Consider the following 288,358-nt stretch of genomic DNA (forward strand, 5'->3'; position numbering starts at 1 on the left):
CCCCACCCTTTTTAGGGGAAGATAAATTGAGAAGGGGGGGTCTGATTCACAATCTGTAGTAATGATGAACTTATTGTCAGACAGACAGCATGGACTTACTGAAAATACACGAGCAAATACAGCACACAGACTGAGTGGTGCTTGAATAGTTGGAGTCGACAGTCAGTCATAATCACTGCTGTGAATCCACATCGATCAGAATGGTGGGTTGTATAAGAGCCATTAATTCCTTATGTCTTATCAGCTTTTCACTGTATTATCCAAATTAAGCATCGGCTATGTTGCTTGGTCTTTGTTTTTTGTTTTTTTCTTAGTTTTTTCATTTTAATTAAACTGCATGCATCAAAACTTTTAAGTTTTGCAGCTGATTATGAACTGGTTGATGATGTTGATGAATGAGGCTGATCACTTGAGTAGCCTGCCTACCTCCAGGGGCTCTAAAGGGATAATATCTAATTGCTGCACTTCAATCTGTAAAAGCAAACTAGGCCCTGCATGTATTCAGCGCCTTCAGTTTATCACAGTGTTGCCTTTTACTCTACCACTTTACATATTCTTCACATCATGATGCCTTCACAAACATTTTATTGCCATCTTTTCAATAACAGCAGTGAGTGCAGAACAGGTCGCTGTGTATGTGTTCCCTCTTTTGCCAGCAGGGGATACTGTTAGTACACTAATGAGTGGATCAAATCTTGTTGTGATGATAGCTCCACAGATTCTCAGATGCAGTAAGAAGAATATGGGGGGAAAAAAGGGCATGCAACAAAGGACAAAGAATGATGTTTACCAAGGTCACAAAGAAAAAGACTGCTGCTTGTTTGCATAATTATATCAAATATACCCCGTCTTTCAGGGATCTTGTTTGCTTCGAGCACCGATTTGGCTTATTCTTCTCTCGAGTGAGCAAGTCACAGTGTGTTTACAAAAAGTCATTGTGTAACAGGATGGCAAAACACCTGAGCCAGAGGCAGAGAAACAACACAGATATGCACTTACTGTTCTTTTCAGCACCAAATGCTGCCACTTGGAGCAGTCAACAAGTGCTCTGACATTCACACATATGCACATAATGGATGATATTTACAGGTTAGAGCCCCTTATGTCAAACATGACATCTTTCTGGAGGTTTTAAGAAAGTGTTAGGAGGAGAATAAGGAATGGGGACTTAATGCAATAGAGTGAAAAAAAAGGTCTGATGAGATTTAAGTGTTGACCATTTCTGAAGAGCTCCCATTTGTTGCAGAATTAATGCAGTAATAGACTCTCCACCACTTACAGAATCCATTTTCTGCCTCTTGATGACAGCATCAGCACTCCTGGAAGTAGCAAAGCATTCATTCTGGTGTCAAGATGAGAAATCATGGGTGATTTCTCTTTAAGTTATATTACAATAGTCACTTAAGGTAATGTACACCCCAGTGGACCCGTGATTAATTAATCTACTTTTGATTCGCTAATGACAGTTCAAGTCAAATACAAGGTTAGTGAAGGCTGAGTCAATCCTTTTAACTGCAGCAGGAGGGTGTACAGTAGTGAGTGTAGGAGATATCAATTTATTGGTATCATCCCTCATTATAACGGCTCCTATTAGCCCGCGGCACCTCACATGCTTTCTCTCAGGATATTAAATCTCGAGTACAGTATTCATAACCGAGACTGCGTTAAAAGTTTCCCATAAAAATTAGCATTATTTATGTTGTTATATAGCCAAAAGTGTTAAATTAATGTTTTGTTAGATGTCTAAACAACAAAAAGGACCGTTAATAGGGTGCTCTTAAGAGCTGCAGCACCTTTTGCTACACATGAAGTACAGTAGGAAGATAAGACCCATCCATCCATCTCCTCCTCTGCTCCTCTACTGTCAGAACCAGCACCCAGATGAAGATGAGTGTGAAAGAGATGGGCTTCTGAGCATCTTTCATCTCCATCCATCAATCTTAGTTGACTAGTCTAATAATCTTTACAGAAAAGTGATGACTGATGAAATAAAATAAAGGACGGCAGGGAGTGTAGGCCTCCATGTTTTCTCCGCCGGGCTTCGTCTTTTTCCCTCCCTCCCTGCTGTGTTTCTGAACAGGATGACTCTAATAAAAGACTGCTGACACATCAGCCCCCATGTTTAGAAGTGCTGTTAAGGCCATGGGCTTGTTTTTAATTTGAGCGTACGTTCAGGGTGAAGCCTAAGGGTGTTGGTGCTATAAGCTCTCGCCTTCCTTTTTGGATGTTATTACCACCGAAGCTCTGGAATCGCATCTAGGACGAAGAGGCCTGAGCTTTCGAGCACAATCACAGAGTTCACTCTGACACTGCCCAATCAACAGAAACATTTCCCAAGACTTCAATACAAACACAAAGAGTGAAAAGAAGATCGGGCAACAGAAGTTGTGGATCAAAAGCGAAAAGGAATTTAATTTAAGTAACAGAAATCCAATTAAATCTGTGTTAGTCAACCATTACATGATGTGGCTCAGTCACAAAGCCTAATGCTTTCTTTTTACTTGTAATACTTTTGTGCACCAGACCTAGAGCCTCTTCATGTGGGCACATTTGTACTGACCCCTCTGATCTTCTCAGCATGAAAATTAAGCATACAACAAGATACAAGCATGTATTTCTACTTACATTTTACTTTAGAAAAGCTTTGAATAGCAGTTCAGTTTTTTTCATCATGTATACTTTATACAGTCTAAGTTTGCTAGAGTTTTAAACTGCTTAAGATGTGTGTCTTCACCATTCACCATTAAGTGACACAGTGCAGGTTTGTGAGTGTGTGTGAGTACTTGCAGTTTCAGGAAGCTTGTTTGAAGTCTTTGGTACATGTGCGATTGTGAGGGCTGTCAGGTCATGTAAGACAACCTAGAAGGTCCAGACATAGAAGGATGTGTCATTAGACCCCTGCCTGTAGCCCCCTGGTCAGATCCTCCCAACATCCGTCTTCATTAAAAAGGTTGCTCTCTGAGCAGATGGTCATTAACAGCACCCCCCTCTTTAGTCTCGGCACCCACTATGCACTTGGACACTTCCTAGAGGGCACCCAGTGTCTCTTGGGAATTATGGGAAACTGCACTAAAATGGAAAAAAAGTGGTGCCAGTTGGTAATGACCACTCTGGGATCTTTATAAATCTCTTTTATTTTCCGAAATAACAGAATACCCATGGAGCTGTAATGTCGCTGAATGATCACTATGGCAAACTGAGGTGGAATGATCACACAAATACACAATGAAAGGTCACAAATCTGATTTTGAGGCTGTCAACACTGATTTGTGTTGTGTCTCTGGTCTTGATGCATTCTCAATCATCCAGGAAAGTAAATCTCCAAAAGTTGAATCTGTTCATCTGGACGTAGCGTTTTGTGGGAGAAACGTTTCGTCACTCATCCAAGTGACTTCTTCAGGAGGATTGCCAGGATTTATACATCGGGGAAACCAAACAACCTCTAGCGAAGCGGATGGGACAACACAGAAGAGCTACCTCGTCAGGCCAGGACTCTGCAGTTTATTTACACCTAAAGGCCAGTGGACACTCTTTCAACAATGAGGATGTACACATCCTGGACAGGGAGGAACGCTGGTTTGAGCGCGGAGTCAAGGAGGCCATTTATGTGAAGAGGGAAAGACCATCTCTGAATCGAAGAGGGGGCCTAAGGGTACATCTTTCACCATCTTACAATGCTGTGATTGCAGCCATTCCCCAACTCTCTGTGAATGGTACTCATGGCCATTGATCAGTGTTCTTTGATCAGTGGGTTTTGGTCAGTGATTGTTGATCAATGGTCATGGGAATTTGCATAATTATGATTAAGGAACTGACCTCACAGCCCATTGTTCCTTCAGTGGGCTGGTTTCAGTCATTATGCAAATGTACTGTTCATAAGGTTTGGGGAAACCTGCAGTCAGCTGAGACTGAAGAAGTCACTTGGATGAGTGACGAAACGTTTCTCCCACAAAACGCTACTTCCAGATGAACAGATTCAACTTTTGGAGGTTGTGTCTCTGGGTTTCTTAGATGAACTAGAAGCTGATACTCTGAGACAACAAAGAAAAAATGAAGCCAGTGATGCAGTGCATTAATTGCAGTTCCTCAAATCACTACCTGAGGCTAACCCCAAAAGTTAGCCAAAGCTGCAGTTTAAAAAAAAGAAGCTAATTTTAGCTGCTCCCTTATTCACAAGGCATATTTTAAAATATAAAATTCAATGCAGAAATAAACATACTTTGAGTCTAGCATATGCAACTCCTCCCTTCATTAAATTTGTTCAGAGGGTGATTTCTTTTTATAAGTCACCCATTTAAATTTGATCAGGAGTTAAAGTTTTGCATTATTACTAGCATTGCCACTGTAAGTGACAGGTGTGCCGTCAAAGGTGGCTGTAGCTGTTATATGTCTGCAAAGGCTCACCACAGTTAATTTGAGTCACAGAAAAGGGCCTGCCCATTAGATCTATACTAGTTTTTTAGAGTGTAATGCTGTAATTTACTCAAAGGTTACTTTGCACCAGTTAGTAGTGTGTAGCTTGCTAAACAGGCTTGCTAGCATTAGCTGACAACGCATCAGCTGATGATTTGAGCCTCAAAATGAGACTTCACAAACCCATAATTGATAAAATTGAGGCTATATCTGTTTATTGTATACAGTCTGTCTGACTAACACAACTAATACAAATGGCCAAAAAAGTATTTTGTTTATTTCCAGTCTGTTTTATATGACTAGCATATCAGTGTTGTTTTTAGCATGCACTTGTGTCCAGACAGGTGTGGCAGAGGATTCCTAGAGAAATCCCAGGTGAAGCATGTCAGAGTCAGTTAGGTTCTTTTGCTTCACTGAGCCCATCAATTCTGAAGCTTTTTGAACCTGAAGTGAACATATCTTAACCGAGTCCTCGAAAACTCACTCCAGGAAGAATTTCTTATACTACACATACAAATCCACAATGAAAGGTCACAAATCTGATTTTGAGGTTGTTAGCGCTGATTTGTGGTGTTGTGTCTCTGGGTTTTAATAATGTAAATGTTATCTACATTGCAGTTGAGACAGCCTCATCACAAGCATCTCCAGTGGCAGCCACCACGGATCCCAATTACTAGAGTAATCACTCCCTAGCTGAGAGCGTGGTTTCAGACAGGGTAAAGTATTATCCATCTTCATCATATTCATTATCAGGCAGCAGACGCAGGTGTCCTGGCCTCCCGCTGCTCCATGCCATTAGTGACTGATAGACAGAGATACTATAATGACTTCACAGAACACACCCACAATAAAATAATTTAAAAAACTCTTAATTTAAATAAATTGCTGAGATATGCACACAATTTTTTCTGATAATTTCAGATCTATTTTTCATTTTAGGCTGTAGCTATGCAGCGTCTGAGGACAGGCTAGCTTGTCTACAGTGCATGCACGGTCAAATGTCACGCAGCAGGGGATTTGCAGCACATCATTTGTCCTCTCCTGATTATCCTCTCCCGTCTCCCTAACAAAGAGGGTCGGTATGACAGACATATATGATCTGTGTTTGAGACGAGCACAGGACAAAAAGGTGACAGAGCTCACTTGGAGATAGTGGTGGTATGTTTGTCACATATCCATTCACCTTACACACACACACATATATAGATGGAGAGGGCAACCTGCTTCCTGCTGAAAGCACCTGTACACGTACACCCAGCAGAGACTGAGTCACTGATATGCGTCGTGCAGATTGTTGTAGGTGCTGCGTGGTAACAGAAATAAATCATCTAATCAGCCTACTCTCTAATGGGTTATTGTAGCACCAGGTTGACACCGTGTTCCAGTGGAAGCTCACGAGATTTCAAAATTCAGAAATGCTTTTGGGTGGGATCGTTTTCCTATCCTCTGGCACCTGGTCGAGGTCATTCTATTAGGAGGTTTGATTTACATATAAATTGAACACGCAGTATTACGCACCTCCTTAAACTCATCTGTTTCACCGCCGTATCCCATTATCTGTCTCACATACTTCAACAAGCATTTAATCTCATCTTTCATATTGTCTTATGTTTCATTATGTCTCGGGCGTTATTTATTAAAATTCATTTAGCTAATAACGCCCATGCGTGCAGCCCCTTCGTGTTGCACTGTACCTATTCTGATGCGTTTGGAGTCTGAGTATCCCGAGGTAAAATGGGAAATGTTGAAAATTCACTGGAATATGAAAAGCAATCACATTTTCTGTATCAGTAAGCAGGTCTGTCGTAGCTTGGGGTCATTCGTGCTCTCTGCTGTTGCTTGGGGAGGCATTTTGAATGATCCCCTAAGGCTCACCTAGTTAATTAAGTTTTTCTGATATTAGAACAATGTAACTTGTAATTTTACTGCTTCACAAAGCCACTTCTCTTCCGCCGCTGAGGTAAGACTTGATGGATGTTACGTCTTCTCTGCAACGATGCTTTAAGTGGAATATATCACCAGCAAAAACATTGTGTTGTGACGTGATACACGCCAATAACGTGCAGGATATAACTCTTACTTCGGTTGTATATTTCTTAAGTCAGAGATTTACATTCTTGCAAAAACAAAAGCAAAAGAAAAACTGAAGAAAGTGAAAGAAACTTCTCTGAGTACACTATGTGCACACAACTAGGTACACACAACTATGCAGTGGCGTTGTCTTGGTGATATGAAGTTTGAATGCTATGAAGAGGTGGAAAGGAAGCTCCAGATATAGAAACGTGTGGGTGTGTATGTGACTTTATCCACTGCCAAGAAATAAATTAAGCAATAACATTGGCTAGGTGAGGCACTTATGAAGAGTGAGAAAACAAATTGATTCAAACCTATGTGGAAAAAGTGCAGCTGAATGGTTTTCTGCTCCACCAGTGCTAATAGTGCACTATTTTCTGCACCCCTTGAGCAGACGGTAGGGAAGGGATTTTTTTTTTTTTTTTAAAAAAAGCTCAATATTTAGTCTTCAGAAGGTGAAAAGCATGGCCTTGCAAAATGTTTTCAAAGCATTAAGAACTCATTAAACCGCAGTGTTTTGTTGCTTTCTCAGATGAACTAAACTAATAAGATAAGGAAAAACACAAATTATATTCATTAAAATTTCATGAAAGGAGCCTTGCAAATTCAGATTTTTTTCTTGGCATTTTTTAAAGACATTCCAACATTTGATGTCCAGGTAAGACATACAAGAAGATGTATAATTATCACAAAGCTCTGAAGCCAGGAAGTATTTTAGCTTGTTTTTTCCCCTCACGAATAAATAGCTTTTACCGAATTTATCAACCTGTTTTTTGGGCTACAGAAATCAGGAATGTTCAGAATAAGACCTGAAAACCCCCTATGTGCTCCTCCACCAAATACCATCTTATTGTGGTGAAGGGTTTCTGTCTCCAAGTGATCTCAGGGACTGTGACGTTGGGGGCAGTTCACCCCTGGTAGGGTCTTCCAAGGCAAATTACTCCTAGGTGTGGGGCCACGAGACCCCTATAAAGAGAAAATTAACAGAGCACATCACCTTGCCCATGAGAGGGTGAGTGGGGCCCCACTCTAGAGCAAAGCCTGGAGGGGCTCATGGTTGATTACTTGGTGGTCTTATCCCCTAAGGAAAGCACTACACAGCTCCGTGTTCAACCTATAGGAAGGGCCCTAGGGCTTGGGTGTGATGTGGTCTGAAAAATCTTCAACTGCTATCATTTCAACAGCATTTTGAGTGACATTTGGGTCGTTGAGTTTTGCAGATGTATTGCTGGGGTTGCTGCACAGATCTGCAGATGGTCAGCACACCCTGAACCACAGAGTGGACACCAGAGGTGAAGGGAGCCTGAGGTCGAATAATAAATCCAAACTTGGTTAGCTTGTGAGACTGTGGAGACAGCTGACAGAGTCGGGCCAAGCGGAGTGTGGCTTTGGCAATGGCTGATGCAAAAACACTAGACCATGGAGAAAGACTTTCTACTGGCATTGAAATGACTCTGGCAAAGTGTCTGATGACTCAGGAGGGGGAAGCGGTGTTCTGCCGAATAGTATATGCAGTGACAATGAAGTGTTGCTGACCTCAGCTGGGGACATAGTCAGGGGTTGGAAGGAATACTTTTATGATCTCCACAATGCTGCCATCACACCTTCCATAGCGGAAACAGAGTCTGGGGAGGAGGGGGATGACTCGCCCATTACCAGGAAAGAGGACACCGAGAAAGTAACAAAAACCCCAAAACAACTGATACAGTGTATGAGTACCTACTCCAGGTGGGTGGAGGACTTTAAATATCTTGAGGCCTTGTTCACGTGTGGGGGGGAGAGTGGAGCAAAAGATTGACAGACAAGTTGGTGCAGGATGTGCAGTGATATGGATGCTGGGCCATCTGCTGTGCCGGAGAAGAAGCAGAGTGTGAAGGCGAAAGCAGTGATTTATTTATGTTCCCACCCTTACCTATGGCCAGGAACTGTGGCTAATGACTAAAAGAACAACATTATAGATACAAGTGACAGAAATGAACTTCTTCCAAAAGGTGTCTGAGCTCAGACTTAGAAATAGGGTGAGGAGGAGAAGGGTGGAGAGTCACAGCTCCTCTCCATCAAAAGGAGCCATTTGATGTACTTAGGGCATTTGACTAGGACGCCTCCGGAAAACCTCCTTGGTGAGATTTCTAGGGCATGTCCTACTGAGATGAGACCCCGGGGTAGACGCAGGATGAGAGATTGTGTCTCTCAGCTCTAAATTGTCCCTCCTGAAGAACTGATGGAGGTGAAAATATAACCCAGGTATTTACTAGACAAAGCTATTTATAAGACTTTGATATTTTAGGACTGTGTAGCTGTTAGTTACAAATGGATTACTTTGTCTCAGTTGCCCTAGTTATTGCAGCAACTAGAGCAACGGGGCACAACATTAATACCACTGGTGAAATGAGTCATGAGACCATGTCATTACACTACAATGTTCAGCTAGAAAACTCAGGGTCCCGGCAATCAAATGGATGTTGCTGTGCTTAACTATATTGCAGGCAGAGGTGGGGAGGCACAGGGATCCTTTTGGCCTGAGACATAATCCTGTCTGCTGTGCAGTGTGTAATGGAATAAGACAAAGCTGGCCATCATAAAGAAAGAAATAATTTAGCCACATTCTTGGGGCATTTTTTAAATAAAGACATTAGATTGGTTCACAAATAATGGAGAAAGGTGTGATAGACTATCTGTGCTACGGACCACCAGACAAAATGCATTTTTGTCCCAAAACAAAATTTTCTTCAGCGCTGTTTGATGCGGATATGACTTCAGGCTTCTGAGTCTAAAATGTGGCAGCAGCAATTTCAGATAGAAATATGTAATGAAAACATTATGTGACTGGCATGTTGTAATTAACCAATAACATATGCAAATGAGTGCACATGATCTGAATTTGAATTCAGGCTGTGTTTATTATAAATTATCTCGGAGAGGTGGTTTGTTCGTGCCTATGCTGTATACATTTTTAATGTGAAATGGATTTTCACAGTTACAAACCACGTAACAAGAATTTCTGACTTACCTGGAATATCACTGATGAGATGCTTGCCGAGAAGACTAGGGTCAGTGTCTCCTAACCCCCACGGATAACAACCATTTTTTGTCACCGTGCTGCAACACACTTAATGATGTTGATTTGAATATGAGAACATTTCCTTTTACATATAACCACCAATTACTGGAAAAAAAAACACATCTCAGAATGCCAAACATTTGATGGTTACAAATGATATTGTGAATTGCAATGTTAATACAGTTTTGCAAATGACGCTGCGAGCAAACAAAACACAAAACAAGGAGCTAGAAATTATAATCAGTGATTTTATAAAATGGTTTTGTTTTGTTGCCTGGAAAATCTCTAACAGCAAGTCTGCATTGTAGTGACTTCATATTATTCCTTGTAATTTTCTATCATCACAGCGTGGTTTGTCCCATTGTGAATCACTTTGCTTCTCTAGTTCGAGTCCTCGTTTTTTTGAATTTGGCACAAGCATAGTGCAATTTTTCTTCCTTGCTGTTTAGTGTAACAGTAGGCAGGGGGAAAAATAATCCCACAATGCATGAATTGTGGAAATGGGACATGACACATGTTGTATTTATTAGAAAATCAGCCTTAGAACAATGATGATTATGTCATTCTAAAAAGATTTAGAGCGCATTTGCATTGTAATAAAAAAGTAAAGTCAGGCAGCAGGCATCTAACATTCTCTCAAGTATATTATTAATGATTCACACATGGTTTCTGACCTATAATAAATACTGTAGAGATCCTAGAGAGAAACCTCAAACGTTAGACGCGTACGATGCCTTTTGTTATATAATATTGCCTTTTTGATCTCCGTGGTGCAGTGCACATCACACAATGGTAACTGTGAATGTTAATGTAGACTGTGTTTTATGTCAAAGGTGCTGACATACTCCTCCACAGGAGGGCATCTGTCATCTTTCCATCTATCTCTCCTCAACAGAGCAAAGCTCTGCTGGCAGAATAATGAGGAGCCACAACTACAAGGTAGTTTTCTTCCCCTGCAGCAAAGCAGATTTAACACCTCTGCAACCCTCTCTCTCATGTTCAGCTCAAACAGAAGATGCAAGCTGAGGCTGACAAGTGTCTGAAAACAAATATGATGATAGACAGACTATCATGTTTTTCCAGCAAGAGCCAATAAAGTTGAATGTTATCAGGCCTCTGCTCGGCTTCACAAGAAGAAAACTCTCTTGCCTCTTATATCTGCAAAAATAGACGGCAAAACCACCTTGCTTTTGTTTAAGCATCAGAATTATTAAGGGAAAAAAAAATCCCCTGCATGTCTTGGGAAAAATGCACAAACACATAGATCTTTTTTACATTAGTTGCCAGTTAATCTACCCAACTGATAGGTAGAAAAATTTGCCTGCAGAAAATAATATATGGGTACAAGTATACGACCCAGCTACAAGATTACAGGAAGCTCGTCATCTTGGTTGTCCTGAAACAGGATAAATAAGAAGAATTGTCTCAATAAGGGTATCTGGAATAAAATATTTACCAAATCAAACATGTGGATCAGGATAATCCATACAAGGCCCGTATGGAGCTAGACAGTCTACTGTGGCGACCCCTAAAGGAAGCAGCCAAAGGAAGAAGAGGGAGAAGCAGACAAAGCTGCAGGTACAACTGTACACACGTTTATAGTGTTAGAGAAGTGGCAGGTAGAGCTGTTGATCAGGTCCATGGATGAGAGTAATAGATCCGTTTAGCGTTAATCAATGTCGCTCACAGGCTCATTGAGCAGTGCACTCAGCATCCCGCTTTTGTGTCAGAGAGCCTTTTAATCTAATTGGACATTAAACTCCTGTCATTATTCCTCATGCTCTGAGACTTATTTATGGCTCTCCTGCTTGCTTGTCTTTACCTTTTCATTACAGCATGCCAGTCTACATCAGCAAACTCATTAAAGGAAATGAATCAAAGGAGAAAGCTGATGTGTGGCTGAAAAGTGTAATTTAATAAATGTGTGTTAGGCTGCAGTGCTCAGCACATCATTCATGTTGTTTACGGGCTGTAATGTGTTAGCAGGTGAGGGCACTTTAATAATAAAGGCCTTTCCACAAAGGCAAACATCAGCGGTGCATTTTAATACACGGACCTGCAGGGAGTGCCAGGATTATCAATGCTGAATGCAGCCAGCAGGAATGCTGGTGTGTATGTGCTTCAGGATTAAGCAACTTTCACGTTGTTCACTCTCATTAGGTTTACAAATAAATAATGTACGATAATGTGGCACGCTAATGTAAATTTGGTTATTTTGGGGGTTTTTTCCCCTCAACTTTTATTGAGTTTGAAATATTTTTTACTGCAAATGGAAAGTTTATCTAGGCAATAAAGCAGATCCTTGCTGTGTACAGTAAAAAAAAAAAAAAAAAAATCTAAAATAAAGCAATTCATGGTTTTTAATTTTTGCTAATTTTTCCTATATAATTTTCCTATAAACCTCTCGAAAAAGAAAGGATAATGCACCAGAAGAAAATTCACAAGGCATTTTCTGCTTTTTTATGCAGGTTTTTTTTTTCACAAGATCTGGTGTGACCACTAATAGCAGCTAATGTTGGTGTCACCTTTCCTCAGGCCACCTGCTCTGCTTTTGTTGCTGTGACAAGTCAATATGTATGATGTGTTAATGTGACAACCTATCCTGCAGGTGGAGATGGATAGCATTAATAAGAAAAACTGGCAAAGCTAAATTTGCTTAGAAATCAGGTGGCTGAGGCGGATTCACATTTCCTGTAGCCGTCACCTGAGAAGATGTCAGCTGGTTTTCCCAGTGCATTAACTCTCTCGCTTTAAATCTGCACCAATCAGTGTTTCCTTTCTGTTACAAGCGGGTCAAACGAGCAGTGCCCCTTTCAGGTGGACTCAGTGAGCTAAAACCATACCTAGGTGGGAGATCTGTTTGGGTCAGCATGTGTCAGCTGTTCCTCGGGTTTGGTCACCCATTGCAATCAAAAATCAAAACCTACACCAACCTCTGCCTGAACTGAGATGCACGATGGCAGTAGTGTCCCTCAAAACACTTTGTACTACAAGCCATGTGGGTCCTTTCTATGTAGAGCCACATCATACTATGTTAATGTCTGAGTTATGTTATGTGTAATGTATCTAATTAGGAAATAGCACCTAACTCTGCATTTTACCTCTGTTTTAGTATCGTTCGCCTCATTGTTTTGGTTTAATGGTCTGCAAGTTTCCTGTTTGTGTTCAGGCTCACATTCTTCATCAGCATCACTTTCACACCCAGACGGCTGTTTGTGGAACAAAAGCTCTGATCTGCTTCACACAATCTTTACAACAACAAATAGCAAACAAAGTCAGCAAATGGCTAGTCGGCATACTGTAGTGGAGTAAATATAAAAGGTGCAATCGTTAAGTTCCTCATCTTCTCCATTAAAAAAATCAAAAAAACATACCTGATTTGAATTTTGCTGATGCCCACATCAGGGTAATGCTCCTGTGAAATCCTGGAACTCTTCCATCTTAAAAGCTCAGTGTCCTTTAGTTTTCAGCCTTGCATGATGCACAGCCAGCAGGCCTTGATCACATGACCTCAGGGTCCTGCTCAGGCTGTATGGATGTAAAAGTTCACTGATGTATGCTGGTGCTTGTCCATGCAGAGCTCTCAAAGTCAAAACCAGAATCTTAAAGTGAACTTGATGGTGAGCCGGTGAAACTGGATTAGCTATTCGCTGAATTATTAAAGTTCTGAACAACCTGCAGACGTTCCAGTGGGGTTTTGTTAAGACAAGTGAACAATGAATTACAGTAATCCAGACATGATGAGGCATGAATAACAATCTCCAAGTCAGTGTGTGACACAGAGGAACTCAACTTGGCAATATTTCTTTTGTGATAAAAGCAAGAGTAAACCAGTTTTAATGTGAGCTTCTAAAGTGAGAGCAGCATCAAAAGTCACTCCAAGGTTGTTGATGGAAGATTTACCAAAACATGACAAGGGGACCTTGTTTTTCTATGATCTTGGGCAGAAATCTTTTGGAGACACAAACAAGGACTTTTCTTTTCATTAAGCTGGAGAATATTATCAGCCATCCACTTTTTAACTGAGTCTAAGCACCTACAGTATGCACGGATGTGTAATTTAGAAACCTCTTGGGACTTAAAAGAGATAAACAACTGAATGTCATCTGCGTAACAGTGATAAGAAATGCCTTTAAAATGCTCAAAATGTGCTGAAGAGGGAGCAGATACAACAGAAACAATAAAGACTCAGCCTATCAGGCATATTGCGATGGCCAGCAGGGTCACTGAAACTCCTTTTCTGACCATTTGCATGGACCTCAAACCTCCTCAGAGAATAAGTAAAGCAAGCAAATATAAAACTCACCCAACTTTCATTAGGGGAACATAACTGTAGCTTCAACCCATGGATCAAACAGCAGTGTTAAAATGCACTGGATCATTAGTGTGAGCACTTGAATGCCTGTGACAGTGTGGTTTGCACAAAACCTCCCCCATGAGGCTTCTGACGAAGTACATTTAGAGTAAAAAAAGCTGACGCTGAAAAGCCGCACAAATACAATCTTTGCTCACCCCAGCTCTTAGATTTGAAGGGTAGCATTGTCTGTTCGTCACGGCAGAGGGGGTCCATAATGGATCATGGACTCCCAAATGCAAGTGGTCAGAACTGGACTTTCATGACTCAAAAAATAACAATGACTGGAAACGTTGCAGTGCTGGTAAAGAAGACCACCTTAAAGGGGAGCTCAGTAAAATGAGGATTTTATTCCATTTGCCTTTAAGGGCATGATGGAGAACTAAACCAAGATAATGAAAAGGGAATTTTGGACTTACATTTGCACAGACACATTACACTGTTTAAAGCAGAGCCAGACGAAGCAAGGTACTGAGGAAGAACATGGCCATTACAAGGCTTGAGGGTCTTAGGAGACCTCCAGCTATTACTGTGTGCGGCGCGCCCGTAGAGCACCTCTTCATGGGTGTTTAAGCAAGCACTTTAAATGGAAATGTACTTGACACGTTAAGAGACGTAATCATTGGGTATTTGAATTGAACTCACTTTGCCCACAAACGTCTCGGTTTAACTGGCTCTCTCCCAGTCTCGTCATTCTTTGATGCTTTCTCACCTTTTGTGTTTCTCGTTTTGTTCTTGCTCTTGCTCTCTTCCTCCCACTCATTCTGGTTCTAAATTATTTGTGTTCCTCACGGCATCCTTGCATTTTATGATTTGTTAGTGTTTGTTGGTAGTCTATGTTCATTCCCGAACTGTGAAATTGTCAGAGAGCGTGTGGGCAGCACCTTTTATAGTTGCAAGGTTTGAGGTTATTTGGTGGAAATTACTAGGCTGTAGCTTCAAGTCGCTAAATACGACTGTGCGACCATACGACTTTTTCTGTTTCGCGAGCAGAAATGTCTTGTTTTTTGCCTCAAAAGCCATATTTTTCGTTCTTTAATAAAATACTCAGGACGTGTTTAGTGAAAGCCATTGAATGACAAAATTATAAAGAAGTGCATCAGTTTTTTGTGGGAATTTGGAAAATCCAATTATCAGATGTTCCCATATCGAATAATCACCTCTGGCTAATTTGAGTAATGTTCACGTCTGATCATTGATTGAAGTACAAAATTGTTCTCCAAAGGACATTTTGTACTATTTTTCTCAGCTACTGAACCTATTTTCTTTTGTGGAAATATAAAGTTCCAACTTTTCTAATTTCTTAAATTATACCTTCTCTAGTTTCTGCTCTGCAGCCCTTAATTGCGGCCCTATGTTTCTCACCCTTCGTCGCAGTCTGCCCTCTCATTACACCAATTACAGCCTGTGAACATTTCATTAGCCTAATATGCCTAGGCCGGGACATACAGCATTATTGTGCTGAGCCCACTGTTTCCATTACACTCTCATTGCACTGACCCCTCCCCTTGTGCCAGCCTCAACCCTCGCTGTCAACTGTAAAGCAGGAAAATTAATTGTGCGCTTGTCCACTGTTTTCCTAACAAATCAATGCATGAAAATCATCATGTTATATTATGATATTTAGAAGCACTCATCTTATTTGCGGTTTAATTAGCAAACAGGGAGGAGATGCCTTAAGGACAAGAGGTTTGCAATCAGAGTGTGGGCGGCGAACAAAGGTATCCAGAAAATCTTCCAAACAGATTCCAAACATGACTATTCCCACGTGAACACAGAGCTCCTCCTTTGTTCTTTTTGCTGTGATGGCCTGTCATTTGGACTTGTCTTGCCAGGAACAGTCTGTTCCACATTAACTGCTTGAAAAGTCAAACCAGCTTGATCATTAGCCTTCACACGAGGCTCGGTCTCCCGCCCACATCTGCTACATTTATTTTAAAGTGCTCCTCATAACTTCGTGCCTTTCTTCTAGTTTCTTCATGTTCTCTTTTTAGCTTGTTTTTCATTTTCTTTCCTCACGCAATTGATGTTTGTTGTATGGATTGAGAGAGAGGAAAAAAAAGCATAAAACCGCCCAAAACAAAAACAAAAAAACCTCCAAAACAGCAGCAGTCACACACTGCTGCCTTTGCTATAATAGCTGTTTATGCTGCTGGAATAAAAAATAAAGTCAAATTGTATTAGACGTATGTCCTCATGGCAGTATTATATAGCAAAGAATTAAATATGATCATCATAAATTTAATCCTAAATAATGTGGTTATCATTTCTTCTATCGTAAATTCATAAATCTAGCAATATGGTACAGTCTGCCTTTTTCTCCTTGAAATGGAGCCGGCTCTCTCAGCTCCTTGTGCATGGCCAATCACATACACATTGCACGGGAAATTAATTCCATTATTAAACATGCCGCACTTCAGAAATTTCAATTACCGATGGCAGCGTGAGGAGGAGAAAGAAAGTAATGCAAGCCCTCTCTAATGCATGAATATTGTATTAGGCCAAGAGAGTAATCATGGCTGATAGCTACAGAAGTCAAGTGTCTCCAGGTCCATTTATATACATGACTTTTGGCCAGATGGCCACCATAGACAACAAGTTCATTTCTGAAGGCTACTTATGCGGCCATCAAGAATTGAAATGTATGAAAGTGGTCAAGAGTGTGACAACCATGGGCTCCAAAACAAAATGGCCACTCTGCTTAATGGGTTTAAGTGGTATAATAGCAAATGCTACATAAGTGGGCAGCTCTGCTGCAAATGAATGAACACTGCTGACCTGTCTGCTTGGCAACAGCAAGAGTTTGAAATAGAGAGGAACATTTTGTTGTCCATGATCATGCAGTCTGTATACTAATTTAATTTTCTTTCAGAACACAGTGTTGAAATCAACGCGTAAGCTTTTTCAGATGTCTTCTTGAAAAATTGGCAAAGCATAAACACGAGGGAACAAAGTGGTGCGTTTTGACCCCGTAGAGGACAAACACTTACCACTGTTAATTTCCTCGCTTGCCATTTCCTCATGTTTTGCAGACTTGAGCACTCTTTCCAGTTGGGTAAAATGTCCCTTGTTGCCATCGAGCCATGAGTCTGAGAGGAAAAAAAGGTCAAAGCAATTTATATGTGACACATAGAGTTTGATCGCTTTGTCATCGCCTCGGGGGCCAAACCTGCTGCTCTTATAAGTACACCCCATGCACACACACGCACACTCACTCGTTATGAGTGTTGTGCCTGGGCGCGCACAGGGACACACACACATGCACAAGCAGATGTGTGCACAAGTGTATGCACAACGCACACACGCACGTAACCGCTATCTGCATAAGAATGTGAGAAAACAATTTTGGTTCAGCCTGGTTTCATGCCTTTGGCGTGTCTTTGTCCTCTATGTGAAACACAGCAAAAGCATCACAGTGAAGAGGTTAAATAAAGGACTGATTTAAGATTCAACCTTATTAATAGATAATCTAGAAAGCGATTCTTTACAATGAGCAGCTCATTTAGTGAAATGCATTAATGTTTTAGATCATCCTTGAGACTGGAATCGTGATTTTTTATTTTTTTCGGCCTGCTGCTCAGTGAAGTGTAAGTCCTAACATCAGCACTCGCTGTCAAAATGCGTCATATCCCCTGGTTCGCACGAAAAAAGGTGCACAAAAATGTCTCACCACTGGTTTCCAATAAACTGCAGTGACAGATGTCACATTTGGCATGACAACTTGTGGAGAAGCATATTAATTTTAGCAAGCATCTGACATCAGTTGTTAACGAAATACTTTGACATTTGGGAAATATGCTTAACTGCTCTCTGGCTGTTAAAAAACAGAGCTGCAGCAAGCAGCCAGTTAGTTTAGCTTAGTTTCAAAATTCTGGTTAGTAGGACCTCCAATGCTCAGTGTGCAACTTTTTCTTGGCCGGCATCAGTAACCTCCTAGAGTCTCTGCTGGTTGCCTGGCAACTGCTTGCAGCCAAGAAATAGAAGGAAAGGCATATGTGTGCTATATACATACAATAAATTGCTATCAAGTGATGTCTAAAATACATTTTAGGTATATTAACTTTTCTCTGCAATATTTATAAACAGTCAAATGTTTTGCAATTGATTCTAAACAAGCATGAATCAGAAGTGAATGTGGGAATAATCATCAAATGAACAATTATTATTATCTACAATGTCAAAAGCCAAGTAAAGAACTAAAGAACTTATCACTGTAGCCAGCATAAAGGTAGGTTCCCATAACTCACTGCACTGAAATGTCAAAATACTGGAAGGCAGAAAAAAATGAAGTCGTCTCACAGGATAGTGACCATGGATTGTCTGCTCCAACTGTACTGTAACAGATGAAATTGCCCAGATGTGTCATTATTTATCGTACACATCTGCTTGGGTTACTGGCGACAAGGAGAAGATGGAAGGGTGGAAAGACTGGGAGGCAGTAGCTGCCTCCGCGAATACCCATCATGCCAATTCCACTGTGATTTATTGAGAGTCTTGCCAACGCAGGGGACAAATGACCTTCACACATAGTTATCAGTGGAAGATATCATTGGACAGAGATTTCTTTATCACATCCCTCGTTGCCCCAGGACCCAGTCTAGACTCCGCATGCATGTCTGTGTGCAGGTGTGCAAGTGTGTGTTGTTGTGTAAAACTGACATTGAGCTGGGCCTCGGGGCAGAGGAACACTTCTTTTCAGTTGCTGGTTCCACTTGTGGGTCTGTCTTGCTTGTAATACCATGTCTTCACGTTGGGACAATAATGGCCAGTACCTTTTATTTCCACTTTCTTTTACTACCAATAAATGAATGAATGAATGAATGAATGGATGAAACTAACTTTATCCAGTCTGTCCTGCCATATTGAAAGTTTGGACACTTTTGCTGCTGCTACAGCACCACAATAGTTCCAATAGGCTTATTTAATTTCAGCTGAAGGGTGAGGGAAGGTTTATATAGTTTACAAATTTTTATAGACATTTTTATATACAGCTTATGGAGATTTACAGGTTTTTGGGGAAAAAAGGGTCTATACACTGAATACACTTTCATATGTGGTGCACGAAGAGTAGAAATATCATATGGTACTTTGTAACAATCTCAAGACATCCCCTATTTCCAATCAGATGTTTCCCATATGGTATTGCATGGTGGACCATTGCACAGAGGTTACTTTTCTGGCTTCATGATTCTACCAGTTTAAATAAGATCCTCATCCTATTGAAGTTTAGAGCCAGTTTAGAGCAAAACCCTGACAGTGCTTCACAGTGTTGCATATGTATTGATGATGATTTTGATGATTAAGAATTTCACATGTGATTCATCGCTCCACCTGTTGCCACTGGTTTTCAGTCCAGTTCTTGTGTACTTTGGCATAACCCAGCCTTTTCTCTCTTCCCTACACGTGGCTTCTTGACAGACACCCCTCCACTGAGACCATTTCTTATTATGCTTTGCTGAACAGTAGATACGTGAAGGGTCAGAGGCTTCTCTCAGGTCCTGTGTCAGGTCTCCCGTGTTGGATTTTTTCCCTATTTTTTTATGAACATGACTTTCAGATACTGTTCATCTGCTGTAGATAGGTTTTAGGTCTGACATTTCTTGTTTTTCCTTCAGTTGTCTACTTTCGTCAAATTTTTTAAGGATGTGCTCCATACCATGCAAGATATGCCAGGTTTTTATTTTTATGCTGTATTATGCCTGTCAAACTAGGCTTTTTCTTTGTTCATAGATTAAAAAAAAAAAAAAGTAACAAATTATAGGTCAGATTTAAAAAAACACCAAGTGTCGAAAGACAAACTTTTAAAGTCTGGAGTGACACAAAATGACACAAAAGTCTGGCTCTTGGAAGAAAAAATATAAAGAAATGAGACGTGGCTCAAGACTTTTGCAAAGCCTTTTGTCTATATTTAATTCCTAAATTTAAGTAAAACAACAACACTGGCCTTTCTTAACTACAGTAGTTTCACAACTTTCCTCAACATCTGATTGAAATTCTCATCTGTGTGATCCTGTGTCTGTCAGTCAGTCCCACTGTGGCCGTGCTGATTCTGGATGTAGGAGTACAAGCTGTTTTCCGCAACCCCAGATGGTGTGTGTCATTATGTCCCTGACTTAGCTCCTGCTTGCTATTCTGGGTCTCGCCACACTGACTTTTCAGAAATGTTTTCATTCTTCTTTCATAAAAAACACACAAAGAATAAGCTTTTCTAAAATGATGCACTTTTTCAGACTATGACTGTACTGACGTCTTGTAAAAATAATCTACCACATTTTATGAAGCTAATCTACAGGATTACAGGTTCTTTGTTTGAACTGCTTTGAATTCTGATAATCACTTAGAGCAATCACTAGACTTAAAGGCAAAGGTGCATTGTGCAATCTTTCTTCATAAAGCTTTGTAAAATCTTTACAAAAACATTATTTTACATGCAGTGTTTGCTTCCATATTTATGTACTAGACTTTGCAGTCCTCCTTTTTATTGCCTTTGCTCACTCCTTGCTACATTTCTTGCTACATTACCTTCACTTGTAGATCAAAGGAATAGTCTGAAGCCTTCACACCATCGGCACAGTTGAATGGCTAAATATAAATCTTTGTAAAACTTTGGTTCACATCTCTACTAGAGGCCAGAAACTTCACAGAGTACCTTAAAATTATGTCTAGAACTCATACTGAGTATCAGCTTTGCTCAAGATGTAATGTAAGAAGTCAATAACGTAATCAACTGTGCTTCAAAATACAAGGATGGAGTGCAGGGAACTCTATTGTGGTACCTTGCTCACAGCTAAATAGAAAAGATCCAGAAGAATGACTGTACCATACTTGCTTGCAGAACTCTTAATTGCATTTCTGGTCTCTCGCTGACATCATTATCTACAACATACAGTGATGTTGCAGATAATGAGAACACAAACACTTTTATTACCGCTAGTTAAGTTTGTTAGACTAATTCAGGATCTTTTTCCAGGTCCACTGTTCTTTATTACAAATCAAAGTATTTCCTATAAGGCCTGCCCGGTTTTCCCCATCCAGGTGATACAAAGCCTTTCTCTTTCTGCAGACATCTCCAATATTTTCCCAGTCTTTATAACGACACTAAACGGTGCTAGAAATCGGTATGTCTCATTTGTCAGCCCTTTTTACTGGAGGCTCCTGACACTGTAGTCCACAGATCACGAACCCAATTAAAGCAAGCAATTTGTGTTAAATTTATTACGCCGAGAACTGCACTGCCATTGGCTCACAGCTCGTCAGGCCTCACCTTTATCACATTTAGCAGTTCAGCCTGGTCCCTGAGAGGTCTGTGGTCATTTTTGTTATTGTTCCTTTGATTTATCTTCCTCATAGCAGAGAAACTGGCCAGATACTGCCCTCACTGCCCACTGAGAGTAAAATAAACTACTGCTTCATTATGAACTCTCTTATACTTGACTGTACTCATATACTGGCAGCAGTATGTAGAGGGAATCGATGCTGAGTCGTTCAAATGTCTTTGCTCATCACATTTTATCCACTATTGACTATGACATCACGTTAAATAATATTGCATTTTTTAAACTCAGTTACAGTCATGGTAAAAAGAAAGTACACTCTCAGGTTTTACATATCCGGAAAAACTAAAAAAAAAAACTCTAGTCCTTACCAGGTTTTAAAATTAGGTAAACAGGACCTGAGACAAACTACACATGACAAAAAAGGCCAAAGAACTGTGAAACGTACGTACACCCCATGATTCGAAATCTTGCAGAGCCACTTTTAGCAGTAGCAGTGAATTTGAAGTAACTATTTTCTGAATGACTTTTTCCCTCTCACATTGTTGTGGTCCGCTCACGCTTCTTTACAACATTGCATTAGTTCACTGTGGTTTGTAAATTTATGCACATCTCCTGCACAGCATTTCAATCAGTTTGGGGTCTGAACTTTGGCTGGGCCATTGCAACACATTCATTCTTTTCCTGTTAAATCATTCTGTTGCAGGCTTGTTGGTGTACTTGGGATCGTAGTCTTATTTCATGACCCAATTTTGGCCAAGGTTTAGTTGTCAGATGTCAAATGGCCTCACATTTGTATAGGAATTTCTTTTACTTATGTATTAATCACATTATTTTATTGTATAATGCCTTGGTGCCACTGGATTTTAACATGTCTCACACTCGTGAGACAATGGTGGGGGTCTAGTAAGGAAGTTGGGGGGAAGCAGACAACTCCACAGGAAGAATCTTTTGTCTCTTCGAGGACTCTGGGAGGTAGCAAGGGAGTGTGAACCTTAAGGTGTGAAACAGCTGTGTACTGCCTTTTGTTCCTGAAGAAGGTATTTAACTGAGAGCCATGTTAGGCTCGAGAGACTCTGCTGACCGTCTGCCCTGCGGTCATGCAGGCTCTCCACCAACTTGGTTGTCTGTTCTTTGTGTTTTGATTAAAGAATGTTAGCTACCGCTCACCGCTCGTCTGCAGGCTTTATTTAAATGGAAAACTTCCACAACACATTCAACTAGAATACTTTAATACTTTGGTATCCAGAGGAATTGACTGCAAGGTGACCAGTTTGCTGTGGCTGCAAAACAAACCCAAACCCCTCTTTCCCCGCCCCGGACTTGCCCCTGGAATCCCTGGCACCTCCTCTCCCTTCATCACTGTATGTATTGGTTTGTAAATAAACAGTTTGACTACACAGTACAGAGTCCTGCCTATTGAGTCCAGCATCAGTAACCATGACAGGCCTCATCTGTCCAAAGGATATTGTTCCAGAAGTCTTGTTGTTTGTTCAGATGTAATGCAGCAAAGCTAAGCTGTCCTGAAACATCCTTTCAAACAAGCCATACTTCTTTGGTCTTTTTTTTAATTGTTCTGCCCAAAACTTTTAACTTTTAACTTTTAACATGCTAACTGACGCCTGTAGAGTGTGAGATGTAACATCTGGGTTTTTTGCAGTTCCTCTGAGCAAGTGTGATCTTAGCATGCACTAGCTGGGATGTCCACTCCTGGGAAAACTGGCATTCTGTTAACGAATAGCTGGTGTTTGCTGGTCCCTGAATACTTGAGACAAGAAAACTGCCAAAACTCCTGTTATTACAGAAGTGCACATACTTGCTGATAGTTAATTAATCAAGTACATTTGATTAGCAACACCTCGCTGCTACCTACCCTTTTATTTCCTATGGAAGCAGTAAGGGTGTAGTTCATTTTTCACACATCTCCATTTTTGCTTAATTGTAGCTTAGTAAATAACAACACAGTATAATATTTCAAGGGTTTTAGCCCACCTGAGGTTGTATTTATCTCATATTAAGAGCTGCTAAGGACAAATAACTTTTATGATGTCTTCATTAGTAAAACCCTAGAATTTAAAGAAGATGTACTTTATTTTTTACCATGACTTCAGGTATAATGAGTCATTATATTACAATATCTCAAACATTAAATATTTGTTTTGCTATAAGTTAAAGATACATTAGCATAAAGGACACATCACTGTTTATGCATTTATTCTACTCGGAACCTCGATTGTAATGAGCGAGCGCTGTGGTCTGAAACGAACAGATTAACAGTCATTTTTAACATTCCCCTGATTGCCACAGTATAGGTTTGGAGCGAGTACTTGGAAGCAGCCTCATGAATGCAAGAGTTATTTAACAAATACTAAAACAGTCTGCAGCCCAGGAGGGGTGGAGACAACGGTATTGTTCCATTTCAAGGTTGTCAGTCTGACTGATGACTTCTAGGCCTTACATCATTCCTCTCTTTCTTTTCATTGTATTTATGATTTGAAGCAGAGGAATTACAACACAGGAGGCCTGCAGAGTCCCTACATTCATTTTAAATCTTCATCTGACTGTCAACTGCAGCTGTAGCTACTTTTTCCTCTAAAGGACATACACATTTAAACAATATGAAAACATGTACAAGATCTATAGAAGTAACCTGTTTTGTGCAGGCTTAATGCAATTTTCAACCATTTTTCAAAGCACACAGTGTTTTAAATTTGGTCCCTGCCCTCCAGACAGGTATTCATGCTTTTCATGCAAAGATGCTGTATGAAAATCAAAAGACTTGAAACTTGCTTGAGATAGCTCAATCCATTCCAATGAACTGCGCCTAGTTTTTCCTTTTTTCTTCCACTTTTTTCACCCTTTTTTTTTTCAAAAGTCCATTATCTCGGTGTGGCTATGCATTGATTATAAAAGTTTGCAGTGAAGTGGATTCACTTTTGGAAGCTCTGAAGTCTTAGATTTGTCTATTAAAGAGTATTTTTTAAAGCTATGGCGACCTAGATTAAAAAAAAAATACATTTAGTGTTTTTAAAGAGGAAAAAGAAAACCTTGGGAATATGTTTCAAATTGCTTACACAATGCATTGAAAGTCTTGAAACCAGTCTTCACTTGATTATAAGAGAAACAGAACTTTGACAGGTGTAATATATATAGTGTCTACTACGATAAATGACAAAACTCAAATGAGTTTCACCAAGTTTTCTGACCGTACAGAAATGAACTGATGCTTGTTGTTGAAAGGCTGAAAAGAGTGCATTAATCAAAAATATTGTGCAATGTTGTTAGAAATTCTAGACTGGTCAAAAAAATCTATGAGGACACTCGATCATCAAAGTGTAACAAAAAGTCAGTTAAACTTCAGGGATACCATTCTGTCCAGTTAGCAAGCACACGTGAAGCTGTTTCACCTGCTTTGGTGTGAATGAAAGTGAGAACAGGTAAACTGGAGAGGCAACAGCAGAATAAACCACGAAAAAGAATGCTTTTACAGGTGGTGGCTTCAGACCACTGGTTACTCCTTATTACTTGCTTACTGAGTTTTCTCCAGTTTTGCTTTTTGCTAGCATTGTTGTTGCTGCTGGTTCCAAAAAACGTGCCTGCAGCCCATTCAGATTGCACAGACAGCCCAGGTTGGCACCCATATGTGCTAACACCAATCCTCGGGGTAATAAGTTCCAAAGTAACTGACAACTGTAATTGAATTACATTGCTAACACAACTTTGCTACCATTTGTACAGACAGCATGCTAATACATGAGCGAAGAGCCCAGAAGCCCAGCAGTTACAACCTGAGAGCAGTGATGAGCAGTCAGGCTTGAAGCACTGTAGCCTCAATTTCTACCTGTAAATGTTACTACAGTAGGACATGGTCTTCATGGTAACAACATCTCTTTGGTTTTCAACATTTCTTTGTGTTTTTTTGTCTTCAAATTTAAACACTGAGAGAAAGATTTTGTGTGTCTTTGTTAGGATACAGTAGTGTTGGCGTATGGGATGTAGCCTTGTTAATTGGTAATATGCGACAATAAATTTTAGGTCTCTAATTACTCTAATTAATTAAAATATATATACTGCATTACATTCCAGAAAAGGAATACCTAATTTGTAAAGCATTACTTTTTTTGAGTAATGGCCCTAACACTGACCATCACAGAGTTTGATGCGTCTCCCTGAAGGATGTCAGGCCCTCACAGAGTCTGATTTTGACAGTTTAGCTGTAGGGCTCTGGTGGTGCTCCTCCTGTTTCTCCCGGCACAGAGGACCAGATATTGGTCCTGCTTTGAAGTTGACATCCTTCTGCACCTCTGTCTCCTTGCGTCTCCTCCACAGTCGTGACACTGCTGGGAGATACATCATGTGCAATGACTTCACAGTAAAAACAATACTTCCTAAGTGGACAAATTGGTATCCTTGAATTGAACTAATTTGGTGTTAAACCGAGATGATCAAACCTCCCCTTGAATGTTTTTTTGAGCATATATATAGCCAAAATGAGCCAAAGTTGTTTTAAGGAGATACAGTGCCTTTTATCAACACTTATCATTTCCTAAAACGTGGGACATAATGGTTTGCTCTTTGCTATCTCTGCATTAATGCAGTATGATGATCAGTCAGGTTCTTTTCCTTATAATTGTCACCTCATTGGTCCTTCCATCTTCATAAAAGACTGTCTTTCATTTAGTTTTCTGAGGGAAGCCTAGAGGAATCCACTGAGGGGGTGATTAACTGTGCTGATAAAAAAGAACTTTACACTATTCATCTGCTGTATATTAAAAAAGGAGCCATCAAGCAGCACAAAAATCACAGAATGTTTTGATTTTATAATTTTTGTCTCAAGCAAGAGCAGACAGAAAGCACCGAATTTAATCAGGGAGCAAATCAGAGCAATCTTCAAAGTCACAGGGGAAGCATGTATTCTATACAGAGCTGTCAAGGAAATGATCACACATGAGCACACACATTTCCTTTTTATTGGCAAAATAAATAGAATTTGTTAAACAATTTTTTCCCTAAGCAAACACACGTGCATATACGTGCATTTGCACCAACATGTGTGTGCACTCACCCATACGCACACACCGAAACCGAGGCATTGCATTAAAGGAGAGTCCCATCTGGTAGCTTGTGCGAGTGTAGCACTCAGCGGACCCTGATTTCATTATCTCAGCGTGTTCTCTGTGACCCGGAGAAAAGTGACATCTGATTTACCTCAAGATCAATTTGTATGTAAATCAGTAAGAAACTGCGGGGCAATAGAGGGGTGGGATAACAAAAGCTGTTTTTCAGTCTGTGAGCAGGTTTGCGAGTTTGGTGGATGCAGCAGTCCCCACAGAGACACTAATAGCGCTCATTTAAGTAATAGGACCCCTTGGTCTGTAAAGATAACCCCGCGCAAACCATGCTGTCACATCGCGTCCACGAGCAGCGAGTTGGTGTGAAATATATGTAATTTTCCGTTTAATGCTCACATAGCTGATCATTTATAGACTCTGTTTACATGCTAGAAAGCGGCTTAACTTTCCAAGGTCTCTGCAAGTTGAAAAGCCGGCATTGCCCTTTTCATAAGGTACTGATTATATATAGATGCGTGGAATTATAGAGAGGTCACATGCTAATCACTCCAGTGACCTGCAGCCATGGTACGTTGAACAAGACACTGATAATACTGAAATAATTATGTCTTAGATGGTGAAAACATTTTTTTTAATTCGCTGATGTTTTGATCAGTTTCTTCCTTATTCACTTGCAGCCACTTCATTAGGTACACCCCAAATATCTGATCAGCTATTCACATGGTAGCAGCTCAGCACACTTAGACATGGTGATGTGGTTGAGACAACCTGCTGCAGTTCAAACTGGGTATCGGAACTGGAGAAAAAGGTGATTTTAGGTGACTTTGAATGTGGTTGTTGGTGTCAGAAGGTGTGGTCTGAATATTTCAGAAACTGCCGATCTACTGGGATTTTCCCACAAAACCACCTCCAGGGTTTAAGAGAACGGTCCAGAAACAACAGCCACAATTCTCTGAATGATCCCAGAGGTCAGAGGAGAAAGAACAAACTGATTTGAACTGATAGGAAGACAACATTAACTCAAAAAAAAAAAAAGTGAAAGTACAACACTTAAAACCTCCTCCTGTCAGCTAAGAACAAGAAACTGAGGCCACAAGCGCTCACCAAACTTGGCTGATAAACTTGGATTCTCAAAATCTGCTGCAAAAATCAGATCATAAGGTCAGAATTTAGCATAAACAACATGAAAGCCTGGGTTCATGCTGCTTTGTAACAGCTCAGGCTGATAGAGGTGTAAGGGTGTGGCGCACTTTAGGTCTCTTATTACCAGTTACTGCTGACCATGTACTGCCTTTTTGACCATATTCTGATAACTGCTTCCAACAGGATAACACAACATGTCACAGAGCTCAAAATATCTCAGAAGTGGTGCCCTGAACACAACAATGACTTCACTGTACTCAAATGGTCTCCACAATCACCAGATCTCATTCCAATAGAGCACTTTTGGGAAGTGGTAGAAAGGGAGAATCACTTCATGGAAATCGGCAAATCTGCAGGAAATGTGTGATGCTATCATGTCAATAAGGGATAAAATAACTGAGGAATATTTCCAGCACATTGTCGAATCTGTTCCATGCAGAACTGAGCTAACACTGGGTTCAACCCAATGTTAGCAAGGTTTACCTAACAAAGTGGCTGTTATTGCTACAAGTGGGAAGCTCTCATACGGTAAAATGTTGTACTAAAAGCCACAAGAAAAGAGGAAAATCCATTTTTAATTTGTTAAACAATGTCTGTTTTTGGTATGTAATCTTATTAGTGTCAGTTGTCAGTAAATTAAACAACCCGAGGCAGCTCAGCATGGGGATGCAGTTTTTGTTGTGTGACAATATTGTAACTTTATCAGCTTGAAACAGTTTGTTTGAAGTCAGCAGACTTTCAGGAACTGTACAAATTACAGCTGGCTTCAAATGTAATGTCTGTATTTATTATGCTTTTACATGTGCACACATGCGCGCACACACACCCACATCAAACTGTCATATCAAATATGAGCTTTTGGACTGTCCAACAAAATTGCATCAATAAATTATTTTGAAGATAGTTTCATTTTATCTGCAAGGCGAAATGGCCAATCAAAGTGGGCCAATCCCAGGGACACGGTCATATAAAGGCTCTTTCTATTATTAAATGAGTAAATCTTTTCAGGTTGACACTGACAGTTCAGATGACAATGGCTGCATTAACAACAAAACACCTTTAACTTCTACATGAAGAAGAGTTGACTTACTGCTTGGTGATGTTTCCAAAAGAACAACCTGATTTGTTTACGTAATCAAGTTGTCTGTTGACTTTGCTAACAGCAATGCTTATAATTTATTATTAGGCATTATAATCACACATTATAATTAGTGATATTTTATGTTGTGGTATGGAGCCAACGTTCAACTGCAGACTTTTGGGACAAAGAAGCCAAGTTTCAGTTTGGCTGATTCTTTCCCCCAAACATCTTACTTTGATCATTACAGAGGTTTATGATGTACAACTGTTTTTCATTTTAATATATACTGTATGTACACTACTGTACATCTCAGGTTTCAGTGAATGACTACAGGTTCTCTTCACACTTTTCCAGCTCCTAAATGAAGCGCACCCCGTCCTCTGTTAATGCATTAGTCTATTCTATAGAGCTTTACAGAATATAGGCATGGTGGACGCTGTCGTCCTCGGGCCATTTCCTCCTCAGGTATCACTCACTCTCCTCAGCCCAGGGGGTGTTCCTAGCACTCCATGGCTCTCCTGGGCTAAAATGAGCACGGACCACTCACAAAAAGGGCTAAAAGTTTATGACGACCTGTTTTGGCTTCTCCCATTCCATAAGTTACTTCATTAATGTCTGCATAACAGCACCAATAAAGGCACAGCACTCAACATCTGCTTCTTAGGACTTGCAGAGAGCACGAGTTTTGGCTCATCAAGTATTACTCAGAGTAGGACCCAAAGGCACATGAAATACTCAATGAAAAGCAGCCAAGGTGAGCTTTCTTCTTCAAATTAAAGCTGATTTACCACAGCCTGACAAAATGACATTAAAAATGCAAAAACTAAACATAAACACAGGGGACAGAGTGAGAAGCACAGGAACGCAGCTGATGGACATCAAAGGAAAAGCAACTGATCAATGTCAAAAGGGAAAAATAAAAAACAAGACTAAATATGCACAGAGGGATTAGGAAATGAGACACTGGTGGAAATGCAGTACAGGCAGAAACAATTTAAAGCTGGACAGACAATCAGGAACAAGGAGGGCAAAAAGCCCCAACTAACCTCCAAAGTAAAACAGGAAGTACTACAAGACAAATAAGACTGAGGCAGGGGAGCACAGGGGGAAAAGAGGAAATTGGAGACATGAAGAGGACCATGACACGTCACACAAAAAAGCCTATAACAACAGTAGGAAGTTGTAAGGTGTTAGTTAGGTAACAGTATTGCACTCAGCGACAGGATCGAGATAAAACAGGTAATTGTGACTGTACGTAGTTAAGTATTCATATAAAACAGAAAGAGTTCAGAGTGGACCTTTTATGCGTTTCCATAGTTTTAGTCTGCTGTGTTTCCAGCTCTATTCACAACAGCTGGCAGAGTTTTCCTTAAATCTTAGTCACAAACAGCAGTCTGCTTTTAAGTACTGTATGGATATCAATCAACTTTTCAGGAATTGCAAATATTTTGACTCTGCTTAGGACTGTGTTCAAGTTTTAATGCTGTTTAAAATGCTTTATTGGTTGTAAAAAAGAAATGGAATATAATTTTAACTTAATAATAATACAGTCTATTTTTTGGAACCAAACACAGCCAAAAGCCAGTATGTTTCTTTTTGCTTAGAGTGATGCTAAAAGATTATCATGCTAAATGGGCTCTCCACTTCACTGTTCATTATCAGCTGTAGCAGCTCTCGAGTGCAGACCTCACAACCCTGACACCTACACTGAAAAAAAGGCCATGTTGGATTTACTTGATTCAGTAGTGGACATCGGTTGCACACAAATGTTTTGCTTTGGCAGAAACTTAAACAATTGAGTTCAATCAACACAACTTTTTCATATTCAATAAACCTGTGCATTTTGAGTTCATAAAACGTGATTGAAACATGTTTAGATGAAGTAAGTTGAGCTCTTGGAATATTTTAATCCTTCACAATTTTGTCATTTTATTTCAACATTATTCAATAACTTTTACCCCAATACTACTTGGTCACTTAAATACTACATGTTGTCTTCATATTACATAATGTTCAACAAAGTCTAGAGTCTGGTTAACATAAAAATTAAATGGATCTACAACAATTACCATCCTCCAGTCTTTATCCTGGTTGTAGGGGGGCTGGGAAATAACCCTGAAGTGATAGGTTATGAAGCAGGGTACACCCTGGACAACTCACAAGTCTATCACAAACAACCATTTGCACTTACATTGACAGGTAATTTAGAATCACCAATTAACCTAACTCTAACAACTGCATGACTTTTAACTGTGGGAAGAAACCAGAATACCCAGAGAGAAACCAGTGCAAACTAGCCAGACTGTGGATTTGAACCCAGGTTCTTCTTACTGTGGAGCAACAGCACTAACCACCATGCCACCAATCCAGACTTAACGAAAGTAGGAAAGTTATGATTTCAAGGCTTGAGGCAGAATTTTTTTGTACGTTTTTGTCCTTGACAGGTTAATCCACAATAAATAACAATAGCATACACGTGGTGTGTGTGTAGTTGTCTGCCTCTTATAACTCCAGTGATTTTCCTGCAGTTTGACATCTCGTGCGATCTTGTGAATTTCATGAGTTCAGCAACTAACCACTCTTACTAGATTGTATCATGTCATCTCAACAAGGACAAATTAAGTTGTTGAATTTCGTACAGATCCTTCATGATTTAATTACGTTCATAGAAACATGAAATTATTGTGTTTAAATTACAAGTTAGACTTTTTTTTAATGTAACAACCACCCAATTTACTTTTTTCAGTATACCAAAAAAAGTAGAGGCGGCTGTTCGACTTGACTGAGATGGATGCCTTCCTGAAACCACAATCCAAAGCATGCAAGACTGAAAGTTATTAACTTACTTCACTCGAACATGATATGAACAATTTAATCTAGCATCTCTGCATATCATGTAGTTTCTACACTATATAGTTACACTTAACGTTAAAGCATGAGGCACTTATGTTAAATACACGCAAGATGCTTACGTAAATCCAAGAGTTGGCCAATCCCTTTTTTTCAGTGTAGACCTAGATCCCCCCCCCCAACAATGTTGACTTAATGGCTAAAGTGTAAAAGCGGTCAACAGTAACAGCAGGCTAATGAGGCTATATTAGCATACTTAAAAGGGTTTTAGCTAATGTCTAACAAGCTATTTTTTCCCTACGGACAGCCCCACCATCCCCTCACCCCAAGACAGTGGGGTAATGTTAATTTTAAGAAGAGGGAAGCTTTCTCTCATTCCAATCAATTTTATAATGCATATTTTTTCTTTGCTTCCGCTCTCTATGGTTTTAAACCACCAATCATTTATGACATGTTATTTGTGTGATACATGAGTCAGTAAGCAGTTTATTGTTATGGTTCAATTACTGTCATGTATTTCTTTTCTTCAACAGTTTACTTTTAGTTTTAAACTTGTTATGATAGTGTTTTACTGTGTCTTTCATAGTGGTTGTTTGTGACACTGGATGATGAAAAACTTAAAACATCGCCCCAAATTTGGACTCTTCCTGTTTAGGTACCAAGAACATCTAGGTTTAGATGTTTCACTCCCCAGCTGGTCATATATCAAATAACCATATGCCCAGCCTGTACTGGTCGATAAATATACTGGGCACACATGATTTCAAATATTCTTATTAGAATATAAAATAAGAAAGTCATTATTTTTTAGATTCTTCATTTGGATGGAAAAAGGGATTGGGCTGAGTGCACTGTGCACATCAAAGTATACATTTTGTTTTGAAAATAAGAAATGATGTTTTTTAATAGGTTTCAAATCTGTTTTCAGAACCACTGCAATGCCAAGCCAAGAAGGAGGCGCTGACAAGCACCAAATTCTGTTTGCAGAAGCCGCAGACATCTCACGAGAGATTATGAGCGATTATGATAAAATTGAACTTTAGCAGTTACTTACTGGAGCTGCTTTAGTGGAGTGACAGAATAAAAATCTGGAGCTGGAGATAAGCATATTAGGTCCCCTTTAAAAATCTAATTATGGGATTTGTTAAACACACACAAAGATCTATCCGTCCATTAGCTATACCTGCTTTATCCTGTAGAAGGTCTGGGTAGGGTGCTGGAGTCTTTCCCAGCTGGCAATGATTGAGAAAAAAAATATAAACCGACTCCAAGAAATCATTTTAAATGAATCACAGAGGGGGGAAAAAAATGAGCATTTCTAGAGCCCTCCCTCTGCTGTGTCTTTGATCAACATAAATCCTAAAAATGGAATCCAGTCTTAATTATTATTCACCATTTTGTCAATCATTACCATAAAATATTTGTTATGCAGGCCCTACATTGATTGTTGAATGCAATTCACTTTCATTTTCTAAAAATATGGGTCAGTGATCCTGTAAAAACTTTATATCGTGTGATATTTTTCATTTGATTGTATAACTTTAGAACAAAGAACAAAGGACAAAAAAGGAGCCTGCCTATACATTTTTCTCCTCAACACTCCAAAGAATTAATCTCTCAAGCAGTTTTGACAAGTGACCCTGTGGGGGGTTGCTAATGTTATGGCAAGGGACCCTATTTAAGTAGTCCATGTCTTGCTTTTCTTTTTTTTCTCTCTCTCCAAACTGAGTGATCTAATTATTGCATGTTAAATAGGCATCTGGTAAATGGTGCATATAATGATGCGCTTCCACAGAATTAAGTGCCTGCCTCTCCTGCTGCTGGGCTAACGCACAAATTGGCCTTCCTCTGTTCTCTCCTCCTTTTCCCTCCTGCAATCCCTCATTTGAGTTCTGGGGTTAACCTCTTGCAGAGACATGCCTCAGGTTCTCCCCGGATTAATGACACTAGACTGAGATGAATTTTGGTCTACAAGCCATGTCACTTAGACGGGACAAAATCTCACCAAATGCAACAGATACGTGAACCGAATCCTCAAAATGTTGTATTTGTCCGATTTAGCAAAGCTGTTGTGTTTATTTACATGCCGTACGGAAAGAAATACCCACCTTGACTGACATTTGAGGGGATCATTCTGCCTCTTCTTTAAATCAGCTCCAGGGCTGGACAAGAATTACTGTGAGAACCAAACCAAATCTCCCCCAATTCTTCACTAGACTGGGCTTTGTAAATATCAGCAGCCAGCATCATATCTGCTCCATTTCAGTATAAAGCCTCACCAATGTTGCTGACATTTATCTCTATCTGCTGCCAGAGAATAACCTTTCTGAGTTATGAGAAGCTGCTCAGACCTGCCTGTTTAAATGTCGTAACACATGAGTTCATTATCAGAACTCTGGGGACGAGGCTTAAATGCCCTTCTGTGTTACAAATGTAAATAAAAGGGGAGCCCTCCCCTCCTCCCCCGACTACCAACCCTCAAAACACTGGATTAAAATCTATTTTTCGCTACCAAAAGAGTGATAACAACAAGATTATTATGGCTATTGTCATTAAGCACCAAATAAATCAATACACAGCTGTTTGAGCTCATCATACTCAGTAGGTGGGTGTGCAGGGGCTTTTGTGTGGAGACACGCTTTGTCTTTTTCATGCAGATTCATAATTCATCCCCGTGCCTTCAGGGGGTGCTATTTTAGCCACCATCACTCTGTAATCCTAAATTGTGCCCCTCCACACCCTCCTGCATATGGTGTAGAGATCTTGTAAACTATTTATCTAAATGAATTGTATAAATGTTAGAAAAGTCAGTGTGTTTAACGCACCAGCGCTGCAATAGGAAACTCACTCCAAACCAGCACAGATGGGACTCTGGATCCAAACCTGGCAGTCTCACGAGTGAGAGCTGTTCGCTTTGTGTCCGAAATCCACCCTAATCTAGTACCGCAGACTCCAGTGCAGTTCATAAATGTGCGCTTCATTCATTAGAAAAAAATGCATGCAACCATGAAATTTTAATATAATCCATCTATTTGTACTGCAGATAGGCCTAGTTGGAAAAAAAACATTGGTATTGTTAGCGTGGATTTAAAAACTGCCTTACTTTTGGATTACTAAACAACACTGACAGAAATCAACATGGTGCACTGATCTGTATTTGTGGAGGTCTGAGCATCTGACCATGTGCTCTGTGTGGACCTTTTTTGTCAGTATAAAACCAAATCACATGACCTTGGCCTGAGTGATTGATGACAGATACTGAAGTATGCTGCATAAGCGTATTGTCTCATATCTCATTAACTGACATGCCTATTAGTCATGAGCAACATGTTCATAGACACCATTACCCATGACAAGATTAGAAGATAAAGAGGTTTTTGTAACAGTATATAAGAGAATTTATTAGGCAGACTTATGCGTGCTTTTATAAGCCTGTTTGAAAGGGATATAAAATAATCATGGGTAAAATATAGATTAAAGCTAAAAGCGCATTAATGCTTCTGATCTCTGTGGTGATTAAAATTAAGCAGGTATTCAAATATATAAACTGAGCAATTAATTATTTTTCTATAGGAATTTCAGAAATACTGTATGAGTAAATTCAATCACTTGCAGCTGTGCCCAAGGCAGATGGGCAATAAAACTTCCCATAAAAATCTAAGCGTACTATAAATGTTTCGCACTTGTGTTTCTTGAACCCCTGCACTGTATGTAGCTCAAAACTTGGTGGTCTCATTTTTACATCAACTCTCAAACTAATGAATAAATTGAGTAAACTGCATTTTGACCATAAAAAGCCAAACTTATTTTATTATTTTAAAGCTTTGCGAAACCTTTGCATAGAAATTAAATACCCTTATGTGAAAAAAGATAAGAACATTTCCAGGAAAATAGCTTAATTTTTGAGCAAAAACTATAACAGGATTAGTTTTTGAACAAAAGCAAGAGTTGGGTGACCAAGCCTGAGTCGTGTGGCGTTTGTATTCTGCCTGTGCCATGTCTGGCCTGGTTGGCGGGCCCAGGAGCGACTGGGAAACAAGTGAGGCCGAGGAGCAGCAGACTGGAGCTGTACACTCCAGTGCCTCTGCATGCTGAGGACAGCTGACACACGCTGGTATTAAGACAGACACATCTACAGTCCAAAGTTACAGAGAGGCGAGGCTGTTCCAAAAACCTGCCTGTTCCCCCTACATCTCTCACCTGTCCATGTATTCAGCCAAGTCCCCCTGGAAACATGCTCCATGTGAACATGCATACGTGCACAAAGACAAAAGGACATACGGCCTTAAACGTACACATGAAGGCGTATAGCTGCTGACATGAAGGCAGGGGAGGGAGGGAAAGAACACAAAGCCAAAAAATGACACACACACACACATATGCGCGCACATAACAAATACCCTATTACTGAGTCTCACATGGTCCAATACAACTGTTGTCCTGACCACATGTTCTGACCACATGTATTGACCATATCTGTTGACCTGAAGTGCTGCTTGCATGGGGAGGGGGGTCACTGGCTGTGCTGCCACACTGGAATGGATTAGCAGACAGCAGGCCTAACAGCTTGGTTTGGTGCTATCCTGCATTGCTGCCATCCTGCCTTGAGCACTGCAGATGCCGCCTCACTAGTGGGTAATGCGAATGTGCAGCGAAGGTGATACTTTACTCGTAGCAGACCCCGGCTTTCGAATACATTTTTTAACACTTCACAATACTCTTTTACAGCAGTCGTAAAGTTTTATCATATTATTCTGAGCAATGCTGTACAGTTAAAGCTGAAAAGGAGCGGAAATCATTCATATTGGACAATGCAAAGATTTAGTGATACAGGTTTTTATTAAGTCACAGCTCAGTGCAAAAGGCTAGTGGACTATGGTTTTATTGGTCTAATAGCTATTACGCAGGCATCATAGTCCACCAGGGAATGTCTTATAGAGGAATTCACAGCTCAAGGTCGTTCAGGTTTACAGCATGCCCACAATAAACAAACAAGCCTCACATGCGCCAATCCACTCCTCTGATACTTCCCTATGGGAGTCTGCATGTCTGCACACACGACTAGTAAAGTTGCCTTAGCTGTGAAGGTCACCTTGAGTGGCTTCCCCAGGATTTTACCTGCACTCCACTAGTGAACATGAAATCCATCACCTGGCACCACCATGGTAATAGACTCATTTTTTTCTGGCGGCTGGTTGTCGGGGAGATTCACGAGGGACACAGGTGTATTTCCCGAGCAGTGAATAATTGACCCTGTGCCAGGGGGAACGTGGAGGTCATCGCTGCCAATGACAAAAAGGACGCCGCGGAGCCCGTGTTTTCTTTCTCTCTTTTTTTTGAATGGGGAGGTAGACACGAGAGAGGGCGTGGGGCAATGAAACCAAAGGAGAAAGTACGAGCAATAAAATTAGTGATGAGGAAGCAACGGCGGTGGAAGAGTTAACAGAAACAAGGAAAATAGTGGACTAACTCCCTTAAACAGGATGAGTAGCAGAGGGGAGAAAAGAAGCAGAAATATTTTGGCTAGTTATTATGGCCACCGTAATTTCTTTTTATTTGATTGTTATGGCCATCAGCTAACTGCAGAGTGTCAAATATGTGAAATTTGTGTTTATTTAGGGTAATTAAATTTGTGATGTTTGCATTTTAAAAGGCGGAAAGCTGACTCACTGGCCAAGAAGCATTACTTCAAAACTGCAACCAGTCAAAAAACCCCCAAACAAACTCCCATAGATCATTTATTTCATTTTGCTCACCACAGAGTAGATGAAGAAAAAAAAATCTTCTCAGATCAGCCATTCCCTTTCTTTTTGTGCTGACGTGTTTGCTAAACAAGCATGTAACAGTTATTGCCCCTTTATACCACGCTGCAAACCTAAATTCATACGTTAGGGAAGAGCGAGTGAAAGAAAAAAAAGAGGCAAAAGTTCACAGCCAGTTCAAAAACGGAGAGTCAACAGTACTATTTTCCCAGTGGACCAGAGAGCGGATATTACTCGATGTGTTGTGGATATTAACGTGCAGTCTGGTCTTGCGATGTATTTACCCAAAGGGCATGGGGTCCTTGCGTCTACACATGTGATGTGTGAGGGCTGTGGCAAGAAATCTGTGCCTGGCTGCAGAGCTGGCACGCTATCCGAAAATGATGTCAGAACCGCTCCCCTTCTGTTCACATATACCGTACACACAGCCATAACGTCTTCTTCTTCTTCTCCTTTTTTGAAACACTCGTATTCCCTTTATTCTGTCTTTTTGTTGTAATATTAAAGCCCTTCTTTCTTTGACGTGGCTTTAAATAAATAATTTCTAAATCGCTTCTGTGCAGATAAAACTGGCAACAGTAGATAAAAGACTAATTGCAAGAGCAGAGAGATGTTTATGTAGTAGTGTGATAGAATAATAAATGCCAGAGATGCCAGTTTGATGCTGTGCTTTTTCTTCCTTTACTGCATAACACTTACTCAGACACAGAGAGTGTACATACTCCCCTGGAATAAATACATTTCAACAGATGAAGGCTTTATGAAGCAAATTACTTTTCAAGTGAGCTCAACCTGGAGTATGTCTTCACAGATCCATAGTAGTAACAGTCAGCGTAATAGCTGACCTTTACTTATTAAGATGTTTTTATATCACTGTTATTGTTTAGTAGCCCTTATGCCATTGTCTCTGATAAATGATAAATAGCCTAACCTTAAACCATAATTAAATTGAGTTATCTACCTTTTAGATTAATCCTTCTTCTCCAGTCTGGATCCTGTTGACCTCTCTGCTGCCACAAATAACTGTTTTTTACTTTATGTTTATTGCTTTTACTGCGTTTAAAGTTTTTTCCTCCCACCGCTTTCTTTACATTTTCTCTTCTTGTTCTGAACCACAACAGTCAAAATTTAAAAAAAAGAAAAAAGAACATGCTAAAAAGCAGAAAATACATTTTTACATGTTCGTCAACAATGTGTGAAAAGTGTGAACTTTGTGCTATTGAAAAAATCGCTTTTAAAAATGTAAGCTGCACCTGTTTTGCTTTCCACTTACCCCAACGCATGGCAGATGGCTTCCCTCCGTGAGCCTGCTTTTGGCAAGGTCTCACAGGTGATTTTCAGATTGTTGAGCTGCTATCTATAATTTTGTAGGGTCTTCACCTTACAACATAGCTGATACATACAGTACTGTTCCAGTCTTTAGTCACTCCTCATCTCTTTGCATTTTATACTCCCTCTTTACATTCAAAGTCCATTTTGACCACCTTCCTTCTTAAACACAGCCTGAACTCTCTTACACGAGCTTTCTTGTCATTTCCTTAAGCAGTTTTCAGGAATACTTTTTTATGACTCAAACTTTATTAGATTTTAATATTTAAAAAAAAAAAAAAAGATAACAGAATGGACATTCCCAGGCACAACAACAAAATAAATTGAGAATCATTACATATTCTCATCACAAAACAAAATCCAAAATAACGTAAATACACAATGATGCCAATATTTCACATAGACCCAATTACAGCTATCATAATTAGTCCGACCTTAACTACTTTAGCCGGATGCGTCACTGACCTGTATATGAAAGGTAGTTGGCCCACTTATCATTATAGTCATCCAGTCTATTTAGCAGCCTATATGACAATCTTTCGTAAGCTGCCACTTGTCCCAAAGAAATATACCATTGAGAGAAGGTAGGAGTCGATGAGGCCTTCCACTCTTTCACCAACAGCTTCCTCCCCAGCATAATAGCCGTTTGTACCCAATGAGCAAGTGGAGTGGGTAAGTGACCCAAACCTGAAGGGTCTCCTAGTACATAAAGACTGTTCATAAATGGGACCCCTTGGCCTACAACCTTCTCTACTACAGTGTGAATATGAGTCCAATAATCTTGGACTTTGGAGCATCCCCAAAGTAAATGTAAAAGTGTGCCACTATCCTGCTGGCACTTCCAGCATGCATCGTCAGTCGCTAGACCCACCCTGTGCAACCGTGAGGGTGTCCAGTAAACTCTATTTAAAATCTTAAATTAATCTTGAACGCAGTTCAGGTGACATTTTTTTCAGATTCCTAAGAATGCCATTCCATTTTTCAGGAATACTTCTCCAGGCTTCCTTATGGATATTCAAAGGTCTTGTTTTGGTGTTGGATGCTTTTTATTCATTCTCTGTCAAGATGATCTCACATTGCTTCAATAATGTTGACGTCCAGACTCTGGGGAGGCCAATCCATGCCTGATAGTGTTCCCCAGTGTGTTTTGTCTGTCCAAGTATGCTTTTACTGCGTTGGGAGTGTGTTTTGGATCATTATTGTGAACCAAAAACCTCAAGTTTGGATTCATTTTCAGTATAACTTTTGATGGCTTCTTGACAGCTACCTTAAGACCTTAAGAAATCTTGGAGAACTATTGCTCAGTACCACTTTAAAAGAAGTCTGGAAGTCTGGAAGCAAAATATGAAGAAATGAAGGGTGACTGACTTTTAGACAGTAGTGTACAACACTGATATTTCTTCTGTCGTGAGTTTTGTGAGTATAAACTAAAACTGAGCTGAACCTGTTTTCTAAATTATATAACATAAAAATTTATATCACCTAATATGACAGTTGTGGATATAATGTGATAGATTTCCAAAGGTATGAGCTGATGTTTTTTAGGGTAGCCTAAAAGTAACAGTGAAGGTTAGGTATTTAGGTCAGCAGCTGCCAGCCATTCGGTTTGCCCACCTCACTTCTGTGGATCAGGTGACCGTTGACTGTGTTTAGTCCACTGCTGTTATGAACTTTGACATAATGTCCAGATTATCCACCTATGGGCACAAAACACTTCATGATTTGACTTTGCAGAAATCAAGGGTATTTTAAAACCGGCTGTAATAATAATCCATCCATCTTACTAAAAGCCTATCCACCATAAGGCTGTGGGGGGCTGGAGCCTATCCCAGTTTTCATAGCGGGACAAACAGAATAAATCAGAGAGCTTCTCGCTGTGAGGTGACAGTGCTGACCGCTTACTTTGCCACCCTATGATAATACAACTACACAATAATACAATAATATTAAGTATATTTCTATGCATTTTACACTGACTGGAGACACAAGTTTATTGTCTTTGAACAAGCTGAGTCACAGCATCTTCTGATCCCAGTCAGAGCAGCCGCTCTCTGCCCTTTTCCTTGATCTAACACCAGAAATGCTTCAGTGCGCACTCCAGCTGCTATAAGTAGATAACTGCTCTCTAGGAAAGGGCTTTGGGGAAAGTAGGACCTGTTCAAAAATAATGATAGCAATATTCTAAAAATTACTTGAGTCCAGAATTGCCCCTCTTGATTTAAGACCTACAATGAAACTTGTGATTAATCGCACTGCAAACCTGTCCAGAGTTGAAGTATTCAGCTACTATTAATCAGTCTAAGAACCAGAAAAAGTGTTTCTCCCTCTTTTTTCTGTTGATGTGCACCTTGTGCTGCTGATCCCAGAGGTGTAACAAACTCATTTGTTGTAATCTGGATTTAAATTTCCCTCTGTTTATGTTTTGCAAATGTTTTTTTTTTAAGCCAGAAGTTCTCTCTTGATTAAAACACGAGGTGTCCCCGCACAGGCTGAAATTTCTCCCCTGTATTACATAAGGATACAAAATGAGCCTGAAACATTTCTGGTATCTTTGATAAGGGGCACGTCTGGTCCTAAAGTATAAAAGGAAGTCAGGTGTTGGGCTTGATAATGAGCCTCAGAGGGAGAACATATTACTAATCGAGATGTTGAGGAAAAGCTGCACCAGAGCTGCTTTAAACCAAAGTGAAAGTCAATACTTAAAGTCTTTCAGGTCTGAGGTTGATTTCAATAATGAATACTGCATGGTATTCAGACACAGTCTTTTCAAAGCCGTGCTAACTGTATCTGTACATAGCTGAGATAGCTGAATGTGGAATGTTAATGATCAAATATTAAAAGTTTGTGGTCATGCAAGGGCTGTGTATTTAATAGACTTTTTGTTGCCATTGTACAAAGTCAAATTCTAAAAAAAATTACAAAAATAAAAACTTGAAAGGCTTCAGAGTTGTCTTTGCTTTCATGGTCAAAGTCGTGTAAAATCTCAGGTTACACAGGAGCTGGAGCATTTCAGTCAGATCCAGATTTGGCTCAGTACACCTGCAAGCTGCAAAAATGAATGTTTGCAGCTGTACATCTGAAAAAAAGAGAAAGACGGAAAGAAGGAAAGAAAAGCACAGTTTGATCATTATTCTAATGAGTTTGTTTTTTCAGGTGTCTATCGAAAGCCATCATGTACAATAGTAGCATGTTGAAACTGAAGCCGTTACAGAGAATGGAAGTCAGCCTGTTTTTTTCATTTTACATTCAAAACTTTGCTTTCCCTACCGTGACACGTCAGAATTTCCTCCTTAATAAAAACATATGGCCTGAATGAAAGAGACCATTTCTATCGTTTTTTTTCAGCAGTGCTTGAGAGGTTCCTGAGAAGACTTCCTGTCAGATTTCCTGTCACTCAATTTGCATTTTCAACATTTTTGTTGTAAGTTAATGCCACAGTGTCCTGGCCCTCGGGGGGAAAAAAATAAAAAAAGTAACATGAAAGTGATCATAACGCTAACAAAAATAACTCAAGCCTTAATATCACGACTTATATGTTTCACTCGTGTCTCATTTCTTCAAAATTTATATACACCATTTCTTTTCCCATCCTCAGTTGTCTGTATGATAACAAACCCCCGTTTGCACAGATGTGCTGCAATAGCTGCCTTTTCTTGTGTGCGGAGCTGCTGGAAGGACCCCACACTGAGAAGCTCCATCTTAGCTCTCCGCTTCCACTGAGCCACCAGCTGCAGAAACGAGCAAAGCGGGCTCTTCACAACAGGGTTATTCCACAAGAGTCTGCCAATCCAGCCCTGATAATAATGAAATCTTTTTTTTTTTTTTTTTTAAAGAGGAAGATGCTGAGCTGCTGCTCTGTGGATATGCAGCTCACACAGGACAGGCAGAAACTGGCGCACTGCAAATTGTCCTGATCCTGGCTGCAGCTTTATCACGTTTGACCACGAAAGCCGATTAGTGGATTTCACCCCAGTCTGGTAGAGCTGCCTCGCTCCCAGAAGAACTTTCTTGAGGAATCCAAAACCCGAGCACTCAGTGTGGGAATGTGTGGATTCTGAGAGGGAACCATTAGTGAGGAAAATTAATCAACCCAACTAAATACATAAAAGTACATGTCAGTCATTCACTGAACTGCCACAACTGGTTCACAGTTCATCACTGTGAACATCATTACCTTCACTGTTGCAAGTGAAATTACTGCCGTGTAGTTGTGTGGTGTAGATTTTTCAAATGTTAATCAACAGCTGATCACAATTACCACAGATAAATACTTTTATAATAAACACTAATATTTTGCGTAGGTTTTAAAAAGAAATTTATCACTTGTGATGTTCAACTTCTCATGCGTATGGTGGAAATGAATGTAAGCTATTGCACTTTGTAGTAAATGGTACGGTCCTTTATGATGCTCAGCTATTTCCTCATGATTAGCAAGCTGAACAAACACTCACTCTCTCTCTTTAAATGTGATTTCCGTTCGTCTCCATTTTAACTGAGTTGCATTTGTTCATTTTAGTAATGCAAAAAGAAAAAGAAGGAAAAAAGATGGGGTGAGTCGAAAGTCAGTAAATGACTGTAATAGAACATCCTTATCTTGTCTGTGACTCAGACTAGAAAGGAGTGTCTGTCTGAATGACCGTGACAGAGAAAACAACACAAAAGACGAGTGCAGTCAGTACAGTTCAAAATGTGTATCCGAGGGGAGCAGCTGGGATCGGCACTGATAGGCCCAGTTTTAGTTGCTCTTATGTCTTGTGTGCATCACGAGGTCTGTGTCTTAGTTATGCAGGCAGTAATGCTCTAGCTTGGACTTTTTGGGGCAAATGTACAAGTGTACAAAATGCTGTTAATGTCTTGTTGTTACCTTTCATACTTATTTCATATTATTGAGCCACATGAACGTTACATTTTATTGTAACCAGTCACAAAAAAGAAGAAAAAATCACTTTCATCATCTTGTTTCTTTTGTATAAGTTTAATTTTACTCATCGGATCTGACTGGCACCCCGACTCATTAATTAAAATGTCATTGTCACGGGCCATGATGTTTTTTTGGGTGTAACTTAAAAGCAGACATGTTCGTTATTTCCTACACTTTAGAGAATGTCATTGCTGCCTTTTGTATGTCACCCATGCTGAGAGATCTTTATAGCCCACCTGTACACTGTCTGTGCACTGCCTCGCTGCCATTGACTGATCTTTCAGAGAATTTTGCCAGCATCTATTAATGTTTTACTTCACTCACCCGCATGCTGTATATCACATGTCTGTGTGCTGTTTGGATGTGTTTGGGTGCAAAGGGGCAAATATATTTTAAACCTAAAAAATTTGCATTTTATTATGGATTCGTTCTCTGCCACTTTACTTGTACAGGCTTATAAGCTTTTATCCGCTAATCAGTTATATTCTCCAGTAAATAAAAAGAGCTATGAACAATATTCAGTGTGTGTGTGTGTGCTGTCAGGTGCTTGCTAATTTCTATTTGTTTAGTATTGATTTTTTCCTACTTTTTCATTTATTAAAGAGATTTACTGAGCAGTAAATGCATTTTAGAGCTGTGCGGCAGAACATTAAATGCATTGTATGATGGCACTTCTGTATTTTCTTATCACTTGGAAATAAAAAGTTACAGTGTTTGAATTTATATAAAGTGGTTAAGTGACTTATACTTGGGACTAATAGAGAGAAAATCATTGAGGCGATTGAGTGCTTTAGTAGCGCCACGTGGAAGGTATACATTTCATTGCCACAAATAAGCCTGTTAAGGGTGCCTTAGTTCATCTATGGCCTTGTTTTGATTGGATAGATTCTTATAGTAGAACTCACTTTCATTTAAATGAGTGTGGGAAGTGATTGCTAACCTCCTTTGTACAACTCAAATAGGTTTTGAAGGCTTGTGTACCATCTCAGCGCCGTCTTTGTCATGAAATAAATTGTTTGTCTGCAAGTCAGAGAGTGTTTTATATTTGATTTGGTTTTTTTTTATTTACCCACTGAATGCATTTTCTCTTATTGTAACATAAATGAATTGTTCTTACAGCATCTATTTAATTCAGCAGAATGAGAAAAGTTTCCTAAAACTGTTATTTTGCTATGCTGGTAAGTTTTTTAACAAAAAATGTATAAATTGGTATGTATTAAGTTGTCTTCACGTATCTTGTTCTACATTGTGGTGTTACATTGATTATTAAATTCTTTTTACTTTATGTTAACTCTCTTTTTCTTCTGCATGTATATATTATATACAAGTAGAACTGGAGTGCTATTACCATTCTGTTCATCCCCTTGTGCACCCTGGATTCCTTTCAGGACTTTTTTCCCTTGATAACTCTATAAAAGAACACTCGTATATACACATCTTTGTTTTTACCATATATCTCAAACTTTTTGGTCAAACTGACCAACCTTTCAGTTTAGGATAGCCACTGGTGGTGAAACCTGGGTCTCACTGGCTATGATCCACAGATCAGCAGCCTCCAGCAGAATAGTCCTGAGTGTCCAAACCCAAAGGCGGTGCATTAGGTCAAAAGCACAAACAGGAGCACTTTTATCACTGAAAAAAAAAACATTAACAGGGTTGTGCACCAAGAATTCACTCCCCAAAACTGTCAGCAAGGATCTCTACCGTCATGCCCCTGAAGTGTCTGAGGGAATATACGCAACAAACAAGTGCATGTGTGTTTGCGCACTCTCACAGCTCATTTGAACATCATATGTTTTTTTAGTCACACAAACACATTATTCAATAACAATGTGGCCGCTTGCCAGATTTGGCTCTCTGCAACTCTGAATCATTCCCAAAATGAAATTCAAGCTAAAAGCACTAACTGCACACGTCCAAAACTATTGTGTTTTCAGTCCCATTGACACGGGTGTACAAAACCAAACACCTAGTCGTGCAGTCTAACTTTACGGTACAAACTTTGCAAAAGAATGGGTTGGGCTAAAACAGGGGTGTCAAACATTAGGCCTGGGGGCCAGAATCAGCCTGACAAAAACCCCAATCTGAACCACTCAGCAGCATTAGAAAATGTGAAAGTTTTAACTCTAGTTAAATATATTTTACAGCTTTTCCTATTGATAAAGACCCCCACCCGTCACTGCCATCCATCCATCCATCCATCCATCCATCCATCCATCCATCCAGCCATCCAGCCAGCCATCAAGTCCAAGGACATTCTCTGTGAACTAGGAAAACTTTTAAAACTGTATGTGACCCACAATGTAAAGTTCAGTAGCATCATACAACCTCTGTTGGATGTAGGATGCCACAGTTGTTGTAACAAGTCAGCTTGTTAAATTTCTACCCACCTAAATATTCCACTAGTAACTGCAAGTGGTATTATCACAAAGTGGAAGTGTTTAGGAACCACAGCAACTCAGCCATGAAGTAGCAAACCACATAAAGTTTCAGAGCAGAGTCACTGAATGCTGAGGTGTATAGTGCATACTAACTGTCAACTCTCTGCTGATTTAGTTACTGCAGAGCTCCAAACCTTCTCTGGCATTAACATCAGCACAAAACCTGTGAACCGGGAGCTTCATGGCATGTATTTTGTCATGTGTAGGTAGCTTAGCACTTTTTGTCTATATAGTATGGCAAGAGGGTGTGACGTGATCCAGTGGTGCACAAGGTCCAAAATAGTCGGAGTTGCTTTCTGTTGACTTTTTGTTTGCATTTTGTGTGGCACCATTGCATCAATGAATGTACACATTTGTAAATTTAAAAAAAGGAAAGAAAAAAGAAATAGGTAACTGTACACTTAAAGTATTTTAATTCTGGTTAAACACTGTAACTTCATCCTTCATGCCTTTCTAGTCTAATGCCAGACTGCCCTGATTTTGTCAATAAGCTTTTCAGGTTTATGCTGTTACTCGATGTACCTTAAAAAAGTGTGTGCGTGTGTGTCAGTGCATGCGAGTCTGCTGTGTGTGCACTTCTAAAAGAATCTCGAGACTGATTGGAGGAGAGATAAAGATACATTTGATTGTCATTATTTTTGCTTAACTGACAATTTCCAGAGAATATTCCAGTCCTTGCTCTCCAAACCTACTCCATCCCTGCTGTCATTCCAGTGCATGGGCCTCTAATTGATTCTCTCTTCCATGCTGCCTTCCATATCAGGCTGACTGTCAGAAGATGGGAAGCACTGAGAGGTACACTGCTGTTTCAGCAGATCCGATGGATAGCACAAACTGTGTGGACTTCTGCCTTGCAGACATGCAGAAGAGGAGAGCATCTTAGTCAGTGTGCTGTTTCCTAAACTGCTCAGTTCTGTGTAACCTGCAGAATGGCTTATTAGATTTAGTATTTCAGTCTACGTTGTCTTGTGTTCATTCTGTCCTGTTTTGCTGACACATGTTGTTAGAAAAGAAACATTTGGTAATATTATTTTAATTGCTAGAAATGAAGTGAGGAGACTTTGCCGACCTTATTATTAACAAGGCAATAAAAGAAAACATTGCTTTTAATTTTGACTGAATCTTAGTTGTAAAAAGTGTGCTGCCTTTTGTTTTATTTATTAATGTTTTCACTGGACATGTGAATAGGATCACCACATTATGTGAAGGTGCTGCAGTGATGCTCTTGGACTGCACTTGAACTGATCCTGCTGCACTGACACCTCATTCATAATCCATGAGTGCAAATATAGTAGTGCAATAAGACTATAGTTATGCAATATCTTTAGTCATGTGAGCATTGTAGATTGCCATATTTAAAATATACAATATATTTTTAATGCTGTTCTTGTTTTTCTTGTTCAATACTTATTTTTTGCTATCTATCTATCTATCTATCTATCTATCTATCTATCTATCTATCTATCTATCTATCTATCTATCTATCTATCTATCTATCTATCTATCTATCTATCTTCTTAAGTGGTTGAAATCCATCATGTACTCTAGAATAGGCAGTTTTGTTTTGTTTGCTTGTTTTTCATCGTGGACTGCTACATTCATAAACTTTTGAGGATTTGTATTTATTATGTTGAGGCAGATGATTTAAGTCCATTAAAATATTTCAACATTGAAAAAAAAAAACGCCATAAAACTGACATTGCACATTATTTCACTCCCAGCTAGTGTAACACTGGAGTTACAAGGATTTGGGAGTTAAATGAATGGCTCTGACAGTTAATTTTCTTTTTAAAAGGCACACTCCATTATTTAATGTAGTTTGTTAAATGGTACTGAAATAAATGAGGGAATGAGCAGTAATACTGTGAATAAACAGAAATGCTACAGTGATTAATGAGCTGGAAGATAGGTTGCTGCAGAACAGTAACAGAAAGACAGCTTGGTGCCTCTTTCTTCATTCTGAAGTTATTGTGGACAGGATAATCTCCTCTTTGTCCCGTGCTCTCAGAAGTTGGGTGCACTGAAGACTTTACGAAAGTCTGTGAATATATATATGGCACCACTACAGCAAAGTTTCTGCAGTGAGCCAAATGTATTATCATCCAGCCTGTGAAGCACATCTCTATAAGCATCTTCAGAAGGCTTTACTGTACAGCCCCGGTAGCAGTACATAAATTAATAGGAGAGCACAGTGTTCGCTTTAGAAAATTATGCAGAGAAGGCGTCATGGGCTGTCTCTTGCGCCACTGCAGCAACATTACTGTGATTAATGCTGCGTTTCACCCATCCCAGAGAAGAAAAGTCCTAAAACTGCCTCTTGTCCTTCTGCTAATGCACCAGCCAGTTTGACCTAATTGTAGCTCATATCAAGCTTGAAAGTTGTTCACTCAGAGAGTTATTAACTATCCCATTTCCCTGTCATGAAATCGCAATTGCATCAGAGCATTTAATGTTTAATACTTCTATAAATTTGCCAGCATGTGTCCTGCAGTTGGAAGCTGAATTGTCGATGCACTTCCACTGTCTCTGACTGTGACATACAGCCGGGGCGCTCTCCAGTTCTCCTATTTCTTTGTCTGGCACAGAATGAGGGTGCAGTACGTCTACTGTGTAGTGCATGGTGATGTTGGGTGTTCTTGGTCTTGAGTCCTAATAAGGAAAGTCACCAATTTGCTAAAGTTGAGGAGAAAACACTTTCCAAAGAATTTCCCAATGAAAGGTTTCACTCATTTATCCCACTTTTAATCCACTAACCACTGTCAGTCCTTTCTAGTGCAATATAGAAATCACAAATACATTTTAAAACCTGTTTAAAATAAGAATATTTATTTCATTTGTCTGAAATACAGTTAACAGTCTGTGCTTTTTCCACTCTTCAATCAGACATGACAAACTAAATATGAGTACATTTGTAAACCTCAAGGTGGCACCCCAGCCACTGCCTTACTTCCCACTGAGAGCATCTCATAAACAGCCATGTCGTCATCAGCCAACACACACTGCATCACTGATATTAACCAGGGCTTTTGGGGTATATATAATTATGTCATGACCAAATCTCTTCTTCTTTCTGATTTTGAAAGATATATTATCCTCAAGCATAAGCTAGATGACTTATTATTTAATACAATATAGCATCCCTTGCTTTGTAATGAGAGTCAGTGATCCAGTTAAGTGGCAAGGACGTTATTTTTGGAAACTTCCTTTTCTACATCCGAGTTCACCTCATCACCGCGCTCCCAGCCAAACACATGGTCGGTCCCAATCTGTGCCCAAATGCAGTCCAGCTGCCTGTTGTCTCCTGCACTGTTGTAAGAGGTTAATGAAAGAGTCCAGGTCCCCTGATGAAAAGACCTGTGCCGAGGCCTTTTCAAGTTAGCTTTTGCAAAACCTTAGGCAGGCCTGCAAGCCAGATATGTTTCTCTGTTTAATGAGGAATGCATATGAGAAGGAAGTCGAAACTATCCCCTTAAACACAATGTTCAGTAATAGCAAGTGTTTGATTGATGTGAATAAAGAACACTGACTCTTTTTAGACCTGTAGCTTACAAAAATCATTAAATCGTGCCCTTGTAGCCGTTCAACAGCCTATTTTAATCGTAAGGATTTCATATTTGCTTCATTACATTTTTTTTTCCCTGACAGTTTTTAAGACCGCTCCTCCGATCCAATGCAGAAGGTGACAGATCAATACACTGACTCCAAGAAATTTCACACTTTTTTCCTGAAAACCCAAGCTGGTGTCTCATCTCAATATTCAGTAGGGTCAGACTGCCAAGAAACAAGAACACACAATGTGCCATCTGGTAAATCGTAGTCCTCTCATCAACCCTGTCCAATCTGGAGTCTCCTTCCCTCTCAAAAGAAGGAAAACAAAAAAAAGACATCAATACACTAGCTTGACCAGACCAGAGGGTAGGAACATTTTTATATAGAAAATTAACAGCATCCTTAAAAAATATCTAATTCCTTTTTTTTGTTTTTGCCATTCTTTGTGAATAAACAAAGAGGGGACTCCATTAAATACATGCTCACTCTTAATAAACAACTGATATTTAAGGCTCCTGAACATGAGACCAGTACTCATCCAAGATAAATGGTGTTTGTTGATGTGTGAAAAGGGGTGATCACAGCCATGCCTGGCTTCACTTCAATGCTCAGATATACAAATATTGTTTGTGTTTGTGTATGCGTGCTTATGTCTATCTGTTTGCATTTACCCCCCATCCTGGCATCCTCTATTCTTACTTTGGGGTTAGAGGACCTGTAATTGATTGCCAAGGCCCAGGAACCCTGTTTTTTCTTGAGCCAGTCCCTGATGACTGAGCAGGAGGGCTGGACAAATGAGAGGAGGGGGCCTCTTCAGTTCACCACGATCCACAGACTGGAAAAGTGGGAGTATGGTGCATGCAGCTGATTTACATTTAGAGCTCTTAATTGCCTTCTTCTGAGTCCTTTTACTGGAGTTTCATACCTGTTTATGTTGCCAGCCCCTTATGTTCCTCTAGGATTTGAAATTCATGTACTGTCTCAATCGTCAATCTTACTGACAGCTCGAAAGAGCGCTCCAGCTGCCACAGAGACCAAAGGCTTAATAGTTTGCCTATAACACTAAACAGTGCTTCAATTAGAATAAGTGGCATTCCTATAAAGCTGGATCTATGACTAAAATGACTAACTTGTATTTTATAATGATATATTTTTTAATTTGAATATACAGTATCTTCAGTTTTTAGTGAAGAAAAAATTTCCTAAAGTAGAGAAAACGCAGACATGTATGCATATATGTAACATTCCTGGTGGCAGCTCCTCACTTTTTGTACTTTTGATGTTCCCATATTAACCTTAAAACACTGATCTCAATATGCTGTGTCATGACAGGTCTAGTATCCAGAGCTTATAATAAAAGCCGCAGTACTGTGCTTTCCACGGTCGTCTCCAACATGAAAGAACAGCAGCTCATCTAGTGTCCCCATCCTAATCACCAGAGTGCAAAAAGCTGAAATGCTGTATTAAAATACCCTCTTTGCAGAAAAGTTCCTCAGAAGGTTGCAGATGTAATACCGCGTATGCATATCAAGAGCTGATATGCGGTAGCTTCACAAAACCATAAATCCTGCAGTGTCAAAACACATTATTTGAAGTACATTTGCTTAAACAGATACCCTTTGGTTTGGTCATCAAGGCGAAGTAAGACAAGGAAACGCTGTTGAATGCAAAGGCCAAGTTGATAATTAAGTTTGTTGGGGAAATTACTTTAGTATGAGAAGAATATATTGTATCACTCGTATATAGTTTTTTTTTTTTTAAAAGATCCAAATGAATTGAGTTTTGGTTATGTAATGGAATTGCTATCATTAGAGTCATACAGAAATGCCTGAGTAACTTCACTGCAAAAACTCAAAATCTTACCAAGAGTATTTGTCTTATTTCTAGTCAAAATTATCTCATTACACTTAAAATAAGACAGAATCAGCTAAAGGGCAACATTTCAGTAAGCTAAAGGAACTTGTTTCAAGAGAGTAAATCTTAAAACTAGGAAAAAGACAATTTTCACTTGTTTCATTGGCAGATTTTTTTTTTACTTAATACAAGATATTTTAGCTTGAAATAAGTGAAAAAAATCTGCCAATGAAACAAGTGAAAATTGTCTAGTTTTTTTCTAGTTTTAAGATTTACTGTCTTGAAACAGTCTTGAAAGTTCCTTTAGCTTACTGAAATGTTGCCCTTTAGCTGATTCTGTCTTATTTTAAGTGTAATGAGATGATTTTGACTAGAAATAAGACAAATACTCTTGGTAAGATTTTGAGTTTTTGCAGTGTTGGAAATTCATGGGCAACCAGTAGGTAGGTGCCCCTAAGCTAAATGTGGTTAGACCTTGCATTAAAAGTGTAGCCACTGATTTTACATCAAAATCTGTTTACAAGTCTTAAGGAGGAGTATTAATTTATGGGTCAACAGTTTGAAGTGAGGTCTGATTGCTACTGACGTAATATGATCCAGTCACGGGCTGCTGATGGGCTAACTATATGATGGTCACAGTAACATTTTGAGGTTTTGGTAAGAATAATGTGTGTGATAAAAGTGTTTTATTCTGCTTCAGTGTTATTCTGGTCATTTATAACAAATTTCATTACACTTGAACTCAATAAGCCTTACATACGCTCATTACCTACATTCTTAAGTTAAACCTGTTCAACTTCATGTTAATACAGATATCTAAACAGTCAATCACATTGCTGGAACTACGTACATTTAGGCATGTAGACACGGTCATGATAACCTGCTGAATTTCAAGCTGAGCAGGAAAGAAAGGTGATTTAAGTGACTTTGAATGAGGCACGGTTGTTGAGAGAGTGAAAAAGAGAAAATATCCAGTGAGCGGCAGTTCTCCGGGCAAAAATGCCTTTTTTGATGTTAGAGGTCAGATGAGACTGGCCAGACTGCTTCAGGCTGTTTGGATGGCAACAGTAACTCAAATAACTAGTCATTACAACCAAAGTATGCAGAAGATGATCTCTAATCGGACAACATATTAAACCTTTCTCAAGCACTTGAAGCAGGTGGGTTTCAGCGCTAAAAGGCCACAACAGGTGCCGCTCCTGCTACAATTTGCAAAGACTTAGATTTCTGGTGCAACATATGAATCACAGGGTGTTAGGGTTCCTGGGTCCAGTGTTTTCAGTTGGATTTTGTCACTGTATAGTTTTCCATTCCTGTTTCTCGTCTTATTGCGTTAGTCATCTGTCTGTGTGCATTATGTTCAGTTCTACTTCCTATATGTCACTAGTTAGATTAAGTTCAGCTGTGTACTCACCTGTTTCTTGTTATTGTCATTATCCTGTGTATTTAAGCCCTCAGTTTCCCTCGGTTCCCGGCCGCGTTATCGTCTATTCTGCGTGTGTGTTTCCAGTTCTGGTCAGTCCAGTTGTTCATGTTCAGTTCTGTTAATAAACACTGTGCTCATCTTCAACCAGCCTGCGAGTACTGCGTTTGGGTCCTCTCTTCCCTTTCTCCACATGGTAACTGTGACACAGGGTCAGAATGCTGTGTTAACAACATGAAACCATGGATCATTCCTGCCTTGTATCAAAGGTTCAGGCTTGTGATGGTGGTGTAAGGGTGTGGGTGATATTTTCTGGGAACACTCTGGGTCTCTTAGTACCAGCTGAGTGTTGTTGCTGACCATGTTCATCCTTTTATGGCCACAGTGTATCAACCCTCTGATGGCTGCTTCCAGCAGAATAATGTCACAAAGCTCACTGGTTTCCTGAACCTGACAATGATTTCACTGTACTCAAATGCAGTGAAATATGAAATTTGCATCACCAACTTTGTGATCCTATCATGTCAATATTGTCCAAAAATCTTAGCAGCACCTTGTTGAATCTATGCCATGAAGAATTTAAGGCAGTTCTGGAGGCAAGGGGGTCCAACCTGGTTGTTGCAAAACAACCAGGTTGGACCTGTGTGTGGGTAGTGGGAAAAAAGTGCTTTACATAACATGGATGTCTTGAACTCTGTAAGTTTCTTGCCATGTGTTGGCAGTACTGAGTGCTGCACCACCAAGCTGCCTGAACTACACCCATAAATACACCCAGTGTCCATCAAACACTCCTCACAGCAACTAATTAATGCTGTGTTATAAGCTTTGGTTATTTTATAATAGATCATTTCTGCGTTGTGTATTAAGTGCTACAGATCTATCAACAGGCCATAATTTATTGTTTGTTCTTCCTTAAACCTCCCTATTATTTTTAATGAAAACAGTTCAGGCAGAATAAAAAAGTTTCCCCCCAAGTTTAGGTCAAACGTAATGGCTTACAACACGACTGATGTCTCTAAAAGTAGGTAGCTAACAGCATGAAGGGCTTGGTGACTTTGGAGGTGGTGTACACGTTGAATGACACACAGTAGATGAAGGGAAAATGTGAGTGAACAGCATTTCCCCCAGGACTTAACATCAAAGCCTCACCAACAGGAAACACAGTTAATCTCCCTCTTCTTCCTCCCCAGTGGGGTACTGGGAGCACAATGAAGAAAAATATGGGCCAAGTGCAAGGCCTATAGAAAGATAAACACATATGTGCACAAACAAATGTGCATGTATGTGCTTTAGTCGCATTCAAACATGCGGCATAGTCATAAATAAGTCCATTGTGTTTACAGTGACTACAAGCAAGCCTTTCATATTGCTGCTGGTTTTTTTCTTCCTTTTTGAAAGATCTACTTCAAAATGTTTGTCTCAGTCCTATGAGATTATAGATCTCGAGTGGAGTGTTTACTGGCACAGCAAAAGAGGAAGAATACATTTTACCTTTCCACATATCAGAGCTGTATCCAGCCATGACACAGTGCTCCACACTATACGCTGAGAGGAAATAGAGTTAAGGACCAAGCCCAGCTTAATGGCCTACGCTCCCTGAAAGGAAGCTATAATTAAAGTTAAGTGAGCAGATGCTGAAAGAAAAAGCATTTTTTTGCCATAATAAATGTGGTTTTGAATTTAACACCTCGGGTAGAGGAACCCTATCTAAATGACCCTCCAGCTCCCACCACTTCTACAGTATGCTATAATGGTGTAAAGTGCGGTGACAACACCCTCCTCCACTTGTACTCGGCTCTCTCCTCCCCTCCCAGCCCGCTGGCTAAGGTTGAAACCCTTCTGTTTCAGAGGGGATTAGGTTACTGCACTTAAGTGTAGCAACAATGTTGATGAAATTGAGACCAGCAGTGTTTGTGTTGTACCTACAAGGTAGCTAACCCCAAGAGCAGGAAAAGGTGTGGGAGACAAAAGCAAAGTTTAAAACTGTTTTTTTGTTGTTGTTCTTGTTGCTCATTTTACTCCAGACTGTCAAGAAATGAAAGTTAATGACATGCAAACTTGCAAGCAAGGATACATTTGCATTTATTTATTTTCATCTACAGTTTCAGAATATGTGATTTTTCAAGAAGATGTTGCTCTATTTGCAATTGAAAATTGGCTGTGGCTGTTTTCACAGTAAGACAGACAACAGAAAATGTTTTTTCGAAAAGAAAGTAAGTAATTTTATGTGTTTTGTCTTTGATAAATATCATACGTCAGAAATAGAAATAGATTAAATTCTCCTATCAGTTAATATTGAATTTAGGTATAGTCTAAATTTTCTTTCTTTCTTTCTTTCTTTCTTTCTTTCTTTCTTTCTTTCTTTCTTTCTTTCTTTCTTTCTTTCTTTCTTTCTTTCTTTCATCTCCATTGTCCTTCTAAAGGCTGATTAAAGGGGTGAATGGTTCCGTTTGATTTCAACCTCTTTTTAATTGAGGTTCAACCAGAGGGTAAGGACACCCTTTAGGGACTTAAAGATGAAGAACCCCCCTACTATCGCCAGTGTAACCCGGAGCAGAAACAGAACAGGGGTCCTGGAAGATCATCCGCCCCCTGCCCAGGAGGAACCCCACCAGCTCACGACTCCCCTGTTTCTGAGCCTGAAGTGAAGCCTGACTGAAAGCCCCAGCTATTCTGCCACAGCCCGTCTCAGCAGGGGAGTGGAGGAAAGCTCTCCGGGCTTCAATCTGGTGCAGTGGAGCAACAAAACTGGAATTAAGGCCTTCTTTTGTTTTCTCATCAGCACCTCCCTCAAACGTCTGGTTTCTGCTCCTAGGGCAGTGGGATCAATAACATTATTGTCTGTATTAGCTTTTTATTTTAATTGATGTGCTTTTTACTTGTTCTTCTGAACATTACCCCAGCTACTAAGTGTACTGTTTACTGGGCATTAAAGGTACTAAAGCAGATGTTTAGAATGATATATTATAAGGTGCGAAAGTAAATGCCAGCCTAATATACAATATATTTTATATTAATGGCTAATAGTTTTACATGAATGGACTGGCATAAAGGGCTTATACAATATGATTAAATGAGCCCTTGTTTCTTTGGAAGCAACTGTTTATTTACAAATTAAAATCCTTACCTTTCAGGACTTCAAGTGCTTTTCGAGCAGCATGATTTAATGCACCATAACTCTGAGTGTTTATAATGAATCAGACAATATATATTCATTTTACATTTTTCCCCCTCTCGGTTTGCATATTGCTCCCCTCTGGCGACAACCTAATAATGAGACAAGCAGGTGATTCTTTGAAAAAGATGCTTACATGTACTACAACTACTCATGAAAAAAAAGCACGGTTTTTGCCCTCTATTGTTCAGTGGACACACACACACACACATATATACAACGTGCAGAAATACACTTCAACTATTCCACCGTTCTTTTAGCTTGTTCATGGCTCGAGAAGGGCCTGCCAGCTGGTCTTCGATTGATCTGACCCCGCACTCACAGCTTGCTTGTAAGCCTACGCTGCAGCAGCGCGGCGCACTAATAGCTTGTACTTTATGCAACAAGGATGTAAATCCCAGCTCTCCACATCCAGCTCCTTCTCCCCGTTCCTCCCTTTGTGTTTACACGTCCCCCTTTCCTCTGCAGCTGTGCAGATCTGATGGCTGATGCATTAATGGGACCTGTGTTGACTAATGGGGCAGGATTGGAGTTTGACACACTGACCCCACCCATCAGTGCTGGTTGCCACCAAGACCCCCACAGGACGTTCTCTGGAAAATGTCTCCACTGCTTATTGGAATTTCTTTGATGAGCCCGAGTTTCAGGTTACAGTAGTGCTCTCCACAGGACTGGAGAAGACTCATGTCATGTTTGTCTAAGTATCATAAGAGTGTGGATGACAGATTGGAAAGTTTATTGTGGCAACATTTTCTTTGTCACTGAGATCTTTCTTCTGGAGGATTTCCTTCTCAGTTCACTTATGCAGTCAGGAAGTAATACGTCGGCAGAGCAATTTCTCTAAGATGTTTAGATGAAGTACTTTGGCCGTTCATTGCCCTGGAACGAGACTGTTTTTCATGCGAGATCATAAGAGTGGAATGTGAAAGGGTGTAATGGATTCCTGTGTGAGCTTTCATTACATGTCATACACTGTGTTTACAGTAGCTTTCTCAGTCTGACTGCATTACCGCAACCCGCCGCTGCTCCCTACCCCCCTCCAGCGTTCATAAATCATTGTTAACAGACAGACCTGACACCCGGCTCATACATCACCACGCAAGCCTTTACTCCTCAGTAATTCAAACACTGGATGTACAAACACCCCTCGCTGTGTCATGTCAGCTCATAACGCAGACGAAACTCACACCCGAACAAAGAACAACGGGCCTCACTTTCAGACGGGCGAGATGAAAGCATCTTCGAGAAAGTGGAGAGCTCTTACGCCTCGGAACATTATGCCAACCTTTTTTCTCTCATCTAACAGGAATTTGAATTTTTGTGTGTGATCCTGGCAAACTGAGACAGCTAAATGAGACTGATTCAGACTATTGCGAAACTATTAATTAGATGCTGGTGAACGGGCAAAGGCAGCTGGAAAGTAAATATGGTAAAAAACTTTTGCTTTTTAAAACATATTTACCGTAGTTCATAATGAATATTGCAACTACATGCAGTCATGTGACTATTTCGGGTCAGAGAACATGCCGTAGAGTCTTTAAAAGTCCTAAAGCATAGATTATTGAAAATGTGACAGCTTTATGAAGTTTTAGGTTATATGAAAGAAATGAAAGATAAACTTTAAGTGTGGAAACGGCATTTTCCCCTCCTTCTCAATTACATCCAAACATTGCTTGGCAGCCATCTGGCAATCAGAGAGCTGCTCCTGCTTTGCCAAGACTCCAGTTGTTGTCCAACTGTCACTCCACATAAAGCAAAGGACCTTTAATGCCGCTTACTCCAACTGCAATTTAAAAAAAAAAGTGTGATATGTGATCTAATGACATATACATATTTATAACCAAAATTACAGCAAAGCTAGTGCATTAGAAACACCATTAGGACTGGGTCAATTGAATATGTGCAGCAACTGTTTTATTGAGGGTAATCTGACACAGTTTTTTAAGCATTTCCTTTGGTCTGGTTGGGCATTGTTCATGATACGGCCATCACAATGAAACAGACAGAGAAGTCTCCTCACTGATCACTTACTAGCTGCTTTTAAACCATCAATACCTTTTAAAGCACCACTTAGGACGAGGAACATATGTCTCCCTGCTGTCTCCCAGAGCGGCTGTAACAAGCTGGAGACCGGCACGAGCCATATAATGGCTTTAAGACATGCAAGAGTCTGATTCGCATCCAAAAAGGGAAACTTGACAAACCACACGTGCAATGTAAATAACACAAAATGTACAAATGAGGGTGTTGCCGGTGGCTGCAATTACACCTCCTGTCTGCAGTGGCCAAGGAGAGATTGCTTAAAAAAAATGCTATTTGGATAGAGGTGATAGAGTTGAAGTGAAAGCCTCGTGGCACAAAACTCTATTTTTTTGCTCCTGTATTGCAAGGAATCACAAATGAGTAATTCATTAATAACACGACTACAGTTTCACAAGATATTCCCCTGATTTTCCTACCCGCGCATTAACCTCAGCAGGATTTTAGAATAACATATTTCTTTCCCCGTCGCTTCTCATCACTAAAATACATCCCAGCAGATCTTTGATGGACTGCTGGGGTGTATTGGGGTAGGTAAAATCAGGAGTCAAGCATTGCAATGTTTCATTACTTTTAAATAACGGAGTTGGGAACCTGGAATAGAGGCATTGCAATGTGTAAAGCCTGAATCCATCAGTTGTTGATGGGTCACCTGTTATTGTTATTATTATTATTTTTTATTACTGCTGTTATTATTAACGCTATACCAATTAACACATTTCACTCCTGTCAGTACATGCATGAAAGGATAATGTTAATGGCTGTTATTTTTGCACTGGGACTGTAATTGTGTTCAAAGCACATTGGGGGAAATAAATAATATTTTGCTTAAAAAGTGTTGGTAATTGCCTCGAGTGGGGAAAAAAAGTGACATTTTTGGTAAAAAACTGCCTCATTTGTGAGTGCAAATTAATCGGCCATCTCTAGAGTTAGCTGTCACAATAAGTTACCTAAAAGTTATCTATTCACACATTCACCAAGAGACTTTCAATGGTGCTCACGGACATATTCAACTAATATTTGTGTCTTTATTAGGCGATATTTGTCAGAAATCCCATGTCAAGTCCAAGTCAAGTGTCTTTTATGTTGAGCTGCATGTGAGATTTAAGTAGACAGCAGCAGCTTTTCACTCATTGCATATTCATTACTGTGCAGTGTATTGTATAACTGCGTGTTTGACTAAAGTGCAAGCAGCTTTTATCACAGTCTGCTTTCATGCACTCAGACCTAGACCTTTTGTTGCTCCCCCTGTTGTCAATAATATGGCTACTGCCTTTATTATCCACGTTTATCAAGGCATCTTTAATGTCAGGGTATGAGTCCTTCATCTGTGACTCAGCACAATCTACATTAAAAAGCAGGATAATCATCCTAAATATCAAAGTCAATCTGATGCTGAAGGGCTTCAGACAAGGAAGAAAACTTTTTGGAAGAAAAATGTAAAGATCGGGTCGGATTTTATGACCATTGTATGCAGAAAAGCAGAAGCAGGTGCTGCAGAGAGCATCACATAGCCCTCTATTTTTCACACTGTACATACTGTAGAACCAGATTGCAAAACTTACCTTTCTAACCACCTTATCAGCCCCACCTTACTACTTTTTAAGCAGACCACCCAAAAGCTGTTCAGTCTTTCTCATTCATTTTTCATCTTCTGGCAGCTCTGGATGCCTAACTTAGACCGAGAGACACTGCCATCCATGAGGCTCCATTGCCGCTCCCATGATGTGCACACACTTTGGTCAACTCCCTTTGTTTTATAAATGTGCCACATAAATTTAGGGGACTTTTATTAAAAACATTACGGCAGTAAAAACACACCAACAAAAAGGAAAACATTTGTTTTCCTTCAAGTTCCCCTAAAATGGTCTTTAAATATTGGTTAACCATATATTTATGAGGCTATAAGAGGATTAAATAAGTTGTTGAATTAGCAAATGAGAATGTTTTTGGAAGAGCTGCTCAGAACTAATAAGCAGATGCATGCAGTCATCTTGCCATCAATGGAAACTGAAAAAAAAGAGAAAAGTATTGCTGCGGTATTTCTGGATCCTGCTTCAGAAGGTAGATAAATTATTAACCAATATCATTTCCGATTCTTGTGGTGCCTATGGTATCCATGGTCGCTGGTGCTATTTTCATCTTGTACCTTCTGTGCTCCCCAGTCTCTGCCTTTATGGTTAGTCAGTCTTTATGCTTCAGAGTTAGTTAGTTAACAGTTATGCAGTAGTGGGTAGTGGGCCCTGTGTTAGTCCACCTCTTGTCTTAATTCTCCTCGTACATTACTGCTTTTGAATATGTGCCTTTGAGTTACTGTATCCATTGGACTCCTGTGTTTCTTTGAGTTTTCTTTTGTCCTCTGCCTCTGTGTTCTGTATTCAGACTTGACATTAATCATCTTTTATTTGGATTGTCTTTGGATTAAGATCAACTTTTTAGCTGACAAAATATATTCTTGTCCACAACATATACCCTTCTATAACTTCAGGAATTCAATCACTGTTAGTGGACAGGATAATAATGTCTTGCAAACTGTACATGTTTGTTAGCAATTAGATTCTATTACAATGGCAGTTGATCAGTGGTCTGCAGTCACTCAGTGGCATTTTAATGCAAAAATGGATCATAGTAAACATGTCATGAGCATTACTAATGTTTTTGTTTGTTTGTTTGTTTATCATGGAAAACTGTAAAAATGTTTATTTAAAAAGCAATACAAGGGTTAAGGGCAGGGGAGCAGTATACTTGTACTTGCCCCAAACATATGTGAGGTATTTTTTTGTTATTTTAGTACAAAAGTCTGAAACAAAATCTAGATTACCGTAGATATTTGAATACAAAGGCTTATTTGTAAAGCTTTTTGTTAAAAAAAATGATTCATAATGCCCCATAAAAAGTCAATTTGATGTGGTCACTCAAGAAGAACTAGTAATTATGACTAAAATGACTATTTTATTTCTTACATGGTTCATGAATTGTGTTAGATTGTGTTATTTCGCTATTGTGGAACTAATGAAGAAACAGACCAAAGAATACAAAGAGATTATCTTGAATCTCTAAATAAATATTCTACAACAAGTAAGCTGTGTGCTAAAAATCAGAGAAAGACTACAAAATACCAAAATAACACCTCACACACACACACACACACACACACACACACACACACACACACACACACACCTTAATTTTATATACAGATGTCAGGACAGACTAGATTTTGTTTTTTATTTTTGACATTTAACATTGAAAATGTGGCTTATTTTTGTTACTTTGTCACATTCACAACACATAACTCTTTTGTACTTGTTCAGGCGTAAACTCCTCACTTGTTTCTAAAAAGGAGGTGGAGGGGAAAAACGAGAGGAAACAAAGAATTTCTCTTAGCCCACCGCTCCAGTTTGCAACAGCATTTTTCAACCATTGCCAAAGTCTCACCTCCTCCTCTCACTGTCCTTGACACACTTACCCAAGGTGGACACGCTGACCCCATCAGCTGGTGCTGTACACATCCCATAGGGAGCCATAACACCCACCACCCCTCCAGCATCTATCTCACAGTCCCATGTGACTTTGTGTGGCCCCTTTCAAATGCCTTGGGCTGTCCCTCAGACAATTCCCTCTCAAGAAGTGATTAATGCCTGTTTACTTCAGAAAGGCCAAACCATTTCCCTGCATGGGAGGTGGGGACTGTAGGAAAAGAAAAAAGAATGGAAGAGGAAACGAAGAGGGGCCGAAACAGATTCAGATCGTGAGATGCCACAGTGCAGAACATGCCATGTGTGCCTGGCCTTTAAGCCGAGGTAGCGAGGGATAATAGGGGTCTATTATATAGTTAGCCAAAGAAATGCAGGAACCTCTGCAGATCTGAATCATAGCATGTAGTGAAAAGAGGCTCCTTTTTTTTCCAGTGATGTTTTTTTTTATTACACAATGAATCACAGACATTCTGTCTCTGCCTTGGGGATATTGCAGTAATGCTCTTCTGTTGAAATGCCACCAGTCCAGGCTGCAATTAAGATGATGTGGTTTTGAAGGACAACAGTCTAAAGAGTCTTAATGAGCTTAGGTCTCCAGTAAAAAACATCAGTGGGACAAAGAATACTAAACATAGAAGAAGAAAAAAATGCATGCATCCCACTGTGTGTTAACATGTGGCGGCATTGTGAGTATTTCCTAGAACTTTCCACAAGCATTATTGCATGGCACACAGGATGCTGTTCTAAAATCAGCTAATTGGCTGTGTATATTTATGAGCTGTTGGCTTGTGTGTGACCTGCTAATGTTTGCCACTGTGTCTTGCATTGCTTTTGATGTTTCGGTAATAATTAATGAAGCGCCACTATTCCCCCTCCATCTAGCCTTACTGCTACTATTACTGTACATAAGTAGCCATGAATCTTTTTTTTGGTCATTTTTTTTCTGATCAGATTGTGACCTGCTTAGATGGATCTGATCTTGGGAAGTTTGGACTGGTGCTGGGTGCTTTGATCAAACCGGGACAGTGGAGACGATATAAGATGTGTCGAGGTAGGGGGATATCTGGTGGCACAGCAGGGCGTTCACCTTCCCCCAGGCTTGAGTGTTCAAATGAGAAGTCTGAACTATCAGTACCTGGTACTGATAGCACAGGCTCAAGGCCTGGCTTGCATCAGCAGTCACACTGAAGCCACCTGGGTGGTCTAAGGAGCTACAGGAAGCCAATATTATCAGCACCAGCACTTTGAGTATGCTATACATGATAAATAGGTAAACAGAGCTACTGAGTGTTTTTCTAGCTTATCTACGTGAAACTCGGCAGACATTTACTCATAAATAAAAATGCTCAACAATCAGATGTTTTGGTCGCTCAACGTGTCCGATGCCCCACTGTCAACATTATATTTAATTCAAATACTAAAAAATTGCAACAACAGAGAACCAGCAAATTATCAAATAAATAAGATCAGAATCAACATGCAATGATTATTTTTTATTTTTATATTTTTTTATCAAAATGTGCTGCAAATGTGATCAGCTTCACATCTCACTTGTACTGCATTACATAATTTAAGGGGGGGAAGCTGTGTGCACTGATTGTGTAACTGTCATGTTTAAACACTCCTGGTGGCAGCAGTGTCTTCGGCTTGGTGTGTTTTACAGGATGACTCACAGTCTGATGGACAGGCAAATCGATATTTTGACTTTGTCCACTAGATTTTCTCTTACAGGAGGAGAGATGGTAATGGAAGAGGACTGTAAATAAGTGGAAGGTTCTTGACAAATGAATCCATTAACATTTGCCTGTGTCGCCTGGCGAGCAGATTTGCTGTTTTATGGAGCAAGAAAAAAGAGCTAGTAAATCTGAGGACGCTGTAAGGGTGAGGAGCTGAGAGCAAGCTGGGGAACACATCTCCCATGATGCAGCACTTTATCTCCCTCCCAAATGGCATCTTTATCTGCCTAAATTAAGTTTTGATTCCTTGCCACATACGGAGCAGCAAATCACTTTTAATACTGATATCAAGAGCAGCAGTAAAGTGTGCCCAAAGCGATGGAAAGCAGCTTTACTGTGTGGCACATGACTGCCGTCGCCGCCATTCACTGTCTCACCGCGGCTCACTGTTGTAAAGTTAAAAAAAAATCAGCCGCAAACCATTGCTTTGTCTGCAAATCATATTGTGCCATTTGTCATGATTCAAAATCCTCAGTATTCTGGAGCTTGGCACACAGGCTGACTTTACCTAGCTACCTTTAACTCTGTTAACGAGGAAAAAGGATACCCCTAAAGGTGACTTAATTTATAGCTGTGATTAATTTCCAATTCCATTTTCACTCAGTGATGTTTATCTTTAAAATTAGAACGAAGCCAGGGTCTATTTGTGAGTATGTGTGTTGCAGTGGGAAAGGGGGATGGGCTTTCCACATAGAAATTGCATTACATTGCCTCTGCATTATCATCAGTCTGCCTGCATATCTCTGTTTGTTTGTCTGCCTATCAATCTGTCTGTCACTGTCGGTCTAATTGATCCACAGGCTGATGGGAGAGACAGAGGTTTTGTGAGTGCTCAGCAGGAGTATGCGATGTCTGACATGAACAGCCCAGAGAGCCATGTCTCTCTAAAAAAACATGAAGGGTGTGTGAAACTAGGCTAAGAATCTGCAACCATGCTGATAGCTCTGTAAGGCAAAGTTGGGCATGATGCTTTAACTGGATGCCAACATTGTCAAGCTAAATATAATTTTTTATTCAAAAGATGGATATAGACAAGGTGACATCTCTTATAAATTTGTAGGCCTCAGTTCTATTGTAGTGGCCATTTCCATATTTTAAATAACAATAGTGAGCTTGCTTAGCAAGGGGGAGTACATTAGTTAAGGTCAAAGTTCATGATTCAACAACAAGAAAGAGACTGGGCAAAAATGACATCCATTGGACAGCTCCGAGGAGAAAAAACCACTGCTGACCAAAAAGAACACAAAGGCTCATTTCACATTTGCCAAAAAACATCTTAACAATCCCCAAGACTGTTGGGAAAATGGGATTGATGAGTTAAGTGTTCAACTTCTTGGAAGGTCCGATTCTCATTATCTCTGGTAACAAAAAAGAAACAAGAAAGATGAAAGAATTGGTCATTCTAAAGCGATCGCTGAATTTGAATGCAACACTGTAACTGGATGCCACCATTGCAACACGTCAATTCATGATATTTCTTCCTTCCTTGTTATTTCAAAAACTGGAAGTGGAATTATTCCAAAGTGGAAGCACTTAGCAACTCATCCATGAAGTGAAGTTACCTGTTATTTCAAAAAAATGTTGTTATAATGTTCAATGGCCACCATTTTCATGGCATTACAAGAAAAGGTCAAGGAATCAAAGCTATTGGGATTCAACATCAGGGGACCATGGCCATGGTAAGTCTTCTAGAATACAAATAAAAACATTCATTAAGTAGTATTCCAGATGTTTTACAGGACAGCACTGACCCCCTTGTGCCTACAGATTAGAAGCAGGAGGATCGTCAAAGACCGCCATATTGATCCTCTGGGGAACGTGAATGTTTATACGTAATGTAACGGCAATTCACGCATGAAGGTCTGACACAATACTCTCTGGAATTATTTTGAGGAGTGTCAACTAACAAAGTCTAATAAGTGTTTGTACCATGTGTGTTCTCCCACGCTCAGAGGTAATTTGCTTCCTTGTAATCTCTGCAAGGATCATACACAACTTCCCACTCCTTCCCATACAAACTAACCACTAAAAACACAAGTTTCTGTATCAGGTTCCCAGATATATTTTTCTGTGTATTCTCATTATGTATTCTCATTATGTAATGCCATTTACATGAAGTAAACATGTAGTTTCAATTTCCTTTTAGATATAGCTATCTTTGGACATGCTTTCCAGTGTAAGCAGTTACTTAGTTGGTCCCATGACAATAAAGGCACGGTTAAGGCATTAGAGACAGAATGTTTCCTACAATGTTGAAACATCCGTTTAGCAACAGTTCTGTGCACTTATTTCTGGCAAAGGCATGCAAGTGAAAAGAGTTATTTGCTGAGAGGAATTTGTGGGTCAATATTTCTGTGATACTCTGGCTTTTCACTCCTGACACACGGCACACTTCTCAAAAGCTCCAAAGGTCTGTGGCAAATGTTAAAAGACACTTTGCATGAATGTGTCCCTTAATATTTATCTTATTCATTATGCACAAAGAACAACTTCCATCACTTCTTTACACTATACAGTAATTGCCAAATAGAAGGCCACTCAGCTGCACTGAGAGGCAGTTAATAATTTTCTGATTTACTAAACAGCTACGGAAAATCTTGGAAGGCCTGCTATAATTCAAGCCGACTGACTCACACAAGGTGCCGCTTGCTGCTTTCAGGATACGCACCTCAGAGGCTCGCGAGAGACGTCAGAGGAGAAAGTCAAAATTTGTTCAAGTTAACAGGCCACAAATAAATGACAGCTCAGTACAGCAGCGGTGTGCAGAAGGACGTTTCAGAAAGCACACATCATTTAACCTTGAATTGCACTGGCTGCAGCAGCGGAGAGCTATGCCACTTTCCACTCCAGTCAGCAAAGAACAGGAAAATGAAGCTATGTGAACCATGACCAGGACTGGATGACTGAGGAGCAAAAAATAAATAAATAAATAAAGTGCTATCTAAAATAAAATAAAATAAAAAAGCTCGATTGTACTGTAACACACTGATGAGTGGTTTGGGATATGGCCTTCATGGTCACGGTGCACCGCCCCCCCCAAATGGACACACATGGCAAGATAACACGCCATTCTTGTGCACACGTTGAATCAAGATTATTTAAAGAATGTGGCCGTGGCCTCAGTTTTCTTCACATTACTCGCTCACTCTTCATATCTCAAGCATACAGACCACCTTTGAGACAATGTGAAAGGTGTTGATAACAACATGAATATATTACTGAGAAGTCAGCGTGGACCAACCCCCACATGAGAAATCACCTTGTTGAATCTAAGCTGTTGTGAAATGCTTAATGCCATTCATTTATTTTATAGTGCTCATTCAGAGTTATTTTGTAGCAGCATTGGACTTAGGTCCCTCTCCAAATGTTTTTTTCAGCTCCTGTTGGGGGTTCATGAGATATACATGACCAGATGAGACACATAATCTCTCCAGCATGTTCTAGGTCTTCCCCTGTGCCTACTACCAGTTGGATGTGCCTGGAAAGCTTCCAGCGGATCCTGATTAGATACCAACTGGACGCCACCTCGACTGTCTGAGCAGCACCCTTCCATATATCGGAGGATGACAACACCTAAAGTAACATCATCTGCTTATATGTGCAATTTCATTCTTTTGCTCACTATCAATATTTCATCTCCATAGGTGGAACCAGAACAAACGGGTACGTTCACAGCTTTCTTACCACCACAGGGTTCACCCTGCATTTGACCCTAACTCACAACCAAAAACAAAACAATGGGCACAAACTTGGAGGTGCTGGTTGTTTTACATTTTATTCAAAACTCGTTCCAGTGTGTGATAAAGCCAACATATTCCAAAATCATTCCTCCCCAGCTGCACCTTTAAAGCTTGTCCATGAAAATCACAAACAGAATCTGTGATAAAGGAGGACGCCAGTGGAGGCTGACACCAACTAGGAGTGCCACTTCCTGCCAAGAATACAGATACAGCTGCAGCTTCCTAGTAGCCCCCTACAAAACTTCTTGAGGTCATAAGACATTTCTACAAAACACACGCAGAGTGCTTGGACTTGGTTTAGCTGGTCCTCTTTTGACAGGTGAAAAAAGAAACTGCCCTGTCCTTCCTGAATTTCAGGTTGAAAAGTGAGGAAGTGAGTTTTGTCTATTCCTAGGTCTCATCTTGCTCATAATCTATTTCGTTAACCACAGTCAAAATTTAGAACAATCTGCCATTTCATAAGTTCATATTGCGCAAAGTGTAACACTTATACTTGTTTTGGTGAGTATGTGATAATGTTCAGGCTAAAAGTGGGCAACACCTAGCCTTAATGTAACCATGCTATTGACAAAAGGTAGTTGGAAAGAGTCCACTGGTAGACATGAGCTTGAAGGATAGACCGCTCGCAAGGGCGAGAGGGGAATTTTTATACACACACACACAGATATATATATATGTAGCTACTTATAGACATCACCATACAGTCCTGTGAAAAAGTATGTGGCACCTTCCTGATTTCTTATTTTTTGCATATTAGTCAAACTTACATGTATCAGATCATCAAATGCATTTTATTATGAAACAAACATAACCTGAATAACCTTTAAAAAGGCATTTTTTATATGATGATGATTTAAATGAAGACGAGCCCCAATCTTCTTTGCATAGTTGTTTAATTCAGCCACACAGAGACATGTTGAGCATGAAAGGCCTGCTTAAGATCCTTTTTGGTCAGCAGAGGTTTTCACCTTGAAACTCTCCCATGGATTTTGCTCAGTCTCCTTCTCATTGTTGAATCATGAACTCTGACCTTAACTGAGGAAAGTGAGGCCTGTTGCTCTGGGTTCTATTGTGACCTCCTAGATGAGTTGTTGATGTGCTCTTGGAGTAGTTTTATGAGGCTGGCCACTCCCGGGAAGGTTCGCCACTGTTCCAAGTTTTCTCCATCTGTGGATAATGTCTCTATCTGTGGTTCACTTGAGTCCCAAAGCCTTAGAAATAGCGTTGTAACCCTTTTTAGACTGATGGATGTCAATGACTTTGTTTCTCATCTGTTTTTGAGTTTCTTTAAATTGTAACGTGTGTTGCTTTTTGAGATCTTTTAGCCTACTTTACTTTTTCAGAGAGATTCTACTTAAGTGATTTCTTGATTCAGCAGCTCTGGCAGTAATCAGGCCTGGGTGTGGCCAGTGAAGTTCACCCTCACCTTTCCAAAAAGTGTGCTCAATTACAATTCATTTTTGATATAACAAGGGGGGCAGTTACTTAGCCAGGTAGGGTTGGATAGCTTTTTCCCTTAATACATGAAATCATCATTTAAAAGCTGCATTTTGTATTTACTTGGGTTATCCTGATCTAATATTACAATTTGTTTGATGATGTGAAACATTTAAGTCTGACAAATGTGCAAAAACTTAAGAATTCAGGATGTGGGCAGATACCTTTTTCACAGCACTGTGCATAAAAAGGATGACAGAGAAGGGGAGAATACTGTTTCTTGAATTAGATTCATATTTGAAAAGTTTAATTTTGGTACAGAGATAGTGTCAAGTTCACACGCCACATTAATCACAGTGCCAGGAGCATTGCCTAGGCATCTCTGATGCATATGTAATTACTTATCAGCTTTTATTGAAATCACTGAAACAAATTTCCCCCTGCAAAGCAAAAGTCATGTATATGTCTGTCTGTCTCTGTGTGTGGGTTTGAAAGTCTGCGAGGGTGAGCTCATCGTCGATCAGGTTTTGTGACATGCTATTATTACTTCAAAATAGAGCAGAAAATGGAAGCACCTATTTGCACTATACTGGTAGGGAATATAAGAAACATTTTGTGCTCTACTGTACAGGAAAAAATTATTTGATTTATTCTGCTACTTTATATTGTAGCTGTGTAAACAAGGAAATGTGCAGTTATAGGTGATGGATGCTTGTGACTAAAAAGTGGCCGTATCTATGTGGTGATCATTTTCATGTTTTAGATGTCTGAGTTGTTGTCTCCTTTTAATCAACAAAAACCCTCAAACCTTTTACCAACTTCGGCGATACTTTAAATTCTCAAGTGGTTATCCTCATTCCCTGCTGAAAACCAAACAAAATTTAGATGTATCAAAAAATTATTTTGTTTTTTCTTCTTTCCTCTCCAGTTAATCATCTCACAGACACTTGTACTTATTTTGTGACCCTTTGCCAGAGAGCAGTGGGTATTCAGGTTTTTCTTAATGTGCGGTGGAAGACCAGGGGAAATATTTTGTTTTTAAGGAGCCAGAAGTTCTTGTATTTATTTTAATAGTCTTGAATAATAGCAGTAGTCTTTCTTTGGTCATTGGCTGCTTTTTCACATATTTTCAGTCCAGTCCTTGTACCATACTATTTTCAGAGCAATGTGTTTGTTTGTTTGTTTGTTAAGCTACTTAAAACTGACCTATAAGGTTACCTGTGAATTAGCATATCTCAGCATGGTGTGTTTTTTTTCTTACAAAACCCCCTGAGGAAATTGAAATAGGAAAAAATCCAGATCACAGAGCTGTCACGGGACCTGAGAGATGTGGTCTTACAGGATAAGTAGCTGTCAAGAAGCCATTTTTAAGAAAGGGAAACAGGGAGAAAAAGCTGAGGTATTCCAAATTACACAAAAACTGGTGTGAAAATCAGTGGCGATATGTCTGATGGAATGATGAATCGACATTTGAAGTATATGGTCAGTATGAAGTTTATCATCAGTTTGAATGGAAGAGAGGTACAACGGTGAGTGTCTACAGGCATCTGTAAAACACAGTGGAGGCTCTGTCCTGGTTTGGGGCTGCGTTTCACCCAGTGGTGTTGGAGATCTTGTTAATATTGATGGAATTATGAATGCAGAAATGTACAGTGAGATTTTGAGCCACCTTATAGTGTCTGATTGGCCAGTGCTGTATTTGATCCCAAATGCACTGGCAACGCAGTAAAAGCATACCTGTTTAGAAAAACACACAATGGAACACTATCACTCATGGATTGTCCTCCCCAGAGCCCGGACCTCAACATTACTGAAGCTGTTTGGCATCAACATATTGACATATTGACTTTTAAGCTTATATACTGTATTTCCACATATGTTTGCACGTTTCAGTAAACTTTCCAATTTTCCTTGCAAAGTATAAAGACATGAAGCGTGACTAAATATTTTTGCAAAGTACTCTTAAATTAACGACTTATATCATATATGTGGGGGGGATTGTTGATGTTATGGTGCTGATCTGTATTTCTAAAGTTCAAATGGAGGTAAAAACATTTTCACATCTCTAAGCCTTACTACACATAAATTAGTATTTAAAATAGTTTTTTTTTTAAAAAGCATATTGAAATGGGCTTAAACAGATTAAAGGGATTTTCCCTAATGATACTTTAGTTTTGGATGCAGGAATTTACGCGCAAGTACAAGCGTTACATAACGGATTTATTCCGCCACTGCATACACTCATATTTCTGTTAATCTAATTTCTGTCTCGTAGTCTAACCTGGATGAATGCATGATTAAAATTCTCAGCTGAAAAAAAAAAAGATCAGCATCCATTCCTCGCTGCTGTCCGGGCCAGGTTTTGATGCAGCGCCGCCACTTGCCGGAGCACTTGGATTGGCTGAAGGAGCAAGGTAGCCCGCAGAGACGGCTCCTTGCCCTGGTTCGTTCAGTGCCGCCAGTGGAGCGCTGGAGACGCGGTGCACGCACACACACTGCTCTCGCACTGCACGAGTGAAAAAGGGTTCTGCACAGACTCGGACTCTGCTGGACGGACTTTGCTTTCATGTGGGAGCATGAATTTGCCGTCAGAACATCGATCCACACCTCTAGCAAGTGAACCTTTAGAGGGAAAAGCAAGCGGATACAGATTTTAATGCAACATCCTCTGTGACGGAGGGCGATGCACCCACCTCTTGTTTCATAAAGTGTCACATGTTTGCAAAAACACTGCGCTGGATATATTTTCTCGAAAGCCATTTTTTCTTTCTTTTACGCCCGGGTTGTGAGGGTTTGTGGAGTGCTGCGCAGCGTAACGAGGGACACCAGTGCGCGTTTCATATCAATTTCTCAGTGACTGGGACTTGCCTTAGAGCGTAGTTTGACTCCTCATCATGGGGTACTCTGCGCGGACTGACAGAGAAGGAGGAAGATCGCCGAGATCCTCTCCTGAGATGCCGACCGTATCCTGGCTTTTGCTTTTCCTCCTGGTTGACATCGGTGTGGCTCAAGGTAAACTTTAAAGTGTATTCTTCACCAGTGAACCTTTCTGCTTTGCTCTCAGGAAAACTTTTATGAACTCTCGTGGCGCTGTTGTAGTGGGCAAAACAAAACTGAATCATAATTAGTCACACTCCTAATAGAAGAATACAGTGTGCCACCTCATGCCCCCGAAGTTCGGCTGTACTAGAAATAATAGGCTGTAGCCTTCATTAAAGCAGGCTGCCTACTGCTAAGCAGCTTTATGTGAGGTAAATATGAAGATACTACGTCTAAAGAAGCCTTCACTGGGGAAAAAAAAGTTTTCATTCAATAATTTATATTAACTACGCTTTGCACTTGGAAACCAAAGCATCACAGCCCTGCATCTGTTTCTCCGAGGAAAGAAATGGAGAAGTGTTCCTCTGAAGCTCAAGAGATGCCCTTAATATTGTGGCTGTTGCTTTACATCTTCCTAACCCGTTACAGATTTTAGTGTAGGCACACAAAAAATAGCATTACACATAAAAAAAAACCCTATTAGAAAAGTGTAATTAGCCACAAAACCCTGAATCACAGTAAGTTATTACAGGTAAAATATAACATGTAGACCATTACCTGCAGTCATATTAAAATATCCCTGTTCGGGCTGCTATTAATCAAATCAAGAAAGCTGAACTTCCATTCATTCTCATATTATTCAATCTTACTCAGTGTTGATTGATGACTGCTGTAATCCCAAAATTAGAGGTCCACTATTTGAAAACAATCAGATCATCTAAGAATGAAGAATGATCTCAAAGCCCAGTGAAGCTAGTAATGCTTAAATGATCTTGACTTTTTCCTCAGGAGAATGTCTAATTAAATAAGGAAGTTTCAGTCGTGAAGTTTGCCAAGAAAATCTTCAACAAAAAACCCCCCACACACATCTCGGCAGCGAGCTTTAATTTCTCATTATGCTCGGTTTCAATCAGTAAGCAGATTTACAAAACCTCTCCTTCAAAGAATTGCCTGGTGAAAGATGTTTCTGTAAACTGCAAAGTGGCTGTCAGTCACAGAAATCTTGGAGATAATGCCACAACACCTGAAGCCATTTACTTAATCTTCTTTCTCCCGTGCAAGATTGTCAAACAAAGGGAGCTGAGAAAAAGCCATCTGTGTTAGGATTTAGTGTTCAGTATGTGTTTGTGCATGTGTATCAGACACCAAGAGTGTATGTCTGTGGAATTAAGGTAGGTGGTCTGTCTTGTCTGGAATCAACTGTTGTCTGAATAACATGATGAGATGGAGGGGATGGGAGGGGAGGTTTGACCGTTTCAGATATACTCCCTTCTGCGGTGACATCATGAACAGTTAGGGGTTTTTTTTGTGAGGCTTCAGTGCTCATGCAAAAGTGTTACAAGCTCAAATTGAAGTCTAAGCACATATCCCAGACAGGGGAAGAGGGTCTGTGAGCAACCTTATCTTGCTGCTCCAGACCTTCATCTCACTCCTACATAGTTAATGAGCAAGAGGAGGAAGAGGAGGAAAGAGAGAGGAAAAAAACCCCCAGCACAGGTCCAGTTTCTGAAGGGCATGGTGAGATGACATAATACCCATTCCAAAACCCCAGAGAGCCCTATGCCATTGACTGGATGGGAATACGAACAAGGTTCTTATCTGTCCATTAAGAAGTCGATACACTAGGAGAACATTGTTTGAGCCTAATTAATGGGCCTCGCTATTTTGGGGCACTGATGAGCTCTACACATTTTCTAATCGGTGGAGAGTCACTTCTTCAGTGTAAAACTACTGGTGATCAAAGTGGCTCACTTACCCGGGCGCTCCCTGTAACGCCGCGCTTCTGCTCGCAGCTCTTCAGACCTACTTTCTGTGGCTGTAAATATGTGTTTACAGTTTTTATTTATGTTTTGAGAGTGCTTTCTAATCCCATCTAGACAGAGGCGAGCACCGGGAAGTGATCCTTCTCATTAACCTGCTGAACTCTTCAGAAAGGAGACAAGTTGAGACAGATATAGGCAATGAGCTGCCAGGAAGGTAGCTGAGGGCTCTGACAGCAGCTTGATTTGAAACCCTTGGTGCAAGAAAAGATACAATTCAGTTTTTTCCATGGAGGTGTCAGAGCTCCACCGTACTGGTGTTTGTGTTAAAAGCTGATGGAGGATGTCAAGTTCTTACAGGGAACATATGGAATAGCTTCTCTGATAAAAGATTTATTTGGCAGGCGTGCAATCAGGTTGTATTTTTAATTATTATTATTATTATTTTTTTAAATCTTCGAAAAAACCCCCCAAGATATCTGAGATTAAACAGTTATTATGCCGCATTCAATTTAGCAGTGGATCCGCTCTTTTCTGTCACATTCTGCCCCTCCCTAAAAGTCCAAACTCACTCACCATTGGGCATTTTAGTCCAGTTCACATTTATTTATCCAAGTTTATTAAAAAAAACAAAACAATAAATGCATATTAACCATATATGCTGCTCAATACTCTTTAGTGAGTAACATACATGTGTTGTGCTACATGCATGATAAGGGAGGGAAAATCACTTTTTAAAGGTGTTTTCTTTTTCTCGATTTCCTTTCACTTCCATGGCTGACCTTAATGCTGGCATTTATATAGTGTATCTCTTGTGTTAGGCAGTGGATACATGGGCGCTGGCATTCCTGGGATTAGTTCAGTTTTTCCACAGCGCTGTTCTCGCGCTGCCTCTCACACCATGTTTCTGTTTCTCCTGCCTCTCCACTTTCTGATGATGTGTCCTCTGAGGATTGTTTATGGAGAGAAAAAGTTAAAGGACAGCTATGGTTTCACATATACTGTAACTCATACACAGTGAGGCTTCTTTGTTTTCCTTGTGCGACACACTCGTTCAGCTTTTAGTCTACTTCTGTGTGCTTCATAAAGAATGCAGGTAAATGCGAATGTTTTTTTGTTTTTTTTTCTTCCTATTATTATTCTAAGAGGCTTCCCCTGGGGCTGCTAACATTACAACCATAGAGGTCATTATATAAACTGGGTCTACATGCACAATGAGAGCATTGTGCGAAGAAGCAGTACATATAAATGACCTCCTGTGATAGCCTTTGCCATCGATGCGAGCTCGCAGTACGTGATATTTAAAGCAAATTTATGTAATTGAAGGATTTTGTGTAAGTGAAGGAAAATAAGATTGAGCTGTGATATGCACAGGTGAACGAAGAGAGCAAAGTAAAAAAAAAAAAAAAAAAAGTGTGTACACTGTATGGCTGTGTGAGGTCACAGTTGCATGCTGGTTGCGATTTAAGCCAGACGGAGCCTGGTAGCGAGTGATAATTACTGTGAAAAGTAGCTGCTGAGTTTGCTTCCTTGCTCTACTTGATGTCATATGCTATTGTTATGAAAGCAAAAAATATACTCTGTTGCTATTTTGGGGCCGGGAACAGCCGTGCCGGCGGACACGAATACTGTCTGTCATTGCACTCAGGCCTGTCGTGAAGATTTTTTTAATTTACTTTGGTTGTGTGTTCACATTCCCCTTTAGTTCAAGTCGTCTATCTAAGAATTTTTTGGCCAGTTCATCAGAAGGCCTTGGTTTGATTATTTTGTGCCTTTTCTTTTCTTTTCCAATCTTACTACAGCACTAGAACTTTTACTTTTACCTCAGTTTGATGATGCAAATATGGCAGAGTACCAAATGATGTCTAAATCAGTCACATTTTTATAGATGGTTTGCAAAGTGGGGTCTCGGGACCCCCGGGGAACGTGACCCATATCCAAGGATAATTTTCTATAAATAACTGAAGTGTTCTATATCATTAAAAACTGCATGTGTACAGCCGGTGACCATTTATGTCAACGAAAAATATCATGCCAACAAAAAATATTGTATCCATTACTCCCTCCCCCATTATCAAAAGAAAGGCAAAAGAAACTCTGACATTGTGATACATCATGTCAGTTTCTCCTGAAACCACTCACATCTCTTAGGGTGTGGGGAACCATTCCTGCTGCTATATACTCATTAGCCAGCTTGCTAGCCTTCCATCATGGTGAAAGAGTCAAGCCAGTCGACATTTTGAGTAACGCTAAGCCTAAAATGCCTAAACTCAAGGGGGCCACTGGGATTTTTCTTTCTCTCCCTCCTAATGGGCCTAAAAACATTAAACTGGCTAATGTTTCAAATAATGTGTATATATAATGGCTCACTGGGATTACTTCTCTAAACTGTACAAGTACAACACTGTACACAGTAATCCCAGTTAGTAGATATTTAGTTCTGCCGCAGCCAGCTTCTATTCAAACCTTCTGTTTGTTAGAGACAGCCAATCTGAAGAAGGTGAGAGGAGTTAATACGGCTTTGTTTCTGACGGTGGATAAACCGAGGCACGCTATAAGATTAATAAGTAATATTTGAATCATGCAAAGCTGTTTCAGTAGAATCCTTGGATAAACTGTGGACCTGGAAATGAGCATATTAAGACCACTTTAGGATCCCATAATCTGCCCCTCAAAACCACTAGAATGTAAATTCCTTATCAGAGAGTTAAAAACTTAAAATTTCCTATAAATTCTGCCTTGTTTTTCTCAAGTTATGTTAAAATGTAATCCCTGATCAGCCTAATAGAAAGTCGAAGCTCCTTGTAAACTAAACCTAAACATTTTCTTCTTCCTACTGAGTTTTGTGTTAATGCTTCCATGCAGTTTTGATGGGTTGTGCATGCCTTTAAAGCTATTAAAAATTTAGCATTGCGAGTATACTTGATTTGCGGGGTGGATAATAATGCTTTCAGTTTGCTGTGTGCTAAAATCTTGAAGTAAATGAAAAGAGATTGGGGGGGGTGAAGGAGGACACAAGGACTTCAGAGAGGGACAGAAAGATTAGAGGTGAGGAGGAGGAGAGGGACCTCGAGGCAGGAGAGGGTGGGTGAGAGAAAAGGGTGAAAGCAAGATATGGAGCGAGGACAGGGACAGGCTTGGAAGGAGAAGAGAGTGTGTCATTAATCACCCTGTGTGACACTCTCAACTACAGGGGAGCTTCACAGTGCAACATTCACTCCTATTAGCAGTCCATTAGCAGAGCTCGGCACAAGTAGCAGCACTTGACAAGCAGGCCTTTGCCAGGGAGGGTGACTTGTGTCTCCCTTCAATGCATACTGCACCACCTAGATTGCGGGCGCGTGTCTGTCTGTGCATTTGATATGATTTTTCTTTTTAGGGTACAGTAAGTTGGAGTGCACCACAGGGCAGAAATTACTCGCATATTGTAGGCTACGGACAGCAAATGAAAATAATTGTATAAAAGGTCCCACTTTCAATTACGCTGCTGGATGAGATCGGAGATAATGATTGTGAAGACGATGATAGTGGTGACCTGATTTCCTACCTGCTGTACACCCTTTGCCAGAAAACGGCTCTCCAAAGTTGAGATGGCTGATGCATTAGAGGTACAGTCATTTCTCATTCAAAGGCTTGTTGGCCTCTTACTAGCCAAGAGCCCTGTGATTACAGGAGCCTCGGCAAGGGGGGGAAGGGGGTGTGGACCACTGTCCCTGCTCTTGATCTACAGTTCATTTATGATTAAAGATCAGAGCCGGCAGTCAGAAAATCAGGGGTTGAGGTGGGGTACAGAGGAGGACAGAGCCAAAGGGAGAGAGAGAAGTGATTATGAGTTAAGTGGCCCTTCTCATGCCATTATAAGCAGCAGGGCTGACAGAGCACATCATGAGTGAGTATAAGTACACACTCCACTCCTGCCCTTTAATTTGGCATCATGGCCTCCCCCCTGATGTTCAACCACAAATGTCCTCGTGCATTTTTGTGTTCCTAACAGGATATCAGCCAAGGACAGGCAGGTAAATGAGGGGAAAAATATGTAGAAGGAACTCGAAGGAAGTCTCACTGTATTTGTGCGTCATGTTTTTTAAAATGGAAGGAACGGCCTGGCATTTACGTAGGGCTTTTCTAGTCTTACACTGCACCTTTTCAAACACATCCATAGAGCACTTGTGTTTTATGGACTTAAGCACTTTATCTATCTTGCATCCACACCTGTGGCCAATTTAGAATAACCAATTAACCCGACGTGCACGTCTTTGGACTTTAGGAGGAAGCCAGGCATGCAGGCACAGGGAGAAAATGCAAAGTCCACACAGAAAGGCCTGAAGACCAATTAATTAATCAATACGTGTTTCTTAAAGATCTATTAAAGATGCACAATATTCAATATACAAAATATATTTGTTTTACAGTAAGCTGACTCTTATCCCCTATTTCTGATGTTGTTTTTTTTAAATACAATTGTTTAATAACCATTTGCATTTTACTATAATTGAGCTGTTGCTGTTTCCAGACATGCTATTTACTCTTGTAAAGTTGATTAGGATACAAAATAAACAGAATTAGGGGGGATTTGAGAAGCTCCTAGAATGTGGCTAATCTTATGTAGTCGCACAGACACTATAAAAAGCAAAATGTGCTGGCTGACAGAATGCAGTTATTTCCCTGATGTCCTTTAACGTTGTTCCCTGTAGTCTTAGTTTCCTGGCCCAGCATGGAGTATGAACAGCCTCGCTAACTGCTACAGAGCAAGCATTGGTCTTATGTGGCATAGCTCAATAATCTAGGCCAAAGATGGGTGGTAGGGAGTTTGAAGGTAAGATAATCCATCGTCAATCCATATTCTATTTTCTCATGCCTATCCAATTTAGGGTACACCCTGGACAGGACACCATGCTGTTGCAGGGATAACATAAAGAGGCACTTGACAAAGTAACCGGAGCATGCTGTTTCTGACCAGAGTTTTGCATTTGGACAATTGTATTCATCTTCAAAACATCGAGAATAGACAGCTTTGCATCATTTTTCTCAACAAGCAACAGAAGTGGTGGCAAGGTTGGATTTGTGGTGTTGGGGGCACTGCACATGCACAGCTCTGCTAAAATACTGATGATCACCAGTTGTTGGAAATTGTTGACAACCAACTTTTGAACCCTAACACTATCATTAGTGTGCCTGTATCTCCTACATACATGCATACTAAATATTCCTGGTTAGACGTAACAAATTCCCCAAAAACAAACTTATTGTAGCTGATTAATAAATAATTGGGGCTCTACAAATAGTCTTGAACGTAAATATCATCATTTCATAGTACTATTTCAGTGCTCTACTCTGTTACCATCACGCTACCATCGTTTCTGCTAAAACCAGACTAAATGTTTAGTTCTGATGAGGAAATCGGTAATGAGCGAGATGATGTCAGTAGTGACTCATAACACCTGACCTGAGTCACAAATGTAGCACAGAATCCTTCAGATTTTGGTGTTTCTATAAAAATTCAGTCTCCTCCTCTCAGAATGGAGATGCAGCTGCTATCTCTCCCTCAGTTCTGACTCTGATTGACAAAGCTAAACCCTTAATCCCGGCTTTGCCCCGTCTTGTGCTCAGAGGCAGAGCCTCACTCGTGGAATGAGACAAAAGCAAATATATACAAAGAAAAGGAACAACACTCATCTGTAATAAATGATTTGAGAAGCCAGTTTATATTGAGTTAAACCATCAAGTGGAAACAGCCGCACATTTTATATACCTGCAGACTTCAACGTTTTCCTCATTTTGTTGTCTCATCTCTGCATTTGTTAGAGGGGTGGTGGTTTCCAGTTACTGCGCTAATGTCTGGTTGGGGAGGGCTGTGGTCCACGTATGTCAGCAGAGCAGAGAGGAAGGGGGGTGGAGGTTATAGGACCCCTTGTCCCGTGTGAAACATGAGAGTAGGAGACCCACGCTTCCCATTTCCTGTCTTTACTTTATCAGCATCCTGCTCTCTTGTTATTCCTGCGCTCTTAAAGCATCTGATGAAAGCCCGACCACAGATAAATGTTTGTGCCGTCTTGTTTTTTTTATGGGGCTCAAATGAGGTACTTTACCCACCCGTCCCCCTCCTTCAGTCTCTCTCTCTTTTTTTGCCTCATTCCTGTCTGCTTTTGAGATGCCACAAGAGAAGTTATAGTCTCTGGTTTATATTATGGTTCCTTAAAGATAGGCTTGGGACATCTAAAAGGACAATGGGAGCTCTTGTTCTTCAAAAAGAGTAAATTTTTACTAGACATTGGGGAAAAGACTTAGGAAAAGTTGTATTTTTTTTCTGGAAAGCCACATTTGTGCTGACTGTGTTAAATATATCTGTTTCTACCTACAGATTATTTGGCATCCTTTAGATCTGGAGAGTGAAAATTAATAATATTTTGAAAATCCTAACTCCTAGCTATGTCCTTTGCGATCCACTCTTTTACCATTTTAGATATTTTCATGTGCTGTACACTCATAATTCAACGTGCTTCTGTTTTCTTAGCCTTCTTGCATGACTACGGTGTTTTGTGTGCCGTGCGTCTCTTTGTGCGTGCACGTTCTTGTTTGCCTGCATATGGCGACAGAGTGTGTGTGCATGCGCGTGTGTATGTTTATTCAATAATAACAGAGTCCGAGAAAGTCTGTTTCAGATAAATCTGTGTGAATACCAGACCATTCATCCCTAGGAAATCAATCTTTCTCATAATTCCCCTCATTTTTCTTCCATCTGTTATCTACAGAGCTGCCAAACAGACTTTTAAACAGAGCAGACCATTACCAGGGGGCAGAATTAAATGTGTGTCAGAATGCCAGCCTGTAAAGTTGTTGTTTTTACTGAGTTAAATGAGGTGCTAAATTAAAGCTTCACAATTGTTATGTACTGCTGGATGATTGATCCCCCCGCCCAACCTTCCATACACTCCTGTTGAGTCAAAATGCGAGAGAGGGATATTTTAAAAAAACACACGTCTCTTGAAATCACGCTCGTCTTGTCTTTTTTTTCTGTAATTACACTGTGCGTGTCTCAGCAAACACTGTGGAATTCATCAGGTTTTAATGTAAAAAAAGAAGACGACTTTAAAAGCAGCGTTAACTACACAACTCCACCATCATCACGTCTACCACCGCAGGCTCAAACACCCTTGTGCCTGACCCGGTTTCAGCATTTCAGGCTTTATTGCTGCAAGTCCAGTAATAGTTGAGGTTGCACTTGGGTGTCAGCACTTTCCTGTGTGTTTGTGTGTGTGTGTGTGTGTGCCATATCTCCATGATCAGACCCTGGTGTTTTAAGTACTGGCAGACAGTGTTTAACTGGGGCAGGCTCAATGGGTCTCATTTAAAGGGGGCCCAGACAGAAGCCCCACGGTGAAAGGTTATTTTATGACTCCTAACATGTAAAGCACACCGTTGAAGCTGCTGCAATTTGTGGGCTTGCCAGAGCAGGCAAAATGTACTGTATTGTTGTTCTTCTGGAATCTGTCAGGAAACCAAAAGGCGCTGCTAATAAGTTGCTCTGTTGTCTTTTGATTTGTATGCATTCCTGTTTTAATGAATGCTATGGAGATGAGGTTGCTAATAACAGAAGGCAAATGAGCAAATCTGAAAGTTCACTTCTGTTGCTAAATGTCAGAATTACATTATGTTCCAAGACAAAAGGATTGGAAAAAGCCAAGTATAGCTGCCCTCTAGCAGCACAATATTTTCCTGCACGGCAGTGCATTCATATATTCATTGGTTTAAATGCGCTTACTTTAATACATTATAAAAGTTGTACGGTGCAATAATGAATTGGCGGTAGAGGAGAGCTTGCAGCTTTGCCTTTGCCCCTTTCAAGGACTTAACCAAAGAGTAGGCAGAAATTGAATAATGGATGTTGTTGTGATGATTTCTCAGAAATACGAGGGGGGTTGGCAGCCCCCTCCCCCCCAAACCAGGTCAAATGTCTGAAATGGATATATTTTGTATACAGGATGAGCTTTACTGCAGTCAACACAACTCTTGTTTGATGTGTAACCTTCACAAGCTCCTAGTCCATCCAGGCTTGGAACACAAAATAGACGTTTATTGTGTTTTATATGCTGCTGTCACATTTTACAGATTTAGGGATACATGCATATTGGTGCGCCAGTACTGTTCAATTTTGAAAGGATAATTTTCTGCAGTTTAGAAATAAGCATGAATAGCTCAAATTTAAACTTGGTGGTTCTGAAGCTGTCAGTTGGGTGATTGCTGTGTGGTCTTTGACACCCTGTTTTTAAAATGTGTTTACTGTGTTTCCAGAAGGATAGATGGAGTTTTCCTCTACCACCAGTATAAAGTTATTTGCTAGAACTTGTTTTACATCATGGCGTTTGACTGCCTATTTCCAAAGCTAGCTGCTCTGCAATCAGTCATCTGTACTTTCAATTCAGTGCAGTTCAATTCAGTTCAGCTTCATCTATATAGCACCAAATCAGAACAGTTGACCCAAGATGCTTCATATTGTAAGGTCAAGGCCCTACAATAATACACAGACAAAGTTTACCATTGGCCAAACCAATATCTTGTGTGTATTTTAGGAGCTATATCAAAATTTCTTCTCAAGTCAAATGATGTTTTAGTTAGCATGTTGAAACATTTGGCCGTGTATAACCTTACAAGCACGCACAGTGTCAGATTAGTTTGTTTGTTTTGCTAACCTCAGTAGTGCTAGTAACAGTAGCCTCGGTCTCTTTCATGCTAGCTGCTATAGCCCAGTGCAGATAACGGTTAAACCCTTGCTCTGTTATAGTCCATTTTTTGAACACCATCTCTGATCTGGTAACTGTCAGTTTATAAGTAAAATAAAATGAGAATACATTTAACTGACTAGTATTTATAGCTGACTAGGAAGGTTAGCAACATTTATACTTCTAGTCACACACAAGCATATAGGAAATGAGAGGGGGAGAGAGAGACGTGGACCAAAGCTCTCCCTCTGGCCTGGAGTGGATGATGTGGTTTATGGTCAGCATTTTAACCACCAAGGCACAGGAGTGCCCCTCTGGTATCAGGGGTTTGCCAACCTACCCATCACTTTTTAAAGATAATTGCTCATAACACACTTGAAGGGTTTGTAGAGCTGCTCTCCCTTGAGTTAAATCGATGGAGACGCGCAATCTCGGTTAGGGGGAAAAAAAATGGCAGAGCTTAGTAAGATAACAGGCTTGTTTCTCTAATTCCAGACATCCATAAACTATGACTCCATACAGTACACCAGCTGCACTGGAGTCAGCACACTAACTGTAAACTGATACACCATAATGGCTTGCTGTAGATATGCAGGAGCATGTGCAGCGGAAACCGATAATTCAGTGGTGACACACCACGCATAGGGGTTCCCATGGTTTTTAGGCTGACGTGAGGTAAGCTGCTCTTTCAGGTAAAAGCAGAAAGAGTTACACTGGGGAGATGTGGTGGGGGCGAGCGGGGTAACCTCTGCTGTGTAAAAGAAGGAGCATTACCGTAGTAAATTATCCCTGCTGATGAGTTTCCCTCGATAGCTGTTGACCGCGTTCGTTACTTCTTGCATTTAGAAAGCTGCACATTACTAAATCGCAGTATTTTTGTCTACAAAAGCCTAACTTGCTTTCTGGTAGCCACATATATTTTATTATCACTTCTTTTCTCTACCAGATATTTTATTTAGCAGCTCATTACGACACCCAGCCAACAATATGTGGCCAGAGGAAGAGTAGAGAAAAAGAAAAAAAGCGAGGTGGATACAAGGATCTCAGAGCCAGGAATAGAAGAGCCACTCGTAAGCTGCATGGCTTTTACCCACAGGATGAACAGCCTGAGAGCATCCAGGATTCAGGCACATTAACCCTCAGCTATTCTGGGCTGTTTTGTGTGGCTTTTTGTTCGTGGAAAAGAAGCAAAAATCTAGCAAACAAATACAACAGTGTCGAACAAACCAATGTTTTGTAAGGATTGGGGAGCTCTGAGCGTTACCAGCTCACTTGCATATTTCCATTCCCCTGCAGTTTCTTGGGAAATTTGGCTGAGTAATCTGAACCTTATTGTGTTTCTTCTCTGTGGAACACCAGATACCAGCGCAACCTGTTTTTGGTTTTGACTGCCATTTTTCTAGTTGGCAGTTGCTCACACAGAGATTGAATTTAGGGGGCAAGGGCATGCAAACTCACGCTGGAATATTTACACAGTAGCTTCCATTCTCTCTGTTACTGTAGTTTGCTTTAATAAGAGCTTGACAGAATGCAGTACACTGTTGAAGGAATTTAAACCAGGCATGTCGAATCCAAGGAGTGTCAGCGGTCACTCCTTTAACACTCTGTTTTGTCTGAAGTCGCGGAGTCAAATTGGATTGGTCAAAGCAGCTCTGACACACAAGGGTTGGACATGTGGGAGGACAAAAGTGATCAGCTCTTTGATGGATGTGTCACAATGAGGGGATGTAGCTGTCTAACATCTATCAGTGGATAAAGGTTTTCTCTGCTCAGCCTGTCACATCCAACTTTACTCATTTCATTTCTTTTCTTTTTTCCCTTTGGCTCTCTTCTCCCGCTCTGTTAGAAGAAGCTTCGTGTCAAGACGGGGGAAAAAAATACTGTCAGTGCCTACAAAGAGAGTTTTTGTGAAGGCTTACAGGATTATTTGTTACTGCGTGGCCCCACTTACATGCAGACAATCTCTGTCCTTTGAATTGGGGTGGTCTCTTGGGAGTGAAGCAGACATTTAAATTCAATCAGTTGCAATGCTCCCCCCTCCCTCCGCCCCCCTCGCGAAACTCACTCATCTCACTTCGCTGATACAATTACGAGCTGTTCTGCGTTGGCCATCTTGTTGTGATTATATATGTTTACATGGGAGGGAGGTGTTTACTGCGGAAACTTCGCCCACCCACCCCCCCAACGCTCATATAGCTACTGGAGAGAAAAAAAAAGAGCTTCTGTGAGATTTAATGATATTTATCATCACTTGAAGAGAGTTATGATTTCCTGACAAACATTGTGATTGCATATTCCTGAGTAGCATTCCCTTGAGATGAGCCGCTCCAGCTTTACTGTTTAAAAAAAAAAAAAAGAGTAAGAAATAGTGTATGCATGTACATTTAATTCCTCTAATTAGACAGAAGGCCCCTCAAAAAACATATGTTTGTGCGTGGGGATCTATAGCATCAGCTCATGCAGCCTGTGCCCACATTTGCTTGTTTCTTGTTGCTTTATAGTATAATGGATATACAAGCCATATGTGGCTCTGTAGGCATATGCAGATTAAAATATCAGTTATGAGATGTTTTATTCTCAAAAATGTTTTTTTTTTTTAAAATCTATTTTTTTATTATATAAAGTTAAAAAGAAATTATGACAAAATAATATGAAACCAAAGAGAATAAATAATTGGATTTTATTTTTTTTTTCATATTTTTGGCCTTCCACAAGAGGGTAAGTAGTTTTTTAAGTGATTGCGTCTACAATCAGTCTCTTAAATTGCAGGAGACTTTTGAAAAGAGCGAATTAAATAATTTGTTTTCCATTTCATATTTTTAAGTACCCATCCACCCCTGGCCTTGCATTGTCCCATTACTGCCACGTCCTAGTGATAACATTGCCTCACTAATCTTACTGATGGTCACATTGCCTGCTCGGGCCCCCAGCACTCTGTTTTATTGGCGGAGCATTATGCGCAGTGTTTTGACCGTTGTTTACTCCACAACATGCCACTTGTTATCTTCTGCAGCAAATGGCCATGTCTTGACCAATCTTGTCTGGCTTTTGTCTACTTTCCACTGGATGAGCAGCCATTTAGTGCAAGGGTCAGGGTTGTAATTGACAGCCACCACTAAACAAATCTGCTCGGCCCGGCGGTAGACCAACCCCAGCTCCCGTCCCCTCCCGCTACTCTAATCTAACTAATGCACCCATGTGTGTGCTGGAAAGTGAATTAAGCATAGAAAACTCAATACCTGATCCATCTGACGGAGCTGCCTGCGTGCACATTAGCAGTTTCTCTGCAGCCTCTGTAATTGTATTACACAAGTTGGCCGCTCTAACGATCGGGCCTTACACACACTTACACACTCATACACACTCTCGCTGTTGTCGTTAATCGCTGCCTTCGCTGGCCCTGGAGGCGTGCAGCAGGCCAAGAACAGAGCGATCGGGAAGGGGGATGATGATGAGGCGAGGAGTTCAGCTCTCCCTCAAGGCTGACATGAAATGAAATCATGAAATCAGAGTGTTTGTGTGTGTGTGTGTGTGTGTGTGTGAGCGGGTTTGTGTGCATTTGTGCTCTGAAGCTGGTATATTGCACTGCATGTTCTTTTGTTTTTATTGCTCTTTTGTCATACTCTTTGCATCTGCTTCTCTGCCTTCTAATCACTGTCTTTTTGGGCACTCCTGCTGTGTGGCCCTGTTTCTGTTTCTGGCATTCCTATATCCCTAAAGCCTGATATCTGTATACTGTCAGCAGTCCTACCCCTTGCCAGAGAATACAGCATGATAAGATGAGTTTAAACTCTCCTCCCTACTAATCCCCCTTGACCTATGCGGACCTATGCAAGGTTAGAAAAATATATCTCCTGAAGTATTTTCATATTATGCAGCAGATAAGGGGTAAGAACTAAGGAGATGCAGATGTAATGAACCATATATTTGATCTCAGTGGTACAGTGAATGCATACCTGTGATGATTATCCTCCTCAGAGAGGTCGCTAGACTTTATCGCTGGGAGCCCAGAGAGCAGAATAAGATAGGGAGCAGAACAAAAGGACTCAGAGGGTGATTAAAGGGGTTGTTGTGTTGATTTGCTACGTGTTGTCATGCAAGCAACCATTTGCTCTGGTCTCACTAATGGAGAGTTCAGCTCGAATCCAGGGAGCAGCTCTTTAAAATTTTATTCCTTCTAACAGGCTGATTTATAATGATGAGTCCCAGACTCTTTCCACCACAGCAGGACATCACAAAGAATCCTGGGAAGCATTGGGACTATATATAGAGCTACCACGAAGGGACTACAGGCACAAGAGAATTCAGCAGACAGATAGTGAAAGATGAGCCACACAGCCCAAGTCGAGGCTGACAGAGTATAGATGCCCGTTGTTGTCCGTGAGACTTCTGTGACCTGCACAGCTCCCAGGGCCTAGTGATACCCTAGTTGCCAGATGACATCCCATGATCTTGTGTCTGGGAAGAGGTCTAGCTGTTGTATGTGTGTGTGTGTGTGTGTCCATGTGTGTGCCTGTGGAAAAATCCCTTAGGGAGGACTTTTCATCTACTTAGAGCGTAGGTCATCAGATATGCCTGTGTGTGTTCACCTCTGCGTCTGTGCACGTTCACATTTCTTTGTGCACACACACACACAGGGGAGGAAGAGGTAAGAGCTGGGATGGGCAGCTTTATCATGCTTATCTGAAAGGTCACTCTGTCATTGTCAGAGCGCGCTTCACAAAACCTTCTCGTGGTCACCGCAAGGCAAACTGATCTGGGAGAGACAGAAGAAGACTGAAAGACGCAGCCTGTTCCTTGAAATGTTGCACCACTTTGAAAGAATGTGCATTCCCATCACTTATGTTCAGGACAACAAGATCATAGTCCTGTTACATTGCTGGTATGTAGTGATGATGAATGGTAATAGCAGCTCCTTCTCATCTAAAATTAAACAGATTAAAAAACAAAAATAAGCAAAAAGGAGTTCCCACAACATTGTCGGATGTCCTAAAAATAATTTTTCCCCTCTTTCATTCCTCTACTTTTACTTCTCCTTTCATATTTTTCTCACACAGTATAAAGTTTTATTGATCCATATTTAATCTTACAGTCACGTCTTAAGAGGAAAAATACAAAAGGTGCCCCTTTCACGAGTAAATCGTATGAGGCATGCAAAACAGATAAAACATAGAAATTCACTTGAAGTTTTTGTATTTCTTTTTCACATGGGAACAGGTGTCTCTTCATCTTATTTATTGTATCTATTTTTTTGTGTAAATACTTTATAGACAGCATTAACTGGAACAGTTAGGTCATGAAATGTGTGATATCTTTGTATAGGCTCAATCACTCTTTAAATCCTCTCACAGTCTTTTTAAAATGAGTGCCTCTGCCCTACTCCTCCGCTCCTTTGCAACGCACGAATAAAAAGCAACAATATTATGACCTTGTTTTTTAAAAATCATTATTTCTTTTGAAGTATGTATAATAATTACATATTTTTACTACTTCTCATCACGGAGTACTCAAGAAATTCTGCGAGCACAACAAAGTCGATCTGTTTTGCGAAAATTGTGACAAAGAATGGAAAATACTGAGAATGAATGGTGAAATAAATAAATTTGAGTCTATAGGCGGAGAAAGCTAATCATCCTCCTGTGCCTACTGTGCAGAAGCTAAATCTCTGAGCAACACTAATCCCGCTCGTTCTTCTGGTTATCTCTTCTCCTTGGTCTCCCCTGCATCCCTCAGCAGGTATTTCTCCACTGCCAAAGTCCCTCGCTGACATCCATCCCATGTTTATTGCCATTCAGGTCACCTGCCACCCCTCCCAAACTGACACCCCCACTGGGCTCTGTTTGTTTCCACTGTTGTGTCCCAGTGACATTATCCACAGTAATCCAATTGAAAGCTCCTCAGACCCTGAGCTGGGTTCTGTGGGGTTGAGACGTTTCCATGGGGATCGCATGGATTCCTAATTAAGCTCATTAAAGCTTGTTATTAAAGCTCGTTAAATCTCATCCTGACATGGTAGCGCTGCTACTGGTGCCTAACTTTACAAATTCATACAGAAACATGCCCTCCACCCCTACCCGTTACAAACACACACACACACTAAGAAACAGTTACAGATTTGCACACTTGCACACACCGGTCTAATGCACTTTGTTCAGTGTAATTAAAGCTCTCAGTAAGCCCTGTGGCTTTCCCAGCTGCTTAGTTTGAACAGAAACAGAGAAGTGACACAACACAGGATCGGTGAAAAATAAAATCATTTATATAATCCAAACTCAACCACCTTACTATTTCTTCTATTTATTGTTATTAATACTACCCTGCGTGGTGCACTTTGTGGAACATTTGCCTTGGACATTATGGTCCAAGCCCTGAAACAGTGAGCAGGTAGGCATCCAATTGAAAGATGCGCTTGAGCCTTGGAAGGTATTTTGGTCAAGTGGAAGGATGGGGAATAAGGAGAGCTCCACTTTATTTTTCACTCAGGCACGTTACTCCCTCCCGTCGCCCTCACTCTAAATTTATATGTCAACTCCAAATATTGTTCTTTGACTGCGAGCAGGAACAGTAAACTATGATGTTTCTTTTGGGGTCTTCAGGGGTCTGAGTGGAACAGCATGTGAGAGTATGTGTGCGTGTAGAGAGGAGGAGAAAGAGAGCAAGAGAGACTCCTCTCGCAACCTGAATCAGCCCTTTGATGCTGACTGGCCTTGACATCAACAATGTGGCCTTTCACAGCCCCCCACCCACCTCTGAGGAGCTTACCAAGAACACACACGTACAGAGTCTTTCTTTCTGTGTCACTCTCCCATTTAGGGTTTTTTTTTGGTTGTTTATTTTTTTTTGTAGTTCACAAGGGAATGGCGTTATAGCTAGAAAGAAAATATTCCAAGGAAGGGGGTGGAAGTATTTACATGAGCCCTGTAAATAATAGAGAGCATTGGACTCAGTGAGAAATGGTCATTCTGCGAATTTCCCAGCAGAACCAATGAGGCTCAGAGATCTTGTTAAGTCCTCTGCAGAAATTACATGGTAAACACCAGAGAAATGAAAGGATATTGAGGAAGAGTGAACAGTGGAATTGGTCAGGGCCAGAGGGACACATTATATCACTGTGGATTTCTTAAGTGCCCCCTCAGTGTTTTGTTTTTTCCCCTTCCTCCTCGTCTCTTTAAAACAGTTCCGTCTTCTCCTTTACCAGTCGTGTCATTCCTTTGACATTAAAGGGATTTCAGTGCTGTCTCACAATGACTGTGGTTAAAGAGTTTGTTCCAGATAAATGTTGAAACACTCAGAGTCCTCTGAAGAGAGGTTCTGAAGTTCACTCTGCCGGGGGACATCCATCATTGACATCACTGCTAATTTCGGTGACACGTTCGGCAAAACATGCCCAGCTGTGTGTAAAAGAAACACATGAACTCAGTGTTTCCATGTGATTTTATTACTCCATACTTTTCAGCAGCTTACAAAGGCAGACAGTTATATCAAACATGTGTTTCTTTAATGCTCAATGTGTGAAAAGAATTGACTGTGATTGCCCCAGCAGATGATGTTTTCAGATGTGTGTTGGGCTAGAGGAGCATAAATTCTCTAAACTTAATCTGTGTTTACTCTGGGCAGGCTGTGATGGACTTGTTAGCATTAATTAGCATTAATTCTGTAGTAACACTGCCAAAGTGTGCAGCTGTGGGCAAAAAGAAATTTATGGAGGTTGACAAAACTTGACAGAGGTGAAGATCAGCCCTTTGGGCTGTGGCCTTTGCGCACCATAATAAGATGAGAGTAATGAGAGAAATAATGACTAGTGTATGATTTAGTTCACTGAGTCTAGATACTCATCAAGAAGTTGTTGCATACCCCAAATCCAAAAAGGAAGAAGCACTTTCCTAGTTTTATGTTACTGCAGAAAGCAACAACAGGCCAGTGGTTAGGACATTAGCTCTCTCTCTCTCTCCTCTGACTGTCTCAAGTTAAACACATCTCACAGAGCATGCTATTTCCTGAAGATGAATGCTACTCTGTGATGAGCCGGGCTAAATGCATCCAGTCATTTCCCCTGGAGCACGAGCCTGTGTTTAGGTGACGGGACGTCCTGAGGATGTGGGTAGTCACAGTATGGCTGCTTCGGTGCCTTACTGCCTGCCGGTCTGCCACGTGGACATTGGCCATTAAATCTGTTGTTTTCGTCTTTTTTATTTCTTTACTGAAAGCTCAGCCACATGCCTAACCTGAAAATGTGTTTGGAGGCATATGAAGATTTCAGAGGAATCATGTGAATTTTTACATCTTCTTGGTTCAGTTTTAGCCACCCATACAAAACAAAATTGTAGCTAAAGCTTGTAGAGCTCAGAAAAAGAAACCGACCAGTTTAATGTGTCCGGGTGATTATTAAGTTAGTTAGAGCCACTTGTGATTTAGACTGCAGTAATCACCATAATGGCTACAGTAGATGTGCAATCCTGCTGCCCACCGATGGTTTAGGGAATCTTGTTTTTTCAGCCTGTATAGCGCCAGGTCAAACCAGCTGCTGTCAAGGAGCCTTTGAGCTTTACCCCGCTGTTGCCTCTGCGCCTGCATCCACAGCTTCAGTGGTCAGAGGCTCATATTCAAGTCTTTCTGACAGGGGTGGTTTGCTTTGATAGTCAGGCCTGTTTACCGCTCCATGTCCTGGGGGCTAACCGAGCTCAGATCACCCTCAAATGAACTGAAGAGTGAGGGAAATATTCAACACAGCTGTGCTTACTCTGGGGGCAGGGGCCAGGAGAGACGTGCTGCTATGCTTTCAGGTACTGGGCAGGTCTCGCCTCTGAAGCTGTCTTTAGAGAGCCTGTTTGCATTCATAAAAATGTTTGCTTGGATATGAAAATAAAGATTTCCCCAGTGGCAAGGGATGGGAACGTAAAGAGAGAAAGCGAGCTGGATGGAGATAAAAGATTTTTTTTTAACAGGTAGCAAATCAGCTAACCCAGCGGCTGCTAGGGAATATACTAGCAACTCCTCAGCAAATCAAAGGTAGGCTGAGGGTTCAAGCTGGCAATTTCTCCCTGAGTAAATCTAACCAGTCTCTCCCTAGAAGGTTAGATTAAGAAAAATGCTTGTGTGAATGTCATTTACTGGATGGTTTTTGGGTTTTTTTGGAGTCTGCCTTATGTCTTATGCAGGGTTAATGTACATTCCTCCACTGAATATGACTCCGTCATCATGGGCATTTTTTTTTTCTGTTTCATCCGGAGATTCATGATTTGTGTTGGGTAAACATTTGGCCTCTCCTCTTTATTCACTGAGTCAAAATTTCTCTTAGCCAGTTTTGTTACTTTGACCAATTTACCATCTCTATGTGTCTGCACAACAAACCCAAGGCTGGCAGCATCAGTGTGAGTGGAAAAGAGAGAAACTGTGGTGTAATGAATAGAGGGCATGGCTATTTGGCAGTGCGAGTGGATGGGAGGGGGTCACATAAGCTGTTAAAGTGGGCAGAGTCAAGAAATATGGCAGGTAGTATGGAAACAGCTTTGGCTTGCCAATAACTGACGTTCATCATGTTTAATGAACAATTCTGGTTTGGAATTAAACAGCCAGCTGCGGAGCAGTTGTCACTAATATGTGTTTATGCTCTCTGACCATGCTTAGCCTTCTCTAATTATTGACCTATTTTTCATTCATGAGAAAGTGTCCTTGGAGATTTATTCACATGCAAGCATGTCCAGTTTCCCCAAATTAGGATCCATACAGTGCCGTTTACCCATGCCCCATTTTCCCTGTTGCTGTCTTACACAAGCCTACATGCAGGCACACCTTAAACGTGTTATTTTAAATGCAAAAAATATATACTAAACATTCTGTAATTTATGCTTCTAGCAGGTTTTGGTATACGCTGTGACCCCGAGCTGTAACCACGATCAGTTAAAAGATTTACATTTTGTCTAATTAATGGAAAAATCACTGGACAAATGCAAATGTGTCTTTTTCAGACGTTGCCAAGTCAATGTAATGCCTAGTAAAATATGGAACAACTGTTGTCAAGAGAAGTGGAAAGTCATGAGCAAGCTGTGAGCAAAACCATGTTGTGAGTGTATCCATTCTGCCCACTGCGTTGCTGGCGTCCAGGCTGGCCCCCTGTTTGCGTGTGCATCCTGTACCCCTCTGCTTCACAGCCCTCCCTACGCTTCTCCATATTTCCACTAGTTCTTTCTGTCCAAGCTTTGCCTTGTGTGAGTTCTGGCATGCTGGCCCTGCCCTGGCCTCCTCTTCTACTCTGCGCCACTTCCTCCCCCTGGCTCGGTGGCCTGGCTGCCCGGCGGGGGCAGCCTGCTCACCTCCGGGGCAGCTGGCATGCCTGATGGACCCATTCATCAGACCTGCGGGTGAGGGGTGGGGGTCCCACATACAAAAGGGGTGGGGGTTTATCGTTGACTTTATTGGGATAGTTATTAAATAAGCCATGATGACAGGGGAGGCAGAGGAATGCTTTCAACTTCCTCTGCAGGAGATGTCTTACACAAACCCTAAGACTAGATGGATGACGGAAGGAGGGAGGGACAAAGGCAAACAGTAATTTTGTCATCCAAAATGGGGGAAGGAAAAATGGTCACGGAGATGTATTTATGAAGTGAGTACCTTTCTGAAAACAAATAGGGGTTTTTTGAAGAGAAAAGCAATGGGGAAAATAAGGATAGTTTAAAGTGTGAATGGGAAAGACTCTAGTTTGTTGTCTTTTAAAGATAGATGACTTGCCTGGCGGCCTGCAATGTGAAGGCTGGTGGCTGAATGGCTTATGACTGAATAACAGAACCCCCTCCTGAGATTGGCCAGTAACACACACAACACACACACACAGAGTCCATTGAGTGTCCCAGCAGGAGAGAAGACACAGCCTCTGGGCCAGGGGCCAGTGCAGGGATCCAGAGGGCAGTGAAAGTCTCCCCACAGTTTCCAATACAGCCAACAGTTAACTATTGGCATGGGAAAACCCAGCCCAGTGCCTCCACACCCTCAGCTGCATTCAAGCCTAACAGTAGCACATCCTTGTGTGGATGAGATTCCCTCGACCCTAACCCTGCTCCACAGCTGCTGAACAAGAGAAAAAAGAAAGCTGCAGCACCAGAAACAGAGGGACACAGAGAGAATGGACACCAGAGGTGAGAAACCATAGTCCCCAGGGCAAAATGAATGACTCACTGACATCCGCTTGGCTTGCCTTCGATGTCGAGTCCTTCTGAACAATGCCAGAAAAAGAAAAAGTTAAAATCCACGACATTTATTGCCACATTCATCATTCAGTTATTTGTGTTAAACTAACTCTCAGAGGGCTTCCTTCTATATTACCTGGGCTACAGTAATAGCTCACCGACTGCAGCTGCAACAAAAATGATGTTACAATTTGTGAAATAAGCTTTCGCAAGGCGTGGCTGAAGAGTGTTGCCATGGAATAGTAATTACTGAGGTTCAATCTTTTGACACATGTATATTATTTAAGGCCTACTTTGAGAGGACTGAGCCAATGATTGAGCCCATGGTTGCCATTTGTTTTCCCTTAAAGAGCTTAATAGCTTTGTTGCTTCTATATGCAGCCAAAACTGAGCAAAGCATTAGTTCAATCAGGCTACAATGGTAGACCTGCAACAGACTGGAGATCTGTCCAGGGTGTACCTGGCCTCTTGTGGTCCTGAATTGGATATGGATGGATATAAACTTAGGGTTAGCCTTAAATGTTGGTGGATCAGCATTTGCAAGCCGCTTTGCAACCAACCTTTTTTTTCTGCTATTCCTTTCATGCTATCTTGTACTCAATCAATGTCATCTCTGTTATCACTGAATGCTCTGTTCTTAGGGGTTGTGCTGCTGCTCTCAATGCCTCAGGCTTTCATGTGCATGTGGAAGCTCAAACAGGTCTCAGAAGAGACTCATAGCGCCAAATCTGAACTGCTTGGATGGAAATAACAATCATCTTTTGACTACACTGGTCTTGACTGACTGAACTTCTGTTAACAAAGCAAAAAAAATAAGTTCTAAGTAGCCCTTTCCGAAAATAATCACTATATTGCATCTAGAACAATTGTTTTTTCATTCCAGTGCATTGAACACTATCCATAAAATAGAAGAACTTGAGATTTTTAAGTAAGCAGTCTCACTTTTCTGCTTGGTTTCTGGTCTTGTTGTCATATTATGTTTGTACAGTGGGTTTTTTTTTTGGTTTTTTTAAGTTTTTTTTTTTAACAATTTGGCTAGCGAGGCTACTGTGTGAAAGACTGCCGGAATGTTTTTGAGTTTTTGAGGGGAAAATAACAAGAGTAGCTTTACTGCAGCCAAGTTTCCCATGAAAAAAAAAATAGCAATGTACTTGCTCATTACAAATAAACAAATACAGCTGCCAGCATAATGAATTGTACTTCAAAACATGTGCACATGTTCAAGAGCCCATCTATGCTTCAGTCTTAAAAATGCACTTACGGGCATGCTTGCACCACTGTCAGTTTTCATCCTTCGCCTCAGTCTCGTAATTATCTTGTCAATTAACCTGGAGCTGGAAGGATAAATGACACACTTGTCTCCTTCACCGTTTCACCATGGCTCCTGTTTTCCTCCGCTTCCAAATGAATGCAAAGCCGAGCGAGGAGAGAGGGAGAGACTGATGTATGTTTTTGAAAATCAGGAGGTATTTAAATTTGACTTTGCTGATAATTTCAAGGTTGCTCTTCCCCGCTGAACTGTCTGCTTTTCTTTGATTCCTTCATGATGTGCAAAGTGGCAAAACCTCAGATTTTTGTAATCATAGCGAGCTGTATTTTACTTAAAGCCCTGATCTTTTTTTTGTTAAGTCATTGCGTTGATGCAAAATACAGTAAAACGTATATGAAGTATAACTCCTTTAAAACCAAACAAAAAAAGCCAAACAGTTTTTTGTTGTTTTACACGATTGAGCGTACCGCCATTGATAATACCTGTATTATCTAAAAATGAAAACGGATGTGGGTGATTAAACTAAATTTTCTGTTTTTGGCTCCCAGCCATAATAGAAACGAGGCTTTCTCTCTCCCTTTTTTGTTTGTTGTTATTATAAATCCAGTGCAGCCCTTTCCTTTTACAGTAGTTTGATTTTGCATCTCACTAAAAAGTCCAAGTAAAATCACAAGGTTTCTGTAGGTGAACGAGTGGAAGGAATATTAACATGTGCCTGTTGGTTTTCCATTTTCTGTCACACGTCCTGTGCCTGCTGTGAACATCTCCCAAAGCACATAAGTCCGCTGCTGCCTGGGCCTCTCTCTGCCCCCCTCTGCCCCCGCAGAATGGAGGCAGACTGGCAGGGAGCATGGTCCCTGCCAGTCTGCCTCCCTGCCAGCCTGTCAGTGCTCTTGTGAGAACAGGCTTTACTGTCAAAGCCGCAGCCAACTCCCTGTCGGATGATCCCGCGTGCCCACCACGCTCACCTCTTTTCTTTAGTATTATATGAACAGTATTTAAAGTTCAAGAAAATCCCCTGTTTTAAGAAAAATAAAGACATGATTTCATTAAATTCAATAAATGTTTGTCAAGTTAATGAATGACTGTGTTCAGTTCTGTTAGATTATCGACCAACTTAATCTTTATTATGATTTTTGGTGTCTTTAAACAGGCGCTGTTATATTTTAACACAAACATGATAAAATCACAAACAGTCAAGCACCTGTGCAGGTGTGCTTATGGACTGACTTTCCACCTTGTGACTGGCTAAAGTACGCTGACCACCTCCAAGAGGATCCTCTTTTCTGTAGCTGCAGTTACTTTCTCTCACTTCACCACGGCAAATGTGCCAAGTTATGCCGAGTCGCTTGCACAGGTGTAGCAAGGCTGTTGTTACCTTGTTGAGTGAAGTAGTGGAGACAGGTGAACTGATGAGGACTCAATTCTTCATTTCATTACCGACCTGTTGTCTGCTCATCTGTTCCTGTCTGCTTTTCGAGTGCTCTCAGCTGCAGTTTGTTGCTGGTCTAATTGAGTTACTGCAGGTTTGTGCTCTGTAATACTTTCTTACTGTTTTTTTGTTTTGGGTCTTTTTTTTTTTTTTATAATACTACTTGCCTTTCTGAATTAAACACTGGTAACAGTTTTCACCAGCCACATTTGCATGCAAGACTACAATTAATACATTTGAAGAGGAATTTAACTGATAGCAGTGGGGTTTTTTTTTTTTTAACACATTGTGATATTATCATTATCATGAATCATTTTACCACTCTAACTGTGTCATGAAAATCTAACACCGTGACCCTAATACAATAAAGTCTTAATAAAAATAGGTTTCTCCCTCTGAAATATCTTTCTATTTCCTTGTCTGGACTGTTTTCCTCTCATATTTTGCACCTTGATGAAAGCAGACATGAAAATGCTTGCTTCATCCAGTTCAGTGAATCAAACAAATGAATATAGGCTTTTCGCCCTCATTTGCTCTGTGTTAGGTATGCTTTGTGCCGCATCTGTAGCAGTGCATGTCAAATCTTCATCTGTTCATCAGCGTAGATGCGCCTGTCTGCGAATGTGTTATGCGTTCGGAAAAAGGGACAGTGCGCAGTCACATCTGGCCGCGCAAACTGCAGTGCTCGCTGAACCCGCGCGGGATTCGGCTCTCACTGCAGAATTCCAAACCTCAGCAACGACGACAAGCGCTTTATTGAAAATCTAAAAATAGTGTGACAAGAGATGAATATCTGTAGCATCTAATTCATTTTAACAAGACTCGTGAAACCAAATGAAGTGGCATACGGTTTGGGAGAAGAGAAGGGAGAAGCGTGGTTTTAGTTTTGAGTGATGAATGCCACTTTTTATCCTCCTGTGCTCAACATGTCTAGAAAAAGCTGGATTTTGAACATTTTCAGTGTGTGCCCCCAAGGACATTCTGAATGCACCATACCTAGAACTTAAAAATAAAGCTTTCTTGTGGTGGGGATGATGCATTTTTCATTTTCTTTAGAAGTCTCAGACAAATTCGTTCTGAGTTTCTATAGAGCAAATTTTATGTTAACTAATTGTTTCTAAGTGCAGTCTAGAGATGGACAAAAGTGCTTCTATTGTCAGTGCAAGCAGACAGTCAATAACGCAGGCTCGGCAGTTTGGGTTTTTCCTCCTAACTGACTAACTGACTCATTATTCTGTATCAACTCATTGAATCTCTGCTGTCAAAACATGTTTGTGTACAGACGAGCCACTGCTGACAGATGTGAAAGGCATTTAATAAGCAATATAGCAGTCACAATTTTCCATCGAGGATAAAGCAAGAAACATGGGAAGTGGTTAATGTAACTTTAACATACCAGATTAACAATGAGCCATTACAGGTAAAGGGAGGATTTAGGTTTTAAATCTTGTTTTAAGCGATTTTCTCCTAAGTGGAAGAGAAGGACTGTAATGTGCTATCTATAATGTGTTATCTGCTGGTATTGGCAGTAAGATTTATCAGAGATTACTTATTTCTTTATTTTTTATTTTATGGAATAGATATCCGTGCCACTACTTCTTTTCTCCGACACCTAACCTTCGGGCGTGACTCTGCAGCGATGCGGACTAAGACCTTCAGATATTGGCATTCTAACACTTAGTAATTGGCATTATAACACCTCAGAGATGAAGTACCAGCGCCTTGCCCCATGTGACCGTGCATAGCAACGCTTATACATCACACTTCACTAAGCGCATCCACTGCTTAATGTGTGTGTGTGTGTGTGTGTGTGTGTGGGGACAAAGACAGGAAGAAAGAAAGAAAAACAGAGAGGAGATACGATCTGTCCGTCAGCTCCTTTATCAGTGCATCTGTCCTGTAGGTGCGTATCTGAGGCTGCTCACTCCACTGAGCACTCAATCACTGGGGCTGGTCTGCGTGAATTTTGTGCCAGAGGAATGAATGTGTGTCAATACATGTGTTGCAAGGTTACCCATGTGGAAGCAGATCAACACGCTGAATGAATTAACACACGTGTTTGAGGTGGTTGGGATGGTGGGGGGGTCTCTGCATGCCCGTCTCTCACTGTAGTCTTTTCACAACTCCTCCAGGTCATGCCACTTGCGCTCAGAGCAAAGCTTTTGTGAGCTCAGGCTTTTAATTTTTCAGAAGCTCATGCTTGTTAACTTAACCTTAGAGTGACCTCGCTGATGTCAGTCTCCTTGGGTTGCCATGCCTCGCCCCTTTCTTTTTATTTTTTTTCCTCTTCTTCTTTAAAACCAACCCGCAAAATGTCTCAGAGATTAATTCAATGGTAGGATTGGGACTTAATTACAGAACCAACATAAAAGACTTTGGTGGTTGCATAGCACCGTAGTCCCAGCAGGGCTGATGGGGATGGTTTAGATAATGTATTAAACTGTGCGTACTATACTGGGCTGTAGGGTCACCTTTTAAGATGTTAACAAGCTGGTAAATGGATTTTCTTAATTAGACAATATAACATCTATAATAAACAGTGATTAAGGTGGATTTGAAATTGCAATTGTTACCTTTGAAAGTGTGCGTCACATCCCATTAATATTGTCGCTTTTTTCTTGGCTGTTTCAATGGATTTTTCAAATGCATAGGGAGCTTAAGAGCAACAACGAGGGAAAGCCCTAGAACAGCGGGCGGTGCAAATGTAAATGTAGATGAAAAGGATAATATATTTCCCTAAACAGAGAACACATGCTGGTGCTGTGGCCTCTGGAGCATCTCTCTGCGGAGAACCAGCTACAGCATCCCCCTGCACTCCTCATGTCATACCAGATAAGAGCGAAAAGAAGTGGAAAGAGGAAGGAACCTAGGCGGAGTGGTGGGACTGCATTTGACATTCAGCCCCCCTCTTTCCCGCCAGTCATCCATTTAACCCTGCCACCATGACTGGTGCAATATTAATGCCCTTAAACGCAGATGAGGTGAAAATGTGTCTGAAGGAGCGGATCCCTGTGGGGAGAGCAGCTGCATACATGCATGGAGTTATGAACACACACATGCATACACAAACACACGTGCATGCATGCACTTGCGCACACGGGCACGCAAATAGTGCACAAAAAGAGACTTGGATGTTTCTTTAAAAAAGGCACTGTCCATTTACATTCAGTTGGTCTTTTGAGCCAGATGTAGTCTTTTTACTGTACATGATCATTTCAGCAGCCTGCCTGCCTAAGTGTCTGAACAGGCTCCTTTCCTGCTGTTTGAAACTGAAACAGGCTTAGCAGAGATTTAGGGATCAAGGTGTGTTTATGTGAAACCCTAAACCAGCTCAAATGCAGGCTATTCTGCCAAATACCCCCGAATGCTCACTCGTGTGGCTGGGCCCTTTGCACTCAGCGTGGAATGTTGATCTAAGAGGAAGAGGAGGCAGGTGAGAGGCGAGATGTGAGGGCAGGAAATCGATTTGGTCCCGTGTTACCTGAATAATGAATAAGGTGCTGTGTCCCTGGGTTAAAGGGCTATAAGTGGACAGAAGAAGAAGAGATGGAAATTTGTTTGGGCCTGAACTGCTTACTTTTGTGTTTATAATAAGATTCTAGAGAATGTGACCATAAGCACCACTTTGTTAAAGATAAAATCGGGTCTATATTCTTAATCTTGGATACAAATTAAGAGCCTGTCCACCTATTTGTCTTGCTATTAATCTCATCGTACTGAGCTTGGCTGTTTTTCAAGTAGTGCTCTTGTGAGATAGTCCTAAATAAATAGGCAATAAATGGCTCTAAATGGCAAAAGAAAAGTTATTACACTTACTTTTAGACAAAAGGCCAACTTTTATTTTAGCTTTGACAAATATGGTATCGATTATATGTTATGGTAATATTATATGAATAGAACAAATGTCCCTTTTGTTTTTCTTATAGAGAACTGCCCATAAAACATTAGCGCTAATGTACGCTGATTGATCCGTTAAGGATTTACAAGAAGACCCACTCCCTTGATTGCACCGGTTTTATAACCATAAATACAGCCAATGTTAGGAATATTAATAAATCAAGACAGAAGCTATTTGTGTGTATGAGAGGAAGCGGATGGATTCGGTGGTGACTGCTATCGGCTGGAAATTTTCTGCTGCTCCTCGTTTGATTTTGTGTGAAATCAAAATGGCAAATGCCATAAAGTGGCTCATGTGGCTGAGAGCCTGATTCATTCTGGCCTAGCTCGCAAATATCCCTTAGTCAAAGTGGAAGTTTTGAGAGTGGAAGTTGTCCCGTGTTTAGTGATTCTCTGCCTTGATTCTAAAAATTAGCTCAAAGTAACATAAATGCAGCTGATTATGGTTTGTTTTGAAAGAATTTTAGCATTACCAATAATCATCCAGAATTCATTTCATCCAGTATGTGTCAGCACATATCTGTAGCATGGATTAAAAAAAAGATATTTGCTTTAAATAGGCCAACACTGCTTCATGCCTTCGTAGCTGTAATCGGGATGATGTGACCTCCCTAGCACAGTACTTCAGGGAGTAGCATATTGCAGCACTTCAGTTATTGTGGTCCACACCTCTTAGCCCCATGCCAAACCCCCAACCTTTAGTTAATGCTACCCTGCACTGAGCGAATCCCACATTGCTGTTTCACTTTCTACATTATCTAACCCCGCTTTAGCTGCTCCAGTAACAGCTAGTGCTCCCAGTAATTTTATATTCTGTTTTATTCTGTGAAAAGTGTGTTCGAGGGGTCTCGGGGGTTGATGGAAGCAGTTGTGTTGGCGAGGGGAGAAGGGGAAGTGCTAAACAAGAGAACCGAGGTCCTCGGGGAGAGTGAGCTCAAAACAACTTTGCAGCGCTCTGTAACCTTAACTGTTGCTGCTGAAAGACCAAGAAGTTATTTTGCAGCCCCAAAATACTTGCCATTAAGTGACTCTGAACCTCTGAGAGCGTTTTTCTGTCACCACTGCCCTTGGCTGGCTTTTAGGGGATGTTTTGCTTGGATCCTTTATTGACATGTGGGTTAAAAAATGAAAAAATGTTGCATGTTGAGTCATGCAAGGGAAATTTAACAGATTTGAACTTCTGACACTCTGGCGAGGGAGGGGAGAAAGTATATGTGAAAACTTTTACATCAGTAGGATCATGTCGCTGTACTGGATGAAGTCAGCTCCTTAAGCGGTGTGTTAGCCACTACAAATATGCATTTAAAAAATCTCTCAACCCCAAAAATGTGGGAGTAGCTTTTTTTATTTCTTTCTGTTTTTTTGTTTTGTTAAAGCAACGCCCTATGGATGACCTCTCCTTTTTCACAGCTGCTGCTCTCACAAATGCTTCTGTGCCGATTACTTTTGCTTCATAACACAAGAAAAAACACACAGACACAGAAGCACACACACAGGCTCTCACAAGGGTGTTTCCTGCCCTGGTAATGGCAATAGGATGACAAAGATAGGGTTAAAATTTGGCTTTTAATATTTGAGATACTCAGAGGAGCTCGGCATGTGTTTAAATCGCTGTTTCGTTTAGTCTGCCTCTCTCATGGTGTCTCAGGTAAGCGATTGTAAAGAGACATTAGAATGCTTAAGGAAACAGATGGTGCTATGTAACCTACTTATATCATTGATTTATCTTTTTATCAAATTGTGTTTCCTTTTGTAACCTTACTCTGGGCTATATCTCTTCATAGTATGAAGCTGCACCCGCTTAAATGTTTATCGACAGTCCCTGCATATTCAATAAGCAGTCAGTAGGTTCTGTAGCGTGGGTATCACAATAAATTTCATCGCTTGCTGTGTTTGAATTTGCTGCTGGGGCTTCCTCTTTTCATGGAAAGTTGTTAGAAAAAAAAAAAAAATATCTTTGGATTTTTAACTTTCAAAGATCCCAGAAGACGCAGTATTTGATGTCATTGTTTGTTGCAGGAAGGAGAGCGGTGTGCGCTGTAGCCCAAATAATTGGCGGAGGATTCTCAGCAGGGGAAGGTAAACTGAAAGTGACACCAGGGTGGAAAGCTCGGCATGATGCCGTCTTCCTTTCAGCGCTTCAGCTCAAACTACAGACCCTCTGCCGTTCCACCATAACACAAGAGAGAGCTCCCTGTCTGGATGAGCAGAGAGCATTTGGCAGCCCCAAACGCTGATTTCCCCCCTGCTCTCTTCCTATTAATCTTTTATATCCAAGGCTAAATATGAGCCGAGTTGATGTGACGCTGCGTCTGTGTCAGGGGCCGTCTAAGTAGGAGGGGAGGGCCTGTTGAGGTTAAGTGCTCTGGTGTCTGTGACTCGGGGGACATGAAGAGAAGAAAGAGGGAGGGGTGTAGTTTGAGGGAAACTGAAGGTGAGAGAAAAGGGGTGCGGAGAACAACGGGAACATCGTCCCATGAGGGGAGACCTCAAAGTTAGGGTGAGATTTTATGAGTTCAGACTCAAAGCGTGTGCGTTCTTACACAGACATATACAGACGAGCAGACGTACAGCTGGTGAGCCTGACACAAACGATCACCTAATCCAGGCCGCTCTCAGGTTTCAAGCCCTGCCCCCAAAATTCTGTGAGTCCATTCATATTTAATGTTCACTATAACAATTCAAATATTCATTCATTTTTTTTAAAGTCTGGCTAAAATAAGACATGTTACACAGGTCAACAAATACTTGTTTATATAGTTAAATCAAGCTTCTCCAGTGTATTTTTAATCAGTTTAAACAATGTGATTTCATGGCTTTATTTTTTATGTCTGTACATTTGGACTTTCTTTAAAGCCATTTAAAAGTATGCTAGAGAAGCTGGATTTCATTGACAACTAACACAGTAAGATGCCAGTTATTTTGTAGCAGGTGAATTTAACTGATGTCTTACTATTTCAAGTTGTTGTTGTTGTTATGATACCAGAGGCCGTACATAAAAATCTGACACAACCAAGGTGACATCACAAATGGATTTTTTGGTGTTTCGAATTTTTTTTCCACTATAAACATATTTTGTTGATGGAGCTCAAGAGTCATAAACTAATGCTAGCATTAGTTAGCTCGGTTCGCAAGGTGCATGAGTGAATCTCGTTACAATCGAAGTCGTACTGTTACTGTACTAAATAGGTGAAGTCGTGTCTTAAAAAAAAAAAAAGAAAAAAGAAATCACCCCAGTACAGATGTAAATGGACTGGTTGGTATATAGTGCTCTTCTTGAATCCTCAAAGCGCTTTATACAGCTTACCTCATTCGCCCAAGCACTTTTTTCTAAGTGCTTTCTATCTAGCTTTCACACTCCAATGAATGCATTGGAGAGCAATTTGTGGTGCAGTACCTGCTCTACCTTCTGAGCTACAGCCAACCTATGAAATTGGTGGAGACCGAAAACATGTTTATTTCTCCTCTAAAGTTGAGTCATTTTTAACCTCAAGTGGCCATTTTGTGAACTGCAGTTTTTGGCTTTATTCCTGGAAGTTTCACCTTGAATATCATGCTAGTTCAAAAACAAGTTCAAAATGCTGTTGTATCTTATTATCACGTGGGTTTTAAGCTAATAACCTTTAATATTTGAATCAACTCAATGATGGCATGTGGTCATTTCCTTTATTTCTTTACTTCCAGGCAACTGGAAATAAATAAGTATGGAGTGATGAATGCTATTTTTTTAATTGTTGGTTCAAATCATTGTTAATATGCAAAGTTTAGGAGAGAGGTACAACAGTGAATTCCTACAACCATCCGTATAACTCTGTTAAGGTCTGTCATGCCAGTGGTGGTGGAGATCTTGTCAAAACTGATGGAATTATAAATGCAGAAAAGTGCCATCAGATTTTGATACACCATGCAGTACCATCTGGAAAGCGTCTGATTGACAACTGCATCTTTTTTCAGCATGATAATGATCCCAAACACACTGCCAATGTAGTGAAAGCATACCTGCATAATAAAACACACAGTGGAACACTATCTGTCATGGATCGGCCTCCCCAGAGCTCAGATCTCAACATTACTGAGGCAGCGTGGTATCGTGTTGATAGTGAACAGAACAAAGGGCAGCCAACATCCAAAGTAGAGCTTTGAATGTCCTTCAGGAAGCCTGGAGAACTATTCCCGAAGACTACTTAAAGAACTGACAAGATAGCTTGTCAAAGAGTGTTCAGGCTGTGTTGAAGAATAAACACGGCACTGTAGTGCTCATTTGAATCATATCTATCTAATAGACTCTAATTTCTTCATGTAAATGGAGAGTCCTCTTCACACACTGAGGTTAATTATGGAGTTCCACAGGGTTCTGTCCTAGAACCTTTTCTTTCTCACTGTCACCAAAGCACTTGCTCATTGGGGGTCATATGATTGCTGGTGTTTTCTCTGTATTCCTGTAGGGGTTTTTACATTACAATATAAAGCACCTTAAAACAAATGTTGTTGTGATTTGGCACTATATAAATAAAACTGAATTGAATAAAGGCAGTCACACCAAATATTGATTTTCAAGCTCGTTAGAATTATGAAAACTCATTTTTTGCCTTAGAAAAAACACAGAAATATAGTATCTGAGTTTTCCTAGCAAAATATAAAGAAATAAATAGAATAGTACATCACCCACTGCTCACCAACACAGATGTTTCTTTCAAGAGGAGATCGGGTCAGTAACAAGAGTAACGTTCAACTTTTGATTTCAAGTTCTCTCGCCGGTTGTCACAAAATAAATGCTCAACTCAAAGAATCAGGGCTGAATCTTTCTCTAATGATTTGAAACATTTGCTTTCAGTAGGCAGCTGGACGTGTTTCTTTCTGTAAAAATCCTCTTATTCCCCTCCGAAGAGGATAGAGGCATAATATTCCAGTTACTGTCAATGAAGTTTTTAGGGTTTTTTTATTTAGAAAATTCGCACAGCAGTGGTTTTGATATCTGGGCTAATGCAGATCTTCATGGGGTATTACTACAGAACTGGATTTTTTTCAAAGTGCCGTATGACTCTATTGTTACTGAAATTTGAAGGGAGTGCTGGGGATGCAGTAGAGCACACAGTAGCTCTTGCTGCCTCTTGCTTTGTCTCTTGCTGTGCACTTCAGCACACACACACACAGGCGCACACATACATAACACACAGCAAGTCCCTGCTGTGATGTGAGATTGTATGCTACAAGATGCTGATTGAAACCTATGTCTGTGTCTCCTCGCGTATATGAGTTTGTGCGCATGAAGCAGAATACGGCACAGCAGAATGCACCCTGATCATCATATCAAAACAATAATGAGGAGAAAAGTCAACATTGTTCTCTGCCACGCTCCATTAACAACAGCAGAATCCATAATCGTATTCATTTTCAAGCAGCTTTATTTAATAAAGTGGAATAGGCCTGGTACCTCCATTACCATAATGCTACTTAACATTAATCTTGGTCATTAAAGAAGACTCATACACAATCCCCAGGCATCTGAGTCATAGGAATTAGGGATGAACTGCGGGAAAAGAAGTGCTTATAACTGTAATGATGTGTTTGCCCCTGTTTTTCAAATAGGGAGTCGCTGCAAAAATCCAAAGATTCTTAATGTATCTGGATGTATTGAGCTGCCAACCATGACTTGGAGGTGAGGTTTTGATCTTCTGCTTCTGGATGTAAACAACTCATTAGGCAGAGAGCAGAATGCCTGCTGACTGGCAGGGACAGCAGGGGTGCTGGGGATAGCTGGGAACATGTTAACTATCTCGGTATTACTATCTCTCTTGGTTGCTCTTCTACTCCACTTTCATCCGCTCATCAGCCACCAGAGGCTTACTTGGGAGATGTGAGGGTATAATTGTGTCTTACTCACAATACCCACTTCTTCTCTCTCTCTGTCCTCTTTACCTGGTGATTGAGTCTGAACCTGCTTTAAACTCCCCTTGTTTCCCCTTCCTCTTACTATTTTAGATATCCTTTTATTCCACCTTCTCATCCCTACCTTTTTCTTCCCCCCTCCCTCCTCTCACGCATTCGTGGTCTCTTAATCAATAACCCCCCTAGCTGCTTCTCAGCATTCTGCATTTCCTCCGGCTCCCTGTGTCTCACTTCTACTTTGAAGAGGATGTCAGACAGCCTTTCCTCATATGGAGCCATTTTCATTCAGCTCCATCACTCCAGAGACGTGACCTCTCGGCGTACTTCTTTCTTTGCCCTCCCTACCTACGGTGTCTCTTCATTGCTCTTGTACCTGCAATTCTCAGCTGAGTCACTTAGGAGCTCATTAACAAAGAAATTCTGTGGTCATGTGAACCTCTCGCCTCTTGCAAGAAACGGTAAACGTCTATTGTTTGACTACTTTGATTAGTGAGACGCCCTTAACAGGGAAGGCTATGAATTTTACATTGTGGCTGAGTGCGGCGCACATGGCACACAACACCCAAGCAGCCCTCCAGCAAATGAATTTAACCTTAAAAGCTTGAGGAACGTTCCGTGTTTCCTTGATCATTTATTCCTGCAGATCCCACCGCTTGGCCCACTCAAAACCTCAGTCTGCAGTAGCGCTGTTCTTTAGCAAAGAAGCAGACTTACAAATCCATATTTACTGCTGCTGTGATCAATGACTAGTGCTCTCACCAAGCGAAGATAGTTTCCATTGGTGATGCATTGATTTGAGGTAGTAGTTCATGCATGCTAATGAGTCTTCTGATCCATAAAAGAAGAGCTTTAAAGTCAGAGTTTTACAATAAAGATCTCAGTATTGATCCGGTATCGAGCAGCCTGATTAAGACATGAGGCACAGCTCAAAAGCAGATTTTAAGGTTGTTTTTCCATGTTTGTCAGGCAGACTGTATCATAACTTTTCTTTATTAGTTATCAAAGTTAGCCCAGCAGTGCTAATTGGACTATCCAAACGAGTTGTTGACTTTTATTGCCCAGCCCTTTTCAACTTTGATTTGTACTTTTCAGCCATCTAGTTCCACTTTTAGTTTGAAAGTATGCTTCGTCAAGTTGTCTGCTGCCCCACTTACCTCCAGCCAGCGAGTTGAGAAAGGATTAGTGTCCCTTTGTCCCACTGACTGGAACCTCAGACTCTGTGACAGATCTGAGAGGCACCGGAGTCCCATCAGATCAACTGCACTAATTAACTTGTTTAAACAAACTGGGAGGGGGGAGTCAGGAGAAAAGCTTTCAGTCTTCAAAAAGGCCATTAAAGTGGAGCAGGGAGGGGGGGATAAGTGACACAAAGAGGTGCTGTGCAGTTTATTGACGGCCTGGAACCTGAGTCTTTTCTCTCTGTATGCGTTTATGTGATGGGAGACAAGATTATGGAACGCCGCGTTTACAGCGCAGGTTAGTCAGGAATGAGAAGCTTCTGAGAAATCCCAGATGTGAGCAACTTAACTGTTGACCCCTGTGTATGGAGTCTAATTAGAAGTCGCAAGCATGAGTTCTTAAAAGAAAGGATGGAGAGAATTTAGAAGGGTCAAATGGATAACTAAACATACCTAAGGGAGGGCTCAGGGCACAGCTTTATTATTAACTCCATTTAGCTTGATGATTCAGCTTCACTCATACCCAGTTCATCAGGCAGTTTGTCTCTGCTCCCAAGTCACTGGATGGTGTATTTCTTGATACTGTGCACACACTAATCTGCCTACTAATTTTCATTTACCATGCTATTTTTGATGCAGTCACAGAATTTGCAACAGCGATTATACAGCAAAGCTTAACAAGGTCCATACACATAGACCTTCACCGAATTGTATATGTGGTGCATATCACCTTGTTCTTCCTCCTCCTTTATGCTGTGGCTGTCTGTCTGTCTTCATGATTGCTCGTATTGTAATTAGATGGAGGGCTATTATCCTGCGAAGACGTTTTTTTTCCCCCCTCACAGACCAGCAGAACACTCGCCTTGGGGATTTTGCAGCACCAAGAGTTAATAATAGACACGTTCAGGCTGAGTAAAAGCAGCATTTCCACAGGGGCTTTGTTTAGAAATAAAAAGCCCCCCTACCCGTCAGCATGCAGTGGACACTCATGCCCACATGGTCTTAAAATGGCACAGTCATATCTTGGGCTTTGATGTATACCTAAAATCAACTCTTGCTTAGAAAACGATTGATTTTAAACAACATCTTGCACTACAAATGTCCAAATGGTATCATTACAGCGTGGAATATACACAAACAGATGCATAGACAGAGAGAGAAGGAGCCATGTTAGAGTTGCAGGAATGCCTCAGTGTGATGTATGATCTTCATTTCCCCCCCCATGGGCCATCTCCAGCTCAGCACCAGCCATAAGACAGACAGAGGAAATGAACGCTGGGGAATTTATCTCCCGTCCTGGCATTGTTTCTGCCTGGTGAGCTCTGAATTAACACATTTATTAAAGTGCTGGGTTGAGACCTCCACTTATTACGGGGCAGAACTGCTGAGCAGGGATTGTGTGTTATGTGTTTTTGTAAAAGCACAAATTGAAATGAATGCTGAATTAAAAGGATGGAAAATTAAAAGGTGGCACCATCACTCCTATCATCTGTGTATTTATACCAAGGGCCAGAGAGATAATTGGAATGAGCACAGCAACAGGAACTGTGTTTGTATTTTCATAGTTATACATTTGCAATGAGCTCATTTTAATTCAGTTTGCCTCATATAGTATTTTCATCTAGCGTAATAACATATTGTGTTTTTACACGACTGGTGTGGTCCAAGACCTGACTGGCTGATGCAATCTCATTGTGAGATAATGTCTAATAACCTTTGACCATTTCTCTTTATGTAGTTTATTGCTAGATTTCTGCAGTCACACAGGAAGCGTGTGTGATTTGTCACTTCAGAGAAAATTGGAAAAAGACACACGTTAGAGCATGGGTGTCAAATATAAGGCTCAGGGAGTCAATCCAGGCCACTGGAAGGTTTTGGAAAATGTTAGGGAGTACAAAGATTTTAAGCTTTAAAATTTATGAAAATAAAGTTAAAGCTTTTCATACACATAAATAATTAAGTAAAGTAATAGATGTACAATTACATGATAGCAATAAAAAATGGAACTTTTCTATCTATAATAGATAGATATTAGGGAGGAAAAAACTTTATGTGAAGTACAAACTTTATATTTTATAATTTTTATAAAAGGTAAAATTTGATTTTTTTTGTAATTACACGACACTTCTGCTTTTTTCTGTAATTTCACACGTTTATCAGGTGAGATAAGACTAACACTTAAGATCAAAGTGGGCTGTTTGTGGCCCACGATGTAAAATGAGTTTAACATCCCGGTGTTTGAGGGTACAGCAGAGGTTTCATCTTAAAATTGTGTGTATGCTTCAAGCGTCTTTTGCTGTTTTGTGCTGTCCCTAGCTACTTGACGGTTGAGTCAAGGTATATTTGAAACTGGCACGTCCTTGCAAATTTTAGCAGATTTTGGAACGCAGATAACAAATCCATCATGCTTGAGCATGTTGAATGTGCATGTTAGACAGCCTTTTGACAGCTTGGGGGGCATTTGTTAAAGTGAAGTAAATGGATGTAGCTATTCCACAGAAACTGCCTGCATAAAAGAAGGGTGAACAAGCTCAAACGCCGTGGGCAGGTTTAAATCCTTGGGCACCCTGGCCGCTAATTAATAACGTCCTTGACAGAGCATTAAATAAGTGGCAACAACCAACATTATAAGCATTCCTTCATTGGAGATTGGTGCATCACTCAGTAGCTCCCCACCAAAATGCATCAGTGTCAAAGTTTAGAGAGGCAGCAGAGCAGGAAATGCTCCTGATTAATGAAATCCGAATACAGATTTGCCAGAATTTGAACAGCGACTACACTGATTCTTTTGATGAGACTCGGATGTGCAGCCTTTGAAACTGTGTAGGCCCGGCGATATATAAAACCGCTTCTTCATCTCGTCTCCTTTCCTGTGCTAGTTCCTGCTCTTTTCCTACAATGACTGTACTGCCTCTGTCTTGGGGCTGGAAGGTAAAGCAGTAGCTTTGATTTGATGCCTGAGCAGCGGTCTTTAACTTTGCCCTCCAGTTCTTTTCCTTTCTCCACCCTGGACTGATGTCTCAGGGGCACCTCATCTCCTGTCTCTCCCTCACTCCTTCATCCACTGTACCTCCACCTCAACCCCTACGGCTGCTACAGTCAGCCGGGCTAATAGAGCCACTTACTGCCCCTTTAAATCTTTACGGTGCTGGTTAACCCTTTATTGATGTTCCCAGACCCCTCGGCTGCCTGCAGGCTGGCCAGCCTGTAAATCTACAGCCTGGGCTTGATCACCTGCTCGTGGGGAGGCTTTGAGTAAATGCAGGTTTGGTCATTAGACAAAAAGGGAGAAAAAAAAATAAGTACGGCCATTCGTCAAAAACTGAACAGTGATGTGTGTGTTTCCTCTGCGAGCCTTTTGTTCTGCTTTAAGGCTGTTGCCTTCTGGTGTCTGCTGCCACTTGAGATGGGACATGCTGAACATTTTGTGGGTTGCCAATTTACGCAGTGACACGGCGGTTAAAACAAAGAAAGTTCTCAACTCAGCTGGTGCACTCCTATATCTGACTCTAATTTATTTTAGCTCGAGGCTTCTTTTTACTTGTTTTTTGTACGGGCGTGCGCACAACGACAAGCTGGCAGTGATAAGTTATCGGTGACTTCAGCTCTTGTAAGTAAGATGCGTCTCTACATCAAATGGATCAGCCTCAGTGGCAATGGGTAATCTGATCACAAAGCTAGATGTATACACATTAGCTGTAATCTTACGAGGCCCATTTCCAGCAATATAAGTGAAAGTTAAATGGGGAAAAAAAATGAGAAGAGAGAGGAAAGTGTGTAAGAGTGCCGGTTGTAAGTGAACAATGACAGGCATCTAGATCATACGTCTCGGATCATTTCACCTTCCATATTGGAGTTTATGGTTTGTAGATTCTACTGCAGTAAAGAACGTATTTTCTGAGGCAGATGTTAGCTTTTGATTGATTTCCTTCTTGCCACAGAGCTCCTCACAGATGCTCACTTTGTGTTCCTTGACTATTTGTAATACAGAGACACACTAAAGCCTTTAAAACCATCAGCAGATCTCCCTCGAGACTCCAGAGCTTTATGCAGTCTGGAGGGCTTGTCCAAATATATAATAATCCATATATGGTCTTTAAAATATATCCCCATCCTCATCCTATACGTTTCTGTTTTCATCTGAAAGCCCTGGCGGAGGGAAATGTGGCTCCTGACATGCAAAATCACAGTTGTGGCATCTCCGCTGGTATGCAAGCATCTCCACACGAAAGGTGGCCTCAGTTGTGGCCCAATAAACTCCACAAGCCTGTTTAGCTTCCTTTTTTTCTTTCTGCCCCTCCTTTCCGAAGGCCAGCCGTATCCTTTTACCTCAGGCGGGGTTGGTCCGATGATCTGGGACATGTTAGCCAGCTGCCAAATGAAAGGGGATAAATCACGCAAATGAAAACAAATAGAGCCAGGTCGGCCTAACTCTAATTAAAGCCGGTTCCCCTACTCTCTAAACTCTGCTGTGTTCTACATACTTGACAGTGCTCCCGGAAACATGTGTTCCTCCCGAATTCCTCCATCTCTGAAACAGAGCCATGTGTGGCTGCACAGGGGGCAGGGTATGGCTGCACTGTGGCTTCTTTACATTTCCACCAATTTGCATATAACCGAGATACCAGCGAGTGAAAAGCGATTGTGTAATGCTTTAATAATGTTTTAATGCACTGCAGTGTATGTCTATGCCCCTTGAAAAAAGTATTCCTGCACTCATGTGTTTCTCTCTTTTTTTTCCCACTCCCACTCTCCGCTCCACGTTTTCCCGTGCCTGCTGATTCTGCTGCACATAGGTAAGGAAAAGAAAAATCCACCACATTATTACCTTTTCCTGTTAATACTTTGAATCATTCGTAGCAATTCATAAAGTTTGCTTGTAGGAATTATACAAGCACGGGCTAAGAATGCTTTTGCATGCTTATCGTATGAACTTACATAACTGTAATTCCAGACTAATCAGGACTGGCTGGCTACTAAGTTAATGGGCCAAAGGGATCAGCCACATGAACCTGCCCCTGCACGGCATGTGTCACTCTGCATTACTGCACTTTTTCATTTATATTACTAAGTCAGTTCCATTCACAGTGCTTCTATAAAGAGGAATAGCTGTGTTGTCTGCGACTTGTTTACATGTGTGCTTAACTACAAATCAAATACCACATTTGAAGGTGAAACGGATCAGCTTTCCTTTTTGTACAGTTTCCTTATTCGCCCAGGCTGAATGAGACATAAATGATCCTATGTAGGTCTTGTGATATGACAACGAGACAGCAGATTAGAGTGCCTCAGAAACACCTCAGGTGGACGTCTGTCTTTTCACCAGCTCGTTCTTATCCACCGCTGAAAGAAAATATCAAGTTGCTACTCTCCATAATCCTCCCCATCGCAGGGCTCAGTGGCTCCTCTCTAGCTGACCGTAAAGCGCAGAGAGTGTCTCAGTTGTCATACAGCGGGAGGCAGAAGTGCCCTCCAGAAACAACCGTTTCTGCTTTGCCTGAGTGTGTCCGCACACTGGCGCACAGGGAAAACAGGAAGGCTCACTGACCCATGGATCAGTTCAATTAGCATTTGCCAACGACACCTGCTTGCAACCAGCCACTCTAGTGTGAGCGCGTGTGTGTATGTGTGTGTGTTTGTGCTAGTATTACTGCACAACCCCATTAAAAATTAAAACATAAGGCTGGGAGTGCACTGGGGTAGACCTTCTGTTCCCCTTTCTCATCAAAAATAAAAGGACAGCAAAGTATTTTAAAAAATGGAAAAAGAAGTGGGGGAGATGAGAGGATTTTACAGCAGCTAGGGGTGTTTGTGTGTGTGTGTAGCAGGGTCGAGTGCATGAGCGAAAAACAAGCAAATTAATTGTCAAAATAAAAGATGAAGGCAATTATGAAACTAAAAGCCTTGTTAACATATTATGAAAGTAAGGTTTGGTAGTGAAGACAAAGGTATGCGTTTCAGCAGATTTTGTAACACCTGTTTTCATGCTGGGTCAGTTTTAACCTGAAGCACTGAGCTGAATAGACAGGGTGTTGTGAAAAGAGGGTCAAAGGTCAAAAAGTGTAGCCACCCAGCTCGTAATGACTTTAACCTGTGACCCTGGGCCGTGTCATGAGTTGTCTCTTAATGTAGCATGAGTGATACCTTGGCAGCCTTTTCACATTCTTACATCTGTGTCTCAGCAGAGAGAAGAAAAGCTCAGATTGCTGAAAAATAAAGAAAATAAAAACCCAAAGTTGCAATGGCTAGGTTGTAAATAGCTGCTAAATTCTACCTGTTTGTTGTTTCGTAGTCTAATGATTTCACATGCGTTGACACCATGATGCAAAATGCTGAAAGTTTATCTCCAGGAAGCCCCCTACTGTAGGATGGCATTTGTGCTTCCTTGCAGCCAGCAGTCCCGGCTTTGTGTCTAATGGAACAGAGGACTTCAAACGTGACTAATTGTTATCTATTTGTTTGTTAATGTGCCTCTTGTTTGGTGCTGTTGGGAACAGATGTGCCTGATGAGCTTTGTGAAGTGGCAGAGATATGCAGTGGGATGAGCCTAATCAGTAGCACAATTATAAGTTGTGGAGTACATCATCTGCGCGAGCTGAGGAGGAAAATTGTTGTTTTTCATTTGGTGTACATGCAGCATCTTGAGCATGTCCCTTTCACAGTTAGAGAGCTGCCAAGTTTTTCAAGAAGAAGGGGGGGAAAAAAGGAAAGAGGAGCTCTACACTGTGTGCTTGGTTCAGCACGGGAAGCATAAAGAGTTACTGATATGGGTGTGTTCCAGCCTGTATAAAAAATACATGGAAAGGTTAAGAAGAAGATGATGTTTTTAGTGAGAAATTGGGATGGATCTGTTGTTGCTAGAGGAAGAGTGGTGACATGCTTGCTGACCTTCTACGTGACCCTCTGTGGTGATGCCTGAGGGCTTCGGTGAAGGCAGCGACCTCAGAGCTCAGTGCAATAAGCCTTGAGCTTCACCAGGATGGCCTGTAAACACATGCTGGGTCAGGTGCTGTTAAAGAGTTTCTAATCAGAGGGCATAGCTTTTTTTAGTCAGGTTATTGCTCTAACTATAAACAAATTCAGACTTCATGTTGCCTTTTATTCAAATTCGAACATAAATACCCTTCCACCAGCAATTCATACCTTAACCATCAGAATATCTTTACATTCACAGCTTAATTTTGTTTCCTGGGTTACTTGACAGTGTTGTAATGCTAATACATCAACGTGCGAGATATTTTTATTATTATTTAGTATTAATGTAGTGAAAATAACAACGCCTCCCTTAGACCAGATGTTTTTTGCATTTGCGGTAGATGTGATTGAGCACTGAGGACTTGATTCGTGTGTGTGTGTGTGTGTGTGTGTGTGTGTTTAGACTTGTCCAGTAGATCACACTTTTTTCTTTTCTATTTTCTATGTGTGCAGCTTTTAGCACATGCCTTCTAGCGTCAGACCCTGGGAGGCCACTGAAATGTGCTGGGTGTTGAGGTTGTGTTTGAGCAGGTCACAGCTCAGCAGATGACATGGCCTCCTTTGTCACTGTGGAGCACAGAAATAATTCAACTTTAAGGTTTTCGGAACAAAAAGACATGTCGTGTCCAAGTATAATATTTATCCACAGTGATGTCTTTGCCTTTAAATGTTCAGATGGAGTCACATTATTACAATGTTACTTTGCATGATCTTCAGTATATTGTTATAATATGGATGATTTCTTTCCTTGTTTTTTTTTGTATCATCATTTTTATAATATTTTTTGTATATACTTTATAAATATTTTCCATCTTTCTCTTTTCACTTCTTCCTACCACGCTGTATTATAGAGTGAACATCAAATGACCTTAGTGTTATTAACTAGTGCTTTTCTCAAGAAATGAAAGCTCAGTTTCACTTTCATTCAGTCACTTCACTATTTAGTAAAAGTGAATTATGGCACCAAATGGACAATTATAAATAAATTAATAAATAAAAACAGAATTCAGAATCATGGCTTTCACATGTGCATGTTCGTTGTCTTCCTTCTGTGTGAGGAATGAAAACTCCAAACTGAACCTCATCAGGGATCAAACTCAGATTCCTCCAAAGAGGCAGAAATCTCTGCAGGCTGTCTGGAAAGGCTGCACATTCAAATTGCATTTTTACTGCACAACACATTGCAGCTGAACACACTTCACACCACTTTTGTGCTCTGAATGCTGAGAGGACTGTCTGCCGTATGGAATGAGATTTTGTTGTTGTTGTGTGTGTGCGTGCCATACACTATTCTCTGTGCATACGTATCTGTGCGAATTCATACCTCTTTAGATGATGTATTGTGTGTTTTTGCTTGCATGTCTGCAAAGTGTAAAAATCTCAGTCTGTGAAGTGTGTTATCCTAGTGTGTCACCAGCACCGGGAGATAATGGTACTAGACAGAGGCTAATGTACAGTCCTATAAACCGTAATGGATCCAGTGGGAATACACAGCTGATATGAAACTTGTAGGCCACTCTTGTGCTATATTGCCTTTAATATTGTGTGGTTGACTCTGTGTATGGTGCATGATGGGCAAGAATGTTTAGAGGAACAGCAGGATTATGACATGGCTATATTAAAAAGACATTAAAATAATATGACCCACTCACGGGGATGGGTGGATTGCTGAGCCAGGTTCTCCTTTGTCAGTAGATGGAAGATCATTTTTGGGGGGTGATTTTAATGGTTTGAAATTATTGAGCTGTTTTGGAGATAGGATGTGAAATGATGCTGATTTTATCAGTCTCCTCCACTGAACTGTGCCATTAATCTGAGTGCGCATTGTTTATTCCACCTATTATTAACACAACGGCAGACAAATGGATTAAATAAAAGTCTCTGGTAAGGACGTCCCTTTCGCTGTTTTATGGAGAACCCTGGGATCTAACGTAGTCTCTGTGATTAAAGAAAAGAAAAAAAAGTTATGATAATGTTTAGTGTAGTCGGGGACAGGGGTGCTCGCATGACCAGATACGCCATTAATCATTCTGTCGAGGAGGGAGGGAGGCAGGGCCACGGGGCGAGGGGTTGGGGTGGTTTGTAAGGGTGGGGTGTGAGGGGCAGTGACAGTTTGGCAAGGTGATGTGAGCCGAGCTACTAGCCTGTGGAGAAGTCCCCCTCCCTTCAATCTCCCCCGATATCACACCATCTCTCCCTCAGTAGCTTCCGCTCTCTTTTTCTCTGTCACCTTCTTCTATCTTACCAGCCACATTTTCATTCCCTCTATTAAGGCACTGTGTTTACCCCCCGGTGTGTATCTCCTGGGCCCGACTGTCACTCACGCGCTGTGAGTGCTAGGCCCCACATATCACATGGTGATAGGATATATTGAGTTCACGGGGTGTGAGTTCATAAATGTGGGTGTGTAACACTTTAAACGTGGGAGCAGTATTACTAACACAGTGTATTCTGTATGTGTAAAATGCAGCGATCCAAAATGATCAAACTGGTGCTGATAGAAATCTCGCTCTGAGGCTGGCACTGGATACAAATCCAAGCTCTTCAGTTTTACCCAACAAATGATATATTTTGACCTGTGAGTTACAACATTTAAGTTGGGGAATCATTGGAGTCGTCAGGTTCATTAGCTCTGGGGACCACTGATGTTTATTCAAATGCCAGAAAATTCAGTTTAACAGTTGGCATTTTGACCCTGGAAAACCAAAACACTCATTATTGTTATCATATCTAGTATTCAGTAGATAAAAAGGATTTCAAAATTAAGTGTGAGGTCTTTACCTTTGAAAAGAGTGTTGTTGTGACTTGGCACTGTTTAAATAAAATTGAACAGAACTGAATAGATGCCTGTTTTTGTTGTGTTTTGTTTTTTGCTTATATCATCCAGACTTGCATGTCTCAGTATGTTTGTAGGTACGTGGGCTGATATAAACTAATACGCACACACCAAAAATTTATATATTTACTTTTTAAACATGCAACCTCTCTATGTGGATCCTGCACAGTCACTTTTCGTGGCTCCTTGTGGCATGTCGGTTGCCAGATGAATAAGGGTAACGTGAAGAACTTTACAGAGAGACGGCAGATGAACGATGGACTTGGGGCAAAATTTTAGGGGTGCTTTTTCCTATTCGCTAACAGATATGTGTTCAGTGTTGCATTTAGAGTTACAATGACCATCAAATCATAATAACCTTTAAAGAAAGTAATGTGTCTTTCCAATGTTGGTATGCTGTGAAGACAGTTGCATTAAGTTCACCCTGTAGTCAGACGTGGAGCTTTTTTTTGTGATTACTGACTAATATGATTTGAGAGTAAATGTCGTTGTAGCTCCTCTTCATCACAGCCGAGCCTTTGATGTTTTAAATTCAGTCCAAGGATTGCATGCTTCTTAATAGGATGACAAATTTGTAGAGGCCCATGATTCACGAAACCATTTCAAAACCAATTAGATAAAACCCCCCAAAACCCATGGTCATCAAGCTAAAAACAAGACTGTAAATTACAGCTCGTGTCAGTCACGACCGGTTGTCACATAAACGCTTACGCCTTCTGACAACTGAAAACATCAAATAAACACTTTTTTGAAACGTTGTCATTCTGAGTTGGTTTTAAATGTCAAGTGCACTGCGTGTAGCTCACGTAGGCCTGGAATTAAAAAAAAAAAAAAAGAGAGCCTCTGATCTGCAAAGTCCTGATATGAACTGGAAGCAGCAGTGGTCATTCCTTTAACACAACCGCGGGGATAATTGGTTTCTTTAACGAAAACATTCTGTGGTAGACTTTCAAACATTCTTAAAGGTTCATCCCTGTATGTCTACTCTTTGATCTGTCAGCACGATTTCCCCGAGAGGTTTCTCCCTTTATGTTGTGTGTCTCCATTGAATGCATGCTCCTTGTTGGACATGCATTTGCGGTATGCCAGTTAGTATTTTTTTTGACTGAAGGCCGTGTGTGTACGAGTTTTTAGCAGTGACATCAAGGACGTGCCGTGGACAGAAACCCCGGGGAGTTGAATCAGCACGACAGCCAGGCTCACAGCTATCTAAAGCGTGTCATCTAATTTAACCTCTGAGCTTAGTCTGAGTCACATAATCAAAGACCGTAAATGTCCGTAAATGTGTACTGCTTGTTTGTCACATTTTAAAAAAATCTAACTTTTAGCTCTTTCTTCATTACTCTTTGTTTCTCCCTCCATTTTATTTTATGTCCTGGTTCGCGAGCGAGGCTTCTGTGTCTGACGTGCATTAAACACCTGCTTTGAAAACAGAGATCAGTCGCGTGGAAAAGCCCAACAGAAGCCTTCAAGGGCTGTGGATCACAGGCAAAGTCAAATATTTGGCTATGGAGTGTCTGGGAGGTGCATAGAAGAAATCTTTTCATCCCTTCCCCCCAGATGAGGATTTCTGCAGCTGTCAGAATGCATCTGAGGGTTTTAGGGAATGAGTCCTGGCAGGTGACAGGGTGAGCTGATTAGTGATTGCAGTATGGCTGTGTTATGACAAGTGGCTCACCATTATTGTTGCAATTCCCCCCCAAAATTGCTAAACTTATGGTATGGTATACTTTCAGTATATCCCACCGTTGGTCTGTGTCAACAAAGATTTACCGCTCTTCCTTCTGTTGGTACCAGAGAGGTCATGATTGGCTACTGCAGACAATAATGCTAGACCGAGAAATACTCACTAGACAGAGTAAAATGGGAAAAAATACTGGCAGAACACCTATGGTGGGTAGAAACCAGGTGTTTATTTTGACAATGGTATTATTTAATGACACCTTTAATAATATCTATTATCTGATTTTTTTTACTTATTATTTTTACTATTGTTACTTTTAGCGATACACAATCTATTGTTGCTGGAGCACCAGTTTCTTGATGAAAGTGAATATGAGAGTTCTGTAAGATCCACCCGAGGGCATAGTAGCTGATTTTTTTTTTTTTGATTTTTTTTTTGTCTCTAAAACGTTGAGAGGGGAGAGCAAAAGCACTTACATTTTCACCACGAGACTGCGGTGCAATTTCCTTTAGTGTAGACAATTTAAAAGCAGTGAAACATACGATACCTACGAACTGAATACCACACTGTAAAGGAATAACAGTATCATCGCTGTAAGGCACCACTTTTAACTGTTAGTGTCTGAAGTGGCAAGTTCAGGAATCTTGATGTCTTATTCATCGGAGACGGGGAGGAACCCGGGATTAGTGTACTCACAGCAGCCATAAGAGAAGATTATCACAGTGAAGGAACTACAAATGATGTGGAGTTCACTGTAGCATCTGAAAAAAGTCCTGATTTGTTTACTGGATTCACGAAGGAGATGTTGCATATGAATATTTTAATGTTAATGTCCATGCTTTATGAGGGAATTTGTGACCAATTAAATCACATTAGAGGAAACAAGAGAAATGATCACTGGTACCACTTCCAAATGTACAGCCAGCTGAATGGGCTGCATCTTGTTCTACGTAATCAATTTACCTCTTTCTGTTTTGTTTTTTTTAGGCCACCGTTAACTTGACAAGACTCAGCTTTTGCCAAAAAAGCACTTTAGGGATCTTTTAGCAAAAAGCTGCAGGGAGTTGTTTGAGAAACGGAACATGAGGCCAGACTGAAAAAAGGGCATCTTCATATATTTTAGCTCTCATTGTTTATTACATCGTGTTTCTTAAGTTCCGACAAATAAAGTTAAAGAAATGCAACACTCTGCATCACTGCCCTGTGGAGGAACCTCAGCTGCTTGTGTCTGCAGTGAGGTTCAGTCTGAAACCAGGATAATTGGCTGTTTCTTTATGTCTGCTGTGTACTGTCATTTCTTGCCTTTAGTATTTTAGATATCTGCCATTGGGGAGTGTCAAAGAGATGTATGCAGGAGAGATGAGAAGAGGCAGCCCCTACTTTTTAGACCGCTGTGCTGTTGCTATCTGTGGCTATTTATCTGCATATTCCTGCGGGTGACAGGGAACGTGGCTGAGCTCGGCTCTGGCTGAGCTCCGTCCTTGGAAGTGGGGTGAGCAGCGGACAGGCTGGGAGTCAGACAGATGCCCTCAGCTTACCACAGATCATTAATGCATGAGGGCGATGGAGATGGGCAGTATCTTGTTCCACTGGAGAAAAGGTCACAGCCAATGGAGACTGCAGAGGAAAGACAACATGAGTTGAGGGTGCAGGGAGATGCAAAGTAAGAAGGGAGGTAGAGAAGGGGGAGAAGAGAAGGAGGCTAGAAAACTAGAGTATGCAGAAGAATTCTAAGTGTGGCAGTGTTATGTTTGACTCTATATATGTATGAATGTATGTGTACTTGTCCAGGTTTGTCCATACACTGTACTGCCTGTGCATGCATGCATGTTTTATGATAAGCGATACCAGCTTATCTGATTTACCCTTTGAATCAATAGCTATATTTTATATGTACAGCAGATTGGAAATTATTGAATTTAGTCTAAACATGGCAGTTTTTAATAAATCTCCATTCTTGGGTTGTCAATATGAAGGCTATGATTACTTATCAGAGATTTTTCCCACCACTCCAGTATTCAGCTGCAAACACTTTAAATCCTCACATTTAATAAGATTTTGCTCAAAAAACACAATGTTTTAAGCAGTTCCTTTTATGTCTACATTAGAGTGGATTCTAATGGTGAAGCATGCAAAAACGTTCCCAAAGGGGGGAAAACATAAACACTGAGGAAGTTTGTACTTGAGAGTAGTCTTTAATGGCATAACAATGGAAAGCACACATTGACATGTTTTCCCCGAAGAGATATTTGGCATGCATTATCAGGCTGGAATAGCACACACCACGTCTCAGTTTGACACAAGTGTATACTGTACTAGTACGTGTCTGTTTTTAATACATTCAATAATGCATTAAAAATGGGACTCTCCAACTTCTCTTTTAAATGCCATTTCACTAACAGCAGTGCAAAGTCACTGCATGGCCTGCTCCTGTAGGGCCATGCATTGTCCTCAGGTTCTCACTCACATCCAGTTGCTAACTCATCACGTTCAGCTTTAAAAAGCCAAGGTGACAAGTGTCAGGATAGATATTTAAGCTTTTATTACCTACAAAATACCAAGTCTGCCAAAGCTTATCTTTACATTTTTACTTGCTTTAGTATCCTTTTAAAAAAAAAAAAAGAATTTTTCAGCGATACATCGATGCAACCTTTGTATCCCAAATTTTAGTCATGTACATCTGTAATACATCCATAGTAACTCAATAAATTGCTGAAAAGTGCAAAAAGCCTCAAAGAAATTGAAAAATTCCTTTTGCACAAATCTTCTAGATACAGAAATGTCAAAACTGTATCCCTCAAAATTGTAAATGGACATGGCACAAAATCCTTTCAAAGCACAGAAATTGTATTTTGAGTATGTGCATAGCTTCATTTTTGACATACTCTCCTTTTTATAAATGGCAAGAAGAATGCATATTGTGTACAATTTTTGATAGTGTCCCAGGAACTGTATTTACTGGAAGGTATAAAGTGAAGTATTACTTTCCTGGGAAAATGACCTCACTTTTCTGTTGTTACAGTTAGTTGTGCACACAAAAACACGTGATAATCTATCCTGACAACCTGATGATGTATAATTTAACTGCTGTGAACAGCTGATCAGATCAATAAAGCACCTATAATTGGATTATGAAGTTTTTGTTGTTGCTCTCACTTTTTACTTGAGTTCTGCAAAATGTCTGTGTTAGTAGAAGAACACAACAGTCTGGGACACATTGAATGTGTGATATACTCATCCACTTTTGCATGGTAAAAAGGATTATTGCTCTAACTTATTTGGTTTCAATTTGACCAGCATTTTAAAATAGATCTGCAAATGAGAGTTTGGTAATAAAGAATTAAAAGACTGATGTAGCTTCCTGATCTGAAAAGCAAAGCCAGTACAGAGGTGCCTTAGAGATGCATTCTTTGACCAGTTTTAGTCCACATGCTTTGGGCAGACGCTTCAAAATGCTCAGCTTAAAGACTTCAAGATCCAGTCAGTGACTTCAGAGTGGCTACATCCATCTTTTATCTACAGTCTATGAATTCAATACATAATTCAACTCATATGTTGAATGACATTATCTGTAAATTTCCAGGCTGTGATACCTGGATGCTTCCACTTGATTTATTTTCTCAGACTTGGCTAAAATCTCCCCAGAGCCACAGAAGACATTATTCAAGTTTTCTTTTTCACAAGCTCCCCATGACCATTAAATTCACTGCCAACTTAATGTTGAAATAATGCAGTCCCTGTAAAGACATTTTTCCGTCTCGTGCTTCCTTGGAGAGTGACAGTGATGAAACGTCTTGTGATTGCAAACATTTCCACACAATACACACAATATCCATTATTAGATTTTTTCCCATTTCCCCTCCCCGTTCTCATTTAATTTTGCAGATATGAACTTTTTAAGCCAATGCTACAGATTTGTCTTGTGAATGTGCGTATTCCACATGAGATGCCGGGAATCTGGTCTGCTCAAGCGTGGCTGTGTAAACAAGTGTTGTGGCTGCGAGGTCGGCATGTTGTGGCTGTCTTTGGCTTTCTCTCCCCAGCCGGTTTCTGCTTGTCCGTGGGGTGCCGTGGCTTGCTTTTCTATTGCGGGCATGGCAGAAGCAACGGGTGGGGTAGTGTAAAGGGGCATGGGGAGAGGGAGGCTTGGGGGAGTGCATACTTACTCCTCATTGCCCCTCCATTATATGTGGTTGACCTATTTCAGCAGTGAGCAGCAGAGAGCTGGGAGGGGTACAGGGCAAAATCACAGGCTGACAGTAGTCCCCTGGTGAGTGGAGCAGGGTGTGTGATTGCCTAATGGAGTCACCCCCCCCACCTCCATCACCGCCACCCATCACGCACACACACATACACGTACGCAAACACACGCACTCACACAAAACAAACACGCACCAAATATCTGCCCGCCCTCCTATCAACTGTCTTTTCCTCTTAACACATCCATTAACAGGTGTGATGTCTGTGTGTTTGTGTGTTTGTGTGTGTGTGTGTGTGTGTGTGTGTGTGTGTGTGTGTGTGTGTGTGTGTGTGTGTGTGTGTGTGTGTGTGTGTGTGTGTGTGTGTGTGTGTGTAACACAGGTTGCTGGGCAGTGTCGTATTTCTGTTACGTGTTCTTGTTTATGTACAGTGTTTCAGTGGAATAGATCATTTCTTATTCTGCTGCCAGCAGAACACTTTCAGTCTTTGGAGCTCTAGTGAAGTGCTGTTTGGTGTTTAGATGGCGGCGGAGGACGAAGCTAACAAGCCAGTCCAAAATTCCCCATAGATGTTCAACTGGGTTGAGAACCAAAGGCAATAGCAAATGCCTCATAATATTTTCATGTATCGAATACCTGTGAGCCCCTGGCCGTTATTCTTGTTTTACTTACACGTGTCTCCGTGCTTGTGTGTTTGTGTCTGTAGCTCGAGTCAAAAGGGGACGACTCTAAACACAAGCATACTTGTCAAGATATACGACATATAGTCTCATATAGTTGAAGGTGCATGGGACCTCCATATGGAGAAGGGTCTCATCTCTGTGAGATGTCTTGTCACATTTGTGTGACTAGACATAGTTCCCAAGCAGAGAGACTAAAGTCTTAGCTTTTAGTTTGCTTTTTTTCATTCTCTCTTTTCACATCTTGATTTGAAATCTCATATTTCTCCCTCAAACTTTCCCTTCTGGCTTTATGGAAACTTGTCTGGGTTGGTTTGAATCAGTGTGCAGTTTCTCTTCCCACAGTGAAATAAATAAATAAATTAAAATCAAAATTGACCAGGGCAGCAGAATCTGATCTGAAGTAGTCAGTCAAGATATATTTCAGATGCACTCTGTTTCCAGATGTGAACTGCAATCTATCTCAGCCGGATATGGAAGCAGTCAGGATATGATGCTCTGATACCAGGTTTGGTCAGGGTCATAGCAGCATAGTGGCATGGTTTATGAGTGTGCAGCACTGGCATCATATGTCCACTTTTGTCTGTGTCTCTTATACAATGAAGTAGCGCCATAATTACTGCAGATTCCTCGCTGTCACTCCATCTTTAAGCCTGCTCTACCACCTATAGAAGCATTCATTGGATCATAAGGCAGGGATTGTATAGAAATGATTCATTACTTGATATTTGAGTAAGCAAGGATACAGAGGATCATTCAAACTGTTATTGCAAGAGAATGGAACAGTATGAAATGGGCTGATTCATGGTCATGATGATCATGGGCTGTTTAAACCAATTTTGCCAGGGCTTTGCATGTAAGGGAGTCCCCCAAATGGACCCAAGTGCATATGAGCTAATGGGTGTTGGCACACCCAAAAACTACACAGCCACCATCCTACAGTAATTACACATGTATGTAATGTAGTCTGTGTGCAGAAACCAGTGTGTTGCAATTACCCTCGAATGCTTACGAAGCCCTTTTCTTTTCAGGCGTAAGCCCAGCAAGCATCCTGGCTACCCTTAAATAAGCATGCAGGAGGACACACTAGCAGTACGGAAATACAATGGAAAAATTCTGCACCGCAGAACTATTTGTAAAGCAGCCAAACAAGCTGCAATTCTGACTGTGTTGCTGTGCAGCTCCTCTTGTTCGAATGGATTCAGCATTTTTAAAATAACACATTTAATCTACGTGGAAGAGCAAATAGGCTGCAGGCCTGCTGAGATGTTTTTGACTGTAAATTCAAGCTGAATATGAATTGTTGTCAGAAATGCAGAAGAAAAGTAGAAATGTGTTAATTATTGCTTAAATTCAGAGGGGGATTGTGTTTGTAGCTAAACCAGCCTACTGTATGTGTGCATAATATAGATCATTTATGACCTATTTCTATAGGAATAAAAGTTGAAAGATAGAAAAATCAGCGTTTGTATTATAAGCGAATTACATTTATTATCTTTGGATCAGGCAGTCATGTGTCTGGAAGCACAAGATGCATTTGTAGTAGCAAATCCTACTACTATTTTACAGCATAAAAGCAAGTGAGTCGATGGTGACAGCTGTCAGATTTTGTTGAGCAGACTGTTGAGACACACTCTGATAACTGATCAGCTGGTCAGTCTTCTTTTGCGGCTGAGGCTTTTTAGAACTTATAGTAACACTAGCTGGCTTCATCTGTGTTTTTGATACAGTGAGTGGTTGCAGTTTTCTCGACAGAAGCACTGTTGCAATTTTTTTTTTTTTTTTACTGTCGCAATTTTTTTTACTGCCATCTAATGCTCTCTGCACTGTAAATAAAGAATTAGCATGTTGTACAACAGCGAGCTTGTGTAACAGTATTAAGATTTTAACAGTATTACAGCCATATCTAACACTTGAGCTGTTAGGCCCAAAGCGGCATAATAAATTGCTGGAAAAGCGGATAGAGTTTGTGTTTTGTGCTCTCGGTGTGTATCTGGTGTCACTTGCATGTGTGTGTGCATGTCATCGCCCTTAGGCCTAGATACGGAGTCATGTCTATTAGCTGGCTATTGCGGTCGGGGTCTTGTTTTTATTATCAGCATAATAACGGCGGCATTTGTGTGTGCGTGTGGGTGTGTGCGCGTTTCTGCCCTTTAATATATCACCTCCTGCTCTCCCTCTACTGATCCCGGGGCTAAGATTTATGATTCTGCATTACATCTGCCTTGTCACATTAATTCAGCCATCACACAAAGACACATGTACACACATGCAAACGCATACTTCACCCCTCCACACACAAACACACCCACATACACACCCATGGTTAGACTATCAAAGCCCGCATTAGAGCGTACACCCATGTTTGGTGTATTACGGCGCACAACAAATCCTGATCTTCTCATTTCCCATCATATCTGAGGTCTTTAGTAGATGGCTGCAGGTCAAAATACACAAATCCTCAGCTCAGCGGTAGGCCTGGGAACACAGTAGAAGGCACAATTGTGGAGAGAACATTAAAAAAAAGAGAGAGAGAACTTTTCAAGGCACCGTATGTCTCTTTATGGTTTCTCACTTTGCAGTTTGATTGACGAGATGGCGAGAACAAGATTTAGGTTGATGTGGGCACGAGGGCTCTATGTGCCCGTGCATCTCAGAGGAATAAGCAGGCAGCCAGATTCTGTGACAGACGTGCAGAATAGACTATGCTCTGGGGATGGTGTCTCACACTTTCTGACACACTTCCAGTCTGTAATGTCCTTCAGATAAAGTGCTGCTAGGGATTTTTGTGAGGTTGGACATTTGAGTGCTTTAGAATATATGTGTGAGGTAGGCATATAAAATGAGAACACATCACGGAGAAATGATGAGATGGTTGCCTTGTCTTGATTCTATGTAGTTATGCAGTTACGATCGTCATCGCTACACCTGTACGTCGCTGTTATGTCTTCTCTAACCTTGCTGTCTTGTATCAGCGGTTATTGCTTTGTGAATCCATAGAAAAATGCACAAAAATTCAATTTGAGTCTTAATGTCTATATAATATAATACAAATCATTTACATTTAGAAGTCCTCCATTCAGAACTTTTGAATGTATTTGCCGTGTCACTTGTCATCTTCGGCTGATAGCTGCACAGTAGAGGAGCGGTGTAATTCAAAGCAGAAAGACATGGTATGGTAAACATTCTGCTTTCAAAGATCTGCTGAAATCACACTCTAATCTCTTTGTATGCATTTGTCCAAATTACCAATGGCTTTACACTAAGGCAAGGCTAGACAAGACACAGAAACATTAACATAAACATGTTGAAGGGGTTTGAAGAATGGAAAATTCTTGAGCTTTACATGCAAGTAACAAAAGGCCATAAGAGTAATTAATAAATGTCTAGCAGATAAAATGTGTTTTGATATACATAGGACAAATATTGAAGTATAGCGCATGAGCAGATTGGCAGCTTCTTCTTGTCTTTTCAGGAGTCTAATTTAGTGCTGAAAATGAGTTTGTTACTGTTAAGTTTCTTTGATAAGCAGCTCTTCTGCAGTGTGAAGACAGTCTACACTGGTGGTGAAAGGCGTAAGATTTCTCTCACTGTCTTTTTGAAGAGACGGGTACATTGGTAAACCATTTCTAAAGCTGATGTGAGAAATCCTCTGAACCTTTTTATGGCTACGTTTAAAACAAATGCCCAAATGTCAAATGCAAAAACAAATGTAAATGAGATTATTTTGCTGACACTTTCTTGCATGCACAATTAATTTTCCAGAGTTTATGTTGTTGATAAGTTATGTAGCTTTTTCTGATCATAGGGGTTTTTTTTGTTTTTTTTTAATGAGATGATCCTGTGCATCTGTTGTCATCTTTTGTTTGTATGTCTGGCCTTTTGGCCTTTCGCTAGTGGCAGAAACAGGCTGCCTACTGCTATGGGCCAATTAGCCAAGTAGAGGCATCGCATCAAGGCGTTGGGCACAGTGAGGGGTCAGAGAGTGCAGCGCGTCTCCTTCTGACAAGCACAGCTCCACTCCATGGCCCGCTGGTCAGTATGGGGTAGGGCGATGGCCCTGTCTGGTTTCGGGCACCCAGGGGTGTGACATGTGACAAGTGAATAGGCTTGCCATTTTTGCACTAAAAGGACCGGTCGTTATGTCTGCAAGTGAAGCCAAGCAATGGGGCTTATGTATGCAATGGCCGCTTTAAAACATCATTTAAGTGTTTGTGCATCAGTGAATGCAAGTGCTCGGATTGTGGGTGGGCAGGGAGGCGCGGGAGCATGACACATATTCATATTGACACCTGTCATTGAGGACTTGAAGCATAAAGATGGCAAATACCCATCCTGTGTGAAGTTAATTGGGGTTTGTGTTGTACTGTCTGTGTTTGAACCCCTGCTGTACCTCTTTGGAATGGGTTAGGTTGAACAGCCCACTTGTTCCTTACACCTTTTTCCTCTCTTTTTCTCTCCCGTGGACTCAGAAAGCAATGTATGTGTCGTGCCTTGCTGCACCATAAATTAGTCCTGGGTGGCGGCATGGTGCTTGCTGGGTAATTTGGACAATGGGGCGTTTGACAGCTCACCCATCACAGCTACAACGCCCCAGGGAGCCACTTCTCCTCCAGAGCTTTTCTCTGTCTCCTTGCGCTCTCCTCCCTCAGTGCTGATGGACTGACTCTCTAAGTAGCAGCATCATTCTCCAATCAAGCACCGAAATGACTTTTCATCCATGAGCACATGCGGGAGGAAAAGGGGGGTGGATGGGGAGTATATTGTATCCAATGAGAAGGTAATCATAACTGCAGGAGACTGAGGAGAAAAAAACATTTAGAAAAAGCAATAGAAAAACAGAGAATGTGACACATAAGGAAAGGGGAGCTAAAATAACATCCCAAAATGAAATTAAATATGTAAAATGTTGGTCATGCATTAAGTTAATGGCAACTTTAAGGTTGTAAGACAACAAGTGTGAATGCAAACACATTCTCAAACATTATAAAAGAATAAAGAGGAGAAACATAAATCATCTAAATGGGCTTTAATTGCCAATATTCGTACTCGTTTATGCATCAAAGCAATTCAACCACTTGCTCACTGAATTGAAAACCCTACTATCGGTCTTTACACATAAATTTTAAATGTCTTGTTTTTTCCCTTGTTTTTTCCTAGTTACTTTTCAGTGTTCATGTTCCCACTTGTAAAGGGAAAAATCTCATAAGCAGACGTTTGATGAACACTGAATAAAATCCTGTTTTCTTTAGTTTAAAAAGGTCGCTCACCTATCTCGTTTGTCGAGGTCTCTGGCTTCTCTCGTGCTTCTTCTCACCTCTTTAGTGTCTCCTATCACATAACTGAATAATTATTAATTAATAGAATTAAATTTGGTTTGAGAAACATAGAGCAGATTTCTAGTTTTCAATCCATTGTTTAATTTCTATTACCAGCTAAAAAGTCAGACCAGATTAACTGCTTGACTGGCACACAGAGAGTTTTCAACCACAGGCAGTAACATTTAAAAAAATGTGTTGATCTAAAATTTTCCATTTAGTCTTCTATTACATCAAAATATAGTTTTTGGGGCAGTGAAAATTTGTTAAAAAAAATGAAATGGTGAACCTTGATAATTATGATACTTTGACCTAGTCTTTTCTGGCACCATCATGCAACTGGACAGGCAGTGACCAAGGCCTAGCATGACCCTGGCAACCGCCAGCTGCCTCCTGCCAGAGTGCAGCCAGAGAGAACCAAGTGAAGGTCGGGGATAATGATCAGAGAGAACATGTAAACGCTGACAGTGAGAAAGACATGATTGCATGTGCAAAGTCACAAAGACAGAAGTGGGTCTGTCCTCCCAAAAAACTAAAACAAAAACAAAAAAATCAATCAGCTTTTGCTGATTTTTTAATATTGTTTTTTTATTCTCCACTTATATGGCCACTTATAAGTCACAGAGGAAGATGTGGAAAAGTTTAGGCAGCTGATTATCGTGTAAACTTTACATGTGCATCTCTTTTTCTCCCTTCCTTTAGTATCCAAGTATTTCTCAGCTGCGTGTTTGTACTTTACCACAGTGGCCGAACTCAGTTTGCGCATTAATTTTTCCAATTACATCACATGCGCCGGTAAAGATAAAACCCATGAATTGGGGCTTGCTATACTGAGCACATTTAATTATTCATTCTGTTTATTTGGTGTACGTGAACTCTGCCTCCAGGTCGCTGTGATTTCAGCCTGCAATGACATGACTATGTGCAGTGAACTGATTGAGCTTAATGCTGACTTTTAGGGAATGCCTTGTTGTTGTTGTTGTTTTTCTTTTTTTCTTTTAAATTTCTCCTCCCCTGCTAGGTTGTGTGATGGTAGGATTCCCTAGAGATGATATATGAGTGTGCTTTGCATGCCTCAGCAGAGAGGCTCAGATAGGACGGGGCGAGGGAGAGGTCACTGGCCCTTAACAGTAATCAATAAATACCTGCCGCAGCCAAGTGTGAGACGGGACCCTGCAGACAATGTGTGTAGACACACGAGTGTATATAAAGCACTCAGCTGGAAAGAGACATCAGAGTGGAAGGAAGCCTGTACTTATTCTGCCCATTTCTCATGGAGCTTCTAAAGGATTTTGCTTTTAAACCAACAGCCATACATATCGATTTTGAGCCAGTGGGATGTATGGGTCTTTACTTAATCCAATACTAACAAGTATTGACTGGGGAAAGTCATTACCATAGATTTATGTTCACTCAATATAATGGGTAGGTGTGCTTAAAGTACATTTATTGGGAGATCTGATTGACAGTCTACTTATCCTGCTTCACTTGACTTGACAGCTGGATGGTTTATTATTCTGCTTGACCACCCAGATGCAAAGCACCTCTTGTCCTTCCCCATAGCGGAGTAGCAAAACACCGCCGAGTAAAACTCCCCCTTGTCCAGCGATCGAGCCAACCAGTCTTTTTCTATGTCCGGACGAGGAATGTATACGTGAATGATGAGAGGGCTGAGTGAAAAGAAGGTGAAAGGAAGAAGGCAAGAGGGAATGAGAGGAGAGCAAAGTGGACAAATCAGAATAAAACGGGGATGAACAGAGAGGAGGTTTATGTTGGTGTTCATTCTTTTTCATGCTTGACTCACCGCTGATGGAAGGGAAACATTGGTCCCACTGATACAGTGCTTTCTTTGGGACAATAAATCTGCTTGAGTACAGATAAAGCGGAGACAGCTTATCTTGCACGGTGATGTCACAGCCCAGCATTGAAATGTTGTTATCAGAAGCACTCACATACAATATATGATATAAGATATACGGTCTTACAAATATTCACACCAGGCATGCGGTGCAGGAAAACGGTTCATTCTATAGTATGTGCAGCAGACATAGTGTACATAATACAGGCTATTTTCTAGATGTATAACGAGAATTTATTTTATGTAAAAATCAAAAGTATCACCTGTATCAGTAAACCATACCTTACAATGTATTTTCAGCATTTCAGAAATGGCTTTTGAAAACTGAAGCCCTATCATCTAGTCTAAAAATGTTGTAGTAATATTGTGTTTCAATGTTTTACTTTGAAATCCCATTTATTTCTACTCACTGTAGAAAATCCACACAAATCTCTCTGGTTCTGGATTTGGTAATATCCAGAGTGTCTGTTGTGAAGAACTGACTTTGGCTACAGCTGGCACCTAGAACCAAAATGTAAAAGAACAAGAGCTTTTACACGTTTTTGTGACTTCATTGGCTCAAGAGAGAGAGAGAGAGCAGGTCATCCACTGTCAGGTCGGTGGTTCGATCCATGGCTAACTGCCCTTGCCCAAGATATTGAACCCCAACTCGTTTCCAGTGCATCCATCAACGTTTGATAGATGCATTGCAATATAACTGTCAATCCATGACATGCCTTCAGTGTGTGTGTTTCTGTGTGCGTGTGTGTCAAAGAGCCAATGGATGAGCAACTGAAGTCCAGAATACCCCAGATATGCTATGGTCGTTTTTTGTTGTTGACTTGAACTGCGTTGTTCGGACGACTTTTGATGAAGTCAACCAGTTTTGACTTATAAATACTCCCATAAACTATCCATTATTACTTTATTCCATATCTAAGATGCAGTAACATGATTTTAAGCCAACAAATGTTAAAGAAAATATTGGCAATATCAGTATCAACTCGCCAAAATAATAACCAGCACAGAAAACACTGAGTAATTAAACTAGTCATTCTTGGTTTTGCTGGTTTTGCAATCTGTTTAGCATTTACTGTATAGAAGTTTCTCCTGTTATGTTGTGCTTGTATTACATTAAAATCGTTTGCCATATTGGACCTAATAAGGTTCTAAGAATACACATTTTTTCAGCGGTTGCCAGATAGTTGTAAACTGCTTTCTAGGCTCGTGTGACTGAAGCATTCACTTGATCCTACATTGTCATTGTAATTGTCACACATCCAAAACAGTCAACTTCACGTGGTTAGTGCTCACATGTTTGCAAAATCTCAGTGTTGACCACATTGAAATTGTGAAATATGATCTCATATTTATTATGAATTTCTTTCTTTCTTCTCTGATGTGGGTTTCCCACTTTTCTATGCAACTGTGATTTATTTATACAACACTTCTTTTTTTAGTGTACCTCTTATCTCATGGACTCTGCCTTAATATATGTTGTTGTGCCAGTGTTATGAGCCTGTTTTGACTATGATTTGTTCATGTCCAAAATGTAAACATCCCTTAATATTGCTGCACTCCCACAGTTATTGGAGTGAACTCAAGCCAAAACAGAGAGTCACTGCCAAGACCTTCACTTATCTTGCTTCACTCCCACTCACTAATCTCGGATTAATTCGATTAATTCTGATCTGTCTTTCCATTTTCCAGACCAGCGTGCCTTCTACCTAATAAATTCATTGACGATGCAAAATGGCAGTATCCATTCATCCAGTAAACTTATTTTTAAGGGTTTTCTTTTTCTTTAGCAGCTCATTTGTCTTCAAAATTCTTTTTGTACTTGTGTTGTAAAATTGATCTAAAATTCAAGTAATATTCAATTTGAGTCTTAAAATATTCACTAATAAGACTTACAGTATGCATTAGGAAAACTTACTCCAATTACAGAGCAAAATACAATTTGAATAAAAGTGCTGCAAGGACATATTTCATTAAATTTTAAACACTCAATATGAAAGCAATTTAGATTTTTTCTGATTAAAGTCAAGTTACAGAATCGCAGCTGCTTGGAAAAGTCCATATTGCATATCAAACACTGGAGGCATGCCATATTAATGTTCTTGTTAAAAGGACCGTGACACTAAAAATGTATTTCATAATGCATGTTTGGTCTTTAGAAGCATTGCAATATGCCATTACACACCATGTGTATTGTCACGAACACTCATTATTTTGAATATGCCAGTGCCTAAATATCTAAGCTATTTTATCACCAACTGAAAAAGAAAAAGTCTGAGCTTTTGTTGCACTCGGCATTGTTTCGGTGAGGGAGCAAGGTGGAACGTAGTGAGATGTTAAGCAGTGATTGACAAAATGCGATACTCAGGGATCAGTAATTGGCTATATCATGAAACAGTCGTGATTCTTAAAAGTGCATTTAAAGAGATTACGGACAATTTTCATCAACACACAAGCATGTTAGAAGAACAGGTTTGAGGTGTTAATAAACTTGGCTTATTAGCTGGCTAACTTCCAAGTACAGTCCATCGATCCATTTTTTTGCACTTCTTCAATTCAGGGTTGCAGTGGGTAGATGCTCATCCCAGCTGTTATAGGCAGGTGCATCCTGGACAGGTCACCAATTGGTTTGGACTAACACAGAAAGAAAAACAGCCAATGTAAAATGACCAATTAACCTACCGTCACGAATGTCTTTGGACTTGGGGAAGAAGCCCACATAGAAATGCCCCAGACTGGATTTGAACCCAGGATCTTCTTGCTGCGAGGTGACCAGTGCTAATCACCGCACCACTATGCAAGCATGAAGAAAATTTAGCATCAGTCCACACTGTCAAGTCACACTAATCCCAAACCAACTAAATTCCCCCACATTTATGAAAGGGAGAATGGGGTCACTTATATATAATTTCAGATTGCCCCAAACAGAGGTTTTGTTTTTGTTTTTTTTCAGCAAACCTTTCACATCAGAGAAAGCAAGTTTTCCTGATTAATGTTCCTGCAGTTCAGTCTGTTTATTTTCTACTTTTGTGATCTGGCTCTGTTGAGGTGCAGAGTTTGTTTATGCATTCGGTCGACGCTGGATGGGTCCTTTTAATTTCCCTGGTTGCTCATTGTAGACCTGTACATTCGGTCTATGTTAGTTTCCAGCCACTCGTGCCTTACAGCACGGTGCCTCACATTATTTTCCAGCTTTCGCTGGCTGTAGGTGACAAGGAAGAAGCTTTCCAGTCACATTTCAAAGAACAAAAATAACAAATCTGTCCAGGGAAGTGAATGTGAGTATATGTTTCTTATACGGGAAACGTACGCCACAAACATAAAACTGCTAATGCAGGGTGTTGAGGGGGAGCAGAATGATTGGTAAGAGTCAGGGTCTTTCATTTTGTCATGTTTCTTTTTTCCCATTTCTGGGCTGATTTTTCACTGCAGGGCTAGTTCCATTCACTTGAATTTATTATTTCTTGCACTGAGGAAGCTGATGAAGTCGAATGTCTGTAAGCGAGTTTGTGCGTGCCTCCGCGCACATTAACGCTTGTGCTGGGTGTATGTGTGCGAGGAGATGAGACACGCGTCTCTTTATGTGTAAGGGAGCCACGCTTTCATGGCTGTTTCAGATCTCCCTGCCTCAGAGTTCGACAGAGCGACGGAGCCAGAAGCGAGAGGGAGAGATGGAGAGATAATAGGAATGGAGGGTGAAAGAAGGCTAACACAGTCTTTAATGAGTTTCCTTGGCTCTCTTTGCCTGTTTCTGGGTCAGGGTCCCCTGGCTGAGGATGTGGGTGGACTGAGGACGATAGAGCAGAAAAGAACAGTGTAAGCCAAGGTCTGCTGAAATAGACTTGTACATTATAGAGTCGTCACCTACAGTACATAAAAATGCACGGGAGGAAAGGCCACACAATGTTTAGCTTATTTCTTGATTTGACAGCGAATGTTGGAAGTTAATCAAAACAACTAATGGTCTTGTTGTGGCTCTTTATTGCACGTACACAAACACAAACCCTAAAGGTCAAAGGTCACTTATAGCTTAAATTCAATTAGCAGCAGGTTAGAAGCCCATAAAAATATACCCAAGCTTACTCTTTTTTTTGATGAAATGCAATCACACACGTATAAAACAGGATGCTAAAGCAAATGGTAAGACCTCACCTGCATCATAACAGGACACAGACAGACCCCTCCTCCGCCTTGCTGAAGGTGGCTTTGGCCATTTTCTGATTGACTCCTCCTGCCCTTTCATTTCCTAGCAATCAGCTTCAATCTGTGGCAGGTATGGAGGGAGAGATAACATTAGGGAGACATCATGGGGAGATATCTGCTCAGCCAAGACATTATTTAGTGCTCTCAAAGCATCCAGGAGGCAACCTCTGTCAGACAACAAGGCTCCAGCATGTCCACACAGGACAGAGAAGTAGGTAGATAGAAGGACATGGAAGAATTACTGATGGGCTGATAAAGTATTTTGTTATCTGAACAGTCTGCCTTCCTGTTTCTGTCCTCCTGTGCTATGTTACTGTCTGTCTGCTGCAACTCCCTTTCAATGACTCAATCCATGTCTGTCTGGCTGAGTTACTTTGAGTGTCTCCCAGTGTTCCTCCTTCCTCCCTCTCTCACCTTATGTTTCCCACTGTAGCTCTGGCTCTATTACTTTGCCTTCTTTCTTTCGCGCTTGTGAATAATTAATGTCTACCGGTTCGATGGTAATAATAGAACAGATCTGGAGGTGACAAATGGGATGGCCAATAGGCTTCATCCTTCCTTCTTCAAAGAGTTACAAAGTTAGCCGTGCTCATTTGGTGGGCGTGTACACCCATATATTTGTGCCACTTTTTTTTCTTCCCTCCATGTTTGTGTGTGCATGCACATGCAGTTGTGTGTATGTGATTTAAGACAGGGAGATGAAAGGGACTTGTAATTACAGGGAAACATATCTGTCTACTGCAGAAGTATCCGAGGAATGGCATAAAATGGGCCAGAAGCCTGAGGTCATTAGATCTGGAGCATGTGTGCGTGCTCGCATGCCCGTGTACGAGAAAGTGACAAAAGCAAAGAGCACGGGCACGAGAGAAAATGGGAGACACGGATAGATCAGCTTATAACTTCAGTTCCTCGGAGTCGACCTCTGAACTCTGCTTCTCATTATTGGCTCTGCCGTGCTCGCTTCTCAGCAGTAGCTGATTGTGGTTAGACCGAGGAGGCAGTCTTATTGCCGGAGAGGAATCACAGAATTTCCTGCACTCTAAAATACACTTGTGTAAACATTCCAAAATATCAAATGATAGGGATTTCACTGTGTGCTGTGCACATGGATAATCCCATGCAAAGGCTGTGGTTATAATACTGTCCCACTGTCTCTTGTCTGCTTTCCGCTCTTCCATTCCGTCCTCCCACTTTCTGTCTTGGGATTTTGGCTTCTGTTCTCCACTTCGTCCTCTCTTTCCTTCTAACCATTCTTCCTCTGTTTCTCTCTTCACAGTTGAGGATGACTTCATTGGTCTCGGTGAGCTGCCAGAAACTTTTCCCTCAGACCCCCCAGAGCCGCTGCCTGTGTTTTTAATGGAACCAGAGGAGGCCTACATAGTCAAGAACAAGCCTGTTAACCTGTACTGCAAGGCCACACCTGCCACCCAAATCTACTTCAAGTGCAACAGCGAGTGGGTGCACCAGAAGGAGCACACTGTGGAGGAGAGGGTTGACGAGAACTCTGGTCAGTAGAAACATCGGCTACGTGCTGACTAGCAGCTCTGTTTTAGAAGACATCATGCTGCACAGACCATTAATAAAATTTGTTTTCTTCACAGAAATGCATCTTGGCAGCTAAAACATGACTCAGTTTTATGTTATTGTTTAAGAAAATCAAAGCAGTTGGTTAAGGTTCGCAGAAGATTGTTGTTCTGATAAAAAGCTGAAAACATAACCTTGAATCACAATATAATGTTTTCATATTTTCCCAAAAGCAAGTCTATGAGTTCTGACAAAAGTGTCTTTACAAACATACGCACAATGCCAGTCTCTGCTTATAAATCTTATTGTCCAGCATATTTAACTGCTGACATTACCTCACCTATGGGGTCTGAGTGACATCTTTCGTTTGGGACCATCATTTCCATCACCATCATGCGTGTATGCATTTGAGTGTGTATGTTTTGTTTCGGTGCCTGCTCAATAATCCAGATAAGGAAATTCCAGAAAGTTTTTCAAACAGTGTTTGTGGAGTGGAGAAAGAGTTTGCCACTCATTCAAGTGACCTCTTCAGTTTCTGCAGGTTTCCTCAACTTCATAAACAACACAGATGCAATAATGACCGAAACGAGCGCCATTGCCTAACAAAGACCCACATGCTCAGTTTCATGATTGTTAATATGCAAATTGTCTTCACCACTGATCATTCACAGAGAGTTGGGGAATGGCTGCACAGCACTGTAACATGGTGAAAGATGTACTCGTAGGCCCCCTCGTCAGTTCAAGATGGTTGTTCCCTTTTCAAATGGGATAACTGCTGCTTAAACGATCACCACTGGAGATCACCATTAGTGATCTTTTATGTGTCAGGAGTTTGAGCAACAGCGGAGATGCATTTTTTCTCAAGAACACAATGTTTCTCTGGCTTTCAAACCTGAAAACACCCTACAGTACACCAAAAATTGTTCTGCCCCGAGGATCGGGTCCTCTGGCACAAGAGCAAAACAGTGTACGCGATTAAGTGCTGAGAAGATTGCCGTAATTTGGTGATACCAAACAACTTTTGGCACAACACAGAAGAGCTGCCTTGTCGGGCCTGAACCCCTGCGGACCAGATGTCACTCCTTTAGCGATGATGTTGTCACATCCTTGTCTGGGGAGTAAAGGTGGTTTGAGCGGGGAAGTCAAGGAAGCCGCGTATGTGAAAAGAGAACGGCCATCTCTGAACTAAGAAAGGAGTACATCTTTCAGTGCTGTGATTGCAGTCATTTCCCAATTTTCTGTGAATAGTACTCATGACGGTTGATCAGTGTTCTTGTCAATTTACATTTTAAACTGAGCTTGTGCCTCGCTGTTAGTCGGTGGTTCCAGTTTCAGTCATTATGCAGCTGAGACTAAAGAATTCATTTGGGTGAGTGATGAAACGTTTCTTCCACTGAAAACGCTGCGCATAGATGAACAGAATCAACTTTTTGGGATATGTCTGTTTACGTACCTGTTTTGTTGGGCATCAAGAGGAAGTGATGGTAGTGAAGCTCCGGTACGGTTGTTTTTGACGAATTCAGTCCCCAAAGGCACCAGAGCCATTACACACAACAGCCCAGCACTGATTGGCTGCATTCAGCTGCTGTATTGGAAATTGAGTTCTTTCTGTCGCCCACAGGTACCAATCACATCGCATTTACCCTTTTCATTCCACTGTTTTGCCGCACACACACAGGCACACACACACACACACACACACACACACACACACACACACACACACACACTGATAGTTTCTCCTTTACTTAAACGTGAATTCGCACACATATGCATACACTTTGAACATCGGAAAGCGTGTTTTAACTTTGGCATTTAATAAAAACTACCTCTGAAGTTCCATTTTACTGAAATATACAGTATGGGCAAAAAAAAAAAAGGTAGTAGTGTTAAAGACGACAGCCAGAGCATATACAAAAGAAGTGTTACAGCAGTGGTACAAGATACAAAAGCAGATACACAGACAAAAGGATTCTTGCAGTGAGCACAAACATGAAAGGAGTATTGGGGAAAAAAACCAAAAAAAACAACACGCTTCTCAACCTGAAATACTTTTATTTTGTGACCTACTGTACTTTAGGTAGAATACACCGATCTGAGCTTGTGTTTCGTAGTTATGATTATGACAAAGAAGAGGGTGAGGTATCAGTGGCTCTTAGCCTTTATGTCAGAAGGTTTTTAGCTAAAAGCATCAACATGGAAAACAACCCACACATCATACACGCACCCACTCTACATAGCCATATCCACAGGCTATTTACTGCAAAGATATTCATTCATTTATGCTCTTGCACCCAGCACAAACACACACAACACCACAAGAGCTCAGTGGATGTGTGTAGCCCTTCTCATCCCACTCCACTGCTCTCTGATTTCCCCAGATTGACAAAAAAGAAGCACCAATAGAAACTGGCCAGCATGGTCAATACCACTGACAGTGTAGCCCAAAGAAATCCGATCTCTTCCTCTGTACGAGTAAACCTTGAGCCCATTTTCTCTTAGTCTCTCGTCTTACCTCTGTTAAGGACTTCTGATCATAAAATAAGAGATTGCGAGATTGAAAATGTTTATGAGACAAAGGATAGAAATTACAGGTGTTCCTGGATTCCATTTAACTTTTCTTTTAAATACAATCAGTTTAATTCATTGTTAGATGCCTCACTTGATTTGTTTTTCTTTCTTCACAAGAAAGAGGACAGTGTGCTGCTGCAGCTTTAAATCTGTGTAATTCTGGCCCGTGATTGTGTTTCTGTATCCGTAATCAACACAAAACACAAGTCTGAAATTATATCACATGACTTTTGAGGATATTTTGCACGTCGTATCAAATTAAATCCCATTTAAGCTCTATGAAGAGATCACCCTGTTCTGCCAACACAGACGTTATGTAGACGGCGGTGGCTTAGGAGGCAAATGCTTCTGAATCCCAAGATCAGGAGTTTGACTCACTGTCGCAGCCTCTGCAGGTAGTGACTTTGAATTTTGAAATAAATCTGGCCCCAGTGGACATAATCATAACGATCTATCCTTAGATAGTCCTACAGCAGAGCCACGGGGATTAGCTACATCAAGCAAAGAAGACAGAGAGAAGTGTGGCAAGTCTGACTGAAGACAGAACAAAGCAAAGACCACACCTAACAAGCTGAAAACTATGCACATGGAGAAATAGTGCTGTTTTTTATAAGGCAGAATATGGTCACACTGAATACGGATTTTTTTTTTTTTTAATTTCTCACCAAAGTTTGAATTAATTGTTAAAACTTTAAAAATTCTTCTTTTCATCCTTGCACTTTTGCACAGTGCTGTACATGCAGGGGAACACTGTACACATACTTGACTTTTATCCCAAATATATTAAATATACACTAACAAAGGAAAGAGACATAGTGCAAAGGTTTTAAAGGGCACATAGTTAAAAAGATAACACTAGGTTCTAAAACTATACAATAAAAACACAGGGACATCCCAGAAAAAAAACTTTGGAAAAATGTGATTGATGAGCACATGTCAGGGAAAAGATACAATTTTCCTGTCACTGAACATGCTTTGGAGTACAGGAACATCAGCCTCTAAGAAATGGAAAGAGAATCACACAGCTGTAATTCTGCCAACTAAAAGCTTTCCTCAAAAACACTCTCTTTCTTTCTCTCGCTCTCTCTATTTTTTACTTACAAAAAGGACTTTTTCTCTGTTAAAAAGGCTACAAATCAGCTTTGACTCAATCCTGTGAGGCAGTAAAACATATAAGCGTAAATGTCGTGAATACTTTTTAAAGGCACTGAATGACGCAAATGACATTAATTTTAAAATTTAAGATGTTTGCGTCATGAAATCCTACCGTCTGAAAGCACAATGTGTGCGTCATCAGTAGCTGGAATGCAATCAGCAATACAGGACTTGATTCACTGTACAATGTTAACCACAGCATGAACCAACTTACCTGCTGCCCTTCATTATTGGTGCTGAAGAGGCTTCGCACAGGTATATGTATCTTCTAAAGGTTTTTTTATTCCAATGAATCTAAGGCGCTGTAAGCCACAAGTAGCACATGAGCATTAAAGAAAATAATACACTGCATAAAAATGATTAACACCTTGACAAGTGGCATGATTGTACATTATCTTTTTGTATGGAGCAGGTGATTACATGCAGAATAAAGGGACCATTTGAAGAGTTTCTTTTGATCAGCAGCCAGTTATAAAAGTAAAACAGCATGTGCATTTGCCTGTGCAAAAGGAAAAATAGTCCAAAAGAAAAAGGGAAGTTATATTTACACAGTTGCCAGAAGGAAGCGTCATTCTGACATGTGGCCATGAACCATTTCAAATTGGTTGGTGCTAGATTGGATCAGCAGGAGGGCTGCTTTTCTGTGATTGGTTATTCAGTTGTCTGCCGTATGTGACGACAGACTCTCCTGACCATCTGGTAGATAAAGGTGCATTAGAAGAAGAGAATTAAAAAGTACTGTCTGAAATGTTTTTATCACTGTGAGCTTCACTTTATGTGCAGACATTTCACAAAGAAAGGCAGATCATTTAAAACCAAAGCCACTGAGAAAACATTCATAATTTTAAAGGTAAGAACAAGGCATTAGCTACCTAGCTTACATTACTAAAATATCATTGCACATTATGGCTTAAATAAATATATCTGAGTGATGTTCTATTGATTATGTTACACCTTTCCTGTGCTATTGTGTAAAACTATTAAACGAGGGATGTCAACTAGGAAATGGTTGAATGAATGCTATACTAGATTGTAATCTACCCACCCTGAATATGAGGTCAAAGGAAATTGGCTCCTGTGCGCATCTACAATCATGTGAAAAGAACATTTTTACAGGACAGAACATTTTGTGCAGTCCTGTGACAAAGTAAGTGCACCTTTACTGCTTCTATAGGACTTAATTTTGTTTGTTGGGTGTAAAAAGAACTAGAAAGGACATGCAAGTAAGCCTGGACAGATACAACACTCAAGTAAAATAACTGGGTATTGAATGCAAAACCTTTTTGAACTGTTTTGAAGATTTTGTAGGCGCTTAACGTGGCCCAAAACATTGTAGCATTTTTAAAGGCACTTCATAGTCTCTGTGAGTAGAGAGTGCATTGATCTGTGCAAATGAGTAGCAAATTAATTATAAGTAGGTGCAGGTAGTGTAATGTACACCGGAGACAGCTTGTCACTTTCTCTGAGATATAAGTTAAAAGATCTAACAGATGCACTCTTCATCTCACAAGAATATCAGGGCACTCATGCCTCCCACCTCCTCCATCTCTCCTTCAGTGACCAATGCCGCCTTTTTTGCTTGGCTGGTTTGATCAATAATGTTCGCTGGTGCTAACAATAGGCTGCTAGGCTAGCTCATGTTAAAAACCACATAAATAATGAATCCTCTCAAAATGAAGCCCCTAATTTAGCCAGTTATTAATGGCTTAGGAAGATAGTAGCCCTGCCTCACTGGCCCTGACACAGTTTACACACCTTGATTGTAAATTGAATGGCTGGTTTTATTTTGTTATCATTGTATTGATGTAAAGCACACTTAGAAATTCTAGCTGAGCACATATGAAGTCACTGGATGAGGTCAGTGGGCTCGTTTCAGAGCTCTGATTTTTCCATCAGGGTGATTCTTCTGATGTGTTTGAAGTGCAACACAGGAAAGGAAGAGTTTAATCCAGGTTTAGTAATCCCCGTGAAGTCATGAATGACTCTTAAAGGAGACTGATAACCACTGCAGGCACCGTCATCATTTTCGATTCTCTAATGGTATAGAGTATGCTAACAACATCAGGCGGATAATTGATCACTGTAGAGCCCTTTATGTCTGCAGCGCTGACAGAAAAAAAACAAATGACTGATTCTTCCGCACGTTTTAGACCTTCTGAGAATTATGAGAATCTACTTACTGTTTCCACTATTGATTTTCCCTCTGCTAGACTGGATGTGATGCTCCCACAAAAGCACATCCATCATCACATTCTCAAACTAACAAAACATCCTCTCAGGCGAGCATACTGGCATAAAGTAGCGACGACCAGAGGCGCACTCTTTGGCACTCGCACATACGTGTTGAAACCCATACACGCCGAAGCAAACGGTGACACAATAGACGTGGCTGTACCTCTGCCTGCTGGCACACTGCGTAAATTTTACATGAGAGGTAAGCTAGTGTGTGGGATGTCACTATGCCTGCTCTGTGCCAGAACAAGGAGGCTGTGTGAATTCACTGAACCTGAAATAAAATGGCATGTTCGTTTTTTAACCATCCATTTTCTTTGCATTTTCCATTCAACTAGAATGTCACACAGCTACCATATAAACCAATCAGAGCTGTGCTCTAATAATCTAAGGAAAAAGGTTCAGGATTTACACAGAGATAATGGTTTTTAGCGTGCATACCAGCAGAGCAGGATTAGTATTCACTCCTGAGATACTGTCTCAGGCAGTTATCAGGCAATAATCTCTCACATAATTATTAGTGATAGAAAGTCTGCTGTTACATTAACATGAGTGGCAGAGATGACTACACATATGTAAAACTAAAGTAACACTGAGCCGAGTTGTTTCAGCACAACGTTTGATTTGAGTCAGGAGCCTTGATTCAGATTACTTCTGTTTCTTTTCTTCTCCGGTTTTCACATCACAAACTAAGTTCACAAATTGTTGCAAATTAGCTTATCATCTGAATCAGTTGGCAGTGATTCACGCTGCAAAGAGCTGGATGTCAGTCAGAGATTAGATCACTGATTAAATGCACATTGCGGCACAGATGAGTCAATGATCTATGACACAGTTTCGAGACTGTACATAATAGCGATGCCACATTGACAGCACATGGTGTCTCTTAGGTAAGCTTAGTTAAAAAGATATTTTTAGCATAATGGCTAAGTTAGATACACTCAGATATACAGTTTAGAGCTCTGGCAGATGTTGGATTTAGATGTCACAGAGCTGTTTTTGGAGATCTGTCAACATAACACAGTTGCATCTAATACAAAGCAATAATGGTTTGACAGAATAGTCAGTACTACTGTCAGCGGTTGCTATAAGGCACACATACAGTAAGACCTACATAATGATATTTTCTGCTTTATTGGCTTAGCCCAAACACTGTAAGCTTTGTTGCTTTGTGATTTTTTATTTTTTATTTTTTTTTGTTGTGGAAATTTCCAAACTTGATTATCTAGAGCAGGGGTGTCGAACATAATGCCCATGGGCCACAATCGGCCCAGTCAGACTGTGGAAAAAGTGAAGGAGGGCATACATTTTTTACTTTTAACCGTGTTTTCGTAAGACCTCCCCCACTGGCCATTCGCACTACACCAAAGTAATAGAGATAAACAGTGACATGACAGGAACATTTTTTTTCACCATCTGCTGTAGAAATACTTATTTATTTTTTGTATGGGTCTTTGGTTTTAAAAAAAAAAAAGAAAAGTCTTTTTTTTATGATTGCAAGACACTCTGAGCCATGAGATAGCAGAAAATATTCAGTAATTTTATACGTTAATTCTCACAATTTAAGTCCAAAGAGTCGTGCTGACAGATTTTTCATTTACTTGAGCAGCATTTCTTCATCTTGTATAAAAACTGAGACGTACTGTTGAAATTGCTCTTCTTTATCTTATATTAAGATATCTCAGAGATTCATTCGGGATGTTGTTAAACTTCTTTACATTAAAAGAAAGGCCAGCTTCATTGATCCGACCCAAGATGTAAAATGATTTTGACAGCTATGACTTGGAGAATGGCACAGTAACAAAACAAAAAGTACAAATTTCAAAATTAATACCTATCAATACCTACCCTGAAAGTTGCAAATAGGTAATTTTTTCATTTAATACAGTATCTCTAACTTTAAACCCCCTCCCTTACAGACTAACAGTTGTAGTCTTTTGTCAACACAGGCATTAATCATTAATTCCACCACAGCCCACTGTTTAAATCAGCATGCACTCTGTACAGCCCTTTTAATTTGTGCCCTGTCAAGAGACACCAGCCACACTATTCTTTTTGAATTAACAGACAATGATAGGGTGTTGTTGCAGACAACCTAATGTTCAACAATAGGATTAAAATGAACCAAAGATTTGAACTTTTTTTTGCAGAAAAAAATAGAAAAAAAGCAAAAGTTTGCACAACTCTTTAAGCGCCAAGTTAAAATAGATTTGTTACCAATTCAACAAACAGTTAGTCATCGTCTCAGCTAACAACAAACCTTTCTACAGGGCAAGGCACTAAAACTCGATGACTAATGACTGGAGGGGAAACAAATGACAGCCAGTGTTTTGGAACTGATGTCAGGGCCTGAATTTGGTATACAAACAACATGGTGTTGATGGCACAGGCAGCTGCTGATGGTGTAATGGTGCGGGGAATGCATACAAAAAGGCGATTCAAGAACAACTGGCAGCGATTTGATAGTCCCACTTTCACATCATTGCTGACCAGGTACACGAGCATGAGAGTTCCAGGAAAATGACATCAGCTTAACTTCTTTCCAGTAGGATACACAAACCCCATATCTAAGCCTAATGGGGCAGCACTGTTGGGATGAGGTGGCATGGGATATTCACAGCGTGAAAGTTCTTTTTAAAAAATCTGCACAAATGTTGCAGGACTGCTGAATGTGGATCCATGCAAAATGCGAGATGTTCCGGTGCCCAGCAGCATCCAAATGCAGTTATAGGGACCATCTCCATACATATGGAATACTTTACTTCTATTAGTTACAAGCGTGCTCTCGTTTAGTTCGGATACTTGTTGAGATTCTCATGATGTCTGCAAAACGCAGTCTGTTGCAAGTGCATTTTTTTTCTCAGCCTAGCCTTTTTGAATGCATCATTGTCCTCTTAAATGCCCCATCCTGTCAGAAAAAATATTATGGACTGAGAGATGAAATAAGCACTGTATTGCATGGGAAAGCCCCTGTATCTTTAATGAACGCCGGTGTGCCTCATAATACACGCATAGACTGTTCCTAGGTTGCATGTACATAACTCAAATGCTCCAACAAATAGGCATTTACAGACATGCAGAGATGTGCACACGCTATGGCAGCAGCATAATCTGCTCTAGAGGGGCAGCTGTGGGTAGAGGCATTTGTTTTGGGGATGATTTGTTTGTTTGGGCCCTGGCACCCAGATGAGCAGTAATCAGAGGAGTTAGCAAACAGGATTGTGTTAGCCATGACGCCGAGAATCCTCCCCCACAAGGCCCAGACCCAAGCAGCTCAGTGCTCTGGCTCTAGAATCAGGACAGACTGACACAAATATGTATTGTTTGAGTTTGGTGTGTATGATGTCACATTATTTTAACCATTTCAGCTGTCCATCTGTTTATATTTTCTGGTGTTCAAATTAATGTCATTTTCCTGCACCGTCAATTCTTAGTTTTTTATTCTGTTTACTGTTTCACGTCTCCACGATTTAAAAAAAAATCCTTTATGTTCTTTTTCCCAGGTTTGGTCGTGAGGGAGGCCAGCATAGAGATCACTCGGCAGCAAGTGGAGGAATTGTTTGGGCCAGAGGACTTCTGGTGTCAGTGTGTGGCCTGGAGCTCCGCTGGGACCACCAAGAGCCGCAAAGCTCATGTCCGCATCGCCTGTGAGTATACTCCCCCTCCTTTCATCCCTCTCTTCAGGCCATTATTCACTTATCTTCTCTCTCATCTTTGTATTTCTCTCCAAACAAAACCTCTCGGTTGCCAAGAAAGCGCATCTCAGCGACGGACTTGTGTATCTTCACAGATTCTGGAGATAGTAGCAGTGAAAAGGAGGTTTTGCTAACATGAGATTCAAGTGTCCCTTTGAACTTGAGTTGGTAAAAAGCCAGTACAATCAAAATTGGTTTCTTTGCGGGCAGCACAGACCTGAAGAAGAAGCACAGAGGGGGGAAAAAAAAGAGCTGAAGTGGCGTCTGTGCACTAGGAGAGCTGTGGTGCATGTTTATGACTTCATTTCTGTATGGTCCTCCTTTGTTCTCGGTTTGTCGTCCTGCTGAAAAAGCACCACGCAATTGTTTCTAAATAATGAGAAACATTCTGTACTGGATCTAAAGTTTGGGCTCATTTTTTTAACAGTTTTCCCCAAAGGATGTGCCAAAGAAAATCAGAAAAAAAGAGTAATGAAACCCCAGAAGACATGATGCAGAAAGCAAGAGCTGCTTAAGTCTGACTGTGACATCAAGGCAACATTTTTGCAACACAGCTATTACGTGACACAACTACTTACACGTTTTTGTCAAAATTCCACCTGAAGGGAATCCTATTATAGTATCGGCTAGATCATTGCACTTCCACCTCCTGTCAAGTAGTTTCAAGGCACCGTGACTGACGCATCTTTCCCATCTTCACTGTTTCTCTTTAGACTTGTGGCAAACTGGGAAAAAAAACCCTGCAACACACACTTGGAGAGTGTATTGTAGTTTATGTCAAATATATTGTCAACACTGCTGGATAGGGATATGACTTGAGCTGTTGATGTTTGGTGGGGAACTGTCAGAATGATTTCATCTTTGCTATACAGTGCGTCAGAAAGCACCTCGCAAAGTCAATATCCAGGATTTCACCTGAACCGCTCAATTAAAAGCAACTTAGCAGTGATGGAGCTGTCTCTCCCTATTTTTATTCGATCTCTCTCTTCTGCATCTCCACTTCTTTGTATTACTAACTCCGTCTTGCTGTTTTCTCCATATTCTGCACAGTTTGTCTCTGAATTTAGTGCATTCCCCTTCATTTCCAACACCAGTATCTCTTCTTATTACTGCTTCTATTATACTAGCCTGGTGAATCCGAATCACGCCTCTCAGTCTCCCACCGAGCCCACTCCCGCTGCTCCACCTCCTATAATCACCCGTGATGAGCAGCCTGCCAGCACTAACCTATCCCTCAAATCACAATGGACCCCTCTTCCCCTCCCATTAGCTTCTGCTGAATGGATTAGCTCCTCTACTGGGCTTTCTCTCCAGGCAGGCTTCTTGTCAGAGCCAGACTCTATCCCGTTAGGCTAATGGAAACTGGGGTTGTTTTCCTCTCCTCTCCCATCATCTAAACATATACAGTTTAATCAGACGGTGAGTCACATCTAGCGCAGATGAGTTAAGAGGCTGCCGTGTTGAAGAAGGAGCTTTCAGACTTGCTGGAAGTCTGGCTGAAATTATTGTGAGAGCCTGTCAGAGGAAGAGAGAACGTGTGCATTTCTTGTGTGTCCTTCCCTTCATGTGACCTCTACAGAGCCGTTTTAATTGGCCTCTATTTTTGGGGTGCAGTGATTGCTTGCCACCGAGGGGTAATAAAAGTATTTTCACAGGAGCAAATTAAATAAATTAATCAAATCAGCAGAAATGACTTTCAGGACTGGCGGAGGGGAATCGTACACAGAGAGAGCTGGAAATTGATTTTCCTGTCTGTTTGTGGACTTTTGCAGCAGGTAAAACCGAAGCAGCATTGCATGTGACTTTCCTCGGGATTAAAACTCTCAGAGTAGGCCTCCTGATATCGGATTGCACCAGTAGCTAATGATTTACTAAGCAAGAAAAGTAATAATTTCTGAAGTGTGCAGTGCTGGTGTAATTTCGCCTGACAAGTAGCCACTTAAGGTAATGGTTGTCATATGTGTATCTTTCTGTGGGCCTGCGAGGCTGGAAGTGTTTGCTTGCTGAGGGGAGAATGGTGTGTCTCCCGCAGGAATGTCTACTCAGCTGCTCCCACACCCTCTATGCCGCAGTACCGCTCAGGGTTACGAGAAGTGAGGAAAGAAGAGACTCCAGCGGGGAGGTGTAATTTAAACCGACATCCAATAAAAATCTATATTGAAAAATAATCGCTCGTATGCTACTTACTGTTTCATCACAGGTACATTTTGATTAGTGAACTACAAAAGCACCAGGTGTTCAATTTTTAGTTGAATAAGAAGGCTGAGGACTGAAAGTGTGAATATTCCACATAAACACACAAACACTGGCCTTTGCCACTAGTAGTAACAGTGTTGCCTGTTAAGCAAATTTATGCTCTGAATAGTAATGCGTAATTTAACTAAGAAGATATATGAAATAAAAGGAAGAAAAAGAATTGGGTTTTGTTCCAAAACCAAAACAGAATAAAATATGTAATAGGAACCCACCGGCCACTTCATTAGGAACAATTTGCTAATAGCGGGTTGGACCTTTTTTTGCATTCAGAACTGCCTTCAGTTCTTCATGGCACAGATTCAACAAGGTGCTGGAAACACTCCTCAGAGATTTTGGTCCATATTGACACATTTGTAGCCGATTCATTGCCTGCATGTACATGATGTGAGATGAGATGTCGTAGCCATGGGAGTTATTTGAATACAGTGAACTTACTGTCATATCCATGAAACCAACTGGAGATGATTTGAGTTTTGTTTATGCAAAATTCTGATCCTACCATCTGAATGTCACGGCAGAAATTGAGACTTGTCAGACCAGGCAACGTTTTTCCAATCTTCTGAGCCCATGCGAGCTTTAGCCGCAGTTTCCTATTCTTAGCTGACAGGAGTGGCGCCTCGCGTGGCTGCTTTAGCCCATCTGCTTTAAGGTTTGACATGTCGAACGGTTATTTGAGTTACTTTTGCTTTCCTATCAACATGAAGCAGTCTAGCCATTCTCCTCTGACACCTGGCATCAGCAAGTCTGGTATTTCAGAAGCTGTTGCTCAATAGATATTTCCTCTTTTTTGGATGTTTTCACTTTTTTCAGGATCAGGGGTGGGGGTGCCAAAACACCTCGGACAGGTTGGCCGTCTAATGCAGAGCTTAGACAGAAACCATTCATGCTCACATTCACACCTATGGCCAACTGTTACCAGTTAAGCTGACCCATGCATGTTTTTGGACTGTGGGGGAAGTCAGAGTACCTGGACAGATAATTTAATTTGTTTGATTTGACTGTAGTGCAAATTTTATAAATCATAAAGTTATCAGCGTGTACCTGTCATAGCGTGACTTCTAATGATTTTATCGTTAAGGTAGCATCCATCGCTATAGAATAGTTCTGATGTATCTCCTTTCCTTTCCTCCTCCCCACTCTATCTTAAGGAAACCAAACAGCTTGTGTGTCCTTGGATTGAATTCGAAAAACCTCTGTCAAAGAATATACCCCTGCAGTCATTCTTTCTTTTAATTTCATACCAGACTTTTACGGAAATTACTTTCAATTCAGCAGTCACCCTTTCAGCCATTACAATACATTGAAATGTGCTGAATTATAACATATTCCCCTGAAGACACACGTACTCTCGGGTTGAACTGGAACAAGGATACCTCATGAATTTGTTATTTTAAGGATCATTTTTCCAAATAAAAAATGAACCGTAAAATGACTATAGGTATTCTTTAGTGTTTCCAGGTGCTGCATCATCACGTATTCTGTAATAGGAACATGATCTGTCTTCTTCCCTTCGGGGGATGCAGACCAGTTCATTCTAAACAGTGAAACGTGTCTATTTTAAAATAATGTCTGTAAACCTAATAGCTATTGAATGAAATGAAAGCAAATGAAGAAACTAAAAAAAAAAAAAAAACCTGTTGTGATCAGTCTTTGGAGATCTCTCGTTTTATTACAGGTGGTAATGCTCTTTTCATTCTGTATCCATTCATACACCATCTCCCCAGACACTGAAAAGCATTTCTTTACTATGATAGATAAGGAAAGTGTATCCTGTTACACACTGTGCCTAAGAGTCTTGAGAGTCTTTAGAGATTTGCACGCAGTTTGCTTTGACTTTTCAAGTGCAAATCCTGCCATACAATCTGTGTCACTTCAGACAGTATGCCCACATCTAAAGTCTATGTGCTATTGTAGGACTATAAAATATAATAAATCTGTGCCTATGTTGGTACACAATGTCAGTAGCTGTACAATACTGTATTAGCAGCGTTCTCTGAAGAAGAACAGCTATATCCTTTTAAAAGATCGAGTCCCTGAATGAAGGTCACTGCAGGATTTGTTTTCATGGACACAGTTAGGTGTGGGTAGAAGAAGAAACTAATATATCCTGCTTGCTGTGGACTTTGCATGTGGTCCCTCTGCCTTTTAGGGTTCTTCCAGGTACTTCGGCTTCCACAGTCCAATGACGTGCAGGTTAGGTTAGCTGGACTTTCTTAATTGGCCAGGATGTCATCATGTAAGTCTCTGTGTTTGTTAGCTGTGTGATGGACAGGCAACCTCTTCTGTCGCTGCCCCTCTTCTCTGTCCTCAGTGTCAGTTTGTACAGGCTGCAACCTCGCCACGACTCTGGTTGTTTAAGCATTTAAAAAATAGATCAAGGGATGGGTGAACCTTTTTTTATGTTAATTAAGGGGTTGGCTTATCAAAGATAGGATCTTCAGGTCAGCCTTCATTCTATAGCTTGTTGTGTTGTGTCGCTCAGTGCTGCCAACATTGAAAGCTACCGGAAATTGGTTTAATGCAAAATACAGTTTTATAACTGGGTTTTTTGTTTTTTGAAGAGTAATGTAAAACTAATGAAATGTAGTAAGTAACATGTGGCATGTGGTTGTTTTTCTAGAGAAAAGAGTTCTAATGGGTGCAATCATGTCCAAGTCTCTCCTCTGAGCATCTCATCTCAGTTAGACTTCCTGGTAAAATAAAATACAGTAGATGACATCATTTTTCATTATTTTGATGAAAAATTAACATACATTACAATACATTACATTACATTACAAAACATTTCTGGTTAAATAATCAGTGACATCTGTTAGATTATTAAGCTTGCATTCTCGATATTGGTAGGTTGTCATATTTCTGATTGACTGACAGATGTATAAATATCTACCAACTACTCAAGGCCACCTTTGTGGTACTGCTTGCTGCAGTTTGCTGTGATGACACACACACACACACACACACACACACACACACACACACACACACACACACACACACACACACACACACACACACAAAGAAAGAGACAGCTGGTGATAGAGCATTTTGGTTTGTTTTACCCTTCAGTCATTCTTGCCTGTGCGCGTTTCCCCATCCACATACAGTATAGGTGCCACATATTGCACATTTGTCTCCTCAGGAAAGGGAACAAAGTTATGTAGAATTGTTGTCTGGAATAAAATATGTTTTTGTGCTTCGCTGAATGAAGTTATTCACCCCCAAACCGAATGTGTCAATAAAAGTGTGTATGACGAGAATTTTGCAATGCTTGTGGAAATGGTATCACTGGGGTTTGGAGGATTGATTGTAGACATGATGCTTCAGTGCCTCTAACGTTGCTAAGTACTACTGTACCTCCTCTCCTCACCTCGCCTCTCCTCTCCTCGCCTCTCCTCTCCTCGCCTCTCCTCTCCTCGCCCCTTCTCGCCAGTTGATGCCCACTGCTACTGTCTCAGTCTGTGCAGCATGATATATGTCTAATGGGCTTCAGGTTCCAGTGTAGCATGACACCTTCAGTAATCCTAGCCTGTCAGCTCCACTATACCTTCCCTGCACTAATCCATAAGGGCTCTCACGCCAAGAAAATGTTGGGTTTTTTTGATGGAGCGCAAGTGAGCCCCTTCTCCCTATTTTCCATCCATCTATTTCAAGCTGTGTGTGTGTGTGTGTGTGTGTGTGTGTGTGTGTGTGTGTGTGTGTGTGTGTGTGTGTGTGTGTGTGTGTGTGTGTGTGTGTGTGTGTGTGTTGAAGATGAGCTTGGAGACATAACACTCACCTATAGACTGTTTTATATATACTGCTTTTGCACAGAGGCAGGTCTTATTGACAACTTAACCTTTCTTTTCTTGTAATTGTTTTTATTGTTTGTGACGTTAACACTGGTTGGCTTTGTGTTTAATCTTAAACATATCTCAGGATATACTGTCATATCGATCTTCCAGTATGAAACGCTTTCGTTTAGCACTAATACACAATGTCTTTTATCTGTTTTTTCAGACTTGAGAAAGACGTTTGACCAGGAACCTCTTGGAAAAGAAGTGTCACTTGAACAGGAAGTGTTACTTCAATGTCGCCCACCCGAAGGCATCCCAGCTGCTGAGGTAAGGTCCAAAGAGGTGTTTCATCGAGCCAGTGCACGTTTGTTGTTAGGATAATTGGTTTGAACAGGTAAATACTTTTCAGGGAAATGCAGGCAAAAATGCTCTCACCTCAAATCCACCCAACTGACGTCTTTAAAAAGAGGTAATTTTCACTGACTTTTGGGATGGGTTTTTTGAGATATGCCATCATTATTCTTGGCATTATTTTTTGTTAAGTATATAAATTGTTAAAATATCACCTACAATATTATACTGGATAGTGAGCTCATGCATCTTTTAGCATATATTATAATTTCGGTAGTGCCAGTCACTGGTTCTGTTCTTCTATTCTCTAAATAATTCAGGTAGAAACTGTGTGTTGATTACACAATTTGCCTCAGTTTTAAACTTGCCTATTTCAGAGGTTTCAAATAAAATAACACTGAATAAATCTGACACGCCACACTGCGCAGATAAGGACATTTTTCACCACTGCCCGGGTTATTAAAGTTCTTTGGGTATTTCCTGAACATCGGCCTGTCACTGCAATTTGGAGGAGAGAAAATTGTAATTATCTGCCAAGGAATAAAAAAATAATAAATTCAGTTGTGTGACTTTGCTACCTTAGCTTGGCCAGTATCTCCTCCCTGCCCTTCTTCCTCCCTGCCCGACAGCAGAACCCTATTAGGACTGTATTTGAAAAGGCTCAGTTGAGATTGCAGGACCATAGATACAGGATGAAAGTGTGGTTTGATGGTTTGGTCAGGAGGTGTTTTTTTTTTTTTTTTTTTCAGTTGTTAGTTGTAGGGACTGAACTCTGTAAAAGCTTATGAATGACCCGGAAAAGCTGAGTTAAGTGAGTGGAACTGCACTGCATTTATCCCTGCTGAAAGTGCTGACAAGCTCAATGGACGAAAGTTTAGGAGTGGCACTCCGCAGACTCTCCTCTTACAGTCCAGGCTTCAGTCTGATAGTTTTCCTGTAACAGCTGTATAGTAATGGTGATTTCTACAGCCTGTCTGAGGTCGCCGTAAGCCCTGGATTAGCTCAGTGTAGCGATCAAAGACCTGGCTTGATTACAATCATACCACATCCTTCTGAATTGCTGTGGCAATCCGGATGTACAGTGAAGAGTAAACAGGAGATTCTGTTCGCCTGGAGTAAAGGAGCCGCTGTTGTTTTAGTGTAGATACCCAAGGCGGCCATCAATTGAGAAAACAGAGTACTCATACGATGTTTAGCTATTGTAGTAATTGACCTCTTTTAAAAACATTATAGTCTTTTCAGATTTCCCTTCACTTGTATTCAGGCTAAAGTCAGTAATTGCTTTCTATTTACTTTTCTTTCCATGATCCACCTGACTTTTCAGTGTGTGTACAGAGGCACTCTTCCAGCTCTTTTAACTAGTCCCTCTTACCTCATGGCTGCTAAAAAGACAACAGTCCCATTTCACTAGATAGTCCCCCCACCCTTTTCTTCTGAACTCAAACTCAGCTGCCTCGGAGGGAAAAAGGACAAAACCGAATGCTGCTTTTTCATCTGTGTTTGTCAGGCCTCTTCTCACATAAGCACGCCAGAGAAAAAACCTTGGAAAAAGCAGATGGGCTAAGTCTGTGGTTACATATGAATCTGGAGAAATATGTAGCAGCCGCTGTTGAGGGAAAGATCTGTCATATTTCACCCGCTCAAGACACAAAAAAATCTAGAGAGGATGAGAGAGGATGAAGGCAGAAGGAGAAGAGCTGTTAAGGTTTGTCGGGGATTGGATCCACCGAGTTGTTGTCAGGCCTCCAATGAGCTGTCAGCTCACTCTGTGGTTCCTTTGCAGGCCTTTGCCCAGAGAGCAAGAGGCTGGCAGGATGGCAGAGCTGTGGCGGAGCCATAAAAACCCCATACTCTCACAGCACTTTTTTTTTTTTTAATCATGTGCCGTGTGGCTTCTCTGTCATAAAAAAGTACAAGTAAGGCATGCACATCTGCTGACTGTCCATGTACTGCATTGTCACACGTTTTAACTTCCACTGACATGTTCCCATGACAGTGTACCAGCAAGGACATTAATTTGCCTGCATACAGAGAACTTGCTGCCAAAAACTCGACTAAACACAGAAAGACTGTTCGTCCGTTCCATGTAATTACCGGTGTGATTCCTGGCTCACCAGCCAAAATTGATTCACATGGACTGCAAAATGGATTCGCCACTAATAAATGACAAGGAAGAATCTGAATTCTGTGCTTCCTCTTTTCAATTCAGAATATATATATATATTTTTAAAGAAAATCTAGCATTTCATTCATCATGTATTACAACATTTTGTACCCATTATCTTCTGTTACCAGAGTTATTATTGCCTTGATTTTAATTAGTTTTTAATCTACTTTCAGTTTCTTCTGTATACATGGCTCTGCATATTTGTTTTACTTATTTTGGCAGTTTTTCTTTTACAGTTTGGTTTCATTTTAAATATTTGCACGTTTCAGTTTTGACTGCTCAAAAGTGTTTGGCTTTAGTTTATCTACTTATTTTTTTCAGTGTTAGTTTCTACTAGTTTCTCTCATCCAATGACTACTGGGATAAGCCACAGCCTCCAAAAGTAGTCGAGAAAGTGCATAGATGGATGTATTTAGGAGGGAGATTTAATACATACACAGGAGGTATTACAGTATAAACACTTGCATCACACTCACGTAGACACCCCAGTTTCAAGTAACATTAAGTAAAGTCACCCCAAGCTGGTTGTGTTAACAGATTTCTCCAAATTGGCAGACTAAAACTAACAAAGTGTGACATTTCCTACACATACTTATACACAATATGCAAACAAGCATTGGTCTACAGATTGGGGTGTTTTCAGTCCCATTACCACAGGTGCGTAAAATCAAGCAACTAGCTAAGCAGTCTTCCTTTTAAGAAATAATGGGTCATTCTAAAGGGATCACTAAAGATGGTGCTGTCATAGGATGCTACCATTGCAACAGGTCAGGTTTGGAAATTTCTTACCTGCTAGATATTCTACAAGTGGCAAAGTGTGAAGTGGAAGCATTTAGGAACCATGGAAGACCATTTAAAGTTACAGAGCAGGGTTGCCGGACGCTCTGCTGACTCAATAACTGCAGAGCTCCAAACCTCCTCTTGCATTAACATCAGCACAAAAACTGTTCACCAGGAGATTCGTAACATGGGTTTTTATGACCCTGGAGCTTCTCTATGTTTAATCTATAGATAAAACAGTAACTTTGTCAATGTAGTTTATTTTTATTTTAAGTGCATAATATTGTTTTTGCTAGTTTTCTTTACTTAACTGTAATAACCTTGTCTCTTGTTACTGTTGATCGGTGTCTAAAAACATTGTTCCACAGGTAGTAACATATTGCTCTGTTGTTTCGCTTTAGAAAAGATTCTGAGCTGTCATTAGAACTGAAAGCACTGATAGTTTATGTTATTTCAAGGTGAATAGTTTTACTTAAGCTTTCAAAAAGGCATTCTGTCGAGATCAGCTATAATGCCAAAAGTGTTTCAGCATTTCGCAGAATCAAAGTAAGTCAATCCTAATTAGTTTTGATCTCAGATTACAAAGAACTGCACTGTTTGATGTGAGCTATTATCTATCTCCTGGTTCGTCTTTGTCTTCCCACTTTTTCAGATGATTTACATTATAAGCTGTCATGATGGTTTACCATAGTAATGACATCCTGTGATTCTTTTTAAGTGGTTTTGAGTTTTTCTTGGCTTTCTGCGTGGGCTGTTGCCCTGAAAACTAAACATTATGCTGAATAGCTTGGATTGCTTCTGTGATGATGCAGCAAGTTTTCATAACAAAACACATGAAACATCCCAGAGGTTTTGGTACTTGAAGTTCAATCTGAGCCGTTTTCATCTTTACTTAACTTATTTTTACTGAAGCACAGTTAGTTGCTGAATTGTGGAATCCACACACACACACGCACACACACACACACATGCACACACAAAGAAAACAAGCAGCAGGCATTTATCTTGGCTCTCCCTGTGACCATTACCAATGGAACTTTGGCCTTTGAGAGCTGAAATACAGCGAGTTGGGTTTCTGGAATAGCACAGGGATTAAGTCATCTGAATGTCTTGTATGGTCTGAATAAATTAGACACTCAACAGGCTCCCTTAAAGTCATTGTTACACGTTTCCATAGCCATGAATATTTGATATGTACTTAATGAAGAGCAGAAGGAAAATCTAACTGTTGAGGCTATTCTAGGAACAGGAGAATCGGAGTGATTTGGCACAAAGGCTCTGTGCACTGTTTCACTGTTATATCGGCTTAGTGGCTGAGTGCTATCCATAGTTATAGTAATAAAGGTAAAGATGGGAACTGAGAGCTTCTCATCAGCTCAATGCAGATCCTTCCCTTTGAAAACCCTCAGGAAGCTCTTTCATCCACATCTAAAGGAGCTCTAGACAAGCAGCAGCGGCCTCTTTTTATACTTAATATGTGGCAGCCTTATAAACTCGACAGCAAAAAGAATTGTTTCTTTTCTTCGCCCATTCCCTCCGTCTCCATTTCGGACAGATGTCACAGTCCTGAGACAAAGACAAGAGTTCAGAGGTTACACAGGACCGGGAGGCACTGTGCCTATTTCCATGGAAGCAGGATTTTAATTCAGGCATCTCCTCAGTCGGTCGGGGTCCTGCCGTGTTATCACGGGTAACGAGTCATTGATGCTCTGCAGGGTACGGGCCCTGCTGCCATGATTAAGTCCATAGGCTTACTAAGAAGAAAGATGGGAAACACAAAGATCTTTACTTCACACTTTCTCATCCAGAAAGGGGAGAAAACTAATGCAGATGAATTAAAACAGCTGAGACACAAAATTCAATCCATTTCAGTTCATGAATGATGTTATTACTAATTTAAAAATATGTTCAAAATGCTTCATAATTATATAAAATCCAGTATAGTTCTTATATCTGGTATGTGGCACTTATCAAGCTCCATCATCCACCCCATTTCACGCATAGAGCATGTAAGTGATTAGTGTTTTTTAGCCCACTTTTATTTAATTAGTGATATGAAGGCATGCTGCGACCGGTTGCCCATATGTTCACCTTGTCAGAAAATAGCTGAGTGCTTTTTACTGCTGTAAAAATGCTGCATAGTTACGTTATGAGAGTGCCAAGAATGTCAAGAGAAAAACACTTTAGTGCCCAGTGGAACAGGGAGGGCATTTTCATTAAGGTAACCCATGGGAAGAAAGAGTCAGAAGGCCAGTCTAAATCCCTGTGGCAACCAACTAAAGATTGCCCTTCAGGCACTCACCTGTCAATCATTGCAGGTTTCCCGTGAAAAGACTGCGATTAATCCTAGTAGCCCCGCATTTGTGAGGTCTGCTGCCCTCACAGCCCTTTCTACTGTTGGGTGGGTAAGGTTTATTTGTCAAATGTATTTCATTCTGAAGATGATTTTCCCTGCATATATTAAGTCAGACTTCTGCTGAGAAAGGAGAGAAACTGTTGTAGAAAAAACTTCCCGAATCCCTGCTCCCTATAGTAACGGTGTGTGTTGGCTGTGTTACAGTGAGGGAAGTCTTTTGGGTCTCTGATCAATATAAAGGTGTCGTGAGTGACTTTATTCTACCATATAATATTTCTATGTCTCTTTTTGTGGTATTATAAGGAGTCACCAAGTAAGTTAATACTGAAAATGACGTGGATCATAAGGTACAGTTTCATAACAAGCAACAGCATATGGAATCTGTCCATATAGTAAAGACAGAAGAACTTGTAGAATCACTGACCCCATAGACTTCCATAATTAAATGAACAGCATCCATCCAATCCATCCATGAATTTATTCTACAACTCACCCACTTATATTAAAGATTAGTTATACATTATTATAGTTGTGGCTGCTTTTAGTGACAGGTGGATGCTGACACAGCAGCTGTAGCCAGTAGTTGCTCATTTGAATCACTAAGTGGATTGCTTAATTGTATTAACAGCTCATCCAAAGGGCCTGTGCTCCAGTTTTTGTGGGGGAAGTCTATTTGGATATTACTTTCTTGAAATAATTAGCAGGTGCCCATGTGTCTCTCTGGTGCACTTTTAAAGTCTATAAGTGCTCTTTGGTAACCAACCGTGCTTGTGTCAGCTGATATCTTAGCAGTCCTGCATCTTGTCTAAACATGTTTGATGGCCACAGGAAGCAATTTGCAGCAACTTTCCTACCAGAGATCATAGAAAGTGACATTTGGCAACATTATGATGACAGGTGAAATAACCACTGGCAACGTGAAGTGGGTGAGTCCTGAGTTAAACTCTTCTCGACTTGCGAGCAACTGAAGCAGCTACCGGTAAGAATATGGGCTATAACTGGTATGACTGGATGGTAAATAGATCAGAGGATTGCTATGGCAATGTCCACGAGCGACTGACCATAAACAAACAAACAAACAAAAAAAGCAAAACATGACAAGTGAATCGAATCGCTTCCTGTGTGAACGCCCCTTGAGACATTGTTTACTTTAATCTGGATGCAAGAAACTGATTCTGGATGACAAAACCAAAGCAACATTATGTATTAAAGTCCCACTCACCATTTGTAAGATTTTGAAACTTTGGCTATCTGGCAGCATATTTTCTACAAGCACTTTTTTAGCAAAAAAATAACATTTGTTACAGATCATATAGTAAAAGGATAACAAAAAACCCACATTTTCCCAAGCAAAGAATACAATATAGTGTGACTTCTTATTTGGTGGGAAAATTATTTCTTTATCACCTAAAAAAAAATCACCTTACCACCTTTAAGCTGTTTGCACTGGGCGTGTGCTGTTTCAGTTTATTCGTACTGCTGAAGGTTGCATTCTGTATACCAAGTGAGATCTGACCTCTTGAGCAGCACAGAAACCCTCTCCCTTGATGGAGTTATCATCTAAGCTTTGTTAAAAGTCAGGGCAGTCTCAGGGAAACCAAGGACTGAATGCAGAGAGTGTATTAAACAGTTCTCTGACTGGTAAAGCTAGAGCCTTAGTAATGGTTTGTGCTAGGTTGTTATTTAATAATTCAAATGAAATAACATGTGTGCCATGCCTCTCAATAGCTAACTTGCACTTATCCACCCACATGTGGTGAATTTTTTTTTTTTTTAAGTATTGGCAGAAATCCCATAATCACATCATCACTGTCAGAATTTAATCATCCATTTAGTGACAGAAGGAGGATTTATAGAGAAATTTTTAAACTATGGATTCTTAAGGTAGTTTCCCAACAAAAAGACATTGGTAAAAGTATCGTTTTGCCACACATATGAGGTAAACGTACCGGGAAAGGGGAAAACAGAATAAGCAGTGCCTCGCTATCCTTGGAGCCAGTTTAAGAAACGCCTGTGTTCCCTCAGCAAACTGTGTAGAGGAGAGCTAAAGGTGGAAATGAACTGGGAGAGGTCATTATTCCTGGCTCGAGTCTTAGCGATCCATCTCCTCTATGGACACCTACAGTAGTAACCGCTCCAACTCCACTACTGTTATCTAAATTTGCCCTCTCTCCTCCTCCTCCCTAACCTGTCCCATTCCAGCTCCTCCACAAACACCCTCACAGACAAATATACTGGTTCGGCTACAACAAGTAATACCGGCATTAACGCTCACACTAACATTTTTCCCATCACATCTCAAGATATCACACGTTTGAGCATTTCGGCTTGTTAATATTTATACAGCTCACATTTCCATACTTGTCATGCAGGCAGATGCGGAGCATATGGCTTGTTGTCTGGAAGTGAATGATTGAATAATCAGTTTATAACCTTTAGTGGCTCATTCTCCAGGTGTGTCATTCAAGCCTGGAGCGGATATATACTGTGAAAAAAGGGAAATGAATAAATTACATCTGATAGATAGTTATAGTGCATGTGGAAAAGCAGAAGAGTCTTGCACATTGCTGTGGAATATTTTTCTCTCTCTCCCCGTTCTTTCTTTTCACACCCCTTTCCACCCCCACACTCTTCTGTACACTCTATTTCTGACACAACAGCGATGAGTAATGAATGGTTTTGCTTTGCAGTGGTTCTTAACAAGTGAGAGGATTGTATACAGTGTGTTCTGTCGATTGGGCTAATTAGTGTTTTGCTGGCACACCCAGGCAGAAACATCCCACTCAGTGGCTACTCCTACATTGCTGCTGCAACCAGGTCTTCAGCCAGTAATGTTTGCTAGTGGGAGAAGAAGTGACAGTGGAAGCGCACCGAAGCTGCACTCTTATTTGAGAGCTGGGCGGTTTAAAGGACGTAGGCCACCTGGGTAGTCATTCAAAATAGAGCCATGCCTCACTGAGAGCAAAACTAATGGTGCACCGAAAGGGGCTACAGCTCCATTTATCAAGTCAAAATTGTAGATGGTTATCATAAAGCAGTTGTCCTGAGTTTAGTTAGGGTTTTGATTTTAGACATTCAGGCTAAGGTCATGGAATTGCATGTAAAATAACATAACACAACATAGCAAAGCATTTAGCAGCTAGTGCTGACTATGAAACACTGTAAATGTTTACCTTATTAACTCCATGAGATCTCAATATGCCAGTCTTGTTTAGCGCTCATTTCTGCTGACCCCAAGTGGTCGTGCTAAAAAACAAATTATGTTGGATGTATGGATGAGTGGATGGATGGATAGATGTTTCAATGATGGATGGATAAGTGGATGGATGGATGTACAAAAGCAGAAATTAAACATCAGGTATGTTCCTTCCTGGACAACTGCATCTTTAGTAGAGACTTCACGTGTTGAGTAAATTCTCACCAATCCTGTGAAGAGTACTGCTGTCTGTTTTATTACATCAAATTCCACTCATTATTCTTAAACTGCTTATCCAACTCTATCAAAATTAGGGGCTGTAGCCTATCTAAGGGGAGTACACCGTTCATCCCTGCTTGTGATGAGCTTCCATCTTCAAAGCTCAAAGCTGGACAGATTACACTATGAACCTTTCCAATAAAAAACAAGGTGTAACTTTTCTTGACTTTATTAAAGCTTTTCATGAGTAAAACTGCAGAAAAGCATAAACCGTACTAACATTACTGTGACTCCACTTGGTGTAAAGCCCTAATACTTTGACAGGAATGCAAAAGGATATAGAGTCACTCCATACCAAAATCAGTTATATGGCTTCAGTTAAATTTGACCAAACTTAAAATGTCACTCTGACAACATTTAAAACGCAACAACTGAGAATACTCGCAGACAGTTTCCAAGGCAACAACATAAAAGAATAAGCCGTGGCAGAACAAGCTAGTCACACCATGTGCTCTGCCATGCCTGACTACCACTGACTGCCCTTTCTTAATGCCATGAGGTGGCACTGTGGCTCACGAAACTTCTCAAACATTTGCATGCCCCGATACCGAGAGCAGCTCAGCATGAGCTCGCCCTCCAGTGTTTACCAGTGCAACAAACTTTTGGTTCTCATTGTCTAATACTCCGCCCCAATCAACTTGTTGCGTAAAAAACCTTCCATGGACTCAGTGTAACTTTTATTTTTCAGTAATGATTGGAACGAACGTTAGAATACAAACCGAGCTTTTTATGTTCGCATCTTCATGTGACATTATCACGGTGTGGTTTATAAATATGTTTTCTGTGATTTTCATTTAAAAATGAAATAAAGGGTTCTGGTATAATTCATCTGATTGAACAGGCAACACATGTACTTTAAGGTAGTTGCGGAGGCCTTCGTTCAAATCTTCCCCAAAGCCATTTACTGCATGCCTTTGGCCTGCTTTACTGTCTTCTCTCCTCTATCTGTCTTAAGTAAAGGCTGAAAAATGCATTAAATTAATCAAAAACTGACCAATTCAACATTTCATTTGTTTTCCATGCAAATTTCTATAAGCTGCATTTCTTGAACAAATTTGTCTTTCCAATGGAATAACCCAGCATTTTATATTTGCACGAGATATGCAAACTTCAGATGATCCCACCTCTGAAATAATTTAGTCTCGTCCATGCACAAGAAGTCAGTGGACTTCTATTGGCTTCCAGGTCTTTAATTTTCTTAATCGGTCCATATTATTTGTGTAAATACAATTCAGTATGTTGATCTGTGAATATCGATGTGATTTTGCTTTGTTAACCTCATGCTTTAGACTTTCTCCCTACTCATTCATCTTAAATCTTCCTTTCTTCAAGCCAAAGTCACTTGTTTGTAACATTTTTCCCCTCAATCGTCCATCTTTCTTCTTTCTTGTCCGTCCTTGCCTCTCAGTGATGATGTATTAGATATATTTTGGAACACTAGTGATGCCCTCCTGGATGTGCACCTGCTCTCCTTCTCACTCATCTGTCTTCTCCTCTCTCTTACCGTCTCTCATTTACCTGTCCCCCTCCATTCCTAGTTCTACGTGCCCCCCACCCCACACTCACTTTCCCTCTCTCGCTCACTCTCTCACTGTGTGTCACTTGGCTGTCTTCAGCCAGACAGGCTTTTTCTTTATGGCAGCTGACATGTGGCAATTTCCTTTCGTTAATGACAAGAAATGTGCCAATTACCTCTCCGGATGTTTTACTGCCAATCAGACGCTAACGAGCTGTGAGCGTGAGCGTTCGGATGTGTGTGCACAACTTTGTGTATCTGTGTTTGTCTTTTGAGTCTGTTGGCATGAAAGAAACCTGAACAAGTGCAATGTGACATGAAGTTTTCTGCACATATGTACTTAGTATACAGACTGTGTAGCTTAGTTCCTTTAAAGGCTGGTGCTAGATTAGATCATACAGAAGGATGCCGTGCTGTGATTCTGATTCTGTTCAGTTCAGGTTTATCTATATAACGCCAATTCACAACAGTAGTTGCCTCAAGGCACTGTATTATTGTAAGATAAAGAACCTACAATGATACAGATAAAACGCCAACCAGATGACACCCTATGATCAAGCACTTGTCACCAGTGGGAAGGAAAAGCTCCCTTTTAACAGGAAGAAACCTCCAGCAGCCATCTGCTCTGACTGGTTGGGAGTTAGGAGAGGGACACAGGACAAAAGATGCACTGTTGAGCAGAGCCAGAGATTAATAATAACTAATGATATACATATAAACAAACACATAGTAAGTGAAAAAAGGTGAGTGAAGGAGAAACACTCAGTGCATCATGGGAAGCCCCCAGCAGCCTACGCCTATTGTAGCATAACTAAGGAAGGATTGAGCGTCACCTGCTCTGCCAAACTTGTTACACCACATATGGATAAACAGACAGTCTGCAAAGAAGAGTCTCTAATAAACTGCCACCTGAAAAAGCACAGGTCATATTAAAAGTATTATTTCATGACATATGCAACTTATACACAATATTACAGTTTTTGATGCTTTAGAGAAACATGTTGCACTTTGTATCTTAAAAAATGTATATATATGTTTGTGTGTGTGTGTGTGTGTATATGAATTTCAGTGGCCCTCTTCTTTTTCTGTAACATGTAGCTTTACTTGTTCAAAGTACGTTTCAAATTAACAGAGCATATGTGATATTGTATAAAGAAATCCTATCACATGAAGGAACATGCCAGAAAATAGAGTGGTTTCATCTTTTTTAAATGTGCAAATTTGCTGCTTTTACTTTTAAGATGTTTGATAATAAAACTTGTTTAAGCTACCTGTCAGCAGCAAACCTCTATTTAAAAAACAAACATTAAACATGCATTTTAGCCAAGTCTAAAACTGACGCATTTAGCTGTTTTGTGATCTTTTCGAATGTCCGGAGCATTATCAGTTGCCTGACAAAGAAACCATCAGTCACAGCCCTGTAGCCAAACAACCTTTTATAAATGAGTCCTAAATATAGTCAGTACAAAATAATCGGTGAACCATTGCTCAGTTTGGCTCTCTCACACGTTTCCCCCTTTTGACATGAGTTTCTACCACTTTATATTTCTTGTCACTCTGTCTCCCTCCCACCCCTCCATCTGCACTGAAAAGTGCTTTTGTTCAATTTTTAATTACCTTCTCATATAAAAGTGCTCTTGACATCTGAACGCAGCACATTTGAAGAGGCAGCCTCTGTGATTGGTGCAAAATTGGATAACCACCTCTTTGTATCAACTGTCAATCTCTATTCTAAGAAGAGACCTTTCACTTTTTAATTCCCTGTGCCCAACACACACTGATGCAGGCACCAAAAGAGAAAATATTTATCATGTCAAAAACGACAACAAAAAAAAAAACAGCCATTGTTTCTCCTGTTTGCATCATTAGATTGTTTGCTTTTGGTATTGCTTGTGTTCCCTTACGCTGTAGCATGGGAACAAAAGGCAAAAAATGGCAATCAGATCACTGTCAAATCTTTGTTCTCTGAACATAGGGGTCCTTCTTTCTGGTAGTGCTTGAAATGTTTCAGTTTTATTCATTATTAAAGACTGATGGTGACACATACATGCACAGAAAATGTATGGGACCCGTACTCAGTGACTCTCCTGATGCCTGCACTTAAATTAGTCAGACCTTCTTGTTATATTTTTACAGTTACAGTTTGTTATTGCCTTCTTTGTAGTGAGATCGTGGTGATTTACACAGCATATGTGACTTATTTGTGTCGATATATATTAAGAGAAACTTTGTAGAAGATGTTTTCCATTTTGAAGACAGTCTTGACAGATGTCTGACTGCCACCTGAACTGCTGTCAAAATAATTTAAAGGAGACAGCTCAATAGCAGCAAACAACTAACTATAAACACTCACCAGCCACTTCATTAGGTACGCCTTGCTAGTACCAGATTGGACCCCTTTTTACCCTCAATCTGTCCTAATTCTTCCTCAGTTCCTGCAGATTCAGCAGCTGTACATCCATGATGTAAATCTGCTGTTCTACCACATTGCAAAGGTGATCTATTGGATTGAGATCTGGTGACTGTAGAGGACATTTGAATAGAGTGAACACATGAATGGAGCTTTATGATATGATGTGTTACCCTGCTGGTAAAGGGGCCCAAAGTGTATCCCTGCACTATTCCACTAATACCAGCATCCTGTATGGATCCAGGCTTTCATGTTGTTTATAACAAATTTTGTATCCATCATCTGATTTCCACAGCAGAAATTAATACTCATCAGACCAGGCAACATTTTTCCAAGTGTCCAATTTTGTAAGTCACTTGTAGCCTAACTTTTTTGAGTTGCTTTAATACAGAACTACTTTATTTCTGCCTAAAATGCTAAAATTCCTCTACAGCTATTTCCTGTGTATGTGTGCGTATATATATGTACATGTATATATTGCAGTTGTCATCCAGTTGTATCAGTAAAATTCTGCTTTTATTAATGATCTAGACAGAAGTCTAATGAACTAGGTTAACATAAAACATTTCTTTTTGCATGAGTTCCTTGCTGAAATTATTATTTTTTAAATAATGATGTATCTCCTATATATTGCGATATACAGTCTGTCATGCTGCACTTTGTTCTCAAGGGAGAGAAATGTTTAGTTTTATTTAATAGACGGCAAGTGATGAAACTGCATCCCTCGTGGCTCTGTGAGATTGATTCGACTGATACGTGTTTATAGAGGAAAAAACTCATAAGCACCAAATCAACAGTGAATATACATTAAGCTTACAGAGGTTCACTGAAAAGCTCTGCTGATATTGTGGTTTAAACCCCGTGTTTGTTCCAATGTAAGTGTGTGATGGGGATAAGTGCCAGTCGATGTGTTGTATGCAACAATTTGGGACGTGTTTACTGAGAATTAACTGTGTAAGGAAGTATTTAAAGTCTCTATTTTAAAGCTTCTTCGCTGTTTTAAGACAAGATAAGATAACCTTTATTAGTACATAGCAAAAACTAGAAAAAGAAAGAGCAGGTAGTCTTGCAGAGGTGCGATGCCGGTGATGCTGATATCCCAGTGCATGTCATAGTCGGTCTGTATTCTCTTTTGAGAAACTCCTAACATTGCCGGTCTTATAACAATGGCCAGTGTATTGTACGTTTTCACAGGACAAAATGCTGTTTCTGTGTTGTTGCCTAAGAAATTCAAAAACAACAGTGACTGTTTTGTCTTGGCCAGTCTCATATCAGGTTATTGCCCTACTTTTTGCGATATTCTATCTCTCATGAGAAAGCCCCTTTATAAACATCCTGCTTATCTTTCTCTGTAGTCCTCCTTGGTGTCTTATCTCTTATCAGGCCCTGTTACTCATGGGCTATCACAATGCACAGGAAGTTAGCTGTTTGCCAGGCCTCTTCATCACTGGACAGTTTCTTTGAAGAAAACCAGAGAACCAGGAAATATTTTGAATCAAACTGGCTGCGGACTGTGAGGCGGCACATGTTTTTCTTTTCTCTCTTCTTGAAGAGAGAAAAGGGATCTCGGTGAATTACAGCAAATAAAGGCTCCAAATGATCTTCTGTTCCGCGATAGTGCCTGGAGTGCAATATCAGTTTCATTTGGAAAAATGAAACTCAAAAGAAAAGGTCAGAGAGCTTCTCAGCCTGAGGAATTCTGGAGAGTTTTCTTGTCTCTGTTGTCTGACAGCGCTGCTGTTACTGCAGCGCTTTGTTCTAGGGGGAGAATAAAAAGAGCATGATAGCTATTGACTTTTTGTAGCAGGACCTCAGAGACGTAAACATAGTAATCCTGGCACTCACAGTTATTTGAGAGGTTAGACAGAAACTACACAAAAACGATCACTGTTTAAACACTTCACTTTGATTTTTGGTACAATTTAATGAGGTCAGACTGTCTTATATCTCCTTTCACATCCTCCTATTTTAAAAAAAAATGCATTTCTGTTGCCTCCAAGCTCGCTGTTTTTTTCTCTCTTTCACATTCCTATTTGCTTTGTTTTCATGTAGGTGGAGTGGCTTAAGAACGAGGAGGTTATCGACCCTGCAGACGACAGAAACTTCTACATCACCATCGACCACAACCTCATTATTAAACAGGCTCGCCTCTCTGACACGGCCAACTACACCTGTGTGGCAAAGAACATTGTGGCAAAAAGACGCAGCACAACTGCCACAGTTATCGTCTATGGTAACCTACAGTCTTACCTTTCTACACGTTAAAACAATTCAAAGTTGTTTACATGTGTCTGACCAGCTCATTGTTCTTACTAACCACACGGCTGATTAGTAAAGTGAGACACTAGTGTTGAGGAAACTTCCTTTAAGAAGTTCAGCTCGGCTCAAAGTAAAAGCAAATTTCAAAGTCACTCTGCATACATCAAATCTCCCTCTCCCTCTCTCTCCTGCAGCGTGTAACATTCACTCATTTTGTTCCTGCCAGAAGGTGTGCAAGGAATGGAAGATTTGTGATTTTTTCTTTTTCTCTTTTTTGATCTGCAGAGGTGCTGATGTGGCTGAGCTGTGCTTAAAGAGACCCCCGCTGTGGTTTCACGCAGTCTCGCGCACTGTCTCTCTAACATCAGCTAACATGACTGTTATTGCACAGCACGGTTCTGACGTTAAACTTCAACAGCTGCTGGAGGCTACTTAAGACAGAACAAATGACACGTGAAGCAAATGTTCCTTTGAACCTCAGACATTGTTTTGTTTTTTTTCTGTAGAAATGACTACTGGCTTGATAGCTCATTTAACTGAGGCCAGCAGAGTTCATCCTGTGCTTGATAGAACTTTTCATGGCTTTGCCAATTTAACTCTAAGAACTGAATAATAAAACAACTGCCCTCTTTCAGGTGCAGAAGTGCTTACAGACTTTATTCACTTTGCACAAACAGTGTAATGCATATTTCTAAATAAAGGCGGCGTATAAATGCAGATGTGCATATAGTGCACATAACACAAAGGTGACCAGATGTCTGATACCATTATCAGACTTTAGTTTCAGAGCCAGAATTTTGTCATCATGTTCCCTTATCTCTTCCCTGGACTTACTGCATGGTTAGTAATATAATAGGAAGTCAGCAAGACAAGCGTCTCCTCAAGAATTTCATGTTACTAGCAGAGTATATTAGAGCCAAGTGTCAAAGAAGCACTTTGATGTCAGCCTGTCCTTTTCCTTTCCAAAGAGGACTACACAAGCATTCATGTATAACCTGATTTCCTAAAAAGGCTGGGACTCTGTCTTAAGTGTGAAAGAGATTGCACTGATCTATAAATCAGTTAAACACTGTATTCATCTAAAAAAAAAAAAAAAAAAGCTAAACATGTCAAAATATTGGATAGGCCAACAAAAAAACAGTTTGGGGATCATATCATTTACAGTATATAGTGTAATATCATTAAAGGATTCAGAGAATCTGGATAAATCTCAGCACACCAGGGTAAAGGCTGCAAATTGTTATCGAATGGCTGTGCCCTTTGGCTGCTCATGTGGCACCAGATATGATTCTGTGGTGGAAAAGTGGAAAACACAGCTTGAGTTCAGAAACACTTCTGAAAACCTCTGCAAATAAAAACAAATGGTATAAAAATAAGATCCAGAAACGCTGCAGCTTTCTCTCTGCCTCATCCTGTGGGCGATGAGCTGAAGGTGAGAAGGATGGTGGTCTTGTGGCCGGTGCACAGCTTAAAAGTATCAGTATCAGAAATGGTATGGGTGGAACATTAGTGCACATGGTATAGGTGACCAGCATTTTTGATGCTAAACAGTATGTACATGTTTTGGATATGGGTCTGTAGTAAGTCTGTAGTCCATGTGCTAAACTGCCCTGCCTTTGGTTCAGACCTGTTGGAAACATTTGTTTCAATGTGAAACAAAAATAGTTTTGCAAATCTTTTGCATTTTACACAGTCGTTCAGCTGTTTTGGAAATAAGACTCTTTTGGAAAGGGGAAACATGAGTTGACAGTACTGTTGTACAATATTACTGTACATGAAAGAATACACATTTCCCTGCAAAGAAGTGTGAGAAAACCTAGAGAATAAGGGCTATGCCTAATACTAGTGATATATAAATTAGAAGGAAAGGGAGCGTGTTTATATCCCAGAGGTTTCCAGCAAAATCCCAGACAAAGATACTAGAAACAGTAAGTTGATAAGAAGAAAATGGCAGGGAGAGAGAAAGAGAAAAAGAGGAGTGAAAGACAGAAGATAGAGCCTTTATTCATGGAGGAGAGAAAGCAGACAGTAAATAAATGTGGGTCTTCCTCTAGAGTCCAATATTTTGGGCTTCACTCATAAGCATGTCACATTTGAAGGTCTGAGACTCCAAGGGGCCCGGTTCCACCATCTGAAATGCCACAGACTTGTTCTCAGCCACAAGCCCTGGTGTCACTCCGCACTGGATTTAGTCGTTGACAGAGATGGATGAGAGAGGGAAGAGAGGCATTAGAGGGAATCAGTGAATGGAAAATGCAGCAGTCTGACCAGAATTTACTGTCTGTCTGCAGTGCAAAGTAATTGCCCGATAGTTTAAGGTCAAAATGCAAAACAAAATGAACAATATTTGTACATTTTATAGTAGGCAAATGACTTGAACCTCTGAGCTGGGCTTTCTTAGACAGTCAAATTAATGAGCTGGTCACTGAAAACAAACAGGCAGAGTTTTTAATTTCATGGGTTTAGTTCTTTCACTCTAATTCACGCAAATTTGTGCTTTATATTATTATTCAATTTAACTGTTTCACAGACCGTGATCAATCAGAGTTCTATTTAACATGTTTTATCACCGTGTTTTCCAGTTAACGGTGGATGGTCGACATGGACAGAGTGGTCAGTGTGTAACAGTCGCTGTGGCCGTGGTTACCAGAAACGCACACGCAGCTGTACTAACCCAGCGCCACTCAATGGCGGTGCCATCTGTGAAGGGCAAGGCATCCAGAAGCTACCGTGTAATCCTCTCTGCCCAGGTATTAAAATGATGGGCGTGTTGAGTTCAGGTGCACATAAACGAAATGCATTCAATTTGATGCGACTCTGTACGTTTGCACAAATTCCGCCCCGTTTGTGCCTCCACCGCACCCACTCCCCCTGCTCACGCGCTAAATTCATCTTCATCTTCTCATTTGCCATCTCGTTCACTCGACCCTCATCTGTCCTGTCTGTTATGTGATAGTGGATGGCCTGTGGACAGAGTGGAGTAAGTGGTCCACCTGTGGGACAGAGTGCACCCACTGGAGGAGGAGAGAATGCAGCGACCCAGCACCCAAAAACGGGGGAAAGGACTGTGAGGGCATGGTGCTCCAGTCTAAGAACTGCACCGATGGGCTGTGCATGCAGAGTGAGTACCCGATTAATCCTCTGCGACTGTCTGACCTGCCAACAAAAGAAATCTCTTCACCCTTTGACCGGGACTTTCACTGTGCTCTTTCATCACTGCGCGCTGTGTTTCACATCCTCACATAACACGCTCACCCTGTCTTCACCCAGTCTGTTTCACTTCGCTCATACATAAACAATAAGACAAGCCGAAACGCCTCTCTGTCCTCTGCACTTGATCTGTTTCTCTTTATTTTTATGTACACAACAGACAAAAGCGTTTTTGATCAAAGCAACATAAAATCAAAAACCACCACACATCTTCCTGTGTCAGTTCTATTGCAAGCATAAGTACATGTTTAAAGAAAAAAAAAAAGTACTTGGCCGCAAGGGGAAGCAATCTAACTAATTTTCCTTGTCACAAGCTAAGAATTTGGGAGGTATATTTGAAAATAATAAGTCATTATGCAGTAATTACACAAAGGGGAGGGGGCACAACAACTAAACTGCTTTGATTACTACCTTTACTTAAAAACTCTGGATTCCTGCGTCCAACTACAGGAAACGCAAGGCCACAAAGTAGCACGTGTGTGGACTCGCCCTCTTTTCCGAGCTGGCCTTTACGTTCACTGTAAAGTGAACAAATACATATCATTTGGTATTACAATAACTTAAAAAAACCGCAAAAGACATCCAGATGCACCAGCATTTTTCTTTCTTTGCTTTTACTTTGTCTTTCAAGTAGCAAACTAAAGCCAGTTTGTGGTGCAGCCAGATATTTTTCTGCAGGCAGAGAATTGTTTTCTTCTCCTCTTTGTTCCAGTGAAGTTAAAAACAGCCACGCACTCCAGTGAAGCCAACAATCCTGCTTCCTCTGCCTTATAACACATTCACAGATTAGAATCGAGCCGCAGTTGCTTTGATGCACGTTTGTGTGTGCGTGTGTGTTTTTGCATGCGCGCCGCAGTATTATGTTGTTACAGGGTGAAACACCTAACATCCTAAAACATCAAAACTAAACCAAAAGTGCTAGTAGTGGTTCTGTGCCTTTAATAAAAAGAGAGCGACTGTGAAAGGGAGAGAGCATCGCAGAGTAAGTGAATTAAACTCTGTGTCTAGTTGAATAAAATTCCTATTTAATAAACATCTCTGTAGGTGTTGGACCCAATCACTGTCAAAAATGCCTCTGTCGTGTGTATAACCTATTACAGATGGTGATGTGACACTAATAATATAACAGCGGCTCAACTGCTAGATGTATAAAATTTGATACAGCTAGCGACTGCTGTGTGCAGCAGATCTGAGTTTTTGCTGCACCATAAGGTTGTAAACTGCTACCTGTCGATGTGATGTAGCGTAGGTTACATCGATGATCAATATGCATCTTCAGATGCAGATGGCTGGTTGATCTGTACGCTTCTGAAGTAAATGCCTTCTTTCACACGCATGTTCTATATGTGCTAAGGATGGTGTTCAGGAAACGTTTTAACATCAGAGAGAGGTTGCATTAGCTCATTACGAGAGGGAGCACGTATGTAAACGGCATATAGAAGCACGAGAGAGAGAGAGAGAGAAAAATCAATAAGAAGGCCGTGACAGATGTGCTGTTATTTGTCTCTCTTCGTCTTGTTTTATTTCCCTCTGCAACACAACATATGTTCACCCCACACTTTCCTGCCCTTCTGTACGCCCTTTGCAACTCAGCCTGCACCAAAAGCATTAGTTCTTGGTAGATTGATGGCTAGTTTTCAGAGAATATAAAGCCATAATGATATAGATTTAGGATCATTTCAGAGATTGATTTTCTTTCTTTTCTTTTTTTTGGGGAAGCTAAAAGGGTGAAGCCACTTATGTCAATGCTAATGACCATTTCCACAAGCATTTAGGAGAACGGCCCATTATCTGAAAGCTCATGTTATGGCAAATATGATTGGGAATGGAAGTTGTGTGCAATCTGAACTCACCTTGGACCGCTGGTCTGCTCCCTCTAGTGCAGGGCCGGGATCTGAGCAAACACGTGTCTGTGGATTCCATTGCAGCTTGATCTTATTTTCTGTTGTTTGAATTTATTTAAATCACTTCAATTGCAGTCCATCACCGAAATCCACCGAAGGAATTTGATAGACCAGACCTTGAAATAGAACGTGGTGCTCAGCTCCATCACTGCCTCCTGCAGAAACACAACTGACTCGCGTAAAAAGAGTTGTTATAATTAACTTTGCAGCTTGTTTATCACATTTAGACTGTCAGGGAGTTTTGGGGGGGAAGGGTTGGATTTAACAAGGTTACGTGTCTTTAAATTGATCTGGAAAGGTTGCACTCTGCGTGTTCAGAGAGAAGTTCCCAACTCTTACACATGTAGAGTTTTCACTGTTCACTTAGCCTGACCTGTCTAAATCTCTATTTTGCGCTCCCCCTGTGGTCTGCAGCCCTTGATACTGATGTTGTTTTTCAAGCCTTTGGTAACCCTGCTCTCTGACACGACATTTTCTCTGACATATTGATCTAGAGAGAGGGGAACACCGACTCCAGCAAGGGGACACGCTTCATCGCTATCGAACACCAGAGGCAGGACAGCCGTGACTCCTAAGCCTCAGTTCAGACTCTTAAGTTTCAGTTCAGCCTCCAAACGCCATAAAGTTATATCCTCTATGTTTTATATGCAGTTTCAAAGATTAGTTAAAATGTCAATACATATTATTTGTCATGTAATTAGCAATTTCATTAAACACAGAAGAGTAAGGAGCCTTTAAATGACGTGACAAATGACTTTCTCTTCCCCAAATGACAGTGTATTTCCCAGAGATTGGAAATCTGTCACATTCAAAGGAGTAATTGTTAAAATACAGACAATGATTTCCTGTACTGTGCTTCCCTCTTCCTCTCCGAGCTCTGTGTTGCCAATAAAGAATAAACTTCGGGGCTCTGACGTTTCCTTCGGAGCCCACCCACTGAAGCATGCCTTTATGTCGGCTGTGCTGTAGACTCGGTTGGGCTGAATAGAAACTCCACAGGATGGGTTCAAATGGGCCATCAGTTAGACTGAACGCAACAGCCAACCTCCCTCTGCTCCATCCCGGCATCCCGGTTGCCTGATTACATGTACACACCAATCCCATCTATCAGGCCATTGATTTTCCTGTCAGTCCACTTGTCTGCCTGTGGCTCTCTCCCTTTTCCAATAAGGACTTCATTGTTTGTATAGTTGTTTATGGATGTCCCAGGGAGACTGAATATTATGTGTGCTTGCGCACTATTCCTGGCTCTGTCTTTCTAGCCTGCTTTGCACTTCATTTCAGTGCACAACCTGGCCACAACAAAAACCAACCAAGACCCCAGCTTTGGCCAAAAAAACACACACACACATTTTTGAAAAAAAAAAACCAACCTATCTTAGCTGAAGATTTTTCTAATCTCTCAATCGCATGTCTTCAACTTTCCACATCACTGTCCTTCAGCCCTTTTCCACTTCCTGCTTCCCTAACATAATCATTCCTTTTATCTCGCGCACTGCCCTCTCCATCCACCTTCCAGTGACAGATGAAAGGCTGTAGGTTCTACCGACTCGGCTGGAGCCCACACTTTATCAGCCCCTCCATCCCCCTCACCTGCCAGCATCAGTCCTGCTGCTGCTAAGGCACTAAGCCCAGTTGATGGATCGCGCCACTCTTACAGAACCTCCATGTTTCCCCTGCTCTCCTCATCCATCTCCATACACAGATATAGAGAGGAGGGGCCAAATCAAGAAAGATCGCTTCCCCGTGCCATCACTCCTACTCATGAGTTTGTTGCTGTCTCATTTGTTGAGTTTGTTTTTCTGTTGGAAATTTGATTTTCATCATCCCTCTCCTCCTCCCCCCACCCCCATCTTTCTCTCTTCCCTCCCCTTCTCCATACCTCTCTCTCTGCTATCCATATCCGCTTCTCTCTTCAAGGTTCCTTATATCAGAAGTCCTCTGAGGCAAAAGACGAGAATGATATTGGAAATTCATGTGAGTTATTGTTTTGTTTTGTTCCCCCCCCCCATTTCGTTCTTTTTTTCATTATTTCTGCATTCTTCTCACGTCTGCCTTTGTTTTTTGGTTTTTTTAAAGGTAACTTTAATGCTTTAATGTGTACGACCTGAATTTGCAGTCTTACATACAGATCCTCCTTTTTAGCAAACAGCAACATTTCAGAAATAGCCGTTTTGCACTAAAAGCATAAAACAAAACACAACAACGTGTCCATAAGAAAATGAAAACCCATGTTTGCGAATGTTCTTCTGTGTCCACCTGCGAGTTATTGCGGCTCTTCTGTTTTTTACTTCATACCCACCTCAGGATATGATCTGTTTTGATTGCCCTAACCCTTTCCTCGTAATGTGTCTGTGCTAGCAGGCTGCTTGTTTACAGCCACGCTACTATTCTCGAAGTAAGAGCTGACCCTGCTCTTTACCCTGGCGAACTTTGCCTCACCAGCGGCTCATGCATCGTGTCAAGCACACATTTTAACCTACCAGATAGTAAAGCTTTCGGAAATGAACATTGTTTACTGATCAGTTACCAGGCAAGAGCATAAACTCAAAATAATATTTGCTGTTACCTCCATTTGCTTTAAAATATCACCAGTTCTCATAGAAATATTCTCAGTATGTGTGTGTGCATATATATATGTGTGTATATATATATATATATATATATATATATATACACATATATATATGTTTTAATTTCAAAATTCTCAGCTAGGAGAATTTCGGTAGGTTGTTCTTGCACAGTTCTTCTGTGGATTTCAGCTGCTTTAAGATTTTTGTCTCTTCATGTATAATTTAGGGCTGACTCAATGTTCTGGTAGGAGTGAGGGGCGAGCCTCTGTAAGACTGTTGCTTCTTGGTGCTAAAGGTCTTTATGAATCTGGCTGTTTTGGGGTTGTTGTTTAAATGTGTCCTTTTTAAAGAGCCCATTTGTTGGTATGTCCTATGGTTAAGAATCAAAGGTTGTTTATTTTTTTTGTTTTGCACATCTATGCTGATTTTTTTTTTTTTTTTTGGCCATTATTTTCCATCTGTCACCCATCCCTTTGTAAATTTTTGCAACCTCGTTGAGAATGAAGTGTTCAATAATCCCTTTCATTTTCATTTCTTGTACTTTCCAACAATGGCTCACGTTCAAAGGGATGTATTAATCTAAGTGATACATTTTAATGCGTACACTTAGCAGGTTGCTGCCTTTATCATCAAAGCATGAATAGAAGATTGTTCGACTGAGGGGATATATGTTAAATAACTGCGGGGAAGCTTGGCAGAGGGAACGTGGTGAAATTACATTTTCAAACTTTCATCACTGGCTCCCTGCTCTGTTTTCTGTTTGTGTCTGCGCTAGAGGAAGGATTAGAGGATGTATCTTTAATGCGATGTCTCACTCCAGGCTGAAGAGTCATGGCTGGGACATGCATGTCCTTCCTCACAGAAAACATCTATGGGAGCACTACAATATTAATACCCTTTTTTCCTACTTAAATTGTAGTCTTTCAATAAAAATTACAGAAATGAACTTTAATTGAAATGGAGGTCACTCTGAATCCCCATTGAATAATATTCATCAAGAAATTAAATGTAATATGATTTAAATTAATTGTTGAATAGTGGACTTATTTAATTACATTGAAATCCTTTTTATGGAATAAACATCAAGCCATAAGTTACTGAAAAAGAAGACAGAAAGGAAGTATGTGATTAAAATGACACAACTCGTGACTTTCACTTGTCACGAAAGCACTCTGCTCTTGGTTTCCTTTCGCTCCGCTCCTTCATCCTCCTTTGTGCAAGAGAACACAAGAGACACAGACTGAGTGCCATCTGTATCCCTGAGACACACGAATGCTCGGCCATCACGCACGTCTTCAAAGCGCCCTGTATGGATTTATGGGTGACACTGCCATCTACTGGTGCAGATATTGTGCAATTTAAACACACATATCATGTCAAAAATTGTTGTGTCTGCCCGATCACAACACCTTTTTGTTCTCCTGTTGATAAGAGTGTGTTTGTAAGCATTTGCTTTGGACAATGACTTCACTTGTGCAATGTCCATGCATGTGTTGAACAATACGTGCATACATGCTCATACATGCCTTTTGACATTTCGTGTCCTTCACATAAGGGCTTCACCCCCATTTGTCAACTTGGTGACAGTGAAGGACATTCCTTATCAAACACCAAAGAGAGTTCAGACTGTCAGTAGGCATCCATTAAAAGGTTTGATCTTTAATGAGAGCCTGTCTGAGTCTGTATTTCTAAAAGGCAGATATATCCATGCCAGGCCTACTAATCACAGAGGCTTCTCCAGCTGGATAGTGGACAGAAAGTCTCTGGGAGGGAGACGGAGATGAAAGACAATTTGAGAAATGTGAGCCATGTCTAGATCTTATCTGCAGTGTGTAAGAACAAAAACAGAGACGGACTCTGAACTTCAGCACAGAGCATGGTAATTTGAAGATGAAAACATCGACATCTCCGTCTTCGGAACTTTTGATCTTGGTTTTGAGCAGAAATCTTTGTGTCACTGGACCGTGGTGGAACAGCCTTCTTTATTAATTGTGCTGTTTAAATGAATTTTTGTCATCATTTACTTTATTATATTGCATTGTTGTTTTGTCAAGGTCTTGCACATGACACAGTGCAGTATGTCTTATTTCAAGAATTCTGAGGCCATTTTTAACATTCGCATTCAAGATAGCGAACAGATGTTGGCGTGCCTTTTAGCGTGTCACACATGTCCAAAGCAAACAGTGAAAAAAGGCCTGATGATCTGTGTCAAACTAAGTTGCTTGCATCATTATCTCGCCTCAGTTTTAACAATCAAGAGAGCCTCGTGTTTCTTTCATGAACTGTGTTTGCCACAGCAGGTCAGCATTAATCAAAAAAGACTGGAGCTATACTTCGTGCATTTATTTCTCAGTAGATAGTTATTAATATCCGGCTCAATCGTAAACCAGGATATTACCCTGCTGATAATGGCTTCATCACAAGTCCTGCATACTGAGAGAAAAAGGCTTTATGTCATAAATGGAAGCATTACGAGATCTTAAAAGACTGTTTTTTTCTATTTCTGTTTTTGTCTTTCTTCCCCAAACCCCTTCTCCAGTGGCCCCCACTACTGATGATGTAGCTCTTTATGTGGGTATTGTGATAGCAGTGATCATGTGCCTGGTTATCTCCGTCGTCGTGGCGCTCTTCATCTACAGGAAGAACCACCGGGACTTCAGCTCTGACATCATTGATTCCTCTGCCCTCAACGGAGGGTTCCAGCCGGTCAGCATTAAGACCGCTCGCAAAGGTGAGTTACACGTGAGCGTTTGTGCGTTGGTTTTTCTATACATGAAAATGTAACTGCATCTGAAATCGGTACATAAATAGTTTAAACTTTCTTCTGTGTGAAAGGTAAGTGCACCTTTGGTGTCCTAGAGTTGCCCCCTTTAATCCAAGGAACTTTTAGATCCGTAACTGTCGCTGTCTTAAACATTTTACCATTTTTCCAAGTAAAAATCCCTTCAGTTGCAAGATATTTGAAGAAAAGGCCATTTGAATGGGATTCTATAGCCCTCCATTTGTTCTTTTTGAGCTCATTATTAGTGGATTTCCTTTTGTCATTAGTATAATTATCCTGTTAAAATGTCCATTGATGGTTTAGTTTCAGCTTTTGGGCAAATGGTCTCACAATATCTGCATTTGTTCTTTGATATCATGAAGAATTCATTGTTAAATCAATCACTGCAAGCTGCCCGGTCCCAGATGCAGCTCACCCTAATCCATTACATTTGGTGAGCTGTTTTTGGTCTGCGCCAAACATTTTTATGTACTCTGACCAAACAGTTCTGCCCTCGATTCGCCTGTCTACTTCACATTATTCCAAGACGTCTGTTTTGTACCTGTATGTTCACTGGCCAGCTGTAATTTTGCTCTAATGTTCTTTTTGGACAACTTTTCAACTTTTTCCTGGAGCGCCTCTCACGCACGTCAGATTTTAAGATTTTTTGGTTGCATATTCAAGCACTTGCATCCCAACAGTTGCAAAATAAACCCGCAAATCATGGGATCAAGTTTTCAAGCATTCCTTGATGACTTCTTTTTTGCATCAGACAGTCTGCTTTTGCTGTGGCAGCTGTTCCCACACATGGAAATAGCTATTATTTTACCAAGAAGTTTCATAAATTTAACAAATGAGGCAAAACTTAAATGAACAAAGTTTTGAAAGAACCTAAAGTGCCAAATGTTTTCTCAAAACCTGCCCAAAAACCATGTTAAAAACGGAATGTTTTGTTTCCGTAAAATTAAGATAAAGTGGCTCAATATATTATTGAAGCTTAAGCACAATTCAGTCCTCTTTTGGTAAAGGTGTTGCTACTTAATGGTACAGACTCAGTTCAGCAGATTAAAAAAAATGTAAGACTCGACCTTAGACACACCTGTGTTGTCAGGCATATGGAATGACTTTCATTAGTACTGGCATTAATAATAGCTTCATTATCTTCAAAACATTACCTTAACCCACTGAGACACGTCTGACTCAGGCAGCACGTGCGTCAGCCGTGGTGAAACTATTAAAATGCTTGCTGTTGTGATGGGAGGCCACATTATGCCCAGTCATTAAAGCACAATAAGGCCAGTCTCTGCGTAATTACATTTGGACTGTTGATGCAGGACTTAAAGTAAGTTGCATGCATGAGGACAGGTCACTGTGAACTGGCCAAAAAGACAGCAGGGAGAGAGACAGAAATATGTAACTGTGCTGTAAATGATTATTAAATGTGAGCTTTTGGAAAGAGGAAAATAAATAAATAAATAAAAGCAGAAGAGAGAAAAATACAATGAAGAGACTAGAAAGGAAGCTTTTTAATGTGGGACAGTTCAAAAAGATAAACACCATCGAACAACAACCCTTGTTAAAGGTGTTGCTTCTGTCACCGCTCTTATAAAGTAAAGGATAATTTGAAGCCAAGCCCATTTAAGACAGCTCCTGAGCAGCAAGCACTTAGGTTAAAGAATCTACCAATATTCAAGCTTTTTCATTTATTTATTTATTTATTATTTCTAAAAGAAATCCATACTCTGAAACTGTATAATGAAGCTGAATTTATATGCATAACATTATATTTAAATCATTTTGCTTTCTGTTGATTATATATCCTTAGTCTTAAATACAACATTATCCTTCACCTTTACAGATATAGTTAATATATTGAGTATTATAATATAGATTGATGTTACTGTGGGGTTTTTCATATTTCATATGTCTGAACCACCTGATCATGACAGAAACAATTGGTGGTGATTTAAAAAACAGTGGTGTTGGAGGAATCATATAAGTTGATCCACTTTACTTCCACCTTATCTCTATCTTTCCTAAAGTAGCCTATTAAAAGCTGTAATTTATGTCCTATATACTGTATTTGTGCAGGTTTGAAGCATGCATAAAGCACATCACACAGAATTTGCTGTGAAGAAGATAATTCATGGGTGGAAATGACACATCCTCCACACAGTACTCAGTGCAAACAAGGGTTAAATTGGAATTTGTGATGTTGGGGAGGGGGGTCCCTTATTTCAGGGTTGCCATGGGTGCGCGTGCTGTGTGCAAGAGCAACAGTGACAGGGGAAATATTCCTACATGCAAAGAAAAATTAACAGAGCAAGCCTATGATTGATCTAATTTGACAGAGTATGTGAACTATAACAAGGTCTGATCTCTGCTGACAGCTCTCTGCTCTGAAATGTGGCAGTGTGTAACAAATTCTCATGTCTCTGTGTCAGATATACAGTAGGAATGGTGGTGTAGGAACTGGTGTTTGAATAGAAGCAGACCAGTTAAGGGAATCATTGAGATTTTGCGTTTTACGGTGTTAGACACGGGCATTAATGATGTGCTGGCACATGATTGTGTTAGCTTTAATTACCAAGAAGTGGAGCAATTTGAGTTTCTGTGATATTTTGCTCAAATCTTGTTTGCTGGTCATGACATTTTGACTTGAGCTTGAGCCTGCAAGCCACGTTAACGCGACACTTAGCTGAGATTATCCCTTGTTAAGTAGGTCTCAGTTTCATCCTGCAGTCCGTGGCACCTGTGCAATCTAATTAACAAAAGAGGGGGGAGGGGGGTTTATCTGAAACGTGGTTTTGGGGAAAACCTGACGAAAACTTACAGTTTTATATGATGAGAGCAGAAGCATATTTTGTTTAATTTCCTAATACAGATTGTGAAAATATGGGCCATACATTCTTGGAGATGGATGTTGCAAAACGTGCCACACTAGTACTTGCACTACTTCTAATTTATTACTAGAACAACTTTTCTGACTCTCATTAACATCTGCATCATTTAGAAACTTGTGAGGGGGTGGAGACGGTGGAGAAGCTGGAGGACAGAGAGGCCCCCACTGACCCTCGCTCCACCCACTCAGTCCAGCTATTGAGCATTTATCCTACTGGGTAAACCGAACGTTCACGATGCCATCTGTTACTCATAAATCACAGCTGCACCTATAACTTCTCTGACTGAGTAATGTTTCTTGGTGGTGAAGTGGACCTCCCTAATGAGTAAAAAAAACCAAACAAACAAATGAGCAAAGCCGTGCTGAAGTCTCACTGATTGCTGCCAGGAGTTCATTTCCTCATGGATATTTAGGTTTAGAGTTAGTTTCTTCCCGATTCCTTTCCCAGTACATGTGTTAAGACATTTATTCTTCTTTACCCATGTCTTTTTCTTTCCTCTTCAGCTGATCTCCTATCAGCACCCCCTGACCTGACCTCGGCAGCTGCCATGTACCGCGGCCCAGTTTACGCTCTCCATGACGTGGGTGACAAAATACCCATGACCAATTCTCCTCTCCTCGACCCGCTCCCTAACTTGAAGATTAAGGTGTACAATTCTTCAGGCTTAGTGACTCCACAGGATGACCTAGGTGGGGAATTTTCCTCTAAACTGTCCCCTAAGCTGCCGCACTGCCTACTGGACAACGGTGACAACACAATGGGCCGGCGCACACAGACCCAGACGTTGCTCCGCACTAGGGATCCATCATGCACTGCTCTGGGCTCGTTCAGCTCCCAGGGAGGACAGCTTATTGTGCCCAACTCAGGTACTATACCAGCCAAAGATAGGTAGTGATTTTGCATATTTATATATTTTTATTTTATAGGTGATTCAGTTGGATTTCAAGAAAGAAGTGTTGCATATTTTAAAGTATGCAGGAATGTAAAAAAAAATTGTTTAAGAAATGAATAAACGAGCTTACGTTCATGAAAAGCAGCATCTGCTACTTCCAGCAGATTCTATCAGTGTTCGTCTTAAAACTCATTAGCTGTCTTTTGTGAGTTATGATTGGAGCCACATTTTTCATTCACTCAGTGGCACATCAGCATTTAGTAATAGTACCTCCACTTGTGTGTATGTGCATGTGTGTGAATGTCTATATGTGTGCACATACTGAAAGGAAACTCATTGTATAGCCTGATAGGAGATGAAATATACCATCAGCTTTTCTCACCGTGTCCTTAAATGGCTACTCTTGTTTCACTTAATAATGTACTGGTGATGATGATCTCGGCCCATGTTTCCCTTAAAGATCCCATTTTAAAAAAACATTAAAAGAAACTTCAAACACAAAACTTGCTGGTGTCTCCACTGGATTTCTGCCAGTCTCATAGTGATGACAAGACTCCGGGAAGTCACTATGTCTGACCAGGAAATGGTCTGGCACATAATACCCTCCTCATAAAAGTGCAAGTTTACATTATTTATTTTGATTAGTGAACATTAGAGGTTGTGGTAGAGCCAGGCTGGCCGTCTCCTCCTGTCTTTATGCTGAGAAAAGTTTACTGGCTGCAGATTTTCTTTGATTTAGATTTAGTTAACACGTTTGACAGTGATATCAATCTTGCCATCAACTCTCTGCAAGAAAATACATTTCAGAAAGTTGCTATCTCCACCAAGGAGGCTATGTTTTTGGTAGGGTTTGCATGCATGCGTGTCATTCTGTCTGAATTCTGATAAAACTTTGCAGGGGTGTAAAGTGGGGTCAACAACTCCATTCAAATTTGGCTTACGTGCACCAAGGTCTTCAAACTTCAAACTTCAACTTCATGATTTATTGGTTCAAAATTGACAGAAAGCCTTATAACTATAAACTGTGATTCTTACAAGTGGGGTGTGTACTGTCAACATCTAGAAAGATTTCAAATATTATGGCACATTTGACCTCTGACCTCTCCTTCAAGGTCAATAGACTGATCTGAAGGTCAAAGGGATAATAACGCTACATAGAGCTATTTAAAACTATTTTCCTTACTGCCATGGTTGGTATTGATATCATATTGGCATATAGCGAGTGATATATGGGGATTCTAAATATATATAGTTTGCATCCAAATTTCATGTGACATGTGACCTCTGCCCTCACTTTTACTTTTCACGTCTGCCTTTCTTTCAAGTTGACCCCAAAATGTGTGACATCTTTAAAGAAAGCATTGTCAAAGAGAATGAGCTGCCTAGTTATTTAGAAATATACTGTTGTATAGTATTATATAATAAGCTCAAGCTATTTACAAATCATTACCTATTATCCATCACCTACTCCTACACACGCCTACATGTTTCTGTAGTCAAAGTAAACGTGGAATTCTACCTTTAACTGCCTTTTACAGCACTACAAACTTCTTAAAGTACATTTAAACAGAACAAAGAAAACAAAGTGAATATATACAAATTACAGTGCTTTTCCCTTAAAAGTAAATACTGGCCAGAGAGCGAGCTGCCTCGGTGAAGGTTTATGCTCCCTGAGTGCTTCCTGTTTAGAGATTGCTTTTACTCAAAGCTTAGCTTCATTTCAGTTGTTAATAGAAGCTCGTTTTCTCCCCTGGAAAAAAGACTTGCCATCCATAAGTCAAAGTTTCAGTTTATTATCTCTAGATTTCAATTTGGGTATCTCAAAATTGCGACTTACTGACTTAAGCAAGAAGCAAGAGAAAAAAACCCTCAAAATTGGATTTTAATGGCAATTTTTTTTTTTTCTGGGGCTCAAACAAGCTTCCAAACTTGTTACACTTGCTCTCACTGTCAGTGTAATATGAAGATTTGGGTATGTGAGAGCCTAAATATAAAGAGCTCTTCAGTAAATTGAAAAATACAAAACCATCGCAGCTCTCAGTAGACACAGCAGTTCAACTCAACCATAAATGTTAACTTAAGAGTTGTTGATCTTTGCAAGCCCCAAGCAAACCTCTCAGTAAAAATAAAAGAATTCTTTTTAAAGCGTGTGCAGTAAAAATGTTCCACATGATCTGGACTATCATTCAATACTTTGCCGTCTGTAGCGTTATATCCCTGATGATCTGCGACTTTGAAATAAGCTAAGCCATGTGCAGCCCATCAGCATATTGACTGCACGTAGTATGACAAGAGTTGATGGATACCCAAGGTGTGTGCACCAGAAGTGCTGGAGGTGTCCCGTTTCAGGCAGCTTACATTAGCCATGCTGTCCTCACTTCAAACACATGCAGACTGTTTGTAACGCGCCGCAGATGCATGCTGACAGGCAGAGGCAAACTAGCAGTGACTTTAAAGGATACGCAGACTTCTCACATTTCTTAAAGTTTTTCTTTTTTTTTTTTCATTTTGATAACTGTAAAATGTTCTCAGCTGTTGGCTGCGCTCAGCCACCTCATCATGTTACATAGGAATAGGGAGAGGAAAGAGCACATTTGATATTTGATCTGTTTGTGAGTCTGGGTAATGAAATATTTTGTGGTGCTGTCACTGTGGCTGTTTGGTATTTTGCATCTTAAAATGCATTTCTCATCTCTTTGAAGCTTTGCTGTGAGGCAGAGTAGCAGCGCGCGAGACGTTCCCTTGGCAGAGTTGTGATTGCCTCGCTAGCTAGCTGGAGAAGCTGTCTGTCACCTTTTGAAAAGTTCAGTACAAGGACATGGGAAATCAATGAGCTATCTGAGATCCCTCCCCCACCACCACTCCAGAGAGAAGCCATGTGTGTGTTTGTGTGTGCGTATGCATGATGGAAATTGGGGGATAGGCTTCTAAAAAAAACGCACACGCGCATATCGGATAGGACATCTTATCGAATAAATCTGAGATGGAAAAATGTAAATCGCGCCTGCTGCAGCAATATGGCAATGCTGTGACGAGCAAAGAGATCATTGATTTTTAGAAATGAAATTCGACATCATTTCCTGGTACCATAAAAGAAGGTGGTAAAATTACATAGTTGCTGTGTGTGGGACTGAACGGCAGTGCAATTATTATTGTGTTTATCCAGGAAAAAAATTCATTTGAATAAAATGAAAAAAATTAGATTCATATCTCTTTAGTTGTGCAGCACTGCATGAAGACACAGTAGTTAAATGTAAAATTATAATTTACCTTTCTATATGTGGAGCAGCCAGGATTCACCAGCCTGTTGTGCCTTGGTCTCACTCTCTATACTCTCACATTCTTACAAAAGTCTCCAACAAGCACTGACAGTATAAAGACACCTCTCGTATACCTGTCAACTCATCTTTTTTTTTGCTTTTTGCTTCCCAGGGGTTAGTCTGCTAATTCCTGCAGGGGCTATTCCTCAGGGCAGAGTATATGAGATGTATGTGACAGTTCACAGGAAGGACAACATGAGGTATGCGATGACGCCCCAGAACCTTATTTGCTGCTGTCAACCGCTCCGTGTCACACATACATACTGAGAGTGCCGTCAGATTGTGGCTAAATATTGCATGTGTGCTATCCCCTGTGCGCCTCCAGGCCCTCGGTGGAAGATGGCCAAACGGTGCTCAGCCCCGTGGTGAGCTGCGGACCCCCGGGGACCCTGTTGACTCGTCCGGTCATCATCACCATGCATCACTGCGCCGTGTGCGACGGCCAGCAGGACTGGCTGATCCAGCTCAAAAGCCAGTCGCCGCAGAATCAGTGGGAGGTGAGATGTGAGATTCACAGAGAAATTTGTGCTACAGTAGACTCTAATGTCTATCGACTGCGCTGGAGTTTTGAAAATGGGCTTCTGGCGGTCGCCAGCACACAAGAATTGAAATTATGTGTTTACAAGCGAATCTCTGCTCAGTGTGTCAGCGAGCAGTGAAAAAGAAAAGATGCTGTGAGAAATAAATCCATGATATGGCATGGGAGAATTGATAGGATGGAGGAGGTGAAAGGGATCAACGTCCCCTGCGTTGTTTGTCCAACTTATAGTAGAACTCAAAGTAAACCCCTGCTGCAGCCAGGAGCTGAAATAGTACATCTCTAATAGCAGGGAATGGACCGGGACTGTTTTCTTGCCCAGGCTGTTTCCTTGTACCTTTATAATGGCAGATTTTTCACCAGGTGTGAACATGTATGGGTTTTTTCTGTTCGTGTTGCTTTTTTTCAAGTCTTCCCTTTTGCTGTCTTTGTCACACACACTGATGCAGAAATGGACCAATTACCAAGGGATCATTTGCAGAGAAACTCAAAACAAATCTGCTTGTTAGAAGGGAACTTTGTTAGAAATGTGCCAGGTGGTCAGCTTTACTCCAAAACAAATCTCTCAACACCTCACCTGACGTGGCCGACCTTCTTGCGGGCAGCTATCAGCATCTTTTTCTTAGCTGTCAAAAGAAAGAAAGTCTTCCTTCCTTGTGGTTTTTAATTAACTTTCTACTCAAACCTTTTTAAAGAGAAAGGCTCCCTTAAAGATAAAAGCATTTAATAAAGGTTAGCAGGAGCAGGGCGCAGTACAGGAAGCATAATGAAAGGCAATGCTTTAGTGATACGTAACACGACTCCAGTCTATCCAGGCTTATTGCATAAATGATAAGATGATAATCAAAATGCGCAATACTCTCAGGAAGGCCATGTCCAAATATATAGCATCAGTCTATACCCAATAATAAGGCCTTCTGTCAGATCATCATTAAATAATGTAATTTTCAGCCCTTGCATAATTTCCTCTTGCTGATGCGATGACATGACTTACAGAGCCAAGGAAAAACTGCCCAACTGGCCCCCACATGCCTTCGTGACATTGATGAATTACTTGGACGCAACCAATAAAGCTCAGTGTAAACTGAGGATTTTTAAGGAAGAAATAATTATTGATTACATCTCCGTCCTGCCACAAATGCAGATGGTAATATGCGATGTGGCGGCGGTTTCCTTCGTATGAGTTTCCTTTTCCCTCTGAGGCCAGCCTTGGCGCTGCATGAGTGAAATATTGCTTTATATGACATGCTCTGTCAAAATGTGTTTTCATCACTGCAGTGGATACAGGAGAGATGAGCTCCTCCAAAGGAGTTTTTCACGGATATTTATATTGAGAATAATCAGTTCCGTTGGCGTCTGGGAGCCTGCAGCCCTCCCCAGTTGACGCACGCATGCACGCACATGCACACACCGATTCACACACAATCTCATGGTGTTGTGATGATGATGAAGATGGCGTGTCATATAATGAGGAACATGTGGGGATTTCTGCTTCAGTAACTCTCCTACTTAAAATCCTCCCACGTCTACATGGGAGAAAAAAAAAGCCAGCTGATGAATTTTTGACTAAATTAACGTCTGTATGTTTGTATGTTTAATTGTTTCTGCCTGCACACAGTACTACATATGAAGCAGGGACACTTTTTCACTGTGCGTTCCAATTATCCCCCAATAAGGATCCCTAGTGCCATCCCACAGGAGCAGTTAAAGAGTCTAATGATCTGCCATAATACTGCTGTTAAACGGCCTAGCTCACAATAAAATGCTGTAATTCCTCTTCTGTCTCTCATAATAGGCTGAATTAATACCAGTGTGCCACTCTGCGAGAGTGTTTGGATTAGAGAGAGAACGACGGAGAGACGGAGAGAAAGAATAAGCGAGATGAAGAGAGATGAAGAGAGGGTTAAAGAAAAAGAGGGAGAGTCGCAGGAGGCTCCCCAGACCTCGCAATCCTAATGAAAGAGAAATATGTCCTGGCATTAGTGTCGTTACAGGGGTCAACTGCAAATAGTCGGGATACTTATGCTTCCATTTTCCGCGTGAGACAGTCTCAAATATTAGTAATACACACACACACTAGTGTTACTTCCAGACTACACGGCTTCTGTGAAAAGGTCAGGACATTAATTGTGCTTTCTACATTAAAATGAAATTTAAATTCATTCTGTTTCAGTTAAACGTGACTGAGCACATTTCTGTGTGGCAAAGAAAGCAACACATGTACAAGTGTGGCTATTAATTACCCAGTGGCAAAGATTTCATGTAAAAATATGTGGCTTTTCACTAATTAGCCAATCCAATTTAACATTTACAAATCCACACTTGAGGGTTTTAAATACACACTTTTACATACACAGACTCACTACTGTAGGCCAGTTAATATATGCATAACTCCATGCTATATACTATAGAGTAACTCTGTAGTCTAGCGGTTAACACTAACATGTAAAAGATCACACAGTAGTTCAGGACCAGGAGGAGACCCCGGTGACATTTTCTATTGTTTTGATAAAATTGCTGCATATTTTCCAGTTTTTCTGCAATGCCAGATGTACAAAAAAGGCAAGAATATGGTTCTCACATAGGTTTAGACAACATGCATTAACCCGTTTACAGTTGCTGTTCTCCTGAAAGCCACTTTGCAACCCTCCTCTGTACCGTCACCTCCTTTTCATGCTGTGTTTGAAGTAATCGGGGTGATGTTTGCTGATGTCTACTCTGGGTCACTTTTAACTTGGGAAACAGCTGGAGAAACTATTTCAACCACTGGATGCATTTCAGAGGTTTTACTCTTGATTTATATGCTTTTGACTGAGTAAGTCAAATTTATGACTTCAAAACTTCTTCTGAGCTTCTTCATTTCAAGTAAAAGAAAATAATTCCAATTACGTCAATCTTATATTTTGCTCCAATGGTCCAATGACAATTGTAGCTACACAGTGCTGTGCAGGTCAAGGGATTTATCCCTCTCATAGCACTATAGGCTCAGGCATTCAACATTCTTCCTTTGCCAATTTATTCCCCAGTTCAGTGAATTTCATATATTTGATCCATGATGCTTGTCCTCTGTGTAGCTCTCTCATGCTGGCACGCCCTGTCATGTGCGTGTATATATACATATGCATATATATAAACAGAACTGTGACATCTATAGCACTTTCTACACTGCAACATGGACATAATTTTAAGGTTTATGCGCGTACGCAAACGCAGCACTGCAGGCTACTTGAGGTTTAATATCTTGAATTATCCAAGGACACTTCAGCATTGTATGCAGGAGTTGGGGATTAAACCACCAACCACAATCAGCCCTATGCCATTAAAAACAACAAGGTTTTTGGGAGGTCATGGGTAACCATTGAGTAGTGTGCAGGTCCATCTATGAAATGTAACTGAAACAAGAAGCATTACCTGTGCAAATGATTTAAGAAAAAGCAACTTCAGAGTACTAAAGTCGACTTCTAAATGCACAATTTTACACTAAAATCATTCCTAAATGCAAGTCTTGCTTACTTTATGTGAAGCAAAATTATATTTTCCGCCTTTATCATCAGCCATCACGAAAATGACCGCAGTTTTCAAATGGCTAATGGGCTCGATCAAAAAAGTAATCAAAAGAGAGCATACATGCCAGTTTTGGTACTTGTATCTATCTGTGAATATTTTTGCTGTAATGCGAAGTTATCTGCTTCACGAAACAGATCAATACAACCAAATAGAAATGACTGCTGTAGCAGTACTGTGCGAACTATAGTTTGGTCTTACTTAACAGCAAATGGAGATATGTAGGGAAAATTGGATATGGCATATTTTGCTCTAGTCAAAAATCGTATTAACCATGCCCCACTTCTATTTTTTTACTTGATACATACATAACAAAACCCAGGCTTATTCGTCCACATTCATCTTTTTTCCCCTTTCTCCTTGTCCACTCTCTAGGATATAGTGGTAGTAGGAGAAGAGAATTTCACCACACCTTGCTATATCCAAATGGATGACGAGGCTTGCCACATCCTGACAGAGACGCTGGGTACCTACTGCCTCGTGGGTCAATCTCTCAGCGCTGCCACCACTAAGCGCCTCAAACTAGCCATCTTTGGCCCCGTCACCTGCCCAGCCATGGAATATCACATCAGAGTCTACTGCCTGGACGACACACAGGACGCACTCAAGGTAAATGCGCAGCACGCTGTACTGTATGTGTGCATAGCCTCTTTCGTCTCATTATTTGTATCACTGAAATGAATATAATGATTTTTTTTTTTTCACTGTAGCTGAATTGTTTATGCACAAGCACAGCCAGCAGATGATGTGTGGGAGGCAGAATGAGAAATCTTTGTGTTGGTGTGTCACAATAAGGAGATACAAGCGCCTGTATTTGAATAGCGTTGCCTCTATTGGAAAGACAGAGCTGCTGCAACAACATAAAATAAGCCACATATATCCCTCCTGCTCTACTGTTGTCTCATCACCTCAATTCTGTTTAATACCTTCATGCGCCTGCATGAAGGAAAGATAAGGAAGGATTATTGTACTGAGGAGGGATATTGAACACAGTTATTAAGTTTGGGAATGAGTAATGAGAAGTGATAGTGATCCTGCTGCAAGGACACAGAAGTTGATTTCAGGTTTGCATGTCTAGATTTAAGTTTGTAAAGCCCTGCGGATGATTATAATGTAATATAGTATTTTATTAAAAAATAATTATTTGTAAATGTACTTGTGAGAATTCCCCAGAGACTATTATCACAGGAATACAGCAGAGTGTGTCTGCTTTTCAACTGGTATAAAATAGAAGCTTTTTGAGGTTGGTATAGATGGGGTCCTTGCTAATCAAGCTTGCTTTCGTGTATTTAGGAAGTCCTTCAAATGGAGAAGCAGATGGGTGGGAAACTGTTGGATGAACCAAAGACTCTCATCTTTAAGGACAGCACCCACAACCTGAGGCTTTCCATCCATGATGTTCCCCACACATTATGGAAGAGCAAACTGCTAGCCAAGTACCAGGTAAACTGCTCATTTTACTCCTTTTTCAGTAAAAGGCCATGCACAGTGTGCCACATGGTTTCTCCCACCGATGTAACCCGTCTACACTTTCCACTTCTCTGCAGGAGCTTTCCTTTCAGCAGGTGTGGAGCGGCTCACAAAGGAACCTCCACTGCTGCTTTACCCTGGAGCGCTTCTCTTCCAGCACGGTGGACCTGACCTGCAAAATATGTGTGCGCCAAGTGGAAGGAGAAGGACAGATTTTTCAGCTGGACACTACACTGTCGGAGGTAGCGTTTGATACTTGGAGTAAACATCCCCCTCCGCGCCTGCAGGTGGATGCTGGGCCGGTGGAGGGGTTGAAGCAACAGGCAGTGATGCAGGGCATCAGCACCACTGACTTGTCAGAGGGAGATTGGAGATTTTGGAGCCTAAAAAAAACAATAAATTGGGTGGGGATGGTGTATGACACGAGGAGAGTGAAGCATGTAAATGTGTATGACAGTAAGGCTCAAGTTGGATGCCAGACCTTTAAGTATAACAAATTAAATACCATCTGATTTCATTATATTCACATAAAAGAGCACTACACGACTAGCATTACAGGCTGAGGAAAAATGCATGTATTTGATTTTGTAATGAGCTTTTTTCCCTCCTAATGCTTTCACTTGATTTATAAAGGCTTAAAGTAATTATTCACCTTGACTGGATACGGGGCATACGCTTCGAAATTATAATGGAAACCTCAAAGGTCTGTGTGACTTTTGTGCTCTGCTTTCACATGAATTTTGCATCCAGAGCTGTTTTGACTCTTCCCCTCCACCTCGCCCTCATTGTCCTTCCACCGAGCCAGACGCTCGGAATGAATTTAACCTCGTTTCCATTTCCTCTTCCTGCTTTTTGCAACGTTCACAAAAACTGGCAAGGTGTGAGACAGGGGAGTTTCAACCATGCCGCCTACATAGAGTCTTGCTTATGACAAGAGAGGAGCACAGGAGGGTATAATAAGCCCCCCCCAGTCATGCTGCACTTGCTTTACAAAGGCCATCTGGCTAGGAGAATAGAGCTTGAGGGATGGAGGAGCACTCATGCTTTGTGCTCAGTAATGAGATAAATTACAATACATACAGTGCAGAGCTGTGTTACTGCCTGGCCTTGGTTCATTTGTCTCTGGGTCTTGATCTGGTTTCTGTAGCCAGACATCCAGCGCTTAATCCTCCAGATGCAGTATATTTAAAAGAAAATCACTCAGCTTGCATCAGTAAATGGATGGCGAGGCAACGAAGGATTTTCCATTTTTTTTATGGCACCTGGAAAAAGAAATTTCCTGTGCTACAAATCCATTTGAACTACATTATGTTTCATTTTGCGAGGTGTTGAATTATGTCCAGGCAGTCTGCAAACTAGGGGAAAAAGCCACAGCCTACAGTCTGTGTCTCTGCTTTAATCCCTCTCATTCTCTCTTTACAGGATTCCCAGAGTATTGACACATCCCTGCTGGATCCTGCCAGCAACATCACGACACTGGTAGGGCCAAATGCCTTTCGCATCCCTGTTTCTATCCGTCAGAAGCTGTGCGGCAGCCTGGACGCACCGCAGACCAGAGGCAATGACTGGAGGATGTTGGCCCACAAACTCAATCTTGACAGGTGGGTTGACAAACAATGAAAAGGGTGAAATGGTGACTTACATTTAGGACCTCGGTGATCACAGTCTGGCCACAGAAACAGGCTTTACTTTAAAGTTTAATAGTTTAAATAAAAGTTTAGTTTGTTAGTAAATTAAACTTTATAAAAAAAATATTTTTCTGTTAATAAATACGATTAAAATTAAATATATTAGAATTTGTTTTAAAAAAGTAATTATTCATTTATCCATACAGCAGGCCAGCCTTCCATACATCTTATATATTACATATTATGTATTGAATCAGAGCTAACGAGAGGAGATTACCCATAAGACTTTTATATATTACATTATGCATTCGTTCATATTACTAGAGGTTGTTGTTTAGTCATACAGGTTTAATTACTGATCTGTGGTCTCACTTGGAAAACATTTACGTGTCACTTTTCAGCCTGCAAGATGTTTTGAACAGGCATAGTTTTGATTTATTAACCTAACTAAACAACCACATAATGAACAGAACATAAACCACAGCTCCAGGTTTAATTTTTTTTTTCTGCCACTGGGACCCGGACTGTCTGCTCAAACACAAATATCAGAAATATCAGATGTAACTTTAAAATAGCCACACTGATAATGTTCATAGATTGGTTTAAAAAAGCAGGTATCAACATTTTTATTTGTCATTTCACAGCTTGGGCCTTTTGTCATGAAGGTTGTGTGTTTTCCTTGTGGCTGCATGGGTTAATTGATGATTCTACATTGGCTTTAGATGCATATGTGAGCATGAATTGTCTGAGTTGCTGTGTTAGTTGCTGTGATGGGATTGGCCACCTGTCTGCAGTATACCACACCCCTCACCCAATGTGTCCTAGGATAGGGTCTAAGTGGCTCTAACATCTAAATAGCTTCTAACTACAGTTTAATTAGCTGTCAATTTTCTGCTTATTCACAGAGGTTTTTATAGCATGGTACCAGTGAAGAAAGAACGGCTGTTTTTTTCATTAGAAGTAAACATTAAGAGTCCACGGGGACTCAAACTGTTGATAAGTGATCTATTTTTAATTTGATTGTGAGTGATCTGTGGGAATATGACTCATTCTGATAAACATCAGAGCTGAGGAAAGACGGAGAAAACAATGGAGACAGAGTGACGTTCCTCTTTTTAAAACATCACCCCCGTGTCTTTGATAGTCTTGTGCTTGTGATGGACGTACAGTGCGCGCCCATTTTTAAGGTCCCAGCTCAGCAGGGCAGCCTTATCACAGACAGCAGCTGCAGATTGACGAGACCACTGGCAGACTTTGGCATGAAGGACAAAGGGTGAAGGCGAGAGACTCGAATGAATGAATTAATATATATATATATATATATATATCAATTTAAAGCCATAGCAAAAGTCATTAAAGGAAAACAAAGCGATCATTAGTTCTGCATAGACTGCAAATGCATTTAAGGATGTATATCAGTGCTCACTTTGCTTTCCTCTCATGCCCACAGTATCTCATTACTGAGCAGAAAGGTTACTGTGTATAGAAGGAAAAAATAGAAAGTAAGAATTAAAGTATTTGATGATGAAAAGATTATTGCAGCACACCAGTGAGTTTTTTATTACTAATAAGCAAACTCATTCCTCTCTATTAACCATTTATCTGCTTTTCTAACCTACCTCTCTCTGGTTTCACATGATCACTCTTTTAGGTATCTTAACTACTTTGCCACCAAATCCAGCCCCACTGGAGTGATCCTGGACTTGTGGGAGGCCCAGCATTTTCCTGACGGCAACCTCAGTCGCCTTGCCCAAGTACTGGAGGAGATGGGACGCCATGACAGCCTTGTTCCCGTGGTGACTGAACACTGACATCTGCCTGCCAGGGACAAGTGACATTCCAGGGAGGAAGAAGACACAAAGTGAATATGAAAAGAGGGTGGACCCCCTCAAACACCCCCCACACCCCCCCAAAAAAACAACAACAAAAAAAAGCAGGAAAAAGTCATTCTCGATGACAAATGCACGCACACACACTCACAGTAGCTGCCTGTGTGTACACTCAAAGAAGTAAGGAGATAGTCACAGCCAGGTCTACCCTGCCATGACCCAGTTAAATATTGGCAACAAAGGTTGTGAAAACTTGGAGAGTAAACAAGAATCTCTGCCAGTCATTTTCAGGCTGTTTCTCTCCTCGCTCTTTCTCTCTCCCTCTCTTGTACGAACGATTTGATATTTTTGGCTATGGTTTCCTTGGAAACATGTTTCCGGTTTATTCGGATGGACTGTGCAGATGTGGATGATGCCCTCACAACAGTGACACGCACTAAAGAGGTCAATGGATCAAAGGAGGAAGATCGGCGAAAGAACGTCTCATTCTCCAAAAATCAGTCTCCATGGCAACTCCATGGAAAAGTATGTGTTCTGTGACAACATAGTATTTAATGATATGCCTATTTATACATGTCTTTTTTGTATCTTATGCTGTCTGTTACTGAACCTTATTTCGTTTCTTCTTTCATTGCGTTTGACTGTATTACAGCACCACCTGGTGGACACCTGGCGCTGTAACTATTCTTTCTGTCGGCCACATTTATAACACAGAGGGGACTCAACGATCATAATCATTACACAGTTTTTTAAGTGTTGTTATAACTGCTATTAATACTTTTAGTCATGTTATGTATAATTATTGCTTTTCTATTATGGGTGATATTTTTGAGTTGCATTGGTGATTATTTTGCTTTTTCTTTTCTTTTTTTAGCAGGATCATTTGGCTAACTACATATCTCTACATATCGTATATCCTGTTAACAAAAGGATATGGGAAATTAGCCAGACTGAAAAAAAAACAGTAATGAGTGATGCAAATTTGTGTGACGTTCCTGATGATGTCGCGTTCACATAAGATACCAGGCAGAGCGAAGAGGGAGATGCTGCAGAAAGGGAAATCAAACCAGTATATTTTTGTAGGACCAGTCCAACTGAAAACAACTGCTTTTTACCAAATACCTGACATGTAAGGTTTAATACGGAGGGTGATCATCTAAATATTGTCTCAATCAACCGACATTCATGCGTACTTTTGGAGGATAACAGAGATTTTAACTCAGACAACGATATTTGTACATTCACTACAGAAGCCATCAATATCACGATGACACTGATTCTGTGCATAAAAATGATCTGTAAATGTGACATTCCTTTGATGGAGCAGCAGTTGCGCCCATACAAGTGTTCTTGGTTGGTTGTTTTTTTTGAATGGCAGTTGTCCCAGTTTTCTTGAAGCCGTCTATGCAAACTTTGCATCCCTTTGAAACAATCTCTACATTCTCAGTGGGCTAGCCTTTGCATTCCCTAGTTGTTCTTCAGCTTCATGATTAATATTGTGTATAGTGAGAATGTAGCCTGTCTGTTTCTTGCACTCATGATGTTCCTCGCAACGGCTTGCATTTCATCTGTCAAGTTATTGTACAAACTGTAAGAAAGAATTTTTAAGACTAATAATAAATTATATTTATATGCAACATTGAAAATGGAGTGTGACCATTTGACTTGTGAGACTGTGTAAAAAAAAAAAAAAAAAAAAAAAAAACCTTATGGGCTTTCAAGATATATTTTTCAAATATTCTTTTTAATAGGGAATGTTCTGCAGATCCACTCATACACCATCATTACTTACATATGTACAGATTAAATAAGGCACGTGCTACAGTGGCAGAGTGGATGAGACCTATATATATGTATAGACACTGATCAAAAATGCATTTTACCATCCAACAAGGCAATAATACATAGATTTCAGATCGGCTTCATATGGATGAAAAAGAAACGTGACCAGAAAGATGAGACGATGCAGGATAGCGAAGACCAGATCTAAAAAGAGGTTGTATGTATATATACATACATACACACACAAATGTATAAATACATATATATAAATACATACACAGGTTATAAAGAATCATCTGGTTTCAAAAGGCATCCTGTACATTTTAAACTAAAAGGCTAAATATGGTTGGATGGTATATGTCCATACGATAGTCAAACTACAAAAACAACCACATGAACCTCACAAATTGTCTCTGTTGTCTCCGGCTGTTGAATTAAAGCACACTGAAATCAGAAATCAGATGATTCTTTTTTGATTCACCTTGAGTGTGTGTGTATGCATGTATATTTGTTTGTTTAATATATCTCTCTATATATATATAGAGATATATTAATCATGTTTCTGTTTGTTCAGCAATAATAATAATGGTATGAATCCACATCTTCTACACTGAGGTCAATGGATGACTATCATCATCATAAGTCCACTGTGATATCACAGCATGCAGCGGCTGACTCAGAAAAACAAAAACAAAACAGCAAAACACACACACAAAGCAGCTTTGACAGTACAAAAGACTGCCTGTAGAATACTGCTATATGGCTTTAGAGGAGCAGCGCAAGAGCATCCTCCCGATTTTAGTCCTGCAAGGCCCCCTGAACAGTCTGGAACCAAAAACCACTCAGCTTTCACAGAAAGCACAGTCTGAACACTGAGGGAGAGGCGCCTCAGACAATGGTAGGGCAGATGTCCCCTGATATAATAAATTTTTTGGTATATATCATTATTCTGCCCCTTCGGTGACCATTATCTCTATCACTCATCCTCCCTGTCAGTTATCTTTGTTCTATTATTCACAGTCTCTCTTTTTTTTCTTCCCTTTCTTCTGGCCAGCTTGAGTGGCCTGTGCCAGTGGTAATGACGAGACTCTGGGAGATGATATGATTCTGTGGACTCTCTGTCACAGTTTGATATCTTGAGACTCTAACATCTTTGCAAGAGTCTTCTTCACCCTTAGGGCTGTGAGGCGACAAGTTGGATTGTGAGCCCAGCACTCCGACATGAGTTTCCCCATCTGTCGTAGACACTAAAGACACACACAACCATATGCATAAGAATACACGTACCTTTAAGGCAAATGGTTTAATCCATGATTACTAATTATTTATGGGCATGCAAAAACATGTTTAGCAAACATTGTACATGTATTCAAATTGTTATGTAAAAATAAAAAAATGTGATATTTAGAATTCCCATATATCGTTCCCTGTATGCTCACTCTATATGTTGTCTATAGGAATAATAACATAGTTTAAAAATGCCAATGTAGAATCACTTCAAAGGTGAAATATGAAATGATATTTCAAATCCTTATACAAAGCTTTCTATATTTTGACAATACACAACAACTTCATCCTAGTTTCTAAGTTATAAGCCTTTTTCTCAATTTCATTCAAGGCCATTTGACCTTGAATGACCTTTGTGGATGATCTACACTCCTACAAAGTTTTATCACAATGCATTCAAAACATTTCGAGTCATCATGTTTACAGACAGGAAGAATGATACGCACACAAGCACTACTAAAAACATAACCTCCTTGGCAGAGGAAATAATTTTACTGATAAAGTTAAACTGTAAACCAAAGAATTCTCTGGAAAAGTGTATTATTAACAGCTGTTGTGCTAATAACAGCTGTTTCAATGCATCATTTCTCTCATACTTTGAGGCAGAAACCTCCACTTAAAATGCAGATTAATGCATATTTACATGGATTTATTTTAATGTAAGTAACCATGTTGATGTAATGACGTTCACACATAAACGCCATTAAATTTAAGTTTCAAAAATGGATAAAGCAAAAGCAAGAACGAGTACCTCATCACTGCTCCATCGATTAGCAAATGAAGGTCTTTGTTTTTTTATGCAAACTACTTCTCTCATGTCCTCATATGAAGGATCGGAGGGGACGAGGTCATAATAGGGCAGCTGATGTTCCTCCACAATACCTGGAGTTATAATGAAAGAAAATGTCCATTAATTATCATTAATAAAACATTAAGACACTTTAAGTCAAAATAAACACATTTTCCTCACCTCCAGAGATGCATCGTCGGGCCATCTCCCAGATAATAAGGCCAAAACTATACATGTCAGCAGTTATAAAAGACTGGAAGTGGCTCCTGTTGAGGGTCTCATCCAGCACTTCAGGTGGCATGTAGCGCTTTGTTCCAACGCGTAGGTTAGGAGGGATATCTACTTCATTGGTGTCACTGAGACAGGGAGGAAAACGAGTCAAAGAATTTTCAGCATCGTCCAGTATTACCCGTAATTAAAATAAACGCTCAAAAGACTCAAAAGGTCTTGTGTACCTATTAAACTTGACAGCCAGACCGAGGTCTGCAATACAGCAGGATCCATTCTTTTTAACCAAGATGTTTTTGCTCTTCAGGTCTCTGTGCGCAATAGCTGGTTTGCCCTGTGTGCCGTAGATCTCAGTGTGGAGATGACAGAGGCCTGATATGGAGGAATACGCCAGCTTCAAAAGAGCCTTGACGTCTAAGGTGTTGGACTTGAGGTAGTCATATAAAGAGCCATTCTCATGGTAGTCTGTAATTAGGTACAGCTGAGTCCACGAGCCGGTTCCTTTGATGTCAGCTGCAATGAATCCTGGGGATTAGATAGCTGGTGTGAGGGGATTAAAATATACACACAGAAATCAATCCGCATGGTTTCATTCACTTTTGGGGACATTTCACCAACTTCTGCTTAGTCACTGAACATCCAAAACTTAGAATCAAACATAGTGCACGCTTAACATCATGCCAGACGATGTGGAGGTGGAAGTAGGAGCCATGCACTGTATTTTTTCTTTCTAGTACTCATTTTCCATTTGTTAGTCAGCTATTACCTGTGCTTTTGATATGCAAAACCCAGAGTGTCGCTATATCTCCCTGGAGACATGTTGAAAAAATGTGTATCTTTACAGATATTTCTCATTTTTTTTGTCTTTGTCTATGACAGCTTGCCGTTCAGACTTTAATTGCTACACCTGTTAACAATGAGTTCTGAGCAAACCCAACACTCCTTTCCTCTAAATCTAGAGATTTCAAAGTCTGACCCGCATGCCAGTGGCATCCACAGTTAATGTCATTGTGTGGAAGCAGAACAAAATGAGACCTTTTTAGTTTTAAATCTAAATCATCTTAACATTAACATAGAAATCAAATGTTAATAAACCTGAAAAACCTATAAAACCTACATAAATATAAATATAGCCCTTTGAGCAGATGCATAAATACTAAATGTACAACCATCAATCATTCCCGGGCTTTCGACATTGGCAGTCATTTATCAAAACTTCCAGAGCCCTCTGAAACTCCAGAAATTAGCTGTTAACCCCAGAGGCTAAGTCAGCAGTCCAGTCAATGAGTTCCCAGAAGAGCCTAAACCAGGGGTGTCAAACGTAAGGCCTGGGGGCCAGAATTAGCTTGAGACACTCCAATCCAGCCCTCTAGATTGGAATGACAGCATAAATTTTGGACTTTTACCTGAATTTTCCAAAGTTTTACAGCTTTTCATTCTGATAAAGTCCTCCCCCGTGGCTATTCATACCATACCAAAGTAATGAAGTAATAAAAAGCAAATAAATACCAGAAGAGATCATGTTTTATCACTCACTACTGCAGAAATTTCTATTTTTTTAACAATAGATCCACAGAAAAAGAAAGAAAAGAAAATATGATTATACAATAACTATTAAAGTAATTTTACACATTTGCCAGAGAGTCATGCTGACAGATTCCTTTCATTCATTACAGCAGCATTCCTCTAACATGTGAAAAAACTGTGGAGATTGTACTTTTTTTTCTTATATTACTATTCCTTGACATGATCTTCAACAGTATAGGTCCTTACTAGGCTAAGAGATATGTATTTGAGACTGATGATAAAAATGGTATGGAGATTCAGACTGAAGTAGATGCTTTGTTAGAGAGCCAAAGGCGGGACAACAACTTGTCTGTTCCTAAAATGCCCTCTATCAAGCTAAAGGTTGATCCTGAAATTGCTGACATGATTAAGCCAGAGGCCTCTAAATCAGATGGCATGGATGACGACAACAGCTACAGCAGCTTCATCTCCTATGTAGAAATCTACAACAACATCTACGATCTCCTGGAGGAAAGATGCAATCAAGCCCACATCATGTATGTGGCTGGTTGTCTGGAGGTGGAAGTCAAATCTGCAGAGGAGGCTTTTCAAGTGTTCTGGAGAGGTCAAAAAAAGAGGAAGGTTGCAAACACTCGGCTGAACAGAGAGTCCAATCGCTCCCACAGTGTGTTCATTATTAAACTGGCTCAGGCCCCTCTTGATGCAAAAGGCAAGAATGTTCTCCAGGATAAGAACCAGATAAGTTCTGTGCCTGGTGGACTTGGCGTGAAGTGAGCGACCTGGCAGGACAGGGGCAGAAGGCACTGGTATACCTGAAGCAGGTAACATAAATCAGTCTTTGCTGAATCTGAGGACATGCATCGAGATACTTCGAGAAAACCAAATGTGTGGCACAAACAAGATGGTCCCCTATCCAAACTCCAAAATAACCCACCAAAAAAACGACTTTGATGGCGATGGAAATGTTAGAATGGTTGTCTGTGGGAGTCACGTGGTACGCCCGCCCAAGATGGCAAAAGATTGGGGTGCCAGGGCTCCATGGGACACCAACTTGGAATGGGAAATTATTTTTGGAACTGTCGATCCTTTCATGCATTTTCATAAAACTGCATATCAAACTTGGACTTTAGATTTCCTTTTGGTATTAGTTACTTTATAGCCTTATTCCTGTATTTATGGACGTACCATTTGGAAGTTCACTTTTTTCTTCTTAAATTAACTTTCAAACATTTAATACAGCAATTGACTGTTCTTTCTTGGATTTTTGTCTTTACCATTACTTTTGCAACATTAACACATTCCATAGAGTAACTACTTTCCTGACCTAAACTGACCTCTGAGAAAAAAAAAACCCTTAATTGTGCCGAATGTAACCAGTGCTCACTGTTGTGAGTGCATTCATTCTTTTACACTCACTTCGCAGTTTTCAGGACCTTACCCAGTATGTTGTCATGTCTCATCAGGAAGGTCTGATAGATTTCAGTCTCTCTGAACCAGCTTTCTTCCTCAGTGGTGAAGAAGACTTTGACAGCCACTCTCTCTCCTCTCCACTTGCCCATCCAGACTTCTCCATATCGTCCTTTTCCAATCTGCTTAACCATCTGAATCTGCTTGGCGATGGTGCGCTGCACCTGGTAACAAATTATTGTAACAACAAAACAAAATAAATTCCATTTGTACAAAGAAAAAGTCTCTTTAAAATCACTTTTTTCATTATAATTATATGAAAAAATAATAAAGATATAAAAAAGTCCTCCTGAGCATCTTGCTTTGTTTAAGTTTTATATGAGTGAACAGGTTGATGTACTTCAGAAATTTTACTGCACTAAAAACCATTTTTTGGACATTTTTTCTGCATATTCTGCATATATTTACAAACATTGGAGTGACACAGTGATTATTTTATCACAGTTAATCTCAGCTTGAGGTGAAGCAGAGGTGTAGAGAGTTTTTCTTACCAGTAGAGGGAGTCCTGACCCAGAGCCAGACCCAATGCTGCGGGAATGCTCTATTAAGTCCTTCAGAGATTCCCCAGGGGGAATGTAGGTCTCATCCTGCTCCAGATCGATACTGTAACGTGGCCGTGACTCCTGCCGTTTATATCTGGCGCAGAAAGTTTGCTGAGTGAACATCTGGAGGCGTGAAAGTGTTTAAATTATGTATGTATGAGACGACCTTCTTACCTTAGGTAACAAAATACGAGGATGATACCAAGGATGATGCTGCAAACTGTGACTGAAATTAAGAGAGCCATGTACTGGATACTGTGGTAATCTAAAAATATAATGATGAGAAAATGTAAATTAGAGTTTTTAATTTTTTTTTATTTTAGCGATTTTGAAACAAACAAACAAAAAAAAATCCTGGTCTGGTCAAGATGGAAAGTCAATAAAACAACTACTGATAAATGGTGGTGACAGTCAGTTGTTCATGGGTGTCATTTCAAATATCTCTCTAACACTCATTGGCAGGGACAAGTTTTCCCCCTTCCATCTCTCTATTTCTTCCCTGCACCCCCTTTTCCTACTGCCTTATCGATCACATCCCGCTCCCAAATCTCACATATCAGATGTCACACGGACATCTACAGAAACCCCAGAGGTCTGAAGCAGCTCTGGGGCTCTAGACTTTCTGCACTGGTCCTGTCAATCAGAAGCACAGAAACACAAATGCCTGAAGAGATACTTCATGGTGGGGAAGAAAATAACACACACATACACAATAAGAATAGGTGGATAAAGAACTTCTTATAAGGTCACTGCAAATTAACTGATGATAAGTAATGTTTAAAACGAACCTACATTTAAAGGGAAACATGCAATTTGAATAAATTACTACCATAACTGTCCATTGTTACTGTTTAAAAACTGACTTCATCTTCGGACGTGAGAGCAGCGCTTGCTGTTTTCTTGTGTTAATCTTTCACTTGGTGATAAAGCCACACTTGCAACTTTTTATAACACTTCTTTCTGGCCCATTGAGATTTTGTTCAGACCATAGTGGGAACTGTTCCTTGTTATTAAAACTGATAAGAATGAACCTCAAACTACAAAAAAAGAGTCAAATAACAAAACAGCAGAGGTAGCTTGAATATATAAAAAATACACATAGGTTAGTGTATGTGACAGAGGGAGAGAGAAGGTGTGTGTATGTGTGTGTTAGTTAGTGGGTTGTGGCATGACAGATGGACAGATATCTCACATCCGTCCTGAGGCAAGAAACTCAAGCAGGCCCTGGGGAGAGGCTGTCCTTTTCATTAGAGGGTGAGAGAACAAGCCAAATCTGCAGGCTCCGTTTCATCTCTCTCTCCTTCTCCCTCCCTCCTTCTCTCTCGCTCTCTGCATGTGCCACTTCACTCCAGCACCACACTGTGGTTTGTAACAGCTTAAACTGTCACTACCCATCACCAACCCAGCGTGGCCTAAAAGAGCCAGTTTTGAAAGCCACTCGCACTTTAAAGAGGGGCAGGATTTCATTCTGTGAAAAAAAACAAACGTGTGAAAGAGTGGATGTGTGTGTGTGTGTGTGTTTGTCTTACTTGATGTCATGAGTGGAGGAAGGGTGGGATGCAAGTCTCTGTTGCAGAAGTCTTGATCCGTGCAACACTCGAGAGCTCTCCTTGAACGTGCGTTCCACGTGTCCTTTCATGTACACAAACAAAATGTCAGAACTGAGGAGGCTAGTTAGCATTTTGTAATATAACAAAGGCTCTTCCACTGTGTATACAGTAAACACGATGGGCTGGACAATTCTTATTTAAATGGGTCTCGTCAACAGCTTCAGTAAGTCCAGGAAAGCTTATAAAGATTTAAAAAGATTTCACGGGTGACACACGCACATTCACATACAGCATTCACATACAGCAGACTTACTCTGCATTGAAACTCAGAGCCAGCCAGTCCCAGGCAACCTGCAGTGAGTACAGCAATCCCCCCCTCCTCCTCCTCCACCATAGTGAAGCAGTAACCATCAGTCCTACAAAGAATATGCACACAATTTCACCATTACAGAAATCCAACTAAATATTTAGATTTGAAGAGAATTTTTACTGACTGCCAGCATGTTAGTTGCGTGTCTAATCTAGTGGCATGAGTAATTGTGACAATATCAGGAATACACTAGCTACACTAGTGATGTCCATCGTGGCCACTGTATTCATGGCAGGGCAACATGGTGGCGTCCACAAATTAACGCCTATATATTTTTAATGGATTCATTATGAGAGTACATCAATTTGTAGGAAGATGTAATTACACACTAAATTATGTATATTTATGAGTACATTTTTTACCTTTAAATATAGTCAAAAAATGGAGATGAAGTAATAATGACACAAAACAAATAGATAGCAAAGATGACAAATAGTACATTCATTTCCTTATATTTTAAATAACTGCATCTAAGCACATATAAACCTTGTACCACTAAGTAGTAAAATGTAATCTCTAAAAAAACAAACAAAGAAACAAACAACTGAAATGGATCATGACAGTAGAAATAAGCTGTGCCTCACGAAGCTTCAGGGGTTTCAGAAGAATGGAGCTGAATTAAAACATTTGTGTGCTTCTGATCTAATCACGCAATTATGAGTCTTTTGGCTAATTACACCGAGTAAATGTTTGTGTTGTCTTTTAATGGGCTTAATACAGTGTTTTTTAATAGTTTGTATGTGTCCGTTTTGTGAGCGTGCAAGTGTGTAGTCCAGCATACATGCAAGTGTTGTTGACCGAGTCTTCAGGGCAGTGGTGGTAGCAGTGGCACCAAAGCATGTTCTGAGCTAAAACTGTGGCTGCGCTGCTGCTCTCCTCCACCCTTCGATCCGATGCCCCTTCCCCCGTTCTTCAGGAGCATGGTGTCCAACATATTAGCTGTACAGTGAAGACACAGGAGACAGAGAACAAGTGAGAACATAAGATGAAGTATGTGGATTCATAAACTTCATAAACTCATATTCACAGTAGAACACATAACATAGATAACATATCAAGTGTTTAAACTGAGGTATTTTAGTATTTCATGAAAAAATATTAGCTCTATTTTAAATTGTTGGCAGCAACATGCCTCAAAAAAGTTTGAATAGGGGAGGAAAAGACAGGAAAAACGAAGCGGTACTAAAAAGAAACAGCTGGGGAAGAGTTTTCAGAAACAAAGGGCAGAGGTTTACCTGCAAACAAACTGTGTCTATAAATTGCAGAACAATTTAGGAATAATGTTCAGTAATGCAAAATTGTTTAATTGACTTTGAATATCTCATCATTTACAGTACATAATAGCATCAACATTTTCAAAGAATCTGGAAGCTCTGTGTGCAGCTGAAAATCAGTATTTTTAGCTTTGTCAGAAAATCTGTATTAGATATTCCCCTCATCCTCACTGAATTCAAAACAAGCATGGCTCTGCCATGGACATCAGAACCAGACCAGAAATCTTTGTCTGTGAACACAGTTCAACTTGCCAACCACAAATGCAGGTTAAATCTTTACCATGCTAAGAAGCAGCCACAAATGAGCAAGATCCAGAAAGGCCACTGTCCTCTCTGTGGTCCAACAAATCGAAATTTGAAATTCTTTTTTGGAAAACATGGATGCCATGTTTTTGTGGAATAAAGAGGAGAGGGACCATCCAGCTTGTTATCAGTGCTCCTTTCAAACTCTTGCATCTCTGATTGGTTCCGGCACATCTGGAAACGTACCTTGAATGCTAAAAGGTATATATAGTTTTTAGAGGAACATATATGCTTCCATCCAGATTACATCTTTCCAGGGAAGGACTTCCTAATCCTTAACTGCCCTGCCTGTAATCCGGACCTTTCACCAACTAAAAACATTTGGAGTACCATGAAACAAAAAATATGACAAAGAACAGCCAGGACTGTTGAGAAGCTAGAATCCTATATCAGACAAGAATGAGACAACATTCCTCAGTCCAGCAGCCGGTCTCCCACAGACTGTTGTTAAAAGAAAAGGGAATCTACACAGTGGTAAACACGGCACCACCTTTTATGAGATGTGTTGCATGACTTGATATTCTTCTTGAAATGGTACATTTTCTCAGTTTAAACATTTGATAGGTTCTGCTTGTTTAAGGCCTTTTTATGTAAGGTTTGGATGGATGGATGGATGGATGGATGGGTGGATTGCCCTGACCTGACCTGATTGTGTGCTAAACAAAAGGAAACGAGTTATTTAATTGTTTAAATAATGCCAGATTTATGAACTGTAATCTGACATTGTAAAATTAATAAAACACATGTGTAACAAACATTTGGGCTAAAAAATAATGCAAGCTGATATCTCCAAAAGAAGTATAATTATTTAAACCAGTATGACACACTATAATAACCCTGCTCATTGGTATAGAAACATTTTTCAATTAAAAATAACTGTGCAGCTTATGTGCTTTTTTTTTCACTCTTACTGTAAAGTAGCTGAAGCTGCATACTGTCTTTCAGTGCAAAATCAAACCAGTCATGACAGCAGATAATCCCCAAAGACCACTGTGGTCAAAGAGCGGAACAGCATTGTGCCACACTAGATGGATGTCTTTCTCTTGCTCTCTGTCCGATTCTCACTTTTCCTTTTTCCTTCACAATATTTTCCTTGTATGTATACATATATATATATATATATACATATATATATATATGTATATATATATATTAAAAAAATTAACCTGTTTAACAGATTATACACAGCGAAGCCAAAGTCAAGGCTTTCAAGACATCAAGAATGCCCATTTCCATGTTAGCGCTCAGTGTCAGTCAAATCCAAGAAAAGTTTCCCCCTGATAGATGCAACAAGATCTAAAGGGCAGAAACAGCCAGAAAACCAACCAGGCATGAAAACGGGGACATGATTAATCCTCCAGAGGAGTATGTGATGAAAAGGCTAAATCAGATTGCAGTACAAACACAGTGACTATTCTTTAAGTGGGACTCTGTGTCCTTTCACTCCGTGTTGCTGTTTCTGTCAGAGGGGAAGTTTGTGGAGGTGTTCAGATCCTCCCTCATAGTGGCCTTGGTCTCTCTATCACATCTGTTTTGCAAATATTCAAAACAAGGACACAAGAATGGAATGTTTCAGGAGTCTGTAAGGCACTTTCTGTCTTGAAGAGCTCTGATTCACTTAATCTTTTGTTAAACATGGTGCACGTTGTACCATGACACCACTTAACGGCAATGACATAAACACAAAAATGAGCATTACGTAGAGCAGCACATGGATTACATATTTTCTAAACAGTTCATTTGGCTACAAACAGATTAGTCTCAAACAATTTGTACCTATAAATAAACTTGCTTGATTACATATATTGTTTGACATGAAGGCAATAAGTTTTAAAGCTTGCTGTACAAAGTATGCAGATTCTATCATATCCCCCAGTTCACTGACCGATGGACCAATATATAATTAAAAAAATGTTGGGAGGCTGTGTAAAATTTTTAAACAACAGAACATGATTTGCAAACTCTATAAACTCACATTTTATTCACAGTAGAACACAGAAAATGTATCAAGTGTTTAAACTGTGACATTGTTGTATATCATTAAAAATATAGTTATGTTGCTGCCATCAATTTGAAATCGAGGATATAGATAAGGCCGAAAATCACTATAGGATGGGCCCTCAACCTCACTACAATAAAAACTGTCTGTTATGGAAGTCATAATGAAGGTATTTATCCAACAAGTTTTAAAGCCTGCTGTACATAGTATATGAGTAATTTTACTGCAGAGTCACTGATGTTCAACAAACTACTAAGGCTACGTCCACACTAATGCATTTTCGTTTGAAAACGCAACGTTTTCTCTCCGTTTTGGCCCCCCGTCCACACTGAGACTGCAGCGTTTTGAAAACGCTCTCGAAAACGCATACATTTCAAAATGGAGCTGCCCGCGCAGTGTGGACACTCGAAAATGCAGACTTTCTAAAACGATGAAGCATTTAAGTCATATGATGCAGTCATGTGACAAATTAAAGAAAGATAGCGGCGTGCATTATACAGCAGTTGTTTTGATTGCTCTCAATTTTGACAGGCCTAAAAAAAGATGAATATCAGTTTGTACATGCTCCAGATAGTGCAAAATCACTATCTGGAGTGACTTTGTACATTTGTGTTACTTGCAGCAACAACTCCACCTCATTGTTAGTCCAGAAAGTAAATAAGCGGCAGACAGAAATGAGGCAGGCTGAATCTTCTGGCGTTTCACGCCTGCGCAGGACTGGAACATAAGTGTTTTCGGCCATTTCAATGTCTCCGTTTTCGCTCTCCACACTGCGATGTGAAAGCACCGTCTTCAAATGTATTCGTTTTCAAGAGCGTTTTCAAAACGCTGCGTTTTCTTTCGGGGAAAACGCCGTCTCAGTGTGGACGGGAGGCCAAAACGGAGAGAAAACGTTGCATTTTCAAACGAAAACGCATTAGTGTGGACGTAGCCTTAAAGATCACAGAAAGACAGGAAAATAACCAAGATGTGACATTTTCTTTACATTGACTCTCACATAATGTGTCAAATGCATTCTCCCGATTAGGTGTTCTAATTTAGCTGCAGAACGTCTCATCCCTCGCTCTCTTACATCTCACTGCCAATACCACATTTCATCATTTCCTGCTGTTTCCAGCCTTTCACCATCCCAACTTCCATCTGCAGACCCTGGAGGTTTATTTATTTACCCATTATCGCCTAATTATTTCTCTGTGCAACATGTATTTGCAGGAGAGTGGCATCAAATTCTACTAATATTCTGTGTCCTATAACTTAATGTGATTGGAAATCACATTAAGTTTGACTCATTAAACTACTAAAAACACCACACCAGTGCACTGTCACCCATGTATGCACATATATATACTGCCCACCTTTCGTTTCCTCCTTATATTTACTCTCGTCTTGGAGATGCATAAGCTTACACAGACCCTCACACAAACTTGCATTGTCAGCGACGTAGCACGCTGAAGGTCACCCAGAAACCTGATCTGCATCCCTCACACATTCCACAAGCAGCTCCTCTGTCTCTGACACAATATTACACACACACACACACACACGCACACACACACACACACACACCCTCTGTGTAATTATGGTGAATTACTCCAGCTGGAGAACCTTCAGTCACAGCTCATCACCATCAGTGGCACTGTACATGCGGGCACTTCCACACTGGATTGAACTTTTCCAGACATGTCTGCATTATTGACGGTAGTTTATCTGCCGCCTTTATGACCATGTTTCTCATTTCAGTTCATTTCTGAAGGCTGTGACTGAGCAATACTGGCCTTGTTTGTGACACAACCTCCTTCCTTTTTTATGGTGCTAAGCCAAGCATGGCTATGACCTCTGTAACAATCTTCTAATGGCAGTAATGACAAATGGGAGCCATCATGGACGAATCATGGAAATTCCCACTTGATAACATGTTCTGTTTGTTAGGTTTTTTGGGGGGGGGTTTTTTAAAACTTTTTTTAAGACATGCATTTTTTTTTTTAAATGAACTTCTTTATTTTTGCCAGTTCTAATGGAAGACGTGCTTCCATTTTTCCTTATTCTTATTTTCCTTATTCTAACCAAATGTTAGACTTTTACTGATTGTTTTAAGTTCAATCAGTTTGAGGTGCTACATTATGTATAATAGTTTACTGATAGTTTATAAGAAGAGGAAAAGCTTTTCATTTATTTATTTATTTTTTTAACTTTTTTTACTTTACTTTTTTTATCAAATAAAAGTTTTCAATAAAAACAGTAACAAAAATGGGATAAGACGGGGTTTGCATGCCTTGAAAAATAAGCGCTCCAGTTAACAGAGCTGTATAACAGGAGCAGACTTCACAGACTAGACAACAGGCATTTAATCTGTGAGCTGTGACCATTGCACAGACTGTTAACTGTTCGTCATGGGTGCAGAGGAGGATAAGTTACTCCAGGTGGCCGTGATAAATCACCTTCTCAAAAGAGGCATCTTCCCCCTTGTCTGCCGGGTGCACTCCGACCCTGAGGGGGTCAGAACCAACCTGCAAAGGGGCCATACATCCTCCTCCACCCTGCCACTGCACTCTCATTCCTCTTAACCCCCTACAGGCTTCAAAGGCCTGTGCCACATGAGACACTTACACATGTGCGCATATTGTACACGCACACACAAGAAAGTGTCCGAGGAGCACATTCCACACTCTTCCCTTCTTCTTCTCTGCTGCTGCTACACCCACATCAGGTCATCGGTTTCCAGCCGCAGCTTCCAGCAACCTGTTTTCTCTTTATCGGTTGCCTTTCTGAAGGATTGACAGGGGCTCCCACCAGACAGAGCAATAATGCCACGACAAATTTATGGAGTTGACCCTGCCCTGCATTTTTCTAAAATCCCACCCTCGAAAAAAACTAGCTCCACTGTCAGAAACGAAATTCTACATATGGGTGTGAATACAGCAAAGAGCTGCTATATCCACATGCAAATACTCAAACACAGGCAGATGTACACACAGACACAGACGAAATAACTGCTCTATTCACAACAGATGCCAGCAACATAAAGAGACAGAGACACTGAGGCCTATATATAGGGTGCGCAGATGCACTAAACTTCTTAATCTTGCATATAATTGTATGAATCTTGCAAAATGTTTGCAGACAGACACACACTGGCTGACGAACACACGCATTGATAGACAAGAAACAGGTGTAGGTGCTGACACCACAAGTGTATCTGTCTCATCTCAAACCCATCTTCTCTTATTTTTTTAACATTATCTACCCACAATTCCCATCAATGCGTCTCACTGCTCGTCTATCTATTCATGTGGTCTGGACTTACTGGAAAAAGCCACAGGCGACTGAAAAATGCTGGGGTTCATTACAGACTACAGCCATAGCGCCACCACAATATGTCACCTTAGCCATTCTGCCCCCCCCCCAAAAAGAAATGTGGGCAGATGCTTCTCTTTTTTACTTAAGGTTGTTTAATCTATGTAAGTATTGTATATTGTAAGTATAGCATAGTACACTCACATGTCTGTATGGTAAATATGAAAGTACAGCCAGGAGAGTGGTATCTTAGGGTGAAAAACTTGAGGACATACAGCATAGTGCAAAAATCTTGAGCCACCACTACATTCCTTATGTTTTGCTTTCAAGGAGCCAGACTTTTGTGTAAAGTTTTAAAGGGGTCTTCAGCAATAGCTCTCCAGGCTTTCTGAAGGTCTTTCAAAGTTTTTCTATGAACACTGGATGCTTTTTCAGCCCAGTCCAGTCCAGTCAAGCACAAAAGGACACCTTAATGAAGGGATGAATCAGTGTTGTGTCTAGACATTACAGGAACCAATTTTAAAATGCATCTTTAGGCTCTTTGTTACTAGCAGCCTGCCTAAAAAAAACATAGTTTTTTCTCATTTCTTTAGTTGACTCTATGAAAAATGACAAAAATAACACAGTTTGACAGTATAAGAAGTATTTTTGCACCAACAACATGATTCCCAAAGAGCTATCAGCTAAAAACTTCTCAGTATCCTGTACAGAGTGTCCTTAAGAAAACTGAGCAAACTGGTCTTAAGAAACCATCTGAAAATCATGCTGATAAGAAATAGGAAAAAATCCACCAAATGCACCTGACGCAGGACCTGAGAGATAAATCTGACCGTTCAGTTTATCAGTCTACTGTTCTACTGTTCACTGAAGCCTCAATAGCCCTCAGTGGAAGGGTGGCTGTCAAAAACTACATTTCAGCCAGTGTTGATGGGATCTTATCAAATCATATTTTGATCAACCATGTAATACCATCTAGACAGCATCTGGTTGCAACAGCTTCATTTTTCAGCAGTGACAATGTTCTCACACACACTGTCTGTGTGCTAAAAGCCTACCTGGATAGACAAAAACAGTGGGGAATGGTCTTGGCAGAAAATGACAAACAAGCACCCAGCACCTAAAGAAGAGCTTTGAATGTCCTTCAAAAACCCTGGACAACTATTACTGAAGGCTACCTAAAGAAATATCAAAAAAGCTTGCCTAACATAGTTCAGGCTGTGTGGAATAATAAAGGTGCTCATACCCAATTCTAAATTGGAAGCTCATTAGAATTACACAAACTCTCTTTTTGCCTTATATATTCCATTTTCAAGTATGTTTGCCTTTGACTACGGACTTTTGCACAATCACAAAATCCACCTGCTGCCACCTCTAAAGTCTAGTAAGAATCCCAGCTGGAGCCTGCATTAGTTAACTTTGTTAACTAATTGTTAGACAACAGGGCCCTTTTATATAATTTCACATTTCAAAAGGATTCAACTAGGGTTTAGTAGTCCCTTAAGTACATTCTTAAAACTCACAAAAAGTAGTCCCAAGCTTCCAAACCTCACAAAGCACATATATTAACATGGTTCACATGAACGACTAATAGACACACACACAGACACACACATACAGAGTTTTTACTCCCAGGCTTGACCGCTGGAGCAGCACATCTGCCTGGGGATCAAATTCTGTGTGGGGGAACCGTATCCACATCCTGACAGGAAGCAGCACACAGAACGCTGAAGGAGCTCGGTCCTGCTGAGGACCAACTGCTGCTGTTTTGTAGTGCTGGACCGCTACGCCACGCTACACTCTGACCTTACTGTGCAGCGCTTAGCTTCACAAACATGTTCCAAAGGAAAGGTATATTATTGTTGCATATAATTTTTGTCCTTGCAAAGTACTGAGCAAAAACTTTTGCATGTTTGACTGGAAGATTTTGAGTTAGGTATCATCCTCCTTGAGCATCCAAAAACGCTCGATCTCTATTTAAAATAACTTAAAATAATGTATGCAGTACGTGCATTAGTGAAGACTTTTATCTTGTTTAAATAACATAATTATTAATTGCAGTAAAAATGTAACACTACCTACAGAACATTGAACTTATTCAGGTTTTCCTGCAGGCTGCCTAAACCCCTGCATGCTCAATGCACATTTTCAAATATGTGAAGATCGCTGGAAGTAAAATATAAATGGCAAGTTACTTTAGTAGCAGCTCTTCAGTGAAGACTCCTGATTATAAACATCTTTCAAGAGAATTCCTCCAGTGTACTCAAGCAAACTTTCAGACCTTTTATATTTTCACGTCCCTAAGCTAAACACATACCACGTCAACTTCTCCCTGGTCCAGCTTTTGTTCATTTTTTCCTTGAATGGTAGTAGCTGAAACAGCAGCGATGCCACAGATATTTTATTGATCAGTTACAAACATGGGGAAAACCTAACCCAAAATATAGCTGGAGAAAATTAACCCATATCAATGTATCAGTTTCAAAAAAGCCTAACGTATTATGATATAACGGTATCATATTTTTTTATATTTCCACTGCATTGCCACAGGATGAACAGTGCTTGGACTCATCTACTCTCTGTGAACCTTACCAGCCTAGGGAAACAGGTGGCAAACTGGCTGTGCTACTCAGATTTATGGGCTACCTCCCACATGTTAAACTCATTTGGGTGACCTTTAAAAGATCAAATCACAGGGGAAACAGAAAAGGTATTGATAAAAGTTATTGGGGGAAAAAGCTGAGCATAGGGGAGTGAAACTAAGGAAGCTCAAGAATAACCTTGGTATAAAACTTTTCCAAGAAGCTCTTCAGCTTCATTTCGGGAAGTATTTATCAGTCTGTGCTGACAGGAATAAGCAGACACTTTGCCTCCAGTTAGTTAACGCTGCAGTTTTGGAAGAGTGAAAATCAATGTTGCTCTTCAGAGGCATTTTTGATGAGTTTTGCTCCAGTAATCCGCATAGTTTAGATCTGAGTTGGGCTAATTCACTAAAAAGGATTCATCAGCATGAGCAACTGTGAAAGTTACATTTAGCTCGGAGGCACATAGGCAGTATGGGATTTTACAGCATGGCTATATTCCAGGATTAAGAGTGAAATGGCATCGTGTTCTATATGCATCCTATATATATAAATATAAAATCATCTAAATATTGATTGTGATGCTGAATTTTTGAAGCCTTCCGTTTTCCAAACAGCCCTTTATAACTCTGTGAAAATACCTGAGACCCTGACAAATGTGTGTAAAAACACCCCTATCCTATACTAAGAAAACAATTTAACTAACGGAGAGCAAGATGAGGCCAACACAGCACTGGGTGAACAAATGAGAGAAGTGGCATGCCATCTATCACTTAAGGGAAATCCACTCACAGCTAAGAGTCATGCTGAAATTTTCCAGACCATCTCTTTATGGCAGAATTTATAAACACTGCATGTTACTGTGTGCAAGCAGATGCTGGTTTTACAGCTTGACACCAAACTCTGTTGTTACTAAGTATGAAAGTCAAGGTGCAACTAATGATTTTTTTAATGTTTCTGTTTTTTAACATTAGGACTAACTTTTTTAAATTATCTTTAAGAGTTGGTGTAAAAGGTTTTAAGAAAAAGAAAATGCAACACGAAAAATTGCAGAATTCATTAATTAATTTTATAAATAAACAAAGAATTTAAGTGTTGATTTATGTGTCATAATATCTGCAAATAGCAATAAAAACAGAAAACCACCTAAACATGGTAATATCCATACTGACCTACTCCAACCAGAACAAATGGGCAAGTGTCATTTTCTTGAGACTGGGAGTTCAGCTTGTCACAACCTTACGGGGCACCGTGACATTGCTGGCATTCATAGTAAAAGACAACTGGCTGTCCATCTTCAAACAATTCAAAACATGAACGGGGGTTTGGGGACATGAGGGTTGGGGGGGGGAACAGGACGGCAGAGATAAATGCACACCGGTTTTCATGGCAGCCCCTGTGGAAGTCATAATAGCTTTTCATCATAAAAAATAGACCGACTAGCTCACAGCTAGCACGATCAACCTGTCAGCGTATGATATCGCCTATAAAACATGTGAAAACTTGCTTCTAACTCAACCAGTAAAAGAAGTGCATAACCAGTCTAGTCTCAACATTCACAGGAAGAAAACATGCCTATGATATGAGCCAAACGGTTAATCAAAACATAAAGACAGCAGGACAGCAGAAACATCAAAACACTCAGCAGTGAGAGCTGCTGTCCAGCACAGTACTCACCATCAGACCCAGGGCTCAGTGATGCTAGTCCAGTCACCAGGAGAACAGCCTGGCAGGCCCACTCCTGAGGCAGCCACACCACCATCATGCCAGCATTAACTTTCCTCAAACCCCTGAGGTCCTGGCACAGCGAACACACCCCGCGCAACGAGGAGGAGGTGCGAGAGTGCACTTTATATCCTTCTGGTGAAAGAGGCTCAGTGCTCTTTTCTGTACAAGTGTTTCTCTGTGAGTGACTTCCCCCTCAGCACTCTCAGGAACTTCCCACAGCACAGTCGCCTTGCAGCCTCCAGCACTACTCCACACTGACAGCCTGGGAGAGACAGACACTGAGAAAAGGGGGGGCAAAAGAGAGGGAGGAGGGTGTTACTTTGTTGCTCTCTCACTCTGCTGTTTGTCCAGCCCTTTCGATGTCCACCGCAGAGGGAACAGCTGAGTATATCTACACATCCCCGAGGTGCTGCTACAACACAGGCACACGGTGCAAATTTTCTCATCCCTCATACCCAGAAAAGACAGCAGTGCAGAGGGGGCATTAGGGGGTGAACCGGGGCCATGGATGCAAGCATGAGGCTGCATGAGGTGTGAAAGGTAGGAGTGAAGCCATTATGAACTGGTGCCACAGGCATGCAAACACACAGCATGCCAAGAGGGACACAGAAGCTACAGAGTGAACTCAAGACTATAAACTTATAGAGGACATGTGTAGATATACTATGGTAAAGCCAGCTGATATCAAATCCTGCAAGGCAGACAAAGTATGAACAACTAAAGCAAGAACCTAGAGGAAAATTTGCATTTGTTGTTAATACAAATAGGTTATCGCAGGTTATCCATCTTGGCTCGGCACCAGAGCTCCAGACATTACATTTATGTCTTTCTCACCGCAGAAGTTATTTAATGGCATCTAAGTCTCCCCCTTAACAATAAGAACATCTTAAGAAAGATTATAAAATAAAAGGCTTTCATCTGCATCTTTCATTTGTTTGATAGTTGAAGAAGAAAGGGGAGGCATTCCACAATAATCATCAGAGGGAAAAAGAAAAAGAAACCGACCTCTCCACAACCCCATCTTGACCTAAAGTGTGCTGAGCTACAGCTGCAGACGCAGGTGTTGTGTGAATGGCAAAAATCGCGCAGGCATTAATCTGTAACTAACAGTATGGTATTAAAGTTCAGATGAAGGCTCAATCTTGTTCAGTTGCTCCTGTGAGCCTGTGTGTTGAAGGGGTGAAAACACAACCACTGGAAGAGCTTCAGCAGGGATCAGCCCATCACACGTCAGGTGATTAGAGGCGATTAGAGCTCACACCTCCAGGCACCGCCACAACTTTGCAACTTCACACTAATCCAGCACACATGCAAACATACAAACCGAACAGAAGAAACATGGATAACAATAGGGACACACTGCACAGCAAAAGATTTCTGCTTTTAACCGGTTAAGAGGATTGACTAAGCTGTGTGCCAAATTGCGTCAACTCTACAAGAGCGCCTATAGAAATCATAAACATTTCAGAGAGGGAAGAATTTCCACGATCACATGCCGTATGTATGGGTCTTCTGGGTGGAGTTTCATTCATTCCAAATGGTTCAAGGGGACACAAACAAAAGCAAATGTGGTGCTAAAACAAGGCAAAACCAACAACAGCCAAATGGGCTTCTCCACCCACAACTGTCCCCTCCGAAAGTCTCACTGGGTGGGAACATCGGCTCCCAGAAGCCTCTTCGTCTTTTAAGTGCTCCAGCCTTAAAGCTGTCACTCCTGATTTGTGCATCTCTGTGTATTACATGTGATAAGTCAGACTATTCTGGAGCATGAACGCGTGGGGAGCAATGTGAATGGGTCATTGCACCTTACACACCCTACTGCGCTCCATCAAATGCTCAGCGTGGAGCCTCTCTGGACTCTCACACAGCCTACTCGGGCCCAAAGGCCAGTGATGGGGGGTCCAGTGGAGTAAGCAGCTCCGTAGGTGGGCGTCACTCCACCAAACAAAGGGGTTCAAAGTGGGGCAGACTGGTGGCAAGAGCTATTTTCAGTTAAATTAATTCTTCCTTTCCTGTGTGATAGCACATCTGCTATCACACATATTTAGAGATGATTTATACTGCTTGAGAAATTGTTTGTCTCATAGTCAGCTGTAGGATCAATCATCAATTCAAAACGAATGGGAATTTCCTGTGTGGCTCTGTCTTTCTAGGAAAATAATTCCTATGCTGATCTTAACCAGATTTTTACTCTAAATGTATGAATTACACCTTGGTCAATATCATGGATTGGATATTTCAGCTTGTACTGGCTTGATCTTTCCTTAATAAATTGTTCTCTTGCAGGCCTTGCAGCCTTTAAGAAGCTGCAGACCTAAATAAATGAAGAACTCATTTAATGACTATTGCTTACAGTGTGAAATATAATGTGCAACAACTACTACTGTCTAGTCTGTTTGCGATGAAATATGCTCTGACCACAGGGTGGGTTTAGGTCAAAAGACACCCACTGATTCCGATGTACTTTCCTGTGCACAATATTATGCAGAGTTATCAAAAGGTCACTAAGCCAAAAAAGGGCTTGGATCAAAATGTTTCATGGGCCAAAAAATACATCGCCGAAAAAGCGCGCACGCACATGTCCCCAGTGAGACACTTTTATTAGAATGGTTGGGGGACCATCCTGGGACATATCTTTTTATAACTTCATTTTATTTTTATGTCTGCTCAAAATTTCTTCATCAGACTAAAAATTTTTCCTTCTCCCTGTCGGTTCTGATTACAGCTCATCGATGCATCGCAAAACCCTCTTCTCACTGCTCTTTTCTGACAATATTGTTGCAGTATTTCTGTATGTTGCAACTTAAAAAATCAGGACAATTCCAATAAATCCCAAATGATTCCAGTAAGCATGAAAAGGAGGCGTAATTACTCCGCTTAGCAGTAAAATTGCATGGGTAATGACATGAGGGAAACTGCACTGCACTAAGCTATTTGAAGAGAACAAATCACTGCTTTTACCTAAAAAAATCTTGTTTGTTGTTTCTTCTATAAACCACATACTTGTATGAGCCCCTTTCACTTGCCATTTTAGGTACAGTAACTTCTTTGGTGCTGCTCTACCGTAGCTCAGGCTTAGTAAACTGGGTGCTGTGCTACTTCGCCCACTTTGATTTGGAGGGCTTGTGTGGAGAGTAGATTAGCTCGGAGATTATTGTCACTTCGTTTTGCAGATTTTATATGCTTCACATTCTGCCCTCTAGCAGTCAGAGATCAATTATTGCATTGTTTGTAATAATCTGTCTCCATTTCATAAAGTAAACATTTTCTCATGAAACAGAGACCCTACTTTAATACCAGCACTAGCATTGCAATGCACCATGAAAATGAGCCATGTTTTTTGTTTCAGAAAGTGACTTTAAAGAAGCGGGCACGCATTTCATCACACAGCAAGAGGAACGGGATAGATGACTGTGAAAAATCACCGCTAACCTGTGAAACAAAAAGCCATGGCAGAACACAGATGATGAAATTACTCTCAGAAGACGGAATGCGTATCTTGAGCGATTTTTCAGCTGGGGCCAAACTGACCCTCAGCTCTGTGAAATTAGGAGGATTTTCAGCAGCTCAGCGTTAAAACGGCTGTCACCGAATCCTGGAAAGCACTTTATTACCGTGGCAACACAGCTGTCTAGACCAAATGGTCCAATCGGGGTGCAAGAGTCAGGAAAGCGTGACACTATCTTCATCATCCAGCAGGACAAAGATTAGCTTCCTTTCTTCATCGAGTTATAAGAAAACATTATTTACCACAATGGAGCTGAACTAATGCTCTGTCTTTTAATTTTCAGAGATCCAGGTGACATCGCTGAGATCACTGCTTTGGTCTAACCAACAGTGAAATTAGTGGTCTTATATAAACGTGAAAAACGTGAAAACAGGAATTAGCAACTTAACAATACTCACAAACTCTATCAATCTGACAGAGTCTTCATCAAACAAGCATTCAATATGTTGTGTGTGTGTGTGTGTGTGTGTGTATTTTAATATGGGTAAGTGATGTATGCAAAAAAGTGTAAAATAAATAATAAAATTGAATGCCATAAAAAAATTACAAAAACAAGTTAAGATATGTAATTAATTAAAAATTAATGAAGGTAACTGGTTAAACAAAAAGGTTTTTAACTGGTTTTCAAAAGACTCCAGAGTCAGCTAAATGTAATTTTAGTGGGAGACTCTTTCAAAGCCTTGGTGCCCCAGACTGACAAGCTCTATCGCCTGGTCTTCAGTTTTGTAGGTGGAACAGCAGATTCATAGCATGTATTGAACACAGCAGTGCATTTGGTAAGAAGCTGAGATAAAAAGAGACTTTACATGCAAGAGGAAACCTAGGAAGGAATCAGATATTACATTAAGATTCTCAACACTGGATTTAGCAGCTGAACAAAAAGAAGTCTGACTGATTTCAGAATGCAAATCGGGAGGCGCAATGATCTTGGCCTCAGTTTTGGTCAAGCTTAGGTCAAGGTAATTGAAGAGCCAAGCACATATCAGGGTTAAACAGCGTACTAGGGTGGACAGCCTATCCAGCTGGTGAGGATTAAAAGACATACAACTGAATGCCATCAGCATAGAAATGATAATGTTGTTTCCTTGCCACCGTTGCCTAGTGCTCGCTCATAGGAGTTCATTTGATTGTTGGGGTTTTCTCCAGAATACTATATTGTAGGAGGTATGAAGCACCTTGAGGCAGCTTTTGATTAGTGCTGCATAACTGAATCTAAACTGAATAGAACAGAACCTTGGTCACTCTGTTGGTGTCTCATCTGCACATTTACTCTCCTTCACTTTATTCCTGTGTGAGGCATTAAAATAATGCAACAACCATGTTCAATTCTATTGTTTTATATGTATTTGTTTTTTTAATTTCCAAATAGGCTACAGCCTACAATGCTAAGACTTAACAATGCCCATGTGTAGACAGGAGACCTTCTCTTCTGAATCTCTAAGGATAATTCAGAATGTAAATCTATAACTATATTGGGAGAATGTGAATATCCCCAGCAGAGCCTCAGCCTTCAAGTAAAAGAAAGATCTTGATGAATATTAAAGATTCCCACAATAGTAGGGCCAAATCACTGCGCTGAGATTGACGTTTTGAATACTTTTTAGAATGCTGAGTGGGAAGAAAAACTCCATTCATAAAGAGTGAAAAGGCTGTCACAGCAAGATTCTCCCTCCTTCCCCTCCCTCTGTCTGTCATGCTGTCTCATTCTCTCACTCAGTCCGTCTCACCGTCTCTTTCTTCATGACACTACGACGTGACACCGGAGAGCACTGAAACATGATCACACTTCTGTTGAATCACTTTTCTCAGCCAATATTATTGTTGTTAATCACTATAACCTCTGAAAAAACGCCGGAGGGTTCGTGCTGGCTGTTAAATGCTCATCTGAAGTTTCAAACTGAAACTAAAAATCTTGTGATAGAATATGTAATGCAATTATGTTTGATTCAGGATGTGACCTGTCTGATTGAAAATAACAATGCTTGTAAACTCCTCTGAAATTCTCTGGGAACACATATCCACGTACTAGCATTTACGGCATTAAGACGACCATTAAATGCACAGTTCGCAAGTCGTAATTAAGTCTGTCACAACCGTGCACTTTCTTCATCAGACTATAAATGTCAAAAGTTTGTGATCCTCATAAACTTTTCACCGCACACTGCCTCCAGCTAGTCAAGTCAAATGAATACAGAGAGGACGTGTAAAGCTGTATTTGCATTTTATAGTGCATTGTGAATAAATTATTTTATCATGACGGAAACATTTTTTCATGTCGTACCACTACATATATATCATTTGTAAAATGCAAATTCCCACAATCTGAGATTTTACGAAACCCAGTACTTGCTTAATTGCTTGTGTAATCAAATGTAATCCAGTTCTGCCTGTTTTTATGACGTAAATAAGGTGAATACCAACTCCACTCTAGCTTCTTTAGCCCTGTTTGTGTGGCAGGTCTCATCTGCGGCCATTATTGGGCTGGTGTGGCTCGTTTCCAGTGACTGACACCAGCAGCACTTGGGACCAGTGTGCCAGCGCCCAATAAAAGCCCTCAGAGCTAAGTTCCTGTGTGGCTCTCTTCCCTGAGACACCTTCTTTTTTTCTTTCTTTCTTTCTTTTTTTTTTTTTTTACAAATGTTCTTTTCTTCTTGCCCTTTTATTTTGCACTAAACAACATTACACACTAAATTTCTTCAAGAAAGCTCTAATTTACACCTCTGATTATGCTACACATCAGGGCTAGCTGAAGTTCTTTCCTTGTTTCTTTCATTTAAAGTAAATAAACATTTAATAATAATGAGAAATAATGAGAGACAATGTGGTCATAATAGACATGGTCAGCAACAACACTCAGGGACTCTGTTGTGTTTTAATGATGGTACTAAGGGGCCCAAAGTGTGCCGACAACATATCCCCCTCACCATTACACCACCAGCCCAGCCTGAACTGTTGATACAAGGCGGGGTTAAACTTTTTTTTTAATTTTTTTTTAATTTGTATGCTTGTCCCTTTTCATCATGGCCATGCAGCTTATTTTGTGACAGCATTCAGTTTTTGTTCTTTTGCTGTGGTTTTAATTCAATTACATGCTTAGCCACTGAGGGTCATGGGTTTTTGGGGGGTTATTTTGGATTTCCTAGCTAATCTGCATATTTGTTACTTTTGAGCCTTAGTTTTGTTTAGGAATAAGTTTTGCTGTCTTTTGGTTTTAATGATTATTCTAGTGTTCTGAATTTGGTTAGAGGGATTATTCTGTTTTGATTTCATTCATGCTTTGGCATTTTATTTTTGTATTTCTTTAGTTTGGCCCCCGTTGTGTCTGCTTGTTTGGGTTTTTTTTTTAAGTTGGCGTCTCTGTTGAGTGTTTTCCTGTTACTACTTGTTTTTTTAGTAGTCCTTTGTCTGTTTTACTTTTATGCTGCTTTTATGTCCTCCATCTAATTGATTGGTTTCACCTGTACCTTGTCTTATTCCCCTGATTAACCCTCAGTGTGTCTCTCCTGTGTTCTTTCTCAGTGTTTCTGTTAATCTCCCCTCAGTTGTTCCTGTCTGGTGAAAGTTTTGTTGGAAAGTATTTTGCTTTGGCCTCATGGACTTTGTATTTTCAGAATGCATGCTAAGGCAGCCTGCCTGTCTTTGACCCCCGCTCCACTAGACTGCATTATCTTTTATACAAACAGAAATATTTAATAATTAATATGATTTGTTTATTAAGAGTCAAATGATGGGATGAAGCAGTAGCTTCAGGATAAAGCTAACTATAACTACACTACATTGTTGTTTAATTTTGGAAGCTTTTAGACTGACGATTGTTAAACTTTCTGGCAAAGAAGCACATCAATCCGTCATTGGCTTACTAAGGTCTGGATGTTAAGTCTGGGCTGTAGCAGGAAGTCAAAGAACACATGTAGGCACAAGTTGCAAACTCAACACAGGAAGGCGTCAGCTGAAAGAATCTGGATTCGAGCCCAGTATCTTCTTGCTGTGATGTGAATGTGCTAACCACTGCGCCGCCCAAGATGGCAAATATATTAATTTCAATTTAATAATTGCAACATTTATATATATATATTATATATAAATTTATATTTCTGTAATCGAGTTTATCTAATACCTTTCATTTCACAACTAACATGCAAACTCTACATCCTCCTGTTCTGAGATGTTAACTGATATACCTGTGAGGGGATTTTTTTTTTCTTTATTCTCAATCTGCTACTCAAAATCTACAGCTGCAGTGCATGTCCACATGATCAGATTTCCTACTAAAATATATACTTTTCTTTGTGTATGTAGCTTCTTCGTGAGAACCTTATTAAAGCTTCAGCAATGTCGTAATCTCTTTAGAAATAACCACCAGCACTGGAGCCCAGCTCAGCCTACAGTTACAACAAAGCACAAGGTCCTTTCTGTTGACAAACTGGTAGCTGCACCTGAAACACACCTGTGGCTCAGATTTCAAGCACTGGCACAAACAGCCGCACAACACTCCGAGATGTCCATCTGGCTCTGAAGGTGCCATTGGGAAGGTGATTTTTCATGGCCGAGGCAACAACGCAGACTGGCCAAGAACAGCAGAATGAAATCCTTTGCCTCACTCTCGTTCTCTGTGTCTGCCGCTGAAGGTCACTGGACCAGGTTGTGGTCCTGGATCTCTACAGAGTGAGACCTGTTGTCTTTGTCAGCGAACTTGGCTGCCACTGAGCCACACTTTAGCTAATTCGCTCACAGCTCTGTTTCCAATCATTTTCTGGCCACTTGGATCTCTTTAGTTTGGCAAGTTACGTAACTCATATTGCAAACATACACTGACCAAAAGCAGCAGTTTGCTGAAATAACACTATGCAGCAGTGTGTAAACCTATAATTAATGGCTCATGACAAAAAAGCAAGCTTTTACAGCTTTGAAATAACAGACTAATAAACAGTTAGGCACATAATGTCACTATCACCCACAGTATGTTGTGAATCTTATTGCTTTGTAACTATTTTCCTTTGCAAAATAGGAAAATAGGGGGGGGGGGTCTTTTTACCTAGCAACTAGATGAATATAAATAGTCTACAAACTAAGGATTACACATGCTCGTTTCTCAGTAAAGGGAACAAAAAGTGCTCTCATTTCTCAAACTGAGAAATGAGAGGAAATTTCCTTAACATGGCCTTTGTGCAGCAGGAACTGGGAAACCAAATCTCTCCTTGTCAAGTCATCCAGGAGCATTTAATGAAAGGATTGTTGCGGCATGTCTGCTGGGCTGCATCGGGCGGACGTTACTAACTAAAGGGTCTAATTAAGGGGTTCCTCTGACGGTCAGACAAAGCAGACAGCAGGGGTTAAGACGCTGGCTCACAAACTGGCCGTGACCCTCACACCTGCCTGGTTCCATTACACTGCAACATGCCTGCACACATTGGACAGGCTCCTACTGACACATCACTATGGAACTGGTACTCATACAAACCACACACACGAGCTGAGACAAAATTTTAGAATGAGGCAAGAACCAACCGGACCTATAGGCAAGTAATTACACTTGAATGTGTGATAATAAATTTAGAAAAAAATCCAGCCATGGAAGTGTTGATCAGTGCAGAGAAGTACGTGCACACACACAAATCTGAAACATCAAAGGAGTTATAATGAAAGGCGGATCATCTTTTCAGAGTATCAGAGGCATCAGTGTAATCTTTTTCCCTTCCTATATTTGTGCAAAGAGGTGCTTTGACCAACTAATCCTATAATATAGATACTTTAATATTAACTGCAGTAAGTGAAGTCTGACAAGCTGCTAGAGGCCCCCGTACGCGAGAGCGTCAAAAGTTCATGCCCTCTTTTCAGTGTACACCCTGGAAAAACAAAAAGACTGCCTAGCGTGAGCTACAGCTCTGCCACTAATAAGACTGATTGTTACAGAGTGGCTCCACCTGTCTCTCACTCCAATTAGTTGTTCCAGCCGCTGCAGAGACATATCGCAAAATAGGGCCGAAGAAACTGAAAAGCCCCCCCTCGCAAAAAACAAAAGAAGATGTAGCCAGCGTGAAACGTAACTACACGTCCATTTGTGTGGGGAAAACAAAGGATGAAAAGACACAATAGTTGCCTTTCAGTTTTACTTTAAAAGGCAGCAAAGGGCAAGGTGACACGTTTCTGCATCTAGACATGAAACGAGTCAACCACAGCACCTGCTTCCTTTAAGGTTCACCCAAGACTGTGATGCTGTGAATATGTGGTGTTTCCCATATCGCGTGCTCTTTAACGAGCTCTAATAGAGTGTGTGCCCACTGAATGTCATTCCTAAGCTGCAGGGGGACATTTAATAGAGAGACCAGCTCGAGCAACATATAATGTGTCAAATCTGTCAAGAATAATAAGAAGTGGAAAGTGTGAGCCCAAACTACCACACTGTGAAATAAAACAAAAGCCAATTAACATTTTAGTTGGTAAACAAGCAAATGTCTTTAATCTTGTTCCATTTTCAGCTGCCAGAGGATACGGTCTGCTATAATTCAGAGCAAACAAATCTGTCAGGATAACACAGATTTATTTAAGAAAACATAACACAGTTGGAAGAATTGTCTGAATTATTAAATTATAGCAATATTGATGTTTTTCTTCTCTATTTTTTGAACCTTAAATAATTTTTTTCTTTCTTTTTTTATTAAGCAACGGTCTTAATACAAAGACTGCACAAGAAATTTTCAGAACAATTGGTCCCTGTGCTGACAGCCTATTTAGACAAACAACAAGCCTGTGTTATTTATTTGCCCACTGAATCCCCTTTTACGTGGTCCCTGCCCCTGGCTGCGGTAACGCAAGAAGGAAAGGATACAGCCCAACCCTTGGAACAGTTATTGGGCTACATTCATGCACCTCTCTACGGACTAGTTGACACAGACAGGTGGGGTTTAAATGGCAAATTAACTGCCCGTAGATGCCCCCAGAAAGAATCTCTTCACTACGCCTAGACGCTCTGAGCCTTTGTGATTAATGGTGTCTGGACAAATTTTCGTTTTACAGCTTTATATAAATCAGAGGGAATTAACAGAAGGAGCCGGCCCACTGCCTCTGGTCAAACTACCTGCTCTGTGTTGTTGGAGTGTGATTGAGACAGGCTGCAGGGTGAGAGCAGGAGGGAGAAAAAGGGAGGGAGTCTTCAGCACATATTTTCCATGTGCGCCCACACCCCTCCCTCGACTGTGGTGCTGAAAGCTCTTTTGTGTGTTTGTGAGTGGTGTGAAGGCTACAGTGATAAAGTATTCACCACAGAAGTTTAACGTGCACGGCCACTAGCAACTTTTAATATTAAATTTGGGCTTAACTTAGTAGCTTCTTTGTCATTGCAAATTAATGTGAGGCTTTAAAAGTCCTTTCATTTAAAAAAACAAACTCTTAACTCTTTAAAACATTTCGATTCTCTTACATCAACTAAGCACGAAATCAGCAAATATAAGACTGAGAAGCTATCCGTTCACTCACATAGCAAAGACACTGAACGGAAGAAGAGATGAGAAGATTCAGTTACCATGATTCCTCCCTGAGCACGTGGCTGCCTTATTAAATTAAATGAGTAAATGGAATAAGGTGTTCGTTTTCTGACCAGACAAGGACACACAGTAGCTGAAACGTGTGAATCTCACAGCTGGACTTACTCAGTAAAATTCTCACTTCCATGCTGGAGCAAATCAAGGACACTGACCTTTTGCTAAAGTGGATTTTTTTTCCATCAGAGGCAGTTTGGTAATGCCTAAAAGAGCAGTAAAGTTACGGGTGGCGCACTGGAGTTTTAGCATGCTAAAACACAGGCTCTTACTAAACTACAACATTTTTTTTTTGATAAGTCAGTATTTAGAAGATAGTACTGAGTTACATCATTTATTCTTATCTGTCAGACTGAACTGCTGGTAAAATATGCCATGACAATTTTTCCCATTTATTTACACGTCAACATATTAATTTTCCTTAATTACCAAACTCCATGAAAAAAGTCTCAATTTTACGCTGTTATCATAAAATAGTAAAGCCATAGGCAATCCCTGCTGTTTGTGACATAGTTAGGGAGCACAAAAAAAAGCCCAAAACAATCCAATATGCGAATTCTGCAGCCATGCAATCCAATTACAAACACATGTAAATATGTCAGCATTCAGGGGTTAAATTTGAAGTCACTGAAGGTCAAGTATGAAGTTTAATTTGACTCCAAAATCAAATCCTTATCCACTTGGCGAACAACAGCAAATTATAGTGTCCAATAAAACAACCACAAAACACACTTTTCCATTTATTTATTCTAATCTCACTGGCTTTGCCTCCTTGCACTCAAGGGGCTGCCCATAATAATCCCTGTGCTCTAACAAAAGCAGATGAGACATTCCTGTTTTCCTCCAGGAAGGTTTGAGTGAGTGTTAAACCATCTGCTCCTGTGGCTGATGGGAAACCCAGGGGCTTTGCAGTCTTGGCAGCGAAATCCTGTCTCTGGTTGCCTGGTTGACCCACAGTTCATTTATCAATCAGACAACTTTGGCCTTAATTAGAAGAAACAGTCCATCAGCTTAGATTGAGGCTCCACTGAAAGACTTATTTCAGTGGGAAAGGTAATTTGCTTTATAATACTCTTCTTCATAGTCTGCGTTCCCTCAAATCTGTCAGTCCCTACACATGGTGGAAAATATGGACACCTGTTTTTTGTCTTATGAAAAACGGATTTCAGCAGCTTTGGATGAAAATGAAAAAAAAAAACCCCACACTGAATCATTTGATTTTACATATACATATATATATATATATATATATATATATATATATATATATATATATATATATATGTATAGTGTAATTTCACAAAAGATGTAGGTTATTTATAATTCTAGGCACCCCATTTGTTTTTTAGACAAACATGCAGTACACTATAAGTCTAATACACAGAGAAATATTCATATCCTCAGTGTGGGAGTAATAAAAGACATGTGAGATGTTCATGATGGACCGTCTGTGAAAGAGAGCCACATCAGAGAAGCAGTAGTTTTTCTGAATATCTAACATCTGTGTGACATTATGAAGCACTTTGGCCATAACTGAGTTGTACGTCTCAGACAATTTGATATGTACATTATAAAGAACCCTCTCCTCCTGCAATTATTTAACAATCAATGGGATTTATTATTTTATTTTTCACTAAAACCCCTAACAATAAAGCCATACTCTATAATACACACTTTAATATTATTTTCTAAGAATGCCGGGGAATCGCAGCTATAAAAATGGCAACAACTTCAAAATGCAAACAAAACGGAGTGCAAATGCAAAATAAGCTTTCAGAAGAAACTGAAAACAGATTGGTAAGCAGAAAAGAAGTTGTCATAAAATTGTACTTAAGCATTTCCATTGTAGTTGCACCTCCAAAATATTAAAGAAGGGACAAGGGTAGAAGCTTTTGTTGTTGGTTATTTTTATTTTTGCTTCGTTTTTTTTTTTTTTGTTGAAGCTATGAAAAATGTCATAAATGACAGTTTGACAGGCATAAAATAGTATTTTACAGCATCAAGGTGATTCCTAAAAAGCTACTTGGCATATTTGACCATGGTGTGCAGTGTGTCATCTAATTTATGGAGGGAGTCAGGAGAGAGGTACAACAGTGAGTGTAAAACACGGTGGAGGCTAGGTGTTCGGCTGCATTTCAACCAGTGGTGTTGGAAATCTTATCAAAATTTACATTATTATAAACATAGAGAAGTACCATTAGGTTTTGATCCATCATGGATACTACCTGGAAAGAACCTGACTAGCAGTGGCTTGATTTTTCAAGAAGCCTGGAGAACTATTCCTGAAAACTAGTTAAAGAAATTACAAGAAACGCTTGCCTAAGAGAGTTTAGGCTAAAAGTGGTCATAACAAATAATGTCTTTCAGGCTTGTTAGACTTGTACAAACGATTTTTTGCTTTCTGTTTTTTTAATATGCACTTATTTGAATAAATTACTGCATCTGTCTCCCATTTTCCTAGCAAAATATAATGAGATGAGTGGTGACTTTAGTGCAATACTGTATATAGCATCTTGTAATCTATTCTGTGGGGAACTTTAGTGTTTCTCTTTCTCTCACACACTAGTGGCAATGAGGTCACAATCAAATTTTATCCACTGATTACTACTCCACAATACACTTTAGGATATGCTGTGATTCTGTTGTGAGAAATTTTAAGTATTATTATATATCTCTCTCCATCAGCAATAGCTTATTTAGTGGCATCCAGACGTGCAGTAAATTACTGGGCATTCTATTCCATGTAAATCTTTCTCCCTGGAGGTCTGAGTGCATTAGATCCGGAGCTATCAGTACCCTTTCCCCCTGACAGTGTTGTTTGCTCTCTTCCAATGATAGCACAATGAAAACACAGGAAGTAGCTCGGAGAGCGCGGGGCCTGCGATCGATGTCTCTGTGTCCAACTATAAGCTAGGTGATGTCTTAACAGCTGCCTTCCTCACTTCTCAAACCTCTCTTTCCCTGCGATAGCCCGTCAAGCCTCCCTCAACCGCTAATGTATCTGAATGCAGTGTCATCCAGCGCCGTCTCGCATCAGTCGATAAATACTGGAAATGCTACCCATCTCTGAAACATCACTCCTTCACTTACTGTAAGTGCACATCACGGAGGGCACCATCCCCACAGTGCTGACAAGGAGGAAGACTACACCAGGCAGCCCCAGCCATGACAGAGCATCATCATATGCAACCACAGACATAGTTTTTACTACTAAAATTGCAGTGTATAGACTGCGTGTCTAAATTGGGCTCTTATTTTAAGATATGAGCCTGTATTTCACATCATTCCAGGAGTAAGAGATACTTTAAAAAAGACGTCACTGGGAATGGAGTGTGATAATGTGCAGCTCAGTTCTTATGTCCTTCGATACTTCTTGGCTTTAATGTTGACTTTTATGAGTTCTGGGCAACTTCAACAAAAATCCATCATTGCTGCACACTGGCAACTGAGCCATATAAAATAATGAAGGAAAAAAAACAACTAAAAAAGAGACTAAACAACACCTGCTATTAAATACAAACATAACTTTTTGCAATATATATAATGATTGCAAAGACCAATAGAACTAAACTAGTGAGTCAGTCTGGCTGATGTTTAACAGCGTTTCCAGAGAGGATAGGATGCTGTAAAAAATCCAGTAATAATGTTTGCGTGTTTCTTAATAATCGTCAGGGAAATGCAAAGACATTAGATGCAACTGAAAAACTAGATTCTCCTACTGTCAGTGCACAGAGATCCAAGGGATGGTGATGGATTAGTCAGTAGGCCACAATTTCATATATTCACGTATATTTTTTTTATCTTTGCACATTAGACTATACTTGTAATTGTGGATTCTTCATTATCAGTTAAATGAAATGAAAGTAACTGTGCCTGTCTCTGGACCATTCAATACTATTTTCCCTTTTGTATCTGGGTTTCAATAGGCTCGATGAAATCATTCATATGATGTATTGTCCGTTTAACATGGGTTAAATGGTTTGAAAATCATTGCATTTTGGGGGGGTTTAAATTAACAAATGGGGTTGTATTGATTTGTATTGTTAAAAAGCATTTGGGGCGGCCTATAGCAGCAGTTTCTGCCAAATAGCTATTTTTTATTTGTGAACAGGACCATAAGATGAGGCCTACGTTTTCTCTTGCAGAAGCAGAAAATGTCTGCAGTCAGAACACACTAGTAAAATCCACTCTGACTTCATGGAAAAGTGTTGATTTTCTTCAAATGATTGTATCTGGTTGTTTTCTACTCTCTTGACTCTTGGTGTTGGCTGTGAAGACTGGAAAGTTGTTGGCAGAAGCTTCTTATTAGACTGTTCCACTTTAAAACCTTCTGCTTTCCATATTTTTCACAAGGTATTCATACACCTGGTTTTGGTTATTGTGATACATCAAGCTTGGGAAACTATTACACACATAAAGGTATATGCAATGTCAAATGGCACCATTAAGATGTGGAGAGTGTGAAGAAAATTTCAAGGCCAAATCACCCAATGCTTGAGTTCCCCACAGAACGTATTATTACTGTTGTGAATTTAGTACATGGTGTTTTTATTAGGTTTCAAGCAAAAAAATTATACAACTACATCTAATGTATTTGAATGCACTTAAAAATATAGCTATTAGTTCTCTTTGCAGGGCTGTTTCCTGGGATTTGGGAGCTTTGGGGTGTTTTTTTTGTTCCACAGGAAATCGGAATATTTAATCAGAGAGAAAATCCTGTCCTAGAACACATTGGGTGTGATTTATGCACTTGAGTGCTGCCTTATGTCCTTGGACAGGTTTATTACATGAAAAGTGGCTGTTCAAGAATTTAAATATAATAGTGCTGTTTTCCTCCCTTTGTCTGGTTCTGCTGGATGTTTCTTCCTTTTAAAAAGGAGTTTTTCCTTCCCACTTTCACCAAATATTTTCATAAAGGGGTCATTCAATTGTCTGGTTTTCTCTGTATCATTGAAAGTAGTCGTATATATATTTAAAGTATATATTTAAAGGAGAAATACACAGAACCTGTACAGTGAATCTACTGTTGCTAGATTGTTGTTGTTAACAGTACTCTCATGCAGTGGCTTTGATGGGGGCACCAGAGGAGACTACAGGGGCAACAAAACCACCACATGCACCCCTTCTGGACATGCCCCTGCTACTGAGAACAAGATGACAAATGTGGGAAGCATCTGTTCAAAGTAATACATACATACAGTTAACTGAGCTTCTAGATGCCAAATTCTATTAAAATGACAGGACACAAACAAACGAGTCCTACAGAACAAGAAAATCTCCTTACATGTAAACACTGACACTGCTGTTGGCTTGGTTCTCAAAACTGAGTCAGGCAGCTGGGTACACTTTTCATACCTCATTAGTGCTTTTATTTTTTATTTTCCTGTCCAAGGAAACAAGCCCTTGTTATAGCGCATTTGTCACTCTTTACTGGAATAAAGGTTACTGTCTCAGTATGTCTGAATTAGTTAATGGTGACAAATTTCTACACTTTCCCCGTATTTGTCATGTAATTTATACCCACTTCTTATCTGATCTAACTTCCACTGACAGCAACAATAAAAGTGCATATTCCAATAATATTTTGAGTTCACTGTAGCCTCCCCAGTCATAGTAATTAATGGCGCCATGGGTCCTATGAGAGTGGGACCAGCTGCATGTTATGTCTTGTCACCAGTCCCAATCTGTTTGACACCTTCGGCCACATCTCTCTCTTCCGATGCCAAGAATACTGATGGAGTACTGGTCTGAGGACTCTTTGTGCCCACCCTCAGAGAACAAACACTATTAAGACTCGACAATGTGCCCCTCTGCCCATCCCCAGAGTGCAGGCAGTGCCAGCGTCTGTAACTGGAGAACGGAGAGCAAAACAGCTGCTCCCAGTCTATCCTGCATCTGCCACAACTGTGATTTCATGGAACAAAGCGAGAATGCAACCACACGGTTCAACTGGTTGTTCAGTCACACTCCAGCCATTGTCCCTGTCACTCTCTCTCTTTCTGTCTACCTTCTCTTCTTCTGTCAACTGATGGCATGGATATTTTTCTAACATTTTCAATCTATCATCAGCAATTGCTCTGCATGGTATTTTTATGCTCGCACACTTCACTGTATATAACGTCTTTCACCCCCACTTCACACACTTATCCTGTAAAGCACTGGTGCACCCAGTTGGTCACCAAGGCCACTGCTTGGGTTCTTCCAACTGAATGATCAGGGGGGTTTGAGTAACTGCTGTCCCAAAGACAGACGTGTCAGACAAACAGACTGTAGCTACCAATTTAGCCATGCCTGCTATTATCAACTACAGTGGTCTTGCTGCTCCTATTAACAGAAGGATGCATTAAATAATGTACAATTATAAAGTTAGGTGTCTCACAGAAAGGTTTAAAAACAAATTATGCTAAATTGTTGTAAAAAAAAAATATAAGTAAAATTGGATTAAAGAACTATAGAATATTTTTACCCAATTAGAGCAACAGCAAGACGGCGAATGTGTCTAGACGCTAGTTTATAACACTGTTACACAAAACTCTTGGATCTTTCAGTGAACCGGTTATCATTGTTTCCTATTAATGATGGTTGTTATCAATTCTTCTCAGACAGAATCATCCCCTAAGAGCAAGACGTGGATCATTAGCAGCGTTTCTGCACATTTGAAGTTGATCTACTGCCAATGACACTTTAATTCCTTTCATTCCCCAGAAGTGTACGTACAGCATTAATGTCTGAGAAATTTCAAACAATGATTTCTATCCGACTCATTAAAATTCTTATTGATAGATCTTTCCATGCTCTTTGACACTTTCTCAATGAAGTGTTGACAGCAGCTCTTGACAGCACACCTGAACACTGCTCCTGCGTGGCTGCATCTCTTTACTACACAAGAGCGGAGGGATTTGTCAGACTATTCGATGCTCTGTCAGAGTATTTGTGTCTTAGAAAGGTAGCATTTTTTTTACGTACCCACAGGCAAAAAAGTTTTGTTTTTGTGTTTTGTTTTGGGGGGTTTTAACAGATGATGTTTAAACAGAGCAGGGTTAAGGGTCCCTACACTGACAAGCTATTGTGGTGTATAAACAGGATATACATTTCTGCAGTCAGCCCCTTGTTTTTCCTCTATTTCTCTCAGCTAGTCCAAATGCACACAGTTCATTTGATAATTAACAGCTCAAATATGCAAAAATAATGAGAGGAGACACGGTCGCTTCAGGAGTTAAACCAGGGCACTGGTTTAATTTTACATTCCTACATCAAAATATTATAATAATAACAAAAATAGCATGATAGAAATCTCATATTTGGTGATTACATGAATATAGCTGAGCCCTGCAGGCTTGTTTGCAAGACAAAAAAATTAATTGTTTAAACAAAGTATTTTGACAAAATAAAACTGAAGTTTTTTTAATTTTTTTAATGATTTTGGCTGAGTTAAATAATGCTCTTTATTATTCCTGTGTAATGAAAAATAATCATACACAACAAATTCTAGCTGTTTGCTCATTCACTAACATGCACAGGATTTAAGACTCCTCCAAACCTGAACTTTGGCTGGCAACTTTTTTGAGTGGCGCGGACTCCCTCTAGTGCACTTTAGCTTAATTAGGATAGATGAACACAGTGTGTTAGTCAGGAGGAATGAAGAATTAAAAGCACATACAACAACTAATAATGAAAAGACTTCTGGGACAGACATTTAAACTGGAAAACAAACTACGCAAGTTTGCCTTTTTCGCCCTAACATAATGACTCCACTATGAGCCGTTAAATCTACCACAAATTGGGCTCAGCTTGTACTTGCTGCTATAGTTAGATGTGGCAAGGCATGCAGCCTGTGTGGCTAAGTGCCCATAGGTACAGCAGATTGTCAGTCCACCAGACAGGCTGTCTAGGAAGGATCAATACAGGATTACAGACAAATCCCTCCCTTCAGACCTTGATTTCAATTATGCACAATCGTGAAGTGTTAAGTTTTCCCTTGCAAAGCTAGATAACTCAAGAACCTTCTTGAATTGTCCAGACAGGCAACAATATCGGCCTTCTGCTTCTCTATTTTACTCAAAACATTTTGGCAAAACAAATAAATAAAATAAATAAAAATACTCGGTTTTCACAAAATCTCAAGATAACTGTTTGTGTGTGTGTGTGTGTGTGTGTGTGTGTGTGTGATTGCCATCACCATGTGTGTCCATGCAGGGAGAGGAAAAAGGGAAACAGAGGAAAGCTGTCTCACACTGTTTGACCCCACAGTGGACGAGGCTCACTTTGCAGGGTCCTATGAATAACTAAAACAGATGATTGACAGAGTGACTGACACTCACAGAAATCAAATGGGACATCGGGTTCTGTGTTGCCTGTAAAATATCCATAAAATTAACCGATAACAAATGTCCACTTTAGGCTGGCTCTAAAAACAAAAGTCAATACCCATAGCTTCCTCCTATGAAAATGTTTAACCTTTAAAGTAAGAATAAAACGCTAAAGTGACTTTCAGTCTACACACTCAATTCCCCCCCTTCCCATCTGTGATTACTGCACTAGGGGATGAGTTCATCCCTTACACACTGTGCATATTTTAGGCTGTCACAGCCTTATATATCTACTGCAAATGAGATTTGGGATGTACATATCATGTATAAACATTATGACCATTAAACACCATCCTCACTGCTATATTGTAATAAATTATTTTTATAATTCTCAAATTTTAATCAAATATTTAATTAACACTTAGAACCCAAAAATACAAAAGGATGACATTTAAGGTATTTTTTATTGCTGTCAATTGTCAAAATGTATCAAATTTGACCCAAAAAGTATGTAAGCTGTTTGTCAAACTGTGACTATTAGCAGTGTGATCAGCTCATTCAAGTCGCTGACCTACCCAACATGTACTAGTATCCAGTGGGGTTGCCTTTTGGAGCATTTTTAATGGAAATAACCAACAATATTATGGTTTAATGTATTTTACATGGACTGCATTTAGGGCTAATATTTTGTTTTTATATTTATAGCAACATTTAGAAGCTATCCGTATCTGTGTGATGCACCATTGTTCAAATGTCTTCAACTTACCATAGCAACTATGAAAATGAAGCAGTGAGAAATGGTACCACAGCTAATGGTGCTAAATCATGTGATCAACATAGCTCTTTACCAAAACAGAGCAGACCAATCAATGAAAAGAAATAAGAGATGCAACAGCCAGACCTACCAAATAGTTCTATATTAATCACATTGCTAACTGGTTTACTGGTGGCTGACAAAAATAACAAAATCAATACATCATCACGATTCAAGATTCAAAGATTCATCACTACCGCAGTTTTAAAATTAAATAACTATAGTAAAGATTTTACATTTTTTATTTAGTTGTTTGTTTATTATCCACAAATTGCAAATGTTACCCACTTACAATAATCACATTATCCATTTTTTTTAAAGGGAACTCCTGGCTTTAATGCAAATAATGTAAGTAAAAATCTAAGCAGACCCACACATGCTGCGTATGCCCAAATAAAACATAACCACTCTCCACCCTTCAGACAAATGATAGACCAAACAGTATTTCTTAATTGTAACACGGATATTTTAAACATATCAAACCACAATGGCACTGAGCCAAATTACTGTATTTACTTAGCTAATTCCAAGAGCTTTTAAACTTTGAAAGCAACACTGCCAAACTATCAACAAGAGGGGAACACACATCTGCCTCATCTGTCAACACATCCCAGCAGAGCCAATAACAAACCCTGAGCTCCGAGTGAGGTAGCAGAGAGGTCAGTGGACTGAGCAGAAGGAGAGGAGAGAAGGAGTGTCTATTCACTGCATGCTCACCAGGCCTACACTCAGTCTGCCCAACCCCCTGGGAACTAAAGCCACAACGGGCAACCTGAAACCCATGATGTCATCCTCAGAGAGCACAAGCTACCAGGACCAGAGAGAAAGTGTACCAAACCCAAAGTCAACATCACACAATTGCTCGGTTTAATTGTATTTAAAGAGGAGCAGCTGTAGGAAATTAAGAGGTTCACCAGTAAAGTATTGTTCCTGTGTGACAACATGCAAAATCTCTCGAAATCTGGCTGACTTATAAACTCTACACTGGCTCTAATGGCAACCTTTGTTGCAACAACATAAAATGCACTACCTTCAAATAGCCAATTGAAGGTGGCTCCAAAAATGAGCCAAGCCCCTTTTTCGCTTATTGGCGTGGTCAGGCGTTGACTCCTGAGTGGGTCCTGAAACTGTGGACATACTAAAACCACTAGATGTCTGCTAGGTTTCACCTCTGCTAACAAGTCCCTAAACTGGACCTCTTGAGCATACTATGCTGGCATTGTTGTCTTTCTGAATACAGTTTTCTGAAAAATAAAATGGCTTTCCCTGCAGCTAACTGTACCCACAGACTGTCCAAGAAATCTGTGTACCAGTTTGTTTTTATTTATTTATTGTGGTGTTTGGGGGGGGGCATTCAGTAATACTATTATTATTGAATTCATTAGTTGTTGCCACTAATTATCAGGTTTTGGGTCTTAGTAACACAATTATACACTGTATATAAAAGATGGCGTTAGCAATCAGTTTGAGCTTTTTGCCATCTTCTGAAACCAGACGAGATTTCATTTTGTTTAGTGATTTTTTAGCTTTTGAAGCATTTTTCTATTTGCTGGTGCATTTGAATTGTCAGCACCACAGAAGAATGCAGGTTTAAGTCACATCACATTTTAAATTTTGAACCTATGTCTATCCATTATATACAGTCTATCACCGTACATATACAGTGTATGGATGCTATTCTAGTTAAACAGTGCTAGCTGATAACTTAACCCTCTCTTCTAATTGGGTTCACAAAACAATGGCAAAGGTCAAATGCCAGATAAGTTTTGGGTATATTTACAATTGCTATCCTTAAAAGAGATTGAGATTGAAAGTCTTTGAGCTTTGACTGAAAACGGGCATAAAAAATTCTCTTTTATGACTGAAACACTACTTTCAAAAGATGAGGTGAAGAGATTTGGGTCATTAATAGTCATTAGTCATTTTATGCTAAATATATATGATAAAAATCTTTTTCATCAGTCGATAAATCTTTGATCAAGAAATCTGCTGGTTCCTTTTTGTGTTCAGAAACTGCAATCCTTTCTTTCTGCTTTTTCTGCTTGGTGATGGTTCACATCTTATGAGGTTGCATTCACAAAACCTCGTCTTGATTGCTGACATAGAAACATGTACACCTACAGTAAATGGAAACATGCGCTGCACTTCCTGTGCAGTCAAAAAGAGGGTTGAACAACTTTCCTATCACCCACATATCTTGTCCTTAACATGGTCTTGGTTTCCATTTTCTAGCTGATATATCTCTGATTGCTCCTTTTTTTTAGCCTCATGACCTTTTCACTGTCATTCCCACCTATTCTCATCTCTTACAAAAAGACAACGCCAACTCATATTAAAAGGAAACTTTCAACCTTTATGCTTAGTTTTCAGATTTAACACATTTTAAAGCAGAGAACCTAAAGAAGAAGAAATAACTTGAATGAAACTTAGAAAACTATCATGCTGTGTATCTTATTACTGCTGCGATAAATTACTGGTTGCATGAATTAACTTATTGTAAATCATGTTTGTTTAAAAAGGGGGGATTAAAGTTTTTGTGAGTCTACAGATGACTCAACATGGAGAAATGTACTGTTAAGTGAGTGGCCTGGTATTCTTTTATAATTATATCCAGCCTGGGTTTGAGCCAATACAAAGAAAATAACTTTAAGAAACAATTTCCATATTACAGAAATGCATGCTTTGTAAACCAAATCAGACAATCACACTGATTTGTATCAGTTTCATTCATTTCAGAATTGCCCTCCATTTAATCCTTCTTCTAGAAAGCAGCCCCTGAGCTGCACTTGTCTGAAAATGAAAAGGTTAGTGGAAAATACAGATAAAAACACTTTTTTTTCTTTTTTTTTTTACACTGAGATGTAGTGATAAATGTCTTCCAATGAGGAAAGGCATGGCAATGTCAGTGGACACCTAAACAGGCAGTATTTTTAGTGTGTGTGTGTGTGTGTGTGTGTGTGTGTGAGTGTGTGTAGAGTAGGAGAGGACAAACGGTCAAACATGTCATCACATGCTACACATGATGGATGGCAGTTTCCGCCTTCTCCAAAAGTTTATGTAAAAGACTTCTACTGCTGTTCAGCTTAATGGTATCCAAGGGTGACAACCACAAGGCTTTTCATCTGAAGTGTCTGTCTAACACAGAAAATGGAGCCTCAGACCACTGCAGACTATATCACTCTTAACTGATGGGCATTACTCCATCAATATCATTAGCTTGCTGCAGTGTTTTCAAACAGCAACTAATTTAATCTTTTCAGCGCTGCAACCCATAACTAGCTCTCATGTACTTAATCCTATGGAGACAACAACGTATTCATCATGAAGACTGGGATGGCCTGTTTTAAGGACTAACTACATCCTGTTTGAGAGTGAAGTGGGTAAAAAGTCACTGAAATGTCACGATGATCCTCTGCAGTATGTTTATCATTGTTTATTGGATGCTAATCAGCAGTTATGGCTTTCTTATGATCTCTGCAGTTTGCATTTGAAGGCTCTGTGTGAAGGAATGTAAACAATCGTGGTGACCAACTTCAGTCTCATTATGGCTTCTGTTTGTTTATGACACTAATCTGTGGTTGTTGGCCTTCAGGATGAAGTCATAACTGCTGCTGTATTTGTGTGTGTGTGTGTGTGTGTGTGTGTGTGTGTGTGTGTGTGTGTGTGTGTGTGTGTCACTGCAGGAAAGCTGTGTCCTTGATTTTGATTGGCAATTGACTGTAATACTGTAAGCTATTTTACATCTGCCTAACGGGCGAAGCACATTCATAGTCCACTGTGCAGATAAGTCTTGTACAATTGTGTCACACACTGCACAGTTTTCAGTTTTCAGCATGGCATACTTTCTCCTTCACATGAGGCATCAATCCTGCACCTTCATTGGACTGGCTCGTGATCAAAGTCTGTCAAATTCACTGGTGATGATTCTTCTTTATGGTTCAATGTCAAAGCAAGGAGACAGCACACTGAGTTATACATGCCAGGCATAGAAACAGCTGTCCTGTCACTCCGTATCTAATGAAGACAGACAGTGGGTAAAGAAACGATTGGACGCAGTGATCCATCCTTTGAATTCACAGGGGACTGAGATGGCTATGAACTCTATTTGTACTGCGTTCCCAGTATAAACGTGGGCATCTGCGTAAGACAATTACAGCCTGATTAGGTTTCTGCGGCAACATATAAAGTGAAACAAGATATCTATAGCAAGAACTTAATCTTCAAAGTCTGATCTCAAGTATTATGTATGAATAAATATAGACAGCAGTCAAATTTACCATCACATGAATGAATTAAATCATGGTGTGACTGGAGAAATAGCTTCGATTTACACTGTGTAAAATATCAGCACTAGATGTGCGGTCAACTGAGATCTGTTTTCTTACACCTCCCATTTCAAGTGCATAATCCTAGCTATGGTGGCGTCTGTTAGTGTAGGATATCAGTCTTCTGTTTACCTCAGCTATCAATATGTGTAAGTGTTTATTTACTCTGGAGGAGACTGTCAAACTTAGTTAAAAGAGTCCAATACAAGTCGAAGAGTTATTAAGGCTCTGACGAATTCTTGTCCGCTTGCTGAGGATATCCTGAACTTGTCTTATGGTAAGCGCTGCTGTTTTTCCCACCCTTAGCCTCTGTTAGCTGCTGTTAGTCAGCATTAGTGAAAATGTATTTATGTTAGCTTAAAACCCTCTGCTGTTGATCTTAAGCTAGCTCACTGTCAGCTATCAGACAGGAGGGTTGCATGTCAAATCTGCTGACAAGAAGTAACTGTTACAATACTGGGACCAAATGAGCATGTTTATGCACGTTTTTGTGTGTTAGTGCCATGATTACAGTTCAGGACATGAGGGTTAACTTGCGTAGGAAAAGGATGACATTTTCTCCAGATGTGGATCACGTTTTCTTTATCCTTCGCATTTTCGCTTCTTTGGTGAAGGGGAACCCTTGTCAGATGACAAAACACAGGTATGATGAGGTATCTTGAGTTTGGATTACAGTTTACCACTAAATCACATAACTCGAGTAGTTAGAATGTATAGATGACTACTGCCACTAGACAGCTGTCTCTACAGATGCACATGCACGCAATCCTTTCAATCATCAACCTGGTAATTAAAACTGTACCTATTATAGAAGGGACAAACTAAAGCTACAAAACATTTAGTATGCTACAAAAAAGCAGCAGCAAAGACAACATATGTTCAGCACTAAGTTGGAATGATGATCCTCCCTTTTTTCAAATTTATACATGTAGTGGACTTCACTTGTACTAACCCCTCGTACTAAACGTGACAAACATGCACGCAAACAACAGAATGTACCATTCCAAACATGTTGGAACAGACAAAGTTTGTTCTGAGTGAAAACCCTAAGGGCTTTGTCCTTGCCAGAGCATCTCTCAACCCCCGTCTTCTATCCCAACATCCTTCATCCTTCTGATGAAACCCTGGGGAAGGTTCAATTTTAGGGACTAAACTCCAGCTTTGCCCCTAAAGACTGTCTCTCTCCCTCTGCTCTGTTTTGCTTGGTTTAGGCCAATTTACTGCTTGCAGTTATACTATTACCACTGTCAAGCCACCATATTCCCACAAGAGTGAGAGAATATTCCCACAGTACAGTCCTGATGTGCAGCTTACACCAACACTGAAACCTAGTAAAACAACACTGAGGAGGACCTCTACGAGCTTTGCCAACAGGCCTTATTGACAAGTTAAGACCATTAACTTTACTCGCTTGTTGACACTGGTTTGCCGCGATGCCCCATCATCAGTCAGTCTTGAGTGCTTTGGATGAATCCCAGTCAGACCTGAATCATGAAGCTGGAGGCACATCTGGGAAACAGCGACCACAGTTCAGTCCACACACAGACAGTGGCCAAAAAAACTCTGCCTCCTCTCTGTCCAAAGCTGTCAATGTGACTGTGGCACTCCTGTCCGTGATTGATGACCGTGGCTCTGCATATTTCTGAAGCTGACACGTGCTGCCTCTGTTGGCCGGGAGTCCTCTCTGTTCTATTTTGTTTACATTATTCGTCTTATTTCTCTGACCAGCCCAGCTGTCGAGCGCATGTATGGAAGGGTTTTTTTTTCCATGCCCTCAGTTGTCCAGGTATGTGTAACGAAATCTTGAGTTCTGTTTTGAAAACCCTGGGAGTTCCAGTCGTTTTCACATTTGAGGTTTTTCTTTAAGCTCCCCCGCCCCCGCCTTCCCTCTCACCCACTTGTACTCCCATAGAATTGTCCACCCAAAACTTCTAACTGCTTAATTTGTAGCACTTCCAAAAAGTAAAACAAACATAGGTTTAAAAAAAACAGTGGGCACCACCCAGCATCTTGACCACTTTATGTAATGAAGTAGAAAACAGTTCTTGTGCAAAGGCCTGTGTGTGTGCCTACATTATTAGTGTTTTTAAAATCAGGCATTTTCAGCTTACCTTTTACGTTGGCATCAGAGAGAAAAAAGTTACTGACTTTCCAATTTCTTCATGTTTTATGCTCAAAACACGAGCTTTCGGCTTGATCCTATGAAAAAATGACCAATCAAAATAATTGTTCGAGGTTACAGCACACAGTTGGAGAACAAAAGGAGCACCTGTCTACCAACACAAGTACAAGCACAAACAAACACATCAAAAAACACACTCTTCATAAAAATTTGGGGAGTGAGAATGAACTCTAAAACAGGGACATAGCTGTAGGTGGCTGTTTAAAACACAACTGTTGCACTTGTTTCATGACACAGTCTTGCAGGTTAGTCACTCAAACTTAACTACTTATTTCATCTTTTGCATAACCGTAAACTGAAGCAGCTGATGCTGAAATCAGACAAAGATAAGGTATAAATATTAGGTTCTTTAAACAGAAAAAAAGTTAATTGAGTTAACAGAATCAGACCCACATACGAGTGTGTGGATCCAACAGGCTTTCAGACTGCACAAAATGTCCCAGATTGAACATTTTCAATGCTTTACAAACAGATGCAAAGTAGCCTATGAGTGAATTTGACTGCAGGAATGAAACTAACCATGAATTCCTTATACGTCTACATGCATACAGCAACGAGGTCAGTAAAAAAGTTGAAGCAGTAGAGTACAGAAACCAAGTAACCGTCTCCTGATCCTTAAAATGTGATCTGTGCATTGTGGCACAGCAACATTGGTGCGTGCAGCTCCACATGTGTCACCACATAGAGGAAATTAACAGCTGTAACTTCTCTTAAACACCTGCAATAACAATCCAGCGTGTAGCAGGTTAGCTAGCTTCCCTACTCTCCCTCTCTTTCTTTGCATTGTCATTTGATCCAGCCTCTGCCCTACGTAAAATTCTCAGAGCTACAGAAGAGGTTTGAAAAGCAAAGCAGAGAGGCCGGTCTCTTCTCAGTCTGGATACAACCGTAAGTAAAGATGAAGGAAGAATGAAAGATTGAGGTGGCCAACATGTGTTTCCCTTGGACGTTCATTTAGAAAGCAGAACATACTCTCCACTGAGTCTGTATCAAGTCTTTTTTAGACCACAGTTGGAACTGAAATACACACAGAGTTGCCAGTGGGGCTGGGTGGCTAAAATAAATATGCTGATATTACTAAGCAGTTACATTTAAAACAACGAGTCTTCCAAAGGCGTCGCTTTAGTCGTTTCCCATATCGTCACTTGAGGGCAGACCCACCACAACTTGAACTAATTTATTTAGAGGAGCCTGGAGCTTTTCTTTCACTGCTGTCATCAGTCATCTTTGCCGCAAATACAGAAAACAAGTAACTTAATCGCAATTGCAAACACCGCTACCAAGGTGAGTCAAATTAGGCTGAATGCCAGCGAGTAGCTGTAAAAGGTTTAATGGTTGAAATTTCAAGATTTCCAGAGTAACGCGATACACGATAAACTTCCACACAGAATAAATAATCTCTTCCGGAAAGCAGATCACAAAAAAAAAAAGAAAAAGTTGGGAAAGCCTTGAAAACCGTGACAGCTCAACACAAATGCAAACTGTTTCAACAAAGGAAAACAGGTGTCATTAAAGTGTAACTGTCCACCAGAGATATATTCAGCAAACGAGGCTTGGCAGCTTGTACCTGCGCTCATGCAACATACAGTAACATGACTCACCTTTTGTTTGCGGCAGTGGTTTATTTAATCTGAGGTTATAGTGCTTTTCATGAAGTGTTGACACGAGTTTGTCACCTGTTACCTCTTTTGGCTCATTCCCTAATCTCGCGACTAATCCCAAACCCTGTCAGGGATTCCACCGTGTGTCGTGTGTGACAATGTATGTGTGTGGTTGTTTCCAAATAAAGCAGAGCGAGCAGCTGGGATCCAAACATCACAACAGAAGCTGACGACATGCTGAAGTGAACAATTAATCTCCAAACGCCGTGAACGCAACTGACAAATGTGGAACACTTTATCTTGGCAGGATCTTCTCATGTGGTTCAAGGTAACGCTATTTTTAATCATCGGCACATAGAGCGCTTCATTCTTCACCGTATGTTCCAGGATGTGACTGGGTCTTTAATTAACAGATTAGCATTGATATGAGATGTAATTCTGAATACAGACTCACCTGATCTGATCTATGCAAACTCAGCTTCTTCTACTGAAGTATCCTCCTCCTCCTCTTCTATCCCCGGGCTTTAAAATGCAAATCTCTGATGTCAGCACATTTCCTCGCAGACTGCCTCACAGGTATGACTCTGAATACCCTCTGCCCTCTCCCAAACCTGCTGGAAAACAAAAGACACACACAAAACCCATTTTTGCAATCTGTCATCAAGGGCTGGGAAGCAGGAAAAAATACGCACGAGACAGAAATTGATTTCATGTGTTTCTCCATCTCCTCTCGCAGTCTGACTGGCACTCACTGTCGCTTCCTATTAATCAGACGCGGTGCAGAAAAAGGTCGACAGCAGAGCAGACGTGCTGAGGAGCGTAGAACAAAGCTTTTCAGATTAGTATGTTGAAAGATCAAACTGTCAAACGAGATCAGGGTGACATGTTTTGAACGAGGCGAAAGGCAGAGCCCGCTCTTTATACACATATAAGGAAATATGAACTTCTCAGGAAAAGAAGGCAAGCGCCATGAAACATATTTCAGAGACCTTGAGACAATATTATATGAGCAAAATTACAGTGAGCCACAGCTGGGTGCTGAAGCGAAAGTTCCCTCACGGTGGAAACAGGTGACTCGTACTGTGTTTCTGGGTGGTCTGGGCTGACCTGTATTTTCTTAATAAACCAGTAAGTTGGGGTGTAATTATAGGCTGTCAAGCTGCCAACGTGTCAGACTTGTATGTGTGAGTGAAAGTGCTGACAGTGTCATATCAGCTGGCTGAACTTACATGTGAAACATATATACACAAAAATGGAGAAAATATTTGCATAACTGTAATTTTTTTTGTTTTAGTATCATCTTTTTTTCCACCCACACAGACTCACACAGCTGTCTTTTATTTGCCAGGATCCAGCAGCAGATGGTGATACATTGTGAACTTTAACACACAGATTCTTGACATTCTTTATGGGTGTGAGTTACTCTCCAACTCAAACTGGTGTTTGGCTTCAGGACGCTTTTCTTTCCGGAAACAGCAGGTCACTGTCGCAGAAGGAGTTCAAGCAACCCTTTCCCACATATACAGGCTATTATTGACCTCTCTACATGCAGTAAGTCCATTTCTCAGCTCCCTGACTGAACACCGCTTGAAACAAGGACTCCAGGTTGGAGCTGCGTCAGCATATTTTGCTGTGTATGATGGGTCTTGCAGTGGCACGCTCGTTGCTTAATGTAAAAGGAATGCTAATTAAACGATGCAACAAGCCAACTCAGGGCTGAAACCAAGATGCAAAGATATAAAAATGTATCCATGGGCTATATTCATGGACTGTATGTTTATATTGCTGAAATGCACTATGCAAGTAGGTTGAAATATTTTTTATGCAGGAAAATATGTAGAAGTATCAATCACAAGATGACCTTCCATAACGCCTCTGAGCTCTCAGACCGCATCCATCCTGAAAGAGTATTACATTTTTTTATACACTCACCGGACACTGTATTAGGTACACCTCCCTTTTGTCTTGAGAACTGCCAAAATTCTTTGCATCATAGATTCAAGATGTTGCTGGAAACATTCCTCAGAGATTTTGGTCCATATTGACATGACAGAATCACACAGTTGCTGCAGATTTGTTGGTTGCACGTGCAAGACATGAATCTCCTGTTCCATCCAAAAGGTGCTCTATTGGATTGAGATCTGGTGACTATGGAGAGATTTGATTACAGTGAATTCATTGTCATGTTCAAGAAACCAGTTTGAGATGATTTGAGCTTGATGATATCATGGCACATTATCCTGCTGGAAGCATCCATCAGAAGATGAGTACACTGTGGTAATAAAAGGATGGGCATGGTCGGCATCTGCTCAAGTAAATTGTGGGTTTTAAATTGCTCTCAGTTGGTACTGAGGGCACCACCTCAGTGAATGGCACCTGGCGTGGTTTCTGCTGCTGTAGCCCATCTGCTCCAAGGTTTGATGTTTTGTGCATTCAGAGATGATCTTCTGCAAAACTTGGTTGTAATTAGTGGTTATTTCAACTCTTGCTATCCTATCAGCTTGCTCCAATTTAGCCATTCTCCTCCTACCTCTGGCATAAACAAGGTACTTTTGCCCAGAGAACTGACACTCACTATTTTCTTTTTCATGAACCATTCTCTGTAAACCCTAGTGATGGGAAAATCCCACTAGATCCGCAGTTTCTAAAACACTTAGACGAGCCAGTCTGGCACTAACAGCCATGCATGGTCAAACTTGCTTAAATCACCTTTCTTCCCCATTCTGATGCTCAGCTTGCAGGTTGCCTTGACCTGCAGCTCAGTGCATTTAGGCACACACACAGTGCCTAAATGCACTGACTAGAGAACAAACTGTTATCTATTAACAAACAGTTGAACAGGTGTAACTAACAAAGCGGCTGCTGAATGTAAACCGGATAAAGATAAATCATACTGGGAGGTAAAAATTGTACTTCACAGTTAAAAGGAATGTGGAAAAGGGGTCCTCTTGTCTCATCAGTCAGACCATGGCTATCTTCAAACCTTCAATTTTACTAACCACCTGTAAGGTTTCGTGACTGTGTCTTCCACAGTTGTGATACAGACAAACAACTGCCAAAGAACTCAGACTACAACTGTGGCTACAGCAGGTTACACAAAGACAGAATCAAAGGGTGAAAATAACATGGCTTATACTCTCATATTGCCCTTGTTTGAATTGGATTTGATGAATTCTTCTGGTATTCATTTATACTGACATTTTGAATTTTTGGAATTCTGTGTCTATTTCCTTGTTTCAGCATTGTCTTAACATTACCATAATTAATTTTTTTTCTTTTTTGGGGGGGTCTTATTTTTATGAGAAGGTACATTCATAAATACAGTGCTCTACTAATTTACTCAGGTGTGTTTCTGAGTTTCTAAAATTTACTACACTATATCAGATGTTGATCTTCTTCGTTTCAGTTAGTCAGGTCAGTAGAGGGAGTCTGAGCCTGACCCAAAACCTGAGTGGAGAAAACAGGATTCTATTATAGTCAGAGCGGTTTATTTTACATAGCCTATCAACAGGCCGAGCAGAAAGTCAATTAGCCTGCCACTTTGGAGGCTAACTGCACACACACACACACACACAGGATGAGCTCTGTCAAATACTACCTCTAACTCCAGGAAAACAGCCTATCGTGATCAATACAGCTTTTAGTTTTGGATTACATTTTCTTCACAATATTATCAGTGTGGAGCTTCAAGTGAGACCACTCAACTTCACATTTGTGAGTTCCCATTTAACAAAAGAGCTCGGTTTTACAGTCAGTCATGCGCATATAAACAGATACTATGTCATTCCATTTATAAGAAATGTTCTCAGGCACATGGATAGAGAGTGCATGAGAGTTTGACTCACCATCCAAACCCAGGGCATCAGAAAGCATCCTGTCACCGTGCCCGGCCAGAGCTTCAGCACTTGTCTTTCTCTGGAAGAAAAAAAGTGGAATTATTGGAAGAAGCTCATATGTCTGTCATAAAACTGCAGACTAAATTTCAAATTCAGGTCATTTCCCCACGTTCGCATTAACCCAGTCACGCAAGGTACTCTTATCCTCTTCTGCTCGTTGATCTTCAATCATCTTCCACTCATTCTTTTTTTTTTTAAAGACAATCCTATTTTTCTCCAGTAATACGATGAACTTACAGGCAACCTCCCATCATCTTTCATTAGTCTTTCATCAGCAACCCTACATAAAACGATGAGTGGGTCATTTGTACTTATGTGTTTGTGAATAAGCATTAATTGTCAAAGTCCCAGGGGAATCTAAGCTAACTGAAACAAGATCGATTGGAACATGTAACCTGTGCTTCCAGGTTAATTATATCCAGAGAGGAGCAATAGGAAAAATCTACAAATGACGACAGAAACTTACCATTTAAAATACAGAATTTAACTAAGGCAGGATAAGATTTCTGAGAGAAAAGCTTCCCAGGTGCCACCTATGTTAAATACTGTTCCTGTTTCAAAGAGGAGCATAGTACGGAGTTTTTAGGATGGGATGACAGACAATAGCGGACAAAATATGAGTGAATGAATGGCAGATGGAAAAGCCATACCTGTGGAAAATTCTTGATGTGAGATGCTCTTCCTTCAGGGAGTGCACACAGAGGAGAAGAAGCTAAAAGAAATGATGAAAACATATAAAGTCCTGGCAGCTGGAAAAGGCATTGAGCAAAGCCTGTCTGTAACTGGATCTCTGATAGTTTGTATCTCGATATACTCCATTTGTCTCTGTGCTCATGTTACATGAGTGTGAGGTGATGAGTTAAAGTCTTCATTATTCCTTTTCTTCTGCAGCCCTGACAAAACTCTATAGGTAAAAACTTCTCCCTCCTCCCACATATTCGGTCATTACCTGTGCGGTCCTCAAATACTGCTCCTATTGAGCTTGTTAATATGCGGCAGTCATCTCTGCCTGGATTGGCTGTCCTTGCTTCCTGTAATTATAAGGGAGGAAACTTGAGGTGAAGGGTCGCAGCTTGCTAAGTTTAGCCCTGTGGACAAATCCAGACATAGACCAGTATCTAACCACAGTGATTAGGAGTGTTTGTGCATTTATGTGCACCACACGCGTAAATATGAGGCTATTTGATTTAAAATTCTGATTTGTCTAAAGCCACATATCCATCACTTGTGAATCCTCATCATTGCTACACATTTCCACCCGTGAAGGTTTCAATCAACCAGATGAAGAAATCTATTGGTTAATTACTCTTAGTCAACACTGCAGTCCGTACAGAGCTCTGTGGGAACTCCATCTGACATTTTTCACAGACAGGGCAGCCCACATGCTGCTGCACAACAGGCCTAACAAGTAGAATATACACACACTGTGTTAGTCATCAGTGCCAGCGAGTCCACCACACTGAAACACTTGTAGCAGGAGTCTGCGGTAGACCACAAAGGGCTGCCTTGCCAGCCACCCTCACTTGACATGCCATCATGCCTAAGGACAGGCGTGACTCCTGCCAGGGGCAGAGCCAGGGCAAGAACCGGGTGGTGGGCGGTGGTTTGATCACTCTCTGTGAGTTTAATATTACCATAAACACTCACTCTGTTGTGCCTCAAAGAGCCTCTCTGTCTTGTAGAGAGTTAGAGGGGCTGCTGATGTGTTCCAAGACTACACCACAGGCCTGAATGAGGTGTATTGCTCCCACCAGGCTCAGAGATAGTCGTGTAAACATGAGACGATGTCATAGACAGTTTACTTTGTGTCATCCGTTCAGTGGTCAAGTATTTCCATCAACCCTATGCCACTGAACTCTAACAGAGAACAGTCCCCCACATTCAAGCTCCTGTCTTAAAGACTTCATGGCACCATATCATCCCAACTGAGCACTTCACTCTCAGATTTGCTGGCTTAATTGTGGTTCATAGTATATTTAAAAGTAGAATGGGAGGCAGAGCCTTCAGGTTTCAGGGCCCTTTTCTCTGGAACCAGCTCTTAGTTTGGATTCAGTAGACCGACACTGTCTCTACTTTCAAGGCTAGGCTTAAACTTTCCTTTTTAATAAAGCTTATAGTTAGGGCTGGATCAAGTGACCCTGAATCCTCCCTTAGTTATGCTGCAATAGGTCTAGGCTTCTGGGGGATTCCCATGAGTATTTCTTCTTCACTCATTATGTTTTTATACACCACTCTGCATTTAATCATTAGTGATTATTTATCTCTGACTCTCTTCCACGGCTCGTCATTTGTCCTGTCTTCCTTCCCTCAGCCACAGATGGACGCCCCTCCCTGAGCCTAGTTCTGCCTGAGGTTTCTTCCTGTTAAAAGGGAGTTTTTTCTTTCCCCTGTCACCAAGTGCTTGCTCATAGCTGGTTATCTGTTTTTAGGGTCTTTACATTACAATATCAAGCACCTTGAGGCAACTGTCGTTGTGATTTCGTGGCATATAAGTAAAACTGAATTGACCTGTTAATACCTTCAATCTACCTCTAGTCATAGAGGCAATGTAAATCTTACTGTTTATGTATTTTATTCCCCCTGCATTTTCTAAATCCCAGCTGACCAATGAGTAACAGTGGCAAATCAAATCACAGTGATTATTACATAGACTTTGATTATATCATATGATCTTTATCGGCTGATGGAGTTGACCCAATTTGATTTTGATATGTAATCAGTTTAATAAGTCAATAATTATTAGTCGATAGATAGATAGATATAAGATATATATCTCTATCTATCTAAGTGAACTAATGGGCTAACCTTATCTGGTGATGAAGATGACCGTCATAACCAATGCAATGAAAACAACTTTGAATATCTTTCGCAAAATTGGCCAAATTGTCGATTTTAACAGGAGAGACCTTGATAACAACTTTACTCAGTGGATTAAAACAGCTGTCTCTTATCATAACGCAACTCCGAGGCCATCCTCAATCTGATCAGGCATCAAAGATGTACCGCCGCGATCAATTTAAGCATCATCAGCACCGTCACAGACTCCACCAATAACGCTGTCCGGCGTCGCGCAGATCGCCCGCAGCTGCTGCCACTAAATAAACCCCCTCGTAGGGAGCCAAATAAGCACTTCGGCTGAATTCATTTGAACGGCAGCACGGAAAACAAATCACGGACCCCTCCGGGTTTCACTGACGAAAGCCTGGACATCCACTGCACGAGTACTTCCCAGTGCAGCTCAAACTGCGCTCCCACAGAGACAACAAAAGTATACTTACAGTCTCTTCTTAAAGATGCACAATACAATCCCAGCCGGTCCTAATTTCAGATCTACTCTGGTCTCTTTTATTTGTGCCCATGTGCCTCTATGTCTCGAGTTTTCCAAGTGTAGGCTATCGATAGTTTTTGGAGGCTGCTTAAATCTCGTGTCCCACAGCTCCCACCTCTGACGTCTTGGAGAATGGCAATAACCTGAGCTCCTGCAGGGTGCAGTTATTTGAATATCACTGAATAGAGTTTTCAGTTATCCCTGATCTGTCACACTTTATAGGCTATAGCAGTTACAAGACAAGACAGAAGACCAAATGTAGTTTCTTTAATTCTTATATAGAGATTTGTAAGCTACTTAAATTTCTTACTGAAGTTTAAGTGCATGGTGCCCGTCTGCCTGCCTCTTAAGCTTCCCTTCATAATAATAGTTCCAACTGCAGATTTATAGCAGGCACATAAAAAGCAGTGATACATCACATACTCATCTCAATGCTTTCTGTCCATCTAACGTTTCATAAACAGAGCATAAACAACAACTTTCATCTAGTGTCCGGTGCAAAAGAATAGAATAACATGGTTTTGAAGTGATGCATGGCAGCCAATGTTGGACTGTTTTATTTCAATGAATGCATAGAAAGTGTGCAAAACAAACAAACAAACCAAATCCCGACAGCAGAACTCCACTTTTGAAAATACATTTTAAAATTCTTTTGCTAACCTGAAAATTCCACAGAAATGACAAGTTATGGTACGTAGCCCCGGGGGGTGGGGATTGAATGGTTTAGCACAAAATCAGAAAAATAAAATGCATTTTAATGTCAGGAGCTGGTTCAATACCACTGGAAGGATGCTCATTTAAACATTTAACTAGTGAAGTATAGACTTTACAACATGAACAGAAACAGCTGGATGTCCCCACTTTGACATTAGGAAGTCTTTTCAAAATACTCCTGGATGCATCAATAATAAAATACACGCACAATATATAAATTGCACATTTTCATAGGTTACTGCCTGGTGTTTTCATTTCATTTTGATAACTAAACAGCACATCAATTAAAGATTTTACTAAAAATTACTATTAATAATATTTCCCATTGTTTTGCCAGACTGAGTGATCCCTGTCTAAAATATACTTTGTTTTTATTTAAAGTTAAATAAGCTTAATTTTTAAACCCTGTAAACTAATTTTTTCTCATCTTCAACACACCACCACCAAAACATGGGTATTAAAAATGCATCGGTGTAGATACGGAACTGACAAAGAAGTCAACAGTGCACTGAATATACTCTTGCATATTCTACTAAAAGTTATGTGAAATAACTAATGATAATAGCTAATAACAATACTAGAGCAGAAAATGAAGCTTACGGTGGAATCTCTGACCAAATATTATTATTATTATTATTAAAGAATGACAGTAATCCAGTTTATTTATTTATTTTTGTTTAAATCAAGAACATATTTAACATTTGCTTGAAATATAACTTGCTGCAAACTGATGCCCCCTCTCCCTCTTATGTATATTCACAGAAGGTCAGCTCAGATGTTGACGGTGTGGGCGTGTTTCTTGCACAAAGGTTTGTCTTTCTTGGAGAAGAATGCCTGACCCTCCAGGTTAGTAGAGCACACCTGTAGAGAGAAACAAATGTAATATAGTTGGTTTACTTAACGCGACATTGGCAGTATTTACTTATGTGGATTTCCAGCTCTTGTTGCACAGAGAAATCGTCTCCTGAACATACCGCGCACACAAAACAGGTGTCGTGCCAGGTGAATCCTAGAGCCTCCAAGAACTTGTCCCCTGCCTCGATGGGGAAGTCGCAGCCATGACAGTTGGTCCCAAACAGGTTGTAGTAGTCTGAGTGAACAGCAAATTGACCAAATGTTAGTCTGTTTGAACAAGACATTGTCTTTATTTTCTTTACAAAACATTGTTTAACCTTTTTCACAGTATGGCTGTCCGTCCTCCATGTGAAACGTGTTGCCTCTGATTGGGAGGTGGCAGGCCGAGCAGACGAAACAGGACACGTGCCAGGTCTGTTTCAGGGCATTCATGATCTCCTGTGGAGAAAATATATCAAATTAAACACTTTTGAGCTTAGTATGAATAACTTTTGTATTTATCTCAACAAAATGAATTAAAATAAAGTGACTATTTCAGTGTTAGCAGATGCACAGCAGCTCCTGCTATAAACACATGATTGTACACAGTTAACAATATTAAGGAAAGTTAGCTACAGTTTACATGTATATGTGCTACAATCAGATTACAGTTCTTTTTTGAATATATGTCAACACACAGTGTGTACTGTATATTTTTAAATGTGCAATCACACACACTTCAGTGGATTTGATCAGTGTTTGCTTCATTTCCTGGACTAGAGTGGAGGGTAATATGAGTTGCTAGTTAAAGCAGACTAAGACACTTTAACCCACCCCCAGAATCTTCTGTTGGCAGCGGGCGCAGGTGGGAGCAAAGAACTGCTCATAGCACTGCACACAGTACACCTGGTTCCCCTCCTCCACAAATCCATGGTCTGCCAGGGAGGAGCGGCAGTGAGCACAGTTGAACTCCTCAGGGTGCCATGCCATACCCATGGCCACAAGGAATGGTCCCCTGGTGGGATTGAGCACAGATCATAAACATAAGCAAAGCATCACTTGAGGAGTTTTACATAAACATTCTGCATAATAAGCTGTAGGTTGTACAGACCTTTAGACTTATTTAAATGTAAATGTAGCTGATGAAGAATATTTTACTGTTCCAAAGCTCCTTTGGCGAATGCAGTTTTTCTGACGTACCTGATGATATTGTTGCACTTGCAGCACATTGGGGTGCGCGTACCAGCTGGGATGTGCTCAGCACGCTGTACCAGAGAGTTGAGGTCCTCGGGATGTGGCCGCGGGGTGGGGCGGTCTGGTCCTTTTGGAGCAGGATTGGTGATTTTGCCAAATGAAGGAAGTGCTCCACCCTTAGGAAAACCTAAATGAGAAAAAGCTATGGGTCAGACGACTGAAGAAAAAAAAAAAAAAAAAAAAAAAAGATAAAGTCCTGGTTTATGTTTCAAAATGAAAATGAACAAACAACTAGCAGTTACTAGATGCAGTTAATAGAAAAGAAGAGATTAGGGGTGTGTGTGGTCGGATGAGGAATGGGAATTATTTGATGACTTCAGTGCCTGAACCATGACAGATCAGGCTTGGACAGAGCCACCCAACTGTGATTTTCCTACTGAGGCAAACAAATTCCAAGACACCTGGAAAAACAGAACGGTTTTTAACAGAAACTGATTCTTACTGGAAGCGATTTTTAGGTCTTTAAACACAAAGGACACAGACTTTTAGAGCTGGGGAAAATATTTTCTTGAGTAGCAAATGCTATTTGCCTTTTAGGCAGCAGCTCTTTCACCTCCGTCTGTTTTTGTGGCTGTGATTTTATCTCTGCCCTCCTCACAGTTTCAGAAAACAGGCATAGAAAAGCTTTTAATCCAAACACAATGAAAGAAAGGATTCTGATGTGATGATGATGATGATGTGCTGCAATTTAAATTGTGAAAATGATAAATTAAACCTATAAACACTGTAAATCTGAATGATGCATGGCACATTCCACATACTCAGCCCTCTTTCACAGATATGTGCTTGTTTACTTGAACTCAAGCACTTGTTAATCTGATAAATAACAGTCAACAAAGACCTAACTGTGTCGCCTCCTGCTCTCTCTCTCTCTCTCTCTGAGGCACCTTTCAGCAGATGTTTTTAAAGGCTTCCAGGGAAATACTTTTGGATGCACAGTGCATCTGTTCATGTGCGAGAGCATGCTTTTATCATACAGCTGGATTGATAATAATGATCACAGGGTGATTCCTTTCAACAAAAAGAACATTTGCTTCACTTCCTAAAGTTTTCATGGCAGGGTTTTCTGCATTTAAAGAGCAGCTTTTAAAGAATAAAACCTATAAAACGTCACTTTCACAATCTATTTGGCTAAGGAGATCTTAGGAAAAGCCAATAATCTAAGCACATTAACTGAATACCTCTGGCTTTTATAGAGCTCATAATCTTAAATGGCTTGGTGTCAGGTAAGATGAATGAGTGCTGCCATCTGTAGGCTAGAAGCAACAACTACATCACATAATCTATGTTCAAGGCAGAAGCAGAACCATGTAAGTGGCTGTAAACAACAGAAGTAGGAAGAGGAAAAAGGGAGGATTTCTGTGCAGGATGTTACTCTACCTGATGGAGCTCCAGGCTGATAGGGGGCTTTGTTCTGGGCTGCAGGACTTTTAAATGAGGAAGCAGGGACAACCTTGCCATTTGTGGGTGCTGCTGCAGGTTTGGAATAGGTTTTCGCTGCAGGTGAGGTGTGCACAGTGGGATTGGTTTTCTCAACAGCCTCACTAAAAACAGATACACATATGTCATAATTCAGCAACACACACACATACATGCGCGCCTGTGTGCACAGTAATTTCTCCATGACTTCAGAGGACATTACATTGACTTTTTGATACAGTATAAACCCATAACTACTACTTGTTTGGCCCTAACCTATAGTTAGACTTGAACTATGTTTTCACCTTAAGCTTTAATGACTAGCAGTATGATGAGTCACTGGCTTACATTTGCATAATCAACCCTCTTCTTTGAACTGAAAATAAATGTGTGTACGGAACCATTTTAACCACGTCTCCCTTGATGTAAGAAAACTTGCAACCGTTGGAGAGACAGTGACAGACGGCAAAGGAACCCAGTTAGCCAGACAATTGCGCGATCACTCGGCAGTCCAGCTTTGCTCCAACAGGTTAACAATTTGTACATCTGGATTATTTTTCAGCCAGATCACACTGAATCTTATCAAACAACTAGGTCTATGTGTTACAACAGGTTTTGTGTTTATTTGTAGTTTTGATCTCATCCAATGTGTTTTCTCTGTCTTATGCTGTCTGTAATGCGTTACTGTTTGAATGACCAGTAACTCATATAAAAAAAAACAATCCAAGCAAAAATACACCGAGAAGTTCTTCTAGTGGACAAGCATCATGAAGAATAATTAACTGTTTCAAACTGGATGCTATTTTGAATAATGTAATGTAATGCAGTTCTGTGGAAAACAAAGTACATCCTTACTGCTTCCATAGGAATTAAGAGGGTGCGTAGCTACTTCCAACTGATTAATTGATCAGAGCGTGAGCAGCATAGGTTTTGTCATTTTACTGGTTTGGAGCATTTAGCATTTCTGTTAGCACAAATATGGTTGGTATTCAGAGGAATGCAAACAAAAGTATTTTAGAGTCAAGTGTGAGGCCATATGTCCAACAGCTAAAGCTAACTGAATGATCACAAGCTCAGCAGGAAATCTATAACATAATGTCTGAAAAAGAAAAGAACCCGTGTGCTGCAATGGCCCCATCAAAGTCCAGACCTCAACCTAACTGAAACGCTCTGGTGGGACTGTGCTTAAACTAATGCCCTAACAAGGTGCAGAATTGTGGAGTTTTTATTACATGACTGGAGATTTTAATTTAAATTCTTCGTGTACAGAAAATTCTTTCACATCACACACATTCAAAAACTGGAAATTTCTTACTGGCAAAGTGACTTTTTCCATCGCAGGAGAATAAAAGAAGAAAACAGCGGGAAAAGATCAAGAGCAATACAGAAAGAAGTTTATTGAGGTAAAATCATACAAGGTGGACAAATATCACTTTGGTTAGTGTAGAAAATACAAGAAAAAGACACAGAAAATGCTCAGAATGCTGAAGAATAAGATTAAGAGTGGAGGCTCAGATATGAACAATTCCCTACAGAAACACATACTATACACTACAGAATCATGTTGTGCTTCATTTGCAATTAAACACATGTACTTGCATGCATGAATCATTTACATATTTAAATTACATGTCACCAGAAAAAATATACTTTAAAACAATTTTTGCAACATCGTTTGTTTTCGTGTTACTTTAGAATTGGAAATTTTAAAAGAGTTTGCCAAATGATGGGTAGAACTATGCTGCTGCGCAAAGGCCGACAATGCAAATTTAATAACGGTCAAAATTACATAAAGCATTAAGCAAAACAAACGCTTTTCTACTACACATTTAGCACTCGTGCTGAAACGCCATGATGCCAGTCTCTCAGCTTGTTGTACTTGTGTCCTATAACTTCTGGGTCCAACTTGTTCAATCTGATTTGCCCCGTGAGAAAGGATTAAAGAAAAGAAGAGAACAGGGAAAGGTTGAAAGGTTAAGATATCAGAAATGAAGTAAAGACAACACATGCAAGCAAGGAAGCAAAGGCATGAATTAAGGAAGTATAGAAAAGAAGTGCAAAAACCTACTCTTTATAAAACTTTTATTTATTAAACAAAGCAGATGTGTAATAGTCACTTCTCCCTTAAGAGAAGTTAGTGAATTAAATGTCACGAACAGAAGGAGAGCAAGAATCTCCTCTTGGCAGAGCTGCTTTTACCCACGTACCATTTAACAACCCACAACGCGCAGAGTGAATGACACACTGGTTGGTTGGGGTTCTGGTACAGCGGGCAGACTGTGTTTACTGCGGATTAACTCAACTTCAACATGAGAAAAGCCGTAGAAATCACGGCCTAGGCTAAGCCCGTGGTTGTCTCCACTCACCCATCTTCCCCCCCGAGAGCTTTGAAATTGGCTTCTCTAAATTAAGAATGATTCGAGCGTTAAGATCAGGAAATCAGTGCTTTACTCTAAATCACAGGCTCATCCGTATGCTTATACAATTATTCTGAGGGCCAATTCTGAATCCAAAACCTCGGCGATCAAGAACTTCTTTTAACAGTACAACTGCCAAAGCAGATGCATTTCTTTCTGCAAAAGTACTCAAAACGCAGACACCCAGACAGTGAGAAAAATGAAGCCAGACAGAGGGGGGAAAAAACCCTCAAACATACACCAAATAAGATTACAGTACTTACTTCTTTCCACTGTTGTCTGGGGTTTGTTCTGCAACAGAAAATAACCAAAAACACCAATGAAAATGAAACTGAATGTGGAGTAAATAGTCAGTGAACATATAGGAAGACACATGCTTTTATAATTTAGGGGCTGTGGACATAAAGCTTATCGGCTTCTGAAGGGAGGCAAGGCCAGAAAAGGTTTTACGGTCAGCTTTCTACAGGTTGTAACTTTACCTCTACTCGAACCTATTTTAGGCTCATTTTGTGATAAGACTTCCTGATCTATTCTCCAGTTGCTCAGCTGCAGACACACCAGACAGAACAAATCACATGTGTTTCACACCAGTCTGGTAAGTGTGCCTGACAAAATTAGAGGGAAAAGACATCTGATCTTACTTCACTGAAGTGAGCCACTGTAAATGTCATCATGCATCTGAACTGATCCACAAACACTTGCACGCACTACCCTTAGAGCTGGAGGAAAAGCCCAAACCACAGCCTGCTCATGTAACATCAAATGTCACTTACAGTCAAAACTGTAATATGAAATAATAAATCAATCATATGGTGATGAAAGCTTTCTTCTATTATTTGAGGAAGCTGCAAAATCACTATAATCTACACCAGCAATAGAAGTCCGAGTATAAAAATGCTGTTATTTGAAATATTATACTAGAAGTTGGCTTTAAAGAAAGTAGAAATATACTATATAATATAAATATAATATAATTAATTAAATTGCAATTACAAGCAGTGGTTTAGAAACTGGAATTTAACACTGAACTCATCCTTACAGTATCTCCTGGTTCCTGAAATAATGTCCAGCTAGTTTCAGCATTTTATTTTGGTACACACCGTTCTCAGTGCCAGTCATCTGGGCCAGGATACGGAAGGAGCGTGACTGGGAGGTGCCTGTCCGTGGGTGCCAGTCCTCTGTGTCCTCAATCAGACGCTTCTTGCTGGCATCACTTAGTGGGGATGAATGATTCTCAGGCTGCACAGTGGCTTTCCTTTATCATTAAACAAATAAAAAGAAATCATATTAAGGACGTGGTAAACTTTTGTCCTTTAAACATGCATCAAGGAGGATAATAGCTGCCTGACATAACACAAATAATGAATTTAGTACAAGTTCAAATATTTAACACAGTTAAAGAATTTTAGATGCACACTCGAGGTGTAACACTCCTGCCATCACGGCAACCAACACACACGCTGTGCACACGTGAAAAAAGCTCAGTACTGAGTCAGTATCAATCACAGGTGCAGCTTGTAGATGCAGGTTTCACAATGTGACCTAAAAGCTATTCGATTTTTACCTCCGAGGTCTAGCTGGAGGTGAAGTTCTGCAGACGAGCAAAGAGAATGTACAGAGGAGAAAAGGAACAAGGACAGAAATGATCTGAAAGTTAAAGCCTCATAGAGCGCCAAATATTTAGTATGACATTAAACTGATTATATGTGACACTGCTCAGATTTTTCTACGTCTCACTATTGGAGTAAAAGTTAGCCAGTGAATAAAATCTATGAAATGTCCTTAAAACTCTGCTTAATGTCTAATGCTTGATGACATGAGTTAAGAGAAGCCAAAAACAGTTTAATTCAACACACAGACTGCATGTTAACAGCAGGGAGTGACTGAGAAACAACAATGGCCACGATTCACCACAAGATGGGAGTGATGTGCTCTCAAATTAAGGGCTCGTCTTTTCCACCCGAACTCATTTTACCGCACTCTAGAATACAATAAGTGTAGTGTTCGAGTACTGGTCTAAGCTTTGAGTCAATTTAATGTCAAAAGCCCAAGTTTATGCAAGCTGCTCCACTGTGTGTTTGTTTCAAGAGAGAGGAGACACGGTGTGATCAAAAAGCACACAAAACAGGCTATTCTCAGCCAAAACACAATACACTGGCTGCGATTTGATTGGCCTTGAATAAATACAGTAGCAGATGGAGCCAGACAGATGCAGAGCTGAGTGACTTAAGAGGCCCAGTGTGATGACAGGCCAGACTTCACTGGGTGTAAACACAGTATTAACCAGCACAGAGCCTGATGCTACTAAAAAAATAATAATTAACAGTATGAAGTGACCTCCTGCTGGGTGTCGTGTGGGGGTTAGAATCAGAGATTGGTTATTTACAGGGTTTCACAGTTCCTTGGACCTTGAAATAAGCAAGTATGGTAAGTTAATGAATAGAAACATAAGGTTTGTGAGGATTAGGTCAAAGAGGTGCAAGCAGCATGCCTTCGGTAATCATAAAGTAGAGAGATGTAAAGGCTATAATCACATTCCACATGGTTAGAAAGCTACTTTATCATTCACTGCACTAACTTGGTATCTGTCTCTTCTTCCTCCTGTGGGTAAAGAAAGGGTAAATGGAAAATAATTGAAGCCCATAAGGAACATAAATAGACCAGTTGGAAGGAACAAGTATAGTTCAAACACCCTTCTGAGAGAATGTGCATTGAGGAAACCACAGGAACCACAACAAGAAGACATGCAGGTTAGCAAACAAGCTCACACACACACACACACACACACACACACACACACACACACACACACACACACACACACACCTCTAGAGGCCGACAGTCCAAGATTTCAGGCAAAGAAAAGACTGGCGAGATGGTAAAGAAAGTAGTTTTGCATGTAAAAGATTTTGTACTTCAGTATCATGGTGCACAATGTCTGTTATTTTCCATAGTTTATATACTAAAAAATACATTCACCAATGTATAGTTCAGCAGTGCACTCTGGTAACATAAATCACATCGCTATGACCTATTTTTTCACTTGACAGAAAAAAATAATGAGTGGTAAACCTAGATCAGCCTACTGTAGCCCGGCTACTGATCCAAAAACCTGCTGATGAAGACCAATCCAGCCAAACTGCTTCGTCTGTGGTCTTTAGAAGAACATAGCTGCCAGGATTTAAGCTAATTAAAAACAAATGTTAATGCAAGTACTGCATTTTAGGTAGAGTATCTGTTCGACAGCTGTAAAGTGTAAACGAGCTCCCACTGCCAGTGAGGTAAGAGCGGAAAATCAGATTAGGATATTGCATATTCATTTAAGGCAATATTTTAGGAAATTTGAGACGCTAAGATGTCTGTGGTTTACTGAAGCACACATTGTGTTTATATTCGTAAATAATAGTTTGCACTTATATCAGCTTAACATAGACCAGAGTCCAGCTTTAGTTCCTTTTAGACTGATAAATGGTACATACCCATTAACATGCTCTGACAGTCCCTGGCTCTCCAAAAGACCTCGCCTCTGTCCGATAGCCACCTCACAAGCATTGGAATTGGAGTAAAGGTTAATAGGTGTGTTATAGACAGAGGGCTGTGGGACGTTAGGATGGGAGGTGGTGGTTGTCATTCTGGCAGGAGAGGAGGAGTTGGATGAGGAGGAAGAGGTGGATGAGGACATGAAGGTGGAGCGACCAGGGCTGGGTTTGGGAACTGAACTGGCTGGAGCCGTGTCTGTGGCAGTTTGGCTCGACCTCAGCGGAAACGGAGGTTGCGGCAGTTGGGAAGGTGCGGCTGGTGTAAAAGCGGATGACTCAGAGGGTATAGAAGCGACTTTAGGAGCAGCCGGTGAGGAGGAAGCCCCACTGCTGCCGCCGCCAAATGGACGAGCGGTCTTGTTGTATGCAGGAGTGGCCTGACTTATTGGCTTGGTGTATGTGGTGCTTGGGGAAGGGTGAGTGATTGGAACGGGCTTAATGATTTCTTGAGGTTCATCCTGCATGAAAGTGAAGACAAACAACATGCACAAACAAGTTCACAACAAAACATCCCATGCGTGTACTATAAACCAGCATTCCCAACAGCACAGCACAACATGTAAATAAACTGTGTTTTCACACACTTTGTTTGTGCCATATAGGTTAAAAATGGTGCTCTGGGCCATTGCACAAGCCAAACCAAAACTGTGGTCCAACATAATCTCAGAAGGGCACAGCGAGGATGCTTACATACATATTTCATAAATAAATAGAGATGAAAATAGCTTAAGCTAATCTATTTTTTATAGCAAATATTTTCCTTCATACCTTGGGCACTCCATCTTTAGGGGGGGCAGCAGAGGGCCTGAAAAGACAGAAAGAAGACTATTTAATCAGTGCTCATAAAACATCTTTTCAGCATCATTTTGCAATTGACTTGGTTTCACTAGACATGCTAAATGTCTAATAGATAAACATGGTTCAAGTCGGGGCTTAATTCGCTTGTGGACAATTAATAGGTTTCATTATGAGCTGCCAAACACCGGTCTTATATTTCACGTCTCCGTCTTTTTCCAAAGGCCCTGTTCTCAGACCTGTTCTTAGGATTACCAAAGAATATCTGGAGAAGGTGTAAAAGCATAATCAATATCAATTTCAACAAAGGCCACGGTGGGAAAAGAGAATCACTTCAACGGACAGACATCTGCAGTTTATCCACATGATTCAATTGAATACAAAATGCACACTCAGTATAGACATCTCATGTACAGCTCTCAACCATACAGTTCACTGAAAACAGCCCGATTTACAAGCCTGAATATGACCGCTACTGCTAAACCCTAATTTAGAGTTTCTCTACGTAGAGCCTATAATGCAGCCTACGCAAGTGGCTGATGCCATTGCAAGCATTTATACCTGTAACAGACTGTGTTGATGTGGTGTGTTGTTACATTTCTAGGGAAGTGCACATCAGATTACGTCATGTTTCAGCACACAGTTTGAGAACAGTTTGCGGTTGCAGTGTACCTACTAAATAGATTTAATGCAGAGAAACAAATAAACCGTAACATGGGGAATTTAATTAAACAAAGGCTCACACAGACTGTTATACAGGCCTAAATGTAGAAACTTAATGGCTGTGTGGAAAATTTAATTTAAAAAAAGTTTTGTAATTTACTGCCCAAGCTGTAAACTCTTCAAAACCTAAACTATATTCTTTAAAAAGAAAGATCACCTTGCACCAATTCAGAGTAAAAGTATTAATGATAATAATCACAATGTGTGATAATATAATCTCTTTGGCACCTAAACATCCCCAGGGTCGTACTTTTTGTGTATTCAAATAGATGCAAAGAAATAGCAGCCTGGAGAGGAGGAAATATTCAACACAGTATTCTTTCATAAGTGATTAACAACAAATATATATCACTTGTAAGTGTTGCAACAAAGCACAACCTGCAGTATGTGTGAACTCACTGTAATTTAAAGCATGTTTTCTTGTGCAGCCTGGTGTTGAAGTGTGGGATAGATTTGATTTGTACTTATGACCAAAGCAGCTGCCATAGTTTTAGCTGCTGTGGGAGAAGAGACTAATCTGTTTTTCTCAAGAATTCTCTGCCTGAAAGAAACTGTTTAATGCATCTTTCTATTACTTTCTTGTGATTGGCTGCCCCTCATAAACCAGAGATGTATGGCTGAGACCATCATATGACGGATATATGCTCTCACTGACATCATACAAAGACACTTAGAGCAGTCTGAAGTGATTACTTGTACATATCCAGACTTCATATTTTCATAATTTGATGCTTGGCTACATTTACTATGAGCCACCACCACTGTAACAGCATATATAAATAATGAAAAGCACAAAACACGGTTAGTGATGTCTTAAAATTCAAATACAGAGGCATTCGTTAACAATGCGTCCTATATTTGGTCTGAACATGAAGACAATGTGCCTCTTATGCCTCAATAAGATAAAACAAAAAAACAAAAAAAGCAGACAGTGAGTCAGCAAGGCTGGTTCCGGACCAGGAACTACGGTATGTCCCCTGGCTCGCTTCCTTTCACTGCCATCCCTTATAAGGAAAACAGTCAACAAATGCACGCATTTCCTTTCTGACTGTGCTGAAGTGCAATAACTGAGCCAAAACCAGGTTATTAAAGAGCCCCACCCTTCAACCAGATGTTGATGTCATCCCTGCCCTTACTTGCATTGACGGTTTTCCACTTAACAGTTAATATACAGTATGCTTATTTTCCAGTGTACTATTCCAATGCACCATTAGGCTATACTTGCTTATGAAGGAAACACCACACTGTGCCAAGGAAAACAGCAAAAGGTCTAAAGATCAAACAGCACAGTCCATGAAAAACAGAAACCAGCCTAAAATGAGGCAGTATGTATCCGATATCAGTGTCGCAGACTGGGGCAGCTGGGCGGATTCACTCTGTCAGCCTTTTCCCAGAGCAAACTGAACAAACACTTGACAGGGTGGTCCCGTGAACATCTGCTCCGCTCAGCCCCTCTGCTATCCTAGCTGGACCTGCTTTTGTTCTCCTACGACAAAGAGACAAACACTGCGTAACACAACGGGCCCACGAGTGTGTATTTAAGGTTCAAAGTCCAGCTGTATGTGTTGGTTAAGCTCAGTTTAACTAGATATTCAGACCTGAGAGTGTCAAGGGTGTCGTGACAACTATCCGTGTTGTTCTACTTTTCATTATGAAGCTGGTTTCTGTTGAGGAGTATTCTCTCATTGTAATTTATGGAAACAGTAACTATTTTTTATATTTTATATAAGATTACTGGACTGTTTTCCTTCTGTATCAAAGCACCACTACTTGTATTACTCTATATGCTCATGATAAAAACACATAGTTTCCCCTTTAGTCGTTGTCTAATCGTGTGTCACAGGCAAAGATTTACGTGTTATGTGCACAAAATTCTAGATTCTAGATTATGCACCAAATGAAATGATGAATAATAAATATTAAATCTGGTTGACTTCTAAATTAGACACCAAACAGATTTCTTCAGAGGGAAAAAAAAGAAAAAAGCTGAGCATGGTTTTCATCAACATAGACTTCTCAGTGTGCCCACTCTGTCACACACACACACACACACACACACACACAGAACACGAGAATGAGGAGGCAACAGGAGGAATAAGCCTGAGGGCAAAGCAATGTGACGTATTTCCACTCTGCCTGCGTCTCTATGAGGGCCAAGAGAAACAGTCTGACATATGGCATTTGACTGAATGATGGAGAGACTAATAGACAGCTTTCTCAACACAGAGATGTGCCTTACCAGCCTGCAGACCCGCATATCCACTTTTTGATGGAGAGGAAAAACTGCTCACATAGGAGTGGCCGTTAATTTTCCCCATACGCGTTTCACACGCATTTTCTGATGTTGGAAAGATTCTACAGAAACATCTGTCTGATTAAAGCTCAGATATGACACATGGGAAGATAGGGCTGAGTATAATTCATGCATACAAAAGGTTGCATTATTCCAAAACCTCTGCTGAACGAAGTCTTCCCTGTTATGTTTAACTTGTGCAAAACTGTTGGAACTTTTTCGCCGACGTGGAAATCACAATGTGTTTTCTCAGACATGGAAGAAAGAAGATAAACAAAAACAAAAAGGGAAAGAAAACAACTAAGTTCAACAGATATGAGACATTAGGGGATGTGGTGGAAAAAACATTTCTGTCTTTGTGTTTTTATGCAGCCAGCCTATCCGGTCAATGGCAAAACTCGGCATGTGTTTGGCACAATGCTTTTCCTGTCTGTCCATGTGCCCTCCCCCTTCATATTTCAATATGAATGAGCATCTCTGAAGAGGAAATAGTGAATGTTACAACAGACGGTTCAAGAGTGGGGCCGGAGGTTTAAATAGGTGACACACACATGCTGCCCACTGAGGTAAAGCTTATCAGCATGTAACTAGACAGCCTGAAGCTGCAGTCAGTTGCCTGGATACTAACTAACATAGTAATCTCCTGTCTCTGCACGTCCGGTGTGTGTATATTTGCCAAGCCAGAACCCTGCGCTCTTGTCCATATCAGCTGTCACGTGCGTTAGATTGATAGAGGACATTCATACCAGTCATTTGCACGTGCCTCTCTCTGAATATTACAGCTCCTCCACACGTGAAAGTGATACTCACTGGTCGCGTGTGCTTGTCTTGGCAAGAAAATTGCAATATGTAAAAAAGTAGTCAACTACAGCATCATAACAAGATATTCAGATTTCAGTTTGATTATATTGAGCAAACCCAAGTCACATCCAGACCAGGTTGATTTATGCTGGAAAATGAATTTTCCTTAAGGATGAATCACTGAACCCACAACAGAATAAACAGATTCTAGTTAATGTATTTTTTGAAAGCAGTGTCCAAGCAATTTAATAAACCCTCATCTTTTCTTACGTTTCTTCCAACCACCACACCACATCTGACTAAGCCAGCAGTAAGTGAAGGCTTTGGACTGCATTGGATTGTTCTGTATCTCCCCGTGCTATAAACAGCATAAGACAGGTTGGGTGTACATTGGCTATATATAGATGTGTCTGCAGACAGACTCCAGAACAGCCTAGAAGGTGACTGCTGTTTAGCTAAAAACATAGACACAATACACTGCAGCTAAAGCACAGGCTGCAGATACAAATCTAATGATAGAAAAAGTGATGCCAAATTCATAGGATTCTGGTTAGAAGAGGATATTTTTGCAATTTTCACCTCTCCCCCCCCCGTATATTGGTTTCTTTTGACTTTTTGAAAACAATCAAAAGCACAATGATCGGTTCTTCTGGGCAGCAAACAGACTGTATCAGATCATTAATATAGCAGTTGCACAATTAACACCTTTCAAAAGCATTCTCACGCTGTTAGTGTTAAATGTGGAAAAGAAAAACCAAAGCGAGTGGTTCACAGGGGCTGGCTGTGCTGATCTGTATTATCTTTGAGGTTTTGGAACCAGGTGCACCCTGCCACAAGCTTTCGGAAATGGTGTTTTATTACACTGTGCTGCATATTTCAATGACAATAAATAAACATCAATTATCATACTTTCCTAAGACTTCTTTCCACAGCTGCCAATGTTAGCTGGTCAGCAACAAGATTTCCATGAAACTGGAACAAAAAAAAAGGATGAAATTCACTGAAGCCCACTCTTCATGTTGACTGTGTGCACATCAACAAAGATGATGTGGAAGATGTGGAAGATCTCAGTCTGAAACATTTAGACAGCCAGTGTTTTGAGGTCATTAAAAATAACCATTTTCAGCAAATGCTGTCTTGTGTGTAAATGTGCATGCCGGTAAAACTAAACCTTAGAAGTGACTGGATTCACCACAAAAACAGCCAAACTAAATATAATTATACTGAGTCTTCCTGGCTGTGATTCCAATTCAAAACACGAAACCGCAAAACTAAATAATATATATTCTACTCGCATTAATGACATTCTGACAATGAGCAAACAGAGATGCTTAAATTCCTTTTCTTATACTAACAGTCTTGGAAAATAAAACCGGTTTTCTCCATTTGCCAGACACTCTATGACAGCTCACCCTCATCTAGTCATTTGTTATGACTTACTGTATAACACAACAACAGGATAGGAAGGGCACTTCCAAGGTTCATTTCCTTTCTGATGATAACATGTTTATCCACACCTAGCAACAATAAAATAACATTAATGCATTGAAATCAGTGTCTGTGTGGTACAAGCAAGTCGTGCAATTTGACTTCAAATTCCTCCGGGCCCTTATGTAGATTCACTTCAATGATCACCAATTGTTTCCACATTGAAAGCTATTCAAAAAGGTTGGGACACTGTTAAATGTAAATAAAAGAAGAATGGACAATAAATGATTTTTACATTTCATAAACCAGTATTTTCTTCACGAAACAGAAAAGATAAAATGTACCAGTAAAGGACATATACTAGTTAAGTTTGAATTTGATGGACAGGTTAGGTTAGAATTTGATGGCTGTATATCGGCAGAACTTTATCAAAATGCAAAAAACTGTCTACAAATTGTTGATTACACAATAATATATTTTTCAACATAGCATTGCAAAGGCTTTAAAAATCTCATTATTTATAGCACGTATAGTACATGCGGCGTTGGCAGTTTGCAAATCTGGGAAGGCACCATCAGTACTGAAAGGTATATACAGGTTTTAGAGCATCACATGTTCCCAGACATCTTGTTCAGGGAAGGCCTTGCGTATTTCAGAAAGACAGTGCTAAACCACATATTCCATCTATTGGCTTTATGGCTCGGCTTTGTAGTACAAGAACCTGGGTGCTGGGTGTCTGCCTGCAATCCAGACCTTTTACCAACTGAAACCAATTGAAACGAAAGACAAGCCGGGACTATGAGACAAGAATGAGACAACGTTCCTCTCTCAAAAATCCAGCAACTCGTCTCCAGGCTTTTAAAAGACGACGAGATGCTACGCAGTGGTAAATTTGGTTCTGTCACAACTTTTGTGCTGCCATCAAATTCAAACTTGAAACTTAAAAAAAATGTTACATTTTCTCAGTTTAAATGTGTCATTCATTTTCTGTGTTCTACCGAGTAAAATACAGATGAGATTTGTACATCATTACATTCTGATATTAATTTACATTTTACACAGCATCCCAACTTGTTTTGGAATTGGCGTCCTTAAACACCATCATGCATGCAATCCCTGACAACACCTATAAACAGATGGCAAATAAAGGGAAAAGCCAACAAGTGTTTTAAGACAACGTTGGGCCATATTTCCAGAAAAGACACTGACAATGGTTTTAAAAGTCTGTGTAATTCTACTGGATGACTGGAATTTGGCATTTTAAATGACAGAGTGCTTCTAAACAGTCAGAACACATGACCGACACCATTTTCATAGTCACTGAACCTTTCAGTGACACCTGGTGTCTTATGAAGGGAGCCATTGTCATCCTAGAAGAGACCACTCCTACCAACGCAGTGTCACCATGTCAGAGTAACTTTACAGCCATTTTCATGCAAGATTAAATGTACTAAAAGTGTCATCTTTTTTTAGACTTTGATATTAATGATCATAATATTCTTTCATATCAAACTCCTGATAGAAAATCACTACATATATGTCTTCTAGAAAACGCACTGTTAAATGTTGTCAGATGAATGACGCTATTTGGATGGTCACATATCTTCAGAGTGACATAATATAGGAATCTTTTAACTGCCATATTAATCATCTCTTGCCAGTCTTGTAATGTTGCTACGGCACAAACAGTCTTATCAGCAAGGATCAAAACTGTCAATCAAATCGTAGCACATAAATGGTGATGGTGAAGCTTCACACAAAGTGTCAGTTATGCACACTGGGTTTGAAGTATTTCAGAAAACAGCAGCATAAAAGTAGTAATCAGGTTATGTACTGTAGTATTCTTAACCGTATACAAGCCAATATAAAGCACCCTGTACACTATAAATAATGTATTTAAGCACAGAGTATTTCAAATACTCTGTCACTCAACAAGATAAGCAATAATAACATTTCAGAGCAGCATATGAAAATGAAGCCATAAACAAAATACTGCAGTAATGTAATATTTGCAACAACAAAGCTTTTGTTGTTTATTGAGTGAATTTACGCATACTCTGAAACGGCAATGTTTGATGTTTCATTGCGCATCCATTACCCGCACTAGATTACATACAGCTGCAGGACGGGGTTATTTTCAGACAGTTTTCCCACGATTAAAGCCCAGAGGCTCCTTTCTCCCTTGATGTGGTGATAGAATGACAGTACAAGCAAACCAGGCTTAAGTTTTCTGTCAACAAATTTTATAGCTTGGAAAGTGTGCGTGCTTGCTTTGGCTCTCTTTGTTTATGTGACAGTAAAGTCACTCTTCGCTGGATTCGTATACACTGTTAGAGTCACCACTTCACCTCATTCAGACAAAAGACTCGCCAATAAAAATAGTACCGAGTTTCACTGTTGCTAATTTTTAAACATTTCAATCTCTCCTCTTTTTCCCTATTGTATCACAAAGTGAATATAATATCTGATGATATCTAATATATTTACTAATATCTTGATCATTACAATAATATACTTAACTATGTACATTAATTGTATTGTATATTTTAAATGCAATTTTCTGTGTTCTAACACAATAAATACATTGAGATATTTACTACAATTCAAACTGATTTTATTGCTGTTTCTACACTTTTATATTAGTATAGTATCAGGGGTGCTACACCTGTTTTTATAAAACTTGGGATTTTATTCTTGCCCTGGTCAACTCCATTCCCCTTCTAGGAGATTAGCTGAATGGCTCCCATTAAGATAAACAGCAAATTTGACTGTTCAGTCAGGAAACTGATAGAGGCCACTTTTTCTCACTGATGTGGTGATATGGTTGCCAAGCATTTGGCAGAAAATCCACATTTTTCTCTATTTATAAGTTTATTCCTCTAAACATCAGTACATTTCCCCTCCAAATGTGTGTTTATGGGTGTTTTCCCATTGAGTTAGGCTTGTTTGCTCTCAGCTATGAGAACAGAGCATGATTAACATGTGTTGTGCAGGGAAATATGTCTATAGTGTGTCCGTCCTGCCTGAGCATGCATTCTGACTGATAACCCATTAGAAATGAAGAAGTATACGGAGGGAAAAATGAAAGAAAATAGTTGTTGAATGTCAAGAAAATTGAAGTGTTCAAACATTAGTGGACTCTTTTTGAACTACGTGAAAGCTGCTTTTGTAAGTGATTTTTAAGCATTTCTTTTTCACTGTCATGTGTATTGCCATGTGTGGAATGGATCAGTTTGTGGATCATATTGTATTCATCTGTTTCTTTTGTTAGCTTATGAGACAAATCAATACAAATATTGGTAAAAAAGCAAACAAGCAAACAAAATAAACACTAACATTACACTTTTATATCCTCATGGGTCTCAGAATTTTATACTTTCCTAATGAAATTAGTGGAAAAACAGTCGATGAACTCAGCATAATCAGATACAAAGCTGGATGCCTGCTGCAGATTTGGTGCCATACGTTACACCAGCCAGAAAAACAAAAAAACATCTGTAGACTATTGGTTACAAACTTTTCTGTAATGAACCAGACATAAAACAATACTTTTTTTTTTATTATTGATTATTATTTATTTGGGTACATTATTTTATGTTTATACCAATGCATTCAAGGCCAAGTTACTCTATAAAAGGATTTATTATATGCTATAGTTGACTATAAATAAGGCTTTTACATGATTAAATAAAAAATATAATAAAATATTATGCCAATAAAACCAATTTCCACTGATTTTACTGCAGCTCAGTGCAAAAACACTGAACTGTTTTAATTAGCAGAGCAAGACTTCATCTGCTTTAAATAATAAAAATGTCTAATTAAATAAAGCACAAATAAAGTAAAGTTATAAAAATCAAGCTTCTTATTGGAGTTGTCAGCCTTTCTGTCCTACAAAAAGTACCTTAAAATATTTACTATAACTTTTGTCAAAATACTTTTAATTTGCTTCAATACACACAGGTAGGAAAAATCACTTCATAGTGCTTTTGAAGCTGTGTTAAACCAGCTATAACAACATATTAATAAAAATCTAAATGTTGACAGGAGTCCCAGGGAAGTCTGTCTAGTCACATAAGTAAGGGAAATTCATAGGTTGTCCAGAAGTCCCCAGATGTGTGAGTGATGTGATTTTCGTGCAGTTACCTCTGTAGAGTGAGGCTGAGATGGCCCGTGCAGGCCTTAATCTTGTTCTGGGCCTCGAGGTGATTCATGCTGTCTGTGGAAATCCCATTAATCGACAGAATGATGTCTCCAATACTCATCTTGGCCTTGGCGGCCTTGCCTCCATCAGTCAGCTGCAAAGACGCAGAAAAAAAAAAAAAAATACCAGTAAGAAAAGTATGATCATTATGCACTCAAATTAACGCTGTTCACATAGCATTTAAGTTTAAACAACTCTGCCTCTGTGTAGTTGAAGGAGCGAAAGAATGTTAACCAGTAATTATGATGCATGTATACTGTGCTCATTTTTTCCCTTGTAATCACTAACTATTGTGAATTCCTTTCCACTTCCTGTCTTATGTAATCATTGTCAGATAAGATAGTCATCTTATTCTCCTCACAGCATCGACATCACAACATCAGCAAGAGGACTCTAAATCTACCCAAAACCATCTGCCCATAAAAAAGCCAAAACATTCCCACAAAGATGACTCACATGACCAAATGACAACTGACCACAAATCAAAACCATATGGTTTGAAAGTTTTCAATTTAATCATTAAAAAAAAAAAAAAAAAAAAAAAAAAAAATTATAAGAGTCCTCGCCTGGTCAGGCAGGGACTTCCAGAAGCATTCCTGGAGCCTCTCCAGGCATTTTTTCTCCCTTTTGCGTAATTTGTTATTGTGATGGTAAAAGGTGCTGATGCACAGATTAACTTCTACAAGAGAGAACACAATTTTATTTGGTTCCACTTCTTGGCTTGATTCAGCCTTCCATTCATTAAAATTTTGGGTGCATCACACAATCAGTGTGTTTACCTGCTGTGTAGCACAGCTAATGCTGTTTATGTTGTATCCGCTTAATTAAATCAGGATTAAAAAGTAAGCAAAGGTAAGTAACATAAGTAATATAAATGAAAGCATTACATCCACATTAAAAGCTAACATTTTTACCACTGTCTACCAAAGAGAAGCATGAAGTATTTTTATTTAAATTGAGTTTTATTAGGTTTTCTATCCCTTGCTATCACGCTGGCCTTTTTTGGAATCAACGCTTAAAAAAAACAAAACAAAAAAACATGATGATGGCATGACTGGTGCGGTGACTGATCAGTGATTACAGAAGGGCGAGTACACTTCATCAATCACTCAGCACACTCTTAACACACTCAAAACCTGTACAGCCACGTTAGGCCATGGATTAGGCAGAAAAGGGATTCTGCGTACTCATCCTGTGCTGGTCTTGTTAATGTTGTGAAAGACCAAAACTCAAAGTGTCAGCACATGCAAGTGAAGAGGGTGTGAAGTCTGAGGGAGGGATTTTGTCGATCGATTCAGTGGATTATTGAATGAAATGTACCAGCTTTGTACATAAAACTCTGTATTAACCTATAAAATTTACATGTATCCAAATCCACGTATATTCATCTCTCAACATCATCAGTTATCTTTTAAGTTCATCATTTTAAAGCTGATTTAGGAGGGGAAAAGACAAACAAGGTGTTTACTTTCACCACTGCTAGATAATACCTTTAGCTTATCAGTAACACTAAAAGCAGCCAGTGGAACATAATGAAAGTGCCATTGTGTGAGCTCTCATGGTAACAAAAGGAGGGGGAAACAGTGGGAAAGAGGGGGGCAGAAAGAATGAGGAAATGACAACAGTGGTTTGAATTGACTGACACATTTCTCTGGAGCTGTGCATTCCTCATGTTTCCCACTAGTTCAATAGCAGGAAGTGTCAAATGCCCAGCTTAGATGGATCTACCCATACCAGCGTCCAGGAAAAACTATAGCGCTGTCACATGCTTAGTACGACTAACAAAAGGCAGAGCGCTCACTACACTAGCCACAACACAATCATAGCTTCAACTGACTCAGTGTATGACACAGTCCAGACTCCGTAAATGATGGCAGGTGTGCCTCTGAGTCTCCCATGACACATTTACTTTCAGCAAAGTAACTTGTAGCTCTTCAGGGCAATAAAAGCGATGCAAGCACTGTTCAGAGATTACTGACATCTGCCAGCTATGTCTAAATCTGCTACTCAGCTCCGGAGGCCAACAGCAAAGAGCTGCTGAGGGGTTGTGAATGCACACATCCGTGACACATGACTCTCCACTAAACAGAGTCTCTTTTTTCCTGTGCCTGTGAGTGTCAGGCAGAGAGAAAGGGTGGAAAACAAGATCGGAAGTTCTCTCCTTGTAAGGATGTGATCGCTACTGCTCTTTACAGGGAAAGCTCTCAGAAATGCAGCACCTCAAGACAAGAAGAAACAGGCTCTTGTAATATTCTGAGAAAAAGAAATGCGTTGTTGGATGGGCTTTAGTCTGTAGAGAGCAGAGAGATATCCTTCACTCAAACACCGTCTTTCTCATGCGGCCACGAAACAAATAGGCGTTACAGTAAGAATCCCCGGCATGCGTGGTCTATAAATATAAATGGAGAGGCCTGAGACACTCGTGATGGAGCGCAGATAAGTAATGAACAGGAACTTTGGCTGTGCTTCTCCAGTTCTCTCAAAAGATCAACATGTTTTAGCAAAGTGTTATGCCAAATCTAATTATCCAGGCCATATTACATAATGTGTGGAATCAAAAACCTCTTTTCAAATGTTGCTATAAAATCATCCAAAAGGGTTTCACACAGCATAACTTGAAGTAAAAAGGCTACCAGAGAGTGGTGTTGTTATCAACATCTGAAAAATTTGGTGCTTTCCAAATTAATGACATCTCTTTCCAACTTTGTTTACATGAATGGGATTCCAGCCGCATAATGGTGTGACTGTGGCGCTACAGCGGTCCTCCCACACTGGTGATTTTACTGCTGTGGAGTTACTGATAATAACTGGTTGTTCCACACTACAACTAAACATGTATTAACTCCAGCACTACTACATCCTGACTGCAGTTAAATTCACCAATGCATGGCAGATTTGTGCAGGGATCGCCAAAAAAAGGACACCTACGAAACCTCACAAGTGGAACAGAAGTCAAGAAAAAGTAACACTGTTTCCAAAATGTGCATTGCTTCCATGTGTCTTCATCTATTATAAAACCATAATCAAATAGAGACACAAAAAAAGAAAGAAGGGGGGGGGTACTTTTAAAAGATTGTGAACAATTAAATGTGCACTCAATTATGAATTTATCCTTAATATAGTGATATGCAAACAAAGACAAAGAAAACACATTTATAAGATTTATTTTGGTGGAAAAAAAGAGATTCTGTTTTTATAGCTAAATTTATGACACATGCGTTTCCTCTCTGGAGTCAGTTGGTGCCAAATGTCTTAATACTCTTGGATTCTTTACTAAACTCAATGCTGTATTTTTATACCACTGATTTATGATTTCATTGTTACATCAACTTTTTTTTTTCTTAAATTCAGGCAAAACTCTTCCTAGAAGAAGAGAAAGGCACTTTTTCTATCAATAATAAATTGAATAAACTGGGTGCGTTTATGGTAATACAACGTATTTAAGATCACACTCCAATTTTATGGGGTTAGCAATCATCTCCCTGGCTGGTCAGTGTCTAGTTTCCTGGCTTTAAGGAAATTATGGAGTAAGGAAGAAGGTTGCGGTCATTGTTCATCTGGGAAGTCGTGTTGGAGGAAGTGTCTTGTGGTAAGAGCTGGCAGGCTTGTGAGATGAATGTCACGTCTGTATAGGATAGTGTAAGATAGAGTACCTTATATGGAAAAGACCGAGACCTAAAATTATACCATCACAAACGCACATGATAAAGCAAACTGACCTCCTCTTACTTGTACTTACTATTAAAGTGGCCTTAGACTAGCATGCTTTCAAACTTCTATGTTATTCTTTCCTGCAAATAATACAGTGTGTCAACCTCCTGTAGATTCTTTACTATTTGGGAACACCAAATAGAAAACCTTAAAGAGCCTAAATACATGTTTGAGATTTTATTTGAAAAGAGGCCAAAATACAATACAGCTCTAAGTTTAACAGTCCATAGAAGTGATAGAAAACAATTCCACATAAAAAAATTAACTTTTAAAGCTCACCAAAAGGTCAATATTTACCGCACACAGTCTCTTCTATTTGGCAAGATAACATTTGACAGCACAGTGTGCAGCAACCTGCTGTACTAGCACGTACACTACAGCTCATTGTCAAGACGTCATCTTTAAGATGGCACACCTGCAACACCTTGCGCAAACTGTTCAAACAGTGAAGCGGAAGAGAGCATGCATCAGTGGAGAGGCAGCATACATTGGGAGGGGACCACATTGTAGCTACACTTTTTCCTTTAAGCCAAACATCCCAATTAAGGGCACTTGAACAGAGGTAGAAAGCGGTTGTCATGGTTTGACCCCGGTCTCTCTTTGCATCAGTCTGGCTGCTAGAAAGCACGAGATGCCAAGCAGACCTACAAGGAGGTCTTAGTCAAATCGCCATAGCAACGCAAACAAAACACACAAAGCAGTACCAACCCTGCACTGAATACTGAATGCTCTCCAGTCAGGTCAAAAACAAACCCGGCTGACTAACACTGCTGAGCCAGATGATATGAAAAGGCTTTTAGACATGGTGGGGATTAAGCCAAGTGCCCGTTTCTACCTTTATCTATGATTTGTGCGACTCTTACATGAATTAATAAAAAGGGGATTTTTTGACTTTTAGAGTTTTTTTCAACTAAGTGGCATGGTAATTTTCAGTTTTTACCTACTGCTCTGCTACATAGTGCATTAATGGCAGAACTGACAAAAAATTTAAAAATTAAAAAAAAAATGTGTAGTCACCTAACACTTCAATACATTTACTGGATATGTGCTTATTCTAGTTCATGAAAATCACCAAGTCAAATCAAAGAAGTAGATTTACTTTTAAACATACTTCATCCAAAAAAGTGTGAGTGATCTAAATCAAAATCAAGTGACAGCTTAGTTATCCTTTATAGCTTTGCCATGTAACGTTAGGGAGACTGGAAGCAGATGCTCGCAATACAACTCAAGACAGACACCAGAAAGATCAAACACATACTACAAATAACGGTTTCCAACAAACCCATATGTAACCTGAACGCATCTTCAAGAGCCGGCACATACTGAAAGACTGTTTAAACCAGAATTAAGACCTCGCAGTTATATGTATGTATGTGGGGACCAAAGACTCGTGTCACCCATTAAGTATCCAAATAAATGTGAAATATGGTCACAATCTGCTTTTCTGTTGCTGAATCATAACATTGAGTAATGGCAGGAAATGTGGTTTTGCATGAACGCTATGATGCCACAGTGCAAGTTAAGCTTGGACTTTTTAAAACGTTACCAGTTTACCGTTAAACTTTTATACACTAAAATGCTGAAGTCATGGCCAAGAAATGCACAGCGAAATTCTGATTTAACTTCACGTTCAAGTAGAAACTAGTTCCAAATATGAAGAAATTCCCCCAAGGCATTGTAGAGATTTCACATTCACTAGAATAGGACTGACAGAAAACCCAGGAGCATAGAGCACATAATGTTAAAAGTACTTTGTAGCATTTATGTTCATGTATTCATCATGAAACAGAGCGATATTGGGTAGATTTAACTGCTTTCTATATTTTAGTTTCTATCTATCTAACAGAGCTCAAGAGATTTTATACAAGGCAAAAATGTAAAACAATGTTTAGTAGCTTTGCAACAAAGGCCACAAGCTATCTGTCTCAATGGTTTCCTGAAATGCTTGCTTTTATGCTTTCTGGGCCTGGGCTGAGCCATAAATTATGGCTTATAGTCAGACAGCAAGAATATCCTTTATCCAAAGAGCTTAACAAGATTCAAATACTGTGTAGCAATAACAACAAAAAAAAAAACAATGCATACTATGCAACCAGGAGAATTCCTGTTACTTGGACTTCAACAGTTGCTGTAAATTTCCCATGACAAGTTCACATGAACATTTTGAGAACAATATCTAAAGTTGATCCTTATGTGGCCAAAAAAATAATACAACACCCTCAAAAACGTGTCTTTTCTGAACCACCTGCATTTTAGTTGAGAAATGTTACTTCTTTTGATTCCAGATAAAACATTTGAAGCAGCTCTTTGTCTCTGGAGCTCATCCTCACCATTTCACAATGTTTTATAGAGGTGTGACAAGTATGATGCAGTTAAACTGCAGTTTTGGTTAGCCTTTCAAGCACTGGATTTTTAAAGTGGCTCAGAAAACTGTTTGTGAAGAGGAATGTTTGGCGAGTGAAGAACATGTTTAAAGTTAAATTAAAGAGCGCAGTGAAGGGTGCTGGAAACCAAAAATATTCACAATACTTGCAAAAAGAGCAATAGTTTCAGTTTCTTACTGAAGACTCAAAACATGGACGTTCATTTATTACTCGATGGGGCGTTTTCTATGAATACATGAACAGTATTATCGTATCATAACAAAACTTCCCCTCCCTAAAGTGAATGCACAAACTGCAAAATGTACCTACTGTGTTGTTGATGTTTTTGCCCAGATATACTACGCCATCAGATTTTTCTTCTTTCAGTGTCAAAATAGCATTACCATAACAAAAACAAAAATGTGATATGCCGGCAGTGCTTGACAATACACGTACTCTCAGCTGGGGTGGAAAGGCTCAAAGTAAACACAGGGCCAAAGTGAGTTTCTATTATTTTCCCTTAAAGCATCACAACCCACTAAAACAACAATCAGAAAAGACATGAAAAACAAGAGGAGGAAGTGAGGGGTCAGGGGGAAAGAAAGGAAAAAAAAAATCATTGCAGTGACCCTCAAACGACCCACAGCAAGCAGGCATGATAGATGCAGACATAACAGAATTACAGTACTGTGCAAAGGTCTTGAGTCACCCTTCCTTTCTTTATATTTTGTTAGGAAAACGAGAAATAAGTGCAGCAATTTATTGAAACATGCATAAACAAACATGGATATACAATATGTGGCAAAACTCAGAGATAGTTCTAATAAGCTTGAAAGTCATATACTCTTCAACACAGTCTGAACTCACTTAGTCAAGCTTTCTTCTAAGTTCTTTAAGCAGTCCTCAGAAATAGTTCTCCAGGCTTCTTGAAGGACATTCAAAGCTCTTCTTTGGATATTGGCTGCCTTTCGTTCTGTTCTCTGTCAGGATGATCCCAAACTACTTCAATAATGTTGAGATCCAGGCTCTGAGAAAGCCAGCCAATGACTGATAGTGTTCCACTGTGTGTTTGTCTATCCAGGTATGCTTTTACTGCATTGGTAGTGTGTTTGGGATCATTGTCGTGCTGAAGAATGAAGCCATTGCCAATGAAATGTTTTCCAGATGGTATTCCACTGTGTTTTACAGATGGCTGTAGACACTAACTGTTGTACCTCTCTCCGGATCTCTTCATATATACCGATGATCTTGCCTTTTTGTAACTGGATGCTAGCAATAAAGTACCCAAAGATACAATTTAAAATGCACTGCCAAGTTGTCTGTAGACACAACATTAATTCACTCCTCACTCCATAGGTCAGTGTTTAGTGGTTCAACAAAAGGAGAGAAAAAAAACCCAAACATTCCTCTAAAAATGTTTAGATACAAGGGCTGAACTGAAAATGGGTGAAAAAGCAGCCAATACCAAAGAAAACCTTTAAAAAACCGTCAGAAAGCCTGAAGAACTATTGATCAAGACTACTTTGAAAAAAATGATAAGAAAGTCGCCTTGGAAGCAAAAAATAAAGCAATGTGTGGTGACTCAACACTTTTAGACTGTAATGATATAATTGCACTTTTCTTCTGTCTTTTAAAGATGCAAAAGCCTGTGAAGAAGTGCCTAAAAAGTCTGAACAAACACAGACTGCCATGGATGGAGAAACAGAAACAGAGACACGCACACAAGTAATATGCATAATTGGATCCCTGCTCCATAAATCAGCCATACAGTATTAAGTGATCCACTCTTCACAGTGTGCAGCCTTGTTGGAAGGTTACATAAACAATTACATATCCACTCACTCAAATTTTTCGAACACATCTGAGGCGCACATCAATCCTGCCTTTTTTTTAAAGAATAGAAAATGTGCATGTGGAGCATATATCTTTTCAACACCCATTCAAAGAGCAACATTTCAAAAAGGCATCAGAACAACAGGCTGCTGTGTTCTTGTGACCACCCTCATTTTCTTTGTATAATCTTTGAATTATGTGCATATGGTAAACATATGTAAAGTGATTACATCATTATTCCACAGCAATCTCATCCATTTAAGCAAAAATACATGCACGCTTTAATGTGATGTCAGCAAAGTAAGTCTTACTCCAAATTAAGTCTGTTTAACGTTGTGGATCTGTAATGAACCTTAAAATAAGCTCAAGGTCAACGCAATTTTCTCATCACTCATCTAATGAAGGAACTGAAGTAATTGTTAAACTGTTGGCAGATGTTTCCACATATGTACTGCCTACTAACTTAACAGTGACCATTACTAACCTGGAAACTGGATGTGGCTGATAGCTCTGACAATTAAACGAATGGCTCTACTACACACAATCATTTATAGGCAATGCCATTTCTGACCACAAGATTCTGACTAAGATAATTAAACAAAAGGATTAAGCTTATTCCTGGTGCCTTAACAATAACAAAAAAGAATTTAAGCCATTCGCTGGACATGTGGTGGGACAAAAATGTGTCACAGGAATGACACTAACAGTTGTGGTTCCTGGTTCACCAGTACTATGGCACGCTCCACACCACAAATGACTCAACAGAGGGCTTCTGTTGACCTTTTTCCCCCCACCAAAGCTCACCTGTATGACTTTGTTTCTTATACAGCAGCTATAGCTATATATGAGGGCATAGCTATGCAGACTTATAAAGTCAATTTCGATTTGTCCTAAAGTAAGTATATAGGTGCTCGAAGTGATCTGGATAGACAGAAAAATGCTTTTGTGTGTAGGCGTTTTGTAATATAAGATGCGATGACAAGAAGGTTTGCTGACAACCACGCCGCTATGTCCTGCATGCCGCTATTATCATAGCTGCAAAACCTAAAAATAGACGGGGAAGCTATGCTGGCCTTTTAAATGCTCTCAGAGTTACATTGTCAAACACAGAAGAAAAGTCATTTCTCTCCTCACACAATATTCAAAGTTCTGTAACTGATCCTGCCACTAACAAATAAACAGAGTGACTGACCTTTGTCATGGAATTGAGATTACAGTTTCAAAACAGGATATAGTGGGAACTAAATGATACTGCCCACAGAAGCACAGCCGCACTCAAAACACAGAGGACAAGTTGCCTTCTTATAATCCTACTTTACAACAGGAAGGCTACTATAATAAAGACAACTCAGATGTCCTTGGGCAGAAATAAATTCTGACTTTGCAAACGGTGAGCTGCACTGAAGGCTTCCTTTCATTTTTGCAGCAACCACAGCAATTTGCACACAATCCTCTCACACCGTGTACCTAAACAGTATGTCTGTGTATAGGCTGAGGCCCAGACCTCATAAACAATCATACTTTTTAAACAGCGGGCCATCCATCAGCCAGCTGAGGACTTGAAAGAATACAGCCACTCAACTTCTGAATTTATGTGACTTCGAGTCCTAAATAGTTATTACAGATCCATTGTGGCTTTCTGGAGTTTCACTCAGTAAAGACATTTGAAGACACGTTCTGATGCTTCCACGGCACACCGAGCCCGCATCCAAGCCTCTTCTTGGATCAGAACAAATGCCACGGGAAAGGTCAGCACACTTAGCACTATCGCTCATCAGCCGTTAACACCTATACGCCGCGTCCTCCAAATCTTTCCAGAGCAACCACTTGAGGTTCAAGGGACTTTTTCTAATTGACAAATGTTGTGAAAACGTCACATTATTTTCACAACAGGCATGGCCTTGCTGTGACGCATGTAAAGGTCATGGGAGATAGAGTGACAGGGGCATGAAGTGTTAACAAAAGTGTCTAAATGCAGCGTTGAGTGTCACATAAGAGACAAATGACACACGCACTTTTGTCAGTGACAAGGCAAATGGCATAATAGGAATGACCAGCATTCCTCTGAGGTGACTGTCATGAAGTGAAGCGTGCATAACTTGTGTGTTTGTGTGTGTGTGTGTCCCACTCACCCGTGAGATGGTGAGGGGCAGACAGAAGTCCTTCCCTCCCTGCAGTCTGAAGCCCCAAGGGGCAGGGCCATCCAGGGTGACACTGTAGTTGGTGTTCATGATGTACCTAGAAACAGAACAACAGATATCAATCTCAAATCAATACTCTGAAGCTTCACTTTGGGGCTATTATGTTGGTTGGTAAATCTCATATAATCCCACTGTCCTTCACCACTCTTTTTCTAATAGAAAGACCGGTCAAATTTTTCATTCCTGGGGTTTAGGGCTGTAAGGACCGACACATGAGAGATGAAATACCTCATCTGCATTCACATCTTGCTAAAAACTTGTTTTAATCCCAAGTGTGGTGTGTAACAGAATGAGTAATGGCCTCTCCTTAAAAAAAAAAAAAAAATAGAGTGCACTAAGCCTGCGAAGGGAGTAAAGAAAAGGCATCCCCTGCACTCCCAGAGACTTGTTAGAGATCAGCTTCAATTCACTGGCAAAAGTATGATTTTCTTTTTTGCACCGCCATCCTTTTAGGCTAAATGAGACACCACCTACATCATCTTTTGGGCCAAATATGCTGTTTATGTGCATTATGTACATGGAAATGAGTAAGAAAGTAGGACTTATTTGAGCAGAACTTATTTGGTGCAAGTAATGTAGTTCACGCACTATTAAGTTTCACTGGTTTAAGCCCTGCCTGTCATGCATTCCTTTTCCCCTAAAAGACTGAAGCGGCAAACATTTATTGGAAGTGAGACTGAGGTTAAATTCAGTGACATGTTACGATTTAGTGCTTCATAAAATTCATTAGACTGATTATTGAGGAAACTGGGATGTTTACAAAATATGCTTTTCTAGCATGTGTGTGTGTGAGCGAGAGACAAAATCACTGCGACTCCTCTGTCAACGGCAGTGAATCTGTCACTGCGCCTCTCAGATCTGGGCAAGTCTGAAAAACCACAAATCATGTAAGAAACATTTAATCTCTACCCGAGCCAACAGGCTGACACAAAAATATGGCAACAAAGGCTAACCCACAACCATTATATGTCACACACTGTATGTTTTAATTACAAGAAAATGAATTATGGAAGCACATTTTTTAGCAAATAACTTCAAAAAAATCTAAAAAAAAATCATCTAAAAACCAAAAAGCTAATGTTTTCTAACTAACTAAAGGTCTGACACGAGATCCGTAACCATTCTTTGTACTTGAATAACTTTCTCTTTTATTACTGGTTTTCATGGAGAAGATTTCCCTTTAAGGACATAACCTGGCAGCTGAAACACATCAGAGAACGCAACTCGTACCGTGTACAATTTCATTGCCTGGCGTGAAAAAGGAGCATTAAAAAAAAAAATATTCACACATTTTTTGCATTTTTTCCCAATGGGTATTTCATGAATAATAATGCCTTGTCATCCCAGAGCTATGCCTTTTTGGTGTCATAATTCATGCTACCATTACAGTTCCCTAAGGGACAAAGCAGCACCTGTTAGAACCAGTCACCTGGTTAGTTGTACGAGACATAAATCAGATCAGAGTGTTGGCCTGCGCACATCTCATCATCATGCCCAGAGGGGAACGAGCCCTTAAAAGAAGAGGACACAAAAGGCTGTTGGGAGGGGGGAGCCTTAAAATCATGTGTGAAAGTGATATGGAGAGGGTGAACACCTGGATAGCACAAAGCACACACACACAGCGGTAGTATGCAGTGTTTAGGACAGGTAAGGCAAGCTGTCACAAAACCTCCATGAGGTTAACAGGGTGACTTAAAAGAAAAACTGGCATTTTAACCTCTTTTAACACCGTTCTAAATGTAATTTTTCTTCTAAAATATATGACTGGGTTGTGTTTTTACAAAACATAAGGCCACATTTTTATATGACAATGAAAAACATTGACTGTCAACTTGGTGAACTTATTAAAACACACTTGTAGTCACTGCTGTAGTGGCAACTGTGAGAAATTAAGGGTACGTGAATTGAGTTTTACTACCAATATATATACACACATACTTATTGGGTATGTGGCCATAGCTCTGTTATTTGTAGAACATAATAATAATATTATCACGCCAAACTAATCAACAGGAAAAATATGCAAGTCTATATTAAGACTCAAACTGATTGAAAACAGCTGTCTGCCTGCTCAGGGTGACCTAAGGCTGAGTTGTGAGCCAGGAAGTGTATTTTTGGCTAAAATGAAAAATCCCTTCCCAAATATAAAGTCCATAAACTGCATTCAACCAATTCAGCTCGTCAAAGCACAGCGTCACATGAGAAACATATTTGATAAATATCTTAATAAATCATTCTTTCAGCACAAATACAAATGTTTGTCTTATTCTTTAACAATTTATTGTAACACAACAGAGCTACACAAACCAACAGAGCTCCAAAAACAAGAACATGAAAGCGTCTAACTTCCTAACCTCAAAATAAGGAACTCGACCACACCTTTGACACTGCCAGAAGCGTTGTTTACTATCCCACTTGAGTTCACTTCGCTGAACCTCGAACGCTGACAAAGAGATCATTTTATGGATAGTGACAGGACACAAACAAATACCGTCTGTGCTACGGGAAGATCTTTGACCCAGAAAATGACGTCTTGGCAACACACATGCACACACGCAGGCCTGAAGTTTCTCACTTGTTTAACTTATTCTTTCAGTTCAGTTTTCAGGAGTCTCAAGAAAGCAAAAATACTGCAAAAATTGGTTCACGCCGACTCAAGTCACACATTACCTAATATGGAGAGAACAAACATTAGGCTCATCTCATGTTGCTGCTTGTTTTGCAATCTGCAGTGATATCATGCATAGACATGAGCAGACACACCTTTTAATGTCTTCATAGAAAAGCAATTGAGTTGGGCATGAGAAAGTATTAACAAGACTAACGTCAAACCTTCTCTAAACTGGTTAGGGGACAAATTTGAGCCTTTTTTTAAACCTTTCAAGTTCCTATAACAATGCTGTTTTCTTCTGATAAACATTTCAGCACAATCACGCTATCAAGTTATCGGCTCAGGCAATTGAATGTGCTTAGATGTCATTTAACTTCCTGGATCTTAACCACACAGTCTGAACTCAAGTGTTCCTGGATTTACATTAAACAGTAAAACCTGTATGTTAATGCATACGTGGCCTCACAAAACCTGTGTGTCAAATCACACTTTGACTTTCATTTAGATCTATATGTAACTCCAAACATCAGTTCCTGCTTGTAGCAAGATTTTTTTTTAAAAAACAAAAACAAAAACATGACACAGGCCTCAAAATAAAAAACTCAAAATGAAAATTCCATTCATGGTAGGAAAGCCTTCTCAGTTACGAATCACACACACTGAATGCAAGTACCATTCACAAACTGCTTTCCCAGCATGTCAGACTACAGCTGTGTCAAGTCCGGTTTCCTACATGTGATCTCTAGGTAACGCGGTCTGGAGACCGAAACTTTGTACTTGCTGCACGTCAAACACTTGTCCTGTGCAGTTACTGCAAGATATGTTGACTCACTTAAGTGGAGTATATGTTTGCATTGTCATGCCCAGGCAATGGTGATCACATGAATTTATTCATGCTCATATAATTCCATTTTGCATAAATGAATGACAACGTCAAAATTAAAAAAAAATACTTCTTATCAAACATGCAACATTCCAGCCTGCTTTTCAAACTGCACCCTTTTAATTTAGCGTGCTGCCTCACAGTGCGTGATGAGTGCACTAGTAGTAACAGCTATGGTTGTTTGCACCCATGTGTCCCCTCTGAGGGAGGCAAGAGAAGCGAAATGAAGCCGAACCAAAAGTCTCTTAACTGCTCCCAGACACAATAAAGCACATGTCTATACTACAATGGTGAATATTTCCACACAGACCTGCTTGAAACCGCTATCACGCAAACTGGGTAAAACACATGCGTAACTCCGTTTGCAGGAGTGAGAATTTAAATACGGTTATTCTTCTTGGAAATGCTTTGTAACGGAAACATGAAGTTGTAAAATAGCGACCGTAACTTCTTCTGAATTGTTACTAAGAAAACTGGCGAGATGTGAACTCAGCGGAGAACTCACCTTGCTGTGCGGAGCCGGGTTTGGTGTTGAGAGTGAAGCAGCAGTGTGTTTAGTCCCTTCTCAGTTTTGAACAACTGGACTGAGCGGAACTGAAACTTCCGCGTTAAAGCCAAACCTATCTGGCTACCGGGTAGGAGGGCTTTAGTGCGCCAGGCAGTTCACTGGGGGCGACGCGGCTGCCTGCAGGCGTGGGCTTGTTTAGTGCTGGGGCAGTGCAGGTGAGTGGTGGTGAATAAAAAGCACAGTGGATGAGACTGCAAGTGCACTGGTGGTATGCGATACTGCAAATGTCTGTATTGATACCAAGTAAATACAGGGCCGGTGTCACGGATACCATTACCAATACCGATACTTTTAACGTAAAAAGACAGCTTATGTAGTGCGTCATGATTTATGACATGACTCATCACAAGTTCTGAACACATTTTAATGACCACGACTTAAGACTTAAGTTTTAATGTATTTTGAAATATTTCTTTTTTTCTCCCTGGAATGTAAACGTGTCTGTCTCTGAAGCACGCTGGCTCAACTTCTGTTGTTTAAATGTGTTGTTTAAATAAATTACATAGAATAGTCAACACAAAAAGTTTGGGACTTTTTTCATGCTGCATGTTTGAGGTATATTCCCCCCGGAAAAAAAAATTAATACAATTCGGTGAGCTACATACTGAACTTCAAGGCTAGAAACTAAGTATCGATCCTGTCCGATACCAGTACCAACGCTTGTATTGACATTATCGATATTTGGATCAAATCCTCCACCTCTACAGTTACAACAGAGTTCAAACTCGTGAAAGTAGCCTACTACAACCACAAAAACCCCAAACTGTTCCAGCTTCACTGTTTTTTTGTTTCTTTGTTTGTTTTGTTTTTAGCCACTTTTGACAAATACACTATATCTAACTTGTGTTGTATGAAAACAAAAGGACCCAAAGTAATAGTATAACTTAAATTTTCAGAGTAAACCTGATACTTTAATCTTTACCTGAATGCTCCTGAGATAAGTCCTCGCTGTCAAGTGTGAATAAAGATCAAATTTTACACCTATACTGCCCTGCTATTGCTCTATGTCAATAATATATTATGAATGTGTGACCATGTCCATAGCTTCTTAAATTGGCGGTCTAATTAACAATAATTTTACCTCTGTGATGGATTTAGTCAGAAGTGAATGCTATCACAATATCGATAGTATTGATACTGGATTGATATTGACAGAATCAATACTTTGTTTCTGTCATTTAAATTCAGTAATGTATGTAGCCCGCTGAATTGTGTTAAATTAATTATCTTTTTGGGAATGAAAAAAAAAAGAACCTCAAACTTTCACTTTGAGAAATGTCTTTTTGTGTTTACTATTTTATTTATAGCCAGTAACAACTTAAACAAAAGAAGTTGATCCAAAGTGTTTTGGAGACAGATACATTTACATTACAGAGAAAAAATACATGAAAAGCTAAAAGGTGTGTTTTGTTGCGTTAGCTAATTATTGTGTAATATTTAAAAAGTGATCATTAAAATGTGTTCAGGAACTGCAAATGAACAGTGATTCATGTCACAAGTCACGACAAGCTCCCCTATAAACTGCCTTGGTAAGTTAGAACTATCCATATCAGTACTGGTAACAGCAATACTGCCCCTGTATTTACTTGGTATTGGATCAATACCAAACTTTACCGTGTCGCACAGCAGTAGATTTAGGCCTGCAGCAAAAATGAAGAAGTTCAAATAGTCTCGCTGGCATTTTTGAGCACGGAAAGTTAGTCATTCAGCAGTAGCTGATTGTCAGTGGTTACTGGAAGGTATGAGGCTGATACTTTTGCATGATCTTATGAAAGAAATATTTAAGCATCTGACAGGGCACTGACTTCCCCTGTTGCATCACTGAGCGATGTCATCATGTTTTCCACTAACGTGTGGCGTACCAGTGTGCAGGTCAGACATGCTGTAATGCATTTTGAATTATCAGCGGAGACATCAGTGTTCCCTGCTTTGCATTTGTGGTGGGAATTTTAAAAAAAATAACTGCATTAATGTTTAAAATTCAAAATACATGTAAAATACATGTAAAATATTCACAGAGGAAGCCCACACAAATTCCTTTGTGTGAGTTTAAGGCCTCCTTTTGCATTGATTTGGACTGTATGTCCAATAAAGTCTTTTCTCATTTTTTACACTTGCATTTATAAATTTGATTTTTGTTATCATGTGGCTGCTGTAATATGGCAGTGATTTAGGTTTTAGTGTTAGTGTGCCCTCTAGTGGTCAGAAAAATGCTTCACATCCACAGGCACTGTGGATTTTGACTGAAGATAGCACGTGATTTATGCCCTCAGGGTAGAAATTTATTTTAGAGGGCGCAATGTCATTTGAAAATGAAAGCAGAAGGGATTTAAGCAGTTAGCATCAGTATAGCAAGAGCTAAAGTTTCAGACAGGACAAAAGTGTGCCAGTATTTTATTTTGTTATCCACAATAATCTACGGTATGCCAGTGTTTCTGTCATTTGTGTGTGAGTTCTTGTCTTAATCTTACTTTTGATAAGCATAAAACAGATTACAGTGCGATTTAGATTGCAGTATTTTATTTTTACACTGTAATATTTGGTTAGATTCACATGTATGTTACCATTTCTAGAGGCAAAGCTTTAATCTTCACATCCTGTGAAACTGCATGTCATCTCATGCTTGGATTTTAGGGTAGGAGTGCCAGTTTAAGGATAACACACAGCTGATGACATCACAGGAAAAAAGATCACACACAAAACGCAATAATTAGAAAACCAGTCATTTATTTACTGACACACACCTGTTAGGGAGATAAGTTTGAGACAGCAGTCCAGTAATGTAATAAATGTAGGACGTAGCCTTTATTTCCCAGCATCCTGGTGAAAGTGCAGGTGATACCTTTATCCAGTGATTTTTTTAATCAGCCAATTTTGTGGCAGTGTGAATTTTTTTGAACACCAGTGCGCTAATTGTTACATTTCTTCACATCAGCCATATCTGGGAAGATTAAAAGGTCTAGTGTACTGCGCTGCTGTATCTTAGTATGATTTAACTGCAATTGAATGAAACGGGGAGTTGTTTCTTTTTTCAGCTGGAGGCAGCAGAAAACTGTTAAAAGTAATTACCTTTCTCCATGCTCTGAATGTCTGTTTTCTCTCGCTCTCATGCATTATATGCAAAAATGTTGACTGTTATATGCGGGGAAAAAAATGAAAATTCTTCAGGCTTGTAAAAATGATAAATATAAAAATGTTGATAATGCAGGTTCTGTAATGTATTTGTACAAAAACAGACATCGACTCCATGAAATTATTTATATGCTAAACAGCTTATGATACAACTTGTTTGCTAATCAGAACTTTTCAGCATAACACAAGTGACAAATAAACAGCAGCCTGTCTAGTTTTTATCACTGCAGCAAGTAATAAATCGCTTTAAAGTAAAATAGTAGAACTGATTTATTTTGGATGTATTTTTGCTTTAGATTAAAATAAAGATACTGAAAATCATTTGCAAAAGAGCATATGGAAACCTTTATTTATGGCAGCAAATACACACATAAGTATGTGAACAAAGACTCAATGCATGTCAGTGATTGTGACAGTTCTATGCCCGAGAACATGTACCGACAAAAATGGTGCATTTGTTGTGTCTTTTGCACATATATTCGCACACTTTGACTTGCACAATGCTTCATAATAAAAATAATTCCCAAAATAGTTCCAGTGAATAAAAGCGGTACAAAAACATTTTGATCTGACTGTGATCCAAGTTGGATCAGAATGCTTTCTGTTTCAGATAAATGTTGAGTTGCAGACTAACCGTGTCACTGTCTTCCCAGTCTTAGGTTGTAAAACTCCTAATCTGCAGGATCACAAAAACTTAGAGCAAATACAAAATATATTCTTGTTATTCAGTCTCTTTAATACAGTCAAATCAGTTCATCGATGAGCAACACTCATAAACAAATATATTTAACCTTCTAAATAATACAATATAGAACAGACTTTTACATGAAATACAGCAGTGATCATATTTTACCGAGGCATATAAATACATGTAGCCTTAGTTAAAATGTAAACAAATGGATACAATTAGCTTCCTCATTCTGTGCTGTTTTTAAAAAGATGATAATAAACAAGTCCTCGGACACACACAC

At 40.2% G+C, this 288,358-nt stretch overlaps 5 protein-coding genes and 1 long non-coding RNA gene across 11 annotated transcripts in view; 2 read left to right on the forward strand and 4 right to left on the reverse strand.

Moving 5' to 3' along the window:
* Positions 1-70,596: 70,596 nt before the first annotated feature.
* On the forward strand, positions 70,597-195,089 carry unc5cb (unc-5 netrin receptor Cb). 3 transcript variants are annotated; one of them, XM_005470312.4, is made up of 17 exons: positions 70,597-71,219; positions 135,605-135,835; positions 145,314-145,457; positions 151,761-151,864; positions 166,645-166,825; positions 169,434-169,601; positions 169,808-169,972; positions 173,886-173,942; positions 177,078-177,269; positions 180,706-181,068; positions 184,527-184,614; positions 184,740-184,911; positions 188,892-189,125; positions 189,810-189,959; positions 190,064-190,228; positions 191,409-191,587; positions 193,266-195,089. In XM_005470312.4, the coding sequence occupies exons 1-17, from the start codon at positions 71,102-71,104 to the stop codon at positions 193,423-193,425; spliced, it is 2,871 nt and encodes a 956-aa protein (XP_005470369.1). In that variant the 5' UTR covers positions 70,597-71,101; the 3' UTR covers positions 193,426-195,089. The 3 variants fall into 3 exon arrangements, with proteins under 3 accessions (XP_005470369.1, XP_025764816.1, XP_005470370.1); XM_005470313.4 differs by lacking the exon at positions 173,886-173,942 and having other exon boundaries at positions 70,599-71,219; XM_025909031.1 differs by lacking the exons at positions 169,808-169,972; positions 173,886-173,942 and having other exon boundaries at positions 70,598-71,219.
* Positions 195,090-195,954: 865 nt separating this feature from the next.
* On the reverse strand, positions 195,955-203,917 carry bmpr1bb (bone morphogenetic protein receptor, type IBb). Its single transcript, XM_019361095.2, is given in 11 exon segments — positions 195,955-196,472; positions 197,264-197,394; positions 197,483-197,658; positions 197,758-198,055; positions 200,496-200,688; positions 201,016-201,160; positions 201,241-201,331; positions 202,596-202,698; positions 202,930-203,032; positions 203,768-203,868; positions 203,870-203,917. Coding segments are annotated over 11 exon segments (1,506 nt in total). The 5' UTR covers positions 203,909-203,917; the 3' UTR covers positions 195,955-196,346.
* Positions 203,918-214,806: 10,889 nt separating this feature from the next.
* LOC109202802 (uncharacterized) lies at positions 214,807-249,779 on the reverse strand. The gene is made up of 5 exons (XR_002062739.2): positions 249,615-249,779; positions 246,987-247,048; positions 246,286-246,355; positions 242,895-243,054; positions 214,807-214,854 (listed from the first exon to the last, which is right to left on the reverse strand). It is a non-coding gene; the product is annotated as an uncharacterized LOC109202802 (long non-coding RNA).
* A 404-nt stretch (positions 249,780-250,183) lies between these two features.
* On the reverse strand, positions 250,184-284,468 carry pdlim5b (PDZ and LIM domain 5b). 4 transcript variants are annotated; one of them, XM_005470310.3, is made up of 14 exons: positions 284,193-284,468; positions 280,125-280,230; positions 270,028-270,179; positions 260,610-260,646; positions 258,881-258,903; positions 257,867-257,893; positions 257,403-257,557; positions 256,566-256,593; positions 253,847-254,010; positions 252,413-252,593; positions 252,047-252,227; positions 251,551-251,671; positions 251,353-251,468; positions 250,184-251,239 (listed from the first exon to the last, which is right to left on the reverse strand). In XM_005470310.3, the coding sequence occupies exons 2-14, from the start codon at positions 280,221-280,223 to the stop codon at positions 251,150-251,152; spliced, it is 1,374 nt and encodes a 457-aa protein (XP_005470367.1). In that variant the 5' UTR covers positions 280,224-280,230; positions 284,193-284,468; the 3' UTR covers positions 250,184-251,149. The 4 variants fall into 4 exon arrangements, with proteins under 4 accessions (XP_005470367.1, XP_005470368.1, XP_005470366.1 ...); XM_005470311.3 differs by lacking the exon at positions 257,867-257,893; XM_005470309.3 differs by lacking the exons at positions 257,867-257,893; positions 258,881-258,903 and adding an exon at positions 259,782-260,299 and having other exon boundaries at positions 284,193-284,467.
* Positions 284,469-286,648: 2,180 nt separating this feature from the next.
* Positions 286,649-288,358, forward strand: part of gdnfa (glial cell derived neurotrophic factor a) — a 47,144-nt gene continuing 45,434 nt past the window's right edge. Inside the window, exon 1 of the mRNA XM_019361098.2 lies at positions 286,649-286,676. The gene's annotated coding sequence lies outside the window, so the exon portion shown is untranslated. The remainder of the gene's footprint in view (positions 286,677-288,358) is intronic.
* Positions 287,738-288,358, reverse strand: part of opn4xa (opsin 4xa) — a 12,753-nt gene continuing 12,132 nt past the window's right edge. The window contains exon 10 of the mRNA XM_003453905.5: positions 287,738-288,358. This exon is cut by the window's right edge and continues 1,732 nt beyond it. The gene's annotated coding sequence lies outside the window, so the exon portion shown is untranslated.

This window comes from Oreochromis niloticus, linkage group LG7 (genome assembly GCF_001858045.2).
Source record: "Oreochromis niloticus isolate F11D_XX linkage group LG7, O_niloticus_UMD_NMBU, whole genome shotgun sequence".
NCBI classification, from domain to species: domain Eukaryota; kingdom Metazoa; phylum Chordata; class Actinopteri; order Cichliformes; family Cichlidae; genus Oreochromis; species Oreochromis niloticus.

Coding starts and splice junctions, on each gene's coding strand:
- pdlim5b (XM_005470309.3), bottom strand. CDS start 280,223: ATGAACACCAACTACAGTGTCACCCTGGATGGCCCTGCCCCTTGGGGC. Junction 270,180..280,124: donor TGCCCCTCACCATCTCACGG/GTGAGTGGGACA, acceptor GCGTCTTTGCAG/CTGACTGATGGAGGCAAGGC. Junction 252,594..253,846: donor TCAGCCTGGAGCTCCATCAG/GTAGAGTAACAT, acceptor TTTCTCATTTAG/GTTTTCCTAAGGGTGGAGCA.
- unc5cb (XM_005470312.4), top strand. CDS start 71,102: ATGGGGTACTCTGCGCGGACTGACAGAGAAGGAGGAAGATCGCCGAGA. Junction 177,270..180,705: donor CATTAAGACCGCTCGCAAAG/GTGAGTTACACG, acceptor TTTCCTCTTCAG/CTGATCTCCTATCAGCACCC. Junction 184,912..188,891: donor CGCCGCAGAATCAGTGGGAG/GTGAGATGTGAG, acceptor TCCACTCTCTAG/GATATAGTGGTAGTAGGAGA.